Here is a 277,820-nt window from a genome sequence, read left to right on the forward strand (position 1 = left end):
ACACAGAAAAAGAAATAGAGTCCTTGTGATGCTGCCATTAATCTTTATATCACAATATGCCTTCAATTCTTACAATATCTGAAATTCTGTGATTTTCTGCACAGCTTAATTTTTGATTTATGGCTTTTAAAATCTCACTTGTAATCTTGGCAAAAAAAGTGAGGAAATTAGGTGGATTATCAATTTTGTCATGCTGATCTTATTTTCATAAACAATAAAGAAAACCAATGAAACACAGAGCTGTAGGTATAAAATGTAATGACAGCTCTATTTTGCAACAAATGTTTCAGGTACGCTGAATAACAGGTATGATATCATAAAGCATAAGGCAGTATCTGTTGCAGAATCTGAAGTTTCAGCACCACATCACATACAGAGTGCTTATATTAACATTCAGGGCAACAATGTAAGTTCTTTGATGTCTAGTCACTATCAAACAGTTAAGTTTTCTGACATCTAAAATTTTTTTTCTAACATCCTAAGAAAGGATAGTTTTAAAGGAGTTTGAGGCTTCATAGATTTGAATTGTGTGGGGGTGTATTTTTTGTTTAGGCAGTTGAAACTGTCACCACTGACAGTCAAAATGGAAACTAGTGGAGTTTCAGGATCACGTTGCTAGAATAGATGAGATGGGCTAACTCCTGAAAGCATGTGTGTGTGTTTGAAGAATGAGATAAGGAAGGAGAATAAATGAAGAAATAAAGAATTAGCAAGAAGCTAAGAAGAATTTGCTGGTAAATTTTAAAGGACTCTTAATAATTAAAAGCTGAAAGATCTGAGATAGAAGTATGTTATCATACTGTAATATTATTATAATACCTGGATGACAATTGTAGCAGGTATATCTTACTATTATTGTTATTATACCCGGATGACAATTGTAGCACATATATCTTAAAAACAGAATCAAATTCATCTTCACACTCCGATAGATTTGCTAAAGAAAATAAATTCCAAAGTAACACCAACTATCCTAAAAAACATTAATAATCTCCGCTTTAATATTTCAATAATGAATAGATTGATTCTTTTCAGTGATTAACACTTTGGAATCATATTAGTTTTTTAGCTCAAGAGTAGTATAGTAAAGTAGAGTAAAATTATATTTTACGCAAGATGTGTTAGCTTTTCTTCTCAGGTTGGCTTAGAGTGAGGTCCTTGGAGAAATTCCATACTTTCTTATGAGGAAGGGTCTGAAAAATTCTGTTTCTTTTGCTCTGTGTACCTTACTACCTTTGCCATTGCAATGTGGTTTTCTTCTGCAAAGTAAAGCAGAAGGAAAAAAAATGCTGTTCTTCTGTAGGGGTCTCTGTGAAGTAAATAACTCTCCTTAGATTGTTTGTGAATGTCAAAGCTTTTATGGCAAACACATTCACAGACCTTCCTGTACAATGTTACTTGTATAAGATCTCCTTATCACCAGTCTGAGTTCAAACATGCTGTCTGGCTTTTCTATATATTCAGAGTATGTAGCACTGCAAAACTTATCAGAAATTCCAAAGATCTTTTTAGCTTTGGTGGTGTCAACACCTGATATGTTCAACCAATTCAGAACTCTCAAGAATCACTGAGATAATTTGTATTATTGTATAAAATTATAGTATTCAAGAATATGAGTAGTTAGGAGTTGGCCAGACATCAATCGTATGTGCCTCTCATGCAGTTCAGTCACTCCTGTGATTCAAAAATATCAGATAAGATAAATACACTGGAAAATAAGGTGGAGGGAAATCATGTTGTACAAAAGCCAGACAGAATAAGATTTGTTAAAGCATGCAAAAGCAGGCAGGTTCCTGTCTACTTGGCACAAGGAAAAGGTAGGAGAAACCTGATGGTACAATGTGGCGTCATAGACCTGCCAGTCATAGCTGCGGATAGATGCAGAAGTAGAGGAGGAAGTGGAGGCAAGGGGAACCAGCTGGAATAGGAGGAGGATATTGTGAATGTTGCAATCAGCCTTAGCTACCAGGCACAGGGTGGGGAATCTGATGTCAGAGAGGGAGAAGTACACTTCTGATAATGCCTGAATCGTGTCCTGTTCAATGCTCTAGCCAGATGCCTGTAAGGGAAGAAAGAGTGAGAACTATTCACATTTTCACATTTTATAGGTGATTGCAGCTTATTTCAAAAGGTTAGAGAGAACACAGGGATTGAATGTGTTGGTGCTGTCTTTGCACTAATGACTAGAGCAGATGGCAGAAGTGCTGTGCTACAGAGAGAAGAGAACAAGGAAGGAACTAGTAACTTCTGTGAAACAGCAGACTTGTTTTGTTCCTTGTATCTGGTCCCATGCCAATCACATTTCATTGTGAGTATTTTTGCCAAAAATTGTTCCATTTTGTAACTTGAATTTTCATGTAAATATACTGGTTTCAGCAATTGCCAAAAAAAGTTGTCTTATGTTAAAAATACAATTTCTGGTCAAATCCAGAGGAATATTTTCCTGAGAACAGCACAGAAACAATGAGAAAAAGAAAATGGGTTAGATGTTGGGAGGTAGTATTGAACTCCCAGCCTGAATCAAGCAGTGTGGAAAAAGAAGCTTGAATTTTCTTCCTCTTAAATTAATGTAATAATTTACTCGAGACCAGGGTTTCCTTGCATTCTGACAGGAAAATTCAGCAGTCTCATATTTGCCTACTTCAGCATGGAAACATTTATTTAATAATTTGCTGCTTTTATATAATTTTTGAATTAAGCTATATTTCCAGTGAAAATGAATGCCACAAAGGGACCTAAGAAACCTACCTGTATTTGAAAGATCGGAATTAGCCTCCTAGCTTTTCTAGCTCCTTTTGAAAGAAGTAACTTGCAGTGATATGTATCCAAAAATAATTTAATTCATAAATTAAGTTACTTGTTCTCACTCTTAGTAAGTAGCAGATAGTTCTAGTTCCAGAATCTCCTGAACTGTTTGGCTTTGCCTGATTTCCATCAGGTTCCACGTTTCTTTGTAGATTTAGATAAGGGTCAGATAAGCATATTTTCATGTGCTTATGCAAACCCCTTGCCGAAGTTTATTCTTTTATTTTTCTTCTGTAATCATACATTGACATCTATATTAAAAAAAAAAGCGCTGAAAATTTCTTTGCTCTTTTCTCATTCTTCAAAGTGACAGAATAGTCAAGTTATGGGACTTACAAGTACCTGCTGAAAAATCATTTGCATTCTCATCTGTGCATTAGACTGTTGGGAAAAAAAAGTGTCATGATCCTAAGTGGATGTGACACCGAATGTTCATAGTGCAGAAAACAATTTTCATCATTATTAGACCTCTGTGTCTCCATATTTTCTTCTCCCCTCCACTTTGTAAGGTCAACAGCTACAACATTTTTAGAATACCCTTGGAAAGACAGACTGCATTTTGAGAAGTTAAGACTGCAAAAAATATACCTGCAGAGCAACTGTTTCTAACAAGCCTTGGAAGAATTTGTGAATATGCCAGGGATTTCTCATGTTACCAACCACAAGCTGTAATATTTCCATCGCTTAGCCTTTGCCTAACATAAACAGTATTTTTTTTTCCATCTCTTCAAGCTCTAATCTCCTTAGGTTTCTGGGGCAATATCTTAAATCACATTTACTAAATGTGATTTTATGTTTCCTTACTGTATAGTAAATGTGCTGTCTTCCAATCACCCACTGTTTCATGAAGCAAATAAAACTGCTGGGGCCAGATGCTGTCATGAGGATTAAAGGAAAAACAAAACAAAACACCAAAACCAACTGAGCAAACAAAATTCCCACAGACTGACTAATAAATAGATATCAATGAAAACTATTTTAGGTGAAAGAGATGTAGTTTACTTTGCACCATCAAGATTTGGCATCCAGGGAAGCATGAACGAGAAGAAGACAGAATAACAAACTTCTGAAGTTTATGACACTGGGAGCATGCAAGCAGGTCTCCTGACAAGTTAGAAACAGATCCTTGGGTTTGTTTGGTTGGTTGTTTGTTTGGTTTTACCACAGCCCAGTAACACAAAACATGGTTCAATGGCCCCATGAGAATACAAGGTATGTGAAGAAATACATGGCTGGACTGTGCTGCGACTCCTCCCAGCCCTCGCTTTAGATTGCTTTTAACTCTGAAAAGTCAAGTCAGAACCTTACCTGTGTGATGTGTTCTGAGGGACTGCCAGTACAATAATAAATTTTGGTTTAAACACAGAGTTCAACAAAATATGAGAGGAAGATAGAATCCTAGGAATGTCAGTTCTTATAACTTTGGTCAAAGGCAGGACCAAAAGATTTCCAAGATAGTCTTATTCCTTCTCAGTTCCCTACCTGATAAACTAAAAGAAGTGGCCAACACATTGCTAAAGTCTGTGGACAAATCTAAAATCTCTGTACTTAATGCTGGCATTTCCAAGAATCAAATTTGCAAATCTGCTTAGTTAAAATCACTTTGTCCAGAAATACTGTCATTCTCAAGAGGATTAGGTGTGAGAATCTTTCCATTTTTGTCCATCACTGTACCAACAAGGAGAAACACGAGGTACATGTGAGAAAAAAATCTGAATGCAAAAAACCCAAAAAGCACTTGACCTTAGTCATGTGTCTCATCTGTTGTTTTCTAAAAGATACTTGAGCTTGAATTTAGATAATTAACTTGGAAATAAGTGTTATATAGCTTGTATAAAAGAAAACAACCTGCACTATTAAATTTTTGCTCACACTACCACTTCCTGTACTACAGTACAGGGTAAAATACCATCCTCCATTCTCTCTCTAAGCCTTATTTATGGAGCATTAAGAGTAAAAGGTATCTGAAAGAGTTTGAGAGGTCGGATATTTAATACATGTGGAAATAAATATTTTCTGTTTTGTTTCTGAGTGAGCACAGAAGAACTTGAAAGCTTCCTTCTATGTTAACAGTAAAATGCTATTTTGTATTCCAGACAGAGATGGTGTCTGATTTTATTACCTGTCCTACATCATGTGGTTACCACAGAGTGTTAATACATTGGTTCTATGGACAAACATAAACCCATGGCAACATCTTCTATATGTTCTTTGCAAAGCATTATTTCAATCTGATTGTGTGAAGTTAACATACCTCAAGACTTCGTGATTGAACAAGTCTTCTCTACTGAGAAGACTTATTCAAGGACACAGTCAGAGGGTGAAAATATTGTGAAAGAACCTTTGCACTGGACTCATTCAGGAAAATGAAAATCAGTCTTCTGCATATACTCTACTCCTACACAGCTCTTGGCAAATGATATTTGAATGACTTCTAGGATGCTGTGATTCTGCAGCTTCCATTATAGTAATCAGTCTCTCATAGGCCTGTATAAAACAGTGGCTTTGGATATATGCACTTTTTGCTCATGCCTTTATCAGTTTGTCATGATACCACAGTGCATTCATAATAGCAGGCTGAACTGAGCCATTTCATTTAATGGAATTAGCCATGCACTTGAAATTAAGCCAAACACTTTCGTTGTTTATGACCTCACATGTTCAGGTTGATTTTAGCAAGAGAACGTGAGATCAGAATAAAATCTGGCTCTCCTGCATGATGAAAGAAATCTGTACAAGTCATTAGGTATCCTTAATAAAAGATTGCATTAATGATAATAATATCCACATCTTATGGTACTAATCCTTGTTTTCGTGTAGTTTCATGTAGTTCTTTCATAAATTCATCATGTTGAAAGCCTTAAATTCTGTGAGAGAAAACAGGTTTTTGAAATGTACTCATTCACATATGTTTACAATAACCTTACTATAAAAAAGAACTTGAGTATATGGGCAATGTCCTTCATGGCTTAAAAACTATCTGAAGTAATTATTAGCTTGTAACATGAATTGAACTGTTTGCTTTTTTTTTTTGTTTTGATTGTAATTTGCAATGTGTCAAAACCTAAAAATACACGAACCCACACTATTTTCACTGTGAGGTTACTATGTGTGTGCATGTGCTTTTTAGAACCCTTTTCCATTTTTGTTTTCTTTTTTAATTTTAAGACTTATGTTCTCCGGCTCCTTCTCCTCTCATGCCTATAAAAAATATTATGTCTAAGATCTGAGCCATAAAAACTTACAAAAATTTCATTAAAAATCTGTTGTGATTCTTGTATTTCTATCAGTGGAGGGAACGTGGAGGATAAACTTCAAAGAGAAATTGATTTTCACTTTTTAGACTGATTTTAAAATTCAGTTAGCCTATTAAATATTTAAAAATAAGAGAAGCAGAAAGTTATAGACCAAATTGTTTCAAAATCTTTGGAGAAATATCTAGCTTTTTACATCATTGAGCACATAAATTTATGCAACTTATCTCTGTTATGAATTATGCACCAAAAATGCCTTCAGCTTATGATAGTACAATATTAAGCCTTTGAATTATAGCTGTACAACAATAGGATTTATCTTATCACTTGTCTAGATTTAATATAAGGTTTCTATCTTTATCATTAGCCAATGCATAATTTGTGTACACACTAATGAAAATTTCTTAGGCTGCTTGCTAAAAAACAATTACGTGCATCCCGGTCCTGTACATCAGAGTGTGAGTTATCTACTGAATCAGTAAAAAGATGGAAAGGACTGAAATGTGGTAGGTGCTTAAGTATCATCTGTTGCATGAAGTTTCATTGAAGTGCAGTTTTTATAAAATTTGTAATAGCCATAAATTTATAACGCTTATTTTTTTTTAATACAAACATATTTTAGCACTCTACAATGACAGATAGAAATGACTAACTGAAAACAAATGAGTCATAGCAAATCATAGCAAATAAGTCTGAAAGACCAGATCTCTCAAATGGCTTTCCATGCTGCTGTGAATCACAAACAAGGCAAGTTACTCAAATATCAATATGGAAAGGTGGGGACTTGGTTTTCAATCTTCAGATTTCCTGATGGGCAAATTAGAAAGAAAGGTGTCCTATATACTGGCTTATAGGATATATTCAAGTCTTCATGCGTTTTACTGTGTTATTAAATAAATGCTATTTCATATTATCCCAATTTTTTAAGAAGCTTATTTCCCAATTTAAAATGTAGAGGCAAATTTGTGGCATTCTTTTCCTTATCTTCAACCAATTAGGAATAAAGTCTTTGCTTTTACTGCACCTTCCGTTTTCAGAAGCCAAATTATTAAGAAACACAAATTAATTTAACCTCAGAACACACTTTAAGACCTACAGAGAAATGGAGAAACGAAATATCAGATTTTTAGAAATTAAGTGATATTTTCCAGAGTTAGCATATGGCATTGTTATAGACAATCATGATAAACAGCACGCACTTGTCAGAATAAATTGCTTAGAATTTATTGCAGCAAGCGGCAAGCAGGCAAAACAGCGCTGGGCAGCCGGGGAGTCTCTGCTCCACTGCTGCACGCCTTTCCAAGCAGCAAGCTTGGTTGAATGTGGTAAAGGATTACATATTCATGGTTATTCCAGGAACACCTATACATATTCATAACTTTCTGCTCGAAAAGGCCGTTCTTATTAAAATGACTTCCAAGGAATTATATCTATAGTCGTCACCTTTGGCTCTTTCCTGTTGCGCCTGCGCAGTGTCTCCAGGTGGTCACGGGCAGGGTTCTTTTGGATGAAGGCGGCAGTCTATCTTGTCATGCACTTCTTATCTTTGGCCTAGCATGCTGGGTTTGGCCAAGGCTCCAACGGCTTGAGCTGGTTTTCCTCCCACTTTGTGCTGAAGACCCCCGTTATCTCGTTCACACAAGGATGCAACTGGGCCCTTATCACTGTCAGTCTCTTACTGAATGTTCTGCAGGGTACACTAAATTAGGCTTTTACACATATCTGTGGAACAAGTTTTTTACAAAGACTACATACAGTTTGCATTGTTTAATGGCAGCGTGTACTAATATCATGTTATATGCTCAGGTTTCACAGCCACTGATAACATATCCATTTAGACCGGTTTGATTAACAAATATATCGTTAAGTCTATTACAGCGTATTTGTACTCAATTTAGATTATGTGTTTATCCAAGAACCTGATTATTCACATAATTTGGTGTTGTGGTAGTTATACAGGTTCAAAGGGGTCTTGGGTCATGTTAAGAAAAGGAAATAAATCCATCAAGAGTTACTACGTATGAGGAATCTGCATGTGGTTTCAGAAGACTGAGCTTCAAGTTTTGGAGAAGTATTGCAAAACGTTTACACTGTTCTTACACTCTTTCTTGCATTTCCACTTCTGGCAGTCTCAGATGTGGCAAAGATGGAAAAAGAAGTCCTCACATTTTAACTCATTATTCATTTGAAACTTAACTCTGACACACTTTTTCCTCCCCCATATTTTAAATGTGTAGCAAAGTTGATGATACAAAACTCTTGCTTTGCACTGGTTGCAATCTGAAAAGTACCTTTCCAATTACAATGATTCTCCCAGACTTTGGGTTGGTTTTGCCTCTGTCTCAGCACCCTCTTCTTCAGTTACCTTGCCCACCAGTATCATATGTGCAAAAGATGTTTGGCCGTTGGCTCAACTGTCTATATCAGTTTCAAATTCAGTTCACAATGAACATCTAGTGAAAAACTCTTCACTTTGATGAATTTCAAAAAGGAGGTTGGGCAAAAAATTGTGATTTATTCTAAACACAGAACTTCATCAGTTCTGTAATGTTTTCCATCCCTTCTGCACATTTGTCTCCACTTTGGCGTTGTTTCTGACATCAACTTACTGAAGTTGCTTTTAAAAGCATACTTTAAATTAAAAATATCTGCAGTACCCAGGTTACTATATTATGGTAGCATCTCTGCTGCTTCTCAGTATCTCTTCTAACTGTATTCTAGGTCTATCATCAGTGAATAGGAAAAAGCTGACCTATGGTTGTATGCTTAGGTTTATAGCCAGAGTATGAATTTATTAGAAGCTTCTGACATCTTTGTCTTATGTTGCATAATGAGAATTCTTTCAAGGGCAATGGTTACCAGAAACCCTCAAGATTTACAGCTCAGTTGATTTCTTCTGTTGGAAATGACTAAGTTAAGAAATGACTAAGTTAAGAAATTTCACACTCTGGTTGCCAGAGGATTAAGTATATAAAGTGTCAATGTCCCTTTAATGGCTGGCCTTGTCTACAATGTGTGAGGCAACAACAGAGACTTGGTAATTTTCAGCTGCAGGGGTGAATTTATGTGGGAGAGAAACGAGTTGTCCTACTTAATCAGTGTTAGACCTGAACTATATAAGATATTAATATCTCACCTTCCTCCAAATCCTCGAGTGGATTCACTCAAATTATTCAGCATGCTAGAATAATCAGTGCTCTGAGATATTAAAAGTAAAGCCCTTTGTTTTTTCTTGTGCATTTTTATGTGTGAATATGGATATACACATATGTACATCAATAAAGGTTCCCTGCTGCCTTTGTTTTTTTATTTGAGGTACTGCAGGAACATTATAGAGATTTAGTTAACAAATAATGCTGATTCATTTCCTGGAGGGATAAAGTCACTAAATTTCCTAGTCTTAGGCTGTGGTCTGGGTTCTGTTCATTATTTATTGACTTAAGATTTGAAAAAGGAATGGCTCTTCTGCTATCATAATGATAAAAGAAGTGTAAAAACATGAGGGATTTGTGCATTTCATAAAGATTACAAATTCTTTAAAAGAAGGAAAATAATAAGTAGAATGACTGTGTTGATGCACTGTGGAAAGACTATAGGAAGAGATACAAAGGCTTGAAAGGCAGTAAAAGGACCTGATTGTTCTCTGAAGTGTTTTTAAAGCTTGTACAAATCAACAACACTGTATAGCAGACTCACATTGGATGTTGTAACTAAGTGCTTCAAGATTATATGTCTGTCTAGGCAGGCTATCTTGACTTAGATATCCATATCATGCTTGAGAATAAGCATCTGTTTATTCTACCTGAGGGGCAATGGGTACAAACTGGAACACAGGATGTTCCACTTAAATATGAGAAGAAACTTCTTCACAGTGAGGGTGACAGACACTGGAACAGGCTGCCCAAGAAGGCTGTGGAGTCTCCTTCTCCATAGACATTCAAAACCCACCTGGACACATTCCTGTGTAGCCTTATCTAAGTATTCCTGCTCCAGTGGGGGAATTGGACTAGATGATCTTTCAAGGTCCCTTCCAATCCCTAACATTCTGTGATTCTGTGAATTTCCTTTGGAGATCTAGAATGTGTCTGAAATGGTTTAAATTACAGTCACTCTGTATTAATGCATTTCAGGAGATATTTTTTTTCTTTATTTTTTTAGGTTTATACTCTTAGAATACAAAATTCAGCACTATAGGTAATAGAAAGAATCTACAAGTTTGCTTTCTGTGTGCTTTAGTAAAATGAGAACTTCACAATTTGATCCCCAAATAATCTTTTTCTTGCAAGTTTCCCAGCAGAACACAAGTAAATTATCCTCACGGTCAAATGGAGAGAGTCCAACAGTCCAGCCAATGACTCCTGAGCCAGATGCATCTGAACTGTTCGTTTTTTAATTCCAAGACAGGTCAAATGACTGGAAGAAGTGTTGCAATGATATCCATATTTGTTGGTACAGGAGAAGCAAGTCAGAGGGGTTGTTGCAGTACAAAGCAGTGAGGGGTCAGCTGCCCACCATTTGTTTTTCCCTATTAAAAATAAGAAAAAACACAAAAGTTTCACTGAGAAGCTAGGGAACATCCATATTTTCAGGTAAGGACTTGATATTTTACTCAAGAATTGCAGGCTCAGGAGGTTCACTTTTGGCTGTCCTGAAAAATCAAGTATGGTCAATAAAGATTTATTTGCAGACATATTCTGTCCTCTGAAGCTGAAGTCTGCATCCAGCCTTCAGACCCTACATGCAATATGTATGTTAAAAAATAAATAAATAAAAAGCATATACAGTCACAATGTAGGTGGAACTGAGCAAGCTTGTCCACTGAAACAGTATTTCTGGTTGCTGTGGTCTGGTGCAAAGTACCTTTCACCTGACATTTCTCACATCATCTCCAGCCACTGAGGAGAAAGATTCAGTTGACCTTAATCCTACTGTTTGTTGTTTTTTGAAGTGCTTGAGCATTCTTAAAGACTTATTTCCTTTTATGGGTGTTGCTATGATTTGTTCAAATTCTTTTTATGGACAGCATCAGTTTATAAGATGGCCTGAAGACAAGATAACTCCTAATTTTGAGGAAATGTGCACATCATATACCATGATATGTTCTCACTCAACTAAGTGCCCTTTATTACCTATAAAGCTTCAAAGAGAGACCATAATCCACAATATCAACATAAACAAGCAGCCACACCAGTGAGGATACAGAGCAGAGCTGGCACTTACTATGTGGAGATGTGTGAAATTAGTAAGTCATCAGTAATTTTAATTATATTTGAGGAAGGTAGCTCTCAGTAACCATTGCTTGTTTGTGATTGTCTCATCTGTGAGTTACATTTGTGGCTGAAATATTGTAACTGTAAGAAAATTTACTATGGTTTTGTAAAGCTGTAAGAAAGTTGACTACACACACGTACATACAAAATTACATACATAAAATCATAGCTCATGTGCACACACAAACATGGAGATATACAAGCTGTAAATTATTCGGTACTCTGAAGAAATATAAACAGTATGTTGACATAAAAACCCCAACCCAAATATCTCAACCACAAACATTATTGGAATATATTTCCTCTGGGTCTTGTAGGAAAATCACCAATAATTTTTAAAAGGCCGTTAACATTAAATTGCTTTCTCCTTCAGGCAAGGTTCTTATCCTTTTCCCTTTTCATTATTATTAATTAAAACTAGTAATGTTTCTAGAGAAAAATATAGACACAAAAACTATTAAAAATATAATTTCCTTGGAGAGGTTAATTTAAAAACACTACCAGGATTATTCATCTTGACTGACATTTTACAAATATGAGGAAAGCCAGCTATTGGAAATAAATTATTTTTTTAGCTATTAAAATATAATATATCCTGCCGTAAGACCCAGAGAAGATGTGCGCATGGACCAGTGTGAACAGTCTTGTTTTCCTTTACCTGGACTTGAAATGGGGCTGGACAAAGTCAAGCTTTGATCTGCAGGCAGTGCTACCGTGCAGCTGCTCCTGAGCTAACACAGCCTGAAATAAATGCATTATATGTTAGTTTATGCTCAGTGACATGTTAATATAGTTATATGCATGGAGCTGACATCTGACAGAAAAAGCACTTGTGCTCTGAACTCATCCATGGACTCATGGTGTTGAGGTCCAGGTCAGACTAAATGCACCATTATTTCTGCTATGAGATGTTTAAATGTTGAAAATTATGATATTTAATATGTATAGTATGTAAAAAGTATATGCTTTATATTTATTATAGTTTTTGGTATTTGTTAGATGTTAGATAATCTCGTCCAGACAAAATTGAACCAGTGATATTTATAATAGGCAAGGAGGAAGAGAATTCATGTTACTTAACTGCAGGCCTCTATTTTCCTTGTCTGACAAAAGAATTTAGAATCTGCAGAAGATCCAAGGTATATTACAGTGCAATGAGGGGAAAGGTTGATAGTGAGCTATTTTTCATGGGATTTTCTACTCTTCTTTGACATAACACGAGGCTTCTGAGCAGCAGTCACTGTTGGTTTCTTCATAGCATTCTCTGGTCACTTGTAACAAGCTCAGATTTTATCAGACTTTATCAAGTCATGCAGAAATCTGCGGCTTTGAAAGCATGTTTTGGGAAATGAGTAGATACAGCTGGACATGCTGGTGTTATTTATATTACTGTGTTCTCAAAAAATCCTCTTGCCTTCCTTCTGAGTCCAGAGAACGAGGTTATGCCATTCACTCACACTAACACAGTAATGCCTAAGAGTCATTTGGGAGCTCTATAGATCCCATTTAGTGTCTGTGGGACTATCAGAATCTCTCTCTGTATTTATTGCAAACGGGACACTATTTAAATGCCACTTGAAGGATTTTCTCTTCACTGTTTCTTCTTTTTCATTTATTTCACTTACATGTTATGTGAGATTGTGGATTTGATGCAGTACCATTGAAGCAGTAGAAGTTTTTATGCTTGATTTATTGAACCTGGCCAGTGTTCTGTAGTCCCGTGTGTGTATTTCAAATACTACTGAGTAAACTTACATTCTGACATACTATTTATTTTTAGTAGCACATTGACTCCATGGTTCAGTTTTTGACTTGTCTCTTATGCACATACAGGAACAAATTCACAGTGTAATCAGATTTTGAAAGATTATTTCTATTGTACTGCAATACCATATCACATTCCAAACTGTGCTTTTAAAATTGGATTGTGTATTTAATTGTGAAACAGTTATTATATGATATTTTCTTTTGTTTTATTGCAACAGTCTGTAGATACCTTCAGACAAGAGGTCTGTAAAAGGTTACTAAGGAATAGCCTATTGCCAGTAGGTTTACTTTTGCTACACAGGGGCCTAGATCTTTACTGAAAATTTTTCTTGGACCCTTGAGCAGAAAAAGGCCAAAACTTCTCTAATCATTTGGATATCAAGAAAAGACTATTCACTTACATTCAGTAGTGTGTTTGTATGATTTTTTTTTTTTTTTGTAATTTATCTGTATTTGTAACTCAGAGAGAGAGAGAAATTAATTTCAGAGGTAAAAATATCTGAAGTTTTCACTTAGTCAGCAGAGAGAGATGGGCATTGCAGGGTGCAATTGCAGTCATGAAGATAATGTCTAAGAAAGAAACTAACTGGAGAAAATAGGTCTAGAAAACATTTTTTTTTTCACTTAGACTGGAAAATAAGTTTTTCTTTTAGCTCATTGTAGTTTTGGTGATTTACTGAAAGTTTCTATAAAAGTAAGTTGAAACACATTTCAGTGCAAACAGTTTGGAAAGATTAATTTAGAAACTGTTTAGTTAGCAATCAATGAATCCAAGAAGATTTCATAAACCTCTCTGGTTGGCCTCCAACTTAAGTTTTTTATTTGGATGAACAATTTGTCCCCCAATAATGTGCACTTGTTGCTCCTGTGAAACTCAGTTCAGGGAGTGAAGGCCGGTAGCAGAACAATTATAAAGATCATTACAGTAGGGTGCCATATGTTGTCATTTGATGTCAAGCTGTTGCACATCTGTACAATTCTTTCCTCCTCAAATCAATTCTGAACCTGTTCTAGGGAGTGCATAACAATATTATAGCCTAAAATGTAGCGTACTGTGTAGAAATCACAGCCAAATATGCTGCCATTCATCTTCCATGCAAGCCAAGAACCATAGCCAGATTTTCATATCTCATTCAATATTTGTGTTTGGTAGCACGATTTCTGTTACTGGAAATAGCTAGACTATGTTCTTCTGCAGACAGTGATAGAACTATATTATTTTTATATAAGGAGAAACTTTTTATGTGCTTGGAAACATTAGATCTGATTTCAGAAACGTCATACTTTTGTTATCTCAGTGGAGTTTATATTTCATATGTATAAATTATCACTTAATTTGCCTTATTTTCCATCTTTGTTCTCTGTAAGGCCATAGACAATTTTCTATTGATTACTGTTTTTCTAGGCTGCTACTTCTTATTGGTTTGTTATCCATCTTTTGCCCTGGAAGAGTACAGACCACTGTATAAATAACACTACTGGTAAGATCGCATTCCAGTAACAATTTTTGTCCTAGATTAAAACACAAATGTTCTGGCTAGCAGCATAAATTTCTCATTATAGAAAACAGATGACAACCTATAAAAAGTGCAGGGTAAATGCTTTCTTTGTGAAAAATAATATGCAAAGTTCTATTTGATATTCTGAGTCCTTACTTTTCATGGCATGTGAGGAATGTCTTCATGATTTGTCAAATATATATGGGTTAACTCGGTAAAAGGCCATCTGCTCTGCGGTATAACACAAATAAAGACGGCTGTTGCACTCAACAACACATCTGATTAAAAGAATTTGACGCCCTCTGAGATCCACTTGGAAATGTGATTGAAAGAAAACTGGATTACTTCACTGATATTCATCACTGCAGACAAAATATGGTGAAAAGATGATCAAAAGTGAGGCCAAGATGAGATATGGAACTAGAATGGAAAAGAAAGAAAACATGTTTTTATTTAGCTAGGTTCTTTCTATCTGTGTATTGCATTTTGTAAAATTGTTCCCTGTACTCGTTTATGGGGTGGTTCAGACCCCTACATGTAACCATGCATTATGGATATAAGGAGGCCGCCCCCAAGGGGCTGCCACCAGCTCCCTTCCACTGTGACTCTGTTCCACTCAGTTCTTCCTTGATACCTGCAGTATCATGGCTGCTTTCTTCTGTACTTCACTTAAAGTACTTACACTATTCCTCTTGCTTTTTTTTTTCTTCTGTCTTTCTATGAAGTGTATCAAAGGGCTGTGACCATGTTCTCCCTCAAATTGGGAGACTTCTCTACTCCAAAGGGTGCAGAATTGTAATTTTGCTCACATGTTTAACATACTGAATGCTCTAAAAAGGACTAAAAAGACTAATGCACTGAAAAGATTGCCCTGATTCAGTCAGTTGTGTGTACTTGGATGTTGTCTGATGTCCGTTGTTCTTTCTATACCACTCCATCTCTTCAGGGATCATATCAGTTGAGAGACAACTCATCTTAAAATGCTAATCTTTCGGTTTTTCTTAGGTGTCCTTCCACAGAGGAAGGAAAGGTGTTTGGCCCCTTTAGTTGTAACTGTACTTTTAAACTGAACATGCCAGGGTACACACTGTTGCAGAATGCAGACGGTATGGTACAGCCCACACCTACACTAGTAAAGTTGTGAGATTGTCCTTCTGCCAGGGATTGTGGAGTGTGAGAGCTGTGGTGGAAACTGGCTCCAATTATGCTGAACTAATTACTTTGTCAGTCTTGTGCTTTGTGTAAGATAGCTTTAACTTTTAAATTTACCCCTATATATGGTAGTGGCTGTGTGGCAGTCTCCAACAGCAAGCTCAGCATAGGCAGTGGAGATGATTCAGTCAGAGTCAGATCCTTCTCTTATCTTCCCCAACTCATTTTAGATGATAGTAAACATATCTCTTTCCTGAGTGAGATACCTTGGTCTTCACTGTCTGAATGAGGTCACCCTGAAAAATGAGAGATCTCAGAAATGTGACATTTTTTAATATTGTGATGCCATGCCTTCTGCATTGCTGGGGAGCTGGCATGAGAGTGTGCAGGTGTGACCTTGGTGGCATAATATCCAGGGACTATGCCAAAGAAGTATTCCAAAATGGCTTGGCTTTATGTCTGCTGCTTTTTGGAAACATTACCTGAGAAATGTCATCTGAGAATTGTTTGGAAAAGTGTACTTGTGAATCATAAGCATGCCAAAGGCTGTTCCAAAAATTTGGTAGTATCAGCAATGACCTTTCGGCATCTTGAGCACATGTCCTGGTCACGTTCAATTTATCAGTACAGATCTAGATTCTGCTTGACAAATGTTAGTCTTGTCATTTTTTCCGAGGTTAGATTTCAGCAATGTTATGCAAGTATTACCTGGGGGAAAGCTGCTACTCTTTTCCTGGTTTATGGTTGTAATGCTGCATGAAGTAACTGAATTACTTAAGGGGATTTGCTATAGGAAGTTACAGTGGATTCTATACTGATAGCTTTAACACAGAGGGTAGCAGTGGAAGAGGTACAGAATTATTCCTTCTTTAGTATTCAAGTTGCTGAGGAAAAAGAAACATGACTGAGAAAAGAAGATTGGAAAAGCAAGAGTGGTTACTATCTGCTCTGCAGCTTTCTTAGGGTTAATTGGGTACTGTCAATCTACAACAGTCTTAGACACTGTATAGCAGCACTACTCCTAGTTAAGAGGGATTAAAAGTTGTTTCCTTCATTGTAGACAGGTTGATATTCACCCAGTCTGTCAGAGTAAGAACACAATAACTGATTGCCAGTAAACTTTCTTTTTATTTAATGATGGTAAATTTTCAGTTGTGCTTTGCTTGTAAATCAAATGATGTGATGCTATTTATGCCTCTTCCATTGTTAGTTCTGACTGTCTGGATTGATACTGTCTGTATCTTCACGAGGCTTGTGGAAATGAATTATCAGAGAGTCCTGCATTCCCTTCCCAAGGTCTTCCAAGGTTGGTCAGCTTTATGTCTAAAATGTGTTTTGCATATCATTCTGTTAGATCTCAGACAAAATCAATTAAAGTAATTGCAAAACATTTTTCATTTTAATTTTAGAAATATTATAAGATTCATGCCCCTTCAAGGCTTGGGTCTCTTATAAAGACATATGAAAACATACCAAAGTGAAGATGAAAGCATACCAAAGAGTAAGCAAGGGGAATGCCTAGAAGGCATTGTCTCAGACAAACGGATACATCACTGTGACCACAAACAGCTGAATTGTCTGGAAGTGTGCTGAAAACTCTGTGGGTTCTTTAGTTTCCTATGAAGTGATCTTATGATAGGTCAAACCAAACCAAGTTGCTTCTGATAACCCTCTTGTCATAGTGCTGTAGCTCATCTTGTGATAAAGTTAATGTGGCTACAAGCACATCTCACTACTCCAGATAATGTGATTCAATAAGTTATATATTAGAATGTATGGGCTAAGTGTGTACTTCACTCTGATCAGCCTCCAGATGAGTGTTTTGAGAGATTCCAATGTCACTCATTGACTGAATGCTGGGTAGGTCATTAAAAAACATGAGCTGTGTAGAAGTAGCAGAGCGTTTTTAATATAACCTTATTAATATCAAACTTTGAGAGAGAGAGAGAGAGTAGTGTTTATTATGTCCAAAATGCTTCCAGACACAAAATGTGGAAGGGAGAGGCAGGCCTTGAGAGTTAGTAGCTACCGCCTGTCTCTATAGACAGGCTGCTGGCAAGGTCACTTTGGCTGATGAAATGGATTGTTCAGATATCCCTGTGATAGAGTCAGGTAATATCACTACATATTTTTGTCAAGTAGAGAATCATTCAAAGCTTGCTTTGGCTCTACATTTCTGATATAAAAATAAACAGACAAATAGTGGCAGTTGGTTTATTTTGCAGTTAAGAGGTGTGTCAAATTTATGGAAAATTTGGTATTAGGTTATGAAAATTAATTTTTTTTAATGTGGTACACTCAAATTTGACAGTCTGTTTCTCTGAATGGACTGTTTTTATTTTGGTTTTGGTTTAGGCTCTCAGAAATTTTATAGTGTGTGACAATGACTGCAAAATACTTTGAAACTTGTAAGTGGTTTAGTTGAGTCTGTAAACAATTATGATGGAAGATGGATGGCATATTTTTAGTTATTTATGCATTCAATCATTTGAATGTCTTTCAAGTATATGTCAAACAAATTGCATGTTACTGGCTTGATACAGAACATATCTAGTTGAGACTAGAAAATTATACCTGTATTAGTTTCTTTAAAAACATTAAATTACATATCAATAACAGTAACAATATAAGTTGGTTTTATTTTCTGTTCTTTTCCTCTTAGAAAAGCTATGCTGTGTAATTCAAATGCCCCAGACAGCATATTAATTTTACCTGAGAATCCAACCATTCCTTCTTTTATCGCTGCTTTTGGAAGGTACAGATCCGATGAACATCACGTAAGACATATTCTTTGTTTGTAGTGTAGTGTTTAGGATATTTGTACTGAGAAAATGGCAATTTCAAAATATTGCATGTCACCGAAAAGATTATTTAGTGATTTTTTTTCTCAAAACATTATTGTACCATAATGTTATCCAGATTCTCAGGGCTGCAATGCTTCAAATGTCTGTCTTCCAGACATGCTGAATTCCAAGTAAAATTTGTGTAAGGCTATGGTATGTCACCACTGAGCTTTGTGAACTCATGGCCTGAATGTCAGCAAAAGGCCAAAGGTCTTGAGTGAGGCCTTCTGAGAGTGACAAGCTCAGCCCTGGGCTCTGAAAATGATGGGTACATGGCTGACAGTGCTTCCACTCTACAAATGTGTGTGAGCTTTCAGGTATTCTTGGTTCGTGTTGTGCTTTGCCTTAGATTTCTTTGACAGGAAAAGTCAGAGATAAGAGACTATATATTTCAGTTGCTAGGACTTGACCTGCTGGAGGAAATGTCTCCTGACAGTACTTAACAGAAAAATTTGTCATCTCTGTCAGTAATCTGGCAATTAAACTGATATTTTAGAGTCATGGTCTCACTTGTTCTCTGGCTTTACCCTGGAATTTCTCCTTGACAAAAGTGACATAAGCACTCCTGTGAAAACTGGTAGGATTTCGAAAACACTCTCATGAAAAAAGGGATGCTCTGTCAGCTTGCATACACAGCTGGTGCCCTCATTCGCTCATTATTTGCCTTTTATAGTTAAAACCAGTTATAGCAAGCTATCAGAAATAGTGTCAAGTATCATACCATCATAGATTTTTGTGTAGTAGCAGTGGTGATGAGCTATAATCCTCTAAATAATGGTACCTGATATCAGGCATTTTCATTATAGCTGGCTACAGCTTTACAGGGAGGGTGTCAAGACATGCTGTCACTGCTGTCATGCTGTTGACTGAAACTGATATGTTGTCATACGGTTGAGTTCTGGGATGCTTACTGATATAAGCACCCTTTTTCAGATTTACCCTGTTTTCTTCAGCCCTATATGAGGCTCTGTTCTGCTGCATGCCACGGTACATATTCTGAAGCAAAAGTCTACTGAACTGTTTCAAATTCTTTAGGAGAAAGAGCATACAGCTGTACATAGTCCTACATTAGTGCTACCCCATCAAAGCAAAGACATTCCTGAATATCTTGCTCTCTAAATTGTGCTTCATGACAAAATGGTTTCAAAAATATTTAGAGATAATTTTCTTTCTTTGATATTGGTATTATATTTATGCCAGCAAATATCAGAGACAAGGTGGAGGACTATTCTTTAAATAGTGGCAAAATTTTTTTCAATCATTCTTAAAATTGTTTCAAAAGCCACTTAGTAAATTCCTTTTTCTAAACTCACGATGGACCTCCCAAGTGCACATACACAGAAAACGTGGTCTGGCTGACCTACACGTGTTGTACTCATAAATGATATCTGATAAAAGAGCAAATAATTACTGAATACTGACATCTGTCGCTGTTTCTGTACTTCTAAGAGAACAGAGCCAGACATTGTTCCCTAATATACATAGCCTTTGACCCTGTTTTCTGGGTCTCGGAAGCCCAGGACAAAATTATAATTGTGTCTGCATTTGGGTGGAGGGAGTAATTTTAAAGTGTCAATATCATGAAATAATGTGAGGACTGTGTGAAACTCAGAATATGCGCTGTGTGTCAGGAGATGTGGCATGCAGGCTTATGGGGGTGTTCAAGGTACTAAATCCTACTGGAATACTGCTGGAGGATTATAAAGAGAGAAAAAAGCCCAAACCTGGTCTTTTCTGTACTGACTACTGGCCACTATCTTTAGTAAATGCAATTGCAGCTGTGCCTGGGCATTGTCCAGAGGAAAGCTTGTTGAGACAGGCCAGTGTGCGAGGCAGGAAAGTAGGCTACTAACAGAGCTCTTGACCTTGAGAGGGGCCTGATGATCCAGGTTACCCCCCTGGCTTTTCATCTTATGTAGTGTCATAGACATATTATGAGAGATCAGTTTTCTACTCTAGTGAAAGCATGATGATATGTGTAGATAAAGCCTGGTATTTTAACTATGGATATGATGCCGTATCTGCTCAGCTGGTAAGATCATGGCACTACAATGTGCCATGAAAAAATGTGCAAGGTAACCCTTTCTTTGGGTGTCATGTTGGTCTAGGTGGAGTGATGCACTGGCTGCATTGCTTATTTTTGAAGCAGTTTGGTGTCTTTGCACAACACTGCGCTGGTCCACATAAGCACTACAAAATGCCCAATGAAAAGGAAAAAAATGTCTAATGCTTCCTTTAAGTAGGTTGCTTCAGTGTTTCTTTGCAAGATCTAATTTCTCTCCCAGTGGGTTTCTCCTCAGACTCTGTGTCCACACCATCCTGCCAGAGGCTGCTTCTACTTAGGCTAATCCAGCAGAGAGACCATAAGTCCCACAGTTACAACTATGGTGTCTTGGACTGATAGATTAAACGCTGACCTTTTAAAGTGAGACTGGGCCAAAGATTCTTAACTGCGAAGAGTGCACTGTGACATTTTAACAAGTAAATGTCAAACACAGAAGCAATTAAACATAGGCAGTATTGTTACAGAAGACTGACGAAGATATTAATTTATTAAGAATATGTGGTACCTATTTGGTACCTAGGCTACTTGAATTCCTGCAGAGTAGAAGAAGAATTGGAAAACTAATCCAGCACTAATCCAATGATAATACCAAAGCTTTTATATTAGGCAGAAGCCAAGTGTAAAGCTATGGTTCTTTCACTGTATATTTGTCACAGAAGATTTTGTGTATACTGATGGCCTAAGAAGTTTTCAATTGTATTAAAACACAACGATTTATAAAAACAAGAAAACAGCAATCCCCCATAGTGCTGCAGTCAAATACCATTGTATAATTTAACCTAGGACACTGTGGTTATCCCGTAAAGAATGTAAGATGTATTAAGCAAAGCCAATTACAAAATTATCGGCTAGATTTATAGATTGTATTTCTTTGCCCTTTACACATACTAACAAAATAGTCTGATCTTTAGTATTTTTTTTTGTATTTTCTGGGGATCTTTTGAAGATAATAGATATTCTTCAAAGAAAATTTCAGCAACATGCTGGCATGTGTTCAGTAATTTGGCAGGCAAGATCTTTGCCAGTATAGCATTTTATTTATGCAATAGATGGTAAAAAGCTAGCAGTTAAATAAATTATCAGGAGTATAAAGAAGTAGTACATATGAAGTTACTCTGTTTTCTGTTAAGGGACACAATCTTCTACGAATCTGAAAACAGCCTGCGAGTTGAATTACAGATGCAGATAATCCTGTGATCGTTCTACATTTAAGTTCAAAACCATAGCATTCTTCCTTTGGTGTTTACTGAGGTATAACTGTCAGCTTGGTGGACTTAGCAGTTTAGGATACTCTACTGTTATTAAACTCTTTTGCATATTTAGGTAATTCAAAGCTATCCACAATGTCAATTTACTCCATCCAAGTGCTATCTACAAGTATAAGTGCTGACTTACTATGAAGCTACACAGTTTTACTGAAGCTTAACAATCAAAACTATTTTTATGTAACTAAGAATTACAGAAGCATATTATATTACAAAGATGGAAAATCAATTAAATATAACATTTCTACTCACCTACTTTTTATGGGAAAATTTAAGAATTAATTAAAATTTTGAATGGTAGTATTACTTACTTCATTATTGTGAACCTTCATTTTTAGTTGCTTATGCATTTTAGAAAATTAAGATATACAAAAATTTAACAGGTTAAAATTGGCATGAGTTCTCATTGTTTGGAGATTGAATCTGGAACTGTCAGCCAGCCTTTAAAATTTTGTATTTCTTGTTCTACTATGAATTCTCCTTTGTATTGATTGAAGTAGTGCCTAAAATTCTTTTAAAACAATAAAGTCAACAGCAGCAGTGAACTTGAGAGAAAGAAGTGAAAGAAACAATGCTAGGTGTAATTTTTCAACGGACTGGGGTGTGGATCTGGTTTGTCTGCTACACAAGTTACAACATAGGTCTTACAGTTCATAGGGTTTGGATTGTTTACAATTTACCCATATGTTGCTTCAGATGAGTAAAATCCAGGCAAATAATTAATTAAATAAGGAGTGGAGGAGGCTGATCTTGCAATGGTCTCCAGTGAAGTGTGCAGTAGGAAGAAGAAAAGCCTCTCTAGCAAACCTCAAAATGTCTTACAAGGCTTACTGTGTTAGTGGAAACAAGTTCAGACAAAATTCATGTATGAGTCATAGTAAAGTCAAGGAGCAGATCATCCTGAGTGCCATCACACAGCACATACAAGACAATCAAGTGATCAGGCCCAGCCAGCATGGGTTTTTGAAAGGCAGGTCCTGCTTGACCAACCTGATCTTCTTCTATGAAAAGCTTACCCGCTTAGTAGATGATGGAAAGGCTGTGAATGTGGTGTACTTAGACTTCAGTAAAGCCTTTAACACCATATCCCACAGCATTCTCCTGGAGAAGCTGACTGCTTATGGCCTGGATGGGTGTACTCTTCAATGGATAAAGAGCTGGCTGGATGGCTGGGGCCAAAGAGTTGTGGTGAACAGAGCCAAATCCAGTTGGCAGCTGGTCACGAGTGGTGTTCCCCAGGGCTCAGTATTGGGGGCAATTCTGTTTAATCTATTTATCAATTATCTGGATGAGGGGATTGAGTGCTCCCTCAGTAAGTATGCAGATGACACCAAACTGTGTGGGAGTGTCGATCTGCTGGAGGGTAGGATGGCCATACAGAGGGATCTGGACCAGCTGGATCATTGGTCTGAGGCCAATTGTATGAGATTTAAAAAGGCCAAGTGCCGGGTCCCCCACTTAGGTCATAACAACCCCAGGCAGTGCTACAGGCTTGGGGAAGAGTGGCTGGAAAGCTGCCTGGTGGAAAAGGACCTGGGGGTGTTGATTGACAGCCAGCTGAATACGAGCCAGCAGTGTGCCCAGATGGCCAACAAGGCCAACAGCATCCTGGCTTGTATCAGGAATAGTGTGTTCACTAGGACTGGAGAACTGATTGAACCACTGTACTCACCACCTTGAAAACTGTGCTCAGTTTTGGGCCCCTCACTACAGGAAAGACGTTGAGGTACTAGAGAGAGCATAGAGAAGGGCAATGAAGCCGTTGAGTGGCCTGGAGAACAAGTCTTATGATAAGCATTCGAGGGAACTGAGGCTGTTTAGCCTTGAGAAAAGGAGGCTGAGGGGAGACCTTATCGCTGTCTACGACTACCAGAAAGGAGGTTGTAGCATAGAAGCTGTCAGTCTCTTCTCCCAAGTAGTAATTGATAGGACAAGAGGAAATGGCATCAAGTTGTGCCAGGAAAAAATTATGAAAAAATTCTTCAGCAAGATGGTTGTAAAGCAGTGGAATAAGGTGCCCAGGGAAGTGGTTGAATCACCATCCCTGGAGGTATTTAAAAGGCATTTAGATGAGGTTCTTAGGGACATGGTTTAGTGCCAGAGTCAGGTTCTGGTTGGACTTGATGATCTTGAGGGTCTCTTCCAACAGAAATGATTCAAAAATTCTATAATAAAGCCTTGAGCTGTTGTTTTTGTAATCTCCATGCAGTGGTGTTTTTTATAGTTTTTGGATAAACAGAACCTGAGGTTAGCATTGTAGTGTTGCTATTTTTCTGAAGTAGACATGTATCATTTTGAAAGGTTGTTACTTTTATTTATTATGTGTGCTCTTTGTATTTCATGCAGGAATAATCTTCTGTTTTAAAACTCTAGACCAGAAAAGTACCCAACTCTTTCTCATCTGAGAATTAGCCTTGCTGGCTAATGGAGACCATGTTGTGTGATTTATGAGCATTTTCTTATTGAATAAAGAAATTAAATCATTTTTTGATGAAGGCATTGTGTTCTTTAAATAGTATGTCATCCAAACAGGAACAGAATGCACTCCTCTGTCCTGTTCAGGTTCAAGATGGAAGTGATTATAAAATTCTGTTTGAGACACACTTCCTAAAAGTGATTTTCTCTTTATATGGTGGTCTAGGCAGAATTATTGACAAATTTTATTACATTCGTTTTCCTTTAATAGGACACTCTATGTTATGTTGCCTTGTAAATCAATATATTAAATCTGGATGAAATCAGGTTCCTAGGGCAGTATCAGAAGTCAAAGGCCTGTTTCTCAGCATTAATAGTACCAAAAGCTTTCAAAATGCAGTTCAGTAGCATAAAAGAAAAATGGCTATCAGACTACAATGCACATAAAACACAGGAATATTGATTCCTCAGGCTTTAATCCTAGGTGGGCCAGCAAAGCAATTTATTTTTATGTCTTTTTTCCAAATAAAGTGTTTTATCAGTAGAGTTTTGCTAAGACTGTGAGAATAAATCTTTCCTATGAGGAAACTTAAGTAATAGGATTACAATTTGGACCACATAATCTTATATGATTCTTTTTCTTTAAAAGCCTATTTATGTTAACTAGTTCTAATTGAATGACTATAGGGTGCTCAAAAGCCTGAATCAGGCCAACATGTTAAGTGGGATAGATTTCCCAGGCAACAAATTTAATGATGAGCTTTGAAAGAAAGGCTAAGAGACAACCAATAACCCCCTAGGGATATGTATTTAAGCTTAATGGATTTGACCAAAGCAGATTTTCCTAGTATTAATATTTATAGTTGCACTTCACTAGGTGGCTAAGGAAACATATGTTTAACTGCAGAAAACAAAGAACTCATGTAGTCTTTTTTATCAAGCTATTCATGACAGCAGTTTCAGACCTCTCATACTAATGTACCTTTTTAACATTTTTATTGGGAATTCCACTGTGTTGTTTTAAAGCTTTGAGAGAGTAACTTAATCTTACTGAGTTTGGAGTGGTGTACCTGGACATGTGGTCAGTCTGGTGTATGCAGAAAAAAAAATATTGTCAGTTGTTTCTCTTGATGGTGGTGACAGGCACTGCATAATGATTCTGTGTTTCTTTCCACCACATACTCTTTCAAAAATGCCTGAGATCTTCTAGGAGGTTTCATTAGTTTTGCTTTGAAAGGCACTTTCCTGACAGACACCCTTGAGTGTAGAGAATACCTTAGACTCACTCGGCACTTCGAATAATCTGTCCTTCATTGTTCTGTTTTCCTTCCCAAAGAAAACTTTAGTACTGATTGTCATGTCCATCTGCTGAAGTGTTATAATATCTTTGCATGTACTGTCTGAAAATTGGATCCTGTGAAGTACCAGTAAGAAGGCACTGAGAATCCTGTCTGTCAGGTATGCTAGATATTTTTGCTGAAAATGAAGTATAGAATATGTCGTAATATTCTACAGAAACAAGAAGGAAGCAATAAGGTTCATAAACAGTAATTTGTGTCCCAGTGGTTGCATTTACACCTCTGCAAGTGTAACACTGTGAAAGTCCATAGGTAAAGTTCTGAAATTTTCAATTGTGCCTTATCTTTCGGTCACTTCTTGGGCATTATAAGAGTGGCTTGATTGGTACAGTGTGAGAGAGATGCCAGAGCTGTCCAGGTCTTAGAGATCCCAGGGCATACCATTGACAATAGGCAATCTAGGTGAAATGGCACTCTGGAGCACCCCAATTTGAATCAACTTTGATTGCCAACATATATCCTTCAAGATACTACTACAAAGACATAGTCTGACCCCCATGCCCACATATCATGCCACATTGTCTTCAGGAGCAAAATCCCTTTTCTACGAGTTTTCATTCACTTGGTTGCCCCATCAGTGCCAGAATGCCAGATAAGACACAGTGCTTGTGAACCATAGAGGAATCTTGTAGGATTGTCTCACTGGGACTGAGCAGTATGTCAGCGTGGACTTACTGTTTGCTTGCCTCATGTTTAACAACACAACTGCCGTTTAAGCACAAGACAGAATGACAGTTTGATTCTCCTTGCATTCTTTGCTTCTGTTTTAAAGCCTTGGGCCTAAGATCCAGCATTGTGAGACCTAATGTTGGGAAAGAAAAAACTGACTCATATTGAAATAAGTACCCTTCCCAGCTTCATTGGTGCAAGAGGACAGGTTAAATTTCCTAGTATTTTCTTGACCACCATGTTAGATTAAGAGTGCAGAGATTGTAAGAGAAGTAAACACTGTGAAAATGTGTAAGTTTGCAAACATCTGTTCTAGTTCAATGATTTGGTCAAAGCATTCATGAGGAATATTTTGTATTGACCCAAGTAAGGGTTTTAGGGTTTGCTAGAAATTACAAAGATGAGGTTTGATGCCATATGTCTTGCCTCCTGTGTTGGCAACAAGGGGGCAGATTTATTCAACAGCTGAACACCATCAACCCCCTTTTTTCTCCTAGAATGTATAAAACTTCAGTGACCCTCCAGGTCACTGTTTAGTGAGGCCTATGGGTTCCTATGGAGTGGGCACCTGAGAGCTCTCTTATGTCAAAATTCAAAGTAATGATGGAGGAAGGTCTGGGGTGTGCCAGAATTGGAGTCAAAAAGAGAAAACATATTGTTCTGTGCATACAGACCAAATCTGCAAAAGCAAGTGTCCCCCATGCCAACATGTGCCGCCTGTCAGCTCCAGGGACACAGAGATTCTGGAAGCAGACACGTAGACAAAGGGAACAAGGTTGCTTTTGCCCAAGTTCCTTCTGTTTTGTTTTGTTTTTAATCCCACTGTCTAGTGCTATTAGGAAAGAATGAAACAAAGTCCTTTTGTGGTTAATCCCTGAACACACAATGCTGGCAAACCATGGGAGCTACAGTGATAATTAAACAGGCTTTGACAAAGGCATTGGAAGTGTTTGTAGATAACTGGTGTGTCCAAAAATCTTCTGTGCAGACTGCAGTTGGCCCTGGCTAAATCCTTCTGCACAATCATATATCAAATGCCTGTCAATGACGCTTAGGTGTGGACACAAACAGTTCAAGACAGGTCGTTGGGACTTCGGACAGCTGCTAAAATATGGGAGATGTATAAAGAGTTGTCAGAAGAATTAGATCAAACATTCAAGACTTTTTAGTGAAAGAAAAAACATGACAGTTAAATTTTTAAGACATGATCTTTTACCATTCACTCGTTGTACTTCAGATTTACTGTTTGCCCATTAAAAAAAACCTACTATAGTACTACTAGTAATGGATCTCAACAGTGCTCTCTTTAAAATAAAACAAACAAACAACCCTCTTTTAAAATAATTTCATGCTCTTCTTTACATGTAATTTTAGTATTATTATCTTTATTGCTATTTGTTGCTCTACTATACAATTACATTAACTTACTGTTCTGACAGCAATGAATTGGCTCTGTTTTTCAGATTTAGACTAGCCTACTCTTCAAAAGGTGCAAAAATTCAAAGAATTCTTACAGGAAAAGGAACCTTTTACTGTTTTGGCAGTCATGGTTTTATTGGCATTTCTGACTTAACATTTTTCAACTCGCTTCATCCTGCTTTGTTCAAACCAGAGGAGATCTTGAGAGGTAATATCCTGCTGCTGCTTTGTTTAAACTTGTTCCATGTTCCCTTCTGAATGTTGATCTGTTTTGTGTTGATCTATACCGGGATAACAGATTATAATACACTGACTTCTGGTGAATGCTTCCTATTCTCTGCCCCTCTCTTAAGACTTTTCCACTTGGCTATCATGGAGCCTGGAGGCAAAAATCTAATACCTTGGATTAAAACTTTGCACTGAACATATTTTCATTTTTTCTTACCATAAACAAATGCAAGATACTACAGAAGAATGTGTAGAACCTGTACTTCCTTCAGTTATTACATTACCATAGAGAAAATCCTCTGCTTGTTTTCTCTTCTACTGCCACTATGCTGTATCGAAAAGACAAAGCTAGTGTGGCATTGAGTGTGAGTTCACACGGAACTCATCACGTATATGTTTAGTATGATGGACGTCTTCCTCCAAAGTCAGCTATTCTGCTAGGACTTGCTTTTTGTCGTATTTGATTCCTGTGCACCATCAAAGAATGCATTCCATCTGAAAGAAGGCCAGAAGTGTTATTGGCAGACATAAAAAGAAAAAAATAATCCTTATGAAGTCCACTCTTCATTTTCATGTATTACTTCTCAGGAGGTATTGCTATGGGCTCAATATCCTGTACTAGTACAGGTTTACACTAGCAGTAGAATAGAGAATGTAGAAAGTACAAACAGTTTTGAGTCAGTATAGAGTCTAGGTATGGAACCTTTATAAGCTTTTTTTTAAAAGCTGACTGAAAACAAGAGATCAGAATCTGTTTTTATTAATAGTGGTTTTTACGTATTAGCATAAAAAATATTGGATTTAAACCTGGGAGTACATAATTGAGTTTTCTTCATTTGTTCCTTTTAGATGCCACCTGATTTTAACTGACAAGAACCAATAGCAAGAGCAAAATTACCAGAAGCTGTCAGTATTTTTTAATTTTTATTCTGAATAGTATTTTTTAGTACCTGTGTTTTTCTGAGATTTATGATGTAAAATGGTTTTCCCTTTTAAACATCTCTATTTTTTAATATCTGTACATTTAAAATGCATCCAGACATTGTTCAATACTCACTGATATTTCTAGACTGCAGAATACAACAACTTTATAATAATTCAGGAACTTCATTGCAGTAGAACTGCACAGATACAGACATAATAGTCATAGAACAGATTAGAATTGACTGCTTTATTCACCTTATATCAACATTCTTTCATGGCTTAAAATAATGAATTTTGTTTTCTGTTGCTTGGATTTGTGCTCTAACCCTCTTCCATACATTTAAACCTAATATTCCAATAGTAGGCTTACAATTCAATAGAATTCAATACAGTAGTATTTCTATATTATTTACTATTGTTGCTGTTTTTAAGAAGAGCTGGTAAAGCTAGTTACAAGAGATGCAATTTTCATTGGCAAATTGCTACGTATTTTTAATTTACTGATTTTATTAATAAAGATCCTTCCTGATTCACACACAGTGTTCAAGCACTAAAAGAGCTCATCCTCATTTCTGTGTACTACGTATTTCCTATTAAGCATGACAGTAGTGATATTTATAAGAGGCTGAAGTGTGCACTACTAGAGTTTTTTGATATTTCACACAAGCTAGCATTTGACTAGCCTTTTATGCAGGTACTTTGTGATTATTTTCAAGGTATAATGGTTTTATAAAACCACTGTATTTTAGGTAATATTATAACAGTGGTGACATTTGCGTTAAGGTAACTTTGGATGCAGCAAGTTAAAATTACTATTTTCCCTTTATAGTCTATGGAGAGAAAAAAATTTCTTTAATGAGCTGTTGAGCATAGATTTAAACTGTCCTCTCTGTCCTCTGTTGAAGTCTCTCTCTTTCCGCTGTCAACGGGGGAGCTTTGGGAGGAGGAGGAAGGCCTGATGTTAGTTTTCGTGACTGCTTCTCCAGGCATCAAATTTATAACTTTGCAAAGTAAGCACAGGATTTCTTGAAGCCTCTGAAAATTCCTCACACTTACAGCAGGAGAGAATTTGACCAAGTATCTGAGAAACACAAGGCATTAGAGCTGGCAAATGGAGCTCTGCTGACTGGCATGCTTATTTAAGACAATGGCATGAGGGGCTGTGTAGGCTCCCCTGCATTTCCCAGATAACATGCCTGAGATCTGGTCTGTAAGGACCATCTGCAAACTTACAACATGGTTTTTTATGCTGACTGACCTTGAACTTCCTCTGTAGCACTAACTCAGGCATTGCTTGGCCGTGGCTGTAGTTCTACGTTTAAAGTGAAAACACTAAAACTACTACATTTTTCCCAGGAAAGGGACATATGACCAATTTTGACCGTCTAAGAAGGAAGGCATGGGAATAACATAGAGACTGGTGTTCTCTGGGATGTATATCAGCTGTGGCTACTCTACTTGTACAACATTTCTGTGCAGACAGAGAGCTCAGCTTGTAGCTGATGTATTGTGCCCTCTTGATTGTCACCTTCTAAAGTTCTGGCACTAAATAGTGAGTGCTGCTTCGCATGTATATCTGCACCGTGGAAAGAAATATATACAGGATTGATATGCCTTTACTATTCCTGAAAACAGATGTTGGGCAGCAATCTTAAAGACACCCAATATAAACTGTCTTATTTGGGAAGGGAATTAAGGCTTAGTAGCTTATGTACCAGACTAATGAGCATGACACTTCTCTAGCTGTGGATTTAGTGGCTTCAATTTGTACTATATCAGGATCTTCTCATTATATTGTCCATTGTGGCCTTCACAAATGTTTTTTGTGTGTATACAGCACTTGTTAACATCAGGAAATTAATAATGCTACACTGATTTTAGAATACTTTGCAGCAGACCACAGATTAAAAGAAAAAATCTGGGCTAGGGGAAACACTTTGGTCCAAACACATTCTCGAAGCTTGGCCATGGTGAAACTATGGAAAGTTCTACAGTTACATCCATAGGACAACCTAATGGAATTTCATCTGTGTAAATCAGTCTGCCCAAAATATCAGCTTCAGGATTGGGCTCTAGGTTATTCAGCTGTTTTGGGGTTTAGACACATTGGAGATAATGTGAACCCTAAAACTGGGAAATGTGATTTAAAAATAACAATTACCAAATGGATATTAGAGTATATATTATGTTTGAAACTCCTGATGTATTTTATAAATATAAACTTTCTTCAAAACATCTTATTTTAATAAACAAAATCATTAGTAAGTGCATCTTGTGAAAAAGTATTCACTCAAGCTATCTTGCGAATGCTATCCTCAAGCATATTATTTGATGGAGATCATAATCTAGATTTCTTATCTGCAGAATTCCTATTTATCTTTTGAAGCAGTCTCCCTTTTTATATTCTAGGAATACTTTGTGTGGCGTTTGTTGCTGATGAAAACCATGATAGAAAGATTTATGTGAGTGTGAGCTCCTCAAAAATTAGGTATGCTCCATATCATCTCTTTTACTTGACAGACTCTGATTCACAGGAAGACAAATCCCTCGATTTTTCCTGTTTGATTTCTGATGAGCAGTGTTGATGAAGCCCCATAATCCTGAAGCTGCAGCTGGCACAGAAAATCAGGTACTCAGGTAATATTAAGGTCTCTGCATAACATTATCTTGTTTAGAGTATTACCTTTTCAGCCAGGGAGGGAACATATGTTGCCAACAATACATTCTACCAGAGTGTGGGGGCAGTAAGCATACAGGTCCTTCTTCTGCGATGATCTCTACATAAGTAGATGACACTGCAGAGTGCCAGTGACTTATTAAGGCTTTCTGTGCCAGGAATCTACATGTGTGAGCTTATTGCAGGAATGGAGACATAGGCTGACGGAGCTCCATGTTCATGTCAGAATGAGACCAATAAGCCTTATGACCCTCACATATAAAACTTTGCTGTTAAGTCAAAGTAACTTAAGTCTATTCCTCATCACTGACTTTTACATTTTCTTCATTAGATTTCTGTCTTACCATGATACTTGCAACTGCTAGTTTCATATAGTTGTGTTTCTTTTACTACTAGTACTACTTTGTCATTTGAAGTACTAAATTTTGACTTCTCCGTCTCTGCCAGGAGCTTTGTCCCTTGGGAAATACTTGACAAATGCAAATGAGCTACCAGATCTATCATCTTTTATAACAGAAGTACATTGTGCACTTGTGAACAGGGCATCAGAGAGCTGTGACAATGCTGTTATTTAACTATTAGAGGTATTAGAAACTAACTGAAATTTTTTATTGATTTTCTACTCTTCTGCACATATAGAAGCAGAGTGAAAAATAAGTTCTTGATATTCATAAACACCTGTGTTTTTTAACATTGATACTTGCAGAGATTACTTTGATATCAGCCTAATACATTTTTCAGACACAAGTATAGACCATTGTAGATTTTATTAGAAAATTTTCAAAAATGTAATTGCAAGCAGAATGGTTAATGATTGCTCTCCATTATCAGAAGCTTTGAAGACTGTGCATCTCCTTTAACAGCATATCAGCCATTAAAAAAAAAAACCCATAGTATGATAAAGACATAGTTTTATGTGGCTTCACTCTCTGCAACTTGCTTTATATGGAGGATCAGAACTTCTGATCCCTGAAGGAATCTTTTCACATTAGGAACTTCTTTTTCCTTGAAATGTGTTTTGAGTTAGTTTTACTTTCACAGGTGTTTAATTATTTTAACAAGTGTAATGATGAATCAACGCACCACAAGTGCAGGTCACTGGCATATAATGGGAACAAAGAATTGATTATTGGATCTTTAATTAAAAGAAGAAGAAAAGAAGCTTAATATATACAGAGAAAAAAAACCCCAAACAACATAGCAATGTGTTCACAATTTGTGCTAAAATACTTTTTAGGATCTTTATCCAGAAACAGCTTTAGGGCTTTTAACTAATTAAAGGGATCACTGAAATATAGAATTCCTGTTATGTTAATTGTTAATTATGCACCAAGTTGACTGAGAAAGAATGAAATAAACCAATAAAACAACCCACATAAGCTTTTTGCAATTGTGTGATTGTCCTGCGAGACTGCAAAATAGCTCAACCACCTTTAATACCTAAATTTGAGATCAGTAATTTTCAGCCCCCTATTTCAAAAGAAATGGTTACATATACATATATAAAGGCAAAAATTTCAGTGAAGCAACCATCCAGCCATGTGCAGAGAGACACCTATGTGATTGCTTGTTGTGACTCCGGGCTGCATTCTGCCCCTTAGATAACTTACAGAGAAAGTTTATGTTCTACCAGTCTGTGTTTGTGGTTATGTCACCCTCTGATGGTCATGTCTTCAGAGAAGCTTAAATGCTGCATTAAATTAAGTGTTTAAAAAAAGCATTTTTACTAGTTCTGCAGTATCACTTCCCTGTGAGTGTGCATGAACTATCTAATGTTCACGGCTGCTGTCTGCAGCATGTCAAGTTGCATTGGGAGTGCTATGGAATAGTCTCTGGAGGAGAATATTTCTAACTATATTTGCAAACCTTTGAAGTGTCTGCCTAAGGCAATAGCGTATTGGAGTGTGTGACTGAAGATAAGTATAACACACAGAGGGGAGAGGTCAAAGTGCCAGGCTGCACCAAGGAAATGTGTCCTACCAGATGAACTGTCCCACAGCACCAGTGTTGCATCGCAGCTTCTCCCTCACTCTCTGGCGTACAGCCACCCACCAGTCTGACCACCTGGGGATGGTATGTGCAATGACAGAAAAAAAGAAAGTTCCAGGGACTGATTTGCTGTTGGGGCCATGGGAAATAGGAGTTAAGATTCTGTGCTTTAACCCCATAATCTGTGTGTGAGATTTGAGGCAGGAGGGCTTACTATCTCAGAGTCACAGAGCAGCTTGCCCCCCACCCAGTTGCCCTCATGTCATGTGTTAGTTTATAATGATGGCTGGTGAATACTAGAAATTGTACAGTCAGCACTCATGCAATGCAAGTACACAAATGCCTGCCTTTTTCATGTTTCCTGCAACTCCATGTGTGAGTTTCTTTGCAAAACCTCTACAGAGAAACCTCTTTCAAACTAGCGTAGACCATCTCTATCACTTTTTCATCTTTAAATCTGTGGAGGTCCCTTCCTACAGCCGTGAGCTTGGTCCTAACTGAGATACAGAGGAGAGAACCTACTTCAAAAATCTTATTTTCTTCTATAGAGAAGTCCATATCCTTTGAAATGTGGAGATCAGTGGCCTTCTGATTCAGGGCATTTTCTGACAGTAGTAGCTTGATCCTTAATGACTTTGAACAAGGAGACCCCAGCTGTGAATGTTTGACTACCCAGAAGAAAGAGCTACTGAACTCAGCATTGTCAGAATCAGGCCCTAGATAATTGGCGAGTAGCCTGAAGGTTGGTGCCACATTTTGATATTGTTGTACCTTTCCTGCTGATTTCCTTGACCTCATTACTCTCTTTCTGTAGAATCACCAAATGTGCAATTTGGCTCATTCAGTTATAAAGCATAATGGGAACTAATGATAGAATGGTCCCTTTTTCTTCTTCTGTAAAAAAAGAACAAGCAGCTGGAAAGTAGGTAAATGCTCCTCAGGGTGTCTGCAATCACACAGCTGAGAAGCACTGATGGCCTTCATGTCACTCCAACTGTCACAGCTGTGTGATCCCCTAATGAAAAAAACAAATGCTCTCTTCTTCCACTGTTGCCCTCTGGAATAAGAGAAGAATATTTGAGATAGTGTTAAAATGACTACTGCACCTTTAAAGCTTTTGTTATGCTGAAAGACATTGAGTGTTCACAATTTCAAAGTGCTTTTTGAGTGTCTAACCAGTGAAACAGAGATTTTTAATTCTACATTTAGAACTCAAATCCTACCCAAGCAATTAAATACTTTTTACAGCTTTCCTGAAATGGTTACAGTCTGTGTGATGGGGAGACAGGCAGCAGGAAAATATTTTGGGGAATTTTGCTGTTACAGCTCTGCCTGTTTTGTAGTCTTTTTGCTTTATTGCACAGACAATTCTCCAAGGTCTAATAAGAGAAGATTAATTTTTTTGGTATTTGATTTAGCTTTTGCACAGGATGAATTCTAAACACCTTTTGAGAATGCTGTGGCTTTGAGTTCCCTTGATTCCCAATAGATGGCACTAGGGATTGGTGCCACTTGGCAATACTGGGAAGATCAGAAAAATGTGGTGAGGGAATTATATCTATCTGGGCAACTTTCACATATTTATGACTCCTGGACAGGCCGCTATTGCTGCTTTCTGGTTTGCTTTCAGGACATCAGAAAGGGTCAACTACTAAAAAGCACTGCAGCAAAAACCTCAGCCTCAGAAACCTCTGAGTGTAGAAACCATCAGCAGTGCTTCAGTGGGTCATCTGGCTTGCCCTGTGCCAGAACACTCGTGAGGTCATACCTCGATCAGGAAAACTGTTGTCAAATACGCTTATATTTCAAACTAAGCTAGAATTTTCAGCGCTAAAAACTAATCACTTCCACTCTGTCTATTCACTTCTGTTATGTGAATCCACTGTGCTGCAAGACCTGTCTTTAAACTTGCTAACTTAGACTGCAGATGCCTCAGCAAAGGAGTTAATGCAAGCTGCAGAGCATACTTGAGTAGCAGAGTGTGGTTGTCTGAGGAGACAGGAGGAGCAGAACATGGGGTTATGTCAGCTGCACTGTAAGAATGAGCAAAGCACACACACGCACACAAAGAACCAGGGAGTTCAGTGTCCATCACAGCCAGTGGCCAAAAAGTGATTTCTAGGGATAAACATAGGAGAAGTTAGACAAAAAGGTAGTGGGGTTTTCTTTGTTTGTTTTCCAAGGGGAAGAGCTCTAATATGCTTGGTTAGTTCTCATACTCATGCCATTTCATACTTTTCATAAGGCTCATTGCCTTTTGTGAAACATTTTGAGATGGAGATCAGACCTGCATTTTCCAAGGTACTCTTATATCACACATTTTTTACTATGGCACAATGTTTTGTTTTGTTATCTATTCCTTTCCTAATGATTTACTTTGTTTGATTTTGTTGTGAGTCCACTTTTGATCATTTGGCTGCCAGTCTTAACCTGATGTTGCTGTGGCACTACTAGCCTTCTGTATTGCTAATTTCTTTATGTGTAATAGTTATAATTCACCACTTCAATTTCTGTTTAGACCAAAAACTTCTGATTTATATTAGTAGGCAAGGCAAGCACATGCTTCTTATTTCAAAGGCTAAAATGGCTTGTCCATACCTTCATGTAATGGTTAATTCCAGGGACTAATTCAGGACTTAGTGTGAGTCTACAGCAGCAGCTGAACTGCAAGCCTTTAGAAATGGCAGAGAGTGGATTCCAGACTTTCAGGATGAGTTATATGAGTAGGGGTAATTCTCTCTACAGACTTTTTTTTGTGTATTATTTGCAAATCTTGCAAAATATTTCCTGAAGTGTTCTTAAAGCTGCTTTGCAGCAGAATACAGTATCTTTGTGTCACTAGGTTGTTTTTTTTTTTGAAAGAATTATCTATTTCAAATTTTAATCTATGTATGTATGTCTCAAATGCAAATAGTTTGAGATGTAGATTTCAAGCACTACGTATTTCTTAAAATGCAGTTCAATTACCCTGTTAGTATTGATAAGCAGCACAGTTTGAAGCAGTAAAACTCCACACTGTTGCTAGGTTTCATAGTATAAGAAGATTTTATTATTAAATTTTTACTCTGTCTTTGTAAAGCTGGGATGATTTCTAGCTCTTCACAACCTGGGAGCAGATAGCAGCATTTTTGAAGGTAAATAAAATACAGTTTCTTAGCCTCACCAACTGTCACTGAATACACAACTATATAAAAACCTTTTCCTGAACCATTTGTGCTACATAGCTTTTCAAATTCAGGAGATAACTGCCATCTTATGGGTGCCTTTACACAGGATTACTAAAGACAGTACTTTCTTGCACCAGTTGGTTGTTCTTAATTTTTTTACCACTTCTTCCATTTTCCTTGTCTTTTGCATTAGAGAAAAGTGATGCTATTCTAAGTATAACCGTATATGATTGACTTATTCCACAGCAGACATCTCACTAATAGAACAAATCTAATAAGACTGGTTCACCGACGTTGGCCGGAGGCTTGAAAGGCAAAGCCTTACACACCATTGATTGCCCTTTAGAAAACAGGCTATTTTCTGCTCTGGATCAAAGACAAGGATGAATGTCCAGATCTTAGGGCTCTGATTTAAAGGAGGGCGATCTCAAGAGGCTGTATTTAACACTCTGCTTTTGTTCTGTTTTTAATATTTTGATTAATAGAGATGACTGACCAAGGAAACAGGTGAGCTAAGTGCATTTCCTGATGGTTTTTCATAGTTTGGTTAGCCTGACCTGTTAATGTTTCTTTCATCCTTTTTACTGTGGTTTAAGCTTAACAAATTGGTCACCAGCAACAGTATTGGTCACCAGCAACATCTAGGAGCTTTTAAGATTTTTCGTTATTTGTACTTCACCCTTTATAACAATCAGGAGAGGGATGACAGCTGGCTCTTCTATGTATCTGTGAAGAAGCATAGAGGCAGTAAAATAATACAAAGATACATTTTTACGATAACAAAAATCTAGATTTGAGTTGTGAAATTACAGAAAACTCTTAACACCCAACAAAGTGCTTTTCTAGCACTATCAATTGCAAGCAAAGTGTAATATCATTCTCTGTTTCTTTAATGAAAAGTGTGATACCAGCTTATTGAAGTGAACCCTTGCAGGTCTTCAGTTAGTCTTTAAATAGAGCAAAGTGAGTCAGACTCAAATGATTATGTTTGTAACTAAGAGATTTGATTACTCAGAGGTCTCTAGCTTTTAACACAATACCATAATTTTGAACCTCCACTTTCAGCAATCACTATAAATATTGCTTCGTAGTTGAGTCTTCTAAAAGTCTTGTCAGGAAACAATTACAAAAGAACAGCTTCAGACTTGGCATAGTTAGATGAAGTCAGTGGAATTATACCAATGATGCATTTGGCTCAAGATTACACTGAAGTCTAAATAAAAATATTAAATGAGCAACTGTTTCTAATTATCTAGCAAAAATAAAATAAGGTGTGGACATTTCTAGAAACTATTAAGGCCTTATGACTACATTAGAAACCCAGAAAACACCAGTTGAAATAGGGTAAATATTCCAGTTGGCACAGTTTTCCCCCCACCATTCCTTGCACTGTACAGATTTCCACGCCTCTGGTTCTTAGGATAGGCAGGAGAGATGTAAGTTTCTGTTTTGTGATTGAACTAAAGTTGTCCTTTTTTGCCAGCAGATTCCTGTATGACCCTGTAGGTATCCCAGAGTCATCACAGCTTTCTGTGTTGTAACATTGCAGTCTTAGAAATCAGGAACAACTGCAGATTTCAGTGCTAGGTGACTGCTTGCCCAAGCAGAGAGAATACCGTTCTAATTACAATGTGCATTAGCTACTCCCAATATGCAGACGTAATGATCCTGGCACTTGCCTAGGAAATTGGAAGACTGAGGAAACCCTTGACCTCAACAATTGTGGAGTTCATAGATGAGATTTGTCTCCATCTATTTTGCTAGGAGAAGGAGGGAAGGCATGATTTGGTAGTATGTTTGTAGTGTACCAACAGTAGTATGCACAGGCAGGGTTATGGTCATATTTTTTGTAATAAGAATTTATGGAAACCTACCTGAAAATCCACAGGTTCATTTATTTACTTGACATAATGTAGGATTTCCTGCTTTCCCCTGATCACTCCCCACCAGAATGAATGGGTGTGCCAGGGTAACTGCGTAGAAGACTTAGGCATTCTTTCAGCCAGAAAGGTGGCAGACCATCTGCAAGTGCTCACTGCTGACTCCTGCAGCAGGATGACTGGTTTGCACCTTGTTCTGAGGTACTTTGTACTGCAGGTTATTCAGGGCATCAACTAAAATATATGGTTGATGTTGTGCTTCCAGGATAAAACAAAACAAAAACATAGGTGCACTTAACCACAGATCCAAAGTTCCTTTGTGAATCTGTGCCAAAATACAAAAGCCACTTTGCAAACTAGGGACCTAGGGCATGGAAAGTGGGGTATGATGAGCATGGTAACCAGCAGACTGAGTAGATTACAGAAGCTATCCATGAGTGACCAAGAACAAGAAGCAATTAAGATTTATTAGACTTGTCAAGGTTTCTAAACTCCAGTAGAATATTTGGTGTGGGTGATGCTTTCATTCTGTGCATGCATTTAATTTGAAAACTCACTGTTTCCCGGTAGTAACATAATTATGACTAGTGAGTAAAAACTGTAAGAACACAATGAGTTGGGAAGATGAATTGCATGAAAGATTTAGAAAGGCCATTATAAATGAGAAAGATAGCTTGGTAGCTATTTCTGGGATTAAGCAGTTACATGTTCTCACCATAACTCTTACTGTAGGGCATTCACTGCTTCTGGAAATAGAGTGTATGGGAGATTGTAACTTTTCCTTAAAGAAACCTTTAAAATATTTTGATTATGCTTTACCAGCTTGCCTTATATCCATTTATTAATAGGCCGTCAATTTAAAAATGGATCTGAGTCTTAGAAAGAGTGTATCTGCCTAATTCAATTCTCTGCATAGGATAAAACTCAGAAAGAAATCACATGTTTTGCTTGGTCATGTGGGTAAGTTTCAAGGAAGTACATGTGGCTATATAGTTACACTTTAATTATCATACACCTTGAAGTTTTGTAAGCCATATCATAAATGAATATGTGGCAGTGTGGCAGCAGTGACATTTTGGAGGATGGATTCTTAGATATAGTAAGAAGGAAGCAAATGTATAGATTCACAGTAATGTGAACATGCAAACTTTGTTTGAAAGTTATGACAAATACAGTTATTGTTCTCCTCTTGATTGTTCACTTATAAACTTAACTTGCTTAGGGTTTATATGCATTTTTAATTAGATAGTATTTTTCTTCGTGTCTCTAGTTCTTAAAACACAGAAAACTTCTACTAAACAATATGGTGGAAGTTAAATGTTGAATCATTTACTAAGAACTTTTTCGGCTGCTCAGGTGTGCAAGACAGTGTAACTGCTCACAAGTTGTATTTTGCCTGTCTGAATACATTCCTGGATACTGGAGTGAAATCCAACTTCCATTTACCAATCTCACTATTCTAAGCATCAGGAAATAATAAAGATAGGACTTTCCAAGTGGATTTTGGTATCAATGACCTACTTTTTTCCTAATTTTTATTATAATGCTGCAAAACTCACTTGATGAGAATGGGAATCAACAGCAATCATTTTTTGCAAAGTATTAGAGCACAATCTTCTAGTATCTGTGAAAGAAAATGCTACTACTCACATTTTTGTGTAGGGAATTCAAGTAACACTATTTATTCTTGTAATTCCACCTATCTTCAAAAGAAGCATTCTGAGGACTCTTGCAGGCTGCCACAGCTCCCGAGCTGCTGTACATACTTCCAGGCATCTATGGGTTTGTTTATATGTGTACTCGGGTGTTCCTGCCCTGGCAGAGCCAAACCTCTCTCATCAGATGCCAAAGTCTCACCCTCAGGAGATCCGAAAGGCTGCATCAATTCACAGCGCAGCATCTCTTATTCCAGGATTAGACACTAGTTCCTTTAAAGAGAACTTTTTACATCACTGAAAACAGCTTTTTAGCAGAGAGAAACCACTTGAAATTGTGTTAAGGATGATTGGAATCCTTTGGAGGACTTCTGGTTGAGACTTCCGGGAAACTTCAACACTGTATTCCCTAGCTCCTGGATTTAATAAGGCTTAACAGAAGATCACTATCAACCTGTTCTGATATTGGCAGTTTGTGCAGCACGTGTAGAAACAGTTGCAGCTACCTAGAGAATTTCAGCCTAAGCAAAGAAGCATGCAGATTTTTTAATTTCTTGGATTCATGAGTTGGAATAATTTACATTGCAACACTCGAACACGTCAGCATTTTCTGCCTTGTCACCAGCTGCACAGCTCACTGAGTTGCTTCTGAACTCCCATAATTTACACTCTGACATACTCAGGTACACTAGAACTTGTATTTTGTATGGCCCATAAACACATGTTTTGTTTCAAGCACTTGACTAATCCTGTAATTGTGCAGCGAAGCAGTCAAGTGCATATTCATCTCCTTGAAGTCAGTGGGAGTTGAGGACGGAATTAAGATAAAATGTGTATCTGAGTGCTTTGCTAAAGCAGTACTCAAAGAAGCTCCTTTTGTGTCATCTTTTCTGTGAGGCATACAGTCTGCTGTATTCCATTTCAATAATTCCATTTTGTTGATAAATTTGAGTAATTATTTTCAGCTGTAAATTTTCATAGGTCAAAAATAGTTTAAAAAGCAAAAAGTAGTAGTTAGCATTCAATTCAAAATGAGCAGTGGGCAGACAGAAGGAAGAAAACAAAAAAGAAATATTAGTACTTCAATAAACATGAAGCAATCTTTGCATTTATATTGTGAGCTCTAGCTAGTTTGTACATGAAAACCTTCTAGAAGGTTCATAGAGCACTTTCAGCCTCTTAAAGTCAGGATTTCTTAAGTTTTTATTTATGAACAAAATAATTATCTCCGTGTTATTTTAACATATACCTATGATTTCATCTTGTTTTCTTTTGTTTTGATTTTTACACCCATTGATAACATAGCATATGTTGTATAAGGAAACTGAAACCCATTTGGAGACAACACCAGCAATTCTGTATGACTAATGTATTTAAAAATCAGATACTGAAATGTCTTCTAAAATGCTACAATATAAGTTTGTAAATACTAGAATGGGAAAATACAGCTTTCACAATAGTGTAAAGGTAATAATTAAGCTGTATTCAACACTGATGATTTAACTTGAGGTAGGTACTGACTTGCTGCATTAGCCTGATACAGGTACACTTTTATTTAACGTTCTTTGTTCTGTGTAGAACTGATGACATTTAGAATATCTCTGTACTTATGAACATAATTAATTTAATTAATAACGTGACTTGCCAGTTATTTTCCTCAGTTTCATTAAATTTCAGTTCTTAAAAAAAGTTTCTCAAATTTACAATGATGTTTTGCTAATTTACTAAATAAAAGCACTTAGGTGAAGTTCCATATGCTATTCATATGCTGAGATCAATCAGAAAAAAAATAAATGCATATTTCTATCAATTTTTTATATATAAGTGGATGTATATATGAATAAAAAAAGCCAAGCAGAACAGCTCTAAGTCTCACATTCAGTCGGTAAAGATACCTAGCAGAGGACTCAAGCCAAAATGAAAAGGGCATTTGTCTTAAGTAAGAGGCAAATCAACAAAATAGTGTTAATTTAGTACATAATATAGAGTTCTTTCAAGATCCATAGAATGAATGAACCCAACTATGTTCTTTGGCTTCCTTTCCTGACGAAGTCTGTGGATTATTCCGCTTCAAGCTGAGGTTAATAGAGTCGGAATGAACCTTTGTTTAGAGTTCTAATAATTAAAATGCCATAACACATTTTTGCTGTTAAGTGTTTGGTCAAAAATGGTCTCTTTGGCAATTATGACTTCAGCAGAGACTCATCTTTGGCAGCCTAAACCCAAGACATTTAGCATTTTTGAACATTACTTCCACAGGTCTGTTTCCAAAAGATGACATAAAATGCAATTAATTTTGGACTTGAGGCCAAAACTGTACCAGATTATAAAATGATTACTTCCAAATGAAAGAGAGTGAGCAGTATAAAGACATGGCTACGATACTCTAGTTGACTTGCAGTTCTCAAAGGCAATTATTTTCTCTAAGCTAAATGAACATCATTTGCATCTCAGCAACTGATGAAGTACAGTAAAAGAAATATCTTATTATTCTTGGTGATAAAAGAATAGAATCCAGCTATTAGTGTCTAGCTAGATTCATATTGACCTAGCAGCAAGAGAAAATTATGACACTGTAAAGCAAGTCTACTAAATGCTTCAATTTAATTCAAATAGAAGTTATCATAAATTAGTACAGTTTTTTTTAATGAAATGTTCCTCTTTGTGGGTTCACTTTTCATCTGAAGATTTGCATCCTTCGATGAATTTCAGATAGTTGCACTCCTAATTATGAGATTTAACCCACATAAAAATGTACCTGTGCCAGAGCTTTACACTCATTTAATCACTGTGGTCATCGGCATTGTAGAAGTGCAACTGAAGATGAGTTTTCGAACATTCTGTATTCTCTTTATGCAATGCAAATTTCATACCTCTGTTTTTCCAGGGCACTGAAAGGAAAATCTAAAGGTCTGAAATGAAGACATGAGCCAACATTGACCATCTGAATTGAGTGGGTCCTCTGTTGAGGCAGCAGTTAAGAGTGTAGTCCCATCACATCAGTCTCAGTCATCTAATTGTTTTTCAAAGACATGCTAAACTTCTTGCTATCAACTCCTCATCAGAGTATCAATCTGTACTCTCTTACTAACAATATCCACACCAGATGCTGTCACATGGTGACAATCAGAAAGTGAATTCGCTCGGTTAAATATTCCTTCTTACTCTTAAAGCTTGATGAACGACTTGATGGCTTTCACTTGTGATACCATCTCTGGTGCAAACTGGATCATTTAGCAAATGGTTACATTACTGAGAATTCATGAGTAACAATGTGTGTAGGTATGTATTGCTGGTGATTTTATACATGTATGAACATTTGTTTAACACTAAGTCCATCTCCATAACGGTGATCTGACCAAATTTTGTTTTCACATTCTTTGTCATCTTTGTTTAAATCTCCATTTATAACTCTGCACATTGAAATTTTTTTCCAGTCCTTATTTAATCACATATAAATTGGAGCAGGATTAGCAGGAATGAAAACTTAGTGCAGGAAGCAAATAGCACAATTTTAGGTCATATACTCTTCCCCATCTCATAGCGTAATAGAAAATGTTTATAGCAGTTTTCTGGTGTTACAAAGGAGATTTCATAGTTCCCCTTGTTATGAAAACAATAACTGTTGTTTAGGAGATCGACGGTATTACAGCCAAACAATTTAGCACTCTGTTGTCATTATGTAAAGGACAGTAATGCCAAGGATTTCTGGCAGGTTCTGTATACGGTGCTTGTAAGGAAGATTGCTCTGGTCAATGCATTCATGGGAAATGAGTACAATGTGACCGGGGGAGAAAGAAGGATGGGGAAAGAGATTATAAAAAGCAGAAGACACAACAACTTTGGTTTTGCCTGAGCAGTTGATATGTAACCCTTCCCAGCAAGACAACTAGGGGTTCTAGTATTTCCCTTTCTTTAGTCCATCTGCCACCATCGTCAAACGCCATGCATGGTAAGGGAAATTGAAATCCTGTAAAACAAGTGATGTCGTGGAAAAGACTTTCTGAACTCTCTGAAATCTTTCATTTGTTAAAGAAAAGTTGTAATGTAATTGTCACACAGCATACAGAAAATGATCTGTGTTCCTGATGCTTGCTATGTTTTATCTGAGCTTTTATTATTATTAAAAAAAAATAAAAGAGAAGTCTCTTTTATGCTGTATTAGTTACACAGTACAAAGTCTTAAAATAGCATTGTTGGTCTGTTTCCCAGGTGACAATTCTTAATAGCAGTTAGAAGACAGTGATTTCTCTGCAGTAAAATTAGCAGAGTTGAAAGTATTTCAGCAGCTGTTACTTTTAAAAGTTACCTTTAGGATGATACATAATTAGTAGCCTTGTAAAATGCCATCCTTGACATAGAAAGTGAGTTGTCTGAAATCATGTAAATGAAAGATTTTTCTGGGGACATCCTTGTCCTGTATTGATCAGGCAAGAAAAAACAAAACAAAACAAAACTGAACAAAAAACAAAATCAACCCAACAAAAAAATCAGCATAATTAGAAAAAAGCAAATGCATCAAAAATCTGATTGAAGAAGAGGGGAAAAGTTTATGTTACTAAGAGTTTAAGTTTGTAAAACTATTGTTTTAGTAACAACAGGCCAAAGACGTAAAAGACATGGAAGTTATAATTACCACAGTCCAACTTCTTATGAATTTTACAAGTTATTATTAGGTGTCATGGCCTTGTATTACTAACTGCTGCTAAATAAAGCTAGGAGTTTGGAAGATCACAGCTATTCTCATGCTACAACAACATCATATCCCAATAGTAAAAGTGGAAAAGAAGAAAAAAAACTTTGTAGGTAGACCACTTAACTCCTCAATAATTGTTTTTTTAGAAGGACAATAGCCATGTAAATTGATAAATATGCCTAAACAGAGACCTCTTTTCGAGTAAGATCTTAATTTTAGCTTCAGATTAAGAAATGGAAAACTTTGGGTCATGCATCGTTATGGATAATAAAATTCAACAATTTAATAAAAACTATCTAAGGCTTATAGATGGCTCTGTGCTGCCAGCTGTCATTGCACATATTTCAAAACTCACAATATCCTTGTAGCTGTCTGCAATCTATTCTGGATCGATTTTGAGCCCACTTTTATGTTAAAAAGTTTCTTGTGAGTGTAGCTGATATTCCTTTTTTTTTTTTTTTAATATTTTAAGTGAACACCACATATATTTTGTTAGAAACCCAATTACAGTATTCTTTTTTCAATGAAACAACTAGACAATATGGTTTTATGAAATTATAAAATAAATATATGGATCAGTTACACAATTAAATGAGACATTAGAGATTTATATTACTGCAAATGTTCCAAAGAGTTTATTAATTCAGAATGTAAAAAGGTACTTATAGGGATTGATTAAAAATATCTTAAGATCTTAAATGCTTTGAAACTATAGTTCCTAAAAACATTGCTTCAAAGATAGATGCTACAATATTAAGGTGAAATGCCGAAAGCAGAGAACTATAATTAAAAGTGTGTAAAGTGTGCAAAAATTTTTTATTGTCATGTCAGCATTGATATTTTACCAGTGTGACTTTTCCTAACTTCTTTTTTTTTTTTTTTTTAAAAAAAAGGGGGTCATTTCTCATTTCTCATTTCTCATTTATCATTTATTTCTCATTTATAATACCTTTGTGATGTCTTAGTGTTACAGCCCACTGTAAACAGTTAGTGGTTTTAATAAACCATAATCTTGCCTCATCATATATTAAGCAGCAAGAAGCAGAAGAACTCACACAATGCCACGTAATCTAGAGATACCATAGAGATACTGATTCTAGTGCCCAAAACAGTATGATGAAACTACCATTGTAATGTGTGCTTTGCTAATAAAACTATTAAATTCTGCCTCACATCACAGGAAATTAAGTGCAGGACAGTCCCAGTATGTGTTTTCTCCTTTATTGTGATGGGATGCACAGAAGATGTAAATAAAACATTTAAATATGCTGATGCTAGCAGAGAAGATAGGAGGAGAAAGAAGGTAGAGAGGGAATGCCTAGGACAGCAAAGCTGGCTAAAACCATACATTTGCTTATGGAATCGTTACCATCCTTTTTACCATGTATGCCCCTGTGGCAGCTGCCAGCTTTATAATTCTTAGATGCAAACTGAATGTCCTTTCTAGTTGCACGTACCCAACTACAGGATGAAATTAATGATGTGTACATGAAAACTTTGGGTTAGTTTGCTAATATTTCACACATATATTCCTCTTATTAGATGATGAGTATTTCAGGAAATCATAGGTATCTGATATTGCTTTATAATTTTCTTAGCTATAGTAGCTTTAGTGAGCAGTGAACTTTAATGAACTTTAAAGAACAAAAAGAATGCCAAATGTTTTTCAGGTTTTGTTTTGTTTTATTTTGTTTTCCCATAACAAAGATTAAAAGTGACAACATCATTGGTTATGTACCAGATGACAGTGTTCATGTAACGTAACTGTGGTAGCAGATAAAGGCAAATCAGGGTTTGGTCTCCAAAATATAACTTAATACATTTAGTAATAAATGACATCCCAAAAACATTCGTGCTCCCAGTGCAAACTTAAAATGAGTGCTAGAACAGAGCAAAAAATGAACAGGGAAGTAGGAGACACTCAGTTACAGCTGACATCTTAAGTAATACTGTTGTAAATGGCGTGAAGTGTGCTATTGGAGGTGATTAAATAGGATGTCAAGGTCATTCTTTTGCAAATGTTTTGGAGCATTTCTCTCATGAAAGAAGGAAAAGTCCTTTGATTTTATAATCTAAAACAAAAGCTAGCAGAAAACAACAGAAGGCTGGGAAATCTACCATCCTGCATTTTGTTCAGACAAGAGGGAGTGGAATAACTATTTTTGTTATTTGTCAGTTGACACTCTATCCTTCTCTTCTTCCTCTAAAACTTACTGAAAATGGTCTGCTACATTGTCTTCTTTTTCTTTACACCACTTAGTAAATAAAAAATGACAAGCTTTAAGAGCAAAGTGTACAAATGGGAACAGCCACACCATCCTATGCTTTTCTGTTAATGTTTTGTTGTTGTTGTTGTTTGTGTTTATAGGTTGTCTGTTTTTTCTTAACTTATCTGTTGAATGTTAATGGTGGAAACTGTTTTGTTTTGGTTTGCTATCTGACATTTATTGATTATGATTGTTTGCACAGCTAAACAGATTGATACAATCTATCTGTATCTTAATGGTATTGACTGGTTGATCTATATGTGCATCCATAGATACTCTTGCACTTCTGTCTTATTTGACAAAGGATTGAACAGAAGTCTTAATTTTCACAGAAGATAGCACTAAATGTTTAGTACACTTTGAAATCGTTTTGTTCTGCTCTAAATCAGGTAAGAGGTAGTAACTTCAGCATAATCTTCATATACTTTGCATCAAGTGTGGACACGATATGATTTCAACTGTTTGGATTCTGTACAGCATGTGGACAAAAAATGATGAACAACAAAATGAATATGTAATGAGTTCATGTGATTGCACAAGACTATTGAAGCATGCAATCAAGTTTGTTTTGTACATATACAATAATCTTGGCAAACGAAGTGCTGAGTAAGTAAACTATTAGGAACCATTTGTGACTGTTTTGCCTTATTTTTTTATTTTGTATTAGCATGTGTGAAATATTTTTTTCTAAAATTGTTTAAAATCACTTCTAGAGTGACCTGCTGTGCTGTCTAACTGGCTAAGTGATTTCTGTTACTATATCAAACAGTGTAATGACATTTAGAGAATAAGACGGAACTGTGTGCCAGTGCTACTTTACTCCCTCCTGGAGCCTCACAAAATGTCATTTCTGTCGTACTGTGTGCTGTTTATTTTAGATTAAGAGACATTTACAGGTTTGATTCCTAAAATACTTCGAGACAGCCTGCTGAAAAGACACCAAAAAAAAAAAAAAAAAAGAATTGCCTGATTTTAATGCAGCATCACCAATTTCCAGCAGCTGCAGAAATGCCATATTTGTAATTTGTAGGACTACAGAAGGCTGTCTCAGACTACAAGATGTTTTTCTATGGCTTAAGCATGTGCTTTCACAATAAGTTAAAGCAGATCTAAAATTGTGACCCTTCCTAAAAGGACATCTTAGCTGCATGATATTGCTGCTCTCCCTGCTTTGTTCCAAGTGAATGTGTGGAGTAGTGTTGAACAGTAACTCTACATCAGCAAAACATTATTTCTTTTCAGTGGGGTTGATGAGCACATTCAGCTTTCTAAGTGGCTGTAGAATTCTTCTTTCTGCCAAGAAGATCATACATGTATTTACAAATTCCTAAACACCGTCATGTAATTCATATAAAGTTAGTCATACTAAAAGCCAGTAAAAGCTGGGAAGAACAGCATTTTGTTTGTTTGCCTTCATCAGGATTTGTTTTGATTTTCTTTGTGTTGTCTTATTTTCACTAAGACTATTTTTCATGTGTTGCGCAGTGCTCTTCAGAATTATTTCAGCTGGGAAAGGAATAAACTGGAAGAGCAATAGACTTGGTCACTTTTTTTTTTTTTAAATTGACAGTATTACTTTTTACATACAGAAAACAACACAGTCACGACACTATCTATGCAGTCTATAAGCCTCTGCATCTCAGAATGTATTTTTTCCCCTTCATAAGTCATATATAATGTAACAAAAGCCTTTATCTTTTTACAATCCTCTGGAACTGTGTAACGAATGAAAACTGTGGAGGAGTTAATTTATGGCCTTTCGGGACACTCTTATAGAAATAATTTAATAGAGAACGAAATTCATCATCCCTCATCTGTTGATTCAGCTGATTTTAGGTATAGAAATTTATATTAATATCTCACTGAGAATATTCTTTTTGCTTAGAATCACAGAATCATTTTGGTTGGAAGAGACCCTCAGGATCATCAAGTCCAGCCATAAGCTAACCTAACTCTAGCACTAAATCATGTCACTAAGAACCTCATCTAAACATTTTTTAAACACTTTCAGGGATGATGACTCAACCACTTCCCTGGCCAGCCTGTTCCAATGCCTGACAACCCTTTCCATGAAGAATTTTTTCCTAATATCCAATCTAAATCTCCCCCAGTGCAACTTGAGGCCATTTCCTTTCATCCTATCACTTGTTTCTTGGAAGAAGAGACTGATACCTACCTTTCTACAACCTCCTTTCAGGTAATCATCCATTATTTTAATGTACATTTTCATAAATAAGGTGAGGAAAATGAGTGCAGTTGTGTATTTTTAGTATTCTCTTCTCATCAAACAATTAATGTTGTGGAAGAACTAAGTAATATTCTCTCTTTATTGCTAAATTTAACTTAAGAAATCTTAATACATGCTAGATGAAATTTTGTTTAACTTCACATTTTTCCATTACAACAGGAACACTCTCTAAAAGCAAAAGAAGTAAGTTAAATGAAAGTAGGGTCATTCATATTCTTTAAAGATGTGTTTTTTAAAGATTTAGTTTTATCATCTGTGTTATGAGATAGTCATATTTTCTTTATTTTTTCAAGGTACAGGAGGAATACATGTTCAGCTAAATTTTCATAGGATTTGTGACTTTGCCAGGGATAGGATAAAATGCATCTTAAAAGACTGAAGAGATATACGTTTTCTATCTAAATGATAAGATACAGTAAAAATTCAGTGTCTAGAATAAGAATTCAACAGTTCTTCAACATGGAAATCTTTAATGCTTCTTACAATCTATTTGTAACACTTGTTGTTTTACAAATACTTCTTATGTGCTACTTTGTACATTTTGTCAAACAAGTATGTTCATATAGTCTATATACAATTAGTATTTTTATAATTTTTGTATATGATGTACCTTTTTCTTGTTCTTAAATTCTTCTAATCAATTACTTAAGTGTTATTTTTGACAAATTCTAACTCCTAAGCAATATATATTGTCATTGGCATGCAGTCATTGCCTTAGCATGCAACATTGAGCAGCACATCAGCACTTTATCAAGCCTTCATTCCTCCCTGTATCTGTGAGAAAACTGGTTAAGAGCCCCTAATGTTGACTGAGTTTTTGTGCTGTTTTTGTCCTTGGGAAAGGAACCTCATCTCATTCCTACAGCCACCATGAACCCTACACTACCAAAGAAATGCATATTGTTTATGCCTACTTTTGAAGATATCACGGGTGAAAAGGCTTTTCAGACCAGTCAAAATAAACTTAGACAGTATGTCAAGGAAGTTTCTGCCGGGCACACAAGAAATTCCGTCAGAAGATTAAAGCAAAAAACTTCGAGGTCTCTAAAACTTCACAAAACTGGGAATGTATTTAGATATTAAACACAGAAAGAATCACAAACCTGAACTGAGCCCAAAGCTTGTGTGAAATCCTCTTCTATGGTATAATAGTTCAGGCTCCGGTTTTGCAGAAAAAGTGTCTAATGTAGTTAATGGGAGTTTAATTAAATGAAGATAAGATCAATCCCCAGTATTTGCAAACATTCTTAAAGGTTGTTGTTTTTTTTTTTTTAATCCAAAGAAAGGGCAATATGTATTTTAAATGACACAGAGGACTTAATTCATTGCAGGTTTTTAATGGCAAAAGGTGCTTCCACAAAGAGAAAGTAAAATTAAAGTAATATATAGAAAATTCCCTGAATTGAGACTTGGAGGATACAGGTTCAGCTTCTGGTGCACTGCAACTACTTAATGCAAATAAGTTTAAACATCACTTTTCTTCAATGAAGATAATACGTCCAGAAGATATATGCTGTGTAAAAATTTGTGGTGTCAGTCCTCTGGGGCAATATGATACCATTATTTGGATCCAGGTAGCTTCCATGTCAAGACTGACACAGAAGATTTTCATTGAAGGAAGCCGTTCATTTAGCTGAACAAATGCCAAGTCAATGCTTTTACAGTACTAGAAGATACTGGTACTGTAAGTACCTTGAGTGTGGAGTGAAGCATATGAGAGAAAACATGAATAAGTGGAATTGTGGTAGGAAAAATGAAGAGAAGTTTAGTTAAAAAGTTAGAAATATGTCTTTTACAGATTGGAAATATGTTGTGATGGTAAGAAATATTCCTCAGGAATCTAAACGGAGTTGTGCACCTTAATATGTATATAAGACATATCAAAGAGTTTTCAATGTTTCGTCACCTGAAATTAAAAGCAATTTGACACTTCTTTCATTACATTTATTAAAGAACTAGATAGTTTGTTTATAAAATAGCATAATTATAAAAAACTTGAAATGTCTTGAAAATGTCAAACTAGTCTGGTTTAGTTTGGAAAACATAACTTTTAATGTGAAATGTCTGATGAAACCTGAATAAATTAATGAAATATTTTAGTATTATGGAGCTATGTTTTTCAGTAAAGCAGTGTTGTTTCATTTTTCTCCAGTCCTTCCTTCTTCGGACTTCTATTGGATAGCCCAGGACATGCTGCTAATGCTGCTTCAAAACCACTACCTTTTTAATGCCAAAAGATACCTTCAGGAGCAGAAAACATAGTTAAGACAACATATAGAGAAAACGCAGAACTGGGACTTGGAGGATACAGATTCCACTAGAGTGTCTTGCAACACCTTCCTGAAAGTAAGTGAGTTTAAGTATTGCTTTTCCTCAATTACTGCTCTCTGATAAAAGTATTTGATGTATTTCTTGCAGATATATGCTATATAATAGCTGGCATATCTACTGCTTTCCCATTCATGCTAGATGTATGGTCAAATACTGAAGTGAAAACAATTCATGTCTATATACATCTCACTTACTTCGCAAAAAAATGCTGTAAGGAACCAAAATTTTCTGTTATCATGTCACACTATGTCCCATTTTTGGTCTTTTCTCCCAAGTAACAAGTGATTGGACAAGAAGAAATGGCCTCAAGTTGCACCAGAGAAGGTTCAGGTTGGATATTAGGAAAAATTTATTCACTGAAAGAGTTGTGAAACATTGGAACAGTGATTGAGTCACCATCCCTGGAGGTGTTTAAGAGATGTATAGATGAGGTTCTTAGGGACATGGTTTAGTGCTAAAACTGGGTTATGGTTGGACTTGATGATCTTGATGCTGTCTTCCAACCTAAATGGTTTTATGATTCTAAGGCAGTATGTCCCTAACTTACTACCTTTAAAACTCAATACGTTGTCACAAAATATGTTTTATGACAATTTTCTCTTTCCGCCTCTGGTCTTAAATTATAAACTTTGATAACAGAAAAGGGTGTGGAAATAATTTTCATAGATCTGTTCAGTTAAGTCAAGAGATTTTACTTAATTAATCATTCCTGCTGATGACATTAATATTGAACTAACCAGCTTGAGGAGCTGGATCAGTCTTGATCTTCTTTGATTTACTAGTCAATTTGTGGGTGAAATCAACAGAGTTAAAACCTCATAAAGGTGTCACTCACAGTTTCTAAAATTATGATACACTCAGCTTAAAAGGACAGACTTTGGACTTTGATCAACTCTGCTTTTTCGTTTTCCAGCTAAAAGTTGGGAGTTGTGTTTAGGCAAATGGTACTTTATTTTCTGTTGCATTAGTATGATTTCTCTGCATGTGCTGTTAGCTATACATTCACATTACTTGGCATTGTATTAACTAGAGATTTTATCTAAAGATTTTGTAGTACCTGTTCTCTGATAATGGAATTACAGAATGGAAATTAGGGTCAAAGTGATCAAATTGCTGAGCTGAAGAAGTTGGCCTCTCTAGCTGATAAGGAACAGATGTGTCTCTAGATGATGTAAATCACATACAGGTGTGGGTAAAATTAAACTGTCATTTAATTTAACAGGTCCTTGAAATTCATGGAAATATATGTCCCACCTTATCCAACCCTCTCACTCCTTTATGTACTTTCACATCAGATGCTGTCCTTGGCAGATACATGTATGTGGGTGGTGGCTATGTAATATACGCCCTATTTTCTGTTATAACTTGAGATGTTGAATCCTTTGGGAGTTTGAATACATGGATGAAATATAACAGAACTCAGGAGGTGAACCTTCACTGCCCAAAGGGTTTGTATTTTTTATATTTCTGCTTAGAATTAGAGTGAAGCACCCAAAGATAGTGATGTATGAGGGAAAACTAAGAACCAGTCTATGAGCATAAGGAAACCTGGAAGATAGTGAATTTGAAGAAAAGATAAAATAATAAATAAAAACGCTTTTCTTGAAGAAGGAGAGAGTAATGACAAAGGAAGCTTACATTAATTTAATCGATTTCTTTTGATTGAACTTTATGAGATTTGTGGCAAAGAGAAAAATACAGTTTCTGGGAGAGAGGTTAGGTAAGATAAAATATCTTCTACTAAAACTGTATAATCAGTGTAAGTGGGAGTAGTCAAGTTATTTAACTGATGGCATAAGGGCAAACAAAGACAACAAATTTTGTGGGAGAAATCAGCCTGTTGTCACTACTTCTGTAGAACAACTTTGAAAATGAAGGCAAGAGTGAAGCAGGAATTGTAGGTTAGAGGTTGGCCATTGACAGAGTAGATAGCATCTTAGGAGGGAGTCAAAAGTGAAAGGAAGACTTGAGAGTGTCTGTTGGCATGGCAATGGAGAGATGAGAGGTCTGAAGTCCAATCCTGTCTTCTGATGGTCAACATGCCCTGCAAAGCTGGGTGGAAGGACTGAGCAGTGGGGAGAGGATGCTCAGCAACACCTGAGGTAGAAAGAGCAGAGAGGACAAGTGATGGTTGATGAAGATTATGTAAATTAAGGGCTTTGTTACTAACAGCAAATTGCGAACCTCAGTATCTCTGGATACAGGGTTCTTCAGGCTTATGTTGAGGTTACAAGCTGGGCTGTGTCTTGTTTCTCAGATCTCATGACCTAAAAACACCTTCTGTTTTCTAAGCCAGTGAACACTGTTGGCACTGCCAAAATAGCAGCTTTGTTCCTCTGGGAGGCAAGTGTCAGCAATGGCTATTTTTGAGGCAAACCACTAAGAAGGCTTGATGTTTCAAGACTTAAATCAGAGAATCAACAAATTTTGTAGGATGGATTTGAACAGAGAACATGGTAGGGATGCAGGCAAGTATAACATTACCTATACTCTGTCTACTACAGTCTTAACAAGGTGAAGAAAGGACTGTTGTATTATTCTAACAAAATGCTTAATTGTTTGCTGAGGCTTGAGCCTTGTCATTATCCTGAATAAAATGGCAACCAGACAACAGACCTCATTAGTGAAACCTGGATCTTTTCCACTCCCAGGCCACATCTTTGCTATTGTTTTTTTTGGGTTTTTTTGGTGCATTGTGCCAGATTGAGCCCTTTAAGATGAATTTTACATCAGAAGCAATATTTCAAGTCATTCGTTTATAATAAATGAACCTTGAAGGTGTAAGTATTGATTTTTTTAAGACTGGAGTTTTTGTAGCTGCAGGTAAATTTATGATGTTCACATTTCTACTACAAACCTCATTTTGGAAGGACTTGTACATCTGTTGCAATAGTATTCTCATTTGAGGAAAAAAGACTGGGATAGCAGATAGTGTTTGTATTCACTAGATTTCTGTATTTGAGCTAACTGAAAAGGCCTTTTTCTCTAAAGGCTCCTGCTTAATTAGATAATTACACACTGAACTGTAATGGTTACTCTAATTTCATCAGAGGATTAATGTGCTGGGAATTGGAGCTATTCTTTGAACCCTGGAGGTGATTCCTGCAAACTAGAGTACTGCAAATGGACAAGTCATCATGGATATACTTGCAGTGCTGCTGCCTATACTCTGTCTCGAGCAATATACCTTTTCCGTTTTTGCTGAAGTTTGGCATGATAGGCTGTCAGTTCAACACCTTTTGGTTCCTGCTGGCCCTTTTTGGACACTGTGCATAGCTGCATTTTCTTGATGACAGTAGAAAACCAAGAAATCTTCTTTCAGGAGAAGAGGGATAAGGAGGTGGATAATACTTCATCCACTCCCTGGGTGCAAACAGCAGTTCTTGTTGTCTGAAGGTGTGTGCTCTCCCTGTGCTCAAAAGAGTCCTGAGCACAGGGAGCTGTATGCAAGTCTGACCTCCTTTCCCTCCTGCTCTGAGAGAATATTGTTTGACTAGACCAGTGAATTATATAGTAGTCACCAATGCACTAAGGATGAATAATTCAAGATGGATTGAATTTTAAACTACTGAGAGTATCCTTGGAAGATAGCTGTGCAGAGGTGGGGTGCAAGTCAAACCCATGGCACCAAGGTACCACACATTTAATTGATTTTTCTGTGCTGGGTGTCATGTATGTCTTTAACTAGAAAATGGGTAAGAGCAGTCAAAAGAACTCATATACAGGCAATATGGAAAAAAAGGCACATATGGCATACAAAGCAATCCATGCCTCAGCTCAAGGAGGCAAAATAGCTCCTGTCTTGTGAAAGATGCCCAGTGCATTCTATTAGTGTTACTTCTCTAAACAGTTTTCAGAAGCTGTTCAGTGTTTTGGCATTAAAGAGGGAGGCAAATATTCTCTTCTTGTCACTGCTGATTTGCCCTTGTTACATAAAACATTTTTAGTGTTTTCCTCCAAGTGGAGGCCAAAAACTCATTTTTTTCTGAAGAATCCAAAGTTTGGACAGTAGTTACTTCTAACTCTCAGTGAAAGGGATAAAAGACAGGTGGGGTTCTTGTTTGTTTGTTGGTTGGTTGGTTTTGGGTTTTTTATTATTACAATTAAAAGTATTGTTACCTTCTCATATTGTTGTTTATTTAAGTAACATCAGTTTACTTCAGTTACTTATCTAAAAAAGGACGACGAAATATGTTAATATAGCAAAACCAGAAAGCATCACTATTAGTGTATTAATGAGTTTAGCCTCCTGTACTGTGTGCAGGAGACCAAATGTGTTCCTTTCACCATTTATCACTAACAACCATCAGTATAAAATAAATGAACAAATAAATCCAGGTGACCCCAAAAGAACACAGAAGATTCAATGTCTTTTGCACAAGCTTTTGCACAATTTTTCAAACAACTTGAAGGCTAGGAGACTTGTAAGCACCATTTCTAGTTAATATCTTTCATTTTATCTTAATTATTGGCTTTTAATTTTGATTGCCTCACCTCTTCTTCAAAAAGAGAAAATGTGAACAAAACTCACTACAGTGACACAGAAGACCATAAAGATTTATTTTTTTATAACCCGTTATAATTCTGAAACATTTCAGTAATTTAAACCGGCTAAGTCAGACACTTTTCCTTCTACAAATCTTGAACTTCAGATCTCTCTGCCTTAGAAGCGATAATTCTATTTGCTGTAATAAGTTTTATGGCCAGATTTTTAAAGGATGTAATAGCCACATTTATAAGAGGATAAATATGTTAGTGTCAAATCAGTAACTGCAGTTTTCTGTGCAGCTGCTTAAAATAAAGATATTCATCTAGGTATTGTGAAAAGGAGGTGCATATTTTTGCAAAATACCTAATACATCTTGATTTCAATAATGACCTTTAATCAGGTCATATATTCCTATGTGTATGTATTTTTAGCACACAATTATAAAATTAATTTTACTATTAGATGCTATATAGGTTATTTTTATGTATTCCAATACTTTGGAATACCGACCTTTCAAATCTTTAGATTTTAAAGAAGCAGTAGACATAAAGGCTGTATTATTTAGGCACTGCAGCCTTTGAGGCATCCATAGCACAATGGTGTTGTATTCTTTGAGATCAAAAGGCCAGCATGTCTGGAGTAAGCACATCCCTCGTGGATTAATTATAATGAAATTACTCATTTGGAACACTATGCCAGAGCTTTGACACTATCCAAGCTGCAGTAAAAATTTCATGTGAGCTTTCTTTACACTGAAAGAAATGCTGCAGTGACAAAAGATGTTTTATTTATAGCAACCCTGTCTGTACAGGAGAGGGAAGAGCTACTGCTCACATTTTGATAGTCAATATTTTCACTGTAGCTTGTAGTTATCCTGCAGCTACATTACAGCCATGATGCCTAAAATCGATGTACATCATAGGAAGAATAAAAATGCACTTAGCTATTATCTTCATAGCCACCAACTTTGAAAAATCTCTTGAAATCTGGAAATTCCCCTTTTAAAGATTATTACAGGCATTTTTAGTTTCAGAAGTGAAAGGGGCAACAATATTTGAAAAGGAAAATATCTGAGCTTTCTAAAACATAATCCAGAGAACAATGGCATCCTCGAACCTTCTCAAGTTATCTCAAATCTGATGAAGTTGTTGGGAATCCCATCAGACCCAAGCGTACATATAAGCAAGACATGTAGATCTGTGGGTTAGCACAGAGACTCCTCATATTTGTGGCTGGAGTCTGTGCTCCTATTTTCCAATCCAGTAGAAGTCCAGCTTAGCCTGTTTTATGTGAAGTTGTTTATGCAACTCAGCAAAAGTTGCAGAGAAAAATGCAGAACTTGTTCAAAGTGCCTATTAGTACAGTCCATGCATTGGGCCGAATGTTTCAAGCAATTAAGGGAGCAAAGAACTTGAACTGGAAAGACCAAAATTAGTGTGCTGGAAAAAAGAGTTAAAGTAGTACCAGAACAAACTTCTTCATTTTTCTGTCTTCTGAGTTATCTTCTTCCATCTTGACCTGATTCGTCATCTGAAATGAATTAATGTGCAGTCTCTTGGACCATACAACTCTGTGGGCTCTTATCCCACTCAGCTAAGGATGACTACCACCAAGCTGGAATGAGGGAGCAGGTGACAAGCACATGTAGCCAAAGAAGAAAAGATTTGAAGAACAGCTGATGTGGGAGAGCTATGACATCTTTGACATGATGTTGTCTTCGTTCTTCCACTTTTTTTTTTTTTTTTTCAATGAGAGTAGGGTGTGTTGTCTACCTCTTTTACCTGCCCTAGGTAGAGTCTAGGTTAACTAATCAAGAGAGCATTTTGTGATTGAGAGTGCTGCAGAGCAACAGTCAAAGCAGCCTCAACATTAGTGCAGATTTGGCAACACGGCTGTTCTGTGCTAGCCCTCCAGCAGTGAGATCACACCAGAGGCTATACCAGGCTACCCACACCAAAAAGAGGACCTTTATCTTTGAGTCTTCTTCTACTCAGCATAATTTTTCTCATATTTTCCTCAAAGGAGATAAAAATACTTTAAAACAGTCATGCTGGTTAATACCCAACTCTCTAGAAAGGTTAGTATTAACTGTTTAAAGTCTCACATGGGACTTCTTCCTTAGAAGAACTCCACACAGCTTGAGGTCAAGATTAACAAAAATTTTTAAAAAAGTACTTAACAGGATGTTGCTTTTTAAAAGGTCTCTGTAGACAGAGCTTTTAGGCTTTGTTTGATATTAATACAAAGGCATTTTCTCTATGGATTATTTGGACCCATTTATTCTATCCAGGCTAACACACAACCACCTGAGGTAGATCAGATTTCAGGGCCAAGGATCCAGTAGGGACAGTGAAAGCCTTTGTTACCATGAATCATTATGTTAAAGTGGGTGAAATACATTCAGTTCCCAAATACCTTCTATAGTTTTTGCCCTTCAATTGTTTTCAATGCACTCCATGTAAGCTCAAGTGCCTTTTCTAAGAGCTAGGAGCAAGCGATGATTGAAGTGAGACTGTACTAAAGACTGTTTCTACTAAGAGGTATTTCTACTGATGAATTTAAAGGGTATCATAAAGCATATTTTTACAGATGGAAAGATTGGGGTGAAAAAATTTGAGGTGACAGCACAATATACTAAAGGTGACTCTTCTGCTTAGTGAAAGAGATGGGAATTAAAGGAAGATCCATGGACTTCACAAGAAAATCCGTTTCTGTGCTATATTCACTTATGCAATACCAGTACTTGTCCTAATATTATAATCAGTGCTGAAGCTTCAGAACTGTGTTGCAGCATCTCTCTAATAATAATCTGGTTCGTTGTGCAGGAACCTCTGACAATCTCTGTAATTTCATTGACAAGAATTTAGAGGCTGGTGGAGAGAGAGGTTGTACCAACGATGTTCATATTTCTTATACTGTTCGTTTAAAAAATAAGTATGAACTACAATTATAGAAATCTGGAGGTTCCAGCAGAGTGGTAGACAGGCTGTTAGATTGCATGCTTTTTAGGGTTGGAAATGAAAAGTGAATTTCACTTTCAGCAGATCTGAATCAATGTTTATCTTAAATGATAATGTGACACTTTAGGTAAACTAAATAAGCAGTCCTAGGATTATGGATGAGTTTCCAGAACTCCAAGCAAATGCAGGCAGCGAATTTGAGACAAAGTATAATTCTGATTATAAAGAATTTCAGAAGAGCTGAGTTCCTGTAATTCCAGTTTCCATACAAGGAAGCTCTAAATTCTTTCTCACTTCAATTATGTCTATCCCACTGATCCTACCTACACTTTTATCAGTTTCAATCCCTAAATCACTTCTCTCCGACCAGCCACTAGTCAGTTAACCATAAGCATAAACAATGCAGTGTTTTCCTTCAGTTTCCTTACACTGCTGAGCATGAACTTTGCTATATAAGGTATGTTGTCTGTAAAATCAACCTAAGCAGACTCCAGTTTTGACAGAAATCTCAGCAGATTAACTATGAGTTATGTAGGAAGAAAAATTCATATAATCATGGAGGATTAGTTGAGATAAGCAAAGAGCTCTGACTTATTTTGAAATCCATATGAACACACTCAAGTGTGACTGTACCTCTATGAAATTTTCATCATCTTCCCCTTGGAAGTATCTACATCTTTGTCCAAGATTTCTGTGTGGCTTCTGAGGCAACATTGATGCTGCAGTGAATTATCTACTGTTGTTTTACTTCAAAGGAAAGCAATGAAATAATCCCAGGCTCTGCAATCTTCTAAGGTACTGTCAAAAATTACTCAAGTTTATTTGAAAAATTCATCTATTGGAAACAGCAGTGTGTAGTGGAAGTTAAGCTTAGTATATAATGATCCCCATGACGTGTTTTTTTGCCAACAAAAGTCCCTGGCTGGCTTGTTAAATGCCAAAAATGACATTTGTTTTCTGGGTAATGAACTGAAACAAAACCAACCAAACAAAAAACAAACAAACAAAAACATACTTGTTCTCCATAACATGCTTAGGAAACAGATTAAATCATTCTACAGCAACTGTATGATGGCTGACAATTTTGAGATACAACTCAGTAGTTTAGAGTAATAGTTATTTGTACACAGTATTCCTGAGAGCAAACACATCCAGTTGTTTTATTTAAAGTGGTCCTAAATTTTTTTTAAAGCCAAAAGACAGCTTACTTTTCCCACTCCTATACACTCCTCCCATGCAACAAGACACATCAGTGTGGGACTTGTTGTTTGGGAACAATGGACTTAGACTTTATTTCTACATGATTTTGGTAAGCGAATTCTGAGAGTTAGGCAAACGGATTTTAAACTGTTCCCTCATGGAGAACAGTACAGAAACATCTCAGAAAGCACTTATGCTGTCACTTTCATGGAGGAGTGCTACAGTGTGTGGAAAAGGGACTAGTTAAAGTCCAGAAGTCATGGACACATTACCACAGAAGTTTGCCTAAGCCTTGTCTGCTCCACTCCTATCTTAAAAGAGGCTTGAAGTTCTTTACAGCCTGATCTATTATATGGAATTTCAGACAAGACACATGTAAGTACATTTCTTAGCCCAAAATTAATTCATGCCAATGAAGAATAAGTACAAGACGTTCCTATTCCAATTGGCTGTCCCAGAACTGATTTAATGTAGGTCAGTATTGTTGATAAAATTTAATATCATGATAGTTTTGAGGAAAAAGACAAGGCAAAACATAGGCCTGTGAGAGCTAGTGGGAGCTCTGGATTTAGAGTGGGTTCAGGGCTTCAAGAAGCAGAATGGCTAATAACTTTTCTCTCTCCCTCAATTACTAGAATAATTTCTGTTCAGGATTCAGTATCCCCTTCTACTTCCCATATAGCTGTCTCCTTTTTCATGCAGCTATCTTCCCTCTCACCCCTTTCAATTAATATGCAAGAACACCTCCCCAGCTCTGTTTCATTGGCTTTCTAATTTGCTGTAAGGGGATGAGGGATAAATTCTATCATTTTACTTCTGGGAGAGAGGGGAAAAATAAACCACAGAAGAGAGGACACTCCCTTGCTAGCAGGATAAGTAGAAATCTGGTCAGGTGGTAAGCTGGAGGATAGTTAAAGTCAGGTTTCCTACAGATAAAAAAATCTGCTATGCTCTCCTGTCCTCTGCTCTGTGCTGCTGAACTGACATTTGGGTGTAAATAACCGGAGTTTAGGAAGTGACTGATGAGTGAAGCTCCTAATGTGATGAATGTTGCTGCTGTTTAAGTGAAAGTCATACCTCAGGACAGCTTGATTCAGCTGCTACTGCTTTTGACTAATTGTCTCTGGGATGAAAGTGGATGAGCACTAGTGGCTGGCTTAGGGTGGGTGCAAATGTTTGGTTTACTGCTATTGCTGTTCTTGCACATTAAGTGAAATAAATACAGTGGCAAATAGCATATTTTTCCTAGACTAATTACGTGCCTACTAGTGGCTGCATTGTACAGACGATGCTATCAAGGTATCACCTTCATAAGCTGAGCTATGGCAATAGTACAAATAGTGTAGGTAGAACAAACATTTTTACAAAGGATCTACATGTAAGGAAATAACCTATTTAATCCTGCTAAGAAGCTCATCTAGTAAACTGAAATCCCAGTCTCTAACCGGTATATTTAGCTGTCATGTTCAAACATGGAGGTTTTATCTCTAGTCAGGGCTTATCAAGAGGAGCTGAATTGCAATAGAGCCATACTGACACCAGGAGGTTATCAGTATTACTAGTCAAAGGCATACAAACGTGGAAGTATTAAAATGTCTCACAAAAACTTCTTAAAAGTGCAGTCAGTAAACAAAATGGGACTAAAAAAGACCTGAAATGTCCACTTTCTTTGACGGGGTTTTATCTGATGTTCTCTCTTCAGGATAGTTATCCTTCTCTCTTTCTCGGGGTTTTCGCTGGAGGCTTTTTGGCTAACCCTGCATACCATGTAATCGTGAGAATGAGGACTACACCTTCTCTTTAATAGTCATTATAAAGTGAGAGATACTAGTAGAAAAGTCTCTGTAAGAATAAGTCTGTGTATCCGTTAATACAAAGGTGTATGTCTGAAATTGTAAGTAGTAAAGTATTATTGAGTGGTGGTTTGTCTCACTTCCAAGATGCTTTTTCTCCCCTGTTAATTAAGATGCATTGTAACGGGCTAGCTGGTAGGGCATCTGTCAAGTCATTGTTTCTGTTTTTCCCTGTTACAAAAGCAGAGGAGAAATAATTGTGAAACTGCAGTTCTGTACCCGTACAAGCCCCATTTCTGTAATGAAGATGCTATAGCAAGTGCCTCTGGTGGTACATGCTACCCAGAGTCAACTACCTAGAAAATACCAGCCATTTGGAGAGGCAATTGGTCAACTATTCAGAGTCCTTGAAGACAGAAGCAGCAACTGCCAATCAGGAAAACAAAATTAGAACATGAAGTGCATATATTTATGAGATGGACAGAAACCCTTTTCCTAGGGAAAGTCATCTTTTTACCTGAGAGAGCTCTCTCCTGTATAAAAACAAAAATTTGAATGTAGGAGTTTATCCTTTGTATTTGAACACAACTAAAACCTCAGAAAATCATTTTGGATTTCTTTATTTAGAATCATAAGTGTGACACTATGATACCTTTGCTAATTTCATGCCCATCTAACTCTGTCCTTATCAGTGATAATCTGAGCAGTAATTCTTAGTTCTTAAGCATTAGGGCGGATGGAAATACAAACCTGTTTCTGGTCATGAAGCCGTATCTCAACTAAATAGACTTTGCAGGGTAAATCAAAGAACATAAATGAGTTTTGCAACTGTTCATTTTGGGTAGATGCTACTGGACTTAGTGATAAGCCTGAATATTGTTGTGATGCACCAAATTCAACTCTAAGTTGATTAATGTGTTGTACAGGGCTTAGAGCATTTTCTCAATGATTATTTGATTGTGTCTTGGAATACTAGATTTAAAAATACCGTACCTTTACTAGTGTTGCCCACTTCAAAGCATTGCTTGCTATTATGACCCTATTTTTTTTTTATGGGTAAATTGAAACACATGTCGGGTTGAATTCAGAAGCCTTGAAGGACCAGTACTTCAGCTAAACTTCATTAAATCCAAGCTCTGCTGCAAACCAGGAGCAAAGCCATTGTGAGTCACTTGACAAAACAACATCAAGAAAAATTTGATGATGAAATCTTCTGAATTCTGATATCACAGTCCTCATTATTAAAAAGTTTGCCTCCCACGCTGCTATTATATTTAAAGAAGCTAGGTAGTATAATTTTCAGAGTTTATTCCCAAGTTGTGGCCATGTGGTAGGCATTTATTTATTTGTGCTGAAGCAAATGTATAGTAGGGGAAAAGAAAAAAACGAACAAGAAGGGCTCAGTCAGAGTTATCTGTATCAGGCAGGGGGAGTGCTTTGTCACCTGGAGATAAATTAGGAAAGACATCTGAATGTAAAGTAGCTTTGTTGGTCATTGCACAGCATAAATATGAGTTCTTAGTATCTGTCCAAGACAGAAGGGGTGGACAGTATATGTGCTATGCTTTTATTGCAATGGTGGTGTGTTTTTGAAGGGAATACTTGCACTGAAGTGCAGACTCTCTGCAGTTATATAGCCCTAATTCCAGCATTGTATTATGTCAGAGCATTTGTGCTTCATAACAATTTTTTTCCTGAGATTTAACTGCAAACGCTAACCTGAAACCTTCCACTGTGCTGCCACTGGGTGGTGAAGCTCACCCACAGTTGGCAAAATCGATGCACTTTCCTGCACAGGGCGTGGGTTCATCCTCTGAAGGGTGGGTGACACTCGTTGGACCCACCAGGAAGGGAACTCAGGGCTTGTTCTTCCCCAAAAGAGTACGTTCACTCTGCATGGAATGTCAATGTGAACCTGCTGCTTGACTGGCTGTAATCTGTATAAAATGAAATTTTGGCTTCCAGTTTTGTCTTCTACGCTTTTTTTCAGAGTATCTGAGAGACCCGAAACTCCTTGCATGAAATTAATAATGATTTAGATTCTAGTAGAAAAGCAAAAAGGACTTTGAAGTAAGACTATTTCTCTCTTTCACTGTACTCTCTCTTGCATTTAAAATCTGTACTGTAAGATTTTGAGGTCTCTTCCAATCCCTAACATTCTGTGATTCTGTGTGATTCCTGTCACTATTTCTCTCATTAAAATAATCCAAACAAACAGACAGAAGAGCTGTATAATTGTACACACAAAACTAAATGCTAGCTGTTTGGTTTTGTTTTTTTGTCTGAAATTTTATTTTTGCCTGAAATTTTAATTTTTAGAAACAACCAAACATTTAATTATTTCCCCATTCCCACCCCCAAATTACCCCCTCTCCCCTACTCCTGTGTTTATCAAAAAGTGATATTCAAAAATGTGGGGAAAAGAGAATAATATTGAATTTTATGTGTTTTGGGAGAGTGGAATGCAGAAAAGGAGAACTTAGGTGGAAAAGGTTAATTGTCAGTGTTGTATAAAAAAAATTCCATCCTTTAGTAATGTTAGATTCAGGGTCTTTTCCAACCTCTCTATGATTCTATGAAAATCCTGCTGTTCTCTAGGCATCACCTTTCCATTTCAAGTTTCCCAAGTATTTGACAAAAAAGCTATTTATTTTCATTTTTAATCACAACCAGAAGGAGTACCCAAACTACATTTTTTAATAGAACAAGCTTTGGGAAAACACAGTAGGAAAGAAAGTGAAAATTCAGCTTTAGGTTTAGTTTAGAAGAGCTACAGTATTATGAATGTTGGCTAATTTGCATGATTGGCTGAGCAGTGGCACAAAACAGAAAAAGCAGATATTTTTACTACCTAGAAAATTCACCTTGTAAAGCATGATAAGCTTGCAAGGAAAGCAACAATATTTTGAGAATAAATTGCATTTAAATATTTCCTTCTAAGTTATAGTTCATTGTACTCATTCACTAAACTCACAGGACTAAAACCTAATTCTAAACTTTAATTTTCTCTCCTTTATTTTGTGATACTTATTTCACACTATTATATATATATTTCATATGTATACATATATATACATGTATATATATATAAAGTGCCTTTTAAATGAAAAAGCTAAAACTTGTTTTCAAAACAAAACCCTAGTCCTGCCAGAGAACAGTAGAGCGCCATCTAATGTGCAAAGACTTATGAGAACTGGGGGCAGGAAATACGTACTGTCTTTTTGTTTATTTGTTTGGTCTGTATTTTATAAATCTGAATAGAGAAATCAAAAGAAAAAACCTAGATGGATTTTTAAATTTTTAATTGGCCCAACTATATATCATCAATAAACAAGGATTTGCCTATAAACATGCAGTAACTTTCAAATTCATCAAAAATATATTCTCTGCATATATATAAAAACAATTTAAAATAATTCACAAAAATCAGAGAAAGAGGCAAGACCAAATTTAAAACGTGTAAATTATCCGGAGAGAGAGGGAAAGCATGAATTGGGAGAAGCAGGGGTGAATGATCTATAAGAATAAAAGGATGAACTATGGTAAATCTCATATTACATACACATGTGAACTCATGCTACTGGTGGTTGTTGTTTTGTTGTGTGGGTTTTTTTTCTCTTTTTTATTTTTATAGTTGTTTTCTATTAAAACCACAGAGACAGAAAGAAGTTCCACTGCTGCTGCTGTTAGCTTAAAGAAAAAATGCAGCAAAGCTTTTCTGGTTCTGCCACTGTAGGAGACAGGATGGCTGTCAAACTTCATTATCTAGAAAGCTGCCTAGCCTTGTCTGAAATTCAGCCAAAGCAATTCTTATGTTTAACATAAGGTGTGGGTAAAAATCAGGCAAAATACCACAGCCTTTCAGCGTGTCTGGCATCTCCTCCGAAAAACAACCTTCCCAGCTACAACTACTTCCCAAATTTATTTGGTCATATCTAAGTCACACAGTCTTAATCGTGTGTGACCCTTGTGTGCTATGGTGAAAAGACATTCATGTACCTAAGAGGTGACACGTTATTTGTATTAGGAGTCTGTACATTTTGTAAGTATGAAGCAATTATTCTCAAGTACTTAATCCTGTTGCATATCACTCAGGGAAACTTTAAAATCTTGACAATGGAATGAAAATGCAATCCTTGACTTGCAATTCTGTGCTGAAAGAAGATGAACAAAAACCCCCTCAAAAATCAGAGTTTCCGACCCATGTTGATAAATAATTCTAAAAAGCAGAAAATGTAGACAATGTTTTTAGGTTTCAGAGGAGAGGGAGGCAGTAGTTATGAATACACCTATCGTACGTCTTAAGTCTATTTTTTGTCTTAAATGACTTAAATGTTTGTTTTATAGATTTCTTAGGTCTAAATGAGGGAAACATCATTTTGTCTGTCTTCCTTCGAGTCGACTGAGGTATATAGGCAAGATTTACATCTCCAGCATTTCTGTAACATTATACTGGGGATCATATCCTTGCTCTCATGAACACTTGCAGCCACTGGGTGGAGAACTTGCCTAACAAACCATCTCATTACAATAGTGAAAATCAATCCAACTGTACTTTGCTGGCTGGGCAAATTTGACTAATACAGGCTTTTCTTTTTCAGTGGTCAACGAGGTTCAATTTCCAGCTAGGACATAATTTGCACAATAACTTGAAGTTGAAATTAATACTAAGAAACTAGCTGAACAGGGCTTAAGAAAAATTCATTAGGCTGTCTGCATTAGAGGAAGAAGCTGACCAGTGGAGTTGTAGCACATTTGTTATACTGTAAGAAGAAAGTTTCAGACAAATATCACAGGAACCAGTTTGACATTCCGATAAGGTAACTTTAGGTTTAACCTTAACTGCATATAAGAATATTATTTAATGATTTATTTGTAGTACTCTCTTGTCTAAAGGACCCAAATGAGATCAGAGCCCCACTGTGCTAAACACTGTGCACTTGTATGCAGCAGAAGACTGTACCTTCCCAATGCAGGTTATTTTCGAAGTAGATAGAAGTGAGAATTGTCTGGAAAATTGAAGAACAAAGCAAAGGTCCAAAATCACAGAGATCATCATTGACAAAGCTAAGGACAGAGTCCGGGTTTCTGATTTTTGCTCTTCTTGTTATATCATGGCCTCCACAATACTGTGACTTCAATGTGTCATTTCATTGAACGCTATTTCAAAAGAGAGCAGGCATATCAAAATTTGAAGTCACATTAAATAAAGATTTTGAATGGTGACAAAATAAGTAGGTAAAGATAGTCAAAAAAGATAGGCTTCCCAAAAATAGTTCAGGAGGGGAAATAAATTATATTATCTTTTTGTTTGTTTGTTTGTTTGTTTGTTTGTTTGTTTTTTGTTTTTGTTTTTGTTTTTTTTTCTGGAGAGAGACATGTTTAGCTAAAGCAGAAAGAAGCAAATTTCCAGTTCTCATCCTTTCAGTAGCAAGGGGAATATACAATGGCATGGAGAGCAAAATGAATTACTGCCAGTGAGCTATAAAACAGGAGTCAACTCAGGAAAAAGAAGATGGTTTTCTTTCACAGAATCAAACTGTCTTTCCCACGTGATTTCTGCAAAAAGGTTAAAATTCAAGGGAAACATTTTAATCAGCTTATTGAGTGGAGTGCTACAATATCTGATAGAATACAGACACTTCGTCAAACAGAGCAGATCCCTGGGTTTTAGTGGACCCTGCTAAGAATTAGATAACTTGAAAATTATTGCTCTTATTTTTTTAAATAGGGGTGACACAGTAGCTCTCTGGATGTTATAATGGTCTCCTTTATATCGTCAGAATATTTCTGTCACAGAAGTCTTTATAACAAATAATGTGTCATATCATTGATCAGGATCAGTAAATAATACAGGATGTTCTTATTCATATACGTGCTTTTGATTTAGAAACATGGAAAATATTCTTGCTTCGAATGCATCAGCTTTACTTCTGTTAAACAGTAACTTCTGCTGCAATCATCTCAGTGGTCAACAAGAGCAAAGCACTATTGGCAAAATTATGCACCTGGCAATATTAGCAGAACAAAACTTTGAATAGAGTTTGAAAAGCTGCAAATTCCGTCATTCAGTATGGATAACATGCACTGGCTTTTTGTGGGTGCTTACCCTATATGTTTTGGCTTCATTATATATGTGTATGCTTTGAAAACAGCGTTACCTAATTAACCATGTACTTGCCAGCCACCTAGCTGCTTAAAGATCCTGTTGGTAATGATTACTCAGGCAACAAATTTGTGTAAGTATCAAATTGGCTGAATATTCAAACCATTTTTGTGTCTGAACAAACCAGCAAAAAAATCATAATTGGTTCAGATCAAATAAAAGTGTCTCTGTTCTTCCTCATTCAAATCAGAAACTAAATTATTTCAGGTTGCGCTAACCATGATATTTGTATTAGGATATCCAAAGAGAAAAACATAATTACAGATATGCTGTATTGCTAGTGGAAAGAATGTTGCCCTTTTACCTAACAGTCCAGGGAGATTCAGATAATTTCCCAGAAGCTGAACATCCATATTCCTGTCCTTCTGAGAGAAGGAGATATACTGCGTGTCATGCCCTGATTTTAAACATCATATGAGAGGTGTGGAAGTTCCCTTATCAATATGTAAATATTCACTGATCTCAGAGAAAAAGGTATATTTTTAGTGCCCACTGGACAGGATACCCATCTGAGCATTAGGAAAGCTGTGCTCCTTTCCCTGGCCTGTGAAGTGGAACAATTCAGGAAAACTCCTGACACGGCATTTAGAGCTTTGTCCTGCAATAGGTGGGTTTAAATTTGGAATTTCCCCAAGAAACTGGGGTTTGCTGAAAACAGTCAATAGATGAGGGCTGCCTGGGAGAAGCAAGAAGGTTATAAGTTTCTTCCCACTGACATCCTGATATATCCCTGAGGAGTTTAAGGTATGAAGTTACACAGAGGTCCCATCTGCTAAAAGACAGAAATAACAGTTATAAACTTTCATTATAGAACAATAAAAGAGAATAGGTCTGGATTCAGCTGTAGTTGTATGACCAAGACCTGTGAGTTGCAGTATTCTACCACATCCTTTTAACAACCTCACTAATAGAACAAAAGTTGATTTTCCCAGGTTTTCCTTTCTGGACTTAAGCTAGCATGGCCTGCCTGTCAGGCACAACTGAGTTTTAGATCAGCTTCTTCATTTTTCTCCAGTTTGGAGGGAGGACACTAGAGCTTAAGAAGTCACCTGGATGTGTCAGTGTGTTCCACATACTGTGAGTGGTAAAATATGTGCAAAGAAGAGCATAGACGTTATTCCAAGAATTTAAACTCTACATTTAGGTACCTATTTTAAGGAAGTACAGGGACCTTTGATTTAAGTTGCCTGACACAAACTACTAAGGAGTAAAGGAGGAAAAGCTTTTACTTTTAATCATTAGAAAGGAATTTTGGAGGAATTTATTCCGTTGTCTGTGAGAAAGAATGTCAAGCTTGGTGTTCAAAGCTGGACAGAAGAAGGCTTCCAGTATTTCTAAGTGCTCACACCTGACTCAGGTGCTGAACCAAAGTTAATGGGAAGAGGCCTATGGTGCCTTTGAAATCTATATATTTGTTTTTACCTCCATCAAGGACAGAGATTCTCTCTAGCTTGTACATTGGGCTGTACAGAAGAAAGAAATGTAATCAACTTCTGGCTTTCTGTGCATATTCAAACACACTCCTCCTTTCCCTCCCTGATGTATAGTTGTCACAGTGTAAACATTCTGCTAAATATTTCCTCCACCTGCTTCAAAGAATTAAAGAATCATCTCTTAACAGGAAAAATAAATGTACCAAATGTCACAATGCCTCAGGGGGATCGAAAATGATAAAACAAATGTTGTAACATTCTATTTTTGATCCAAAGGTAAACAAATGAAATGATGTGTGTACGTGTGTATACACATAGATTCACTCTATCAGTCATGTAATCCATCACTGCAGCTATTGGTTAAGGGGAAATTACAGTTCCAACATATTTTCCAAACATTTAAACCTTTTTCATAAAATTATTTGGGGCTGAATAATGTCTCCTGCTCATTCTCATGCCAGGTCTCGGAAGTGAATTTTCTTGGAAGGTTTCATAAAAAAATATGTTCGGGGGTTTTATTTTCACATAATAACTTTGAAATACATTAGCTGACATTTTCCAGATGCACTTTTGTGCTAAGCAGCTCAAAAGAAGCCCTTATTCAGGAGATGGACTGCATGGCAAAAAATGAAGAAACGTTTTTACTTTTAACCCTTCTGATTGCTATATGGAAAGAATAATCGTTTGGTTCTGATAGAAACACTTCAATTTTATAAGACATAAATCTGCTAGTTTTTATTGTCTCCTTCTGATAGAGATAAGCTCTGCAAGAAAGTGTAGATCAGTATTTTTAGTGAAGTTAAATACATTTTTTTCCTTGCAGGACATTAGGTCTAGATTTTCTCTTTAACTGGTGCAATCCATAGGAGGCGGTTCAAAGAGGAAAAAGGAAATAAGTGCCTCACTGTTTCCCCTTCAGAGCTTCCTGGAAGTGATCTTTTGAATTAGAGGTGAAACAGGAGGCTTGCACACAGCTCAGGCTCCCAGTCAGGTGTGTGGATGTCTAAGGAATTCAGTTTGATATTTAGAGATTTAGTAATCTCCTGGAGGACAAAAAATGAGGGCTAGTTATTAGGAGTTCCCAGAACCATGTGCATAAAATATGTTTATTACTACACTTTGTCATAGTCAACCTTCTCATTTATTACATGTGTGTGTTGCTTTGTAATATTACACAGTTAACTCTCTAGAGAGGAGTCTGTCTACGTTCTCACTGCTTTGTCAGTGCCTACTTTTGTGTCCTACTTTGCACTATTAGCTATGACTGGGATGGAAAGAAATAACCCATAACAAACTTTATGTGGACATCCTAAGATAACTACAGCATGGAAGAACTGCCCAATCCATTGAATTGGAGACTTCTGTTCAGTTCCAGTTCCACTGTGATTTTGTCAGGCAGCAGGAGTTAATTCAAGCGCTTGAAGCATCTTGTGTCCTTCCTTCTCCTAAGGGCATATTGCCCTGCACCATCTTCCGTACTGCTGCGTCCACACTGCAGCTGATGGTACCAAAGCAGTAGAAAAAGCTAGCTCGGGCAATCCTATGCTCCACTGCAGCCTGTATCCTAGACATGCATTACCTGCTTCTAAAATAAGGGCAAGAACTGCAGAGGTTTTGTGAGGATAAATATATGAATGATTATGAGATGCACAGTTATGCTGAGCCGTAAGCCTGCCTACACAGAATAGGAGATGTGGTCCTGCAAAGCAGGAGTGTACAATATTGTTGATGCAGTGGCCTTCCCTTTTGATGATGCCCCTGGCTAATAGCATTTAAGCTGCTGACATTTGAATCAATAGCTAGTTATCCTTTTTCAGAATGGAGATCATTCGATAATGGAAATGACAGTGAAAGCTAAGGTAGACTCATCTGGCAAAACAAAAGCACTCTTCTCAGTGGCATTAGCAGAGATTTCAGAACTCTTTCCTTAGCCTTCAAAGTTTCTGCTGCTGTTCTCAAAAGGCATCTAACCTTTTCCTGGGTGCTCTGCTTAAATGCTGACAGGACTTTTTAGCTGTCAGGCTTGATTATCTATCTCTTCAGAGCTCTTTATCAGTCTCTCTGATTTACATAAAGAAAGTAAATAAATTAAAACGTCATAACACATAGACATCTCTACCAAAGAACGAGTCCCAGATGCCATATACAGGACTCTGACATATAACGATTTTCAATCTGTTTACTTTAGACAGAAAGTAAGAAAAGAAGAAAGTGATCACTGCATTAAAAAGTGTCCAATCAAATGGCCATGCACCTCCAGCATCGTTTAGTAAGCTTCCAATGAAATCAATTGAAGTCTCCTGCTGGATTCATAGAACTTGTTTAGAGTCCATATGCTTCACATAATCATCCCTTTATTTATGGTTTGAGTTAAAGTTAGGGCCAAAGTAATTTACAAAAGGGTAGGAAGCGACTGCTAATATTGCAAACAAGAGTGCAAATATTTGTTGCAACTGAAGCCAGTTAGAAAGGAGAGCAGAACAATGTAATGAAGCAAATAAAAACTTCATTGTGAATCAGTGGATACAGTATCAGGTTGCAGAAACAGTTAAAGTACTTTCTCCAGGTATTGTTGGAACAGCGTCAAATTTTTAATACTGAAAGCTATAAAGGACGGAAAACCTTAAGTATCTTAATGTCTTAGGATGCACTAATACATGCATTTCAGCCTCTTCCTCACAGGTTTGGTTCATTTTTCTGAAGCTTTAAATAGAAAATGTCTTTCTTATGTTGCCCTGCTATTCTACTATCTTATTTTCTTTCCTTCTGGCATGTATGATATAGTGTAATGTTGGAGTGAATAAAGGATTCTGCACTCCGATTCAATGTGAATCACACTAGAGCCATTTATTACAGAAACAAGCCTCCTTATATATGCAGCTATTCACTGATCATGCGTCCACGCTCCAAGCATGCATTCGCTAATTGGATATCATCTATGTTCATGAGCTGTCCATGCGCTGAAGTTTCACTGCTGATAGGTCTGTTGATTTACACCACATTGGGGCCTTGTTATTGTGGAGTTGCTTCTCTCTCACAGCAGGTCCCGTTCACAACTTCCGAGTTGGTCCTGAAATTCCTGGCTGGTTCAGTAACAAGTCTCCATCTAAGAGCAACCCCTCCACAGTGTAAGGGCATTGCATCCATTAAATCTGTTTTTCTTGTTTTTGGGAACTTGTTTAAGGTTAACTGAGGCACAGGGGTTCTATTCCATGTATTTGATGCTATTTAAACTGCAGAGCTCTAATTCATAATGCCGTTAAAACAATGAAAGAATAACCAGTAAATGAGTCACTGAAGTTGATACAAGGCTTCTGCACTAACAATACTCTTTATGTTATATATGATTGAAGAACTTTTCATTTCCTGAACTCTTCACATTGCCAGGGAATACAATCCATACTTTGTTCTCTTAACATAACTTTGCTGTTTTAGTAAAGGGTGCTGATTCGGCAATAAGTAAATTAAATTTAATATGAATACCCATGTTAACTACCTGAGAAATTACACCTATAGTGCTTCTCATCATTAATCTTCTCTTAAGCAGATAATGAACTGGGTAAACATTACATATGTATGTGTATATATATATCTACACACATACATAAAAAAACACTTATATACACATAATTCCAAGATATATAACAATATGAGAAGACTGATTAAGTGTACTGCTGCCATAAAACTACTGAGTATAATTCATTACACTTCTCCATATCTCCATTTATGGTTGTAAAATGAACTAGCCAAACCTTGAAAATTGTGACACTGTCCAGCTGAAAGTTCCACATTGAACAAACCAGCTCTTAGTAACATACTTTAAAATAGGCGGTTGTACACACTAAAACTACTTTGAAAATATCAATGGAGATCATATAATTTATGAGCTTCAGACAGGTAATTATACTGTGTAAGCCATGAGACTGAGATGATTCCTTTCCAAACTGTTGCCTAGGTTTTGTTGTACTCAAGTATTAGACATGAGACTCCCCCAGCCCAAAGCTGTATATGTTTCAGATATGTTTACTTTTTCTCTCCTATGTAAGATGCCATCCTTGAATAATGAATGAGTCAGTAACACTTGACCTCTGGAGGTGATGCTTTCTTACCTTTGGCAGCAAAACTTGTTCTTGTGGTCCCAGCATCTAGACAAAATGCACCAAGAAAGTTAAGATGTCCAAAGTACAAGAGCTGAAAGTGTCCATGATGGACCAACACACCAAGGCATGGTGCTTATATAATGTGTGTGTGTCTGTATTTGGAATGAAGAAACTGATTTCTCACACTAGAGTATCCTCTCTGCCTTAGAAAGATCTTTCTTGCAGTGTCAGTCATAGCCTCCATCCTTGGAGGTTTTCAAGACTTACTTGGACCCCAAGCAACCTTTTCTGAGCCCAGGTGAGCCTGCTTTGAGCAGGAGATTTCATAGGAGATGTCCCTCTTCCAACAGCCTCAGCAGTTCTGTGATCCTAAAGCTATGGCTGGGTAGCAACAGGGTGTAGCCATAAATTACCGTGCTGTACTGGAGAAGATATTAATTTCTTTATAGTGTTGCTTTTTTGTTTTGTTGAGGGCTTGCAGGGTTTTAGTTATTCGTTTGCTTGTTTTAATTTATTTTCTTTAAAAAAAATAGTAAGAAAGTGAGCTCTAAGAAAAATTACATAATGACTTTTTCACATTCATTAGTTTCATCGGGCTATTCATCACAATTCTAGCATCATTCATTTAAAATTCTTCTCTTATTGAAAAGTAGCCCTAAAAAATATTTCTTTAATAAAGATCCATTAATTTCCTGACATTTTCTTAATGTTTTAACTCTGATTTTATTTTCCCATTTTTTTCCTCTCCATTTTGCTGGTTGACTAAAAATGGTAGCCTGCACAGTGGGAATAAAATAGAAATTAAAAATAATTTCTATTTAAAAAGCTTTTAAAATCCTCCATATTCATAGGAAAAACATAATTTAATGAAAAATGTACAACTTATTGTTGTAGATTTTTTGTTCCCAGCCAGCTTTTTTCTTCATAAATGGGCATGAATCATGGTAAGTTTTTTTAATAGTAGTAATCAGAAGGCTTTGCAACTGAAACCAGTCAAATTATGGCTTCTAAATGTAGACTTTTTTTTTTTGTTAAATGTTTAGTATAGCCATTCAGGGAAACATAATGTTGTTTTATGCTAACTAGCACAGACTGAAAGTGTTTTTCAGTCTCGACATTCAGTTGTCTATGAAGCTTTGTTTATATTGTATCCTATTTATGCAAGAAAATGAACTTCATTTTAAAGCTGGTATCTTTGAAATAGAGGATAATTTGCACTGCATGGATTCTGTCTACAATATCAGTGAAGTTTGGTAAGAAAACTACTGGCAAAACCAGTAACGTTTAAACAGCCATATCTTTGTTCTCTGCTGATACCACTTTATGGATTAGAGGTATGACAATTTACCTAAACATTATACCAGTGTAAGTCTTCATAACTCTCAGTGAAATTGTATCAGCTAAGTCTCTAAATCAAATGACCTTTTTAATTTTTTTTCTTCCTTTTTTTTTTTTTCCCCCAGAAATATTAAATATCACTTAAGTCATTGAGGACTGTTTGCTGCCTTTCTATTTCTGTGAAAAATCCAGACAGAAGAACCACATTCAAGAAGCTGGGCCTAAATTTCTATTAAAAAAATATTTCAACCTTTTCTGGAGAGGTTTTCTTCCTCCCAGTTCTAGTGAATGGAATTTGCTCTGTGATTCTTGAAATGGACCATAGTTTGAAGACAAGCTTATGATGGGGTTGGCTGATCCAGTCTGAAATTGAATGTGTTTGGGAATAGCTATGTGAGATATAATTGTGCACTTTTGTGCTTTGGTGTACAATGCATATGTATTGATATCAGGTTCACATCTGCCCATCTATATTGACAATTTCATATAACTTTGTCCCATGACTTAAAGGCAGAGTTTGTGATTGGAAGAGTAGAATCTTAGAGAAGTTTAAGTCTTGTACTTCATGGGTGCATGACTGTATCATTGATTATTTTCATTATTTTACAGAAAGGTTTGATTGTTTTCACAGATCTTTCTTGCCCGTAGTACTACAGTATTACATGATAGTGCTCTTTTTTGTATTTTTCACACATTCACATGGATTTAACTACAGTAATATATTAAATAGAAATGAGATACAGTCCTAGGCAATGACATCCATCTGCCCAGAAAGTTTAACTTTCATTAGTGTGCCCTTTGACATATTATGGGTCATATTATACTTTCCCAGATGACTGTCAAACATCGTTTGGAAGACAGTTTGGACCAAGGATTTTTCCCAGTAAACAGTTTGGATGAGATCCTCTTGCTGTGTGAGAGAAGAGAGTTTAGCTGTATTATTAACCAGCAGATTTTGTGCCTTAAGTAATTTGTTGAAAGTTTATGGCTGAATTAAAATATAGACTGAATTTTTTTTAAGTCTTTGCCGAATGTCCCAGCTGTTTGAGCCACCCTTTCTTTTGCTTGTGGTGGCTTCATACAGGAGGTTTTATTTGTCTTTACAGGTGTAAATCTACAGTCATTTAGTCCTGAAATTAGTCCTTAAGACTCTAAATAATCACCTCATAGTCAATTTGTATATAAGGTTCTACTTCAACAGCATAGGGGATTTAATGAATAGACTGTGAAGTCCTTGGGACACTGTTTTTTTTTCTTATTTTTATGTTTCCACTTTATAGGATTGATTTTCTCATCCTTTCAGCCAGTCCCTGAGAATAGATGTGTTCTGTAAGCCTGAAAATACATTCCTCACCATTCACTCTTACTCTTGAGCACTTCCGATGCAACCAGATTGAAATGTGCCTCTCATATTCTGAGTGGCCCAGCTTCCTAACAATTTTAAAGGGCCATTCACTGCAGTGAGAGTTTGTAACTGAATGAAAATTTCACTATGTTTGATTTTACATTCTCACACACTAAAAGGAGACCGATAGGCAAAATTATCTCCTTCTTAGAACATGAGATTTACCATGCCAAGACTGAATTACACACATGATGAAGAGCTGCATCATATCCATATGAAACATATACATACTAGTTGATATTAGTATGCCGATTTGAAGCCAGGAAGAATTTCAAAAGTCCTCAGCATCTAGATCTGGATGAGTTTCAAGACATGGTTATCTCCAGCCTAGTGCTGTAATGAAGTAAACCAGATTTCCAAACTTTTATAACAGCAAGTATCTTCCCCTCTTAATGGGAACAAGTGAATGGACACATTTGGAAATCTAGTCCAGCGCTGTACTGGAAGATGTCTGGGAGATGGGAAGTTTTCAAAAAAACAGATATATTTCTTAGTAGCCTGGAAGTGTACAAAGCTATCTCATTGTTTGTGTATATTTCAAACATCTGTGTTGCAGAAAGATTGTGGTGCTCCCAAAAGGCCAGGTATTATTTCCAAAACTAGAAGTGAAAATGATTATTCCTTTGACGATCATCATTGTTCTCATTTGCCACCAATTACTATTTAACTTCATAAATCTTTACAGATTTTACAAGTAAAGCTCATGCAGCTTTGAAACTGTGGGTTTTTTTAAATCTGATTATTCACAGCTTGCTAATTTGTAATTGGACTTTTAGAACTCGAAAACCTCCAGATTTCAGAAAAACTAATTTATTTTTTCTTGGTTTAATTGTGGTATTCACACTCAAAACTGTGGAGTGAGATTGCTTCTAGTGGGTTGTATGCAGTGTTCTGGAACTAATAAAATATATTATTGATTGCTTAATGAAAAGCACCACGTTCACACAGATTTACTGTGACTGAAGATGGATACAACAGCTACTTCTTATCCTGTTTTGAGGATCACCTGCCATTTTACTTGGGTGTATTGCTGCATATCAAGTGTGCTTTTAAATTAAGTTATGGTTACCTACAGGGCACTACGTTCGGTGGCTCCATTAAGGTACCCTTATAATTTTCTTTCCATGCAGTGCTACCTGTTGTTTTTAATTTAGCTTAAGATCATCAAAATTAATTATGATAGATAGTATTAAAAGTTGAAATAGCCAATCAAAGAGTTTTATTAAGCGCCCTTTAGATTTTCTTATGCGTTTAGTGGTTTTAGCTTTTTACTTGCTCATCACTGTCTGATTCATCATGATTACTATGAGAAGGATTGGTAATGCAGAACAGAAATGTCTAACTATGGTGGGAGTAGCCATGACTCTCTTAATTCCTGCTTGGGCCTGATATCTCTACCAGGGGAAATAAATGCACAACCAGCAGTCGTGGTGGCAATTGGACTTGAAGTTGCTCTTCCCCTGTTGAGGTTATTGGTCTGTACACCTTGGCAGGAATGTGGTTGTGCATCAGGTGTATGAAAATGCTGCTGGTCTTGTTCCATCACCCCAACAGCAAAAATTCCAGGCTATTAGTGTCATGTCCCCACAACCGTCACTGTACTGTGATGAGTCTTGTAGTGGAGAATGAGCTCACATACTACCAGCCAGACATGAAACAGTGAGACTGTGCTCACTGCACCAAGTGGTTGGGCCAGGATTTATTGGGATTCTTTGGTTCACAGTTGGTTGAAGCTGGTGGAGACCTATCCACTGGTCCTCTTTGGTGGGCCTGTTTCTGTACTGTGTTGATTGCTATCCCAGGACCCCGCGAAGTCCCCTAGTCATAAACTCCTACTGGGATCCTAATCTATTTGGTGCCTAAATGGACCACTAATTCTGTGGTTCTTGTCCACATGATATAAACCTTTAGATTTCTATTAAAGCAGAGCAAACTTCTTCACAAAGACGCTTGAACTTGTTCGGTCTTCTGCATCTCCTGCATGTCTATCTGTGTCTTACTACCTGGCTGCCAAGACTGGAGAGACTCAAGGCACATCTGCAACTGGAGAATAAAATCTGATATTCATTAGTGATACAGAATGTACAAAGCTCCATGCATAAGGGATTGTGTCATCCATAGTGGATTGCAAACCATTTACCTAATAACATTGTCATTAATATGTTCTCAGGCAGATGGGCTGTCTACCAGACTCAACCCGGAAAAGACGCCGTACATGGTTCAGCAAATAACTGTCATTCATCTGTCTTTCTCATATTGCAATGTCATAGATTTTTAAATGAAATGACATTATAGCCTCTTATATCCAGGTTCAACCTCCTGCATACTAGAAGTCAAAAAATGTCATCCATTAATTTCTTTAGCACACCCCAATTCTTTTGAGGTAAAGGTCCTACATAAATGATACAATATTGGCTAACTGTAATATCCCTTTTGTCCCAAAAGTTAGTTCTCCTCACTGTTTCAAATACTCCCTTTGCTTCTAGTCAAATTTTGTTTAGATTAACTTTGGATCTTGTCATACCTTTTCCTGCCAGATTAAAATTCTACTTACTGTCAGAAATATTTTTTCTGTGTAAACAACCTGTGAATTATCTCTAGGTTATTTACAGATCAACCAAATAGGCTGTGTTTTTTCTATCTCTCACAATGAGGCATATTTTGAAGACTGCATCATTGTATCATTCTAGAATCACTTCCAATTCCTTGATATCCTTTCAGAATTATGGATATTAATTCTGGACACAGTATTACATTAATGGTGCCATTAATGCTGCTTTACCGCTTTTATCATATGTTCCCTTGCTTGGAAATCAATTAAGGATCACGTTAGCTCACTGAAGGAAATCAGGTTCAGCTGGTCCTCTAACATTATAGTCATTTATTATCAATCTGGAGACAGAATCATTGCTCTGAACAATGGCTTTCCTTATCTTACAAAGATTCCCTGTTTCTAGATAGAAGACCTTGCATTTGGCTGCATTAAATCCCATGTTTGGATCTGAACCGACCTCTAAAAATGATCCAAGTCACTCTGTCCAACTGACCTGTTCTCTGTATTATTTACCACTCCACCAATAGGTCACACTCAGTCCTCTGATTAATTGAAAGTAAAAGGAAATAGATTTTTTTCTATATAAATTAATTTAATGCATGAGGCCATGACCCAAAGCCCATTAGACTGACCGAAAGAATTTCTATTGAATTCAGGGAGCTTTAGATGGGATTCTGAGTCAGTTGCAGTTCTGCTATTTTAGAAATTTTCATGACTGCAGGACTGAGCAGAATATATTATAGGCTTTCCTGACAGCTACAGAATTGACTTTGCTTAGTTTGGTCTACTTTTTTTTGCCACTAAAGAACAGCTATACTATCCAGGCACTATGGGGTCAAAAGCAGCCTTCAGAGCCTATAGTGGAATTAAAAATAATTTTCACTAGCTTAAAAAAGTTAATAGTCTGCACATACAGCTTGTGGAAGTATGCATGTGCATGTTTTTAATATGTTCTGTATTTTCTTAAAAAGTAGCTCTGCTTGTTCAATTATTTTTCTTTAATGATGCTAGTGAAAGACTTGATCTGATATTCCTGAGTCAAAATTCATGTAGGTTGTGAATTTTGTGGAAAACTACAAAATTTCAGATTTTAATTCAAATGTGCGATGTATCTTTTAAAACACTGAATAATCTTATTACATATTTTATAATCTTAAAACACTGAATAATGCAAGTTGTCCTTGTTTCAAGTAACTCTAGAAATGTAATTAATAATCTTTAATAGATGGAAAATATTTATTAAAGAAAATAATAAAGATTTTCATTCAACTTAAGTTGCCTGAACATCACTGCCCACTAGGAAATGGAATGTATTTCATTTGAATCTGTCTTGCCTATATGAGTCACAAACTAATTTTTTCAACGACCGTTCTTAGTGTTTTTGTGGGTAACACCTAATGTAGTAAGTTCCTGATCTCAGTTTAGACTAAGGCACAAGTATAATAACTAATAATAATTTTTCAATTGAAAATAATAAAAAGGGGTTACTTTAAGGTGAACGTTCTTCGGCATTGGCTTGAAGCCATCTTCAACAGTCAACTACAAAAAGATTTATTGGTCAGATGACTTTCATATGTACAGCATGAATTAAAATCCCAATCTTGGAAATTTGTGTGACAATAAAACCTGAACCATATTTGCATGGCTTGTTGCAAAGAACAGTAGAAATCCATGTGAAATGAAAAACTATAGCAACTTGCCTCAGGCCACAAGATAACCCCCATTTTTCCCCAAAATCATAACTAGGGATTTCAAAAAGCCTAAAAGCATTTACTGTGTTATTTTATTGATATTAAAGATAGTACCCACAATTTTCTCCCTCCCAGTGGCTAGAGACAGAAATTTATTTGCTAATTGTTACTTATGTGCTTTGACACACAAGGCTGCATTTTCAACACCAAAATAGTTGAGTAAGCTAATTACACTGATCCTAAAAGATTTGATGCCTGTAAGCTTTCTTCAGTGCATTGTGTATTTATATCAGAAATGAAGCTTGTCTTGTCTGCTTGCTGTGCTGTGCGTGGGTTCTTAACCTCCTGCTAAGATCCTAGCGATTGATTTGGGTTGGCTCTCTCTGTAGGTGCCTGGCATGAGGCATGATGCCTTATTTCTCACAAAGCATTAAATACCTGCTTCTGAAAATTGGGACTTTTGCTGGTACTTTTAGACGGACACCAAAAGCACACCTTCAGTGGATAACTGAGAGTACTGACATAACACAGAGACCTAAAATCTGAAAACTGGTGCTGGTATGCAGCAATGGCAGCAGATTTTGTTCCCTTTACTGAAAACTGGGTGTATAACATCCTGCCATGCAGCTGATAGCTTGTTACCAGTGGATTTTATTGGAACTTCTTCTGTTCTTTTCTCCAAATGTTTGATGTTTGTTTGTTTTTTTGTTTTTGTTTTTGTTTGTTTTTTTTCCTGAAAGAAGATTTATGTATCAAGGGATAACTAAGTTTTGCATGTGATCCTATATAATAAATTCAATATATATGTATCACTGTGAGAGCTGTTCTTCTAATACACTGACAATTCACAGTTCAACAGCTGTCTTTTTATTTGGGCATCCCTCGAGTCTGTTATGAAGACATGAAGGGAGAGGGAGAGACTCTGCTTTTTTCTGTTGTTTTTGGTGGTGTTCAGATGTAGGAAAGGGCATGTGACAACTGTACCGGCATTGTTGGGTGCTGCTCAGAAGTTTAACTGGGCAGTTTCAACAGGTGAAGGAAGCACCAGGGCAGAGACAGCCAGTTCAGCGGTAAAACTGAGGAAGGAAAACTAGGCAGATTGTCAGAAATGTGTTCCTGGCTGAGCAACAGAGACCTGCTCTGAGAAGCATGCAAACACATGGGTAACTACTTGGTGAGTAGCATTGCTGAGATTAAGGGAAGGCAAGATCTAAAAAGAAAAGATATTGCTACAAATATTTTTTCAGGCTTTCAGCCTTCAATCTGTAGAATAGTTTGGGCTTTACCGCACAGCTTTACAATACACTTCAAAAAGTGTTGGTGTAGCAGAGGCAGGAACATGAGTAATCGCGCAATATAGACTCTTACAGCTCCCATTTGTATGACTCATAAGATTCAGGGTATGAAAAGAACAAGAAGCTTTAATGCGAAGAATAATGCAAACATTTGTTTCAGTTTATTTTTTTCATCAATAGCTTTGAATGGCAAAAGATTTCCCCATTCTTTTCTATATTTTAAGGAGGAAAAGTAATTTACAGCTCTACCTTCATTGCTCTGCTCAGCAAAGTCCAAGGACAAACGCAGAAAATCCAGGAGGCTGTTTGGCTGCAGGTTGCAAGGAGCCACCAGGAGGAGCTGACTGCCTTAAGGAGAAGGTAAGGGATTGATTTACTAACACTTCCAATAAAAAAATATTAATGAAATGAGTCCAGTACTAAAAGAAGTGCTAAGCTAAGATACAGGTGAAGTATTTATATATTATTTACAGTGGTTACATAATAACTTGTGGGATAAACACTCTGTTTAATACTAATGTACTTCCAGGCAGCGAAGATATTCAAGGGACTGATTTCAGAACAAAACTCAGAACACTGTTCTCTCCTAAAAGATAAGATCTGAGTCATTTCAGTTCCTTAGAAAGAAATGTTCTGTATTTTATGCACCAGCATGACACAGATGAAATATCTGATTTAATAAAAAAAAGAAGGAAAATATCTCAGTTCTGTATATCATTGAATATCGGTGGATGTTAAACCAGGTGGCCTTGTTATAAGCACAGCTCTTGGACAAAACAGCTTCTGTTTTTCTATAATAGCTTTTTTGCTGTACTATAATATCTTTATATATTTAATACCATAAATAAAATAGTGGCATAGAAGAAAACTATAAATAAAACACTGGCAAAGAGGGGATATGCCAGAAGTGATCTCTCAACTTGTTTCTTACTATGAGTGCCGTAAACCTCTTTTCAGTGCCATACTGGAAGAGATGAGGGAGCTCCAGTTGCACAACTCCTCAGACCAGTAAACAGAAATGGCCACACTGGGAGAGTTACAGATGGCATTGGTCTTAGTGATTCCTATCAACTGAGGCTTTCTTTTTCTCTTCCCTCGCAGGCAACTTATTGCTTATGAAAGATGCCAGAGTGATGCTGCTGACCTCTCATTAAGAGGTGTTTTGTAAAAGGTTGTGTATTTCAATCAGAGAGACAGAACTATAAACAAAGTATGAGGTATTGCTCTTCTACTCTAGTTTACAAGATGGGGACTGAAGAGGTGGTTTTGGACTATGATTAGAATTGCTTGTATTTGGCCTGGCAAAGTACACTTTAGGGCAAATTCATCCTGGAAGTAATGTCTTTTCTTGCTTAAAAAGGGAGGGAGGAAAATTTATTTAGAAAGGTAAATACAAAAGATAAACCTTTTTCTTTCTCTAATTTTGTGAAAGTCTTGTTTATTTCAGAGATTTAAAAAAAAAAAAAAAAGGGAAGGAAAAAAGAGAATCCTAGATTCCCCAAAGGTAGATTTCAGTGAGATTAATGCAATGAAAAATTGGCCAAGAATATTCTTCTTTGGATGGAAGATGGTAATGATCATGATAAAAAGAGACGACATGAGCTGAACATCTGCACTCAACAAAAGTATATTTTTTCTGTATTCATAAGAACATGGCTGTGAGTAGGATTCTTTTCCGCATGAAGGTAGTTAGTATCAGCGCAAGAAACCTATATCCTGTTTGTTTATAAACAGGGAAAAAAACTAAGAGTAATGTCGAAGAGCACAGTTTCAAAGCAGCCCTCTATGAGGAGGCAAGTTGGTGCTGATCAGCAGAATACTGCTTTTATAATAAGCAGGAAAGATCTCTGCTCCCACCAAGAACAGAAGTTGATCATCTGCCCTGTGTTTCAGTTCTGACTTAGGGGTAGACTCAGGAGGATTGGAAACCTCTGCCTTTCGCAGAGGTAAATTCTCAGTTTGGGGAGGAAGAAACAAATTCTGCTATCAGTGAGTTCAAAATACCAGGGGACAAGGGTCTAGGCTTTGCAAAAAGACAAGTGTCTGCATTCAAAACTTGGTGGAATCTTCTTTGAGGCAGTGTATTACCTTTGAGGAGAAAAAACAAAACAGCAGAAACAACAACAACAAAACACACACATACACACACATACACAAAGGGACTGTCAGCTCCTACTTTGTTGTCAGCTCAGCTGAGGTGCTCTCTCCAAAGAAAAGTGTCTCAATGTGCCTAGAACTTGCCAAACTCAGGCTAGGCCAGCCGAGGAAAGTACCCTTTTTAAGGGCAAGATCTTCTGCAGATGCCTTTCTTTTGGCGGGAGAGATCCCCATTATTGCTGAACTGGTGTTGCGGCAAGAGCTGGCAGCTATGGAGAACTGCCTGTGGGTGGCAGGAGGTCTTAAACCACTCATGATGCTGATTCCTAATGAGTTTATTCAGATATTTTCAATTCCTTCATTACTTGAAATATTGGAAAGCTCAAAGTAAAAGGACGTTGATATGGCATACTGTCCAACAACAGCTATTTCACCTACAGACTCCAAGTGTCCAGAAGAGTTCTTTATACAGATACCCCACTAGAAAATCAAAGACAGAGGTCAAATAATCAGACTAAACATTTTTGAAAGGAGAAAAGGAACAAAATATTTTTCTGTGGGTGTTTCTCAGAAAGCAAACTGCCCAGTCATACGTGGTGGAGCCATGTACTTATGCTGAGTTTGTTAAACTAGCAGATACATTATAGGCAAAAGTAATGGCTGGCCTAGTATCAAAATTCTTTCATTGTGGGATCTGGGAAGAGATGTCATCAATATAACTTGATGCATGAAAATATATCTACCACCAAGCACACAAGATTCCCACCCACCCTGTCACCTGACTTGGTTCAGGGATACAGATTTAAGGAACTTAAAGGTAGGTCTGCAGTACCATTTCAGTGTTCTCTCCTGTTAGATATTATGTTGCATATTATTGTAGGGAAGTAACAAAATGCCTATACCGTCTAAAATGTCACTTAGCCTCTGTGGAGTCCTATTAGAATTCCAGTAAGATGTTCTCTTGGCCCAAATGATGAGTTGCTGGCAGGTGAATAGCACAACTCTAGCTGTAGTGGCTGAGATACTTGTCATGTCTAACCACCCCCATGTCCAATCTGGCAGATCTGAAGATAGCTCGAACACCTCAATCACCTGAGACCAAAGTGGCTTCGCTAAAACGTCATTAGCAGCTTGAGTCAAGCAGCAAGGGTTTGCATGAAGCAGCTGAGAGATGGGTGTGTGTTGCACTTCTCTCGTATCAAACCTGAAGTAGCTGCCTTCAAAACTTACATCTGTACCTGGATGGTTTCCTGTCAAAAAGATTGTTTCTTCATTTGCTAGCATAATTTTCCTTGCATGTAGAGCACTTATTTGATATTCTCCTGGATGAACTCTAATTTCACAGAATCACACAATAATTGGGGTTGGAAGGGACCTCTGGAGATCATCTAATCCAACACCCCCGATGAAGCAGGCTCACCTATAGCAGGTTGCACAGGATTGTGTCCAGCTAGGTTTTGAATATCTATAAAGTAGACTCCACAATCTCCCTGGACATTCTGTTCCAGTGCTCTGTCACACTCAGAGTTTCTCTTCGTATTCAGACGAACTTCCTGCATTTCCATTTGTGCCTGTTGCCCCCTATCCTGTCACTAGGCACTACTTAAAAGAGTCTGGCCCCATCCTCTTGACACCCACCCTTACGATATTTGTAAGAATTTATAAGATCCCCTCTCAGCCTTCTCTTCTCCAGGCTAAACAGACCCATCTCTCCCAGCCATTCCCTCTAAGAAAGATGTTCCTGTCCCCTAATCCTCTTTGTAGCTCTCCGCTAGACTGTCACCAATAGTTCCTCGTCTTTCTTGAACCGGGGAACCCAGAACTGGACACAGTACTCCAGATATGGAATCATCAGAGCAGAGTAGAGGAGGAGGATAAACTCCCTTGGCGTGCTAAGCACACTCTTAATGGACCTCAGGATAAAACTGGCCTTCTTGGCCACAATGGCACATTGTTGGCTCATGGTTCATTTATTGTCTACAAGGACTCCCAATCCTTCTCTGCAGTGCTGCTTTCCAACAGGTCAACCCCCAATCTGTACTGATGCATGGGGTTATTCCTCCCCAGGTGCAGGACCCTATACTTGCCTTTGCTGAACTTCATTAGGTTCCTCTCTGCCTAGCTCTCTAGCCTGTACAGGTCTCATTGAATGGCAGTCTTCTGGTCTATCAGAACATAATAAAATAATAGAGAACAAAGTCTCCATTAGAGAAGGAAACTTGTCCTTTTGGGCTAAATTTGCTGGGCTTCTTTATATGGCTCCAACTCCCTGTTGACAGCAAAGATCCTTCACACTAACACAAAAGCCTGAATTAAACCTGAGATTAGTAACTGCAACAAAAACATGAGAACTCTTCTTTTTGAGTGAGGTTTAGTGTTTAAAATACAGTTGGCCTATTTTTTCTTGGAAAATCTGTTATTCTTTTTATCTACATTTTCATGCAATGATTTTTCAAAATAGTTGTCTACTATCCCAGTATAGGAACAGTTCTTGCCCCTTCCCATTGCTTTATAGGATGGTGCCACATAACTTGACAGACTCCATTCTGCTAAACTCTTCAGCTCTTATTCTGCTGTAGAAAATAAGCTGGGATAAAATCAGGTAACAAAATCTGCTAAAGTCCAGTGTCAGCTATAGCTTGTGTGATCTGAGTCAAATGCAGGATTCTCACTGTGATTTTGCATCTGTTTGTATTTTTAGAGAAAAAAAAAGATACTTGTAGATATCTGTGGTTTAAAACATTCTTGTCTTGTAAGTTTTTACTTGAAATAAAACTTCTAAAGCAAACGTTAACCTTTCTTGTGTGAAAGCTGCATATTATAGTTAATGATCCAAACTCTAATTTCTTTGTGGGTCTTACTTAGAGTTCCTGCTGATCTCAATGAAGGCTGAATTACTGGCTCATCAGTATTAGTAATAACAACATTGTCTTAAGAAACCAATACAAACTCCCTGAATACATTCACCATGTGAGCACATAAAGCTGACGGATTGATGGCCTGGGAAGTGCCAGCCTTTTCTGCAAATGATCCTTGTTGTCACAGCCACTATTATATTTGAGAAGTAACCTTTTAAGAAGCTGGGTAAACTTGATGCATCCAAAATCATTAAACACCTGTTCCATTAATGACATAGAATTTGTCCTGTGTACAGTTGCAGCAGTTTCCATCTGACAGTTCATCTGAGAGAATTGGGCCTAATAAGGAGGGCAGAGGTTCTCAGCTAATGAGCAAGTCGAGGTTCTGATCTATTAGGTTAGATAGAAACTACCCTGTCTTTGAGACTTCAAATAAGACTGGGGCTTTAGCCTTGTTTTCAAACATTTCTTAATCATCAGTGGCTTAATCCTGCAGGACTATTCACCTGAAATAAGTGGAACTATTCACAGGAGTAAAAAATGTACTGTTTGGCCACAGAAGTTCAGTACATTCCCCATGACATCATTAAGTCTTCCTCTACCCCTCAGCCCCTCTTCCTCAATGTGCTAGCTCATCATCATCCAGGAAGGATGAGCTTTGTCTTGCCTAGTCTATAAGAAATGTACTAATTGAAGAGTGATTCTTTATAATCTGAATTCTTGTCTAGTAGAATTCTTGTCTTGTCTCTTTCTTTTCATAAAAAGTTATTTTCTTAGTAAAGTCATAGCTCAACATGCTTAACATCGTTAGGTGATTTTTTTTCCAAAAACGCCAATTTTATTGAGTTTATAATTTATCTTTCCAGAAAATGCTAGTGAAAATGTCTATGAAGATTATTATTTTCATGGGAGAGCAAGTAAGTTCAGAGAGGAAAAAGCTCAAGAAAGTGTATTTTTCAGATTTCAGTCACCATGTAAAAAAAAAAAATAGTTAATTAAAACTGCATAAAAATTCAACCCTGTGAAACAGTGGCTAACAGAGTTTGGGCACTGTGCTGCAATGATGTTATCCTGGAGCTGCTTTGTCACTGCTGGTTTGTTCTCTGTGTCATGACTCATTTCATAATGTATACTGGCCCTGAAAAAAACATGCTTAAGTCTCACAGGCACTTATCTCTACTTGACGTCTCTGAAACGCAACCACCAAAAAAATAACTGTTAATGTGAGCACCAGACTTTTGTGCTAATAGTTTTTTGAGTGAGACTTAGTGATTTATTCTTATCATCAGGTACTTTATTAGAGAGGTGCTTGAGGTATGGTATACTTGGGATGTCATAATTCTTTGAAGTTGTTAGTATTTTAAAGGGAAGAGTGGAAAGAGGAAAATGAATGGAAGCTGCACATATGTAAGTGGTGTTCACTGACAGATTGGTTGTAGGCCCACTGTAACAAAAGACTCCAAAACTACAAGTTGAACTGAAGACACAGACAATATGGTCAGAAAGGCCTCTACAGATACTTCTATTATAAGTCTGACCTAAGAGGATTGATGTGAAGTGCAGTGATTGATAGGTCACACGTAACTGTTTGCCCATCACTGAACGATGCCTGAACCTCCACTGATTGCACTATTACAATGAGATCTTCAATTAAGAGAGCACACAAGGTATTACAGTTTTGCTACAGGTAGCAGATGTTCCCATTATTAAATTACAGTAATATGAGCTGTAATTCTTCTAAAAAATAGATGTAAACAAATATAGATTTTTTTCATTAATTCTAATGCATTTGCATGTGGTATTCATAGCCCTGTGCAAAAAGTAACCATTCGACTACACTATCTTCCACTGCCCTCCCTCGGGTGGACATTCTCTGCCCTTAATCTAAGACCTAGTCAGTGCTACAAAGGTCTGGCTGGCAGAATGATACAGGCATAGTTTCCTAATACCATTGCAGTTTCCATCTGCAGAAAGCATCTTCTCTGTACTGTTCATGCTGATGTAATAAGGTGTATCACAAACAGTAAGTTATGTTTTGTCAGTGTAACCACCTACTTTAAGTGTTTGCTAGACAAAAATTGTAACAAACTAAAAGTTTTGACTGTTGGCCTAGCTTAAGAGAATTATTTGCTGCTGGCCTGACTTAATAAATATTGTGTTCAGTTGGTCTGTTAAAGGTAAGTAAAGTGGCAACAGCTCCTGTATTCCTTGGATGGCACATGATGAAGACCAGCCCACCTTACAAATATGTACTCCACACAAATAAAGGTGGCTAATATAGTGAGAAAAGACTGGTTTTATTTTCTCTTGCACAGCTTCAATTCTTCCCTGTTCAATGTGTGACAAAAGAAATCCTATTTTGTGGCTGCTAAGTCCAGGCAATATAAGTTCTGTTTTCACTTAATTTACCAAGTAATTCTGGTTTTACAGTGTAAGACAGTATTATTCTAGATTGTGCTAATATAGCTAACTTTGTTGCTACTCTACATGAAATACTATGTATTTTTCATCTTGACATCTTTAAAAAAGTGTAAGAATTTATTCGCAGTCCTAGAACATATAGAGTCTCCTTTCAGAATCTGTTGACTGGTACTTCTCTAACATTAATGACAGCTTTTCTAAGGCAAAGTAAATGTCATAAAATGTTTTGTTCTACCACAGACACTGGCAAATAATTGGCATCTGTTTCCTATTGTCTAGCTACCATTCTGTTTTCTGAAGCAGAAGCTTCCATTTCTCATCTAATTCTTTGATGAATTCAGTCTCTTATGGGATTGAAGAAGTTGTTTGGGAAAAAATGTAAAACATTCTGTTAAAGGGAACATAGAAAGTTTCATAGTGATTTCCATGTAATTAATTGTTCAGACTGGTTGGGATTTCTTAAAATAATCCAAACAAAAGCTCAAGAATGTTCATTTTGACAAATGGAAAATTCTTCAGCTTAATAATATAATTGCTTCTGGTTTTGTCTGGGTGCTCTTGATAGATTCCATTAGAATTCAGTTACTTTCATCATCAGCTTTACTATTTTATAAAAATACAGCATAAGGTCTGTATGCACTGTAGGTAGCTTTGGCTAACAAGATATAAAATACTTATAAAAATACATATTCAGCTACTTATTACTAATGTTTTAAAGCAGATAAAATATCATTCTGACCTTAGGAATTCTTTTGGCTAACCATATGACATTAATACTCATCAACATGCTTTCAAATATATTGCCAGAGTGATAATAAAATCAACACCTTCTAATTTTTATTTTGAAACAAAGCCAAAGCGCATTTGGTCTTGTCACTGCATAGCAGCGTGCATGATGCTTAAGATATCAACATAAACTCTGAATAAAAACATATTTTCTTTATTAAGTGAAGACATTGCAATTTTTTCAAGAACCAATATTCTTCAGCCACATAAGCAAAATTCATGGTAAAGGGCTAAGAGTTAGGCAAGAGGATAAGATATGAGGTCAGCTTTTGTTTTCATAGTTCATCACTGATAGAGACCAACTAACACCCAGAAAGCTAATTCCAGTTTTTATACTTACTGCTTGCCATTTAGATAGTCTCAAATAGTCCTTTAAGTTTATGGGAAATATTTGCCTAAACTAATGCATAATCAGATACATTTTCTGTGTTATTTCAGATCAGACCAACACATGTACATTAACAGTGGAATCCTCCCACAGCATGCTTTTTTTTCAGAAAAATTCATATTATACAGCCTTATAAAATGAATTGCAAATTTCATCACTGCTGTAAAAGGAAGATACAGTTTTAGACAATGTGAATCTGCACTTACTTATAAGCAGTATCACTAAACATTTTGAAGATAAAAAGACATAAAAAGCTGGAAGAAGGGTAATGTGACCCCATGTACAAGGAGGGCTTAAAAGAGGATCCAGAAATTTATAGGCCCATCAGTCTTACTTTAGTCCCTGGGAAAGTTATGGAACAAATCTTCCTGGAGGCCACCACAAGTCAAATGAAACACTTGATTGGGAAAAGAGAGCATGGATTCGGCAGGGGCAAATCATGCTTGACAAACCTGATTGCCTTCTACAACAAAATAACCTGTTCAGTTGATGTGGGGTGAGTGGTCAACATTGTCTACCTGGATTTCTCGAAGACTTTAAATATGGTTTCCCCCAGCCCCTTCCTAGAGAAACTGATGTGCAATGGTCTAGACAAGTGGTCTCTGCGATGGCTTGGAAACTGGCTGTCAGGACGCACTCAGAAAGTGGTGGTAAATGGCTCCTTTTCAAACTGGTAACCTCTTGTGACTGGGGTCCCCCAGAGATTGATATTGGGCCCAACTCTGTCAAATATCATCATAAATGATCTGGATGATGGGATCAAGTGTACCCTGATGAAGTTTTCTGATGACACCAAATTGAGTGAGGAAGTGGACACTTTGGAAGGGAGAGCCACCTTGCAGGAAGACCTGGATAGTCTGGAAAAGTGGGCTAACAAGAATCTTATGAAGTTCAACAAGGACAAGTGTAAGGTATTGCATCTGGAAAGACATAATCCAAGAGTGCAGCACAGGCTGGGTTCAACCCAGCAGGGGAAGCAGCTCTGTGAAAAAGGACCTGGGGGTCCTGATGGTCAACAAGTTCAATGTGAGTGGACAATGTTCTGCTGTATCAAAGGCAATCAACAGGATGTTGGGCTGCATTAGCAAGGGCATCACCAGCAGAGACAAGGAAGTTGTTATCCCACTCTACTCAGTGCTTGTCAGGCTGCTTCTGGAATACTGTGTTCAGGTTTGATCCCTGCTATAAAAAAAAAAATGTGGACAGGCTGGAGAGGGTCCAGAGGAGGGCCATGAAGATGATCAATGGAGTGGGAAGCTGAGGAAAGGCTGAGAGAGCTTGGCTTGTTCAGCCTTGAGAAAAAAAGGCTCAGGGGTGAGTTCATCAGCATGTTCCAATATTTAAAGGGTGGCTACAAAGAAGATGGATACTCCCTTTTTACAAGGAGTCACATGGGAAAGACAAAGGGTAATGGGTACAAGTTACTCCTGGGTAGATCCCAATTGGACACAAGAGGAAAATTTTTCACAATAAGGTCAATCAGTCACTGGAATAATCTCCCCAAGGAAGTGGTGGATTCCCCAACACTGGACACTTTTACGATTCAGCTGGACAGGCTGCTGGGCCATCTTGTCTAGACCGTGCTTTTGTGACCAAAGGTTGAAGTCCCCCTTCTAATCTGTTATTTTATGATTCTATGGTGAATGTAAACAGATTTTCTTCCAGAGCTCTGAATCTGTAAAAATTATTCATCAGAGATAAGCTAAAATTTGTTGTGACATCATTGCCTTTTCATGTATAGTACATATGAGACATTTCTGTCTCAATCCTAGCGTGTGACCCGTGTGAGTTACTGGGTTTTTTCCTTTCCAGTCCCTAGCAGATTTAGAACCCAAATCACTGTGGACTTTTATGAGATGCTTTACTGCAATATCACAATTATGGTCTGGGACTGATAGGGCAATGACATGCAGGAAAAAAACACAGTTACTTTCTCCAGCACAGAACTTTGATACTAGCAGGAAGGTGTGTGGAAGTTTTGTTTTGTAGAGCCCTTATTAACTGCATCATTTATGAGATAAAATGGCAATAATTTCATTTAGAGAATCATGAATCTGTATCATTGAAATAATGAGCTCTCACTGAAGTGATTCTCTTTCTCTCCCAAACCTTGCTGTTTTGGTCAAGAATAATTGGCTGGGGCTTCATTTTAACTTTACAGTTAGTTATCCAGAATCCTCAGATTTTACCTGCTTCATCAGTCTCAGTTACTATTCCTAGTTTTACTGTATCCTTACCTCTCTCCTTATATTTTACTTTTTCTTCCTTTAAAACTTCCGTTGCAAAATCATTATGCTCCGTGCCAAGTAAATTCTTGGTGAAATACTCTCTATAATATTTTCATCTCTTGTAATATCAGAACATGGACAGCAATTTGATTTTGCCATTGGTTTTAGGAAATTTATTTTCATAATACAGAACTTAAAAAATATTGAATTCTGGTGGAATTTTATTTGGATTATACTGCAGTTTTTCTCCTGTTTTGTTTTACCCACTGAAAATATTATAGCACTATGTTATCTATTGAATTAATTATTTTAATTCCTCTGAAGTTTCCTTTTTTGAATGAATTAAATGGAACTGTTATATAGTATGGTATATTTTCTTAGAAGGTACATTTTATTCATTTTATTTATCATTTCTTTCAGGATGAAATCTGTGCCACCTAAATCTCTCATAAAGCTTACGGTTGTATTTATTCCTGAGTAGTAGGTTCATGTGTGGCATTCATATGAAATAGTAAGTTCATCAGGATCAAGAACTAGAATTTTCATGAGATGTGTGCAACTATGAGGAAATGTACATTTAATGTTGAAATAATTCAAGGCAAAGCATTTTTTGTGATTTTGACAAATCTGGAGAAAAATTAAATTCTGCACATTCACTCCCCAAAATTAAAGTAAACTATTTTATTTTTGAGGTTTATGCACTGCATTTTGGTTGTTTTGACTTATTATTATTATACTATTTGGCTGATTATTATTTCTTTCCATCATCTGCAATCACTGATTTCTGTCCATAGGTAAGTTGCTTCCTTTTCTGATGTCTGTCTTTTTCTTGTAGATCAGAGTTCCAACATGGCCACGCTCTTGAAGGGGAAGCACTGAATACACAGCTCATTTATCAAGGCAAAATTGTTTAACTATGACCTTAAGCACATGCTGCTGCTTGTTAGTTTAACTGAAGCTACAGAAACATGATAAAAGGTAACTGACCTTTATTCTGTGCTCTAGGTATCTGTTTGATGATGATCTCACTTTGTCCAGAGGTTTAACAAGTGTTTACTTTTTAAGTAACTCTCTGATTACATGATCCCCTTTTCCCTGACTCTCTTCCTTCATCATATGATAGAGCTTTTTCTTAAGTCTCTGACATTTCAAGTGAGGGTCACTGTATTTATTCAGTGCCAAGAACTGGGAACAGTCTTATGTGCTGAGTGTGCTCTTCCCCATTGTTCTGCAAATTAGTCAACATGAAACCAAATAGTGATAATGTGTTGTTATGATTAAGGTTAATACGATACTGATTATCTCCATAGACTGGAGTTCCAGACACATTATTTAAATGCATTGCTTTGTTGAACTAGTTGATAAAAGACACAGATTTCCCCTTGTTGTGATAAAAGATGTTATAAGCCTTTAGAGGGATAGGAAAACATTACACAATAGGAATACTTTATTCTCTCTAGTACATTACAGAATTATCTTATGGTGACTATAGCACACTATAGCTACAGAAAACATTGCCTGGTAACAAAAAGATGCTCCTTTATGTCTCTGAGACTAAGCCATTTGAAAAAAAGTCTGTCTTAAGCAACCTATTATTACCTTTCTGGTGCATGCAACAAATTTAACAAATGATGATGCTCATTTAGGCTTGCTTTCTAAACTAATCAACATGGAAGACCACTAGTTTTATGTAATCTGGTCTTTACCGGCAGTGATCTAAACATCTAAACATTAATTCAGTAGCTCAAGTCAAGTATTTTCCAGGAAAACCACTGAAGACAGGGAAGTTTATAAACTAAAAAACAAACAAACAAAAAAAACCAAAAATCAATTAGTACTTGGAGAAACACTTCCAAAACTTCAAAATTAACAAAAGTTTTTAAAAGCCCTATATATGTTTATAGGGTACATGAATCTCAGATCAGAGATATAATTATTTAAAATTATATTTATTTGGCCCAGGAGTAGTTACAGAATTAATTTCAGCTCATTTGCAATTTTGAAAACACTGACTGGAATATTTTTTTCTTCTCTAGCTCTCAAATAGGATAATTTCCTTTGAAATTTACAGATAAATCTAGATTTTGCCTAATGACAGTGCTTCATGCTGTATTTTTCACCAAACAACAACAAAAAACAAAACAGCACAAGAACTTGGAAAAGCTTTCTCTGACATTTTAGCCAAAGATTCTGAGTGCTACCAACTGGGTCATTACTGACAAGCTTGTATTTTTACGCCTTATCACGCTGGTTGACACTTGCAGACTCCAAAGAAGAGTAGCTGAACATTGAGCTAGGAAAGGGCACTTGTTCTGCCAAAAGAAAAGCAAGGTGAATTATGCAAAAGTGACAATCAATTATTAAGAATCCAGGGATGATAACTCATGTACATGTATGTAACCTTTAGGCACTTAACCCCCAGAGATCACAACAGACAGTGGCAGAAAGGATCAAGGTCAGCAATAATGAAGCTGGAGTGATGGTGAAGACCAAAGGCAGTCTAGTCTAGGCCTAAGAGAGAAAAGCTTTCAGTGGCTTCATTAAACTGTGTCATTTACCATGCAACGCAACATGAAAAAGGGTAAGTTAAATCTCCAACTTCCTCTCTTGCATTTGTTTTGAGAAGTCTTCTTGCTTCTATGATTCTATGATTTTGTTCACCTTTTTGTTACAAAGCATGTACCTGAATCGCTGACTTCTCAAATGTAAAATCATAGAATTGCTTAGGTTAGAAAAGACCTTTACGATCATCCAGTCCAATCATAAACCTAGCTCTGTCAAATCCACCACTAAATCATGTCCCTATGCACCACATCTACATGTATTTTAAATACCTGCAGGGATGTTGACTCAACCACTTTCCTGGGCAGCCTATTACAATGGTTGAAGAAATTTTTTCTAATATCCAATCTAAACCTCCCCTGGTGCAACTTGAAGCCACTTCTTCTTGTCCTGTTGCTTCTTTCTTGGAAGAAGAGACCAACACCCACCTCACTACAAGCTCCTTTCAGGTAGTTGTAGACAGCTATAAGGTCTCCCCTCAGCCTCCTTTTCTCCAGGCTAAACAGCCACAGTTCCCTCATAAGACTTGTTCTCTATACCCTTCACCAGCTTCACTGCATTCCTTGGACACGCTCCAGCACCTCAATGTCTTTCCTGTAGCAAGTGGCCCAAAACTGAACATAGTATTTCAGGTGCGGCCTCTCCAGTGTTGAGTACAGGGGTACAATTGCTTCCCTACTCCTGTTGGTCACACTATTCCTGATGCAAGCCAGGATGCTGTTGGCCTTTTTGGCCACCTGGGCACAGTGCTGGCTCATGCTCAGCCAGCTGTCAATAAACACCCCCAGGTCCTCTTCTGCCAAGCAGCTTTCCAGCCACTCTTCCCCGAGCCTGTAGCGCTGCCTGGGATTGTTGTGACCCAAGTGCAGGACTCGGCACTTGGCCTTGTTGAACCTCATCCAGATCCCTCTGTAGAGCCTTCCTACCGTCCAACAGATCAACACTCCCAACCAACTTGGTGTCATCTGCAAACTTACTAAGGGTGCACTCAAGCCCCTCGTCCAGATCATTGATAAACAGAACTGGCCGCAATACTGATTCCTGGAGAACACAACTCACGGCTGGCCACCAGCTGGATTTGACTCTGTTCACCACAACTCTTTGGGCCTGGCCATCCAGCCAGTTTATTACCCTGTTAAGAGTACACCTCTCCAAGCCATGAGCAGCCAGTTTCTCCAGGAGAATGCTGTATGGATCAATATCAAAAGCTTTACAGAAGTCCAGGTAAACAACATCCACAGCTTTTCCCCCATCCACTAAGACGGTCACCTTGTCATAGAAGAAGATCAGGTTAGTCAAACAGGACCTGCCTTTCATAAACCTATGCTTCTGGGGCCTGATCACCCATTTGTCCTGTACATACCACGTGATGGCACTCAAGACTATCTGCTCCATAACTTTCCCCAGCACTTATGTCAGACTGTGGTTGCCCCGATCCTTCTCCCAACCTTTCTTGTAGATGAGCATCACATTTGCTAACCTCCAGTCAACTGGGACCTCCCCAGTTAGCCAGGACTGCTAATAAATGATGTAAAGTATTTTGGTGAGCACCTCTGACAGCTCCCTCAGTAAAAGAGGCATCAAGTACCTCAGCCTTATCCTTTATCACTATGTTTTTTTCCTTAGCCTTCCTTTCGTTTCTCTTGCTTGTCACCTTTCACAACCAGGTCCACAAGACATAAATATGAAGTCATTCAAAAAACAGGAAAAAAATGGAAGCCTGCTACTTGACTGACAAACTGTAAGAATTTTTGAAGCATACAGGAAAATGCAGGTTGCATGTCTGAATCACAGGGTGTTTTTGTGAGAGAGAAGTAGTAGGACAACTAGTTTTCTTTTGCATTTTTAAAGATGGGGTGAAAAATCCCTGTTTTCTGAGTGAAATAGAAATAAAATACCTCACTGTTACTAGCTGAATGCAAAATTAAAATTCAAGAGGTGGTGCCACAACTATTCAATTTTGCATGTGTTAGATAAGCATTTCAATAAATGATATGACACAATATGTGTCTCAGCATGTCTTTCCTACTTGGGCAATTTATTAAAACTATATATATCTACCTATATATAAAATAATTAGCCTGACAACCCACTGTGATCACTGAAATGATCATTATTACAGTTAGGATTAAGAAATATCCTTTCTAAAATATCAATCAAAAATTCATAGGAGAAAATTAGGGCTACAAAATTCACATGCTGACAAGAATTCTGGAAATTATATACCAGGTATACACAAGCTGCATTTTTACTTGCAGTACTTTAAAAACTGTAGCCCATTACAATTTCACTAGCTAGATTATGAGTAAAATCAGGTCTTAAAATATACCAGACAAATATAAGCAAGCAATCTATATTTTTCATTAAGGTAATTCTGTCTTTCATTTCCTCTGGGGGAAAAAAAAAAAAAAAAAGAAGAAAAGAAGAAGAAGAAATTCATAGGACAAGTCTGAAAACTTGTTTACAACCTCAGATGAAGAGGATGTGGGAGAGAGAGGTTCTGTTTTTTTTGTTATTTGGAAAACAGAAAGAAACTACACTTAAAAAGAGCCAAGATGCATGGTATCACTGTGAGAAATTTAAAGAAGACATTCTGTCTTGTGTGTCTTATGCTGTTGTAGGATTGAAGTGTTCTGCTATGTCAGAAAAGTCATGTGTTTTGTGTATTTGCAATACATCATAAATATAAGGGCATGGACTTTAAATCAGAACTTCTTATACATTTTGACAGTCTGGAAGAATAATTTGGAGAAGTACCATTACATACTTGTCATGTTTTTACACTTTTTTCTGACAGGAAACCATATTAGTCACTGACAAAGTTGGGACATTAGACTACTTGGCTTCCTTTGAGTTCTTGATTGACTACAGCCTGTTTTTAGGACTTCTATTGTCACAGGCCTTAGACAGTACTAATGGGACTTGGAGACACTGATGCATCACTTCTGTTTGCATTGGCAGATTTTGAGTGTAATTGTGGTGGGAATAGAAGGGCATCCTCTTCTGCCAGACCTGTTTCTGTAAGGAGTGGAAGGAGAATGGAAAAACACAAGCCTACTGCTTGGACACAGTTGGTATATAACCTTCTTCTAAAGACTTTAGGAGTCGCTCCCTGGAACAAAAAGTGAGCAAGGAAAGGACGTCTCTCAGGAATCGTAATTCATGTTCCAGTCTGCTTATTGAATAGGGCAGTTACTTGAAAGATTCATAGATTTAAATCATTTATGATTGTCTTGCCTGGCTTGTGTGACACAAGCCATAGAATTTCATCCCTTTGTTGTTGCTTTCCAGCCCATTAAGATTATATATTACCCCAACTATACATGGTACTTAATGATTCTCCAGTAATAAAAGAAATTAAAAATAATGACCATAAACACAGTAACTGGTCTGATGCTATCAAAGACCAGAGGGTACAATGTTGTAGTTTTAAGTCATTTGAGAGGAAAAATAGATATCTAGAAATACTTTGGATCCTCCTGGTAGCCTTTCTTTGTGTAAATTGAAGACAGTGAAAAGAAACAAACCAGTCTGCTCTATTATCTCTCTGTTTGGGGGAACAGTATCCACTCCCCAACCTGTGCTGGCAGTGCCCTTTCCTGAGTTACTGCCACAGATGTAAGCAAGGGGCACAGAGAAGGAGCAGAAGTGACAGTATTATCATTGTAAAAGATGAATGTAGTGGCACTTCTAATTTATTTAGTATTCAGGATTTCAACTTTAATTAGGATTCTTTTGTCACATCATTCATCAAACACACTTGAAAGAAATGGAAATTAACACCAAAGTTTCTGTTGCCTCAGGCATGCTTTTAGTACTTCTACTCGTTTTGGTTTATTGTTGTTCAGTTCAGTGAAATAGTTTACTTGTGATAGTTCACTTAGCTGTAACTGAATTTCAACAGGGGTAGAACGAATGTATGCTCTTTAAGAGCACTGTTTTGTAAAGTCCCTGTAGCCGCTAACACCCTTTTCATCAAAAAACAATTATTTTTCTCTTTTTTTAATTTTTGATGACTGGCTTCTGTATTGTATAATGTAAAATAGTATACCAGCATTTTCCCTAAGAAGTCATCATCAGGCTAGCTAGCAGAGGAAAACTGTGATTGCTGGAATGCTTGTAAGTCACAGACTGTCTATTATTTATAAATTGCACTTGTGTTTGGATGAAATAATATAACTTATTTCCTGAAATTGTTCCTGTTTAAGATGAATCTCAATATATCTACAGCAATACTGTCTTCATGGGGAAAAGTTCCTACATTAATTATTACTCAAACTCCATGCCTGCCATTGTAAAATTTACATTGTCCTGGCATAACAGCAGCTGCATTGATAAATGATGCTCCTTATACCCAGAGCTTCCAGCTCATATAGCAGAGGTCCAGTCAGACATTTGAATGAAAAGAATGTGAAGCAATATTATGATCTGAGGCTACGCATCATATCAGCAAGGCTACTGCTGTCAGCACAAAAATCATTAGCTGGTGTCCAAAACACATGCTTAGTTTAAAATCGGAAGGTTTATTAAGCAAGTATTTCTGAGAGCTCTGTGATTAATGAAGCCTGGTTTGTGGTGTTTGTGGAGATGAACTGCAGAGTCTAAGCAAGTGCAAATTCTGACTGTAGGTTTTCTTGCAGTTTTGGAATGTGAAGGTTTCTTCCTTCTGGATTCTCTGGTGTCCATTGAGATGTGTAATTTTATGTAGCCTTAGGTAGCATCTCCTTCTCTCCCTCTTTTTTATGTTTTCTGGTTGCTGATTTTCAAAACGTCAATAATGAAGTTCAAAGCAACTTTGCCCTGAAAGTTAAATGGATGAAGTATTATAGAATAGAAATGTTTCTACATATCTCCTCCCATATAATTTTTCATAAGAAACATTGCTAATATCCCATGGTAATATTTTGGAGGTATATGAAACTCCTATCACCAAATCTTTTGAATGGATCCAGAATACCTCTCCAGCTTTTCATCTGCATTACAGGAGCTAGAAATTACACTTCAAAAAGGCAGACTTTCTCTTAGAAAACATTTGATGCTGCAAGTTGGATGCATATTGAAAAGTCCTAATTATCAGAAGCCTACAAAACAGCCAGTGCTTTGAAACTGGAGCTAGATTCCTGCTGTACAAAATGTTTAGCACATTTTTCAAGGGAGTCACAAGATGACAATCAAGAAATATTTGAGGAAAAACACAACTACCTGTAAGCTCATCTACCTTCTAACTGAACAAACTCAACCTTTCAACCAACATAAGTGGGAACAAGGCCAAAATCCTCACAGCTTTCTGAACACTATCAAAGAAACAACTCTTTGTACACCATCATTTGAATACAAGAAACTAATGTGTTTCAGGACCCTTTCTTTGCACTGACTGACTTCAGCAGTATATTAACTCTGAAGCGTCATACAGTATTTCTAAGAACTCAAAATATACATTTTAAGCATAGTGCAAATAAGAGTAATGGAGTCCAAATTTTTAAGTAAATTCAGATAGTTATATATAGTTTCAAATAAGTGGTACAATGAAACACAAGTACATTGGTGAAATTATTATGGAGATCCATTTAGTCTTAAGGAAAACCCTGGCAACAGAAACTGCAGTGGTGGCTGAAAGATCTCTTTTATATCAGGACATCATGAACACAGAATTTGTGGGTGCCTAAAGCCAGTTCTGAGTATAAATAAATTGTAGCTCTGAGAATACTATCTATGCCTTGTACTTCAGAGCTGTCTGTCAGTATTTTTGATCATTAGCCATCTGTGATTATTTTAATTTTTGCCAGCAGGAGAAGGAACTCTTTTCCACCAGGGAGCTCTGTTATTACAATATAATTTATATGTAAAGAGCTCATTTCATTAGAGGAAAAAAAAAAACAACCAACTTTTTACATAGGGTGTTGGTTTTTGGGTTTTTTTGAAGTTTAAAAGAAACTTGTTTATTTTGCATTTCTTTTTATATTGGTATCCTTGGTGTGGTCTATGTAAAAGCAATTAACATCTTACTGGTGGGTTAACAATAATTCTGTGTCTAGCTCAGTTTTTATTTAGCATTCAGTATAGAGGATATAGAAACTGAGTCAATCATGGACCTGAAGTATTTAACTACAGCAATTACTATTTTTCAGTTCCACTTGAAATTACTGCATTTTAACTGTATCTAACTATATCTTTACTACATGCTAGTTAAAGTCCTTACAGGGTCATTTTAGACTTGCCTGCCATCAGGGTGTTGAAAGAATGACTTTATAATGGCCTTGTTATTACTAGGAATGTGTTGCTGAAATGAAAATTTTGCATCTCCCTGATTTAGTAAAATGAAACACTGCCCAATGTTATAGTATAAAGCTCTACTTTTATTTGCATTGTAAATGCTGACATTATAAATTGAGTTAAATTGATTCATAAGAATACTAGCATAAAATAAATAAGTTTCTAAGCTTTGTTTAGTTAATTCTGACTTTTTTCAAACTATCCCTGTTTGTCAATGGTGCCAAGTACCTGTTGCCACTATTTGGAGTTCTTAGAATTTGAAAGTATTCAAGTGAACTTAAAAATAAAATCCACATCTGTATGTCTGTCTACACATAAGCCTGTTTAATATCCTCAAAAGGAAATGGAGTTCTGTGTATACCAAGAATAGTTCCTATGCTTTTCTGTGTGTACACAGAAGTCTTCTGTTTCAGGCATCATAACTGTGGTATAGATAATGTCTGTATTTTTAGCTCTTCTCTCACAAATCTGCAAGAAGGCAGTTCTAATAGCAATGAAAATTGACTACTGCAGTTGAATTGCCTTGTCTTTGTATAACTAAGCTTTGAGGCTCTAATTATATTAAGCTCTCAAAGTAACTTACATTATGTATTTGACTTCTAAATCAGAACCAATTCCATGATCTAACATAGAAGGTCAGATGAATAGTCACTGTCAAGTGTACACATACTTCAGCATTTGCAGAGCGTTCTGTTTTACCCTATCCACTCGTGTGAATTTATGACATATAGATATGTTGCACATAACAGATCTTCCAACATCTTTAACCAGCAGGATGAGGTGAATTTCAGTAAGCAGTGTGAGAATTAGTTCTAAAAGCTCTCTCATTAAAGCAAAAATACATTGTTAAGATGTACAATTTTTCTCTAAAGTTACATTGTGAGGCAAATGGCAAGAAAGAAAAAGATACATTTAAATATAAAAAAGATTTTAAGGTAAATATTAGTTGCTTGTACTAGCAATTACAATTGAAATCAGTGTTCGAATCTTGCATTCCCATGTACCTTGGGTTTCCACATACATATCACCCTACTATTGTACCACTAATTCTTCACAAGGAAATCCCTAAGCAATAGTAGTAGTGGAAAAGATTTCTTTTTCTCCCTCTTCGCTCTCTTTTTTGATGTCTAGTGAGGGATTTGCATTTTAGAATTTTCAGTGCTGTGCAGTACAAGGTTCTCTTTCCCTTTCACAAAGGTAGTAACTTTCACTATTAATGCAACTCAGCAAGAATAAATATGTATGGCAAAGAACTTGTCTTGAGAATATGATGACTACACTACAAATAATGGAGTGGGATGTTGGGACAACGGTTACCACATGCGCTCTCCTGCACCTCCATCTCTGAGTCACTTTTGTTCTGAAGGACCCAAATCCATTATACGACTCACAGCAAGGTAAAGAGAAACGTCTGGGACATTCGCTTCAGAAGTGCAGGGATGATCTAGCATAAAACAATAGTGTAGACACACCTGCATCTCTCCTGAGATGTCTGCTTCTCTGTCACATTCACTTAAATTGGCCACTGAGTATGTTCATGTAAGGATAGGAATGTCACACACATTTACATCACAAGTATGTAAACCACCTTCTTAATAAATAGCCTAAAAGGTGTCAGTTAAAAGATTCAATGAAGATAACATTCCATAAACATCTCTGAATGTATGAGAGGTTTTGGATAAAATAACTTTGAGAATTGTAACAGCTTCTAATTTGTACAGTAAACAAAGTAACAGAAGAATTGATCAGTACAAGGTTTTCTACATTTTTGACAAAATTGCCTTCATAAGCTATCTTGGTTCTGCTAAATAAAAATATCCTTGGGACAAGCTGAAAGTAATTCACTTTTTACCTCTTTATTGCCAAATTTGATTTGATTTGATTGAATCTATATTTATCCTCATGTGATTCCTGGAGCACTCATGAACTTTTATAATTCCAGTCTATCAGGGCAAATCTGCAAGTAAAAAAACTCACTTTTGTCAGCAGGTATTCAACGGATGGCAGGTGGCAAATAAAGCACTTAGTGAATTGTTTAATTGCATTTCTTTCCCATCCTAGAACTTGAGAAAGTTTTAGAAAGCTGGAGAGGAGCTGGGTGGATTTATTTACTGCTTTCATTCTATTCCAACACTACTTGCTTTCAGAAAATACTGCCTTTCATGTATGGATGATATTTAAACTGGCACAACAAAGCGTATATTGTAGTGCAGCAGAGATGTACATCACAACAAATATGAAAGCAAAGAGCTAAATTTGATGCACTTACTCAAGAATATAAAGAAGATTTTAACCTGAGTCAGCTGACATGGAGTGCAGAATAAAATCCTTTTCTCCTAGGAATTAAACAGAAATGAAGGTTAGCAGGTGTAGCTGTAGTTATGTTTTCTGCCATTTGTTCATTACAGAGAATTACATTACTACAGTGCTACGAGAAAATAATTAACTGGACAGTTCAGTGTTCAGCTCAAAAACATTTTTGACTTGTTCTCTTTTTCTTACTATTTTTCCTTGTTTCATGAGACAAAAAAACTCATACCCTGTATTAAAGAGCATTTGCAGTTGGGCTCGAGATTCTTGAACAGAGTGAATACTCTTCAGTGAATGAAGCTGCTAAAATTCCCTACACATAATCTTTGTCTATGGTTGCAGCAATTTTTAAAACCCACTTAATTTCAAAATAATTGTGTTTAATTTCTTTATTTTCAAGGCTTTTGCCTGGGATCTCTAGAGTTGGTAAATTTAGCCTGTGAAATATAAACTGTGTTCATGCAAAAATGTGACAGAATCTTTTGGAGTATAGCTATGGAAGAAGCTTTATCCTTTAATAATCTCATACTGCTGAAGTATCTCCATACAGCCCTAAAGAGTTAGTGTAGTCTGGAGATAAAAGCAGACTGAGGATGAAGGGATAATAATTATGCAACATTCTTGTTTGAGCTTCTTTGTAAAGTAGGGGGAGGGATACCTGCTTGCTCCTAAGAAAACCATGTGAAGCCTTATGCAGTAAGATTGTGATAAAGCATAATTAAAGGAAAATATATGGACAAAGGGATCAATTAAAAGATGTGAAACTAGAACTTGACTTCTCTTTGGTGTTCAGAATTCACATTGAGAAAGTGTGTTTGAGGCCTGTTTAATTTTTTTGAGTTTTAACTGTCCAATATTGTACAGAATTAATTTCTGCGACATTCAGTCGACATTAGATGACATTTGAGAGACTGAAAGGGTAATCAAGTGCCCTCTGCAAAGCATGTTGTCTAATACCAAACACAAAAAAGATTGGTCTGATAATACTCTTTTTCTAAAATCAGAAGTGCACCAGCATTTCAGGACCAAGCCAACAATTCAGGGTAGTCACCTCACATTGGAGATTTTCCATTAAGATAAACATGGTGCCAGTTCTATTATTCTATTTTTTTTCCTTCTCTCCTTCCCTCATCCTGGCTTTCCAGCTCTTCTCCATGTCTCTTACTGTATTGAACATGTAGCCATACTATGATTTCTACTGGGAGAAGTACTACATTTGAGTTTTTCTGAAGTGATGTTAATATTTTATGCCATTGTCTGAGATATAACCATTACATATTCTAGGCTTTACATTTTAAGAAAAGATGCTTAGAAAAATGCTTTTGCTACAACTTAGCTTGTCCACTCGGTGTTAATTTGCTTCATACGTCTGTGTTAATCATCAGGTACCTGGGAAGGACCGTGGATTCCATAGCCCACAGAAAGGCCACATGAGACAATCTCCTTGAGAAGCCTGACAGAGTCCTCTTGATAAGGTTTTCAGTTTCAGTTAAAGATATAACCTAGGCTAACCTAGGACTCAGAAGAGAAGGGTTCAATACCTTGCTGGGCTACAGACTTGTTGAGCAAGCAATCTGACGTTTCATTTGCCTGAAAAAGGCATCTATTCACCTATATTCTATGGATTTTATTCAGGTAGATATATGTAAATATTAATGCTCTTAAGAATATTACATTTAAGATATAGATATATAGGAATTTCTCACTAAGTCTCTGTTTAATACCTTTAGCTAGAGACCATAGCCTATATTCAAGTCTGAGTTTACAGTGTTTACTATATTAGGAATTTTGCTTGACTAAGAATGGAAAAAGGAGTTATTACTTTGAAACTTAACAAGATACTTTTATTCCTCCTTCATGGTAAAGTAGGAAGGTTGGTTCTAAGGCCAGTAGCAAACAAATATATTATTTAAAAAGGAAACAAAATACAGCCTGCTGGGCACTCATTTGCTTAAAGGAGTTCTTTGTATTTGCAGTTCTAGAAAAAAAAAATTCCTTGTAAAATATTCTGTAAAAAGCTTTAAAGCTTTACTGAAGGGAGGCACCAGAGTGATTACTCAAAGGAAAACTGAAACAAGAAATAATATGATATAAAGGGGAAAATTCCTGCCATTGTACTTCAAAAGGAGAGATAGTCACCTTCAAAAGACAATTAAGAAATTTCAGGGACTGAAATCGCCTTCAAGGAACATGCTGGGATGTTTGGCTTCTGAATTTGTGTAACTCAATTTGATATCCAAAGTTAGACAGTTATGAATTTGCTCGTTTCCTTTCTGCCCCTGTTTTGTTCTACTGTTTCTTGAAAAATGTGTCCAGTGTGACATAATTCCACTAGTTCTGATTCTATTTTATCCCCCAAATCCTCATGCTTTTATCCTTCAAGTTTGTTACTGATAGTTTCACTAACGAGTCACTGTGAAATTGTTTCACAGAGGCATACTCTAAAATACTCAGAGTACTCAAGAGCAGATTTATATGCATTTTATGGTACTGAAAGTTCTTAAAGGATTTAAATTATTTCTTACGTATGTCTTTTCATTACACTAATAAGAAGAAGAAGAAGAAAAAAAAAGAGAAAGAAAAAGAGGAAGAGAAAGAAAAAGGAAAAGAAAAAGAGAAATAAAAAGGAAAAGAAAAAGGAAAAGAAAAAGAGAAATAAAAAGAAAAAGAAAAAGAAAAAGAAAAAGATAAAGAAGACTAAACACAACCCCAAAACCAAAACCAAAAACAAATGAACAAACAAAGATAACCACTCTTTCCCACTTTCCCTCTTTCAGTGTGTCTTCAGCAAGACTACAATTCTCTGGAGTCAATTTTCCTAATAGAGTCCTCTCTGACTATGTTGGACAAATGTCATGTCCCCTGGACCTCTCCATCTTGTAAAGAAAATAGACCTATTGCCAGCTACACCTTGCTGATTGCTTCCTACCTGCTGCTAAGGATAATTTGTGCAGTGTAAATGAAGACTTCAGTAGTTGCTATAGGAAAAATCTACAAGAAGAGTCTGCTATTCAGCGTTCACACAAAAGAGCCAATAAAAAACCAGTTCTGATTAGCTGAAAATGTGTAAAGTGTAGAAAAGATCTTTAAGTTTTCACAATCTTAATTATAGCAAACATCATAAATAAGTGTTCCGACCTGAAAAAGGAATCATGCATGTTTGCATCTTTTCACTTGTTTAATCCCATACCAAGAATTTGCATGTGTTTTCTTTTTTATTCTGGTAAATACTTATTACCAGATTATTTTTTTTATTGTTTGAAAGTAAGTAATAAAGGAGTTTTCCATCATTACTCTGCAGAATCTTGTGGCCACTCGGAATGCTGATGTTCTTATTTGTTAATTGCCCCCAAATATACTTTCAGATAGCCTCTTACCTCTGAAACAATGAAGGAGACAACAACATTACATATTACGCACAATGGAGAGCTGGAGTGGAAGACTGAATTATCAGCAGTTCCAGAGAGCAAAGCTACCTGCTGTGTACAGCTCCAGATACACCTGGTTTGCCCCATTCCTTCTATGCAACAGGTCACATTGCCCTCTGTTTGTCCCACACTATGAGAACAATACGACACAGAAGTGAGAGCAAGAGCATTTATCATTTACTTTTCCACATTCACTGTGTGTAGATAAAGGAAAACATTATTTCTGGCTACTGAAGGACTGCTGTTTTATTTTACCTCCATTTTCTTGGCACAGCCTGGGATTTAATTGGAAGGTGCAGGGAGTAGAGGTTGAAACAGTCACTAAGAAACTAAACACCTCTAAGGAAATGCATTGTCCTTGTGCTGAAGAACCAGCTGAAAAATCCTAGATGAGACAGTGTATTTTCTAGACAAGCAATTCGTGTATGTTTGGATAATTACCTAACCTTTTACCTTCAGACCACACATACAGCTTTCATTTCTGACGTCTGCAAAGAAAGAAATAAAAGAACCATATCAATAAGAAGTGCGTTTTATATACCCTATCACTGAATCCTTTTCTTAGTCTCATGGTTTATGGTTCTCTCTCACACACACACACATTTTCCTTTTGTCTGTTCTGAGTAATATTTGAAGCATCTGCTAATGCTAGTTTAAAATACTTTCTGCAGTTTGACAGCTAGCATTTCATCTTGATCCTCTCTAATTATCCTTCCAAATTTGCCTCTTTTCACACTTCTTACCAGCCTCTTCAAAAAATTTTTTAGACATTGTAAAATGCTGGTCCTGCTTCCAAGTGATATCACTCTTTAACAAGCCTAGACGCTCTCTCCTTCTATTGCTTTAGCTCTTTTCACCACTAAAGACATAATAATCTAATTCATAATGTTTTTCTGAGGCTCAGAAAATGACCCCTTTACCGATACTACACACCAAACTGTAAACCTTTTATTCACTTCAAATCATTAGTTGTTTCTCTTTTGGATTTATAGCAGTGTTTATCTACTTTGTGAAGATGATGTTAGGGGGACTTTTTAAAAATAACAATAGTAATAATACTGAAAACAAGCCCATGAGTTTCACATGTATTGAGATAAAAAGGACAGCAGCTGTCACTACTTTTAAGAATAATTTATATATTGTCTCATTTACCCTTCTGGTGTTATAAATGTTGACAAGTTAACATCAGGGCAAAGGTAGATCGGTCTGTCAAGTTTCTATTTTCTGCCTCTTGCTCTTCTACAAAGTGCTACAGAGATTGATTGATTTGATTTTAAAGAGTTCAGTTACATCAAGGTGACACGGTCTTCAATATGAATTAGAAGAGTAAAATTGTTTGTTTAACTTGTTTTCATGTTGACAGGATCTTTGCACTCCAGGGAATCACTTTGTTTTTCTTACAGCTTTGCTCTTTAGCCACCCAAATGTGGAATGTCACTCAACCTTTCCATACGTTTTTCTTGGTGTTCCCTATCAGTTCCTACCACACTTTTCAGCAGTCTAACAAATGTGGATACCTTTTTGTCAATCAGTTGTTCTGGTTGTTTTCCATTTTAGGCTTTCTCTCCTGATGCTATGTTAAGGAAGTTTCTTAATGGACATGAACTATGAACTTCACTCTGTAAGATTTCAGCTAAGCCTCTGAGAGAGAAGTTACCACAAGTATGATCATTTAATTAAATTACTGTAGACATCCAAAATGAAAATTACACACTGGAACTGCTACCCACAGTTTAATTTTGTCTCAGCTCCAAACTTTTTGAGGGAATTAAAAAATGATAACATCATTAGGGGTCTTACTGAGCTTGAGTTCTATCTGAAAATGAGATTCAAATGTTAACAGAATAAAATTCAGGCAACTGTCCAAAATTCTGAGCTTCCTTTACATACTGAACTGTCCCATTGAAGCTTTCCAATCTCACCTCTTGTACATGCATTTTAAATCTGTCTTACTCTGTCTTCTATACTCATTTTAGTATGGCATTCAAATTTATATATGCATCAGCTGTTATTTTTATATATATACAGAGAACTGAGATTAAATGATCAAAAGGAATGCACAAATAAAAGTAAAAATCCAACACTGAAGACATCAGAACCCAACATTTTTCAGGCAAATTATGTGTGATACAGGAAGGCTCTGACATGATGTGGTGACCTGGATTAAATTTCTAAAAAAAAAGTCAGGGCAAAGTTGTGTGGATGCAAAAATTACGCGGTTACTCAGAAAGGGAAATTTCAAGCAAGTAGTGCTGTTTCTTTTTTCTTGAACTTAATGGTTCCTCATGTGCAAAAGCTTGAAAATGGATTATGAAGTCATCACAACTAAAAAAACACAGAAAAATCTGGTGTGTGTATATATAGGCCCTTAGTCATGAAATTGTTTAACCGTGTTTAAATCTCAACAACGTGAGTGAGTTTTAGCAAGTATTTAAGCACCAAAGTAGTGTAGACTGGTTGGAAGTAAAAAAGTAGAGTTCATTGTTATATTTTATCAAAAATGGAACTTTAAAAGGCTAGGCTCTTTGAAAACTACAGAGTTGGAAACAAATTTTCATTATAGCAAAGTTCTACTCTTTGCAGCTGCGTTTTTGCTGATTCTCTGAAGTCAGAGTTAATTGATAGACAATTTGGCCTGTGGACTTTAAATAACATACTGAAAATCTCTGTTTTGGGGGGAGGCGGGTTTAAAGTTAATTATTCCTCAAAATGACTTTTTCAAACTGAGTACTAGAGCTGGCAAAAATATTTCCATTGAATAAGACTTTATTTCTGTGGATTTTTTTTTGCCTGTCTAAGACACTGGAAGTTAAAGTTCTTTTCTTGGGATAGGATACAGTTCTTGCTCACAATGAAATACAGGCTGCTGATCTGTTCGTCTTTTGTATTTTTGCTATCCGAGCTTCCCCTGTTCACTTTTCAAAAACAGATTATAAATCTGGGTTAAGTAAGCACAATCTCTAAATAGGAATAGCTAATTATGAGATATTTCTTTTGATCCCAGACTTTTTAGACTCTTCAGCATTTCTGATCTATAGTTTTATCTTTGAGTGTAAACAGCTTTTTTATCCTTCAGGACTGTGACTCTTTTCTCTACTTTAAAGCAGACTTCCTCTGAGCTGGAAGGTAGGTTTCATTGAACACCTGAGACCCTCCACTCTGGCCTTCTAATTAACAAAGTGATCTTCTAATGGTTTTTCCCCATAGTGTCAGCATTTATCTCTGATATAGCTTCTGGTTTTGCCCATTTATTTTCCTGACTTTTTTTTTTTTAATAGCTCAGTGATATCATGAACCAGACTAGAATCTGTTTTCTTCATGCATTTCCCTCTTATGGTAAATTATTTCTACATTTCTCAGTAGCAGTTGCTTCCCGCTTCAAGGCAAAATTCAATTTCTATGGCAAATACCACAGCTTCCTGTGCCATTTTATTTTCCACTGAGCTTAAACTGGAAATCCACAGCAGTTGTTAGATATACCCAGAAAATAAATCTCTGTAGATTTTCTTCTAGTTCATCTGACATTCCTTCTTTTTCCCCTCAACACTCTGATCAAAAGGGAATGAATTCTGCAACATATATGGATATAAGCTTTCTCTGGGTTGCTAAAATCCTAGTTTCTTTGATTTTTTTTTGCAATTTATTTGCCCTATATTGGTGTTTCACTTGCTTTAAAATGAAGTGGAAGTTTACAAATAGATTTTTCATGTGGCTGTCTTAAATTAAGGGTTGTGGTTAATCCTACAAGTGTCAAGATGCTTTAACAGAAGTTAAATATTAATTATCTAGTCTCTAATTTAGTCTGGTGATGGCATAGCCCTAAATTTAAAAGATGCACCTATTGAAATATGTATGGACCTACTGAAGTATGCTTAGTGTTGAAGCATAAAATGGGAACAATTAATTAAATAATTCACATGTCAGAAGTTTAGAGGTAACAGTTATCTATCATACTTAGCTATCATAATTTTGTTCAAATTATAAATGACAAGAGATGAATGTTAACTCTTGCAGGAATGGTATACTACTATTTTCTAATTATTTTTCCTTTTTTTTTTTTTTTGCTTTTATATAGGTAGATATTTTATCTATACATTAGAAAATATGTATATTAACTTTTGTCTACTGACTGAGTGATCACATTAAATTACAACTTTTGAAAGTGAGGATTTTTTTTGTAAAATGACTAGCTGGTTGTCTTTACTTGTTTTCACAAGGAGGGTACAATCAGTAGTGTTATTGGTCATTTTCAAATAAGTCAACATTATTGTTTTCAAATTCAATAAGCTTTATTTTCTTTGTGCACTCATTTCTGAAAATAGGTGGAAAGTCCGATAATTGTCCACAGATGTTTTGATTTTAATACTTATTTTAAAAATAACAATTCTAAATTGAGAATATGTTCTGAGTGTGTTTACCAACAGAAACCATGTAAACAACTTATGGACGTGAGTTTTACATTTCGTATTTGTATATCCTCAAATTGTTATAGTTTTGAGCCACTACAGATAATGTAAGAACTGACCTGTGAGCTCTCATTTCCCAATAAGCCTGGGTTTTCCAATTCAGGTCCAAGTTTGGTAGAAAAATACATATTTTGTTTTTCTTGTTTGCATTCATTTGCATCATATTTGCAATTTGTAATTAATTTTGTAGTCTATTTTTTCCTGAAGTACTTCTCAGTTTATTATTATTATTATTATTTAATATAGCCTGTGGAACATTGAACACTGATTAAGTGTTTTATGCTTTCTGTTATCTCTGAAGCATAACCGATGAAGTATTGTGAATTTGGCACTGTGTAACGTAGCATTTTGCTTGCTGTGCAGCACTATCAAACAACACATCAGTAGTCATGCCTGTCTCTCATTTAAATGCAACCTCAGAGTCACACTGCTTGTTACAAATATCTGGGAGCTGTGTGATTAGTTAACATCTTGTGCATAACCTTAAAATTATAGCAAGTTCTCAGGAGATAATTAGCTTTCTGGATACCTCTACTGAAATGAACTATGGCTTAGCAATGATAGGTACTGAGTATTTTACAACTCCGAGGAATGGTGGCAGGAAATTCTTTTAAAAAATATCTAAAGTGCCTTCTACATTAAAAATAAAAAATGAAAAAAAAAATCAAGAAGTCCTTATTTATTTATATATTCCTTGTTATCAGGATTGCCTTTGTTAGCTATCTTCTAATTTTATGTTCTTTCATCTTTTTGCAGCTCTTCTGGTGTAAATAAAGGGTGTTCAGTACACACCATTCTCCCTTACTGAAGTCTGCTCACCTCTGCCCCAGAGTTCATGTCTCATATGCTTTGTGTGAGTAAACAGACAAAATACATCATAACTGAATAATCAGAAGGATGTGATATGGTGTTTTTCCTTAGCAAATGCTCGAGACTTCAGTTCAGTGTATAGATTTAGGAAAAACAAGGTTTTCCAAATATTTTCCAAGTGTTTTTCATTTCATGAAATAGTTTCTCAGGCATATCCATATGCAACATCTTAAAGCTTTTGATCCTGCTTTGAAAAGGTTATTCTAAGCCTTCAGTGTTCACAAGATTCTATTCTAGCTCTGGATGTGTCTGTATAATAACCTCCAAATTAAAATGTTTTGGAAGCTTCTAAATACAAGTTATAGTTGCAGCTGTCAAGAAACAGCATTTTGACAAAATTGAACTTTTACAGGTAAGTATCAATTTTGATTAAATTTGCTTGAAAGGTGTTTTCTACTTTAGAACAAAGCATTTCAATAGACTTACAACATTCTGTGCATTTATTGAAGTATAATATTGCTGTTTCTTTAAGAATAATTATTTGTTTTCAGATTCAGTGGTAACTGTGATATAACTCATACCCAAGAACTGAAGTAGTTTTGAAATACTTTCATATTATTTCTATTGACTTTTAAATGCTTTTTCCCCAAAAACAGTGTTTTGTAAGAAACTTCAGATTTTATTTTTATTCTATTTAGTCTTTTTTTTTTTTTTGAAAGGCCATCATTTTCTAAGAAATTCCAGATTTAATAATTCTCTTAATATTTTTTTCTGAAACATGAACAGTTGGTCTAGCTGCACTGATTGTAAAAAGATGTAAGTCTACACATGCCTTAACCATATTTATCAAATTGAAAAGGTCCCACCAATGGATTTTTACCCAGTTATCTTTTCCAGTGGTCATATTGCCTATCTGAGCTGGTCTTCAAACATTAGCTTTATTAGCCATCATCCCCTGAAAGGAAGAAGGCTTGATTACGTTTCTGAAGGGTGTTAGTGATGGAAAATGCAGGCATGTACACAGGTCCAAAGAGCACTGAAAGCTCACAATATACCACGGAAGAATGCCTGAAGGCATCACTTCTGAGTGATGAAGGCACAAATGACATATAATCAATTTCTTACCTAGAGAGAGAGAGAGAGTAATGAATAATACTCCAGTAAATGGTCTACTTTTTTGAAACAAGCAGATAGAAGGGAGTTGCTTATTAATATCCAGGATGCTACTGGCATTCCAAGGATCATTCTGTTGTTGCTTTTTCCAAAGGAATACAGCTTTTCAAAGTTTCACTCTCTCTACAAATAACAATAAAGCAGGTTTTTGAAATACCTTGAGAAGCAGAAGACTGAGGATTTGGGCCACTGTTTTGCCTTTTCTCACCCACTGTTGACATCTAGTATGGTGTGAAGCCAAATATGCCTCCTGGTGGCAGAATCTCTGGTTAAGCTGCCAAGCTCCTTCCCCAGGATACAGGGAAGTCAGACACCTCAGAAAGTGAAATAAAACACGTTCCTGTATTCTACTAAAATTACATATTTATCAGGTTATGTTACGAAAAAACCCTTTTCTCTTTACCCCTAATCTGAATAAGATTGAACCAGCTAGCACTTATTAGACTTATTAAATCTTTCCCCACAGCACTTAGGAACTTTTAATTTAAGTAAGTAAATATGCCACCAGCAGTAATATAGGGGGAGACAGAATACCTTGATGCTCTTCAGGACTGAATGGAAGCTTCCAGCTTAATAATTTTACACTGAAGCAGGTAAACTCTACATAAATCCCATTTTTAGTGTTTAAATATCTACTGGGTCTAAACTTGAGAGTCAGCCACCTAAAGTTTTCTGATTCTTGTCAAAATCAATGGGTTGGCCACCTCTGCTCTTTTAAAAATGTAAACATTTGCATCTTCTGCCTTATGTCCTTGTACGTAAAAGAGGAATAAAGGAAAGCCTTTTTCTTTTTAGAGAGCTGACATTTGTTGACTGTGGTAATGGAAGCATATTCTTCACAAAGGTCAGTAAGCAAGTGCTAAGTACCAAAATAATTCTCTACTCTACAAGCAGGAGCTGACTTGCTAAGCTGAAGGACGTGCTCTCTAGTCCATTACCCTGTCCTCCATATTTTACATTTTTGTCAATAAAAAATAATTACAGCCAGAGTGTGAAATTTTCTTCGGTATGAAAGGCCAACAAAAGGCCCATGCCTCACTAGACTTCCAGAAGAGAATGACATCTCAACAGACCAGTCAGTGTTAATGGCTAAAATATGAGACATTCAGATCCTATGTGTCAAATATGTAAGGCCAAATTCTTGACTCTGACTGACAGTGTTGCCTGGATGAAGAGGGCACATAGGGCAAAAATCTGCCTTTGGCTGAGGCAGGTGAAGTTAAATTCACCTTGGAGAGATGGCATAGTTGATAAAGAGGTTGTTTACTCAGCCTAAAGAACCTAAGAACCTTCCACCAAGATATTGAGATATTGTGATTTTTTTTTTTTTTTTTTTACCTTTGAGGTATCTTCCTCTGTGCAGCATGCTTTCAAATTCTGTTTAATAGAAATTAAGGCATTCAGTGATTTGACCCTAAAATAGGTTCCAATGTTTCACTATGTAAACCAGACACATGCAAGCCTGATCTGGGTTCCTATGAAGTGCTTCACAAAATATGGTTATTCAGAAATTATTTTTTCAAGTATTTGCCTAATTTATAGGTAAGATAGTCACAATAGCTTTTCAGTTCTCCTTTTCATTCCTTAAGGTCCAATTTTTTATCCTTTTCAGTGAGAGAGAAGAAGAAAAATTCTTCCACTGGGGTATAGCACTTGTATAGGACAGTTCTGGCTGAAACTGGACAAGTAAACTTTTTTCATATAACTCCTTCCATCCTAATTCATAAGGTGCAAGAGAATAAAAAGCAATAACTAAAATCAGCTCGATACAGACATTCTACCTTAGTACTCAGAGTGTCCTAATGACCCCTCAGATAGCTGTTACAGTTCATAGTTTAGTTTTCTTGTTGCTTGAACTGGATTTTTGGTTAGAAAATGGAGTTATCTGGTGGTTAAGTTTCATGAGTGCCCGTGTGAGATGCTATGTAAGCAGACTTTCTCAGAGGTTTTAAAACGATTGGCCATTCTTCCTCTTAAGTTTATTTAAATTCTGTAGTGGGTGCTAGGCAGAAATTACATGAGTGAGTCAGGTCTGTAAGTTCTGTTAAGAAAAAAAAAAATAAGTAGTAGATTCTCAGATGAGCAGTCACACCACAATTTAACCTAGACCTTGAGAGAGTTTTTTTGGAACAGTTCTGACTGCAACAGGGTGCCCTGTCTTGCAGCAAAAATAGTAGTGTCCCATGTAGTCTAACCTGATCCCCAACTGCTCTTCCTGAATAGCACTTCTGCTATTGCAATGGAGATGTTGTTTTGGCCACTTGTGGAGGAGATGATTCACTGCAAAATGCCATTTGTGGCTAATGATCACCTGCAGTGTTATAGGGTTTTCACAAAGGTAAAGCAAAGAGAAAAGAGCCACTGCTGAATTAGAATCTCTCCAATTTTTGCTCTTAAATCTGTAGTTCTGTTGTTTGTATTTTGTTAAATGATCTGACAGTTCAAAAAAGTCACAATTAGTTTAACCTGCAGGAAGAGTTTTTTAATGGAATGCCTTGAGTTTTTTAACTGATCCTCCCTTTGTAGATCTCAGCTGTTTGAGAATTGGGCCCTAAGTTGTCTTTTCACAATGATTTTGGTTTTGTAAATTAATGATCTAAATGATTTATTATTCAGTTCTTCCACTGCTGCTTTATTTCTGTTGATCTTTGTTTTTCTGCTTAATTTCTATAAATTACTGTACAGTTTCCCATAAGGTATAATTAACCAGAATTGCTAAAGTTTTAATTATTGTGTATTATAGATGTTGAAAGCAACATTAGCACTTAGTTTTTAAAAATGTGATAGTATATTTATAAGAGAGCATTTATAAACACATTTACATATAGTTAAGATGAAAAAGGTATTTGAATTGTAGTCATTAGCATTTCTTCAAACATATGGCATACCAGCAGAGGCCATGGGCCATGCCTTCATTAACTGAACACTGTTTCATCAGTATCCCAGCTTCCTGCTGTGCCACCCTGTGGCGTACCCTTCTGTCCCTGAGGTTTCAGTGACAAGGGACAATATGTCCCCAAGGTGAAAATCTGGGAAATAACGCAGATTAGCCCTTAGAGGAGTTCTTATGATTATTTAATCATACTTAGGAAAGAAATACACTGTACCACAAAGGAAAAACATTTAAAATCCTACCAGCCTACTATTTTCCATGGTGCAGGGTATGATGGTCTCTTCTGTGCACCATCAACACAACTACAGAAGAACATGACAGATTTTGCTGTCCATTATAAAGCCAGCCTCTTTCAAATTTGTTCAAATAATATGCAAAGCCTATGTTGGTATTAATAGGTATCATGGGACAATTATCATTCATTGGTGATAGTGTTCAGGTGATGGATCAAGATTTACCTTCTCTTAACCATGGTACATGCAGCCATTTAATTTTCTTTCCTAATAAATACTGGAAAAGGAATAAAAATATTCATATAAATGCCATAGTCATATTTTATTTGTGCATTTCTTAGTTATATAATGATAGGTTAATATGACAGACAAAGACATTTAAGTCATTAAATTCTCTCATACTCTACCCGCTATATGATATTCTCTGCTAAAAAACTCCACATATTTTGAAAAGCTCTTAGTAGAAATTTAAAAACAGCATATAATTTGTTTGACATGATAACACTTTTGAAAATAAGGTTAGGGAGGTTAGGGTTGTTTTTTTGGAGGGGGCGGGAGGAGGAGTTGGAAGGGTTGGTCTTTTTGGTTTTTAAGATGCATCTTTTCAATATCTCCCAGCCTCCTTTTTCCTTCTCATTGTGACAGACAATAGGAGCAAGCATTAAAGTAGCAAATAATTGTAAAAAATATTTATTCAGTTTGTTATGGGTATTTGTCTGCTTTCTTACTCTTATCTCTTTTTTTTAAAGAAGAGTTAAATCATTATAGATGTTAATTAATGTCCTCTGTCTTTGGAATGCAGTTAATAAGACCTCTTCTTGGCTTAAAAGGGGACAAATATCAACTAGAGTCGACATATTTAAACTATAATTATAAAACAACTATTGTAGGAATAATTTTTCTAATGTTAAAACACATATTATACTATAATCTGTCCTTTTATTCTGCGTATAGTAAAAGCTACTCTTCAACACGCATTTAAATGGAGGAATATGAAATCTATTACAGTTTAGTCTAGTGCAGATTGAGAAAATGTGGATTTATAAAGCAAGATATAATTTATATCATTACGAGCATCTGATACAATTTGTGTATTTTTATATAGTTTCTCACAGTTTGTTTCAGACCCAGCTGTAATTCTGACAGAAGGTTTAGAAAACTTTTGGTAGGCAGTCAAGTAAAAGTGTTTAAGTTGGCATCAGTCCATTTATACCTTCACAGTTTTTATATGGGAGGAATCTGAAAATCTCTTGCTACAGTTTCCACCATTAATCAATGGTGCACTAGAAAACTATCATTGACTTTAACCCTCCGACCCTGACATTAGTCTACTCATTACAGCAATCATTAGTAAAATGAAAAACAATCAACCAGGGTATCTACATTCTAATAATATTAATGCTTTCACTCTATTACACACAAACATCAAATGTGACAAAAATCACTGAACTTCAAATACATACATAACAGATTTTGATATATATAAAGCACCAGTTTTTGTTATTCTCGCTTAACAGTAAAATTAATGATACAGTGCCAAGGGGGCCCATACCATTTGCAATCTGTAACGTTTCCAATGTATTTTCAACAATATTGTAAATATTTATGGAGTTTTATGAAGACTCTATGCTTCCTTCTGTTTGTGATGCATCAACAAGACACAGTAGGATATCATAGGCAGATATTTACTTCTGGGAATTCCCTTTTGGACTCTTTTTGGTTGAAAACCGCTTCATGACATACAGTACCGCAAATCCCCAGAAATGTACCATGCCATTATTGCCAGCTGAGTTCTTCCAAGTAAAGATGACATCAGCCATCTGTCATGTTATACTAATCCTAGGAAAGAAAGCCAACTGAAGATAAAATAAATACCTTTCATATCTATTCGCCAAACATTTGTATTAAAAAATTAAATGATTAAAATCTCATTAGCAAAGCTAATTACTGTAAATGAATAGTCCTCTCTGAGTAAACTACATACCTAAAATATATTTGTCTTTTTACCTACCTAAAGTAAATTATGTCATGAACATATGTTTGAAATGCTGGTCTCTTGCTGCATATTGGTAGTTAAGGGAATATGCCTCCAACTAGTGATTTTCCTCTGGACCTGCTAGCTGAGCTCTGCCAGGTGCCATGTAGCTGCCTGAATGTTCTGTACTGCTCTGCTGAGGTAAATGGAAGTTTCCCAGAATCTAGCAGGGAAGAAATTACACTCTCCATCACAAGCAATGCTGCCAATCCATAAGCAGAGTGTCTAAGTTAACAGTATCGTCATAAGAAAATGTTTAAAAACCATAAACTGCGTCAGGTATCTGCTTCCCACAGAGTAGGGGACATGTAAGTGAGGAAGCCTTTTGGATAAGCTGTATGAAGAATTCACATGGAGAGTAGTTCGGTGGGCTTATGCCTTATCTCTTTATTGTGGGCAATTACTCAGTAGCACATACCCAAAGCTTAAACTATCAAGGTGCTTGTGAGATCTCATCACAATATAACTAAGGCTAGAACAATAAATATCAAGAAAGTGATCCTAAAGCACCTATGACTAGTTTAGTGACATACGCATTATTTAAAATTATTTTTCCTCTTTCAGAGTTGTAGAAGTATCAACACTGAACTAAGCACTCACACTCAGAACTGCAAAATAAATAAATATATCTCCCATCACCCTACACTCTCTCATTTGTTTTTTTCCCTGTTTTCACCACCTAACATTGCAAAGCAACAGACTTTTCCTTTTAAACCAAAAATGCATTTTGGGATGTAAATTCATACAAAATAAAAAATTAAAACATGGGAATTTTCAGAACTGAAGATGTATTTCTTGGGCTGCAAACCCTTTGACTTGTTTATCATTTAGAAGAATACGGTAGATGGAATGAAATCTTTTGTTAGATAATTTATTAATACATAACTAAGAATCAATAAGCAAAGGACTTTCTCACAAAGTCTTCTGCCTGAGCTACTCAGCTGGTTAGGTCTTCTAATGGTTTCAGTTGGTTTCTAATACACTTATTAGTCATCCTCGAAAACTGACTGGGGAGACATGAATGCCATGTCACCTTCTTTGATTTTTGGCTTGGAAGATTGCTTTGGCATCATCCCTTCAACCAAAAGTTTAAATTTCATCATTCATATATTATGCTTCAAATTTCTAAAGGATGGTCAAGTTTTTTAAAGCCTAGTAGCAGTACTGCCTTTTCAGTATGTACTACTTGCTAGAACAACTTACAAGAATTTTTCCATTCTGGATTCTGATAATGTATTCAAATAACTGCCATTGCTTTTGACACATGCTTGAAAATACACATAGCAAACTGCTTATACTAAGCTAGGCAGTTTAAACATTTCAGACTGTGACAACTTATCAACATTAACTCAGAATTTAATCTGACTGGGACACTTGTGGTGAAACTACTAATTATTTGTCAAAATCAAAACTTTTAATTGAATGTAGTAGTAGCACTAAGTGATTTGGAGAAGGCTGTTCAGTGCCAAGATAACATTTTTAATGAATAGTGGGAGAAGAATAAAAACCTATGTCACAATTATACAGTACTTTGGCAGCTGATGTCAAATCTCAGAAATCTCTGCTTTTGTCACATTGCCACAATGCCCTTAAACACTACATGTCTGGACCATCTAGAATAATTTTCTTTTATTTGTTTTGTAGAAATAAATTCATATTTCAAAGAAGATGAGTTTTTTAGGGTCTTCTGCTGCAGGTGAATGACATAAATCTTAGGTTTATTCTCTTTTCACCTGTGTTAATTACATCTTTTCATGTGTGTAACATGTTTATCTCAAACAAAGAAAACAAAAAATATTAAGTGCACTTGCCTTCCTGTGTAACCTCATCTAGGTGTTCCTGCTCCGACAGGGGGATTGGACTAGATGATCTTTCGAGGTCCCTTCCAATCCCTGACATTCTGTGATTCTGTGATTCTGTGTGTGATTCTGATGTCTGAAAAAAATACAAGGGAAAATTTCCAAAGCAGGGCGTATTTTCATTTTGGAGCAAAGGCTGAATGCAGCCACCTGAAGGATAGGATAACTCGGAGTTTCTGAGTATGACAAAACCTGAAGTTGGATCAAAGGTAAAAGTTTTAGCTGTGCTTGATGATGTGTTGTGATTCAATGACTAGAAGAACACCACTACCTTCAGGGCCTGTTTCTTCGCATTGTCTAAAAATGTCAGTGTCTGAGTACTTCAAGAAATTGTAGTTTTGAGAGAATGTTGAATATCTGAGAAGTTTACATGTGAAAATAAGTAGTTGTTTCAGAGTATGGTGGGTTTGTTTGTTTGTTTGTTTGAACTATGTAAAATTAAAAACTTTCCCTGAGACAGATATAACATGTAGACTTCTTTTTCCAGTACTTTGGATGTGTAACTTGAGTAGAAAAGCTTAGGATCCAAGTCAGAATTCCAAGACAGAGAAACACCAGGAGTCAGAATCTGCTGATACCAATTCCCAGTTTTTCCAGGATGTGTGGTTTGTTTTTGTGATTTAAACTTCAGAAAACCTTAGGTTTGCCTTGATTCAAAAATGGGAGTTTTTGAATTTGTGGCTGCTTATATAAAACTGAGGCAATTAAAGTTTACTTTCAAAGACAAAATCAATTATAAAATTCCAGTTACCCAGTCAGATATTTAAATGCTTTATATGTCTCTATAGTACTAAGATTTCTACTTTTTAATAGATTCTAATACTATCTCTGATACTGACAGCACTTTCCTCAAGGGGCAGTTAACAATCCAAAGTTAAATTTCAAGCACACAGGTCGCATATCTCTAACAAAAGGAGCCTTTATGTTTGCTTTAAATGTGCCTTTAATTTCAGTGCCAGGGAAAACAAATGATACTAATTTTAAAAACGAACATCTGCATTTATTTCCTTTTTGTAGTAAGTGAGCTTCTATTTGGGCAGGGTTCTAAAAGCATTTCTCCTGGGTGGAATGCCTGAATGATGTTATGGAATACCATATGGACAAAATTTTGTACCTCCGTATCCCATGAGGGTTTCTGCCCCTCTGTGATTTTTTGTCTCACCCTATTTGGATTAGGGGAACGGAGGCTAGTGTAGAGTACTCATTGAGACGTCCATTCTGGAAATATCTGATTGAACTGGAATGTGGCGTTTGGTGGTGGTTTTTTTTTTTGTTTTTGGCTTTTTATTTGGTGGTTGGTTGGTTGGTTGGGTTTGGGGGTTTTTGTGGCTTTTGTTTGTGTGTTTCCCTGGTTTGCTCTTTGTTTTATTGCTTAGTTTAAGGAAAAAAATAATCCTTACATCCTTATTAAAAATAAGTTCTTACAAAATATGACTTAGTTTCACAGTCTGCAACAAAACAGACATGGCCTTGCAGAAGCATTGGGACATGCTTGCTGTCTCATAAAACACTAACATGATCGCCAGTGTTTCTCACACAGTCCTTAGCCAGAAAGAAATTTTGTGGGACTGAAGGTGAAAATTACAGCAAGCCATGTCCAGCACACTCTTTCAAGCAAACACATAGGGGATGCAGGAGGAGTATCTTCTGACAATCCAATTTGATCTTTTCCCCAGCAGCATGGAACAGGGACAGAACAGAAACTGGATGCACTAACACCTCTTCCCCTTTCTTCTTCTGTTCCAGAAGTGTATAGGGGACAGAGGACAAGATAACATGGAAGTATATGCAGAGCCTCTGAATATTTTAAACTAGTGGATTTCTTACCTTTTTTCAGGCTAAGGAATTACTTAATAAACAGTAACAGCATGACTGTGTTTTGATTTCTTTATTTTTTTTTTTTTTAAATATTGAAGTGGAAAAAGAGAAGCAAGGAACTGAAGGGAGCTACTTTGTTCTGAATATTTCCTTAAGATCTTAAAATCAGAAAAGGATCATCTGATCTTGAGAAGCAAGGGGTGTTTCAGAAAAAAAATAAAATGAATACATAGATTCCATATATCCTTTGACAATCAAAAATGCAAATGTCTTCCATGTCCTATGCAGAAAACAAGGGCAAGTTATAATTCTGTATGTCAGTCAGTCATAGTAAAAGAAATAACATTTATTTTGTAGTTATTACTTCAGCTAACACCTTTTTTGGAGGATGAGTGCCAATCTGGATTACTACCTTTCTGTCTCCAAAGACAACTCCACTGAAAAATAAGATGTCATTTTAAAATAACATTCACTTCAGCTTATTTACGGAATCAAGAAATCTAGAACTAGAATTTTTTAGTCATCACCTATCTCAATAAGAATATACCTGTATGCTTCCTGAAGCTGTAAGAGCTGAAAAAAAAGGTTTATTAACTTGTGCTACAAGACTTCATTAGAAATAAGCCAGTTCTGAACCCAGAAGACCTTTAAGATTGTCTCCCACAATGTAATGTCTCTTTACTGAATGCAGAAACTGGGAAAAAAAGTTGAACTTCTGTGAGAGCTAAATCACAAAAATAAGATTTGTGATTCTCTTATTTCTAAATAAAATTTATGCTATATTGTAACAAAGAAGTTTCAGATGAAAAGAGATTTAATTTACATTTTTGGTTTAGGTATCTCCATTTACTAATGAGAAAAAGGTAAAAACCACAGATTTTATCCCTCCTTTCTTCCTGGGAAATAAATTTAAAAAAATGACCAGCACCTTGGGATTTAGGCATAGGTAAGAGAATTTATTTTTTTCTCTGAAATAAAATCATGAAATAAATCATTGATTTTTTAAAAATCAAATGTACAGATCTTTGTATTACTGTTTTAAACATGGCCATAAAAGATACATACCACTAGTTTTAGAGTGATCCTTCTCCATTTTTAAGGACTTACAGGTCTGCATATGGTCCATGTGAATGATTTCAGTATGGGGTATCTTTGTGCTTCTTCAAGAATATGAAGGTATATTTGAAGAGCAGAGGTGAAATAAATTAGTCCAGTCACTCCCCGAAAACAAGGATCTGAGGATGAACTCATTCTTTTTACATGCTCACTCGTGTCTGGAACACCATAAAGCATGAGTCGATTTTTAAATTGTCATGGTGAGTTCTCTCACAGTAACTTTAGGAGGCTGCAGCTTCTGTATGGCAGTCCATCATAGTGTTCCCTGAAAATCCCAGTTTTCATCTGGTGCAATTGCCTGTCACTAAATAGTTCAGTATCTGCCCAAAATTAACATCTGGACAAAGACAGCTCTTGCAGCTGTTCTCAGAAAAGATAAAATGAGGTATGCTTGGAAAGACTGACATGTTTGATTATTAAAATAAAAGATAAAAAAATCTCCTATTAGTTTAGCACAATGACTTATATCCTAAGCACCTACTTGGATTCAGCGTTGCTGCTACATGTTGGTATGAGAGAGGAAATAGCTAATGGTCCACTGTCACTGACTAGAAGACACTTTCCAGACTGTTCAGATAACCCGTTCTGCTGATTTGGGCACTGTGATCTTTACTTTCTGGCTTCCAGTTGGACTGTTACATTTTCAGATATTTCAGTAGAAAAATGCAGAGGTAGAGTTTATGCAGAGAGCAATTATTCTACGAAGCCTATTAGTATAGGAAATTCAAACCATCATACTTATGACTGTTTTCAAAATGGAAGAAAAAGTTTATTTCTGATCAATCCTTCACTGTTCCCTAGAAAGTAACTGCAATTAAGAATAAGGGGGTAAGAAACATGTACAACTGAATTTATTTAGAAAGAGAGTTGAGAAAAGAATCATCAAGTAGATGATACAGAAAGAAAGAAAAGAAGGTTAAATCAACTGAGAGAAAGTAGAAGGAAAGATATACCATCATACTAGAGTGATTTTGGCTATTGACTCATTAGGAAGCACACATATACTAAAAAGGATCACTAGACAGATAAATAGCAATGTGCAAATATACACTGCTGCATAAATTTAAGAGGAAAAAAGACCTTAATGAAATCTGAATTTCTTTATTGAATAATTTACTTTGTCATCATAAATGTAATGCTATATTGCCTTGCAGTGTAACTACCGGAGAGATGTGTTTGTAAAGCCCAGTCCCAAGTGCAATGGCTGAAGAATGATCAAAAGCCTGGATCAAATTTATTATTCTTTTGCTTAGGTTGTTTTTATCATTTTTATTTGGTTCCTTGTATTTCTTATTAATTTTACAAAGACTGTCATAGACTGTTTTTTGGACTTTCTGTTCATTTAGTTTAAAGCATGAAAAAAACTTTTCCACAGAAATTATAATAGTTGGAAAAGTTTGTATGACCATAAGCAGCAGACTTTGAAAATATCCATTCCTGTAATGGGTCTGTGATGAATTCTGACATCAGTGGGTCTTCTCAATGCAGAAGTCATTTGGCACTCTTACGCGGTACTGAGAATGTTTCCTGTAGGTAGCTCTTGACTACTGAGGTTCCGTTTGATGGTGTCAAACTCCTGTGCACTTGTCAACAGAAGAGTACACAGTTCACTGGAGAAAAGGCGACTGGGGAAAAATTGGAGCGTGGTGAACTTCCAGAACTTGGTCTTGCACATGACAAATTCTTCCTACTTGCTGTGTCATCGATCCATTCACCAAAAAATGGAAAAATTTGTTTACTAATTTTTCTAAGAGGTAAGACTTTAATGCTGACTGTATTCTACTTGTGCTAGTTTAGAGAAAATGGATGATGCCACCCTCGGTTCCCACACTTCACAGGAAAAGTCTAAGAGTGCATGACTGTTTTTGGTAACTAATCTGTAGTTCAGCAACATGGGTTAACCTTTATTTAGTAATATGGTGATGGCACATGTATCATGATGCAAAGATTTGATCTCAAAGGATAAAGTTAAAAAAGGTGTGGCTCTGGTCCTAACTTCCCCCTCTTAGGCTGGTACAAATTTATCATAGTTGAGGTCGAACTAAAGCACATATTAGGGACCAGTTTTGGACTATTTTTTCTCAAATTGGCAGAAATGAAGCTGCCTGGCTCACAGGAAAACTGGGATTTAAGCCTAGATGTATTTCTTCACCCTAATCTGCACGCCAGTTCCTTTGCTAATGTGGATAATTTAATAACTCCATATGATCTCTCTTTGGTATACCAATGAAAATCTGTTACATTATAGTCAAATACTGGTACATACATGTATACCATGAAAAACATTATCTCTGAGTTTCAGAAAAGATAACAATTTTTATTTTTGGATAGAAATGACCATCCATTTAAACCCACCAAGCCTGAGTACAAAGTGCCCCACAGCAGATTGACTGCATAGGTGATCTCGGAGAAACTGTTAACAGCTTTAAAATATGTTTGTGTGAGTGGAGGATCAAATCATGATTACTTTTCCCATGCTTTTGATGCCAATTATTTCTTTTGTACGTGTGTTGGATTGTTTTCCAGACATCTAATATTTCATCATATATGTGAACTCTGATCAAACACCTCAAATTTCTGCGCAGTTTGGATTAAAACTGCAAGCAGGGTTATTCTATTTGAAGTGACAAAGGAGATTTTATTTCATTCAGTTAACCAGAGTAATTTCTTTGATTATAAACAAAACCTTATACTAAAAATGAGGGGAACCATTTTTCAAAACCTTCCCCCCAAACTTGTATTCATTGGTTTCCCTCAGCTGAAATCATATTAGATACAATAATATTGCACAGTTAGCTATAAAATATATGTTCCCATTTTCCCAAATGAAAGAAAAAATGAACAGAGTTGCTTTTGATAAATGCAGCTTATTTACATATTGTAAAATAAAATATATTTCCTTGTATGTAATCATATAACAACATATATTAAAAAGTTTATTTCTTGAGAATAGAGGGAAAAAAACCTGAACTTATCTGCATATTTTAATAAAGAGATAGAGGTATTCCTATTTCCTTTCAGTGTCTGAGGGAGCTGCCTTCATGGTCATTCTCCTGTAGGGAATAAAAAACAACAACAACAACACAAAACAAAACAAAACCAAAACAAAACACCAAAACCAAACCAAACACTTTTTAACCTCTTGCATACACGAACAAGAGGATTTGAATGTGTAATGCAGCTTTAAGGGTATGGAATCATATCAGAAGTGGGTTTGTAATTGAGTACTGTAGGACAGTGCAATAACCATTACAGATTACATTTCAAAAGTGCTTCCATTCTAACCTTTTGTTTTCAATCCTAACTTTCCAATGTCTCTAACTTCAAAAGGATGTTTTTAGATGCAATCTTCCTACACCCTTGCTGTTTACTTTCTGTTTAGTACTTTGTTTTAATTTTATTATTATATATGTTTAATTTTACTAGTCTTTAGTACAGAACGTTAGAGAGGGAAATCAATGTCTTTAAAGATAGAAAATAATCATGTAGCATATTTTTCTAAGCATGGAAAACTGCTAGTGACAGAAATTGAAATGCATTATGTTACTGCAAAGAGAAGCACCTTGAAGTGGTCTGATGAGAAATGATGTTGATTTGACAGAGTTCTCAGCTATTCATAGCTGCTTTCCCCATCTGAACAGTGTATTTTTTTTTTTACAAGAGTGTTCAGCTTTGTTCGTACTTTCTTTGCAATGGAAATTTAATTGCTGCTATTTCAGCTGGGATAACACTGGGTTAGCACTGAGCATTTGGAAAGAACTTCACTGTGAGGGTAGGTTATAGAGACACATGCTACACGGGTGTGTGGAGTTATCAGCAGATTATCAGCCTTTTGCCTGTTAATGATGTGCCTTTCCTATGTGTCTGTGCCAGGATTTGTTGATCCAATGAACAAAAATTCAGAAAACTGGGCTTTCGCTCCTAGAACCAGATGAACTCTTTTGGGGCTAACTTATCATAGGTAAAATTGCTCGAGAGAGAGAGAGCAACTGAATGTGTTTATATTTTATATCTGTTTGCAAGGAATGCTATGGAGCAGAAATAAGCAGACCATGGGCATAGCCATGGCAGTAGAAGTTGCAATTAAGATCAACCCTCCCGTATAATTAGACTTTGCAACTGTGTGGGAAAATGTGCCATAGAGAGGAGACAACTTCACTATATGACTGAAAACAAGCATTTTAGCAAAAGGCCTGAGGAAGAGTCTAGTGCCATTTTGAATAACTCTGGTTTTATAATTGCATGCACTAACTAAATAGCTGGTGAGCCTCCTAATGTGTCTCCCTTTCATGCTGCTGGAATCATCAAACCCTGCTAAGAATATGAGTGCATCTTCAGTAGACCTTAAAAAAACTAGTAAGCACAATTTGAAGATCTCTTGTCTGTTCCCAGCTGGTTTGATCTCTAGAGACCGGAAGGCATATCAACTAAAGATCATGTTCATTTTTTTGCTTGTGTATAAGCAGTTTAAAATAAAAACTGAGAACTGTTGTGTGAAAAATAGGCAAGCATTTTGCTTGGAGCATTTACTATATCCTATTTCTAAAGAAAATCAGGCCTTTGTGCATATCTGTTGTGAACTTCAACAGAAGGACATCAGTTTAAAGCAACAACATAGTGTCAATTATTTTCAAAACCGAGAAATTAGTCTTATACTTCTGTATACCTTACTTTGTAGTGTCAGACACCATTTAAAATTGCGTTGCAATTTTAAGTACAATCTGCAATGATATACAAAATCAGTTGTTCTTTGCTTCTCTGTTCCATTTTCACTGTAGCTGACCAAATGCTTCAAGTAATTACATGTCTGACACAGACAAGTAACACTGATAAATGGGTGATCATATCTCTCTTCAGTTCTAAAGGATTGTCAAATGCTAGTTGATAGAAGCTGAATTTTTTAAAATAAATAAATAAATAAATAAATATATAATTCTGTCCTGTGTAATTTATAAACCAGGACATTTGTTATTAATCTGCCTTCTGCAAAACGAACCAATCCCAACTTTTCGGAAGATGTCCACATTAAACAGAGATACTCTATGGAAGCCACAATACACAGTTACAGCCAATGTGGGTTCAAGTCCAGCTGTTAAAACGTTCTTTATCCAGCTAAAATGGGAACTTTTTAATAAATTCTGGAACATTTTCCTGCAATAATCTCTATGTGTAGTTTTTATAAATGTAAACATTAGCTGTTGCTAAGCCCTGATTTTATTTTAACCTGAACTGTATTTACTCTACCTAAGGATAATTCACGTGGAGCAAAGAGCCCTAATATTTGTATTTTAGAATAAATATTATGAATATCTCTCTCAGGGGAAGAAAATGTTTAGATAACCTGCCTTTCACACAGAAAAGCTGGCTGCTCAACCTTCAAGCCAGCAGTTCCTCTCTACCTTCCTAACTGAGAGACAGTTCTACATAGGAAAATCCAGTGCCTCCTGGCCATACTTAAGAAATCCTGTTTCTTTGTGAAAGAGGGAGAACGTATGGAAGCTGTAAATAAATTATGATTGCCAAAGATCAGAGGAATTTTTGCACAAGACCAAAGCAACTTAAACTCATTCTTTGATAGAAGCCTTTAATAATTCAACACAGTGATAATTTTGTTATTGCTAGAATTCCTAACAATTGAACTGATCTCCAGGTTGTTAGCAGATGATTAAGAATTAAGTTATTAGTAGCTGACCTCTGCAGAAGTCATACAATTCAACGTTTAGTTTAAGCAATAGGTATGACTGTCTTTCTCAGAGACCCTGGAAATCTCCATTGAAAACACAATACACATTTGATGATGACACAGTGTACAGTTCTTTTATGAGCATTTCTTGATCAATGTTAAAGGCAATCACTCTGAGCTGCTCTTATTCAAGTAATTAGGAAGCATGGTTTAAAATGTGATGCCTTAATGCAATAGCATTCTGGATATCAGAGAGAAGGATCAGCAAATCTTCTGCCTCCTTGTGCTTCCTCTTCAACAGGAATATCTAGAATAAATACATACTCACTGAGTTCATCCTCTGTAAAAACATAAAGAATTCAAATCTGTGCTCACACTTGGAGTCCTACTTTGAACAAATTTATGTTATTAAACATGGACACTGATTTCTCCTTTGCAGGAAGACTATTTTTCTATACAGTGACCTGCTAAGTCTCAGCCAATGTAAGTTGGACCTGTTGGAGATGATACTTCTCCCACTGTCATGCCTTCACCTCACAAATTTGCAGGGCAGCACCCAGCACCCATGCCCCATTAGTGGTCACACCGGCACACAGAGCACAGCTGACCCTTCACCCATGAGGTAAGCGGGACCGTGTGGAATTTCACAAAATCAGGAGTGTGTGCTTACTAATGAGGTGCAGAGGCCACGGAACACCATCCTACACTCTCTTTCCCTTTGTCAGTGGTTTAAATCCACAGCCCTTCCTCTGTGATGGGGCTCACCTTGGCCACCACATAAGGTGAATCTCGACACCATTTTTAGACAATCATCCTGAAACATGTGTCCTTGTCCTCAGACTGGAGAAGAGGTGCCCCACGCACTGGAAACCAGGAACTCTGACAGGTCCACATACCTGAGGTGGGTAAACAATGTGAAACAATCAAGCTTTCACATAGGAGCATAACAACAATTCAGAGTGTTATTAAGGAAAAATATTAAACAAGGAAAGTCAGCAAAACTATGACCAGTTACTGTTTACAATCCTGTCTTGCTTATGTTGGATAATGCTCTTTCACTGCACATTTTCCTCAGCTGATGTAAACAACATAATTCCATTCAAGGCAGTGGAGTATTTGATTCCTACCAGCTGAAGATCTGGCCCCACAGAAGAGTGCACTTCCCTTCCAAAATACGTTTTTTTTTTCTTCACCTAATGCTAATAATAGTCTGCGATTTTTTAATAGCTAGCACGTAGGCGAATGCACTTTTAATGACAAGTAAAATATCCAAATTCAAACTTCTTGGTTTAAAAGAAAAGATAGAAAGAGAGAAATAGAGAGAGAAAGAAGGAGAAAAAGAGAGACAAAGAGAGAAAAAGAATGAAAGAGAGAGGGAAAGAGAGAGAGAAAGGGAGAAAGAAGGAGAGAGAAAGAGAGAAAGAGAGAGAAAGAGAGAGAAAGAACAAAAAAAGAGAGAGAAAGAGAAAGAGAAAGAAAGAGAAAGAGAGAAAGAAAGAAAACAGTAGTGAATTGGCAAACCAGTGGACTTCCAGATGTGCATTAGTTTATTTTCAGGCAGGGTCAGTTAGCATATTTCTGTTCTGGCATGTGCATTCATCTTATGAACAGGGTGGAAATTCAACATAATGAGCACCTGGTCATCCATTACTAATGAGCCAGATATGCCCTGTTATTTAATTTGTTCTTTCATAATTTCATACACTATGTATTGCTTAACACTATACCAGTCAGTCTAATGGAGAAAGCTTGTCTTTTTCACTCTCCCTGCTAGTAAATGGATTTAGAAAAAGGAACGTAGTCTATTATTCAAAGATGGTTTCTAAGACGGTTCACAACAGGTTAATGAATGATATCTAATACTTATATTAGACCAATCATATTAATAACAGAGAAGAGAACATGAGGGTCATAGTGCTAATTGCATAGGAGGTCCAGCCAGAAGGCATCTTTATCTTAGAATTCAAGACGCACCAAGTTTGACTAATCACCCACAGTGTGTTTGCAATTAAAATAACACTGTATTAACCCTGCCAATGTGAGGTATCAATATTTTATGTGTGGCTTGACAGTTCTAAGCTGAGCATTTGTGGTGCCTGATATCATGCTCACACAGAAAGCTAGAGCTCTTGTTCAGCTTAAACACACAGCCAAGGAAGTTACACAGGGGAAAAATCAAAGGAGATATTTTTTCCAGAAATTTCATTTTCTTTTATTATTTTTTGAATGGTGCTAATATCATCAAAAGGAGGCGTTTTGTAACTTAATTTGTTTTACACGTGGACTGTTTTGGAAAATGTTGGACAAAATCCTACTGAAATCAGTGGGAAGACTCTTATAGCTCCATCCTGGATTGAAGGAAATGAAGAGCAATGTTTTCATTTTAGTATGACCCTGACGGATTGTCACACAAAGAAGTTCAAAGTAGGCACAAGACATGTTGCATTAACAATAGGTTCATGTATGAGGCAGATCTTCACCTGGTTTAAATTGGCATGGGGGGTCAGAGCATGTGTATTCTGTTAACCATGTGAGTCTCTGGTTTACACATGTAAAACCTATGAAGCAGTTTAACTTGTAGATTGAGCCTTATTTCCCAAATCTGGTTGAGGAAAATGTTGGCCCTTCTTCCTTAGTCCACATCTCCAAATTCCCCCTGACACTCAGCCTAACTCTCCTGCAGATCTGCTTTGCATTTGCACCACTGCTGTTATATTTCTGATAGCTCATCTGTAGCACCCACAGCTGCCATTGTGTGAAAACCCGCTCGACCTTCATAATTTACAACTCAAAAAAATAAAGAACCCCTGTTTCCTTCCCCCAAACTTCAAGGAGTGTTGAGGGTACTCCAAATTCCCAGATCACATACCCAGAATCATTGCATAACTTCCTAGATTTTCTCTAAAAGAAGCATTTATCTGAGAGCCAGGTGCTTTTCTGAGTTCCACTAAGCATGTTACAAAACCAAGTAAAACTGCAAGACTCTTGAAACTGTCTGTTCACAATGAACCAGCACTAGCTTCTTTGTTAGACCTCAGGTGTTTTATGATATATTTTTGTGCCAATGGATTTTTTGTCATATTATTCTTGTTGGTAGTCTGAACACTTTCAAATGTTTGTCAATTGATGGTCTCTACATAATGGGTACAGTCCATATCTGGGTCAGACCTTCCAGTTCAAGTACAATAGCTTAGCTCCCTGGAGCTGTGATTTTTTTTCATGTAACAGATTTGTAAAGAACAGAAATGATGCCAAGTAGACTTAAATGCTTTTCTTCAACTTTTACAAACAGTTGTGCTTCTGCTTGTATCTTCTATGGGCAAAATTATATAAAGTTATTTCATGTTTTAAAGAATATATTGAGAGAGACTTGTGAGATATAAAACTATGAACAGATTTTCTTTTAGGCCCCTGTATCCTTGTATCTTATACCTACCTTCTTCAGAAATGCATTACTGGAGATGCCTGCAGTTATAAATGTGATCAAGGTTTTTAAACCTCAGACAACACAGAATAATGTAAACTTTTCAGTGAAACAAAGCCAACAAACAACACCCATATAGATCAGTATCTACTAGGTCATGCTGGACAATAAAGTCCCAATTAAAGTCTTACAGAAACTGTTTATTTAATCTTGCTTAAACACTTTGAAAAACACTTGGACATTTAGTGCCTCAAATCCAAACCCTTTCAAAATGAAAACTGGACTATGATTCTTCAGTTTTCAAAGGACTATGGTCATGGGTTTTTGTTTGTTTTTTACTTCAAAGCCTTCTCAAGCCTTCCCTTGTCCATCAGTGCTAAACAAAATATGAATACCAGCGGTGGATCTCCACCCCGAGAGATGCATGCGTCCTCAAGTTCCTCCTCAAAAGAGTTGCAGCCATGCTGAACTTGAAAGCCACAACGGCAACAAAGGATATATTAATCTACTAAGGAATACGAACACTTCAAGAAAAACTTGAGAATGAAGGACTTAATGCAATTCATACAGGTAATGCTGAAATTGCCTTGTGATGATTTGGGGATTTTTATTTCCTTTTTTGCAGGACAGAGATATTATTTTATAAGATTTTATCTAATTGGGTTCTCTTTTTTGATAAGCATTTTACTGAACTGCAAAAGCCAAGTCCATTGTTTCCCACTGTACTTCAAAAAGTCATTGAAAGCTCCACAGGACACACAACTACGATAATTTTTATTTCTGTTTCTAAGTATACATTGTTTTTATTTCCAACTAGATTAGTTTCCTAATGCAGACTGGCAATATAGATAGCTTGTTTGTGCCTTAATGTCTTTTTTTCTAATGAATGGTAACTAAAGTTTGCTAAACTTGAGACTAAATCACCAAATTATATGTTGAAACCTCCAAACTTCATGTGAAGACTCAATACAAGAACAATAGTGATATGTTAGATCTAAAGCCAGTAAGTGAGAATCAAGGGAAAAATTGTTATGATGTGTATCTGTGCATTTAACAGCACCTTCAGCCTGTTTTTGACAGTCTCTTCCTAAAGAATCACAGAGATTCAGAGCACAGCAGACAGCAAAACAGTAGTTACTGGGTAGCAAGAGGAATAGGATAGAGAGGAGAGAATGGACGTGTGCATATGCAATCACAATGGTTGTGTGCTCAAAGCTTTTCATTAAATTAAGTAATGGTTCACGAAATCTCTCAATACCTTAAATGCATTGAAATAAACACATCAGGAGATTTTTCTAGAGAATGCTTATTGGGACATGGAATTATTTCAAATTTCCTTTTTTGTTGTTTTGTTGTTTTGTTGTTTATTTGTTTATTTTTCTCTTTGTTAACTTCAGTATTGGAAAAAGAGTCCAGCAGTCATTAGGCCAGTGAGAGAAGGTCTTGCTGACATTTTATTTATTGACGTATCTTTCACCCACTCAGTCTCTTTAACCACAGTTTTGCACAGACAAGAGAGCATAAGCCAGCCTTGAGCTAAAAAATTCACTGTGTGGCTGTTGATGAGTTGATCACTCTCTAAAGTGCCTGATGAATTAGGCATAAAGATCCGCATGATGGGAAGGGCTCATTAACATGAGCTCTCTCTCACCGTCGCAAACCCTGCATCCCCCGGCTGCAGGATGACTAAGGCTAGGGGAAGGCAGACAGCCCAGCCTCTGGCCTCTTCATGGGTGGTGAAGGCCAGGTGCAGAGCTGTGCTCCCTCTGGGACCTTTTGCAGGATGGCAAACCATGGCAAGCTGCAGACTGTCCAAGCACTTTGTCGTTAACCCTCCATGGAACTGAGAAGAATAACTATACAAAGAGGCTCACATAAATTGTTTATCATTATAAGTTTGCTTGTTTTCCTTCAAAGTATTTTTTGAAAAGTTTGTTAAACTTCTCTGGTCTAGAAACAAATCCATATGTGAATGTGGGTATTTCCTGGTTTCTTCTGGCCAAGATAAACTGCAGAACAAGAGTAGGCTTTGGGCTCATTGCCCCTGCAAATATCAAGTGCATGTACAGTGGACCTGCAGGACCTCATCTTGTGTCATCTCTATCAGTGGTCTCTTTTGAAAGTGACTAATGAAAACTGCCTCTCCAGAGGCCCTTATTATATTCGCAGAACCACAGAATCACAGAATGTTAGGGATTGGAAGCGACATCACCTAGCCCAATCACCCCACCGGAGCTGGAACACCTAGATGAGGTTACACAGGAATGTCTCCAGAGTAGGAGACTCCACAAACCCCTGGGCAGCGTGTTTCAGTGCTCTGTTACCCTCACTGAGAAGAAGTTTCTTCTCAAATTTAAGTGGAACCTCTCATGTTCCAGTTTGAACCCATTACCCCTTGTCCTACCACTGGTTGTCACCAAGAAGAGCCTGGCTCCATCCTTGTGACACTCACCCTTTATATATTTGTAAATATTAATAAGGTCACCCCTCAGTCTCCTCCAAGCTAAAGAGACCCAGCTCCCTCAGCCTTTCCTCATAAGGGAGATGCTCCACTCCCTTAATCATCTTTGTTGCCCTTTGCCAAAGACCATGAGACTGTCTAAACATGAGCTGATGCTGCTTGCTTTTGCTGTAATCCAACATCAACCCACCTGGAGAGAGAAAGGACATTGCTGGAGGTCTTGTATGCTAGGATAAATGAGAATCTAGCCCTGTGTTGTTTACTTCTCACTTTTGTCTTAAAAAGTAAGTTGCCTATAGGAGCTACTTTGCAATCTTGTTAGCATCATATACACTCTATTTATACACTGTAATGCTTTAGTACATTAAAATTTTATTCCTAGTCTGCATTAAGTAGGCAGAATAGAGGTGCTAAAACAGCAGTTACTTCAGATGCACACACTTTCTTCAGGGAAAGAAGACTTGTAACCCTTTATTTTATTAAGATAACTCCATAAAATTTAGTTGCCTTTTTAGAACTGAATTGTCACTTATTGTAAACAGTTTGAAGTACTGTATTCTATGCAAATGACCTTAGGCTGAAGTGTGGGAAAACAGATCATTCTTTTGATCTGGTCAGCTCGCAGTTCTGAATGAGAAGTGAGAGGGAACAAAAATGTTGCTTGAGGTTAAACAAAACATGATGTTTTGATGCTTCTTTGGGTTTTTTCCTCAAAAAAACCCCAAACAAACAAACAAATGAAACCCTTTAAAAATAATATGGAAGGAAACTAAAATTTAGGTAGTTTGAACTTAAAATTATTATGCTTGTTTTGAAAAATAGTGAGGAGAAATATTCCCTCTCCATTTGCATTATGAGAAAAGAGCATCTTGTAAGGTAATGATAATCTGAATATTTTCATGTCTTGCAGAATAGGGTAAAAATCAAAAGGAAACTTTTTAACAATTGTGGGAATTTTTTTCAAAAATATTATAAAGGTCAGTTTAAAAAAGTATGATACACAAAAATGTAAATAGGTACTTTGGAGAAACTTTCCGTGTATGTGAAAATTGAAGATAGACACAGGAGCAGCTTGGAATTTTTCAGTAGGCACCTAGCAGCATTTTAGATGGTATACCTCTGTGTTGAGAACCTTGATTTCTAAGGATTAAATTTGAAGTATTTACACAGCTGTGTCCACATTGTCTTGAAATAGCTAGAAAGCTTCAAGTATAACTAAAAGATACTACATATGCTCAGTATCTAATTAGTATATCTAACATATGTTTAATAGCCCCTCTGAAGACCTGAGTAGGGCCAAGGGATACAGGAAATTCTGTTTCGCTTTTTCAACTCTAAAAGTAACTTGAGGTCATAGCATTCCTGGCTTCCTCCACACCTTCCTGCCTTTCTGTGCCTCAGACAAACTGAAACATAATCCCACAAAAAAACTTTGTGTTTTGCCTAGTTCCAGCACAATGAAGATGCAATAAAATATATGGTCATCAGGTAGTGGGAAGTCAGGTATAGCCTTTTAGGCAGAGGAACAATCTTAAATTGTCTTACATAGGTTACAAAAACTATCTCTTTTTAGAGGCTTTGGAAATCTTCCCAAGATTTTAATATAGTATACCATTCCAGGTGTTGACTTTGCTCAGAGTTAGACATCTAACTATCTGTTGTGCCTTTGAAAATAGTTCCTTTTTATTTTAGCAGAAACTTAAACAAACTCAGTAGAAAACTCTGGGATCCAGGGATGCTTTTTGTCATGATGACACAGTTTATATGTACAGTATGAGACTCATGTTTCCAAGAGTGATTAGGATGTTCTGAGTTATATCAATCTGTGTTTACATCTAGATATTTTTGTTCATGGAATTATTTTATATTTGTACACTGTGTTGCAAAACATAATTGGCGTTTTTCCACCAATTTAAAGTCATCCAATGAATATATAAACTTAACAACCAAGGTTTTTCAAAGTTACCTTTTGGATTTTGACCCCATGGGGCATATTCATGTAATCTAATGTAATTGTTCTGAATAACATCCTAGTTAGAAGCCAAAAGTAGGCTAATGTTAGGTGTCTACACTAAACAAAAGACACAGTCATTTCCAGAAAATTATTCACACAAACTAGGTTAGATGCTTAAAAACAGTATGGATAAATATTTTCTCACCATTTATCATTACTGTTCACTTTGGATGTCCAAATTTCTAAGTAAATTTAGAAGAAAACATGGCAAAAATCTTAAGTCTTCTTTATTATGTTCAGAGCGGTAGCTCTGTAAGTCTACCTTACGTTTCCCTACCTCCCGTTTTATCTAGGGAAGATACTCTATTTAGCAGGATTTCACTGTGCCTCTGGAATTCAGTCCCTTATGTAAGAACATTATGGTGCTGAATTGGCTTGTTGATGTGATGCTTTGGCATTACCTATAGCCAAATGTGTTGGAAGCCTTAGGATTGGAATACTGGCTATCCCACTACTTTGGAAAGCATGTGTGGCTGTTGGAAACACTGAAGCGGAAAGAAGAGGGGTCTTTCTCAGAAGATTGCTTTCTCACCTGCCCTTGGGCCACAAGAGTGCATTTGGTGAAACCACAGGACCGTTCTTCAGGTTGTAAATGATATCCTACTCTCTCCCAATGCCATATGCAAAGAAAGTATGTCAGAACCTATTAATGGAAACACCAAAACCCTTACCAACCAGCAGCCTTAGTTTGTTTTGCTATTTATTTGTATTACCACCCAAGGATCACATGGGAAGCCTATGGATGAAGCAGAATGGACTCTATACTGAATTTTGAATGGAGGGCAAAGTAGCATTACTTTTCAAATCTTTTTTTTTTCCTTCAAAGAGTCTAAGTCGTTGTGCAGAGCTGTGATTTTTATAAAGGTTTAAGGTACTTGCCTTCAAAGAAACAACATTAAGAGCTACTTGAATGGCTAATGTTTTTTCAATTAAATCTTAAAATCCTGTAAATCTGTATTCCTACATTTACTGATAAAATACATAGTGATTTAATTGCCTGGATGAGATTTTTGCATTCCTCTCCAACAGACATACTTGCAGTCTATCTGGCAAAACAACATATTAGGCTCACTTTTAAGGTAACAATGCCATACATTAAGACCTAGTAATAGGAAGTTAAGTGAAAAGAAAATTTTTTTTTGTTGTTTTTAATGTAAACATTTTTAGTCTAATAGTCAAAATACTTACCATTCACCTGAGCTGACAAATAATAATACTTCTCTTTATTTAGACACAAACAGAACCCTAAACCAAATCTTTGGAAGATAATATTTCAAGATAGCTTGCTCTTAATCTCTTTACTGAAATAGTTCTATAAAGTATTCAAACATTCCTAGATGCAGGACCTGGAATTTGGGTTTACACTTCTAGGGAACTTCTCAGAGTGTCAATACAGAGTCATTCTACCTCTTTTTCTTTATTTGAATGGAAACAAATTATCTGGTTCATTAAAAATGACATTGTTTTTACGTCTGGTCATCAATATGAAAATTTAGTTATTCATACAGTTCTGGTCATCCTGAAAACATTTCTGTCACAACATAACAATATTAAAACAGTAGAAATAATATTTGTGTCATTATATGTATATGAAATATAGGATTCCTGAACTCTTCCAGAAATAAGTAGAAGTGTTACCACAAATTCTTTTTTATGTGTGAAGGTTTTACATTAGTCTGCATCTGAAAAATCTGAAAGGGAATAGGAAACTGTGATTACAGAAGAGAACTCAAATAGCATATTAAATCTGGGAAAGAATATTTCTTTTTTATTGTGTCTAATACTAGTCTGAGTGAAAGAGTGTGATACCTTTATTAAACTAAAATAAAGCAGCATTCATCCATAATTCTGAGCTTAATACAATGATTTCAAAGTGCTGCAAAGACTGTCTTTGAGCCATCTTCTAAACCATGGTGTTAGTAGGAATGTTTCTCTCTGACTCCATAGTCTTAACAAGAGTAGCTGCCTGCTACAATATCTGATAACCACCTGTACTGTCAAAACACCCTCAGCAGGGACTTCCCAGCACAACTCACAACATATTATTATCACACCATTTTTTTCTAGTATTTTGTCTTTCTGCCCCTATTGAAAAATAAAGTAGGGCAATATTCTACTTCAGTTGTCCAGTACAAAAAAAACTATTTTAGCTACTACTACAATGGTGATGTAGTAGCCTTGTGAACAGCTGTTGTTGAAGAGACACAGTTCAGAATTTTTTCAAGAATGTTTTTTTCAGAATACACTGGCTTGTTGAAAGTGATTTTCTTTTTTTTTTTCCAAGATGGCGTGTATCTGTTTTAATAAGACAAGGGTTTCTGATCAGGGAGAAACAGATAGATGCACCAACCCACTGGCTCATTTAAGACATATAAACCCACGAACTGAGTCTGGAGACAGGTCAACATTTTATGTGCCTTTATTTCACTAAGTATTGAAGAAACATTTCAACTTGTACCAGTAGTTCAGAGTTCAAAGGATGATGCAGGGAGGCCTTGACTATATGACTACATGCAGAGTGGGGCATGGCACTGCCACCCTACCACACAGAATGGACTAATCAAAATCTGTAGGCAGTGTGGTTGTGCCAGCCTGCTGCTGGACCCACATGTGCTGTGGACTGCAGCATGCTGGTGTACAAGCACTGCCATTATCTTTCGTGCCTACACTAGTTTGGGGTAGCGTTGCTGTATGGCGCACCGTGCCAGTCAGGTCAGCTAGAGCCGAGGGTCTCTTCAGTGGTGTAGAAGAAATCCTGCTGTGGAATTGTGCCTTACTGCTTTGATTTTCTTTTCCTACTCCGTGCCTTCCTGCCTGCCTTCCTTCCTTTCTTTCTCTCTTTCTCTCTGTCTCTTTCCTTCTTTCTCTCCCTCTGTTTCCTTCTTTCTCTCCCTCTGTTTCCTTCTTTCTCTCTTTCTTTCTCTCTTTCCCTCTGTTTCCTTCTTTCTCTCTTTCTTTCTCTCTTTCCCTCTGTTTCCTTCTTTCTCTCTTTCTTTCTCTCTTTCTCTTTCCTTCTTTCATTCTTTCTCTCTTTCTTTCTCTCTCTCTCTTCCTTTCTTTACTGTTGTTGTTGTTCTGCAAGAAAACTTTAAAAATATTGTCAAATTTCCTTTAGTTGAGAAACCACTTTCCTGGCCACACATGAACATCATGGTATCTGGTAGAGTAGGGAGAAGGTAGGAAATTGCTAAGGAGTCTACAGCATGTATTTATAATTTAAGTCTGTTAACCATAGCTAGAATTTTGATTGAAAGCATAGTTTCAGCATGAGAACTGCAGAGTGAAATCCTTAAAGCAGCATATTCTTTCATTCTATATGTTGATGTAAACACACGGTGTCTGTAAAAGTTACTGATATTGCATCTGCACTACATAGGGGTTACTAAGAACAGAAAATAACAAGTGACAACAGCTAAGAAGTGGTGTATTCATCTGTGCTCCACAGAACCTAAACCTAACAAAAAGTCTTAAGATCTAAGCTTGAGGCTGATATTTTTACTAGAGTACAGTGCAACAACATCTTCCTTTGAAGACATTTGTTGCAGAAATGCTTAAACCCAGCCCCAAGATAAAAAGGCATAAAACACAACAAAAGTATTAATACACAAAATGTATTGCTAGCTCCACCAAGAATTAAAGGAATTGCAGACCAAGGAATTGTTACATTTACACAGTCCTTCGGTCCTTTGAAGGCAACTGCGAGGCTGATGTGGGCCCTGGTGAAAATGCGTTTGACACCTCTGCTTTAGAAGGTCTAGTTATTTCCATTTTTTCTCGTAGGGCCAGAGATTCTCTTTCTAGCCCTTTAACTTCAAAAGCAAAGGGAATATTTGCTAATTTTGATCGACTTTGAACTGACTGCTGTTTTTAAAGAATTATTGGTTTCCATCTCTGTTAGATAAGACAGGGAATCTGAATCACTAGATTTTCAGAACTTATCTGTAAGCATTAAATAAGCTCTTAAAATCTAAATTCTCCAAGCCAAGGCTTTGTGTTCTTGTCTGTGGGTACTTGTAACAAGTAGCACTATATGTTGGGTAAATTTTCCCTAACTTGACTGCTGGGTGTCCTTTTTAGGCAGGCCCCCAGCAGTATGATTTCTGGCCCCAAACTGATTTAAAACATAAAGAACACAAAGACATGTTTTTCTACCTAATAACAGAATAGTATTCTACTTACAGAAATGCTAGCTTTTAGTTCAGTGCTATGCTGTCATTAGTGTTTGTCTACTCTGTACCTTGCTAGAAAGTCAAGTCCCAAGAATATCCTTGTCTTACTGGCTGATTAGTTTTCTCTTTCATAAAATCCAGCCTTCTTATCCCAAGAGAAAACTCTGTGTAAAGTGTTTGCAGCCTTCAGTTTTCCCTACTCCTTCTCAAAAATATGCTCTTTTCTGAAAATTCAACCGCATCTGCCAAAGAAGCAAGCTCTTTTAAATGAAATGGCAGGAGAGAATGGAAGAAGACATGGAACTACTATCACCAAAAAAATGACTTGTTTTCTCTGCCTTTTAGCTACAAGTTGAGACCCTAGCTTTGCTTTTCCCTCATCGGATGCTTTGGCATGAAGCATCCAAATTCTAGATTGCTGGACTTGTTCATGGCATTTCAAAGAGAGCATCATTTGAGCCATACATTAGCAAGCAGGCGAATAATTAATAACAACACACGTGGAAGCAAATGAATGTTTTGCTTGTTGAAAGAGAATGAGAAAGCCAGACAAAGGCCTGGGCTCTATGTCCTTGCCCTCCAGAGCAGCAGAAGAAATAATGTTATGAATAGCATTTAACTTGAATTTGTAGCAAACTGCTGCTTTTATCATAAACAATTGCCAGATGGTATACATTATCTTCCTTTTTTCTCCTTTCACAAAAGCAGCATTAATTGCAGAGCAGCCCAGGGCTCCACTCAGCTCATCAGTGTGATAACACTTCATGACCCTGATTAGCCGTCAGTCTACTCAATTAAAAAGATCATTTAGACATTCACCCAATCATTTGCCTATCGAGCCACCTGGGCCTCAACCAGGGGCTCAATTTTTAACATTCTCCTGCCCTCTCTCATCTCGCCTAGCTTTTTTACATATCTCCAAAAGACGTAATTGAATTAAATAAAGCGTCTCAGGGGCAGCTGCAACATCTGCTGTTTGTGGTATGTCAAGCCTTCAGCATTAAAAACAGTTACATATGCTCCAAATTAGCAGGTCGCAGAGATGAAACAGTCGATGATAGTGTTTTTGTGCCAGCGTGAGAAGCAGCTCACAGCTGTGTGCAATTTACAATTAAAGGCTTTATCAGAGCTCAATTGTACTAGTGAATCAAGTGGTGAGAGGTCAGTTAGTGAATTAGACCAATTAGAGCTTGTACAGTTAAATTATCTGTCTTATTACCTACTGATAAACAGCCTTGTCATATCTTTACTTGGATGATGAAGCTTGGAAGTGTTTTATGAGGTGATACTGTACATGTGTGTGTGTAATGGAACTCAGTAGCTCAGTAAAGTTGGTCTGATGCAACAAGCACACAGCAGAAAAGTTCTTAAAAAGGAGAGGGGAAAAAAAAACACAAACACCTGCAGTTAGAACCTTTAAGCAAAATTAAGTTTGAGCATGACTTAAGATTATAAATGTTGGCTGTATTTCAAGCTGTATTTTTTCTGCTTGGCAAAGTCTAAATTCATAAAGCTATCTGAGGGAAACATTATGCTTCTGATTTCTAGGGGGTTTTAATTACTGTCTTGCTCTCTCTCACACCCACTCTGAAGGAGGGCTGGGAGGCAAAGGACAGAATCTAATAAAGTCAGGGTCTGATTTCATACTGTAAAATAATGCCATAATAATGGACAAAGACAGAAATTCCTGCTTCTTAGTCACAGGATTTACACAGTTCTGGAAAGCATCACTTGTAAGTCTAGATACAGATGATCAAAGATGGGTGAATTTAACTAAGGTGAGCCACTGAAACCTTTTCAGAAGTATTATGCATCTAATTGTGTCAGTTTATAGCTGGATACTACTAAGCATCTGTTAATGCCATGTTGCTCTGCTGTGTGAATGAGATAAGTAGCACCATGTACTCCAGTGCCAAATTTACAGGCAGCTGGCCTTAAGGATGAGGAATTTGCAGTCAACAGCCCTATACAAATTTTTGGGGGTTGGAGGGTTAGTGGGGATTAAGATTAACCAGCATGCCAAAACATGGCCCATCCTTTAATCAAGTTAGATTACATGGAATTGCTGGTGACAGTGTTGCATGGCAAATTCTGCCTCTTTTCAGTGGTCAGAGGACTAGGAGTCTCAGAAACCTTCTCTTGAAAGTGGCTATCTGTGCTTTGCTCTTGAAAATTAAGCAAGGCTCGTATCTTTGTTTTAAGGTACAATCAAACAGTGATAGCTTAGTGGTGCAATTCTCTTTCTATAAAAAGTCCTAGAAATTAGATCACCTGCTCAATTATCTTCTCTGCAGAAGACAATCAATGATGTGTTAGGAGAGAGGAATGAACTAAATGTATGTCATTATATAACCCAGTAGTCAGGGAATTTGACTTAAAGAAGCAGCATTGGGTCTATTCTCAAAGCTGTAATTCTGTATTTCACGTTATCCTACCATTGAACAAAAGTCATAAATATTATGCTTTCCCTATAAATCAGTGTCCTGGATCACCATTTTTCTCTTAATTCTTCACACTACCACAGCTTTGGGAGGAAGAGTGGTGAACTCCTTTGTAGATGTCCACCTACAAGGTGAGCAAGTTGGCATCTAGGCCATCAGACAGTGGGATAGTTAGGACATTCGGGGTTAAATCTCCCTGAGCAAATAAGGTTGTATTACTTCAAGGTCTATAACTGGAGAGTATTCTAAGTAACTCTTCTGTGTTGGGTGGAGCTGGACTTTTTGGGTATGTTCAGGGGATATCTACCAGACCAAATTCTAAACTGAGACTAAATGCTAGTCAGTTACTACATGGAGATTTTGGATGGGATGGCGGGGAGGGGAGAGAGGGGCTAGGGTGTGTTTTCTTTGTTTTAATTCAGGCAGGTGATTCCACCCAAATATTGTGTTGGTGTAAACATACGTTTTTGGAATGGGCTTTTAATCAGGTTTAGTGCATATCTTCTATGTGTTCAGGCATATAGATTTTGCAAAATTAGGAGAGTAAGTTTCAAATGGATGTCTTCAGATGTCTTATTAGACATAGTGTTTGAAATAAATTAAGAAGGTTATGATGTTGGCATTGAGGGGGGTCCCAATCAGTTTCTGCCATTGAATAATTTTGGCTCATTTTCCACAAGTTTGGGACTTGCACTTAAAGAAACTCTAATTGCCACAGAAATAGCCCTTTTTGAAACAACAGATTTAACATTTTAGTATTTTCCATAAATGCATCGACCTCATTGCCAAGCTTCAAAGATTTTTAAAATGTAGTTGAAAGAAAGAAAAGGTTTTGAACTTGTGGATAAAAAAAGAAAGAAAAATAATGTTTTTGGTGTGTAAATGAATGCATTTTTCAACACTCTTATAATTTCAAGTAGTAGAGGATATTTAGTCCATTCTTCAAGGAGCAGAGAGAAACATGGTGTGAGTATTCTCAAAACTGTTGACATTTAAATGTACAGTGTACAATTGGTGTCAGGACCCCGAGCTCTCCTACAGTGCAGATGCTTTTGGCAGTTATCAAAATTCTTCATCCTCTCCTCCTGTTGCAGTTTTCCAACTTATGAGTGACATTTGCCTTTGACAAGGCCAAAATGAAAGTCGAGCTTCAGACATCATAATTTTCTATTTTTAAATGCTAAGTTGTACCTGACTGCATTTACATTAAAATTATTTTTACCATGAATGTGGGAAAGAATGGCTCAGAGTAAACATTGAAACAATGACTTAAGGCTCTTTTTTTAATTATTATTTTTCCCTTCGTTGTATGACAATTCACAAATTACTTCAGATCCCATTTTCAGAAGACATAGGAATTTCTTTTCTAAAAAGTGAGTTTGAATTTTAAGTTTCTTTTGTCTTCCGACACTGGTTAAGTCCCTGTGAATATAGGTAATTATTAATCATAAATATGATACTACTTACATGACTCAGTCTTCATCTAAAATAGGAAAAAAACAGGAAAGTTGGTTACAAGCTAAGATATTGCAATAATGATGCAATGTTCCACGTTACATTGACAGACCGATTTACTGAAAATTCTATTGTAAGAAGAAAATCAGTTTATGGAAGATGCAGGATCTAAAAAGAGACACACTCAGAGTTATCAGCTAATGATAATTACTATTTATCATCTGTTTGCTGAGAAAACAAGAGCAGTAAGGGCATTGCATCACTTACTATACTTATTAACCTCAACTTGGCAAGCCAAGCTCTTCAGAGCACAAGATAGTGAAGCTGATTGAGGGATTGAAAACACTATTAGATGGGGGACTGCCAAGATGATAATTTTATGAAATTTAGTTTTTTCTCTCTGTTACTAGTTACAACTTAAATATTTAAAGCCAAAATAATTTTGGCCACTGTTATTTGTTTCCATTAATTTAATTTTGTATTTTTAATTACATAATAGATTAACATGGTTCTATTCATCTAGCTTCATTCAAGATTTTGAGACCATATGAAACTGTAGCTTTCTCCAGACATCCACAAATAATGTCATGTCATGTACAATCATATCTCAGCATTGTGCCATGCATTTGCATCCTGTAGTTTATGGAGACTTCTATAACTTGTCACACTTGAAGCATCCCAGTGCCCCCTTACCTATCTCTGCAGTACAGACATATGCCTCCTGATGTCATTGCAAATAAAAAAAATCCTACCCTATTCATGGCAGGTCATGCTCTTCTTCCTTGTAGAAAGCTTTGTTCTTCCCAGGCCTGTGTACCTGAAAGAGTCAGTGGAAGTGCTCTCCTCCTGACTGATTCAATTTAGCAGGCATCTGCTACTGCAGCACAACCTCCCTGTCCATTCTGCAACAGAGCCACAGGACTAAAACTCATCTGAATTGCTCATGAGCTGCAGCTGACTTGACTTGCTGGCTGGGCATCTCCCACCTGTGCAACCCAGGCACAGCCCTTCAAAAGAGTGCATTATGGAATCTTGTTTGGGACAATTGAACATTTAAGAACTAGTATATGGTGATGAATATAAACATTTAAATAATGAATATAAATGCTTGAAGAAGTGAAGCACAAATGGCATAGTGGCATTTGTGTCATGGGAACAAATAAAAAAAACCTACCCAAGGAATGGTGTTAAATGCTTGCAGTAGTCCTCATATTTTTTTTTCCAGAAATACTGTGAATTTCTTTTTAAAAATCTCTGCTTACCCATTCCCCTAACAGGGCTACCATAGAGATTATAAGAATATTATGTAATGAAAAGGTTGATAAAATACACTAAGACGCTGAAGTAATTTGGTTCTGATGCATATATTTCACTGGAATGATAAACTGGGACCTTCAAGCCTGTTTTCATTCATTATGCTCTGCCGAAACCATATCTTCACTAAACCTCAGCAATAGACTTCTCTTCACTCACTCCAAACATCGTTACTTTCATTTTTCATTGCAAATCTGAGCTGTCTGTGTTGTGAGAGCAAAGACTTTGTCTCCACTACCTGTAGGCACTGTTTCATAACTGCAAATAGCTTTCCTTTTCAGATAGCCACGGTGTTTCCTTCTTGTGATTGTTTACCATACTCTCCCTTCAGATTGTCCTGTCTTACCTTGGCTGTTAATATAGAGACAGATCACCTCAATTAACAATTCAGCTCATTCAGTTAAATCCACAATTTCATTGTTTTATATAACACACAGGCTGCAATCTCTGATGTGTCACTGTTAAATAAGCAGTTTGCCTGTCCTTGCACAATGAACAGTGTGAACACACAGGGTAAGAGCCACACAGTTGCCCCAAAGTAATTATTCCCAGTGGTGGATCGAAGACCTTCACTTCAGTCTCCAAGACTGCTTTCTGTGCTTTTTTCTTAAACTTTTCAAGGCATGAGAAAATCTCATGCCCATTTTGTGTCTGTATTATTTTCAAATTATTGCTTCCCTGTCTTTGCACTACTGTCTACACATATGTTGTTGTATATTTTCAGAAATACACCATTTGTGTCAAGGACAAAATAAATACAGGAATGAGTGGAGAGATTAAATTGTATAGAATGCCAGAGCACAATTTCTTGGTAAGTTTCTAGAAATAGTTGACTGGTGATCAGTGTATTAGAGGTCTGGCAGAAATGGTGAGTTTACGTTGGAATGTTATGGAATAGAACTGCAAGAGATCAAAAAGACACTGGAAGTAGTGATAAATGTATTTTTAATGAAATGTGCATACAGCAGAATTTCTACGTTGCACCACTGGAATGCGAAACCAAATACATACCCAGTGATTCCTGTGAAACAGAGAAGCACTAGGTACTGATCTCTTCTCTCTGGTGAGCAATGACAGAAGCCAAGGGAATGGCAGGAAGATGTGCCAGGGGAGGTTTAGGTTGGACATTGGTAAAAGGTTCTTCACCCAGAGGGTGGTGGAGCACTGGAACAGGCTCCCCAGGGAGGTGTCACAGCTTCAAACCTGACAGTGTTCAAGAAGTGACTGGACAATGTCCTCAGACACATGGTGTGAACTGTGGGGTTGTCATATGCAGAAACAGGAGTTGGACACGATGATCCTTGTGGGTCCCTTCCAACTCAGGACATTCTATCATTCTATGATTCTGTGGCAGCAGCATAGAGTGTTTCAGTCTTGATGAGGCAGACAGAAGTATATCAGCTCTGAACTTCCAAACTGACTTCATTGTTTCTTCTCAGTTATCTCTGTTCCTCTATTTATTCCATGAAAAAATATAAAGCAAGTCACCTGTCTATACTAAATTAATCAGCCCCACCAAAGCAATCTGTATTCAATTAAATAGATTCAAAAGGCATGAAAGTAGGGGAGTTACTTAAATGTTTTGCAGTTTTATTGTCTTTCTGATTTGTAAACCTCTAAGTAACTGTGGCAGATGTGCCTGATCCCCCATGAAAGCACCAGAAACTGCTGGACCAATACCATTATGGCCATGCACTCTCCCCTTGGTCAACAGACAGGGCTCTTGACCAATGAAACACCTCCGTTAAGAGAAGTTTCTAGACCATTACCATAAATGACCACAGCTCACATTCCATTTATGATATATATGGAGCCCTATGGAGATCCCCGTTGAGCTGGGTTTCATCAGAATAGTAGGATTGTAGTTGAAAGACTCTCTTCCTTAGCTCTAGGAAGCCATCTAAGGAGATTTCCTCAAGGACTGAGACATCTTGCCTTTTTGGTAAGTGACTATATCTTCTGGTTACCCTTGAGAGTCATCAGTTTTTATGAGTGGGAAGATGTGCATTCTGAATCATCATTCTAAGGTTTTGGGATCCCTTGAGTCTGAATCAGCTTTGTAGTAACTGAACTCCTAACCAGTAACCAAACCTGTTTTTTATAATGTTGGAGTGCTGAATAATTTTGGATAAACCCCATTTCCAGTTTATTCTCTCCTAAACAGTTCTGTTAGAATAAACTGTTTGGAGCCTGTCACCTGCCTAAATTGATTTTTGGGGCACTTCTGTAACAGTAATTTTAAACATTTACACTTCTTTCTTTTTCTCTGGTTATTACAGAATACAGAAGGTGCATCAGAGGGTGATACAGTTTATTAGAGCAAGTTGTAGGTCCCAGGGTAACTAGATCAATGGAGTAACTTTTCTGACTATTGGATAGATAATTCAGGAAAAAGTTACCTATATGTAAAGTGCATTTGGATATACTAAATAAAGCATGGCTTTTATTGCCAGTCTTCAACTTGAGACCCTTTCCATCAATTAAAAAATGAAAGAAAAAAGACAAGTGGGAGAAATCAAAAGAGATCTTTGGACCTAGATCTAATTTTAGATCTAATAACTCCCTTCTTACACTTCTTCAATTAATTTAATTCTGAAAAAAATCACAAGTATTCAGTACTATTTACTGTATGTACTTTCATAGTAAAACAGATTCAAATTGTATAATGTTTTTCCTAGTTACTTGCTTGAGAAGGAAATCTCCAACTTTTTTTGTTAATTTAGATATATGTGGGTTTTGGGTTGTGACTTTTATTTTTTTCCTATTAGACACAACACCAGACATTCATATTGCTCATGAAAGATTAATTCTTGATCCATTATTATCTTTACTCTGTGTTAATAATGTATTAGATGTGTTTATTGCATATCTGTGGATGTATAGATGGGTACACTTTGGTTAGACCAGTCAGAAGTGTTGCTGAGATCACCCTCACTCTGAACGGATTCTAATGCTTATTGGTTTTATGTTTTAAGAAAAATGAGTCAGTGCATGTAAGAATTTTATTCAAGATGTACTTATTAGATGTGTTACCTCAGTGAAGATTATACTTTCAGTATTGATCAAACCACTCTCCCCTGGTGTACAAATGATTAATTCTCTATTAACTTCTAAGGTATGACTAAACCAAGGAGTACATTTTTAACAAGTGGCATTGTTTCCTCTAAAGTGCACACAAAAGCCCTATATTAAAAGTAACTTTTCAAAAGCCTTTTGTGTGCTTTTGTTACCTGCTTACCTTGATGTATTATTTCTCCTGACATAACACTTTTTCCTGATTTTGCTGAATAACTCTATTCTTGCTTTAAGAGATACCAGATAGGTGCTCATTGCAATTTTTTTATCTTTTTTTACAGCAATATGTTTAGAGATAGTTTTAAAAGTTAGATTAAATATTTTTTTAGTTTTAAAAAAATGGTGATTCTGTGAAACTTGGCTGATGTTAGACATTTTTGCCTTTCTGACCCAGATTAATTAGTAGCCAGTGAGAACAACTTGTATGTAAATACCACAAGGGCTTGCACTGACCAAGTTAAACGAACTTCTGAACCTGTGTTTGTGATTCTTGAAGCAAAGCATGATGACTGATTGCTATTCTGAGTGAGACTTTTTCAGTTGCACCTGTTCGAAAGTTTTATTATGTATATGAAAAGGAAAACCTTTTATCTGTTGGTTCTGTTTCATGTAATCTTTGAAAGACTCAAGGTGGCCCAAGTACCAGAACTACTGAAAACTCTGTCATGCAGATCTCTAAAAGGAGACTGAGGGGGTCTTAATTCTAAGTAGATTACTGCTCAGTGATCTTCTCTTGCTGAGGGAGTGACAGGGTGACAAAGCTGGAACCTCAGCCTTTCTGCACGTGTCTTGATTTCATCCTTTTGCAGTACAGGAAAAGTTAAACCCAAAAGTATCATCAAATATGAAGACTAATGCTTTCAACTGCAAGCACATTTCACAGTTACTCATCAGTTTGCTATGCCTTAGCTGCTGTCCATAAAGCCATTTCTGCAAGATGTGTGTTTAGAAGAAAACTTGATCACATGAATAACGAATGCAATATACAACTTGACTAGTGCTGTGATTAAAATTATTTGTGTGCCAGTCTCTGTGAGATTTAGTTTTCAATTACATAGCTTCTCTAAAACGTATCTAAACTTGATAGAATTTCTCTATTACTGGCTATGCAGTTAGTCTGAACCTATTGCCAATCACTGTGACATCTCATGAGATGCTAACATATTAAACATCAGACTGACTACTAAGTCAGGCGTCTTTCTGTGGACATTTCTGTGTCAGGGTTCTAGCTTGGCTCACTAGCTAGGATTATTTAGGGGTATCAAAGGATTGTCTCATCCTGCAGAAAGAACTAAGTGAGCACAAACCAAGATAGATTCACAGTGACATTACAGAGAAATAGGGGCATGCCTTTTTCTTACATTTTTTGTTTTAAATTTTGCAGTATCTCACCTTTTTCCGACAAGGGGCTTACCATATCTTATTGTTTTAAAATGTTGGGGCTGAATAGTATTGCAAGTTTTAGATAATATACTTCTTAAAGGAGTAAAGACCCCATCTTCTGTGGAATATTTTCAGTTGTGAATTAAAATTTTTAGCTCCTAACTTTAATGACAAATATTTTGGACAGTGTCAGTTTCATCTATTTAAAGCTCTTTTAACACAAGGACTTTAGAACTAGTTTCATAATCAATGACAAATCAGGAGACATGATGGCAATGTTCACTGGTTTTGAACCGTGTCTGTCTTCTGAATATTATTATTTGGGCTTAGCCAAGCATTTTCTATAAATAGCAAAAATGTGGATTGTTTAAACACAGTTTAAATTAACTTTAAACATTCAGATTATCATGACTAGATAAGACTGTTCTGTTTTTTTTTAGTACTCTGAATATAACCTTTGGAAGCAGGCTTCTACAGAACAAATTTTCAATTATGAATTTCAGATAAACTTCCTGAAATATTTCACAGTGCTTCTGTAAAATGTTATAGATTGTCAGTAACTTTTTAATATATTTCAAACATGAAAGATGAAAAAGTGCAAAATAATAGTCAAAAAGAAGAGACATTAAAATTTTTGTAGTATATTTTTACATATATTTCATTATTCATTATTCATTTCATTTAATGGTAGAAAATTACCCAAAATATCTTTAAAGTCTGCTTACACATGGCTTAATTTCATCTTTACTGAACTTCCTGACATTAATATATATATATATATTTAACAGGAAGCACAAATATTTATATAAAACTTTATATAAAACTTTTCCATAATTAAGGGGACTCTTCATGGCAGTAACATGTGCCCTGTTTTATCTCTAAAGTAACGCAAGGAAACATGTTATTTGATCAGAACTGATCCATAAATCCATTTTGCTCACTGTTCAGCACTGGCAGTAGAAGAAACCTACAAGCCTGGTCACTAACTGTGATATGGTCCCCTAACGTTCACATCAACGAATGAGGGACAATACCTGTTCCTCTTAGTTTCTGCTTTTGAACCCAATTGTCCATTAGTTTGTTTAATCTCTTATTGAATGTGTTATTTTTTCCAGCTCTGTCTTTGACACCAAGTTACACAATCATTGCCTTTTGTATGAAGAAGTACTTTCTCATTTTTATCTAAGCTGCCACAAGTTTCAGCAGGTAACCTTGGTTCTAGCCAGTCAGGCTGTCTCTCTGTGAGGACAGCTGCACAATGCCCTTAATAATTTTGTTTCTTTTTCTCTATACTTTGTCTATCTCCACCATGTCCTGCAGATAGAGACCAGTACTGCTTGCAGTTACATTGTGACAATATGTTTTCTGTCGATTCACAATTATGTTCTTGAAGATGCTCAGCATTTTATTGCTGGCTTTTCTTTTTGGCAGCTGTTGGACTTTGAGATGATTTTAAAGAACTGCCCATGATGGTTGTGGCATCTCTATACTGAGTAGTTAAGTGTCCGTTAGGAGGTTTTCATACACCTAACGAAGAGCAGAGGCCGTAAAGAAGCTAAAATACGGAACACTTTCATAGGGAAAGTCTAATGACTGCAAGACATATTTCAACAGTTGATTTGGAGGGGGCTTATAAAGGAAGTTGCACCCTCTGTAAATAGCACTTTTCCTTCTATCAAAGGGTACTATTTAGATGGATAACATATCAAAGCATCTGTACATATAAGGCTCTTCCCTGAGGAACCTGCACAAAAATTATTTGACATTCTATCCTATCAAATTTTCAAGATATTAATACAGAAACCTTCTGTTTGCTTTCTGCACAGGATGAATGGCACTTGCTGTGGCTACGTTATATCATAATACAGCATTTGGGCACTGATCTCTCTTTTGAAGCTGCAGGATCAATTCAATGCAAATATCATAGAATAATTGCTTAACCTATCTTCCCTCTTATTCAAAGCACTTCAGTCTTAAGTATAAAATGAGCCAAGGCTGTGATTTCCGGCAAACTGAGAAAACCAAAGGATTTGTGACCAAAGCCTTAATTGTCTTAACAAGATCATGTACACCTCTCAAACTAATGAATCATCAAGAATTATTGACTTGTTTTCCCCTGAAACCTTTTGAATACTTCAGATTTTTAAATAGGAGAGGAAATGTTATGTGTGTTAACAGCTTTACAAATTAGCTGTGATTTTGTACTCTGGACAATGACACTCAATACTGGACTTCTGTCATTTCCATTTGTGTGCGATAAATGTTTCTGGATCAACTGATTCTGCATTTTCAGTGTGTTGGTTTTGGAGATTTTTTACATCTTCAGAGTGTATGGTAGAAGAGATGAAGTCAGCATTACTAATCACATCCAGCATACAGATAAGCAGATCTTTCCTAATATTGATTTCAGACACTTGAGCAGTGATGAGTTTATTCAGATGAAATGTAAAACCTATGATCTGGGGTAAACATCTATGTCTGGGACTCTTTGTAAGTGCATCTATATTGTGTGGAAACTGCTTCTCCAAAAAGAGGTGTGGCCTTCATGCTCAGAAAAGCATATTCACTCCCACACAAGTATTTTAACAGGATTGGCAGTGATCCTTCTGTTCACTGCTTAATGTCAAGCAGGAGTGTCAGACTCATTTTCATGGGGGGTCACATCAGCTTTGTGGTTGCCTTCAAAGGGTCAAATGTAAGTTTAGGACTGTAACTACTTCTACAGTCCTAAAAATTACATTTGGCCCTTTGCAGGCAACCATGAGGCTGATGTGGTCCCCCGTGAAAATGAGTTTGACACCCCTGGTATAGAGGAAGGCAAAGGAGGAAGAGAAGACAATTTTACAACAAGAAAAGAATACAAATAGCCTTTCCAAAATTGATGATGGAGGCGATGGTGTGTTTCTTCTATGTAGCGTTTTTATTTGCACATTTGCATCTTTTGTTTCCCTGGGCCCAATTAAAAAATACAACCACGCCTTTATTTTTCTTCAAACAAGTGCTTAAATCTCATTTAATATTTACCAAAAGTAAAATCTTGGGTTTATGTGCTTTGATAAGTGAGTGTAGACTGCCATACCAGGGCCCCAGTGTGTACTCTTGCCTTTGCTACCTAAACCTACTTAAAAATGTTGGGTTTAACTTATTTCCAGTTGGACTGGGTCTAGCATAATACCAAAATGCATGGTAAGGTCTTCAGCAAAGTGTTTAAGTCTGTGAGCATTTATACTTCTAGGAATGCTATAGAGGATGTATTATCACAAAATGCTTTATACATAGAGATGCAAGATCTAGCTGTCATTGCACTGAGCTTGGAAGCAATGCACAGAATAAAACATAGCAGTGGTATGATCGCCTCATTTAGTCTACCTAGAAGGCTAGTTTGCTTTTGAAATTGCTGAAGGAAATCCAGAGCATATATAAGAAGCATGCCATAAAGGATATTGTGACAACTGTACCTGCATGGGAAAAATGCCTCGATGAAGATCTTAGCACTAGTGTTTGCTGAATGCCCCTAAGGGAAACAATTTTGAAGTGATTTTTAAAAATATATGATCCACCAGTTTTACAAACATTATCTGGAAGGAAATCTGTGTTTCTAGGACAGCAACACAGTTGGTTTTTTTTGTTTGTTTTTTTTTTTTTTACATATTCTTCTTAAACCACACCTGTGAAAATGCAAGTGTGAGAAGCTACTCGTAACTATTTACTTGTGCAGGGAAGTAACTTTCGGCTGGAAGATCTGCCCGAGTTTTATTGATGCAGGACTAATATCCTTTTTCTCTGATGTCGACTGATGTTGATAGAACAATACTGTTCTGACTAATAAGGTAGAAAGTAAGCTCATCTTATTATCTTTACTGATATGAATCATGTCATTCATTTCATTGAGGGTTTTTGCTCAAGGAAGTATAATTCCTCAATTTATACTATAAGTTTAGGCTGTAGCAAAAATCCCAGATGAAACTCAAAATGCAATTAATACTATACATAGTCTGAAACACTAATGACACCTAGTTCATATTTTATCAGCTGTTGAAATTCAAAGCTCATAAAGGTCTCATCCTGCCATAAACTCTTCATGCTTAATACTTTTCAGTGTCTATCAAACACATTCACTCCCAGGCAGACAATACATAATCAAACAGATTCCTTACCAGGTCATTAAAGACCGCACAGTAAGACATCATCTGAGAACTCAAGAGTACAGTGATATAATCCAGACATGGCAAAGATCATTCGTTATTTATCTGGTTCTGTGGTTCAATGATCTTGAAAGTCTTTTCCAACCAGAACAATTCTATCATTCTCCCTGTTCAGTACAGCTTCCTTTCTTCCTTTCTTTTTTTTTTTTTTTTAATTGCAGAATACTACAGAGAGGGAGCCTGAAGATTTGCAAGTTATTTGCAGAACTAAGAAATTTTATAAAGAACTATGCTAAAATACTGTGGCTAGAGTAAGGAAAGACATAACCTCCTAATCATAAATAAACCATGAAGGTCATGGTCAACACACAGATGACAAAATGCAACTGAAGGACCACTTCAGTCAACTCAGCCTCAGGCACTGGAGAAAAAATTGTACTTAAGTGTACTGATATGTCAGAAGGCAATAAAATACCAGAAATACCATCAACTTCAGCACGACATTTTCAGAAACCTGAACTCTAAGAGCATTGATCTTATGTGTAAAGGCAGACAGAAAATTATTGCAGTTGACACAAACTGTGAATCTGAAAGACAAATCTTAATCCCAAATCAGAAATAATGAAACTAATAGTGTTTGTGAGCAATGTACTGTACATACATGTAGCATCATTGAATGCATAACATCAGTGCAACAGAGAGTTTAAAAATAAACTGAAAAAAATCTGATGGTAAAGATTAATAAAAGATTTGGTATGAATTATACACTTTCAAAGGGAAAAGTAAAGTATTTAAAAGAGAAGAGCTTGAACTGCTGAATGGCATCCAGATTGTTGTACATCTGGATGTGTCATTGCTAGTCCTACTAAAGCAATCTTCTAAAAGGGGTTAAAAGACATCTTTATTTTTTCATCTATAATCAGCTAATCTATAGATATAAATGACATTTTTGATATATAATGATCTGGGAAGATCTTCACCACATTTTCATGTGGTGAAAACTGACATTTAATTTTTCCAAGTCAGTTGACTTACAGTGGCATATGCTGGCTAAGAATCTGGCAGTTTCATTTTACCACTTTCATATTTAAACTATTTCCACTGAGGATTTTAGGTCCAGGAGAACAGAAACAGGTTTTTCAAAATTAGTTTCTAATATTTAAATGGCAGTACGCATTTTATATAAGAGTTCTTTATAGAAACATTGTATTGCTTATACATTAATTTCGGTACAAACACTGAGGGGGGAAAAAAAGCTTACACATCACCTACCGTAGCAGTGAGTCTGAATTTTCACTCCCTGACAGCTATTATATTTATAGCAGGACAGTGTTTCCTCATATCTCTCCAGCAAAGACCTTTGCAGTTCCTGCATGCAATAACCAGAGTTTATATCTCTCAGTCTCTTTTTCTTGTATTTCTTTCAATGAGAGTTATGCAACCTTTGATTTGACAATATAAATAAAATGAGCATTTAGGAAATTTAGAAACCAGTAAATACAGTTCAGATTTTTTTAAAATTACTGAATTTAATTATAGCATCATCTTTTTAAAGATTGATGATTAAATGGAACTTAGGGTTTACCTCTTTTCATGTCTCCATTTTAATGAATCCAGAGAGATAATAGTCATGCTTTAATTTTGTGCAGTTCACACAGTCGCAACTTCACCATCAGAATTGTATGCATCAAAAGAAACAAAGTAGAGATTCTGTGAAAGTGGAGAAAAGTGAATAGTATGAGCCTTAACTGCTGCATAATTTTTCTTAGTTACATATGCACAAAGATGATTGTGTGTGTGTGTGTGTGTTCTGTGCTTGTGCTTTCTGCTTTTAAAAATATTTTAAAATAAATTCTCACTTTGGTAGCTGAATTGTAATTTCCTATCGACTGATGTTTTAAGTACATATAGTAGCAAAAATATTAGAACTTGCAAAGAAAAGTGACTCTTACTGTTTCACTATTAGAGATTTGATAGAATTGTTAGATATATTTTTTTTATTTAACAAAACAGGAGTTTTTTGTTTTGTTTTGTTTTTTTCTGTAAATAATTAAGTTAATAAGAATACTCTCCAAATATTGAATGGCAATTTATTGTAGGAGCAGAGGAACTGTGGAAAATTTGCACTTGTCATCAAAAGTGATGTCTTCTACCAGACCGCAGATTAAAAGCTGTGACTCCAGAAACACAATTGATCAGGTGTTTCTCATAACAAAGAAAAATACTGTTTAGTATGAGCTGTGCAGAATGATTGCAGAACCATTGTCAAGCCTTGTACTGAAAGGTAATCAACAAAGTGCAGTCAGCAATCACTAGATGGAAGAAAAGCAGAAAGTCCTGCAATTATGCAATCGTCTTATATATTGAAAGAACTACTGCCCTACACAGAAGAAGAAAATTGACAGTGCATTTGCAGTGGACAAATGCAGCTGGTTCTTCATTTTACAAATATGGTGTCTTTTCACATTTCCGTTTTTCCTGATGCAGGTTTCTTATTATGTTCACAGTGTCTTGGTGTCTGATTTCACAACAAAAATTCATGGCACTATTAATGCATTGTTACTGAAAAGAGCAGGAAGAGACAAAATAAAATAATTTCTGGTCATTTTTGTGATGATAAACAAGAAGTAACTGAGCTATGAAGCTTCACTCAAATTGCCTTAGCTATCAATACTGAAAAAATGTGAGCATTAGAAAAATGATTCCTGTGCTTGTGCTAGCCTGGTCCTTGCCTGGAGTTAAAGTAAACACTTTTAATTCTGAGCATCTAAAAATTCTGCAAGCTGAGAGATACATTGCAGATGCTATGACAGCTAGAAATACAACTGAAAATAAAACACATGCTAATTTCCCAGTGCCATATTTTCCAGAATAGACTCTCTAAACTTAGTTTTGTGTAACTTTGTTGTTTAAACGTGGTCTGTTTGCTGAAAGTCACTAAAGGACTAATAATTGCCTTGTATGCTTTAGTTGACCAGTTGGTTACAAAACCAGAATACTCCCTATTGCCCATGTTAAAGTAAATGTTTTGAAACCATATCAGGATCCAGCTCTGGTTAAACTGAAAGAGTGCAGGAGAAACTTGTGTGCCAATAGGTCTCTCCTGACTTGCAACTCACATTAAGCTTTGCAGGGTCTTAACGAAACTAATTTGTTTACTGAAATTCTGTCAATCCATAATCAATTTGCGTATCAGGTTATGAGTTCAGTGGCTGCTCTGACAGGAGTGAACAAGAGCCCATTGAAAGTCAGGGCAAGTAGCCTCACTCCCTCTCAACTTTGGCTCAGGCTCATCATGCAGGATATTTAGAAGTCAGCAACTAAACTCTAACCAGAAAACAAACCAACAAAACTAAGCAGCTCATCTGAGACAATATTTAATGAAAAAATACCCCTCCACCCTCCACAGCTCAAACCTCACCCCTCTCCCCATCCAAATTATTCTCTTCTGTCATCTCAAATATTTGGGAACTGCTTCTGTAATAGATTATTTTTGGTGTGTTGATTCAGACGGAATCGAGTTTGGCCTGCTTTGGTCTTAGTGAAGAAAGAAGCTCTCTGAATGAAGAAAGAAGCTCTCTGATTTTACTCATCTCCACAGTTAGTACATGAAGATCTAAGGTATTCCAAAGCCAATGAGCATATTTTGACTTGTTTCAACTAATTCACATCAGAACAACTGAACAAAACAGAACTGAATACACTCTGATCATATCTTTAAAAACAAGAAACTGTTTGAAGGTTTTTATAAGGAAATTACATGAATATGAGACTAAACTCAAAAGACTGTAATTGCTCAAGTAATTTGACTATGTGAAAAAGAAAGAATCTATCAGAAAATGGAATGCAAAAAGCCTATAATGTTGATTTATTGCAAACATTAACTAAAGCACTCAAAGTGTTCTCCATAAAATGCACCTAGGAAATACTTTCCAACTTCAATACTATTTCACTGTTCCCATTACCAAAACTGAAATTAATCTGCTTTTAAATGTTTTCTCTTATTCCTTGCTTTAGTTCTTTCTTGATACAACAGGACTTCGGTTTGCCAACAGAGGGCAATAGTCAAGTTAGCAAAGACAGCATCCATCATTTTTGCAACTTCTAATGAGTCAGAAGGACACATAGAATCCTCATCTGCTTTTATGGATATTGCTGTGTAATTGCTGTGTAATTATGGCACACAACAGCTTCAGAAAATTATCTTTGAAGAAAACAGCTGGTTCTCTTTAACAAACAGAGATGAAATCTTGTCAATTTAAAAAAAAATAATCCAACGGGAAAATACTAAAAATATATGCCAATAATAAACAGGCAACAACAACAACAACAACAAAAAAGAGGAATAACATAAAAACTTGAAATGGATAAATCAGAGAAACTGCTATGAAAAATAAAGCTAAAGTATAAAACATTAGAAAATTACAACAATGTGAATGTGCTTTCATGATGCGGTTTTATATTACGAAGCAAACAGGCTCTTTGAAAATATTTCCATTTTCCTTCCTCCAATCATGTGTAGCACATAAGATCCTGATCCTGACAGTCCTTCTCCATGTGTTCCACTCAGCAGAAGAAATCCCTTTGGTTCCAGTGGAATTTCACAGCTGGATTACGCCAGCCCCCAGCCCTGCATTGTGGCTCCCGAGCCACATAGCTCGCCAAGCCTTGCTCTGCCAAATAAACACTGATGACTTCTGCTGGTTGAGCGAGGGAGGGGACCAGGGTGCTGATGCCTGGGTCCACGTGGGTAAAGGAAGAGAAGAAGATGTGTGCAGAGCTGGGCATTGGCACTGCAACTCTCAGGAATGGCACAGTGGCTGTGGGGAATGAGTGTATTGTGGGGAGTGGAGCTCACAAGGGGCAGGTTTTAGCAGCCAGTTGGGGAAGAGGACCAAACCACCTCCACCACAGACCTGGACAAACACCAAGTAACTTTAGCTACAGTATGTGGATATGGATTTGGTGCGCTGTTGTAATGTGGAAACAATAAGAAAAGAGATAAAATGTTGCAAAATACTTTTTACTAATTACAGCAATTATTTCCAAGACTTTTGAAATCTATATTGATATATAAATACTACAATGATTATGATGTCATTAAACTTTGCTAAAAATGAGTCCAAAACAGCTAAACAATGCATGAAGAAACATATATCATATGGCAATGCTATGTAAGCCCTAGGTCTAGAAAGCTTTCAGTACTGAAGATCTTTATTTCCATATGGTAAAGTGGGTGAACTGAGGGAATGGTTTTATCTCCCATAGATTAATTTGCACATATGATATACGGCTCTTCTGTAGGTAATATGTAGACAGACTAGAGGTAAAAGTGTACATCATACTAGCAGTAGTATCTGTGTGCCATGGTTACATGATGAAGTTCACAGATTTGTGAAGCTGGACTACCAGATTCAGAATAGTCATTGAGTGGGGAAAACTGACTGTATTAAACTTGAAAGCATGTGGCCAAGCTTATGCAGAGGAACTGTATTTAGCATAAGGTATGATCTGTGAAACCTTGAAAAAGATTACATTGTTATTTATCAGAATCATATTTTAGTGATTCTTAATTTGCACTCATTTAGAAATTTTATGAAAACTTGAAATATACATTAATTCTGTTGGCTATGTCTGTCTTACATTATGGAAGCATCACTTGTGAGTCCCCAGTTAAGGATGTGTTTTGCATTTACAATAGGGTTATTAGGTATAATGTTACATTTTCAGTCAATTTAACAGCATAACTAAGAATTAATTAAACCCACAGCACATGCTATCTGAAAAAAAATCAGCATTTCTGAAAGAATTATTTAATTTTCTTAATAGCGCATGACTTTCTAGCTTCTTGTATTCTATTTCGTTGTTTGTTGAAATTTGGTAGAAACAGTGATCAGGCTGAAGAAAACCTCAGATCAGAGACAAGAGTTCACTCTTGTGTATGTGTATTGGTCTTTGAGTCTGATGCAGCGTAAGACTTGCCAAAATATTTGTAAAGGTTGATCCACTGTGTGGGCAGTGTTATTGTTCCATGGAATGGAAGTTTTCATTTAGTTCAAGAGCTTTGAATAATCCTGGGAGTGGATTGTCAGAGGTGTGGACAACTGGAAATACAGATATAGTGCACTGGATAGAGGCTCATGTGTTTGTAGCAGGAGGACTGAATCCTCCATGCCATTTTCAAGTGTGAGTTCTAGACTGGCAAAGCAGCAATATGCCTGAAGAAAATGCATACGGGCAGTAGATCTATTCAAAAGCAGGCAACTTCAGAAAAATGCAAGTTTACTAGTAGTCTAACCAGTAAACTGCAAAATACGTTCTACACTGGTATCTGTTACACAGTCTGGGGAACAAAAAGCAATACCTCAGGGAAGATTGTGATTGATGTTGTTGTTTATCCTGCCTGATAATGAAAGGTTATGGAAACAGTCATCATTATGGATATTTCTTGCCAAGAGAACAAAAAAGAGATAGATGAGAAAGATGGATTCATGAAAAGGCAATTGGAATGTGTTATTATCATTGGAGGAAATATTAGCAACTACTTTAACTGACAACATGTTGAGCATGCTTAAACCTGTGTTTGAATCAAAGTGTTCAATTAATAATAGAAGAGTTTTACTATGCAAATATTTACATTTTTCTTTAATAATGTGATTTTGAAAAATGCATTTTTATACGGTTACACTCAACAACAGGGAGACAGTTTTTATATTTTCAAAGAAGGACACATTCCTGCAGGAGTTAATTATTTAAAGATGGACTTGAAATCAGACACTGGGAGGAAGAAACGAAGAATTAGTTGGTACACCCAGAACAAATAATTTGTTTATCCAAAAACAGGGAATACATAGGACCATGGTTAAGTGAATGATACCATCATAACATTGTAGCGCTGACATAGAGAATAACTGGTTCACATAAACTTCAATATTGCTCATTGCTTTTTTGGTTTTCTAGAAAAATCTCAAAGTTGGAAACACAGAGAATGAAACTAGCTATCCCTGCCAGATTTTAGGCATTACCTAAATGGTGTAGGCAGCACCCTTAAGTGCAAAGGGACTTCAAAGAAAGGAAGAATTTTTCAGATGACAACTTTTTTGGCTTGATGGTTATGAAACTTCTTTGCAGTTGAAGAAGCCTAGAAGGTGTACGTGCCTGGGGTAATAATGCTTCGTCATATTCACAGAATCACAGAATGGTCAGGGTTGGAAGGGACCTCTGAAGATCATCAAGTCCAACCCACCTGCTAAAGCAGGTTCACCCAGAGCAGATCGCACAGGAATGTGTCTGGGTGAGTTTTTAATGTCTCCAGAGAAGGAGACTCCACAAACTCTCTGGGAAGCCTGTTCCAGTGCTCTGTCACCCAGAAAGTAAAGATATTCTCTTCATGTTTAGATGGAACCTCATATTCTTCAGTCTGCGCCTGTTGCCCCTCATCCTATCACTGGGCACCACTGAAAGGAGTCTGCTTCCATCCTCTTGACAGCCACTATTGAGATATTTATAAACATTGATGAGGTCACCTCCCAGCCTTCTCTTCTCCAGGCTGAACAGACCCAGCTCTCTCAGTCTCTTCTCAAATTAGGCACATAGCAGTAGGTAAATCTGTAGTCAGCCATAGAAATACCAAATTACTTTAGGAAGTATCTTAAAAAGTGATAGGCAAATTGGTTGTTGCTTATGATTCTTGAACAGAACTTTAGTAAAAATAAAGATTAGGTAATCCCTGTGATTTGTGAATCCAAAATCTTTCTATGAAAGCAGGGCAGGAACTTCTAAATTTTAAGTCTTTTAGTGCAGATACCCAGGTTGCTGTATGTGTTAAAAAGTGTAGTTGGTTTTTGCTTGTTTGTACTTCTGTGCTCTAGGGGCAGTTTTTTTGTCTCTCAGGAAAGCATAAAAAGTATAAAAAGCACCATGTGTTGGTTGGATGTGAGGGCTCTTGCAATGGCCAGTGTGTTTCATTTCCTAGTTTTTATCCTCTTGTTTTGCTGTGAACTGTTTGTGACTTAGTTGCTTTTTATGTGGGACCTTATGAATTTATGGCCATTTTTTTTTAAATGGTTTTCACCTCTGTTTTACCAATTATGAAGCTGAGAAATGTCAGGGGAAAATGTTTGTTGGAAGGACATAACCCGCATGAGCAGATTTTTTGTGGGGTTAATACTTTAAGGACATGTCCCAGATTTATTTTTCATCATTCAGGAAGGTGGAGTTGAGTAGATACAACTCTGTCTCTCATGCAGTGATGGGGATGTCAAGATTCTCAGTTGTCTTGTTGGCAGCTCTACTTAAAATAGCCTTCTGAAGCTCTCTTGCTAGTTTAAGCATTGTAGTAACAATGTAGGTTTTTAAAAGCCTCCTATTTTATTTCTGCTTAGTTATGGTGAGATGTCAGTTTTCAAAAATGTTTTCTTCATTCTTGTTTATTTCAGGGTCAGGTAGAAGGACTGTGTGCACAGCAACCTAGAAAATAAAGCTAAATGTGGATTTTTCTGAAGTTGAGACATATATGAGTAGCTGACATAAAATTCATAAAGGTCAGACTGTTGAAATTTTCACAGCCACATAAGTACCTTAATCTATAGCTTCAAAACAGATGTATTTAAGGTAAGACATAGCTGTAATCATAAAAGTCTTGTATCTCAATAGTTTTGTTATGTGTGAGGTTATTCCATAAATTCTGAAGAGCATATTATTACTTTTACTATCCTAAAAAATATAGGGAATTGAATTCCCTGTTTGTTAATCAAACTTTGTAAGTCACCCTAAACCTCATTCCAAATTTATATTAAGATGACATCAGAAGGAGATCACTATCCCATGTTCCTTCAATTTAGCTATGAAGATTTGTTTACTTATGTCTTCAAATAACATTTTCCTCAGCCCTTCTGAATCTGGCTGTCTTATGAGGAAAATCATTTAGATTTAAAAAAATAAATGAAGCAGTACATTGTCTCTCCCTGTACTAGTTCTACTAATGATTACCTCCTTGCTTCTGGGGGAGACAGAGGTGTTCTCATTTTCTAGTATACAAAAGCCCTCATGCAGATCTACCTAATTCTCAAATGCAGGTAAGCAGCAACTCAACAAATACAGCTTAGCTTCTCAAGGAAATTCATTGTCTCAACCAATAATTTATTTTGATTGTTGCTGATAATTTTTGAAGTCAGTCTGGAATTACTTCATCACCCGGCAAAAGGTTTTGTGTTCCTAAGGATGTACAGCCAGTGCTATGACCTGTCCTGCAAAGAACCACACAGTTACACGCAAGCATGCTCTAATGCCAACTAAAAATATTCTTGTAACTCAAAACACTGCAAGCTATTTAAAAATTTACAAGATGGTGAATCCGTTATTTTAAAAGATTTGTTTTTAAATTGCCCTTTGTTGTGCAAGGGAACACTCTACATATGTGAGTGTTTCCATTGTGTTTCCTGCCACCAAGACCTCCATCTTGCATCTAGTCATTTGTAAGTACCCAAAGTTGGCCACGAGCCTGTTTCTGAGAGAGCTTCTTCACCAACATATGGCTGCGCTCAGAATGATTGCTCTGGCCTTCAGTCTGCTCATTTAAGTCTAATGAGGTCCGCAGAGGTGACTGTATGACTCACACAATGAAGTCATTTTTCCAATTAGCATTCTGACAAATGTATTATAAGTAGAGCTGCTTCAATAGGTTTCCATAGCTGGGGGAGAGATCAGATATCACTAAATACTTAGTTACTTTCTTCTGATCTGGTCAGAGAAATTTCATTCACTCTTGAGTATAACTGCTCACACAACAGATGGATATTTCATATCTGAGGTGTGTGACCCATTCCTAAATCAAGCTCTTTCTGTATCTGCAAGTCAAAGTGCTCATGCAAGGCACAAAATTAATGTTAGTCTTGAGTAGGTGTTCATAATGTTCATTCTACAAAGCTTTCCTTTTATTAGGAAGTCTTTTATTCATTATTGTGGGATATAATGTTTGGAAATGTAAGCAGCTGACACCTAATGGAAGACTTTTAAGTAACAAATTGAAAGGCCATTCTTCCTGCATGCCTCTGCCCTTTCATTTTGGTATTTGTGAACGTTTACTTAAACAGCTTTTGTTACATGAATTTGGAAGCAAGAGGGAAATCAAAAATTACCTAAGAAGTATTCATACTTCTTAATTTGTTACTGGTTGAGAATTATTTGTTATTTTCACATTAAAAAAAAATATTCATCTACTTAGAAAGCAGAAACAAAAACAAATTATTTACTTAACAGTTATGCTCTACAAATTGTGAATATTCAAAGTAAATTGTCAGCAAATCACCCTATGTACTGAAGTTCAGAACATAAACTGTTCACAGATCTTATGAAAACAATGAATAAATTCATAGGAGCTCGAATTCTTTATCAGACAATCTGGAACAGAATAAAGTAATATACTGGTGTAGATAATTTATGCATTATGAATAATTTAGCTAGCACTAATTGAAAGTTTTCTACTTTTTAAAAAAAAAAAGACCTTGTTTGATAAAAGATTGGAATTTCTATGAACAGTTTCTTTTTCAAAATTCAACTCTGCTGAGGTACATAATCAGCACCACTACCATGTGAAAACTACAAGGAATTATGCAGAAGCTATTTAAGAGAGAAAAATGTCTCTGACATGGTTCTGTAGGGTAGTAAAAAACTTAACCTGTGGCTACCTTCCTTTACAAATAGTTTGGGTTTCAACAGTGGTGCATTTCTAACAGTTTAAATTATTTTTGGTTTTATTTCATTTTAACTTTGAAGTGGTGTTGGTCTTATCATGGAAGCAGGTAGGGAACAGGACAAATACAGACAGTTTACCCATATGAAACAAAACATAATTTAACCACTATTCTTCAATAGAAATCCCTTCTATGTGACGCCTCTTTCATATTTCAATAAATAGAGCATCTTAAATTATGCGGGAGTACGAGTATTAGAGGTAACATGAAGTGCAAATATAACTCTACACTGTGTACATACCCAAGCAAGGAAGCACTCCCAAAGCAGTGTTCTTCCTGCCGCAATGTTCTGGTGTAATTGAGTCCAGATTTGTGAAGTGGGGTAATATCTGTTACTGGACTAACTGCCACAGTTGGGAAAAATTGCTACTTTTGAATACACGAGAACTCCTGCAGATTTGAAGGAGATGAAGGAAACTCCAAAGCTAAACCCACTTCCTTTGTTGCTTCAAAATAGCATGAGCAGCTGGAACACGTAAATACGACTCAATACAAAGCCCTGTAATGACACTCAGATTAATTCTGAACTAGTCAGAATGAGACAGGGTTACCCAGAGAACTGTAGTAAGGCGACTACAGTGACTAAACTATTTCTAAATGCTCTTGCAAACTTCACGTAAGTTTTACCATGTTGCTGGTAGGTAGCATGGATAAGTGATCCTGAATTGTTGTGAACCATCAAGTCATTCAGATCCCTGTGTCCCATTGATTTTCAGTTATATTAATTGCCTTTGGGAACAGAATTCTTACCCATTTTGAGACTCATTTCATCTTCCTTTAGGTTTCTACGTAACAAAATCCACAGTGAGGGCTGTAGGCTATCTAAGGCTTCAGGTTCCCACTGTAGAACTGGGATAGCAGAAAAGTGGATACTGTTCATCTGACCCAAATCACTTCAGAGGCAGATGATTCATCTGCCAGACAAAGGAACAAGATAAGCCCTCTCTGTTTAATGCAGTGATCTCTAGATTTATAGGTAAGGTGGTACAACCCATGTCTTTTGTGTTTGATTTCGATTATACAGAACAGGAAGCTTCTTTCATTTTATTTACCCCTCACAGTAGAATTATTTCCTATTGGTCTCAGTCAGCATAGGCTGTTGTGAGCACTGGTCTTAACAAACGTGATACTATAATCTTCAGAGGTCCATTACTGTATCCTTCACAGTGACTTAAAATTAATCTGCTGGAATATAATCTTTGTATTTTTTTCTCCTTGTACAGAGCAAAAACAACCCTTCCGCTAAAAAATACCCCATGCATTTAACAGATCGAATAGTCTGACACAAAAATCAGACTGGAAAGGGTGGGCTAGAAGAAAGCAAGCAAGCTAGTAGCCTACTATGACTTCTGAGGAGACAATATATTTGATGATCTCATCATGAAGGTTACTAAATAAATGAAAGTAAATGGCTGGTTGATTCCCTTTAATTCAACATGTGGTGTAGACACTTCCTTCCCATTCCCTCACTGCAGTACATTGGATCACATTAGGCTTGACAATAAGGATTGACTTAGTGGTTTTCAGTTCTGTGTAGTGATTTTGATTCTTTTTCAAAATGATTTACTGATTGCTGTAATGTGCTTTTTAAATCCTCATTTCATTTGTGGTGCTTTTGTTAACTTTTTTGGGGAAATAATTGCTAGAACTTCATTTACATACATTAGCTGACAATTTTCAGATCTCCCAATTAGCTATTTCTATACTGTTTTTTCTAATCAGATCATTTACCTTTTAGTTCTTTTTTTTTCCTTTTTTTTTTTTTTTTTCTTCCAGTTCTTTCCTGTTGGCTGGAGGAAGGGACAGACATAGTTGTCAAAGACAATAACACACTACCAAAGTTGCTATTGCATTAAGGCAGGTATGAATTTTAAAGTGTTTGACTTGAAGCATGAATGCAGTACAAATGCAAATATTCCCCAGTGTAAAATAAAGCAAATGAAAGGAAATGAACATAACGTACTGATTCAATGGTTCATAATCAATGCTAGGATGGTTTAGAATTTCTGAAGATGGTTGCACAATATTAATCCACTATCTTGAGTTATTTAATATGTCCTTGATAGATGCTAAGGCATTGGTGAGGCTTTGCATACATCCTGGAATTAGTGTCATTTAAAGAATTATCAGTTTTTATCGCCTCTCTTGCCAGTCAGTACAAGTTAACTTATTAGACTGTAAGAGACAAAGACTGATGTAGACTGTAAATTCTTTTTTCAAATTTCTCATAATCATCCTTTTGTGTGACTTTCATCCCTATTGCTTAATGGCTATGATCTTTCCCCAATTTATTAATGGTAGAACTTTTGCTTTTAAAAATTGGTTGACCCAAGTAAGTCTTACAAATGTCTTCAACTATTTTCATGTATCCATTTTAATTAATATGTTACTTACAGACTTTAATAAAAATCATTAGATATGGGCTTTTTCACCATTACATTTTTTAATGGCAAAATCAATCAATTTCTGGTTTATATTATTAATATTGATTTACTTTCATTTTCCAAAAATACCCATCTGATAGCATAGTGCAGTGGTGCTGGTACTTCATCAGGTTTAAAGTTATCTTTTCAAAGAGATTTTGATCTTAGCCAGAACTCTTTCAACTGAAGTGGACTGATAATCAATAGGAGGAAAAAATGTTCTTGGGCTTTTGGAGCAGTAGAATTGGAATTTCGAACTTTTTAAAGTAGCTAAAGAAGGGAACCTCTTCCTGACTTGTTTTTGCCCCTTAGGTTATTTGGTTATCTGGTTTAGTTTAAGCAGACTCTATTTATATATACATATATATATACTTTTTTTTTTTCCCCTTTTTTTAAATGCATGTTCATTTCTGGAGCACCCATCTTTTTAAGACACCTTCTGCTGTCCCTGCTTCTGTAGTCCCTTGATTTACTCCTCCTAGAGCTAGTGAGACAGTTTTTGAAGACAGATATTACTTATTCTAGGCAAAGACTCCAGAAGATGTGACTTGAGAATCACATAGGCAGTCAAACCTGTCCCCACAGCTTTCAGTGAGGAATAACCAACAGCACAAGCTCATTCTGTTGGTACTAGCAAGTGGTGACCATAACAGCATGATGGCTAGAGATGTGAGAAATGTTCACAGTAAAGCCAAACACCTCTGAAGTTTCATACTTGTCTAGAAGTCCTCCATATTAAAAGTGGGGTAAACCTACTTTTAAATTTGAAAGGATTTTGACATTGAATTTGGCTCAGAACTTCATCCTAGTTTAAAGCACATTCAGAAGTTTGTCACCTCATAAATAAACTTTGGCAAAAAAATGGGTGAAATTCATTGCTTCCCTTAGAGGAAACTAGTACCAATCAAAATGAATGCGACTATTCACACAAATTTTCAATGAACCATCCCAAATTTTTTCATAGATCTTGTAAGATTACCTACTAACTCTCATCATCGTGTTACAATAACAAGCACATTCATTTTGATTCTTTCATTCATTTTAATTTCACAATATTTTGGTGCAGTCATCCAGCCAATGGCCCACACATCATTTCTCCCCCTCAGGTGGACAAAACAGAGGTGGACTTCCCTTTGGAAAAGCTGATACCACTATCTGGATATGGGAAAACAGCTTCTGACTGCACCTAAGGGTTCCCAGATGTCATTCGGTCCCTGAGCCTAGAATCCCATGCTATGTGATATTTAAAATGCCATTTTGCATCCCAGGCCTTAAGTTATTTGAAAAAATAAACATTTATTTTAAAGTTGTGGGGCAGGAGAGGAGGAAATATCACCATATCTACATTCCTGCTGCACCAGTTTTTCACTTGCATAATTGTGAGCATGTGGAACCTGCATTTGGATGCATTTTTGTGAATTGCTATGTTACAAAGCCAGTGAAGCTCAAGAAACAATAAAGTATTGGCTGGTTTACAGTCATACATGGTTATGGTGAATGTGCTGAAGTATGGCCAGTAAACCAGCTGTGATACGGAATGTGTGAATGTGATTTGCTTTGACCTTGGTATGTGAGGGTATCACCAAGCATATATTTTAACTCAGACATGTAACTTAGCATTGGACCAGAGCGAACATTCACTAATACGTGTGATTTGTGTATTTGTAACAGGGAGAGGGGGCATGGGCTTTTTGATGCAGTAAATATCCTCGATTATGGACTCTGGAGGGAAGGAAGAAGGTGAGAAGGTCAGATTGTGACTGTCTAAGGAGGTAAAAAGAACAAAGACTGTTTCTTCATTTGTATTCACCTAACAGTGACCTGTGAACCATTTCTGTCTGAGTGCTATTTTGACCTGTTATAAGGTCATGCATAAGAGAGCAAACAGGAGAAAGCTTTCTCTGTCAGCTGTTGTGTAGTCATGCAAGGGCCAGGGACAGCCTGGCCTGATCTAATCACAAATTCTGATTTTTCCAAGCAGATTTCAAAAAGGTAATTAGAGCTCATAGTACTCAATAAAAGTTTGTGTCTATTCTGCATTTGATTTACTCTCTATTTGAAAAATGATATTGAACTAAAACCTAAGCTTCAAAAAATTAATTTTCCTTTTTTCTCATTTTCATCTGTTGGTAGTCATATCTCTTGCAACTTACCCTAAGACTTCAAAACAGGACCGTTCATGAAAAACTGAGTGAGACTTTTACTGCTAGCACACTGTGAAGATCATATTAAAAGGCTGGCAAAATGTATCACATACTTGGACCTGAAAGCTGTGATTCAAAGTATTTAAACAGAAAAATGCAATGCAGAAAAGCGTATGACTCAGCTGTAGAGACATTTCAGTACATGAGAGCCTTCATGTGTCATTTAAAATGTATAAGTGTCATCATAAACCTCCCACTCTCCTAAGAATAGAGCTATCACTGGACCCTGTTATCTCACAACCCCAAGGTACAATATGATAATGATACTGCTTAACATCAGTGTATGGAGAGAGAAAGCACTGGAGATGCCGCAAGCATCTAAACTATAAAGAAAATAAAATTAAAATATTAATTTTGTGATTAATATAACATTAGATGACCCATTTCTCCAGCTTGTTAAACAACAAAGACTTGCAAAACTAAATAAGGACCTAAGAGATAAGTGTTTTAAGAATTCCCATAGAGATGTTTAGCTCCTTTTTAAACATCATTAAAGATGTACTTTGCATATAACAGGAGGCTTTATTTTTTTTGCTGAACTGACAAGTCCTGCTTGTGTTTGTTAATGTACACTCTCAAAAAAAGATTACAGAGCATGGGTTTTGGTCACAGATTTTGAACAATCAGATCATACTATACAATTGAAAGAAAATGAGTGCAAGACAGACTTGTGGGGAAGAAAGAGAGCAAGATCTTGCAGGTAAATCATGGGACAGAGGGTCCAAAGTTTTATGTTTATCTATTGCGCAAAATTAAACCATTAGCACCCTCTGTGCCTGTATTCCTTACCTGTAAAATGGGGATGAGAAAAATTCCTTTGCTGATCTTCTCTATTTAAAATGCTTGCCATTTGGGATAATGGGAAAATGCAATACATGATTTTTATAAAGGAAATGACATCCTTATTTAAAATAACTTACTTGAAAACAAACAAAAAACCAAAACAAAACAAAACAAAAAACAAAACAAAAAACAAACAAACAAACAAACAAAACCAACAAAAACCAAAACAACCCACCACACCATGGTGAAATCCTAGAGCAAATTTTATCGGTGTTGAACCATGATTATGCTGTTACTTGAATTGTGCTTTTTTTTTTATTTTTTTTTTTCTGAAAAGAAGCAGTAGGAGTATCTAGCAGGGTTTTAAAAAATTATATAACTGCTCAAGTCAAACCCTCATAGTATTACAATTGTCACTGCACTCCTATGAGCCAATCTATGACTTATTAGGAGAAGAAACTGTGGATCTTCTGTTGCCATGAATAAATGCCTCTTTTCTTTAGTGATCCACAAGATACCAACCTGTGAGCATGGATGTTCACCTTTTATCTAACATATTATCTATATTTTTCAATGAGTGAAAGGGAAGAAAGAACTATAAATCCAAAATACATCAGAAAAAAAAAAATCTGTAACAGGTTCTTAATATTCTTCTTGCAAAGTTTTGCATTTCTAGCCTTGGCCCCCTCATACATGTGCTTATGTGATTACATACGTTGGCAATAAGGCAGTTTGGGCTTCCCAAAACACTAGGAGGAAAGTCTGTCCAAGTTCTTATCCCTCTCTTTTTTGCTTTTGTCCCCCAGTCACTGCCTCCAGGGTACCAGCTATCTTATCTCTGCTCCCATGGCAACAAGTCTCTGTTCCAGCAGTAATGGCTGTCTCTTCATCTCCTTCCTCCACAGCTACATTCTACAACATGGAAGGAGCTTGATTTTCTCTCACTACTTTGTTTCCTTTATTTATCAGGCCATCTGTGCTGTTCCAAAACCTCCACTGTGAATATACTGATTAAGTATGTGGCTCTACTTTAGCAAAAAAAAAATGAGTGAATTCAGGCCTGTTTTCTTTCTTCTTCCAACATACTCTGTCTGAACTTGTTCTTCTATGCCTGGCTGTCTGAAAGAGGAAGGAGTTATTATTATTTTAAACATTGTCCTCCCACATTTCCATGGCAGGATCAGCATGGATTGAATTGGAACCACAAACATTTTAAAATGCAAATTAGATTAAGTAAGATTAGAGTTTTATGTGCTTTAAAAACACTCCAACTGCCAACAGACTCATTCTTGTACACAGAAAAGTAACGTGAAATTTTGAAACAGTTTGTTAACATCAAATGAGAAAAATATTTTAGAATAACTATTCCCTTTACTTTTTTGGTTGGCTCCTTAATACACTGGAAAGCATTTTATAACACAGAATATTCATTTGGGACCATGATTCAATTGTGCAAACAAGCCAGTAACAACTATTAGTTCCAGAATCAATATGCAGCCATTTAAGAGTGCCAAAAGTACATGGACCCAAAATGACAAAGAAAAAAAAAAAAAAAAGAAAGAGGATAACAATTCAATGGTAGGAAAGGGGTCAAGATCCAATGGGGGAGCTATAAATCCTAGGGACATGGTAACAGAATCAAATTATATGTAGCAGTAATTGTGTCATTTTTAAAACAGTTTGCTGATTTGTAATTGTTTGGAATAAAACAATATCACTCCTAAAGAATGCATTGCTATACATTACTTCAACTACAGATTTAACCTCTGTTGTATTACAAAGTTATTTTTGTTTTCTATAAACCTTTTTCTGTTATTTCTTTTTTAAGATCTAAAATGGTTGAGACCTGAAAGTTCCCTTAACCTTAATGGGAAATACAGGATGTTTATTAATTGTCAGACTGCAGTATCATGTTGAGATAGTACTGAATACCTTCTTTCTCCTAAAATAGGACTAACTGTATCTCACATAGCCCTTAGCTACTTTGTTTTGAGGGGGAGGTACTGGTTTTGTATCTATGAGAGTTGGGGGCCAACTGGCTGGAAAGCTGCTAGCTCTGCAGGGAAGGACACTGGGATCCTGGTGGACATCAGGTTGAACATGGGTCAACAGTGTGCACAACAAAAAGCCCATACTGGGCTACATTAGCAAGAGCAGAGTCATGGGAAGTGTTTATTCTCTCTCAGACCTTATGTGTGCACTCACATCAGGAGCAGTCAGCATTGGGCTCCCCATTACCAGTAAGGTACCAACAAACTAGAACAAAGCCAGAGAAGGGATAATGAGAGAGTTAGGGGCTGGAGCACATGACATCCTCAAGGAATGTATTTATTTATCCAGGCAAAAAGAAGGCTAAAAGGTGATGTGCTTTCTATCTTTATGTACATAACAGATGGTTATGAAGAAGTAGAGGTGGTCTCTTCTCAGAGATTCACAATGAAGTAACAAAGGGCAATGATAAAAAGTTGCAGCATGAGACCTTGCAAGTGGACTTAAAGAAAAAATTACTCACAATGAGAATGGTTAAGTGCTGAACAGGCTGTCAAGAAGGGGTGACCTCATTAACGTTTATAAATATGTACAGGGTGAGTGTCAGGAGGATGGAGCCAGGCTCCTCTCAGTGACAACCAATGATACGACAAGGGGCAGTGGGTACAAACTGGAACACAGGAGGTTCCACTTACATATGAGAAGTTCTTCACAGTGAGGGCGGCAGAGCCCTGGAACAGGCTGACCAGGGGGTTTGTGGAGTCTTCTACTCTGGAGCATTCAAATCCTGCCTGGACACATTCCTGAGTAACCTCATCTAGGTGTTCCTGCTCCGGTGGGGTGATTGGACTACATGATCTTTTGAGGTCACTTCCAATCCCTAACATTCTGTGATTCTGTGATTCAAATTAGCTTTGATTTAGACTGGGAGTTGGACCAGATAACCTGCGGAAGTTCAGTCCATTATCCTATGATTCAAGAGTCTATGAATACCAGTTCCTAGCAAGATTAATCTTCGCTGTTCTTTCAAGATCCCTAGAATAGGAAATGCTAAAGGGAAAAAAAAAAAAAAAAAAAAAAAAGTAATGTTTGCACATTAAGGCAGACTAGCCCACAAAAACTGTTGATTCAGACTCTCTTGAGTAGGTCACTTAAACCATTATAACCTTGGGCAAACAATAGCAATAGCAAACAAGCGTCTCTCTGCTTCAGTTCTCCTCCAGTAAAATTGGGTGAATAATATTATACTACATTTTTTTCTACGGGTAATTCACCTTTATGCATTAAGGTTTTTTGTTTGGTTGTTTTTGGTTCTTACGGACTAAGCCAAATCAGCTAGTCATCAGAAATACTGTGTTATTGTAGCAATTTTGCATCTGGTCAATAAAGATATTAATTCACAATCCGGGGGGAGGGAGGAAAGGGGTAATTGTGGTCCCAGAGACCTTCCTGGATATAGATACCTGCTTCAGGTATGTCTGTGATGCCAATAACTCTTTTAATTATGTCTGATAAACACTTTTATAAAGGATATAAACACAAGGAAACAAATGTCCTTTCCTCTCCCAGTCTTCTGAGAATTCCTGAATTGATGCCTCAGCACTCTAAAAGAAAATGCTGTCTCCAGATCCTGGCTTCTTGTTTCTGCCTGCTGTTGCAGGTGGAGTGCTCTACTTCTTGGCTGTATAGGTGGTAGATCAGTGCCGTGTAAATGTTTTGTGGTTAAAAATCAAAGATGTGATTTGTGTTTACAAGTTTTAAATTACCTTCTTAAAAAAATTTGCACGAGCTGAAAGCTTCTGCTCATGTAAATTTGTGATGGATTGCATTTTATTGGAACTTATTTTGAATAGCTCTTTGATTTGAAACAATGCACCCCTTAAATGCCTTTAGAAATTATGGTGTGAGAAAGGTATTTGTCTCCCTCCGTCACCACCATTGGAGGGTGACAAAAAAGCTTTTTTCAGAACACACACACATACAGAAGCACATGCACTCATTCTGATATACAGATGATAACACATTCAAATGTACAGAAAATGACAAATAAGCTGAATTTTTTTAAATGGTATTACATAGATGCCTGATTTTCAGAAATAAGCTCAGTGCTAAATACTCAAAATACATAGAATATAGAGAGCTACGTCTAATACAGATACATGTATGAAATATAGATATTAAACTTAAAACATTACATATTCAAATACACAGGGCTTATATAAAAATTATTTTGTATTTTTTACCTATAGCTGATTTAATTAATAACCTACTAGAAGGAACAGAGATTAATATGTTTTCCTGGAACTTCAATGTGTCTGAATAAGTAGATTGTATTTATGGCCATGTACCTTCGCTATTCTCTTTGTATTTATGTCTAAAAATGTCATTGTCATATTTTAAACATTTACACAGGGGTTACTTGAGTTAGCACTCCCAAGTTAAAGGAAGTATAAAGTCAATGGAGTATATAGTTAAAAGTATTTCTTTTCAACTGAGTCCTTCAAAACAAGAAACTCTGTATTTCTTTTATATATATATATATATATATATGTATATCTGACAGGAAAAGAAGAAAAAAGAGCAGAGTTAAAATTTTGTGAAAGTTGTCTGGTTTTTTTTTCTAGTTAAGAAGATTTTAGTGGCAGTAGTTAAATCTAGAAAACTGCTGCTTAAAACCGAAGATAAAGTGGAACATACTTGTGAAGACCGTCTATCAGAAATTTAAAAAGTACTAGTGCATAATTTATCAATGTTAATAGCCTTAGGTGCATTTCTGAGGGAATTAACCTAAACAGCCAAACTATTTATCACATCACAATACATAAAATGTACTTTTAATTAATAAATGGACATTCTATTGCCTTTACGGCTATAACAAATCAATTCTCCTTTACCTTCTGTCTGCAGTTTGGGTTCCTTTAATGGATTTTAATGGGTTTTATTCTACGCTCACACAGCAAAGCTTATTCATTTGCTTCCTGGAAGACTTTCTGTACTTTGTGGCATAATCTCACAGTGTCTTTGGTACACTTACACCAAAATATCACTATGGAGAAAAATAATAACACTGTCTGTTAACCTGAAGCATCATTCATTATTCCTGAGATGACATGCTTGATTGAAGTCTATCTTGGAAGAAATGAAGTTACTGTAATGTATCATAGTTCTTGGTAACAGACTAAGTTTATGAAGTCCTTCAGTTAAAACAGTTTCTTTGGGAAAGCAAGATGTTTCCAGTTGCTGTGAATAGTTAATAGAGTACTTTTCCTTGCATAATTTCAAGTTAGTTGGCAAAGGAGATCTTTTCCATTATCTTACACAGAAGTGTTAAATCAGATGGACTAATTTCTATACAATACTTATACAATACAATAATTGTGTTGAGAGATAAAGAACAAGTATTTTGAGATCACAAGTCCAGACCTGAGACCCATAGTGCTGTTTTGTTTTGTTTTTTACTTAAAACAAAGTTCATTCATTACTGTTTCTGTGACAATATGTAGTATCAGACAGTGTTTCATTTGCTGGTCTTTGACATTCAGAACGTGTAGAAACTGTAGCAAGGGTATAAAGCCATAGATTTGGGGGACACACCGGAAATTCTTAGTTCCTCTGAATTCTGAGAAAAAACGTCAAATAGTCTAAATATGCACAGAATTTCAAATAGATTACTTTCTTTATCATCTTATCTGACTTTCTTTATCATCTTATATCAGACAGTTATTAAACTTCAGCGAAAGGGGAGTAAAAAGCACAATAAAGGTATCAGCCATGTCACAACATGGAAAACTGGGAGGAAGCGGGACCAAAATTAATAATGAAATGCTTATAAACCTCTACAATTTGTGATTTGTCTATCTGTAATATTTTGTCAAGGTATTTATGTAAACTACAACACAAAACAGTAATTAAATTGAATAAATTAATTGGAACATTTCCCAAACAACTCTCTCATGAGCCGTGGTATCTGTTTTGCTCCTTGGAGTAGTTTTTCATAGGTAGCACTGCTTAGACGAATCTTAAGACAGTCGTATGGCGTTTTCCAGGAAAGGAACATGACTCTTTTACATCCCTTATACGGCTGTAATGATGTTAAGCACATATTAGATGCAGCTGAATATCTGTCATGCAGGTTTCTTCCCCTTGTTATGGAACTGAGTCCTGCCTCCACAAGAATGGCTTAGAGTTTGTTTTATTAGAGAATACAGAACACCTGAATAATCTGTCCTCAGACTGTATAGATGCAGACATTTATTCAGACACAGACAAATCCTCTTTGGAAGAGTATCAAACATTAAAAAAAATCAAGATTTAAAATATATATTATATATTTTTTTAATCAATATAGTTGTTTGAAAATGTATTGGAATTTTATGTTCAAAGTCCTCATGAAAATGTTTTTTTATTACAAAAACTATGATATACTCTTTAAACAACATGCATTAAAAAAAAAATTGTGGATATATGTCTGGTACAATACTGCTATTAACAGAACAGGGATTAATACACAGAAACATAGAGACAGTAGTTCATAAAACAAGAAAATGTATCCTGAAATACCACCACACACATACAAAAAAATCCCCAAATCCCTTTTCCTTTTCTGTGTCTTTCCTTTATCATTTCCATACCTAAAAGCAAATATGTGTGTCAGTTAATTAGGTCCTGCTGCTCTTTCTTGCTTCTCACAACTTCCCTTCCACTCTATTTTAAAGCAAAGTGTCTGTGGCTCTTTACTATTTATGGATATTCAAATCTCCACTTCTTTTTTAGAGCTCATCCACTGAACCAAAACCACAAACCAAATTGACACCAGCTGTGATCCATATCCAAAAATTTATTCCAATAATCTACAAGTATCATTTTAGATTTTAACCCACCCTTCCCAAACCTAAACTGTTGCTATGGTAAAACCTATATGTCAAAAAGATACAGAGCCACAGATCAAATAAAGAGCATAATACGTCACAGGCGGCATATATGAATAGAAGTCTGACTCAGAGCACGAATTCTTCAAGTTTCTGCTTTTCTCAGTTCATCGTATATTGTTATGTTTTCCACACACAATTGTCAAAAGAAAAAATATTTTACACAGTTATTACAAAGTAGTAGCTTAGACCTTATGGATTTCTCCACAAACAACAATATATAACCAATAAGAAAGATGGAAATGTTTTATTGAATATATTCATCAAATAAGTGTTTTGTGATTGTGTTTTGTGTTTTTTTTTTTTCTTGTCACTTCCTAGTAATACTAATGAAAAAAATACAGTAAAAGGTTATGAGTCTGGTAAAGGAAAAGCGTTGATATCACAAGAAGAAGGTCAAATGGAGCTCTGACTTTTATGTTTGCATATATGGAGTAAGTCCGTTGGCAACTGCTGTAAACTTTCACCTTTCAAAGTTCATTTGTCTTTAGAGCGTTACTCATTTTGAACCTCCTCAGGTAAAATTATCTATAGCTGAATTTCTGATTTCAAAGAATGGAGAGTCTAAATTTTGTTCACTCTACATATGCAAAGTAGGATTTTTGCAGTAGTCAGATCTTTTAAAGATTTTAGGTTCATTCATCTTCATTACATACATCATATATGTAATTCCTAAACCTTTAGGATCTGTGATGAAATTAAACAATATTTGATGTGATTTCCTTCCAGTTCCTTGACTTGCTTTTTGTTAAAGACAAAATAAGTAGCTGCATAGGCATCTACCTCCGTTAGCTATAGCTAATATTCTATATTTTGAAAAATATCTTTTTTCTTCATATCATCTCAGATACTTCATAGGATTGCATCAAGGTGTTGATGTAAATCCTGTTGTGTGACTTCTTTTTGTATGTTTTTCTTACTGAGCCATATTCACTTTGAAGTCTAAATAAGATTATCAGCAGAATAACATCATCTAAAAAACATTGTAAAAAAGGTTAAACTCTCTTAGATGGGGTTCCTGGGTATTTATATGGAATTACAGATGTTCCTGTTAGAAGGTTATCCTTGTGCCCATAGATTAAGGCCACTGCATGAACACTCTTTTGCAAATCAATATTAATTAAAAATTATTATGATTGGAGAACTAAACAAAGGGCCTGTGCTACTAAAGAAAGGGTATGCCCCAGTGACAGATCACTGTTAAAACCTCTCATGCCATTGGGTGATATTTGCCATATGTCCAATGATTGATAGTAAGATTTAATGAGTTCTTACAAGCAATTAAATAATCAAGGGTTCCTGCTGTTACATGGCATAGCTTGATAGAACAGTGACAAATGAGAGAATATCTGCAACCTAATCAAAGGGACATATTTCCTTGGGAACAAAATAATATTATCCACCAGTGCAATCAAAGGACAAAAGAACACAGAAAGGACGCAACAGAATGAGATAAATTTTGTGCTCTTTTCATTATTCTGGCCATACAGTTTCCATTTATTGGATCCTATTAAATCAGAAAGAAAATTAGGGTACTTAAATATGTTTCATTTGTCATACACTATTAGCCAGTGGGTATATATCCATATCCAGTCACCTTACGTCTCCTTTCCCTGCGAAACACTATTTTAGGTTATGTTTTATGTGTTGTTATTTGGTCTTTATTTCTGTTGTGATTATTGAAATCTTGGTATAGGGGGTTCTTTTTGTTTTCATTTTAACTAAAAGGGTACAGTAAAAGTCTTTGTACTATGCCAAATTGTAAAATGTTTTGATTAATGAATTATCTGAAGAGAGGTATTTATGTTCCCTTAGAAGCATTTGAAAATAATAGTTCATAATAAAAAATAGACCACTGAATGAGATTCAGATCATATATACATTTTAATTTGCAAGAGTTAGTATGCAGGTTTAAAGTCGGATGTCATCTATCCAGACTTCTAGAAGGCTTGGATATGGTCTCCCACAACATCATTCTCTCTATACTAGAGAGGTATAGATTTGATGGGTGGACTGTTCAGTGGATGAGGAACTGGCTGGATAGTTGCATCCAGAGGGTGGTGGTCAACAGCTCAATGTCCAGATGGAGATCAGTGATGAGTGATGTCCCTCAGGGGTACATACTGGGACCAGTACTGTTTAATATCTTCATCAATGACATAGACAGTGGGATCAAGTGCGCCACCTGCAGTACTGCATCCAGCTCTGGAGTCCTTATCACAGGAAGTACATGGACCTGTTGGAGCAGGTTCAGAGGGCCACAAAAATGATCAGAGGGCTAGAGCACCTCTCCTATGAGGACAGGCTGAGAGAGTTGGGATTGTTTAGCCTGGAGAAGAAAAGGCTCCAGGGACACCATAAGCAGCCTTTCAGTACTTAAAGGGGGCCTATAAGAAAGATAGTGACAAACTTTTTAGCAGGGCCTGATTTGATAGGACAAGGCGTAAACTGAAAGAGGGTAGATTCATACTAGATAAAAGGAAGAAAGTTTTTACCCTGAAGGTGGTGAAATACTAGAACAGGTTGCCCAGAGAAATGGTAGATGCCCCATACCTGGAGACATTCAAGGCCAGGCTGGATGGGGCTCTGAGCAACGTGATCTGGTTGAAGATGTGCCTGCTCATTGCAGGGGAGTGGACTAGATGACTTTTGAAGGTCCCTTCCAACCCAAGCTATTCTATGATCCTATGGCCTTTACAACACATTCATAGAACTCAACATTTTAGCAGTTACAGGCTCAAAATGACTAACAGATTTATTTCCCCATGCTTAACTTAAAATTGATTGCAAATAAGGAGTATAGATAATTACAGGTAACAGAATATAGATCAGCTTATTCGGACTTTTAAAAATATTTTACCTCTGTGATTAGAGAGAGATTAAATGGTCTACCTGGGTCCTGATTAATCAGTCTTTAAAAGCATAAACTTCAAACAACCAAGCTGTCCCTTTCAAATCAAAATGTAAACTTCTGGCCCAAAAGATGTCAATAAAACTGTCTTTGATGTATTTTTTCCTTTGATTACAAGTAAAGCCCATGCATAACTATTCTTTCAACTTTCAGATAATTTCATCTTAACATTAGCTCCACTGTTGATGTGCAATAGCAGAATGTTTTTAGGACCAATTTGTTTTTCACTAGAAACTCAGTTTTCTTTTATATTTCTGTCAGGCAGAAATAAAAATATTCCAAGACTAGGAACTGCTTTATAGATAAAATTTTCATCAGAAAATTTAAACATCATATTGTAGTTCTTCTATACTATGTTTCTCTCAGCTAGCTGATGTGTAGGCTAAAAGTTACATTAGACAACTATCAAAACGAGGTGCCCCTACTAATCAGTAAATATATTCAGATATTTAACATGTGATCTGTCTTTTTACTGTGTAACACATGACCTTTCTAAATATATATTGAGGCCTGAGTTCTTTCCTTTTTCCGTCTGTGTTTCTGTCATGTGGGAAGGAAGGTGAGCTCCTCTGGAGCAATTGAACCCCGGGACAGGTCGTACTAATTTCACCCTGCTTTCCCAGAGCCCATTTCTCAGACTAGAACTTAAGCAGCAGCAAAATTGTAGGATGGCACTTGTATCAACCACAGCAAAAACTCTAGTGGCTTTGGTAGCTAACACACAGGATTTTCATATAATCATGGAGCCATATAATGGGTTGTGTTGGAAGGCACATTTAAAGGTCATCTTGTCCGACCTCCCATGCAATGAGCAGCATTTCATCTGTATCTCCCACTTCCAAGGGAATGTGCAAAACTGTCTTACCTACAAGGTGGATTTTTTTTTTTTTTTTAGCTTTGTTCTAATGCAGGATGAACACAAGTTGTAAAACCTTGACATTTTCACAAAACAGAAGACTTGTTTTCCTGCCAGCTGTATTCAACAGTGAGGGATGTATCACTGATTCTATTTTTTCCACATGGCAGTACATTTGTTTTGTTTTTCCATACACAAAGCAAAATTTTTCCAGAGCATGTAGCATATTTCAGACATTAGTCACATTGCTCAGTGCCCCAATGGAAGACATTCAGATACTACAACAAAAAGTTAATGCAAATAAAAAATACATCAAATAGCTGTAAAACCAAGTTAAAGGAATCAACAAGTAAAAATCTGCATGTTTTTTCAGTGATTTGAGTATATTTAGCGAAATATTCTCTCCTACACGTATACATAAAAGTTCCCTAAGCAAGTTTTGATAAAATCTGACTATAACAAAGCCACAGTTGACAAAGTACCATAATTCTATTCTGGATTTCAGTTTCGGACTATTCTGCTGAAGTCAGCAGTGGTGCATCATGAACACTGGATAAAGATGCTTAAACTAAGGCATATTGTTAGATTAAGTAGATCTATTTGGTTTATATAAGTCTTAAAAATGTATTAATTTGTCTACCCCAAATTTTTGCTTCTGGTTTTTAGTTAACTCCAAATATGTATGGCCAAGAACTGCTTAGAATATCACTGTGGTCATTTGCGGACTTGAGGGATCATGCTACTGCTGAGCCACATGTGTGCAGCATGACTTGAATGAGCCTTTCAAATGATGCATCAGTGTGGTTTTACATGAGTGTCAGTCAGATCCCTGATGCACTGGGTCACATCAGGTCTGAGCTTAATCAGGTTTGAGCTTAATGTGACCTAGTGAAGACCAGTTAAAGGAGTTCCACGTGTAGTGCCATGAGTCAATAGCTCTTACTAAAATAGTAGCTTTGTTGTTCCAGAAAACAAACAACCCCCAAAAAATCAGGCAGAGATACAGAGTTTTTGGCAGCATTCAATTCATAAGGACTACTCTCAAGAAATAAATTCACAAAAAGTACACACCTCATTAGATTCCATACAGATTGCAAAGCTAGCTATAATGTAAAAACAGGCAGACAGTCTGTCTCAATATTATTACAGGAAGGCTTGGTTAAATTAATAGCTTCTCATTGATTAAAAAATCTTGCATTTTACATGTTCTTAAGTTGGTTCCCACCATTACCTTTCAATAATAGAATACGAGTCTTTAGAGAAATGTGGTTATATTGAACTACTGTATTGAAATACAAAGGTAGGCAAAATAAGTTGTTTACATTAGCCTATCATTATTTCCTGACATAAAGTTCAGTCCACATGAAAGAAAAGACAATCCCATCAATGTGTCCTAAGTGTTTGCCATTTTTTATTTTTTATAATATTCCTAGACTTTTAAAAATATAGTTAGTTTGGAATGGTCAGTGAGCATGACTCCACCGAATCATTTTAGTCACAACTGAAAGTGAGAAATCTTTATATTCATGTGGCATTTGCCATTGGGTGCAACTCTTAACTTTTACCCATTCTTAATTGTTGTACTAAATACAGCTAGAACTAATAACAAAGGTTTTGATCCACTAAAGCGCTTTCCAAATCATCCTAAGGACCCAAGTTAATGAGTTTAATCACACAGAGTTCTTTACTAGAGTGAGTTGTTTGGTGCCAGTCAGATTATGAACACTACATCAAAAACTGTTCTGAGAGCTTTTGCATAAAACTATTCAGATATATGTCATTGGCATGCAAGTTGGAAGACTTTTCTCAGTGCCACAAGATCATTTAAACCTAATTGAAGTAGTACAAGCTCACAGCATTTTTCTTTTTTATGTAAGGCAGTGTGATTGATTGCCTTTGTTCTTTTGGACTTGGGTAAATTTAGTCTGCACCACAACCATTCATGTGGGTCAGGTGTTCTTCTGCCAGTTAAACAGTGAAGGAGGAATCAGATCTCAAACTATGCCAATATGCTAAGACCTACATTTCAAGACTGTTGTTGCTACTTATTGTAGTGTAATACATATGTCACCTTCTCCTTTCTCAGAAGAATCAAGCAGTATGTTGTTGGATGGACAGCAAACAAATGGAAGCTGCTTGCACTCCTGTGATGTGACTGGTGTGTTGAGGTATGGAAGAGACAAGGAGGTTGACTTTAGTGGGGGCAGGACAGCTGGATGATTTGCCTGTATCTCAGACTTTGGGATGTCACTTAAAATAGTGCTTTCAAACAAACACTCATTTTGTACACTTTGATTATTAGGCCATTTTAGGGATTATTATAGCAATTGAACTGACTGGCTGCAGGTTTGGTGTTGCCTTTGAGGAGAAACAGTAAGGTAGTAAACAAACACAGAACCACTTCTAACTACTCCTTATCTGGACAGTTCATGTAGTCTTTGAAAATACAAACCTCAGCATCATCTAGGGATGGTCTGTGTTTTTGCCAGTGGAGTCTTCATTATAATGATGTCTAGTAGGTGAATTTCTCATTGGAAAAAAAAAAGAGCCCATATGTTAACTGAGTCCATTTTGTTACCTTGTAAGCATTCACCTTTTCATATATCATGTCATTTTGTAAAATTCTTTAGGGAAACACTGTCTCCTTATCTTGGGTCACTATCCTATTTTAATCTGTTCATCACAGTAGTGTGTACACCGTGTGGAAGAGAGGCTTTTCATTCCTGTGAGGCTGAGCATCCTCTAAGTTACTGAGGTCAAGCTGCATGTCCACTTTCAACTATTCACCTCATTGGCCATGTGTTTGCTGCCTCCTCTCCTTTCCTTCCTCTGTTTTTAATTCATCAGAGTCCTGCAGCCCGATGAAAAGACTTTGCTTGGTTCTCAATGAATTATGTGGAAGTACCAAAGGGAAAGAGTAAGCATCTATATTTGGAATAAACACAAACTATTATTAGACAGAGTTTTTGGAAGTAGTTGTAATTTATCTGCTATCAGGAGCAATAGAAAACCATATGGATGATAAAAAACATAACCAGGGCAAGGTCCTTCCTGTGTCTGTTGACAACTAATATGCACCAGGAGGGCAGTGCCATATGTTTGCATGTGCGTTACCGCAGGGGGCAGTGACATATGTTCACACGTATGTCACCCCTCTGGCCTGCTGTCATAAGGCTGTTTCCCAAGGGGCATGCTCCCTTGAAAAACAGAAACAAAACCCACAAATGTGAGTCTCCTACATTTTCTTTGTCAGCAGATTCTCAAAGACCAGTGCTGCACTGGCAAGCAATCAGAACAGCTGTCTCAAAGCAACAAAGGCTTCTGTAGCCCCCTCCAATATCCCTTCAAGGTAGTGAACAGCAAAGAAGGAAAATAGAGCCACCCCACTGGGACAGTCACACCTGCTAGAACAGTCATAACCTGCTGAAATACTAGACCTGTCAAAAACCCTGAGTATGGTAAACGCTTGCTCCTCCCAAAATATTTCATGGACTGTCCTTCACTTCCTTACAGGGTGGACCCAACTTCACATCACATCATAAGCAGCTCCTGGCCAGATAAAAAAAACAAAACAAAACATTTCAGTATAGACAAGTGTCAAAGTGAGAGAAAATCAAAAAGTGTTGTTCATTATACTTTCTCCGGTACTTTTTGTGGGTTAGAGATGAAAAGTACTATTAGATTATCTTGACCATTCCCCTGTCAGTGCAGAATTATTTCTTGCAATGTAATTTCTAGTGTTTTGTTCATTCCATTTAGTAATAATACAAGCAGATAGCCTTTCTGTTTTATCTCTTGGGAGACCATTTATCCCTCAATCCACTTACTTCGCTATTAGGTAGATTTTCTGAAATTTGCAGTGTATTTTTCTTTGCTTAATTTCCTTCCTCTCTTTAATTATCCCTTTTGGTGCAAATGTGGCTCATCTTTATATATTTGCATTCTCTCAGAGGTCATTGAGTCTGGTGCACAAAGAAGGAATGCAAACTGCAATGTGAAAGTTGTGTCTGGAAAAGGGTAACCTGCAGGACATTTTGTGTGGTCTCAGATGACTTGTGACTACAAAACATATTGGACAGTTTGTGGATATGAATCTGTTAACTAAGTCTTCTTTGGTTTTGGCCTGTTACATTATTTAGACTTGAATGCTAGTAACCATTCCATGGGCTCTCTCAGTAAGTTTTAACAGGAGCATAAAAAGCCGCTTCCCTGTTTTATGAGGGAAATCGCTAAGTGGAGAAAAATGGTGAGAATCTCTCTTACTACAGAGGCAGCTCTAAGTTAGCCGAACAAAAATTACATTCTCTTTCTCTGAACGGTGCACTGTTTAAAGCCAAGTCTAACACTTCAGCATTTGATGGACTTTATTTTCCTCTCTGTGATTTATGGAGGAATTCAGTTAATGAAACTGTGCTTGCCTTGCACTTTTGTAAAGATTTGTGTGTTCACTATGTGTCTTATATGAACAGCCTATGATTTTGGCTTCTCTTTTTCCTTGTCTAGCCATTTTTCTACCTTGTCTCTATCTTAGTGTTCTGAAAGCAGAACTACCATCTTCTCGTACAGCAATTTCACTTCCTCCAGTGTCTGGAAGCTTTAGGTGCTTTAGGCAGCTGTGTTTATAGCTCCAGCACCTCTCAGACAGACTCAGCTGGAAGTTCTGAACAAGGCAGAGAGCTGAGGCAGATGCAGGGCATCATCAGAGCCTGATTGCAGAAAAGAAAAACAAACTGAATAGGAGTAAGTCATGGGGAGGAAAGAGAAATCATGGTGGGTTAGGCGGAGAGATTCTTCCTTTCTCCAGGAGTAACTGGGTCTGCTCATGGTGGAAATTTCTGGATTAGAGGCTGTGGCAGGCAGGAGAGAGTCACAGTACAACGGCAGGGTTTGTGTCTTGAGAAGGGAGTTGGGGACCGCTGAGAGAAGCAATGATGAAACAGCTCCGGTTTCAGAGATGGCAGAAACAACATGTTCCCAGGGATCAGAGGCTGCAGTTCACTGTCAATCAAAAAGCCACCAAGTTGACTGAAACCAAGCTGCAAAGGACTTTCCCTGAAGGGACAAAGTAATCAAGGAGGTATATTGGCAGAGATTTCTTTACAAAGTTTTTGCTATTTGTGCTTTTCCTAGTCAACCTGAGTTTTACAATACTTAAAACAATAAAAATAAAAAATAACAATGAAAAAAGTGTTCTCATTTATATTAACAGAAAATATAGATATTTGAATTTAAATGTGGTTTTGAACTGCTCTGGGGATCTCTACCATAAGAGAAAAGTCCTGAGCTCCAGCTCAAAGAGTTCTAATTCAAGCACCAATAAAATGGCCTACCTCATGAAGGAATAAAATTTAAAACCAGCAATTATTTACAATTAATTTTTAAATTTGTCTTTTTTTTTCTTTCTTTTTTTTCTTTTTGTTTTGTTTTGTTCAGTGTTATAGAATTAAAATTAGTACTGAGGTTTCTTGACTCACCATGTGGTTATGGTCGCATCATCTACTCTAACAAAGTAATATATATATATATATTTCATGAAGAATAATTATTTCTGCAAAGGACAGACAACGTAAATCTGGTCCCCAAAATTGTGGTCTTGTTATTACCTTAAATGATCCTTGTGGAAATCCAGAGGTGACCTCTCACTGATGTAAAAGTAACCTTTTATTTCTCCGGTTTGTGTCATCTCTTTCCTATTTTGAAAGCTCACTGGAGACTAGGATGTTTTCCCTCCTGTATATGCCTACATAGAAAGTAAATACTCATTTTTATCACCACGTCCAAAAGGTTTTGGGATCATTTGGGCGTTGGCAAGTACTCTGCAAACATAGTGTTATTTGGAAACAGGTTCTAGAGATGGCACAGAGCACCTCGGCTGGCTCAGATTTCCACAACATATTACTACCTGTGCTCTATTTACATGTTTTATTCTTGCTTCTAGTGTCACAACAGCAGTAATCCTGTATGAGCAGTATCCTTGTTCTTAACAAAAGAACTGTCCCTTATTCACTTGAGTAAAGAAACAAAGAGTGTTTTGTTGTGCTTTGTTTCATGCACATAGGTGTCTCATACAATTCTACTTCTATGGAGATTGTAGTTCTAGATAGCATCTGATAATTTTTAATCTTGTTCCTGTGGTTTTCTTGAACAAGGGGTCTCCAGAATCCTGTGTGTATTCCTAGCATCCCTCATCTGATCTCAGCCTCCTTGCAACAAAGCTGGTGTACTGAGTAAATGTTCTCTAAATGGTAAATTGTGATCACCTTGATAATACTCCCAACACTTTAATCATCCTTTGAATAAGCAGACAGGTTCACAGCCCCAGGATATACCAGTGCTCTCTGCTGTTGTTTGTATTTTTGTATTTATTTACCTTTTGATCAAGTTAATGTGGTAGAAGTGGTAGCTATTTGTCTGAGGTAGCATAAAATTCCTTTGTCTTACTACTCCTTGCTTAAGTTGCATCACAGAAGCATGGATCAGTTTTAATGATGGAAGTAGCAATTAGTGCTGGTGAGATGTGCTTTCATGTTTTTGACAGAGCTGCTGACCTCAGTAAATCATGGACACAGTGAAATGGGGGCAGTAGAGGGGGAAGGAAGGCCACAGAATCTGCCTGAGCAGCACATGAACTGGTAGTGTAGTGCATTGCATCCTTATTCAATAAATGTCCATTTCAGTCTGGTTTTGCGGTCAAGTGTGAAGAAGAAACATCGTCTGTAATTAATAACAGTTAAAAAAAATCCATATGAATACATGCCAGACAAGGAATGAAACAGGGGAAAAAAAGGCTTGGGTAAGAGAATAAAATCTTCTTCAGAATAATAGTGAAGACTCGGGCGACCAGCCTGTGAGGTGGGCAGAAGCCTCCATCACAAAGCTTTGGGAAACACATCTGAGCTAAAGGCCTTTTTAGGACCATACTGGATTTCATAGAGATAAAAATAAATCAGTACACACGCAATTCCAGCATATGAGGTAAGGTGCAAGTTGTCTCCTCTGTGCAGCTGTGCATTTCCACATCCAGAATTGGGAATACTTGAGCATCTATGGTTGAAAAAAATCCAGAAACTAGTCCTTCTCTGTATTCACAGGGGCATGTCTTATTTGCAGTTATTTATTTTCCAGCTGTATACAAAGTATGGCAGGCATTGTGAAAGTGAACAGGAAGGAGAGACTTTGGGCCACAAAGACTATGGTGTCCCTGAGCAAAAACCAAAAGTGGGAAAAACACCTACAACCAAAGCAGCTGAAATACTGACCAACCACTTGCCATTGATTGTATTTCTGCTCATTTTAGAGATGTAAATTATTCCCAGTGCTTTCTTAATTTTATTTGGACATGTTGATATATGTTTTGCCTAAACCTCAGCATATAGCTTTGCATGAACATTTGGCCTTCTGCTGTTGTGTTCAACACAGTAAACATTATTTAAATTAATTAATACTAAATACTACTTTCTTAATAATAAAGTTAGTTAAATTTGAGAGGGCACCTATTTAGACATGGATTTCCAGAAGAGGGTCAGTAAAATGTGGCCTTATAAGACAGCTCACCAGAAACTTGAGGAAAGTTGTGAGTCAAGAGGCTCTATGTAAGGCTACCTAAGACTTTAAGGATCTACGCTTGTCCTTTTCTCTGTTTTGTGCCTGCTTCTCTTTTCTGAGTTTACTAACAAATTACACAAGGCCAGGTACAAGCTCAACTCGGGCACTTTTTAAACTATATTGTTTAATGTCATGGTTTAAACCCAACTGGCAACTAAGCCCCACACAGCCACTCACTCAATCTCTGGCAGTGGGATGAGGAAGAGAATCAAGAAGAGTAAAAATGAGAAATCCACTATAGCCCACAATCATTATACAGAAATATTATATGGAAAACCGAGATATGAATTATTTCTCTTCTGCAGACCAGAAATTCAGTCACTGATCTCCCATTTACCAAGTGGACCTCTGATATGCCATGAGGATGGTGGATTGGGGGATGTAAATCTGCTGATCAGTCCCCATTATCCAAGCTTTTATCTAAACATCACAATTTATATTAAAAGTTCCAGTTTTGAAAAAATTGGCAGTTCCTGATTGAAAAAAATTTAAAGATCTTGGTCAGTTTTTTGCATTACAGCAAAATTGATTTAAGTTTTATGATTTTATTGAATTCAATGATATGCTACATCAGCTCACCCTTTATCAAAACTTGAGTGAGTCAGAAAGGAGAAGTACTTGATCTGGTTTGAAAAGTGTGTCTTTTTCAAACTCCAGGTGTTTAAGAAAAGTGAGCTGCTTGGAGTGTTCATCTAAAATGCATCTCAAGAAGTTGCAGTCATATTGCTTCTATTTACTTGTTCAGTATTTTAAGATACACACATATTAGACTGCCACAGTGTAGTACAAATATTGCTCCCTTCACAAAGATGACATGTTCTCAGTGTATTGACTCTAGGGATTTTTTGCATGACTTTACTAGTCACACATTATTTCAGGTCACATTATAGCAGCTAGCTCAACAAGAATGCCAGTGTCTTTCACCTTGTTACAGCTCCCTGTAAACATAATAATTACCAAAATTATATTGTCTTTTATTTACTTAACAAGCAGTACTTTTTAAAAGAAATTGTCTGTTGTGAGAAAACATAAGTGCTAGAAGTAGTTGTAAGTCTTCCATGCTTTCAAATGTAGCTTCTGGCATTTTAAAACAGAGTGAGAAAAAATGGAATGAGGATGAGATGTCTCAGTGTATGTTTTCTTGCTTGCATTTTCCCTATAAATGTCCCATTGTCATTTCTCTGGACATAGTTCTACCCATGGGTGGTAGCAATATGTACTTGCAAAGCGCTAATACTGTTATCCATCTGTCTAACTTTGTCAAAGCTTATTAGACAGTTTAGTTGCCAGTGGCCCATTTAGGTTACCATTACTCTCATCCTCTTTTTACCAGGGACCAATTGTTCCAGTGAAAACAGAAGTTTCCACTATTAGGGGGAAAGTACCTACGGAGCCAGTATATGGATTTACTGTCAACTGAATATTTGAATTTTTAACATCCTTTCTATGAAAACTTATGTAATCAGCTTCCTTTTTTATTCTGCTTAGGTCTTGGTGTTGCACACACATTAGCACTTCATGTTGTCCAACATCTGACTAAACGCTTCCAGCACACACCTACTATACAAGTTAAGTTAGTGAACATTTTCCAGCTGTTTTCAAAATATGTATGCTTGTATCTCACCTAATATATGCTTTAGGATAGGGTTTTTAAAGCCACTTTGCAGAAGCTTTTCAGACAGGTATGAGACACTGTAGTTCTCTAATTCTAAAGCAATCAATTTTTTTTTCTTTATTAGGAAATATTTCATCTTGCTTTAATAAAAGATTAAATATAGTTATTATTTTTTAAGTACTGTTCTAATTTTAGGAGGTGGTAATTTAGGAAGTTAGATTTGCAATCTGGGGAACAGAGTCCTCCCTGACAGAGTTCCAAACATTTATACTTTCAAACCCCTAAAAGTTACCATATGCAGGTTTGTCCTTTCCTTCTATCCCATTGAACATATGTTAGCAAATCCTAACATAATCTATTGAAGTTATTCAGCCAGTTCACAGAGTATAGTTTGTAAAATGAAAAATGCTATGATCTTTTAATGTCTTTGCTGTTATAATATGTACTAAATTAGCAAAACCTTGATGCTCTGATCATTTACACCACAATGTGCTATTTAAAACTGGAAGCTCAGCAGGAGATTTTATTTTTATTAATTTAGTATAATTTTAAACATTACAAAAATAGCTGTCTTACAGCTTCCCTGCTGAGCCCTAGATTGTTGCCACAGCCTCTGTAATACTTTATCAGGAGGGTAACATTACTATAAATACTACATAGTTGATTCTAGTTTCAACACAGAATACAAAAGGATGTGGAAGGCTGAAGAAGAGAGAAAAAGGAAACGAGTGGTTCTGTTTTGCATTTTGTTTGTCTTTTTGTTTTCTTTATTTAAATCTTTTTTTTTCTCACAGTTCTTTTCTATAATAGGAGTTGTGAATTTGTAGTCAAAACCTAAAGGTTGAGGTTCCACATCATAGTTAACTTCAGACTTGCAGGAAAATTAATTTCAGTCTAGCTCCGTTGTCTATCACTCTGCCATTCTCCTGTGAGCTAAACACTGCTGTAATGTTACTGCTGAAGTCTGATGTGCAGTGTAAGAGCAACCTCACACGAACTGCAGCTTTGCATGTTTAAGTATAGAACTGGTTCAAAACTGCTCACTTTTCTGTGTATTTCATGACCTTACATCTGCCTCGAGAAAAAAGCAGAACAGACAGTTATCATGTCCATGTCTTTGTCTGTACTAGGGATGGACACAGAGTCAAATAGACAAAATAAGTTTTGGTCATTGGAACTTGCTTTTCCTTTTTTGGAATGAGCTGAGTTGAGCAGAAACTCTTGCCAGAAGTGTCACTTCCCAAAGTAACTTGTGACCCTTCCACGATTTTGGCGATGAAGTAATATTTGCCATGAAAAGATGTGATTCCATGTACTACAGTCCACCATTTGTAATGAAAAGATGGGATGGACTATTGTGGGGAAGAACAGACTATGGCTGCATGTTAAAGTAAAAAGATGTGAGTTACTAAATTTAAGCTCACTGTGGAACTCTTCAGTGCCTGTTTTACTCATTGACTGATTGATATTACACTTGTTAAAGTTACAAAGTGATTTAATTTATTGGGTTTTTTTGCTGGCTACCTGTATTATGAAGAATGGCTTTCCAGGTACAATTATTTAAGTAAAATCTGAAAAATGAACAAAATTCAGTTCCAAACTGTTAGGATTTACTGTGTGACTATACAAGGAGAAGCATATTTCACTGGTTGGCAACTGATTCACTTGTAAAACCCCTGTAGCTTTCATTAAAAGTTACTGATTTGGCAGATCCATGGTGCAAACGGGATTGGCATATATGCCCCCTTTTTGCATTTGAGAGAGGAGACATTACATTCAAAATGTCTTGACACTTGGATGTTGAATGTCATATAGACATTGACTGAGTGACACACTGGCAATTCAGCAGCATCTCAGACAGGGGCTGCACATTGGCCTGTCTGGGCTGTAGAAGGCAGGCAGCCTTCCTCCTTGGTGACCCATCAATTAACCCTAATTAAATCAATAGTATTTTTCTTTGAAGCACATCAATAGTGACTAAAACTCTGCCACCAGCCTTCAGTCCCTACAAGTGGGGTAGCCAAATGCCTGCTAATTAGCTAAGACAACCATGTTAATCACCAAAAAGTTTGTCACTAGAAAGCATTGCTGTATCCCTGGTGTTGTGATGTTTATACCTATATACCCATGTAGAGGAAATATCAATTAATTTGCAACTCTTCTCTTTTTCCACAGCTGCCAGGAGCATGAGGGTAAGTCATTCCAAGGATATTGGAAGAAATGAGGCATGAAATAAAAGCTTTCCTTCACTCTCTGCTGATCCTCAGGAATGTAAGGCGGCTCACTGTGTTAAAGAGAAGCATCCAGGCATTAAGTAAGGCACTAGAACAGAAAGGAGGAAACTGTGCCAGGGGAGATTTAGGCTGGATATTAGGAAAAGGTTCATCACCCAGAGGGTGGTGGAGCACTGGAACAGGTTCCGCAGGGAGGCAGTCAGGGCCCCAAACCTGACAGTATTCAAGAAGCAAGTGGACAAGGCCCTCAGGCACATGGTGTAAAATTTGGGGTTGCCCTGTGCAGGGACAGGAGTTGGACTTGCTGATCCTTGTGGGTCGCTTCCAACTCAGGACATTCTATGATTCTCTGTGTGACACACCTCCCTGAGCTATCATTCTGAGTTCATGATGATGAGATCTACAAGAAGTCTCACATGCTATTTCTCTTCTTGTCATTGCCAGAGGTATTAAAAATCGAGATTTTTACAAGATTTAAGAAAGCTTTTTCTTTTTGCCCTTTTTTAAAAAAAAAAAAAAATATTTCATGAACTGGGTGTATGCACTGACAGTGTTACAAATAATTAAGTATTGGTCAATTCTCTGTTCTTAATATCATGAGTCATACTAATTAAATTAATCAAGTAGATCAATCTGAGCAGTGCTCCAGCTTTTCATGAACAAAAGCTGAAGGACTCTAAATAGCTTGTACTGAACAGCTTCCTGTAGAAACAAAGTGGGATTTTTCCATTTAACACTGGAATTTTCTTTTCATCTGAAGGCAAAAAACTTTCTGTATTTTTCACTCTTGTCAAAAATAGTTGTGCTGTTGGCTCAGTAGGCTCACATGACAAAGTGACTTAGAAAAATGTTGCCATAGATTGATAGCGGAAGAGACTTTGGATCTGGAGGATTCAGAGATGTAGCTCTGAAGACATTAAGACTACACTAAAGGATAGTAACTGTCCTGAAAGGAAGATTGGCATATTGGTGTCATCGTTGTCTCTTCCATTAAACTGCAACAGGAAAGGCAATACTGCAGTATTGATTTGACCAGCATGATTAAATCCAGCTTTAACATTATCTACCCATCAAACCAGAAATCCTCATCTTAGTTATCCAAATGGTAGAAGTCCTTTACATTTCAGCAATATGATCTAACATTGTAGAGTTATTACAAGATACATAGCAAATGTGTATTTTTCTAGTTCTTTTCTTTTCATACCTACTTTGTAATACTACTACAGAAGCAAAAATAAGAGAAGGTGTTTGAGTTGTCTTTCCAAAGACCAGCTGTTGAAAAATTAACATTCTTGGTGTGGAGAGTAACATACCTCAAAAAAAGAAAGAAAAAAAATCTATAGATAGACAGATAGATAGATAAATATAGATATGTAATATGTTGCCCATTTCTGGAAATGTGGATTTCAACATCAGAACAGATCTGGACAACAGGCTATGACTTGTACTAAGAATACTACACACATCTATATAGTTTCAGAGTACTACAGTTTTTTAAAAGTTTAAATTAAATGTGTTGTCTGTGACAAACACTAGTTTGTAACTCTCAAAGACTAACTTAACAGTTTACTGTATTATCGTAAACAGTGTTCAAATAAGATAGCTTTAAAGAATCATGCTGTTGTTTGTCATAAAGTGTATTTTCAGTAATCAATACATAAATTATGTATTAAAGGTACATAGATTTTGATCAATTCACATTGGTCTGAATTGCAGTTTTCTTAAGACCACAGACATTGTAAAAATATTCTAGATATACTAAAAACTGCTTGAACCTTTTTCATTGTTTCTTAGTAAGGCACATACAGCTTTTTATTAAATTATTTTCCAAATGTTATTTTGTAAAGAAATTTAATAAAATTTACTACTCTGCAATCCATTGAGCACTTCCTAATTTAATTTTCATATTCTGCATTTCCTGGGATTTACAATTAAAATTGTGATGAGCCAGACATTCAAAGTCTTACATGTGTGAGATTTTATTTTCCTTTTTTTTCAGCAGAACGATACCAAAAGAATTTTGGTATTATAAAATATTTTCAAAACAGAAAAAGTACAAGCAAATGGCGTCTTTCTACGTAGGTTGTGAAGTGTTTACTAAGTTTGACAAATATTTTCTTCTCTTCTTACTTCTTTACCCACTCAACTGTTGGCAAAGTTGACTGTTTATGTCAATGCCAGATACAGTTAATAAAAAATAATAGATCTGACATCTTATACTCTCCAACATTGATCAGATAAAATTAAAAAAAAAAATAATCCCATTCTCCAGAACAGACATAGCCATTAAAATTCTTGCATATTTATTTACATAAAACTCAGCATGTGTGTAACCAAGAATGATCCATTGTGTTTTCAAGTTAGTTCATTTTACTACTATTTTATTATGCAGAGTTCTTGGATATCACTAGAGATAAATATAGTTATTTCTTTTATAGTAATATTTTTTTCTTTTAAGAGGCTTCAAGCTTTACAGCCAAGTTTGCATTCATTCTTTAGCCCAGTTTCTAAAATAATGGGTTATTGTTGTGCAGAAAAAGCAACACTCCAAACCTTCAAGGTAGTGGGTCACCTGTACGTTCTTATGGTCATGCTAGATACAATCATTTCTCCTATCTTGAGCTTGGTAAGGATATTGAACTAGTCCCTGAGCAGAGTCCTTCTGCTCTAAAAGCAGCAAATGCAAAAATACTTTGGTTTACTCAGGGATTCAGTCAAAATTAGTTGTAGAGGACCTGCAGCAGCACCTTTCAGTTTATGTTCTAAGCCTCCATCATCTTCATGTATAGAGGCCTCTCCTCAAATTTTTGCAGTACTTTAAATTGAGATTACATTGTGTGGTTATAAAGTGGCTTCTCTTTAGGCATTTACTGGAGAAAATAACATGCCTAATGTATAGGAGGATGCATCTGAGAATTGAGAGCCTTCTAGAACGCACACCATGAGGCAAAAATACAGGTTTTGTCACTGTCACTAGGAAGACATCACAAATTGTCTCCAAAAACTGTAAAATCACACAGGATAGTGCAGCACCAGAGAAGATGTAAGCTTAGAGGGCTTTGTAGTTTAGCTGCTGTTATGAAATAACATTTGTTATAAAAAAACAAGTGTATTTTAAGAGCTGTAGGTCTACCTGCTCTCCTCAGCACCAAAGGTCAATACCCTTACCAATGGCTTTCTGTCAGCAGTGTGTTGTTTCCCCATGTATTTAATAGAGGAGGAGTGGAAGAAGAGTCCCAGCCATCTGACGAGGGATGTCTTGGCACAACGGGGTACAGCTGGTCCTCTCTGATGCAGGACCTCGCCCATGGCTGGCTAAATTTGGCTGTATAATGGGAAATGGTGCCAGAATTAATAATGTACATGAGTACATAATGTAGTCTCCACTGTCCCGTGTCTAGGCTTTCCAGTCCACTTTCAAGATCTGTTATAATAGGCAAGCTTGCTGAATAAACAGAGGAAAAAAGAAACAAAACCAAACCACAAAACAAAATAAACAACAACCACTACAAAAAAGACATCTCAGGCAATACAGGTTATACTAATTAGGGCCTAATAAAACAAGTTACAATTTCAGCTACAATTCTTAAATTCTTAGTAATATTGACAGCAGACTGTGGCTGCTTTTAACTAATTTTCCGGTTAAGAATAATCTTTGAATGGATCCTAAACTTTGTCTAGAATTTACAGAGTTGATGTCAATATAAAGGGTTTGCAAGCAGTTTGCAAGGAAGACAAGAAACTGCATCATACTTGTGCTAGATTTCATTACTGAGTAGCCTTTGGTCTGCAAGGAAGTTTTCACCCCCAGGATTTTCCAAGAGATATGACATCTACCAAGGAGATGACATATGATAGAGAAATAGGAAAGCTGGGGGAGCAAAATCTTCACTAGCAAGTGACCATTCGTATTACATATTAAAAGGAGAAGAAACTTTTTGTCCATCTGTAATCACCGACAGAGGACAGCTGCTCCTAATACTCTCTGAGTGGGACCTTTCATATGACCTTTCATATCTAAATAACAACAGCACTGTCTGTTAGAGGAAATCATGGTCTTCAATATTTCTCTTTCAGCTTTCCATAAGCCTGCTAATATAAATTCTCAAGGAGTTATACTGGCAAGCAATTAAAATGAAATACTAATTGGTACTAAAAAAAAAAAAAAAAAAGACTGTGCATGCAGAATATAACTCACTTCTAGCATATTTCACAATACATTTATTCAATGAAGAAAAGCATTCCTCTAGCCAGCAAAGTAAATTTTCTGATCTCCAAATGGACATTTCATCCTCTTCTAGCCTGATCTTCTGGTGGCATCATGAATTTCGTGGACAGCTTGGTTAATCAGCAAAGTGCTCCAGAAGAGAGAGCTTTCTTGGCTAAAAAGTGAAGTTACTATTTCTAAGTATCCATGTCTAAAACTCCCCAAACATCTCTCTTGATCTAACATTCCTACACCATCATTATATTTACAGTGTGCAAGAAACTAAGGTAGGGTAAGTAGTTCAGATAATATCAGTTAGTTCAGACTACAGTTTACAAGGACTATATCAGGGTTGGGTGTTTTTAAAAGTTACGTATATTACCTTTTTATCCATCTCAATGTTCCTGTGGCTTTGCTTTCATGTTTCTCAAGTTTTTGCTGAAATTTCTGACAGTGTTACAGCAGATGAATAGAAACTTAAATTGTATTCCACATGCCAATGATCTGCAAAATAAAAAATGTTTCGAGATATGTGTTTCCATTGAATTACTGACTTTAACCTTTTTTTTTCTTCTTTTTTTGTGGCTGTGATTTACTGGTGAATGCTGGCATTCTGATCTTCTGCTGTTAACTTAATATGAGCGTTGACACTAAGCAGTTCTAAGAGGAACTTTTCAACTTGGAACTAGGAAAAATGTTTGTATCTGAGAACATCAAAATAAAGTGGTTACATATGCTTATATAAAATGAAGGTTTATGTTTTTCTATCACTGAAAAGTTCAGTACTACTGTAATTGTCACAGGGGGCAAGAAAGAAATCTTGTCAATTGTCTATAGATCAAAAATAACCTCAAATATTTTGGAAACCTTCAGTGACGTGTGTCACACAACACAATAATGTTGTGTGACATGGCTTAAGGTATACAGATAGGTTTGTCTTCAAAAGCAGGAAAAAATAAGCAAATAGAAGTTTGGCATGAGTTTTTAGTTGAACTAGAGACCTGTTCTTAGTTAAAATCTAGACATCCATGGATGAAATCATGCCAGCACTTGAAAGGCTTATGTTTCATCTCTCATTACTTTTTATTTTTATTTTTTTCTGGATTTTGGATGGAAACTAAGGACATATCCAAGTTTTACTCTGAGAAAAATTATAATAATTTTCAAAACTTCATATCTAGCTTTATCTGATTACATATTAAACAATATTCCTGTTCTCTTGTCAACATTATTGGGTTTATTTCTACCAATATATCACAACTATGTACTAAAAAGCATAAGCTGTACAATTAAGTCTATGCATTATGGAGACATAAGCAATATTTATTTTACAGGGTTATTTTTTGTTGTTTTTCTTTTCTGTGAGACTGGGATAAAAAATGAACAATTTAGTTTACAATCTAATTTTGAGGGAAATGGGAAGTGATGAAATGTCATGAAAAGAAAAAAATCCTGAAATAAAGCAGAAGTATTTCACAACACACATAAAATAGCTCCTTCTCTGTAGCTTGTAAACAACACAAATGTCTGTTGTCTATTATTCAGTTATTTGCAAATGACTGACATTATGCCTGTGCTTAAAGTCAAGCATGTCACTTTGCAGCAGCGTGGGCACCTGTTGCTCCTTTGCCTGTAATTCATATGCTACACAGCCTTGTAAAAAGGATGCTGATTCTTTTGTCTCCTTCACATCAACAAAACACTGCCACAAATTAGGAGAGGATTTTGCGGGGCAGAAACATCAAGGGCCACCCAATTCACATGGAAAAGTAAGGCTGCAACTGTGAAAAGAGCTGGCTGGTGTCCCCTGCACTGTGATCTTTCCCTGCAGCACAGCTGGTGCCTTTCCAGGAGTGGGGTAGAAAGGGCAGCTGGGGTTCAAGTGTGCTCAAAGGAGAATGTAAATATTGCCAGTGCGGGAAAAACTTTGCTGAAGCCGACACTTCTCCAGGCAGATTACTCAGCCCTGTCGAGAGTCAGCTGAAGAATATGGAACAAAACTGTATAACGAGATCTCTCTGCACTGCATCAAGTGTGACAAAAGGCTGTAATACTCTTAAACACAGTCACACCATTAGCAAAAAATGGCATTAGGCAGCAATATGCAAGTCTTCATGAACACATTTTCAATGTCTATATCACACCATTGCAATTGCAAACAACCTATGGAACAAAAAGGGAAAAGATGGCTTTTTAAACATGAGGTCGTAGGTACATACTGAGTAATTTTGTTCTGTTACCGGGATTTCCAAGGTGTGAAAGCTAGCCTGGGAAATCATAATCCTCAGTAACGTGGAAGGGAAGGAAACACTTTCTGTGCTTTTGAAGCAGGTCTTGCCAGAAAGCTCTTTGCTTTTGAAAGTCCTCTAAATATATTTGTATTATCTGTCTTCATTTTTGTCTTCTCTAAAAATGTGGTTTACTCCACAGACAATTATTCCAAAGTTCTGTTATTTTCAAATGAGTAGTAATACTTGTATTTACTTCATTAAAGTAATGATTTTACCCTCAAAAAGGTAATAATTCTACATTTCCCCAACTCAATTTGTGGAAAGAATTTCTAAGGTTGTTTCATTTTCCCCAGTAATTATTTTAGCAATGGTTTCATAATAAGCATACGTTCATAACTGCAAGACAATATATAACTGCATTAGTCTTTTAATACAGGACTCATTTTCTGTCCACTGGAAATTGTGGGACTGCCATACAAGATAATGAAATCTTGTAGTCTCTGTGCTTTGGGTTGAGATATCTTTGCATAAGACTGTTATTTTTGTTAAAAGATAAAAAAAATAGTGAGCTAGGTATCAGATGAGTTATAAATACTTGTGTCTTTTGGGAGTTTTTATTTTTTGTTTATTGAGTAAGCTCATAAAAATTCGGTTAAAAAATGCTACTAGTGGAAACCCAAAAATTTGGCCATTTTCTGTGTGTCATGACTTAACTTTGTAATTGCCTTTTAAGCAGTATATGTAACACAAGACTCACCTTTTCTTTGTGATATTTATTTTGTGGGTATAATTTTTATAAGGTATTTTATTATAAAGTGAATTTCTGACAATAAGACTTTTGTTTAAAAATAGTAGAAACAATACATTGTGTCTCAGTCAAATTGATTTTTCTGATGAGAACTTTGAAGAAACTTATCATTTTTTAATCTGTCAGGTAGTCACTACATGAGAATAAACCATTCAGTTCTACAGTTCAGTTTATTTTATGTCTTTCTTTCGTGGCACTATGGTTTGTTCATTCCCCACCAAAAAACAATCAGTCAACCAAAATTTATTAGCTGGCCTTGACCTATCTGGATCTAGTTAGAAACCGTGGTCTCCTATGTTGGCTATTTAATGAAATTTTCTCTGTAGCTGACCAGAAATACTGTTATGTTTGAGAATCTGCATTTACTTCAGTGTTCCCCTAAATTTAAAGGCTTAAGAATATGCTTCGGACTTCCTGTCTTGCTATTAAAGGAGAATGAGGGTCCTGTTTAATTTATTAAAGAAGATGGACTTGCTTTATTATCAGAGCAGTAGTTTTTTATATATAAGCCAAGGAAGGATGTTCATTTATAAGGCAACTTTCCCAGAATTTAAATTGGTGGTAGCAGATAATGGACAGTTAAAATGTGATGTTAGTCACCACTTAACATCATGAGCTACGGCTGAAGTAGGTGAACACCTCTGAGTGCACTGTTAACTGATCTTTGGAGTGGATGTTGAAAGAAACACATACTCTGTTGGACACTACAGATCTCAAATGTGTCTAAGTTTTACATTAAATTTATAATAATAAGGCAATCCTAGAAATGGATGATTAACAAATAATTTGGTTTACACCATGTTTTACTAATGAAAAGTAGGAAAAACTAAAAAATATTTGGCCTGTCGATCAGGGAACCAAATAATCCTTGTATTTTTCTTTACTCCTGTTGACTGATTTAGGATGGTTTAAAATCTGCTCTTGTTCTCAGATTAAGCTCAGTTTTGTCCTTAGCAATAACTCAGAACATGAAATAGCTCTTCACAAGGAAACTAAATAGATAAACGATATTAATAGTATGTAGTAGACATGTTTACCATCTTGTAATTAGAGAACCCTAGCTGAAAACACTATTAAACATTGTCACTAATTGAAACGCTCTGTCTGTGAGCATGATAAGGGCTATATCTGGCTCTCCCACCCATCAAATGGTACCAGAAATGCTTACCAGAAGATGAAGAATTTAGCTTTCTAGATATTTTGTTCAATAGTTCAATGAAGCCCTTAAAATGTGATGAAGTATATCAAAACGACCATGATCAGGTGTGTTCCTCCAGCCTCTTTTATTAATCAACTTACATTAAGAATGGAGAATGAGATAGTACAAGGCAGCATGTCTTGCACTTATTTACAACTATTATTGTGCAAATCAACAGTGTGAAAGTCATTATACTTTTGTAAATTTGTTACTAGGAATTCCTGACCAGTCTTTGTGTTAAAGCCCAGTGGGAGAGTCCTTAAGACTGCACCTTTTCCAAAAGCACCTTTGAAATTTCCCATGGAGCACATATCCCTCCACTTTTCTAATAAGAAGTTATGTCTTATTGACTGAATAAAAATATTTCTGAAGTAGAATAGTTTTTAATATTTATAAATAAATTATCTAATCTGGTCTTACACTTATGTATGATTTATTAAATACCTTGTTAGGTGGCTTTTTAGCTTCGTGCAAACTCACGTACTTCATAAAAACTGCCTTTTATGCTCTCACAGTGCTGTTTTCCTTTCTTATAAAAGTTGGAAAAAAGGCTGTCATGCAAGTGAAGTCCCAAAAAAATATTTCTGGAAGTAATTATGACTTTGGATGTTGTTTTTCACACACAAACTGGAGAATTCTCAGCTCATAATGACCTTTAAAGCAGATGATAGATATCTCAACTCAGTGTTGTCCTCAAAAAAAAAAAAAAAAAAAAAAAAGAAATTATATTTAAAAATATCTATTGAAAGAAAGAATTCAAAAGATAAAAGAACAATTCTTTTTATTTTAAAATAGCCCCTAAAATTACCAGGGTCACACTGATTACTTCTCAAAAAATTTTGCTAAAAGCAGAATACCTCACAGTTCTCCCTGCTGTAAGTCTCTACAGATGTCCAGTTGGAGCGCTGTGTTCCCAAGGCTTGCATCTTTCTTTTATTGTTAAAGAACTATAGTTCAACTGAAGTTTATCAATACTTGAAATAAAGGAGACTTGGAGAATCTCCCATTGAGTAGTCTTGCAACTCTAACTTCTTTCTGTTCATTTTACCCCTTTCTTACCCATAAGCACAAATAGATCTCTGTCTTGTCATGAATCAGCTACTAAATCTGACATCATCACATTCATTATATGAAAAAAAAAAAAGGTTTCTTTAAAAAAAATTTGGTCTCACAAGAGATCTTTATAAAGTTCATCTGCATGCAAATGAGCCAGATCTCTGTATGAAGTCTGAGTTTTGCTAACATTATTCAAGAGAAAAGTATCTTTTCATTTAGATAGATAAATGCACAAGTTGTAAATGTGTAATGCCCTATGATGCAATAATCAGTATAAAAGGAAGAACTAATGACTGTAACTGTTTGCAGGTATGCGGTAGCAAAGGTACAATTTTTTTCTGCAACATAAGCAAAACAAAGCCATTCACATGGTACACTAGGTGCATATTCCAATGTATATTCACATTTCTCTCAAGTGGCCTAATGTGATGACTTGGCAAGCCAGCAATGACCTCTGGTTTGGTGTCATAGTGGATACCTTTGCTGTCACGTAATAATGGAGGAGTATTGGCCTCTCAGCAAGGAGCAGCAAGGAGGTTCGAGCAGTGCCTCCATACCATGCTCCAATTGGTGGTTCTCACAGAGGACCTCAGCTTGCAGCAGGGCTTGAGTTGATACCTTGCGCTAGCATAGCAAGGTCCAGCCTGGCAGTTTACAATGTGGTCACAGCACCTGAATAATCTGAACCTTCAGAGAAATATCTCAATAAACAAACATGAACCCTCAGTAAAAAACGTGAACTGAGTTCCAAAAAGTTTGACTGTTTGCTTTATGTTACTAAGTTATTGTCCCTAATTATATTTCTTATGATATCTCTTTAGTATGAGGCATCACAGGAAGTTTGACAAGATATTTGTTTACTCAAGACTACAGGCCTCTGCCTGCACCAGCTAGATCAAGCAAAGTCAGAAGTTGGACAATTTTATAGTTCCTAGCATAACCAAATGAGCCTTTCTGAACTTCATTCTTGAAGACGAGCTAAAGAAAACCTAGGGAGAGGAAGAAGGATGATCAAAACTAAGCAGGATGCCTAAAAATGTGTTTCTTATTTCTTAAAGCCAGCAGGACTGATCATTTTCACACAATGAGGCCTCAGTTCCAAGTACAGTGATAGTTTTTAAAGCCAAGATTAAATGTTAGTGGGTGAAACACACCATACTCAGCTCACTCCTGACACAGCTGCAGTTGTGAATAAGTTACTGACTGAGAGTCCACAGCCTGTTTTCCAGCTTGTTATTTGTTTGTGAATATACTAAAATACTTGTAAAGCTGTTGATTCTTTGAGGGGATTTTTCAGTCTAAGTATTTTTGCTAACAGTATGACTCTCACTGTTTCTGTAGCCTACAAAACTGGCCTCAGACACATCTTGTGGGTGCAGAGTCCAAGGTAGCTATACACTAAGAATATAAAACCCTTCCTGATTATAAGTTTTGCATTGCAGCTGAATGCTAGCTAGTTCTTGCAATAAGAAACATAGTAAATACCAGGATCAGACTTGCAATTTGAATAAAATGTATTATTTTATACACTTTTCCTGTGGCTGTCCTTTTATAGTTCCCTTCTTAAATAAATTGCATCAGTAACCCTCTAACTGATGTGAAAATTGCTAGCTCATTACAAAATTTTGTATGCATGTACATATGAATAGCTATGAGTTTGTGAGGAAAGTAATATGTAGATAATATGGCAGCCCAACTCCAGAATCCACTGGCGCTAAGTGGTTTTACACAAGTGGTGAATCTTCCCTGGGACAATACACTAGATAGAATAAAAGAATACATACAACTCTCTGCCCCAGCTGAAAACTAATTTCAAGTGGTAGTCAAGGTTCATAAACCAAAAGACAAGTAACTTTAGAAAAGAAAAAAGTTTTGGTTTTCTTTCATATTTATGGTGGAATAACTGAAACTTTTAAAACGTCCTGAAATAATCATGGAAGAATGTGCGAGAGTTCTTCTGGCACTGGCTCAGAAATGTGAAACTATTGTCATCTTGACATTCGCCTCTAATAAACATGCTATGCACATTAAAACAAAATTGATATAAAAGTATGCCGTGTGACAGGATAGCCTTTGCCAAGTGGGCTGACCTGTAATGAAAAAGTCAATCCTCTTCCACCTTTTTTTTTAAGTCAAAAAATATAGCAGTGATAATATGGGTAAAAGCCTCAATAAAATCTGTCAGAATTGATTTCTGGTGACACATAATGTCTGGCAATCTAAAGCTTTATTTTGCCAACTGCTTAATCTGTACTACAAGTAAAAGTGTTGCATATGCATAACTTCCCATTTCAGTGATGATCCTGTTTAAAGATTTGTTCCAGCAGCATTTATTTAATGACCTTTATAAAGAATTTTCTCATTCTTCTGTGGGTTATATTTAAACTAGGAAATAATAAAAATAAAGTGCACAATGAGAGAAAAAAATCTCCATTCTCCTTACTTTTTTTCAAAAATACAATTACTTCTTCTTAGGCAGCATTAATGAGGAAGCCTGGGAATATAGCATTCCAATGTTAGAAACAATAATAAACCAATGGGCGTTATTTACATCCTTACAATGTCGAATTATACTTTTTTTTCACATAATACCTATGAAATCTCACACACACTGCAATATCCCCAGCTATGGCTCCCTTATTCTATTGATTTAAATATCTTTTTGCTTCTCCCTCCTCAAGAGGAAGTATGAGGTCATTGTTATAGCTCAAACACATGCCTTGATAGAGTACTATTCAAACCAGATATAGACCATACTTTATATCATATTTTGAATTATTTATCTGTCATGGGAAATAACAGGAGAGGAAGGAGTTAGCTGGGTGCTTGAAATGAATGTGGCAAAAGCATTAATGTGCAGGTCCAGCTGCACAAAATCAGATGTCGAGTCCAAGTACAAAGGGTCAGAGTCAGCGATGGCGGTAGAGATCTTGGTAATACCAGGAGAGCAGAGAGGCTCATAAATCCAGAGAAAGGCTATCACATCCTATAAACTACGTACAGGTGAAACAGAGTACTAATTTCCAATGGGCCAGGGAGGACGGCTGCCTGAAACGTGTTTAAAACTGACATGTGCATGCAACCCTGCCATTCAAAAACTTCCATATATAGTACTGAGGAAAAGGTTAATCAAGAGTGCTGTACGGCTTAAGGAAATGCATAGGGTGGCTGACTGATTTGATTCATATATCCCAGTGACAAAATTCTTTCCTGGAGATCCATAATGTCTGGATTCTTAATTATCCGGTCTTCATGTGTGTGTGTGTATTTAAAAAAATGGCCAATAAAATGTCAGCCAAGAAACACACTGTTCATTCCTTTCAGGTTTATTTTAAACCTATTGCACTTAGGCTCCAGCTAAATCAATTTTTCATGAATATCTACCCTAGTAGATTACACCTCAAGCCAGTTCAGATCTCCAGAGAATTTAAAAAAAAAGAAAAAAAAAGAAAAAAAAAAAAACATCTATCAAGTAACAAGTAACACCTCAGGAAAAAGAAACAGGGTTTTTAATTGCTTTGTGTGCTCTATAATTGAAGGCAGGCACCTTCTTGAGGCACTCACTGCCAGGAGGAGTGTGACTCCACTTGGCCCTGCCTAATTAATCCTGTGATACAAACCTTCTGGCTTCAATTTTCACATTTCTGTCTCTTTTTAGAGGTGATAATAAAACTAAAAATTTATGATGGTTACTGTATGACTATAACGATGCCAACGGAACACAAAACCATATGGATGCAAGAGACCTTGTCTTCCCTTCCCTGGCTTCTCCGTTCCTTGAGGTGCACAGGGACACACTTTGTGCTAACAAGAAAAGGTAGAGAAGGGTTCAGTAGCAGGAAGGAAGTGCAGGTCAACTGATTCTTGTGATAGTTTGCTTTGCTCAGATGACTCACTGAAGCATATGTCTTATTTGTTTATTGACAAGATCTCAAAATAGAAGTACACACTCTGGAAGCTCAACTGAGCTGGCTACAAATCACAGAACTGCACAACAGCTCTTAATGAAAGACAAATTGTGCAGCTTAGCCTTTAAAAAGCAGTCATGGCTGTTTGTGCAGATGCCTTCAATCTTAATAGTTTATATAGTGTGACCTGTGCACGTGCCCTACTAGTGTGGACTGAAAGTAATAGACCATCTGTATTTTCAATGGAATATAAGGATCCCACTATTATTACTATTATTAACATTGTGAGGCAAGGATTTATTTCTTGGGCACCAAGTAATTGCATGTACACACATAGACAGTGGCATTTATATGTGACATTTATAAAATACAGCAGGACAAATACTGCTTTCAGTAAAACTGTGTCTATTTTTATTGCATGATACAAAATGTGGATCTATACCTTCCTATGTTGAGATGGGAGGGTTTTGTCTTGTCAAGTGAACTAGAGGAATATTCTTCCAATAGAGTTGCCATTCTTACTTGGAAATTATTGATAATGAGTATATTGTTGGCCACGTTCAGTACATCCTCCTCCCAGGATGAACAATACAGTTCTGTACATTCAGATTCCTTTATGCAGTTGAGCACAGTGGGATTGTACCATGGATTTGATCATTTGCATCAAGTACTGGAAGAAGAGGAAAGAAAAAAAAATCATATATTTGCGACTGTGGTGTTCTCACTCTCTCACCATAGCACAGTGGTAAGAAGAGAAGTGAGCTGACTGGCACCTTGCTCAGGACAGCATTCTTCTACTTCCTCCTTCATTCCATCCTTGCTACAACTCTGATCGTTGCATATTATATTGTTTTATTAGGTAAATTAAAGTCAGTGTGCCGCCTTTCCTTACAGGAGAGAGATTGGTGACACACATTTTTAAGATGTCATATGCCTCTAAAGTTATAATTTAAAATAAATAATATATTTTAGGGTAACAAAATTCTTCAGCTTTGTGATGGTGTGCAAGCTGTCTGTCACAAAAAAGATGGGAGGCTCAGTGTGATCAGAAAATTGTGAAAATTTTGCTGCCAAACTCTTAACAAATTGCTACTGAGCATCTACAAACTACGTTTTTTCTGGCTTCACACCTTGAATCCATTGGGGCAAAAATTCTCTACAGATGACAAAAAACATAGCCCTTTGCAGTTCCTCAGAAATGTCAAGTTCCTTTGCCAATAAAAGGTGATGTTAAATTTTGTCATCTACATGCTTTTACAAATTTGCCCTTGTCTCTGTAAACCCAGTTTTTGAAAATGTCATTACTATTACAACTGAAAGTTTCACCCACAAGAAGAACACGGAGTTCAGAAAGCTCAATCCCAACACTTGTAAGCAAATGTAAGAAGAAACTTGAAACACCAAGCGAAAAGCATACGTGACATGGCTGAGTGTCTAATATGAGGCTATACAAGAAAGACTAGGTGGGAGAGGTATCAGGAGAAAGAGGGACCCCACATTCAGTAGCAATGGCTGGACAGGTCTTCCAAGGGAACAGCTGCTGAACTATTCCACTGCTATGTTATGGACAAGAGATAGTATTTGTTTTTTTCCAAACGTTTAAGGAGTGAAGAGAGGGGTAGACACTGATTTTCATGCGGTGGGGTGGGGAAGGGGGAATGATAGAATCTGCAGGATGTTCAGTCTTGGATTCAGACTATTTAAGCAGCTCAAAAAAAAAATGCCAGTTTTATTTCTAATTTGCACCAGCATGTGCAGGAAGTAGGGTACAGTTGACCCTTTGTTCAGTTCTTGAGATGGCAGGACTAGGCCAACACACAGTCTTCTGAATGGAGGCTGATGCTCAGTCTCCAAGGCTGCCTTCCACAGCCTTCTCATGAATAATGAACATTCTTTGTAGGCAGCGTCCCGCAAATAATTGCACAGAGAAGTTGATTAGGTCTGGTTTTCTTGTTCACTGTCTAGTCTCCAGCACTTCGTTTAAATTGCTTTTTTGGTGGAAAACTTGGGATTTTATTGAAGCCAAAAATTATGTCGTTCAACCTCCAGCTCCCATGAGGAATTGTACTATTTCTAACCAAAATATGTCGCTTTTCAATTTTTTTTTTTTAAGAAGTTGAGACATTTTCACTGGGAAAAAAAAAAATAAAATATATATATATATATATCCAGGCTCTCTAGTTACATAGGCATGTGGGATTTTATCTGGCCCAGGTCAATAGCAGATTTGTTACCACAAGTCAATGGAAAGTCTTTAAAAAGCATATCAGCTAAGTCCTCTAAGCTCTCAATAAGTCCTGCTGTGGGTAGGCCCCAAAGCACTAAGAAAGTGGTGGCTTCCCAGCCACTGCTGCAAAGCCCAGAAGCAGCAGCAAAATGGGCCAATTAACCTAGTGTGGAAGGAAATCAGAAAAAAAAGAGACTTATTGGTACAAGTTCTGTTAGCTGAAGATTAACAATGTCTTCAGTATGTCTGAGTCTACAGTGAATGTCTGAGAGGAAGAGGCCAAAGAGTGATAAGGTATATTCAGTGTAGCCTGTTAGTCCTGGATTTTGACTCCATCCTGTTTGTACTTGGATTATATGATATACCTGAACTATTCATACTGCCATTCTTTGAATGACTGGACATATTTCAATTTAGAGCTCATATCCCATTCTGTTTACACTTCCGTTCAATATTTTCACAGAATCTTTCCTTTTATGCCATTTAATAATGTATCTAGTTTTTTGGAGGGTGTGGTGTTCTAAAGTAAAAATGAGAAGTATAAAACAGTGCCTAGCCTACAATTAACTTTGTCCATGTATGTAAACTTTTTTGAACATAGTTTTTCTTTGCTATTGATCTAATTTGAATAACTGAACTGTGTTAGAGGCTCTTGTATATATACACTGAAATGTCTATTAAAAGTGTCATTGTTTCAGTAGAAAGGATGCTATACTATATTATATTAATAAAATCAAATGTGGTACCATCCCAAAGAAAAACTGCACTATATAAACTTAAAATTCAGGACACATATAGTAACTTATAGCAAAAGATATTACAGAAATAAGTAGGATAAATTGCAATGAATCTGGGAAATCAGAACAGAGATTAGACTTCAACGTAATCTTATTACATTAAAATATGAAATCATACTGATTATCTCTGGTCTGTTAATGTTGCTATGCAGTGACACAAGTGTAGTTAATATTATTATAATGAAACTATGTACAGTTTTTGTTCTCCTATGGGATTAAAAAAAAAAAAAAAAAAGGTAAGACATTCTCTTTGCACTGCTCCCTTCCTGCCCCCAAATAAAACGCTTTAACGCTTTCAAAGTTCATTCAGTTCTGGGCAGGTCAAACGTATGTAGATTATGAAGTGTTGCAGGGCTCCACAGATGTTTTAAAAATTATAGTCCCAAATTGTGACCCAGTTTGCATGGCTATGCAAGATAGGAGGGAACATAAAGGAATAAAACACTCCTTTATTACGAATACCAAAGGGAGCGTAAGGGGCAAATAAAAAGAAAAAACACAATAGGGAGTCTTGCACTGTGTGACCTAGTTGCACCAGCATGTAAGAGCTCAGGCACTGAAAAGGAAAACCAGGAGACTCATTGTATCTTTTGAGCCACAATCTGCCTCTCCATTTTCTTTAAGGCAATGCAAAAAAATGCTTGGCTTTGTTCAGGGCTCAAGAGCAGTCAGAACCCTCCAGCAATTATTTCTGTGAAAAGTGTTTGATTTCTATGAGTAGTATTGGTATTTCTTTGAAAGACTAAGTTAATACCAGTGCGTTATCCTTCATAATTAAGTACAATGTTTTTGGTGGTGTTATGTCTTCAACAATTAAGCCCAATATGTAAAGTTCATTCTTTTCCATGTAGTAGTCAGAAGAGATTGGATCCATTTCCTGCCATGCCTTTTATTGCAAACAGTTCCAGTTTCAGTAAAGGCTTAGCTTTGCAGATGAACAAATTACTTTCATGATATTGAAATGCAGCTACTTCAAGCTAAAACACAGACTTGTGAGCACACAATATATCAGATTATGTATAAAGCAAGCTATAGATGCAATTACAATAAAAATTAAATTACTGGTTGTTACTGGCTACATAAAGGAGGAATAATATTCTTGATATCCATAATAGAATCATTTTTTTTAAGCAAAGTGCTTCACTAAAGTTTGGTGCCTAAGAGCTGTGGTCTATGCAGTAGCAAATGGTGATAAAGGGATCTTACCAAAAAAAAAAAAAAAACCAACAAAAAAACAACTTTCCCCCACCCCCAAGCATAACAGGAATCAGACCCAGATCATTTAGATGATGATACTTAACCCTTATTCTTTTTCTCACGTTCATGTTCTCTGTGTTATACCTGCAATCTTTACTTTCTCTCAGGGAGAGAGGACCTCCATCTCTATCTGTTGTGCCCTTTTCTACATCACTGAAATATGCAGAGCTTTTATTATGCAATACCCAATAAAAACTGTCTGTCACTACTATTCAAATTCTTAAGTGATTTGGCTGGAAGCTTCATTTATATCAGATGTCTGGTTCCTCTAAGGAGGAAGTTTCCGGAAGCTACTGGTGGTGAGACCCAATAATTTCCATTATGTTTAACACACCATCTAACAATACTCAAGATGTTTAAAGAGCGAACCTGAGATTAACTTCCAAAAGCACAAACTCTTACTTATTTTGCATCATCCTCCACGCACTGTATTCATTTTTTTCATATAATCATGTCATCATGTCTTAGCACTAATGTTTTCCAGTTGGACCCCCACTAACAACAGCTTTTAAATCTCCACTGGATTCAGTGGGATTTTACATGCTTCACTGTTTGTGGAAACAACACCCACACTGTATCCCGTCTGGTGTTCCATTGGGCTTTCTTAGATGGTGTCCTTTTATCGTGATTATTGTAATGGTTGCTTCAATCCAGTTGGAACTTCTAAATGAACTGTAAGGCATACTATAATAATAAATAATAATGTAGTGACTATCAAATCACAGCATTCCTCAGGCAAAACACTAAGTCAATCAAAGCAGAAAATATCTGACTCGCATCCAAACTTTAACTGTGTTTCTGAATTTCTGGTCAGAAGACATAATATATTAATGCCCTGCAACTTGCACTGTGCTCACTTTAAAATTTATATTAAGTAGATTGTTACATTATGGTAATGTACTAAATTACCTAAAGCAAAGTAATACAGTGATTAACTGACCATAAGCATTGGTTTATGGTCAGTTTATAAAGTATTAGAAAGATTAACATTATGCATTTTCATAACAGAAGAAAATTGCAGGATGAAATATCTGTGGATTGACTTGGTGCTATTAAGAATAATAAAATAGTGGTATAACTCACAACAGTCTCAAGTTACAGCTTGCAAGTAAACTTTGTTTTAAATCATTTTTGAAAATGGCAGAGATATTTATCATTTTTAAAAATGCCCAAAGCTTTCCAAGCATAGAATAATGGTTTCCAGTATATGTTTTCTAATATATAATGTATTACCTTTTTTTTTTTCTCTTCGTTACTCAACATATCATGTCAGATTCTGACCTGGCAAAGTTGCTCTGATAACAGGAGCATTTTTCCTTCTTATCTGAGACAAATTTAGGTCTCTTTTTATCAGATTATATTTTTTTAAAAAAGCTAGACAATCAAATTTCAGTGCTTTATGAATTAGATTCATTTAATCATGCATGAGTAAAAATGCTGTTCACCTGTTGTCTCAGCATTTCATCTGGTCTGGCTGTGAGTTAAACCCTATGCAAAATAGACTTTTTTGGGGGGACTGAGACTAAAGGTGAAGGAAAGCGAAGGAACATGGGGTGGGGAATCAGGCATGGGATAGGGAAACAGAGAAGGCCCTTACACAGCCTTTGATGAAACAGGACCATTCCAGGCCCATATCAAGTGCACGTCTATTATAAGCACTGCTTAAGGAGCAGCAATGTCTGTATTTAGTCACAGATTTACAATATCATAGGAATTACAGAGTTATGGTGGAACACCTTGAACAGCTGCAATAGCTTGGTAGAGACTCTTTAGGAAAGAACAGGGAGCGTGAGTAGCAACAGCTGTGCTCTTCATACCAAAGAGGCTGCAGTGCATGCCTGCAGCTCCTCTATCCATGAGTGATACATGTGGAGTACTTAGGGGTGAAGATGAAGAAGGAGGCCAGAAAAGTGAATACTGCAGTCAGTATGGGCTATGGAACTCCCAGCAAAATAGAGGGAGTAGATGTTATCTTCTTTAAGCAGCTGGAAGAAATGCTCCTATCACCTCCTCTTGAAGTTAACAAAATTTGGATTATTCAATAAATTGGCACGAAACATGAAAATGATTTGAAGGGCAAAGCAGTCCGGGAGACAGGATCAGCCTTTGAAGACAACCTTTTCAATTCACATGAAAAATTCAGCCTCATCTCACAAAAACACCCCAGGCAACCGTAGCAGGGGGGGACAGACAGTATGGCTGAACAGGAAACTCTTGGCTAAACTGAAATGCAAAGAAGAAGTGTATAGGATGAGGAGATAGGAACAGACTGACAAGGAGGAGAACAGAGGCATTACCATGGCATGCAGAGGTGGAATTAAGAGGGCCAAAGCTTGCCTGAAGGTTAACTGTTGAAGGGCATGTGGAAGGCGGGACAAAGGACTTCTACAAATATGTCAAAAATAAAAGGTGAACCATGGAAAACGTAAAACTACTGCTGAGAGACGATTGACTTAAAGACAAATGTTATGGAAAAGGCTGAGGAACTCAGTGCTTCCTTAATTTGGCTTTTGGTGACAAGGTCTGCAGAGTCCACACAGCTGCATGCCTACAGCAAAGCTGAAACAAAATACTATCCAAAGCAGAGAAAGCACAGGTTAGGGCCTACTGTAATGTGTAGACATATGCAAGACTTTAAGATCACAAAGGTTACATGGGAGGGTACTCAGGAAGATGGCAGTTGGCTGGCACCTTTGAAAAGTTTTGGCAAGGTCCATGGGAAAGTGCCCTGATTATTGAAAAAAACGTTATACTTGTGGTTAAAAGAAACTAAGAATGATGGTCTGGGCATATACAGGGTCATCAGCCTCATTTTAATCCCAAGGAAATTTATGGAGCAAGTCCTTCTGGAATCCATGAATGGGAAGAAAATTATTTGGATAACTCAGCACAGATTCACCAAGGAATGCATCAACATGAACCTCCTCGAATCTCCACAAAGACAAACGGTAGCTCCCTCACCTGAGATACAACAATATAGTCTGGGACCCAGCTGGCAAGAAAGACCAATTTGCAAAAGCAGACCTGGAGGTTCTGGTGGGCAACACGTTGAACATGAGTTAACCAAGCTCCTTGCAGTGAGGAGGGCTCCCCCAAGACTGGGCTGCATGAACCAGAGTATGGCCAGCATCTCCAGGAAGCAATTATACCCCACTGCAATTAACCCCCATCTCCCTTGTGAAGTCATGTCCATAGACCAGTTTTGGGCTTCCTAAAGCAAAAGAGATACAACTGGAGAGAGTCCAGGGGAGAGAAACAATGATTTAGAGGGGGCTGGAGTACTTCACATGCAAGGAAAAGCTGAGGAAGCTGGATTTGATCAGCCTGAGGGTCGAAAAGGTATCTGCAGCATCCTCTTGCCTAAAGGGGAGTTACAGAAAATGCAGAGACACATACTTTGCACAGGTACACAGTGAAAGGAAAGAAGCCATAGTCACAATTTGCAGAAGGAAAATTGCAATTGAACTTCAGGGGGAAAACAATAGACAATAAGAATGATCAAGCACTGGAACAGGTTGTCCAAGAACTGTGGGAAACTGTCCTTGGAGATTTTTCAAAACTTAGTTATAGAAGTCGCTGGGTGCCATGATCCAGTTTGAGATTAACCCTGATTCAAACAGAAGGCTGGACCAGATGGCCCCCAGAAGCTTCCTATAACCTAAATTTTTATATGATCCTATGATTCTCATTCTGCATTTCCCCAGCCTCAAAAAAATGTAGTTGTCTAACATGAAGATTCCAATATCCTAAAGGTTAAAACCAGAAGTAATATTTATATTACTTCAATAAACCTTAACTTTTAGAGAACCTTTTGAAACTCAGAAAATTAACATTAAAATCTCCTTTCTTCCTTTTTATCTCTAAGTTCAGGTTTCTGAGACATTGAAATGAAATCAGCTCACTTTTTCAGGCTTTTCTGTGCAATTATGAGGTCTAGAAATATACTTCATTCCTGAATAAAAGCTAAGTACTACTGATCAAGGACTTTCAGAAAAGAATCTGTTACTGCAATGCATATGACAAATTTGCAAGAACTAGTTAATGAAATTTCTTGTATTTTTATGGTTTTTATTTTCACTCTTCTTTTTCTTGTAAATCTTAGAGACTAGAATTTTTTCTACTTGGTGTGATATTTAACTGCCTTCCTCATTATCTTTCCTGCTGTATATTATGACTTTCAGAAAACTCTGTAATACATGTATTTGATAATTCATACAGAAGTTCCAATTGTTTGTTACTAGTAAGTTATGTTAAACTCTATATACACAGAGACGTTAATAATGTGATTTGGTTTAGGTTGGAATGCACTTTCTTGAAGTTCTTGAATTGAAAATAACTACTCTTTTTTATTTGTGGAAAAGAAAAAGCCACTGTGGTCCATTCCAAACCCAATAAATTGAGTGTTGTTTCCATCTATACTGTGAACACAGGGATTTCCTTTGGCACTGTTTTTGTGAAAGTGTCATCAAAATGAAAGAAAGGCTTGGCACATAGATATACGAAAAAATGGGAATAAGGAAACACCAGATGGCACAGTAGAAGCAATGACACTATGGTCCTGACCAAAATATTCTTCATATTTACATAACTCCTCTCAAAAGAGGTAAGATTCCAAGCCATAAATTTGACATGACCATTCATCTTTGTTGCAAACGTTTATAAGCCTAGTAGTAGAAAACTGAAAAATAGTCATAATGTTGGATATACACAACTTGTTGTGTAACAGCCCCTCGTTATCTGTGGCATTCGACTAGGAAGTTATAAAACTACTGATAATTTCTTAACTTGTAGCTGTAGACTTAGGGTGAAGATTGCCCATTCAGTTGAACTTTTGTCCCTGGCTGTTGTCTGTTTGCTTTTGATCCCTGTGAGAAGATGCCAGTGAGATGTCATTCTAAATAACTCCTTGTTTTCAAAGTTTAAAAAAATGAACTGTAGGGTTTCCAAAAGGTGCCATGTGGAAGATGCACACATTGCAGTGTGCAGGGTCAAACTGTCTGATTGAGAAAAAATGGCATCTCCAGAAATGTGCAGTGTGGTGATAATTTCAGATAGAGTTAAATTTGCCGAAATTTGCCATCTGAAGTGTCTTGTGAGGCAGTGGAGAGGTGGCATGCAGACAGTCGTTCATCTCATCCTAACTGAGGTGCCTAATATCACTTTTTAAGGTTACTCCTTTTGAGTAGCTCATTTCCTGCTCTAAGTCCCTCTCCTTGTGCTGTCAATATGTGATGAACAGGCCAGGCAACTGACTCAGACTGAAACAAGTTTATTAAAAAAAAGTTAACTTTAATCCATATCACTTCTCTGATGTAGCCCATGGTTTCATGCAGAATGTGAAGGAGAGGATGTCAAAAGGCTGAAAATGAGAAGCCAGAGTGTGGTAGAAGGCAGAACTGCCTCTCTTAGTGGCACAAGCTTAAGTGGCTTCAATCCTTTATGAAATTTTTGCCTAAAATAATTTAGGCAAATCTCCCTCTGAAAGTTCTCATTTTTGTCCATTGCTATCGATAGAAATATCTATCCAGTTAGCTTATACTGATGCCTAAGGGTTACAGTGCTAAAACTGGGTGACAGAAGTCAAAAGACCTTTTGAATAGTGGAAAATTTGTCATTGACTAAAATGCTGAGAGAGAGAGAGCTGATGTTTTTGTTTGCCCCATGTAAATTGTAAACATGGTAACTGAGAGACATCTTGAAGCTGCTGCACTTCTTACTACAGTTGATTCCTAAACATCAAAATATTATACTATATTTATATACACATTTGTAAGTGGCATATGTGTTATTTATTCATTAGGGAATAACATATGAACAGCATCACCTGGTGACAACTGCAAAAAAAAAAAATCCAGCATGCAGCCTTCTCCTGTCAGAGCAGTTTTGGCTGGCAGCATCCCTCTCTCTTTCCACTTATGATGGCACTTTCAGGAAGGAATGGAACATGTACTTGGCCACTGGGGAATTTCAAATATTCTCACTCAAAATCCTCTGTCCAGCAATGGTTTGCCCAAGAGACACTTGAACATGCTTATTCATCAGTGCAAGTCATAGTGTTCTGCAGCCCATCCCCAAGAGCTCATTACTTGCCAGACCGTCACCATCAAACACTCTATACCCTGATACATAATCAATAAAATAACTGTCAGGAATGTTCATGTTGCCCTAATTTTGCCCATTTCATATTTCATACTGGATGACTAGATTATAGGGTGAATTTGTCCCTAAAATTCTCAAGGCAAAAGCCATTCACAGTGCAAGCACAGAAATGGCCCAGCAGTAAGTAAAGACCAGAATTCACAAAGAACATAAGGTAAGGTGGCTGGCTTTGAGGTACAAGAACAATGAAATGGATGACAGACAGCTGGCATCAACACAGCAGATATACTTGGCCATAAGCACCAAAAAGTGGCAAGTGAAATTACTAAAAATGGGGATTTAGGAACCACTATCCCAGTTCAAAGTTGGCACAAGACAAAACAAGAAGGAATCTTCTTAGGAATGCTCTGTCTGAAAGAGAATTAAAAAGGCATCAAGAGCGAGATTTCCATCCCTAAGTGCTTCTTTTCTAATACAAATAAGTGGACCTTGTCATTGGTGAGTGCAGAGTATGAGCAGGTTCGAGGGGAAGTTACTGGCTTTCAGGTTAAAAGTTATAAAGCCTTACTATTATGCTAACTATTTTCCCATCAATTCAGACTATATTTCTTTGTTCTCATCTAGGAAAAATTTACCCCACCTCTGACTGCTTCATCTGTAGGCATGAGTGGGTGTCTGAAGGGCTATACTCATCATATTTCAGTTGAGTGGGACAGATTCCCATGGCACAAAAAAAGTTAGGCACAGATATCTCACTGGCACCACAGAAAGAAATCCAGGAATAGCAGAAATTTTAGGCACTGGAAGTGATGCAAACTGAAATTATTCTAACAGTTGATAAGATGTATATCTGAGGCCTCTGAGTACAGTGGAGTTACTGTGAAGTTTTAAATTTCAGCCTCCTGGATGTTTCATAAGAAGACTAAAATCTTTCCCATGCATTATCTGAAACACTTGAATATAACCAGAAAGGGATTTTATTGCAAAAATAAATGTCATCACAAGTTTTTGAGGACTATTGCCTTTTAAAATTGTTCTATAAAAGGAAAAAGATTGAACCAAGTTTTTTACCAGGGAAAAGGAATGGTATTAGGTTTATGCGTGTCCTGCCTGCAAACCATGGTAATGTGTTACCTCTCATTATGCTGCCATGAACTGGTGGGATCCCTCTGTAGATCTCTAATTTTAAAACAAGTTCATAATTTATTTAATTTAGAAATTTATTTAATTTAGAAAATGGCCTTGGGTAGTTACCGCATACACCATGAATTATTGGGGAGCCATGATAAAGCTGAAAAGAGGTTTTAAGCTTTCTTTCTGGCTTATACTTCAAAGGTGTCACACCACTGGCTCTGAAAATTGTCTGGCAACAGGCCGATGCATGCATTGAGGTTCATTCTCTCTGGGACTTCAGAGGAGCTTATTAGTTAGCCCCAACAAAGCTTATTATTTTTGGCTACTAAGAGTATATGCTTTGGTGACAGGTTATTACTTCTGCAAGCTCCGCTGTACTGAACTCTGAATTGCCACCACACAGAAAATTGCCACAACAAAAGTGGGAGAACAACCAGTAAATACTTCAGTCTTTGCTCAGTGGCATTTTATGCTGACTTATCAGTTCTGAGTTTCACATGCTTTTTCAGTGATTAGGAAAAAAAAAAAATAGTCTTCTCTGGACAGTATGTATTTTGCAGAAGGTATTTAGAAACAGATACATTACAGCCACTTTTTTGGCAGCATGAAGGATAGCTACAAAAATGATAGAGCCAAACTTGTCAGATGAACAAACAAGGGGAAGTGGCCAGAGAGTGCAGCTTCAGAGGTTAGGCTGTGCAGAAAATTTTTAACTGGTGGCACAAGAACTCTTTGGCTTTCACTGTCTGTTGTTCAGAGGAGCAGAATATTCCCTCATTCCTTCCAAATACCCTAAATTATTTTAAATTGAGAGGGGATCTGAGTAACGATGTTTTAACTACTGAAATGAACAAAGGTGAATACTACTAGTGCTTATCTTACGTAGGATTTTCACAGGTATTGCCTGGGTTTTAGATTAATAATTGCTATTTTACATTTTACGTGCTGTGTTACGCAGAATGTCAGCAAGCAGAATATGGCACAATGAGCTATAGTATATGCAGACACAACTAGACTGAAGACATTGGATTGTCTGCATTAGATTTGCCTGGAAAGCTTTCGTTTACACAATAACATTTACAGAGAATTTGTATGTAGAAATGTAGTTACACACAGGCTCATTGTAACTCTCATTATTTTTTTCATTCAGGATTAGCTCAGGTATATGGTTTTGCCTGGCCAAGTCTCAGACTCCAGCCTCTTGTCCTCTCCTGAAATAGGAAAAGGACCTCGATCAGGGTTGAGATCTATACTAATATACTAAATTTCAGTGAAATTTAGCAACAGGAGGTGACCACATGCAGATACACAGAGACAAGGTGACTGGATGTTTCATCTTTCCTTAGTACCATATCCTTGTAAATTGATTTGACCCCATACCAACATTGTTACAAAATAAAAACTTCATTCTTTATCCCAAAAAGGGACTGTTGTACAGAATGTTCTAGATATATATATCTAAATATGCAGACTGTATCTTACTTATCTCAAATAAGGGGAGGCGGGGCATATAACAAGAAAAAAGTCAGCTGCAAAAGTCAGCTGAGTCTAACAAAGCTGGCATATGGCTAGCATAAACCAATGTGCTAACACCATTCCTTCTGCATTCAATCAATACAAAGGAGGAGTACCAAAACACAGGGGTAACCACAACTCCTATTACCTTCTCTCAGAGCCTCTCCTCTACGCATACATATCTCCTTGGTCATTTTGTTCTTGCTCTGCACTCAAAATCCTTCACTGCTGAATGCCATAGAGGTGGGTACTGTGTTTGTATCAAGGGGGGCGTTTTCTCATGTTTGTCAGGACAGTCTGGGATTCCATGATTTTCATACCTTTCTGACAAATATCCATGACATGCAACATTCTGGAGTCCTATATAAGAGCCAGCGGACTGGGTGCATGGAGTAAGCCTAATTGCACAAAGTGGAACAAATGTAATTAAGAGCTGTGAAGTTGAGCTAGGCACTGTTTGGAAGGTTAATAGAGAGCAGGAGCTCAGCCTCACAAAGGAGCCCACTAGCCCAGTGGACTCGAGCTGAATGGCTACACATGATTGCACACAGTGGAACAAATTTCATTACGAGCCTTGCGATCAACATTTTTAAAAGCTTAGTGAAATGGGTCAAGTTCACAAGGATAATTTGGTTCCTACAAGAACACATCCATGACGTTTGACACTTTTTATGCCATCAGAGTATTTCTATCCTTTAAAGTCCCAGCTCTGCTATGACATAATTGTCCAGGTTAACTCGAGTGTTTACTGTGTTTGACTAAAACATCTAATTGGATAGACTGGTGACTGACTCTGTTCTTGCAGTTTCAATGTTAAAAAATTGCTTTCTGGGGCCACCAGAAATACTAGAGGAGGGAAAAAGCCTTTATTTTGGATGCACTGAAGGAATTAGTAATGGATTTGAAAGACAAGCCTACATTAAAACATTCCCCATTGGCTTTGAGATTTAAAAGGGGAAGATGAAATTCAAATATGAGGTATCTATGTGTGTGTGTGCATGTATGTATACATATCTATATATATATAAAAATTGATACTTTGCTGATTATTTTCCATGTCCATTGATTTCTACTGAGATATAAAAGGCTAGGCTAAGTGAAGTTGAAGTCTTTTGATTCAGATTCCAACCTTTCCTTTTCTCCTCTTAATAGATTTTTTTCCTATTTAATTGCAACTACCCTATTACTTTCCCCTTTCAGAGACTGCCTAAGAACACACCATGGTTTATGGAACATGAAGGAGCTCAGAATAGCTTATCTTGCACCTGGTTTGGCAATATTAGCAGTGATTAAAAAAATTAACAATAATAGTAATAATAGATAAAAGAGACACAAGAAAGAAAAATAGTAATGGCTATTTCTTTTCCATTTAATAACCTTTCTCCAAGCTTTGTTTTGAAGTAGATGACACATAAAGCATGTTCACAGAAACACAGAATCACAGAATATTAGGGGTTGGAAGGGACCTCAAGAGATCATCTAGTCCAATCCACCTGCCAGAGCAGGAACACCTAGGTGAGGTTACACAGGAATGTGTTCAGGTGGGTCTTGAATGTCTGCAGAGTAGGAGACTCTACAACCTCCCTGGGCAGCCTGTTCCAGTGTTCTGCCTACCCTCACTGAGAAGAAGTTTCTTCTCAAACGTAAGTGGAACCTCTTGTGTTCCAATTTGAACCCATTACCCCTTGTCTTACTGTTGGTTGTCAACTTGTTGTTGGTTGTCAACTTGTTGTTGACCCGGTAGTATTAAAGGAAGACAGGAGGGGAAGATTTTCCCTGAGTATGCTGTAGACTTACATTGAACAGAATTAGTGCATTCCTCTGAAATTATTTTTCTAATTATCTCTCATATCACTTCAATTTTCTTAAGTATGGTAATATGCTACTCTTTATACAACTTTTTATATATAAAAGACAATGCAATGTTTCATCTGCTGAAAGCATGTACGCAGAGATTTGGTGAAAATACTTTGCGCAGTTACAAAGAGCAAGATTTTGAAATTTACCTGTGTGTAACATGTTACCACTTCTGGCAGGCACAGAAAAATAATTACTCTGTTTTATAGACAGAGAGCTGAGGAACCAACCTCAGGTTTGTGAATGGTAACTATCCTCACTAACCCTATTAACATCAATGACATCAATTGTGTATGAAACTTCTCACCAAGCTGAATAAAAGATTTTGCAATCTGACTCTGAGAGACAAAGTGGTTTGCCCAAGGTCTATAGCCTAGGACTCAGCAAACCACTTAAGCATGTCCTTAATTTGTAGCACATGTTTAAGTGTTTTTTCTGAAGCAGAAGTAAAAGAATCATTACTAGAGTTTAAATCTAGGTTTTCCAAGTGCCAGGTAATTACCTTAATCCTAAGGCCACCTTGCCTTTGTGTGATAAATGTTAACAGGAATTGAGTATGGCTTATGCCTGCATACTTGCTGGGTTTTGTTTTGTTTTACAAAACTAACTTCAAGGGGATGAATCCTAAATGCATCTCACTTTTTATGGACGGATATCATGGCTGAAGTATGAAAAGAAAGCAGACACAAAGTAGGACACAGAAACCCCTAAAAATGAGAAGACAAAAAGGTTTGTAACCAGGCCTATCATCTTTGTTAATACTACGTCATGTGTGGGTCCTACACCACCTTCATGTACTTTATTCTTCATTTTATTAGGCTCCTTTTCATTGATTTATACTTGTATCACAGACAGGGCATTTAAGCCTGATTTTTTCTGGTAGAAACTGTGGCTGGGACACTGGGGAGTTTTGGTGGTTAAGAACTCCCAGGAGCTGTACATAGACTATAGTGGGTATTTTGCATGCACCTTCAGCAAGAGGTGACTAATAAACATTATTGCTGCCACTTTGTATTCACAGAACTGGGGATGGAAAGTTTTTTCCAAAAGGAGAGGCACAAGGGAAGGAACTCTTACTGGACTAGCTCAGCTGTACACTCTGTTCCATTAATGTAACTATATAGGAATTTATCTTGGTGACATAAATAGTCACTGACCAGGGACCAACCATGCAGGATTGTTCTGTGATTGGAATTGCTTCAGAAAGTTGCACTTCACTTCCTGGACCACTGCTTATTGCTGTCTCTGCTATGTCAGACATAGTCAAGAACCAAAGCCATGGTATCTTATTTCTTAACAAAAGACAGGGATGGCTCCCACAGACAGTGAAATTACTGCCATTATCCTGTGCTTTTTATATCACTCAAGTAAGAATCTGCTCCATCCATCTATCCCTTCCAGTAAAATTTGTGAATGACTTCATCACTCAGTCTGCATACTGCATGTAAAACCTTCCTTATGGTGTAGTCTACTACAAACAACAAATTATCATAACACTTCTCCAAAAAACAGAGATTCATGCCCAGAAAACATTCTTTCATCCATCCTTTGGGGAGAAAGATGCTTGGATAATATATATGCCTTGCATGCACTTCTCTCCCTAAATGCAGCAGCTGGAATGAAAACGTCTTTGTAGATAAAGTTGATGTTTTAATTTTTTTACCCCAAAGGACAAAATGTAATGTAACTTTTCAGTGTTCATTAACTATGGTACAGGTTGCTATAGGCTAAGCTTTCAGCTATGAACAAAAGTAAAGTAATGAAACTCTACAGAGGAATGTTTCAGCTAAATGCCATCCTTGGTGTCTTGTGGCAATGCTAAGCTTGGATGGGACTACAGTAATTATGTCTCTCTCCAGCTGTTCTAATAGTAAATTCACCAGGAAGAAGTCCTTTTTCGCCCCTGTTCTCAATCCCATGCCCCCAGGTAGCTACATTGCTGGTGTGTATCTTAATTGAAAATGCAAAAGGATCAGATTTAATAGATTTTTTAAGAGAAATGGGATGATACTCAGGAAAAAAAAAAAAAAAAAAAAAAAAAAAAAGATAAAGCTGAATATATGGGATGGGAGAGGAATAATTCCAAACAATAGAATTACAATAGCCTCTAGAGACATTGTTACTTTGGTGACTTAACATAGGCAGCTCAAACACCAGTACACATATTGAATATATTAGCCAAGAGAGACAGAGTCTTTTCTATCCCGGACTTAAATATTGCTGCCTGTATTGAATCAATTTCTGAGCCTGTCTTTGAATGACGTGCTAGTCACAGGCTTGGTTATATCACCTTCCAAAACTGAGAAGCTAACACTGTCTTCTGTCAAGAAGCCTCATGAAATCTTTTATGTGTAAGAGACAAACTACATAGGCTCAATCTGTCTGTCTTTATGCAAGTCTTCAAGCTAACAATAGTCCTCACATGGCTTGCTGAATAAGAATTTCATAGTTTTTATGTGCAACCCAGTTCTCAAAGATGTAGGTAGATCTTAGGAGAACATCAGTGTTCATGTCTTGTAGGAACACACAGAAACAAGGTTGGTTTCCCCATTTCTGTCTCTTCCTTGATAATCTCAGAACTGGGAGAAGGCGAAATATCTCTTAAAACACAAAAGAGTTTTCAGAATAGACCTTCGGTATAGAGAAGTTATTTCTTATAATCAAAGAGCTGATGTTTAGGCAATATCATGTGCTATAACCTCTCTTTACTCTTTATGTTAACAAAGGACGTGTATGGCATAGCAAGTGTAAGTTTGCTTTTTCTTTGTCAAGCCATTGACCTGTGTCTTACATGGGAAGTAAAAAGGAAATTATGCAGTTCATATTCATCTAATCTGGCCCAAATGAACATAACATATTCAACATAAGAGATTTATGCAGAGGACCTGTCTTTCCTGTGATGTAAATAACGTAATTTATTTTTCTTTATTCCTTTGGATTTTAAAGTATTTATTTCTCTAATGCCTTGAGACATCTCTTTGCCTACAGGGAAAGTAATCCGTAATCTTCCATCAGTGACCAAAATTATACTGACATAAATTGAACATCTCTTTAAAACACAAACAACAGACATATTTAATGCTAAAATAAATCTATAGACTAATTTACCATCACATACATAAAGCTTTTCCTAAGCTTCAGAGATTTTCAATGGTGATCTACCTTGATCAAGGTAAAGGGACCATTTTCTCTCCTGTCAGTACAGTGTCAATCTTGCTGTTGCAGGTCTACTTTTGAGGTACGTGAAGCTCCCAATTATTGTTCTTACTGTCACAATCTGCTTTGATGGACTCAGACTCACATGTTGTCTTGTCCATGAGAATGCTCAGTGCTAGTGCTGCCAGGTGACATCAAAGGAAAGGTGAGATAAATGTAGTTTAAATATTTTCCAGATAATCTTCTCCTGCTCATGTCTAAAGGAAAGGTCCTGTTGAGCCCTTAGAGTTACAACAGTCCAAAGCCTTTTGCCTCTCTGGGTTATGAATCTTCACTGGAAGGGCTGGAATTGCCACTCATGCTTGCTGCAGAGTACCTAGCTAGCCTTTATTTACTTCAAGGCTTTCAAAAAACATGCTAAAGTTCTCCTGCTGGAGGTACAGCTTCACTTCTTGTTGAAAAGCAGAAGCTGTAATCCTAAATAATAGTACCTGAATCTATTAGTGACCTTACTAACAGTTGCATAGAACACTTAATAATAAAATAACATTTCAAGCTATAAATACTAAATCAAGATGCAAATGGATTTTCTTATACCTCAATATAAATTGCAGATACAATATCACCTAAAATTTAAGCTGAGATTTAAGGTGATTCTCAGATACTTAAATTCCAAGACATAATTTAATCTGGGTTTAGCTAAAGTACTAATGGTTAATTGCTCCTTACAAGAGCTCTTTCAACAGAAGACTTGATTATGCCTAAACCAGGCTGGAATGATATTAAAATTGTGCTGCAGAGCAATATAAATTTGACCTATCAGTAATGCTGTTTCATAAAGAATGGCACCATCTTCGTGGAGAGCCATTTATTTATATTTTGTGCAAACTTCATAGCTATTGAGAAAGTCTGCAAGGAAATAAGCTCTCAGAGAAAGCAGCTGATATATTGAAAGCCTCTGAATTTGTTTAAGCAATATATTTCTTTTTTAATTAGACAACATGAAGCTGAGCAACCTTAAATATCTGTTAATACCTTTTAACAAAACTCCATAATATTCAGTGATATTGTGGTATATTCAAGTTGGAGCAAGACAGTAATTTCATTCAGAAAAAAAAGTAGGGTCTGAGGGGCTCTCGTGTTGATGGAGCACCTTCCATTGGAGAAGGAAGCACTTGTACCTTCATTGTTCCCAAAGAGTGAGCATTAAGCCACTACCACCGCACGCCCAGGAAATCTGTGTGAACTTCACTGTCCTTAGTGGACATTTCATTTAGAAAAACCTGTTTAAGCCAAGTCTGTCTTGTTTTCTTCCCTGAATTAATTTGAAAAATTTTGCCATGGTTGTTTTCTCCCCAGACTTCCCTAGAATGAAGAACTCAATTTTTTCACTCTTCTGTAACCAACTTGTAACCAGCTTATCTGGACTCTCTTTCATTTGAATCTTGTTATCTGAAACTATATATGGGTAAAGCTGAAGCTCTGTCAGTTTCAACCATGGTTCACATATTTTGCATATCAGGAGTGACCTGGCATACAGCATAGTGTGATGTTTTCCTGCTTTCAACAGAATGATACTGTTGACTGATGCTTTGTTTATTCTTCCCAGATCTTTTTCTGAACTGCTACTGAACAAGTTCCTCATCCACTGTTTGCACAGTTGATTGTTTTTGCCCAAGGGCAATACCTTGCAGTTGTTTCTGATGAAATTATGGTTTGCATTTTCTAGCTGCTTCTCGCTTTGTCAAGATCACTTTGGTTTCTAACCCTGCACTTCAGTATGTTTACTGCTATGCATTGTGGTATCATGAGCAAAGGTCAAAAGTAAGCTATGGTCCTTTATTCAACTCATTAATGAATATACCAAACACAATCATAACCAAGACAGACCTCTGAGGAATCAATTAATACATATCTTCACAATCTTTTACAACTACTCTCTTGGTGTATTTATCACTCAGTTTTACAGCTGCTCTCCAGTAATTAAATCAAGACTGTGAAGTCTTGTCTAAATAACATACAAAACTATCAAAAACCCTTACCAAAATTATCTACTGTTTTTCTCTATTTGTATAGCCCATTACCACAATACAGAATATAGGAATTACAAAAAAAAATTTGAAGATTCTATGAAATATCACAAGTTAAATACTTAAAATATGCAAATGCCTCTTTCCATCCCCCTTCTCCCCCTGGCCCTCTCTCTGTTTCTGGTATTTCTTTTTTTGATTTTTTTTTTTTTTTTTAATATTGCTACTGCCTTGAAGCTATAAAACTTCTACATCACAACAGGTCAGGAGGAAATCTAAGAAGGGAGTGGTTTTCCCTGGTCCATGAGAGCAGCCTTCACAGAATGACTGAAATCAGTGTCTAGGAGAATATGAGTGGCACAAGCAGGAGATAACAAGTATACTTAAGAATGTTTTCTGACACCAGGCTGTGTACAACCATTATGGATTTCCTAGGGCTAGGGGACCTTGCTGATATACAGGAGAACACAAATGGTCCATAAGAAAACTGATATATTTAGGTGACAATCTGATTCCTGAGCCTGCTCCCAGGGGCCTTCCAGTCATGAGCAATTAGGCTCCTTAGACTTTCCATAAAATGAGGACCTTTTTACACCATGACCTCTACTTTGTCTTGAAAGTGAATAACTGGGATAGGTTGTGCAAGCAGAGGTTATTGGGTGTTTATGCACGCAACCAGCTGCATGGGTCTGACAGGAGGATGAAGGCATCCATCACCCAGTCAAGTGATGAGATGGGCACTACAACATGCAGTTTGCAAAGACTTAAAGAGCGTCTTCCCCTGGAAAAGAGATTTTCCCCAGGTATGAAAGGCAATGAAGAGGACAGGATAAGAGAGGCCCTATGACAATCAACATGCCTCAGAAAGGGACAAAACTCAAGGGCGCTAATAGAATACCCTTAGAAAGTGCCCCCTTCAGACAGCAGATAGAACCTTTTTTATTTTTCCACTAGTTGATTAGCTATGTTCAGAGGCTCATTTAGCTCTTCCTCTGCCTCCTATCATAGTGAGCTTACAGCTTGAGGCAGAAATTCCCTTACAGATGAGAGGCTAGTCTCAGTTATTTTTGCCACTAGCCTGGAGACGAAGCCATGCTTTTGAACTGGCTTCCAAATCCTGACCCAAACATCATTAGTACTATCAATTGTCATGTCACTGTAGCTATTATCCACAATACTTATTTAGAGTTAATGCAACCAGTAAATCATCCCGTTACTAACCATATGGAACCAAGGTAAGAACTTGCAATCTTAATCAACATAAACTGTGCAAAGGGCCCAAAAGACATGAACAAGCAGTCCATAGTGGAAATATGCCTAAGGAAGGATTTTGGGCTTCAGAAGGAAGAGTTCCAAACAAGCTTTCCCAGGTGTGGTAGATTTTTTTTCTTTTAATTGAGTAAGAGATTTTGAAATTACTATTTAATTCTGTGCTGTGTAATGCTACAGTATAAAAGAAAAAAAAAAATAGGTTGGGCAATGTCTCCCAACATGGGAAATTGTTTAATAACTTTCCAATTTGTTATAAATGTTAATAAAAGTATCAAATCAGATGCCTTTCTTCCCCTAGGCAGGTATGATATGGAGGAATATTCTGCAAACAAGCAGACGGTGACTTCTGACCTGAATTCAGCAGCAAATCAGCAAGTCCATAAAGATGAACCTGGACACACCCGGTCTGAAAACAAGATCAAAGCCAGGGCTGGAGAGTTAGTTTCTTAATTAAGGCAATTTGAGTAAAAATAATGAAGGCGGAAGTCAGATTTCTGTAAAACCAATTTGGCAGAAGGGCTAGCCCTCTGCTTTATAGTACTTCAGATGAAAAAGGAAGAGGCTATTAGTTGCTTTCTTTGTTAAGTGTTTGAATTAAAACCTTGGTGCCACTCGTTTACTATTTGCCAGTAGCGCTGAGTGAGTAATTCTCTGCCTGTAATTTCTTTGACTAAATCAGCCTCTTTTTCTTCTCATGCAATATCCATCAGCAGATCATGATTTTCTCATTTAAATATACTCAACAAATATATCTGAATTTTTACCCTGCGAACTGATTACAAATATTTGAAATTCAAGCTGCACTACTTCTTTGAGATTGGTAATTCAGGTCACACTGTTGTTTCTCTCTGACTGAACAAGTGTGAGAAACACTACTTCCTGTGCACACAGTTGTGTGCTCCCCCTCAAAATCAGTCTTCCATAAAAGCTTGTGTGAAACAAAATTTGCTTTTTATAAACCCTTCTGCTGAAACTAAAACTCGATGTATTGTTCTTTCACAGAGAAGTAAATGTGAACGAGTTCTGTGTGACTATGGGCAAATAAAATTCAGTTAAGAACTTTAAAGATTACTCGTGGACATTTTTTGTTTTATTCATGCTGTGCTTGTTTATAGACAAAGAATGAATTAGATAAAAAAATGCCTTCAATCCACATAACATCCTTAGAAAAGAGAGAAAATGACCAAAATAAGAAAAAGCTAAAAAAGAAATATTCAAATGGGGAAATGCTGAGGCATACAGCAAATTTGACAAAAGCAGAAAAACAGAAAAATTCAGTCCCTCTATTGTGCACCATTTATCAAAAGCTGTACTTGAACAAGCCAGAAATAAGGTCCAATCTACAGGTTTTGTTTTCTTTCCTCAGAGCAACAGGATACTGGTTAAGGGGGTTCCTTATGGACCATAATTGCTATGTTGTTTCCAAATGTTGAAAAAAATATGTAAATGAAAATTATTCTCACATGGTGCCTCCATGGATTCAACTAGTCCACTATTGAATGGAGAACTAGCAAAAAGAATAAAATAATATTCCCAAATGTGGTCATTTGTTTTTACAGGGCATTAATTATTACAAACGTAAGCATGTATTTCTTTTGAAGTATTTTGATAGTTTGGATAAACAAATAGATTTTCTGTGAGAGCAATGAGGAGGAAAGGAGTGATTACATGCAGATAGTGAATAGCATCATGGAAAAGCTCATAAATAAATAAAATAAGCATGAACACAAACAGGGCAGCTGTCCTAGTTCCCAGCTTCTTAGATGTCTCTTCCCTACAGGCCCTCTCATCCTCTTTATCCCTCCTGACCGAGGTCAGCTCCTTCCCTTGCCTTTAAATCAACCATTGCTTTGTCATCTGGCAGACCGGCCTAACCAAGAGTGTAAGTAGGTGCAGGCTGACTCATGCCTCAGTGGCTTGCATTGTGTTCTGGGCTCTGTCCCACCATTTCCAGGTTGTGTGTTTCCTGCAGACCCCTGTCCCCATGGCCCCTGAGAGGCTGTGGAACACACACCCGTGTCTCCTGAGCCATGGGCATGGTCCTGCCCAGGGACCAGCAACTGCAGAGTCGTTCTGTCAGTCCATGTGTGTGTGTATGAGGAGCATCCTTACACCTCTCCCTTACAGCCACAGGGGAAGACACATGCTCCAGTGATTGTGCTAGGCACATACAATCCATAAGGATGTGTACTTTTCAAGATGGCATTCATAAGGAACAGTCCGCTTGCTCCACCAAGATGCTGACTGGATATCGATCTCCAAGGTAAAATACTATGCACCAAGGGTATGCCTTTTAGCGTATTTCAAACTGAATTCCATGGGGCCAAAAATACTGTAGTAAAGAATTATAGTTTTTAATTATTTTTTTAAGAACAAAAACTGCCCCATCTCTCAGACACAAGCAACCTCTGAGTTGCTGATGCTATTTGGGCTCTGTTCAGCTTAAACCACCCATCTGGGCACAGACCACTGTGTGATTTCTGTCTTCCAATATTTATATTAAAATCCTTGCTACTTAGCTGTTGACACCTATTTTATTTCAAAACTATTCCATTCTGAATCCCAGCTCCAGAAGGATTAACACAGATGTTGAACAAAACCCACACCTATTCAACACCAAAGCAACTAAGTTGAAGTACTTAAATGAGTGATTCCCCAAACAGGAGCTCAGAAGAGCACATAGCTTAACTAAAAAACAAACAAACATAAAAACACCACCTATATTATATTTTGCTTGTTCTCATAATAGCACTGTTTTGTTCCTAAAAAATAAAAATAAAAAGGTCTCTATCTACCCATAATGTTAAAAAAATTACCCATGGAAATGCAAATAAAAACCACAGAAAGTCACAATGGAAACTTTATATGTATATATCAGCAACTCTGGCTTTCACATGTTTTTGCATAATGATAGGGCTAATATAACATAACAAATCCTAAACTGTTTTCACAGGGAGTGGAAAAAAGATGTGTAAAAGTATGCTCTGTCTTGCTTCCTTCTGTTCACAATGTATCTAAATACAACAAATGGTGTTCTTACTCTTTCTGTCTGTTTCTCAATCTGTTTGGAAAGTAGCCATCATTCTGCAGCCAACCATAATATTTGACACTTCCTGACATCATGAAAGCCACCATCTGTCTATCATTGGAGCCCTGTACTTTTTAAAGACTGTTTGGCCTGATCTTTAACGAAGCTTCACCATGAATGCACAGATCAGTTTAGATAGAAAACTGGGGACATCTGACAAAAGGAATCTGTGCAAAATCACGTTTTAGTTAGACTCAGCCACAAAACAGAAGGAAAAATCTAGACCTTGTTGTAGGCAGCAAAGAAAAAGTTCAGTTTGCTTTCAATTAGACCAGGGTCTAAATTCATTGTTGAAAGTTTGGAGGATGAAACTGAATTTGGATAATAAATAAATAAATAAATAAATAAATAAATAAATAAATAAATTGGAAAGAGCTTTTCCTTCCCTCACCCAACTACTGTTTTGGGAGATAAATACAGAAATTCTTCCTGTATTTGTAAGAGGTATAATATACAGAATATGCTATTCATTGGAAATTAACATGAGATTTCATATTTAGGGATTGTAACAGTTTTCAAACATCCAAAAAGCATTTTTTCTATGGCTTTGGCTTGTTATGTAAATTTTCAAGACTCCTGAAGACCAAAAAGCTAGAAATCTTCATCTATTTTGTAAATATATCCCAGCAGGAAAGCATAAGCTTTTTTTGCCCAAGATGTATCTTAACAGAGAAATGTATTCCTGTGATATTTTAAGGCACGTGTTGCTACCATGATTTTTGCAGAAAGCCACGACTCAAGCTGTAACATCTCTACTTGGTTCACTTAGAACAAATTTGGACACAAACGTTTAGAAACCTGATTTGGAAAATCACGGCCTTTGAATACCCCATGCTCCCATTTCCTTCATCTACAAATTAAGTGTCTTCTCATAGCTGCAGCAAGAGAGTGCTTCTTGCAGCCTTCAAGTCTGCTATACTCCTGTCAGGCTACAGCTCCACCAGACACATAAACCAATTCATGCATGGAAAGCCAGGACCATCGTTCCCCCTTGGCTACCACCTCTGCTTTTTCCTCCTCCTTTGTCAGCCTGTCCCCCTCCACTGGAACCGACAATTGAGACAAATTCTGTGCTTTTCTCAGAGCAGCACCAGTAAATATTGCTTGTCCCTTCATTTGAGAAGCTCAGGTCAGGAGAGAGCCCCATGCACACGCTGTGCAGGGTCCAAGGATCCTGTAACTCATGACCAACCTCACAGAGTCACAGTGAAGGAGCAGCATTCAGCTGGCCAGGAAACTACTTGAGGTCTCAGAGCTTCTAGAAAAGATCTGCATCTCACTTCTCACCACTACTACCTCTGGAAAGCATCACTGCTTAGGACACAATTAATGGGCATGAGGGCATGAAAGGAAAATGCTTTTCTTACTGTCAATATATGGCAATAATAATTATTATTATTATTTTCACTTTGGTAATTATCCCACAGCTAGCCATAATAACTCCTGATGAAAAAATTGAAACGTGGTCCTACATTTTGTGGTGAGAACAAATGGTCTGAGTGCCTGCTCAATGCCTCCTATTTCTGTCTGATGCCAAGTCCTATGCCCCTAATTGTGCACTCTCCTACCCTACACCACAGCACCTGTGAGTTTTCCCCTCCATCCCCCATCAACCTGATTCAGCCTATATCTCCAGTTCTCCTGTTCCATCTTCCCCAGCCACAGCTGCAGGACAGCAGCTGTTAGGTGTGCCTTCAGGACAGGATCAGGTAAGAGGAAGCAGAGCCCAGGAAATTACTTTTACCTGTTTCAGGTGGAAAGTATAGGTTTTTCAGTATTCAGGCCAATTTATGTATGGTATACTGAATGCCCTGGAATCCTCCAAACCTGCAGACTCAAGTTCATCTGTATCTGAGGCAGGCTTTGTATGAGATCTTCCCTGTTGCCATCTTGTAGTATATGGCCACCAGGATTCTCTCTTTTCTTCCCTCTCTCCCTCGCCTTCTGGTCTTTCCCCACAACACGCCACACTGGTATTTCACAGTCTTTCATTAATTTACCTAAACAGTATTACTGTGAAGCTGGGAAGTGCTCCTGTCCCCATCTCCTGCTCTCTGACAGCAGAGAGACTGTTAACTCGTCCAGCACCATTTCAACTCCTGGTAGCAGTACAAGGAGCTGCGTCCAGTTTTCCCAAGTCCTAGGCTAGTTGTTCCATCACAGATTCTCATTGAGTCTTCCTGTTAACGTGACTCTTCCTCTAATGCTTTTCCACCATCTTCAAATTTTCTTTAAAAAACTATCTTCTATAACTTTAATGGTCAGTTTTTTCCCATAGGCATTTTTATATTTTCACAGCTTTTTCTGCTACATATTTTTAGGTTTATAAAAAATGGCAGCTTCTAAAAATAGTCTTTGATTTGCCACACAAATATAGAGCAATGGAGGGCAACGGCACAGAGGTGCAACCACACAGTGCAGAGCAGAGGTGGCTTTATGCTATCCAGTATACTGATGTAATGACAGTATTATTACATTCAGTACTACGGAAATCACCTCTTCAAGCCCAAAATGGCATTCAAGGAGCCCTCCCAGGCACTTTTCACGTGTAGGCCTGAGCACAGGACCAAATACACCAGCTTCATCCAAATCCTGTAACCAACAAACTTTCTCCCTGTGTGCTGTATGCTGTAGAGCACACACAAAACACAATCTGGCTTTTTACCTGTCCTTTGTGAAACACATCGAGTTGCTCAATAAATGTAACAACATTTATCTATTACTGAAATAGAAGAGAGAAAAGTAGCCGCTATTTGTACTGTCTCTTCATGATAGAACAGTAAAAGTAAAGAGAACAATGTCAAGCTGACATTGCAAAGCGATAACAAAATGTGCTTTGTCCTTGGTACCTCTTTCTCAATTTGAGAGTGTTACTGGATTCCAAATTAGCAGCACTAATCCAGGACTCTGTTCTGGATAGCCCCTCCAATGACACTGAATTCAAAACAATCCATATCTTATTTCATTATGGGGAGAGAAGGGTGCCATCTACTGCAAATACCAGCCTCAGACACTTTTGAAGATCTTCATGGCTCTAGACTAGCGGAAGTGAAGTGCAGGAAAAAAGGGCCAGGTCTGCAGTTCAAAAAAAAAAAAAAAAAAAAAGAAAGAGAAAGAGAACCTAGAAGCAACAAAGGTAAATGGAATTATGCAAGAAAGCAAATAAATCATCCAACCACATATGTAATAAGTACCCTCAAAGTACCCTCATCCTCTCTATACGTGCTTCATTCCTATCACTTGGCAAAACAGCATTTAGTTGTTTGTAGGTTTTCACTTACAAACCAAAAGTGAGATGTGATTTTACATAATACTTCCATTTACTATGGAATTAAGACTAATGCATTTAATATGGGTATTACAGCTTTTAGAACAGTAAGCTGCATGGAAAAGTGATCCATATTGGTTAAATAAAGAATAAATTATTCCAAGCAGCTGTTCTGGTTTGAAGATTTTTATTTTTTTTTTTAATTTTTTTTTTTTTTTAATTGATTACAAACCTTTAGTTTGTTTTGTGTGCCCAAAACCAGGACATACTAATCCGTGTCAGTCAAAGACTATTTTGTGCAAAAAAGTATGAGGACTAATAAAGTTAGTCATGGCCATGAACAGCTGGGATACCTATTGTATATATTTTGGTTATGGCCTTGACCACCAAGTAATTCAGATTTAGCCTCTCATGCACTCTCACAAGGGGAGGAAAAAAAAAAGGCAAGCCAAGCCAAATTTGCTGTCAGTAACAGCTGAAGGACTGATGTACTCAGCCTTTGAATCTGGAGGCCATGAAAAGTTATTGTCACTCAGTCATGGATGCCATTCATCGGATGCCAATGATAGAAAACCTTTCTTTAGAGATGTACATCCTCAGTCTACTACCAGATGCAGCAAAGGACTTTTCTGCTGGTATATTTCTCAGATAAAATTAATAATTATAGAGCTGGATTGGATGGAAAGTCAGGAGATCTGGTTTAAATCCTACAGCTGCAACCTGTTTCTGCATGGCCATGTGCTGAATGTTCAAAATCTCTGTGCCTTGCCTTCCATTCTCTCAGACGGGGGTGCTGATTTTTTTTTTCTCTCTTTCCTTCTCTGTCTTGTTACCTCAAAGTGTAAAAAACTCACAGAAAAGACTGCTTCTCCTGTATCGATTAAATGCTTGTGTCCTTAAAAGATAAATAAACATGTTCTAGTTCCTAACTCAGCATTACATGTATCATGACAATCTAGGAAATCCCAGCAATTTCTTGAGAGGATTGATCTGAATGGACTACGGGAAAGGTTAAAAATGACAGTTCAGTGAAGTGTGCTGGTCATTTTAGGTGTGCATTGTCTTTAATGTCTGTCATTACATCTCTCATTAGGTGCTGAAAAGATCTGTAACATAAAAAGATGCGTCTGACACCATCTTCATTTGTACTTAAGGCTTTCAACTCTCAAGCTCTTTTCTGAAGAAACTGTGAAGTAACGAGGGGGAGGAATGAGAGTAAATGAAGAGAGGAAGGAAGGAGAACCTATTGGAAGTTAAATTACTTCATACTAATGTCTGAGTTCCTTCTGGAGTTCATCCAGTCACATACTATTGCTCTTCAATTCAGTCCTACAGCTCTACTTCACTGTGGTTAGACGGTGGATCAATTTCTATGCTCTTTTTGCCCATTGTCTGTTTTTCTTCCTTTGTCTATGTAATTAAGCATCTGAAAGACTCTTCTATTAGCTCCATAGAATGGACTTTAAAAGTTATTAACCTGATCCACAAAAGCAGAAATTGTAAGGAAATGCTACAGATACCGGAACCATCTCCATTTTGCCTGCACATTCAGTGGGATCTGGAGATGCTGACAGCCTGGCGCTTCAAAGGATCAGGCCCATAGAACGCTCAGTAGTTTATATTTATGCAACAGAAGTTACATTCTGAGCTAGCTAATGTACCGTATTCCCCATGGAGACATCCCAGCATCAGCTACTTTTGCTATCTCTATTCCTGTTTAAAGGTGTCAGCCTAAATTCAAGCAGCTGTCAGCTACCTAGTGGGCTTGGCTCTTTCCTAGTAGTTAATTGTGCAGACACCATTGATTGGGGGTAGAGGCCACTTGCGCAATCTCTGCTTTGCAGGAAAACAAAGAGGAAGAAAGAGAGGAAAATAAAAGCATTCATTATATATAAGCCAGACATAACAAACATAACCTCACAGCTATTTGTAAAATTAGCTAAGTATGCATACTTAATGTGCAGATTATTTTCCGTATCTCAATTGTGCTGTGGCTGAGATAGGCAGCCAAAACAGAAATGAGAGGTAAGCAGTTTCTTTTCAAACTTGTTTCTGATTCCAGTTAGTTTATTTTATAAATAATGTTCTGAGGAGACCAAAAAACTTTCAGAGAAAATCAGATTGATAAACTTTGATGGCCAGAAGGAAGCATTAGTCTGACCTCTGTAAATCACAAGCCATTACACTTGATCCAGTTAACCCTGTATCAAGCTCAATAATGTGTGCTAATGTCTGATCATTGCAACTATTCCATAAACACATCTAGTCATACTTTCAAAAATGGAAAATTGGAAGTGTACAATATAATGAGCACAGAGTGAGAAGAAAACTAGACTTGTTCCTGAAACTTTCCAAACAGAATTAATTTCTCAGCGAGATATGAGAAGACTGTAGGATTTTTCCCTGTTGTTGTGGATGTGTGAGACATATTCTCCTTTTCTATGTCACATGTGAAAGACTTCTGTCTGGAGAGAACAGATCCCTTGCCTTCTTTGCTGAAGTTGTAACATGAATATCTTTACAGACTGGCCATCTGGGGTTCTGTTTTCATGTTCTGGCATAGATTTGAGTGAAAACTAAATGCTAGGGTTTATGGCACTGGAGTTTTAAGGATGTTATTCTGTTATTGTGTAGTGCAAACTTTTCAACATTTATTCTAAAAGTCATACCACAGAAACAAGCTCCTTTTTTTTCTTTCTCTGCCTGCTGTGAAATACATATGTGTAAAATACTGTAAAATCGACATGTATGTGTCTGTGTGCAGACTAAATCCTAACTTAAAATACTCAGCCTGAAGAACAGCAACATTTCTTTCATTCAGTGTGAAAAGTATAACACACACACACTTGACAAAAATTCACTGCAAAATAGGTCTTAAAAGAATAACTTTCATCAACAGTGTAATACCAAGAAAGACCTATGCTTTCTCAGATTTCAGAAGTGCCACACGTGTGTGACACAAGCTGTGGATGTGACAGCACACACCTGGGCCCTGGCAGATGTGCTCCTGCAGAGCAGTGAGCATCCCTTCTAAAGTTACTGACCCTCTGGGGGTTGTCACTCTTGCCACAGCAGTGACTGGCTAGTCAAGCACAACTGATCTGTTTTGGTCCAATAATACTGAAGTGGGTAAGGCAGTGATCTGCATGGCAACTTGAGGTATGATGGTTTTGTTAAATAGATGAAACTCAGCAATGAAATTTGTCTATCTCTGCCCCTCCTCATTTTCACCAGTGCTGACTTTACCACCTGTCATGCTCCAGGGCTCCTTACACATGTTAGGTTGTGATGCCTCCAGCAGAGCCCTAACTTCTGTGATTTCCCACTGCCATCACCTACGTGTTTCCTACAGAAGGACATTTCTGATGATACAAATTTTTCGATATCCAGACACCTAGTATCAAATCATGGTATTTGCTTGCTTCTAGAAAGAAGGCTTTGGAAGTCCAAAAAATCTTTAGTAAACTGAAATTTCCTATCCTTGAAAGCTTACTAAGCCAAAAGAAAAAGGTGAAACAAGCTTAAGTAATCTGAGAATCATATTCCTCCCCATCCCAGTTCTTCTTCATTTCTCCCAGAGAGGAATACAGGCATTTGTTTTGGTACATACAGAGTCTTTTTGAAAATCTGACTGATTGCATATTGAGCTTTGTGTGCAACCACTTTGATTTGCAAGAAACTGCATTTTCCAAAATAAAGCAAGGAGAGCTGAGAAGGGAGAGACACAGCTGTATGAAGCTCTATGTCCCAGCAGTGGGTGTGGTGGGTCCCCTCCCCTCCAGATACTTATTTCTTGGCTTTTATGCCTTCAGCAGTTTCCTAATTGTTTCTTTTTAAAAGTAGGAGCAACGTGGGGGGAGTTTCTACCTTACGATTGCTGACTCTGCCTAGCAACATTTTCAAGATTTTTTTTTTTCTGTCTGGAATTTTGTCTATGAAACATTTCAAAGAACATATTTCTGGTGATGCTTGCTAAAAGGCAGAATTAGCAAAATTTTGCCTGGCATAGACAATGTTTGAACTAGATTGTGGCATCAGAAAGGACACCCACAAAGAAAGTGTCTCTTTTTTATTCTCTAACTATCCTTTTAAATCTATAGGCAATTGGCACCTAGGCCTCCTGAGAACTGTGTCCCACCTTTGCAGTGGGCACAGCGCCATCCTAGCAGATGGGCATGAGTGTTGGCATGCTGAGAATCAGTATGTGCATCACGTTTGAGTACAATAGGTCAGCCTCTCATCTAAGTATGTGGGAACGAGAGTGTTTCTGCTGGGCTTCTGTGCCAATGGTTAAAGGAATATGCGATCATTAAGACAGCTGAAGGAGATTTCATTTTTTTAATTAAGCCATGTTTCCTATAGCTACCTGGGAACACCATTTCTTCTGCAATGCTGCAGAAGATTCCTGGATCATTGACAGAAGATAGAATACATATATGTATGCATACACACACATGTCCCATCCAGTGAGGCACCCTCTTGCTTCAACAAAGATGTATTTTTGCTGTATTTGTGTCCCTGCTGAATGGCTCATCTAGGTACAAAAGACAGATCCATAGAAGCCAGCATATAATTTCAGCTGAATAGATCCCTAAGAGCACTACAGTATTTGGCAAGAAATTTGCAATGGAGCCCTTGAGGGGCTTTCCCATCCTGGAACCAGCAGAGGCTAATTTTGATTCAGTAACAAAAAAAACGCACCTTGCTTACATAACGAAACAGACTTTTTCCAGCTCCTTTTTCCAGTCACATGTGGAAAGTTACTGGTAACAATAGGCATGCTTTCTACACTATATTCTGCCAAAATGGTCAAAATGCTTTCCAAGGAATATGGAGGCTCAGGGTATTTAGGCTGAATAGATTGTCTTACCACAACCTCTTTCTGCATAAAATGTGGGTAGCAAGTAAGATTGTCATTGTCAGTCAGTGGCTTTTCTAGCTTCTCGCTGCTTCTCTTCTAACAGCAAGCCAGCAGCATTTGGTTCTCTAGAGAGATGATGACCACTCAGACTTACTGATGCTCTTTGACCTTAAGCATTTGAAACTGCATCACAAGGTGCATTGTAATTCATCAAAATTCTTCCTTATGTCAGTGAATATTCTGCTTGTGCTTTCAAAATGTCACTCCTTTGGAAAAGCAGACAGTTTAGCCCAAACTGAATGTTCTCCTGTTGTCATCAATTTTAAGTAGATCTCTTGAAGACATTTTTTCCTGGATGGTGGACAAAGACACCTTTTTTTATTTTTTTTACCTTGTATGTAATCATAGCATTGTATTTTTAAATTAACTTTATGACACAATCATGAAGAAAAATTCTGAATTTTTCTCAGTACCATTCTAGCTATTCTTGAGAAAATGAGAGACTGACTGTAATGAATAAATGACCAATTGATGTAGAAGAACCAGAGTCATATTTCAGGCTTTACATCAATTGAAATTATTTGAACTGAAATATAATAATAATAGTAATCAGCCAAAACCAGATAAATGCAGAGGAAGGACTATGTCCAGCAACTGAGCTTTATGAATACAGACCTGTTCCTTGGAGGGAGCTCTTTTAATGAAAACGATCAAAATATTTCAGGTTGGGAAGAAGTGTGCTCTGAATTGAAGCCAATAATAATCAGGTCTCGTAAGAGCATAGAAGTTATATTTTACTTTGGTAAATCAGTTTTCTTTACATTGTCAAAAGATTATCAAACTTTAATGATATGATTTTCAAATCTGCCTGTGAGAGTTCAGTAGGTAACCTAAATTATTTTCATCTTACTTCTGAAGATGTCCCCAATATCCTAGCTAGTAGCCTAGACCTACAACAATTACCAAAAATAACTAAGTAGGGCAAGGAATGACTAGTCCTACCATGTCTGGTTAGGGCCACAGAAAACACAGTTCTTAAGTGGTCTCTCACATCTTTAATAAGAAAAGAAAAAGAAAGCATGAGACTAGTCACCATTAACCCCACACTTATACGCTCTGTGGTCTAACAATTTCATTAATGAAAACTGAAGAGGGATTCACAGGGAAGGAGATGAAGTTACTGAGTACACCATGCCTGCATTTAGTGGCAGGGAAATAATTATATAAAAGAAAAAGAAGCAATTACATTTTACAAAAACTTTAACATTTCAATTACTGTTTATAATAATATTATTTATATAATATATGCATATGATTTATAACATATATAATGATAAAATGTAATAATATAGTAATATAATAATATAATGTAGACTACCACATACTAATTATAGTGCTAACCCATTCTAAATGTTCTTCATTGTAACTTGTAAAACTAACAAATTCTTCATGATTCAAAAACATACCATAACACTGAAACATCAAGCCCTTGCTGAGAAGCTGAGAAGAGCATGTCTTTTTTTCTGTTAATTATGCAGTGGGCAGATTAGCAGGATGAAAATTAACAAGGTTTTACTGTATCATTTACTTAAGTCTTTGTATTTCAGACTTTACTCAAGTGAAGAGCTCCATCTGGCCCTTATAGTTTAGGTAGTGCTAACCATGCAATAATTGTTTCTTAATTTAAAAAAAAATAAATGTAAAGTTAGAAGTATTACTACATTGTGCAATATCACTGATTTTTTCTTAGTCTTTCTAAAGATGACTGAATCTTAATTATTTTTTAAATAATTAAAATTGTTATTACAACAATATTTTTTAAAGTAACTGCACTAGTTCAATATACAGCTTGAGATAATTTCTTCTCTTTTTTTTTAAATATCTTCCCAATGTCCTTGCAAATAATTGTAGAGCAAGAGTACTAGTCCTACCTTGTCCAATTGAGACAGTAAGAAACAACCCTCTACATGGCCTCCTACATCTCTAGAAATGAAAGGAAAATAGATTCATATGGCTGGACCTTCCCCTTACAAATTATGGCAGAGCGTGGAAAAAGGGAGCAATTCTAACAAACATTACCTCTTCAGTGTCCACAACAGGATGGTGGAGGAAAACATCTACCTGAGATGAGGAGGCTCCTTGCCTTTTTCTCGTCTCCTGGCAAAAGAGGCAGGAGAGGTAATTTGAGATGGTTTAGATCACAGTTCCTTCTTGTTTGTTCCTTTGCCACTGTTATGCGTAAAAAAGACACATCTGTAAAACACTTTGAAAATTTTTACAAAGGTGGATCTTGCACATAGACAGACATCACACAACAGAACTGCTTATTTTACTGGGTAACAATGAGGACCCTGGAGATTCCGAAGAACCATCCTCAAAGATGACCATGACCATGGTACACTCTCCATAATGAGTAAGAAGAATTCATAGTTGCCTCAGTTTTTTATTCATCATTTTAATTTATTATTTTGCAAAGACCCTCTGGATTGAGTAAGCCATGCCTTTTTTGCTGTCATCAGTAACCAAAAGAAACATAAAAAAATAATACCATTTTTAACATGAGAGTGTAAAATTTGAAATTTTAGCAATGGTATATGTGTTTTCTTTATTTTCATAGAGACAAATGTTCTTTGTATTTCATGTATTAGCCTAAATTATAGAATATCTCTTCCACATCTGCTTAGGAAACATGTAAATCAAGTTCCTGTGTTGAACAACATGATAGTCAAATCCAATTATGCATTGCTTTTTTGGGGAGTTTCCTATGCTCCATTCTTCCCCAGAACTGAATACCTTTACTGCTAGGCAATCCTCCAAAAATTTGGAACAGTTGGAACAAGGACGGAATAGTAGAATGCATTATCAGAAAATATAACTGACTTCATCACTAAATTATTAAGTTAATTAATATCTTTATGTCCATGGCTAATTTACTTTTTTTTTTTTCCTCAATAAAGGTGATACCATACAATCTTCAGTTAAGCACATGACACTGCTCATGTTTTTTTCTCATTCTAAGTTCTGTAGATGCTAAAATTAATTGCACCCCAGGGCTATCATGTTGTGCATGAATAAGCACTCAAATAAACTACAGTGTTGAATGAAAGAGAAAGAAAGAGAAAGAGAGAGAAAGAGAGAGAGAAAGAGAAAAAGAGAGGAGAGAGAAGGAAGGGAGGAACGGAGGGAGGGAGAGGGGGAGGGAAGAAGGAAGGAAGGAAAGGAGGGGGGAAGGGAAGGGAAGGGAAGGGAAGGGAAGGGAAGGGAAGGGAAGGGAAGGGAAGGGAAGGGAAGGGAAGGGAAGGGAAGGGAAGGGAAGGGAAGGGAAGGGAAGGGAAGGGAAGGGAAGGGAAGGGAAGGGAAGGGAAGGGAAGGGAAGGGAAGGGAAGGGAAGGGAAGGGAAGGGAAGGGAAGGGAAGGGAAGGGAAGGGAAGGGAAGGGGACTTAGATTTATTCCAAGTGATTGCTCAGAGTAACATGATAATTGACATATTGCCAAATTACAGGATTTCTAATCAAGGATATCAAAAAGTCAGTATTTTTTGTTTGTCAAGCCTTTCTTAAATATTTATGCTTCTGAAAGTGCTCCTGTGGTTTAAAAAAAAAATATAGTTCTCTTTCAAAGTATTTTTGTAAGTGTAGCTGGGCCAGCATCACAAAAGGTGGAAAATAAAAATTTGTATTTTTTAATTAGAAATGTTTTTACAAAAATAGTCATTCATGTTTCATCTTATTTGATGCTCAAGACTGAATTAGTTAAGCCTGTGGAGGATTCCAAAATTAAGCACATTGTGCTGCAAACATTGGACTGATACAGAGATATCTTCATGTAGCTTAAGGCAAACTGGCTCAAACACCAGGTAAACCAGACAAGGTAGATTAACCTAAGCCTATTAGAGGCTGCACCATTTCCAGCAGCAAGATAAAATATTATTCTAGGGCTTAGCTTTCTAGACTCCAGCTGAAATGTAGAGGTAGTCTCAGGTTTTACACCAAGTGATACTCAAGCCCACAATAATAAATAAAATGTAGGCATGCCCCTCACCCCAGAAGGGTAAACCAGAGCACCTGTGTGGATGCCCAGTTCCCTGTACCATTTCTGAAGATGAGCAGGTGGTTTACAAGGCAGGGGACTATGTTCCTCCAGTAGGGAACCAAGAGCTGCGTACAAGGATATGGCTCAAACTTTCTAAGTTTTATTTCTGAACGTTTCAAGATCAAGAGACTAGGCCAAGTTACAGTAGCCCTCAGAACTGTCCCTCTGGTTAATACAGAATTAGAGAAATCTGTCCTTCTCATGGCACAGCACATCTTTTTTATAACCGCCCTGCCTATAAGTCAATTAAATCATGTTTCAGTTCCCTCAGCAGTTTTTGAGGAGTTCAGGTGTGCATCTTCACCACCAGAAGGAAGACTCCATGCAGAACAGAAGAGTCCCAAAGGTGCCAGGACCACCTGCAGCAGGTGCTGCCCTCTGGGGTCAGGCAGCCCTTCAGTATCTGCAGGGCTGAAGAAGCAGCCCTGCTCTGGAGGACAGTGGTGGTCCTTGGTCATCTCTGATGGTGCCTATCTGAGCAGAAGACCAGGGACTGCTCTCACAGTCTGGTCTCATTTGTCTGTTTGTTTGTTATTCACCCAGTCCATTGAATGTAACAAGGTATAAACAGTCCAGTGAACACAGATCAAAATCTAGATCTTGCACGCACTGTGCTGGTGTACATAATCAATGAGCTAAGGATTTGCTGTCCCACTTATCTGTTTTCATTCTGACCATCAGAGTTAGGCAGTGATGGAAGGCTGACTCTCTGACTCCCTCCTTTGAATTTAGATATCTACGTTTTATCAGACAAAGTGGCCTTGTCTGTACAAACATCATTAACTGTCTCTGTTCATTGAGACCTATGATTTCTGTATGCAGACTAGCATCCCTGAAAATTTAGTCTGGCTGGTGGAGGCTTCTAGGAGACCAGTCTGGCTCCAAGTGCAGGTGAGGGCAATTTTAATTTCCAAGTGCAAGGTCATTCATATGGAAACAGTGAGGAATGAAAATCCACTGGGATTTTGCAGTTATTGCACCTACTTCTGTGGAAGTATCATGGGATTTATTCAAGTAACCGGGTCTGTTTTATTTTATATATACATTTTGTCTAATGGAAAATATTTCTTCTCCAGTAGTTTTACATTAATTTTTATACCTTCCTCATAAATACACTAACTTTATAATAAAGACCAGAATACAAAGAAGTAAGGGTAGCAAACTGAACTGTCCAGTGTATTATAGGCTTGATTTAGATCTCATGTGATCAGTATGTATTAGAAGTAACTCCTTCTAAGTCCAGGTAGTCACAGTGGCCTAAAACTGGTGGAAGACCTCTGGCTGGAGATTTCTTACATACGGAATTGCAGTTTTGGTCCTCTGCCTGGTTTACATAAGTGCTGTGTATTAAGGAGTGGTCAGGAATTTATGAAGATGGTGACTGCCACGTAAAGAGTTTAGTTTTCAGAGTAGGAACAACCTGACACTGTCTAACAATAAAGCTAAAAGTTTCCTGTATCCTAATGTCCTATTCCAGAGCCCTTAGAAAAGAGCCATGTTTTCTCAGATCTGAGATAAACAAGAAATCAAAGTGAAGGTAGAGAGCATGGCCCAGGGCAGGAATCTGTTTACTACTCATGCTATTGCTACAGCCAGAAGCCGCTAATCCCTCATCTGGAGTCCCAAGATCTGAGTGAGATGCCTTACCTCTCAGAGACAGAGGTGAAAAATTAGGCACCTCCAAAAGATGATCCTGAAAATATCATCTAGTGAAGGAAAGCTTCCTAAGGAGCTGAGAATCTCCTATGTCTAGCTAATAGGATATGCCAGTCACATCTGCAATTCCTTCTCTCCTCTGGAATTTCGGTTCCCAGGTCTGGGCTGTGATCAGATAGACATTGTAGTTCCATTTGGGACCCTCAGCCACAAATCCTCTCCTGAGAAAAGCTTTAGCAATTGCTCCTTGAGCAGACCTCATTGTTTTATTTCAAAAATAAATCCAAAGGAGGAACCACATGTAATAGTTTAGCGGTTAGAGGCTCTCCCCGAGGAGAGTGATGAGAGACCATGCCCTCCTCAGCCTGAGGGGCCATCAAATTAGCAGCTGCAGGAGCTGCTCCAGCCACTGAGCTGAGGGGTGTTGGCTGCCACCCCCTCTACACACCGCACATGGCTGACCAGCCTGTGGCTGAGGGCAAAGCAAACCCAGCTTTTCCAGCCAATGCTGAAGAGTGGGCAGTTTAATCTGACTGTAACCAGCAAAGTGCTGACTGGCCACAATTTGTACTTCATGCTTCTTTCAACTTCCTCAGAAGGAGAATTTACAATACAACAACATAGTCCTACCTGTTACACTGCAGCAAAGATCCCCATAAATATATTTCTTACGGCAACAATCAGATCTGATTCATACAGTAGCACTGTGAAGGAAAACGTGGAAATGTTAACATCTCCAAAACTGACAGGTAACACATGAACAGCAGAACCTACCTGCTGCTAATAGTTGTTACTGTCCCAGAACCATCTTCTTTCTAATATTGACTGAACTTTTTACCTTTTGCCAAAATTATTTCAGCTCTTCAGCCTTCTAAACTTTTGTAAGGGTTCTTTTGAGGTGTATCAACACCTGAAAGATTTCTTGTACAATGCTTAAATAGAGAGGAAAAATACTGTCCCACTCTGTTGTAAGACGATTAGCATTTTTTTCCAGCATAAAACTAAATGAACAAAACTAGCTAGGAAAGCAAACCTCACTGGTTTGTGAATAACAGTACCTAGTGGTTTGCAATTAAATTGATATTAGTACTTTTTTTTTTTTTTCTGAAGGTAACAATCTCTGAAGATTCCTCCTATAAGTCTTTTTATTTATGTGCTGTATATCTGAGCACTCCAAAGACTGATCTAACTACGTTTCATCAGGTTCTCTATATTCATTTACTATGCATTGTCACATCAAAGGTCAGAATAACTTTTTTTCCTACTCAAGAACAGTAGGTTCTAATATCAAATATCTGTTCAAAGAAAAAGAGATAATTAGTGGATAGGATAGGCAGAAGACTTTATCTCCAGAGAATTCACTACTCACAGATCTCTAATTAAACCAGAAGAAATTGCATGATGTGCATATGCTGTTAAGCGTTAGCAGAAGCAAACCTTGAAGAGGGCGGGTACAAAGTGACATGGGATATTTTATTCACTTGTTTCTCAGCACTTCATGCAGACAAGACCTCAACTTCGTTTCAGCTGCTAATCAGCTTGTCTGGTAACAGGATTTTTTTTGTTGGCATCATTAGCAATTATTTGCATTGAGACCTATTTACAAACTGAAGCTATGCTATTCCTGCCAAAAAAAGCAGGCTCTGCTTCAGGCGAGCTTACTATTTAAGGACATGACTATATTGTACCTGAGACTAGTGCTCATGATCAAACCATTCCACTTAAAGTTATTTCAGGTACTTTCTCTCTATTCTACAGCTGGCTTTGTAAATATTATGGAGACATATCTGAAGCGTATGATAAGAGACAACAGATATGTACAGACATAAAGGGGAATACAGGGAAAAAATGAGTTTATATTGGTCATTTAGATTGATAGGGGTCAAAGCACATTGACATCACAATTGTTTCCCGTTGTTTGAGGTTTCTGAGGAGGGAGTGAAAGGAGGATGATAAAGTAGCTGGGCATGTGGTTGGAGGGAGACTTTACCCAACATGAAGAGCAGAGGGAGAGAAAGCAAAAAGGTGGTTGAAGGTACAAGTGAATAGTGAAGACTCAGTTGTGAACAGGGAGGATATGGAGAGGTGAGGACAGGCTCTGGAGAATCTTAAGGGTGAGGGCAAGCAGCGCAAACCTCACAAGTGTGGGAAAAAATGCAGATAAATTAGAAATTTGATCATTTGGAGGGTTAAAGAAATGAGTTAAGAAAATTATCTTAACACCCTTTTATATTGAGACATGATTGCATTGTCGAATTTGGACTAAGACATGCTGTCATTAAAGTCTTAGATGACTAGTGTTGGGTATGCAAGTATGAGGAGTGGGCAGCATGCTGAGATACCTGCTACTTGTCTAGGACAGCTGAGCTTTCCTACTGAATGTCATAGTTTGTGGTTTTCTTATATCCACCAGAGTTAGATTCACAGTGAGTTTAAAGTTATACTAAGCCACTGGACAAAGCTGCTTCTACAAACAGAGGAGTGAGACTGGCAGCTCAATAAGGTAATTCATCTTCTCCTCTAAGAGAGCTGATGTGAATCTCCTTTCTACTAATAGACACAACCAAAATCTTTCTAAGCACGTTTTTGAATGACTGTGTTGAGTTACATTTTTCTTATTCCCTTTTTTTTATGCACTGTCTCTGTTATATCCAGGCTTCCTGTCTCTTCCTGTTCTCTAAAGGTTATGAAGTTAATTTATCAAAGTGGTTTTAAACATGAAGTGGTAATGAATATTTACACACGCTATGTCTCTCTTTGATGAGATAAAATGTGAGGATTTATTAAACAATTTTCCAATTAAAGATAGTCTGCAAAGACACGTGGAGATCTTAAAAGCTTATGAATTTAGGGAGTATTGACCTGCAATAATACACTGTTTTTTTCAGATACTATTAAGTTTTGATGTGACTTGCCCTTTCTGTGAGTCTTGGTGGGTTTGTATCCTGTGGTGCAAATTTCTAAGGACACTTCCAGCTGAACATCTGTTGTAACCTGTGGATGGTTTATCATATGAAAATGTACTTTCTTGCTGATCCAGAAGATATAACATCCAACAGGTATTAATTTACCAGTGTTTGCAAGGAAAGGTGTTTTCTTTTGGTGGTGTTGGTCACGTATAGAGATGTCAAGACCTGACAGTTTAAAAGCAAAACAACTTGTTTTGCTGGTCATACAAAATCTGAGAAATGGAACTGTGAAGTCCTACATTCTGTCTGTTTTATAATGAAAAAAATACTTATGTACACAGAAATATATAGGACTCTTGGGTCATTCCACTTCTTATAAGGAAACCCAAGTAGAGTCAGTATTCTTGAAAACCAGTGGGCAAGTTCACAAAAACCACTGTCAAGTTAAAAGTTTGCCCAATCTTTTCCTTCCGTTATTCCATGTACCCTAAAGGTGAAGGGTCTGTCATCTCTGGCTTACTATAACTTTTAGCTCAGCTGCTGATAGGAATAGGGGAATGGAGAGCCCACATTCATCTCTTTGAATTCCAAATTACACTTATGTTCAAGAAACTTTTCAATTTATACAATTATCAGGTTTACTCAGTTCTAAAACATTTTCATAGCTCTTTAACAAACGGTGAGAAAATATTTTTCTTTATCCTTTTATATCCAACACTATTCTTATTACTAAGAGGGCTGCAAGTTTGAGTTCACATTCCTGAGCCCTTAAATTAAATCGGGCAAGTACAGTGAAAATGAGTTATTTGTCAAACATTGCTAACAAATACATACAAGGGCCAAAAGGTATGTGTTTATATATATTTTTTTAAAAAAAGACAACCACTTACTGTTCAAATATGATAAACAGTAAATGCAGGCTAGGTTCAAATAGTCCAACTTATCTGTAAGCACTTTAACCAACAAAGCACGTTACCTCATATGGTTCTTGCTGCTGGGTAAGTTACCACCCACATGTGAAGGCATAAGAATATACACAGCTGAGAAGTTATTAGACATTGCCAATGTATTGCACATTGCTGCTCTACTTCAACTCCCAGTAATGCAATATTTTAGTTCTTATATGTCAACATTAATTTCAAAACATATTGTGTCTTCTCAAAAGGTAGTATGTCAAAAAAGGAGTCAAGTTCGTCATACAAATGGAGCAAGAATTTTCTTCAGTTAAATGAGCACAATCCAATTAAGGTTTTTCTCAAATCTACTGTTGTTCTTGGGTTTTGGTTTTTTATTTGAATTTTGTTTGGGGTTTTTTTTGTTGGTTTTGGTTGGTTGGTTGGTTTTGGCTTTTTGTTTCTATTTTTGCTTTTTGTTTTTTTTTTTTTCACTCGCCTGTTTTCAGTCAGGAAAGGCAAAATCTCAGTGTCAGTTTTGCACATACTGTCTGAAGCTGATGCAAATGAAACTAGTTATTAGCTTTGGATAAAGGAAAAATATCTTGACAAATAAGGGTTTTTGTCAACTGTGTATAAAACCTTTGACTGATATATATTCACGAGTGGAGTTGAATCTAGATGCACTTTTGTCCTTAAGCACAGGTGGTAGAGCACAAAATGAGGTTGTAATTTTTAAGGGGTAATTTGTAGAAGAATGAACAATTGATGTGATTTTACCTTCCAAAATATGAGGGTAATATCAAACATTCGACTTAATCTGATCAAAAGAAGGAACTAAAATTCTTTATACTGTTCTTGTCAGCGAGAAGCCAGTTGTCAGCCTGTGTTGTATTAATGTAGTTATTAGTGTATGGATACTAGAATGAATTTGTGCATTCAGAAATCTCATATTGAGCACGACTGATCCTTGCAGTAGTTTGGATAAAAGTAAATATATGTTGAAATGGGATTCAGTATCATTCTGGTGCTTCAGACAGAACACGTCCAGTCTGGTGAAGTCTCAACTAGGGCTTATAGTGGCACATAGTGATACAGATTGTGAGTGTCTTGTATCAGGCAACACTCTGTAATCTGTTATAATACATGGCAGTTTTTCAGCTATGGAATAATTTCAGGTTGCATCTATCATTGCAAGTTTTCACAGTAAATATAACAGGCAGATGGGCAACAGCTATTTCAATGATATGTGGGCCTCAAAATGCTTCACTACCACTTTCTTTAATAAACTGCCTTTAATACATCAATCCACTTACAAAATAATAAACATTATTTAACATTATTAATTAATGTTAATTTATTGATGAAGTCATAAACAGGTATAATAGTAAAAATGTGATTAACACAGAGTATAGCTACTGGTAAGTACTTTGTAGTTTTTCATAAATATTAAACAAATAGGAATCATAACATATTTTAGAAAAAAAAAAAAAAAAGGTGAGTAAATTTGAGAAAGGATTGCCTGCAACTTTACTCACTTCTGACATGCTGGAAATGATCTCTACTAATTATGTCACAATCTCTCAGGTTCTCCATGGAGATCATAGTTGGCACCAGAAATATAAACATGTACCAGATAATATTAGTCTAAATTAAAACCACTGTCATTGTAATTGAAGGAAATGTGAACACGGGCAAATTCAGCCCCTGAAATTTAGAGCCATCACCTATTCAAGTCAATGGGTCGGCATTAATTTAAATTTAGGCTTGTATTGCAACAAATAATGAAATTTTTAAAAGCAGCAGAGAAAAAGATTATGTGGTTGAAGTTTTAAATACAAACAGATATACACATCAAGTCCAATCTCACACCATCCCAGCTGCCCTTTCCAACTCTGTCCACACTCTCCTTGAAGCATATATTCACTTTCTGCTGCCCCCAGTGCCAATAGCCTGGCAACTGCCTGACCTTTGCAGAGTCCCTCCCCAGACACATCTGCACCCCATATCAGGCCAGTCTGTATCACTTGCTGACATGGCACAGTCCCAGGAGTTCCTGAACAGAAACTGACATCCCAAAACACCTGGAAGGAACCGAAGGATAACCTCTTTTCCACTCTCAGGACTACTTTTTGCACTTACAGGCTCCTGTTCAGCTTCACACACCCCTTCCACTTTAAGATAAAGAAGTAGAAAGCAATGCAGTTAACCTTAAATTGATTGTTTGTGAGACTAACTGTTGGAGAACAGCCTTTATGATCATGATGTTCTTCAGAAAATCCTTCTTGTATTTGAAAAATGTTATAAGCAGGATCAATTCAAAACTTGGCCCCAGTTGAATGGGATGAATACTGCTTGGTGAACCTATGCAACAAAATGTATGATTTAGAGGGGAGGGTTGTCTATTTCCTGACCCACAACAAGAATCCTTAGCCAGCCTAAAGCTGGCATTATGTCCAAAGGACAGGAATAATGCTCCAGTCACCTTGATAGGCACTATTTATACCCTAATTTCTAGCTCTGTCACAGACCTCCAATGGAAATGTAGACAAATTCATAGCCCAAACTCTGTCTCAGCAGCCTGCTTTTAGACCAGAAGCTGTGTTTCCTTGTAGCAGAAGAAGTAAATAATTTGCAGTCTTGATGTCCTTGTAGGAGAGCCAGATTAGATAGACATCCCTCATTTACTTTGCAGAGCAAACTAAATTACCCAGGGTGCAACTTAAAGCTACTGTAGTAGGACTGATCCTAATTCCTCCTTTGGAGGTAGCTCAATTTTCTCTACATTGTGACTTTTTCTATGTGAAAAACATTCTACCTACTCTTTTACTAACAGCTTTTCTCTGTCCAGCTGTTTGCTTTTTTTTTTTCAGCATACATGGCACCCATGTATTTACATCTGTTCATAGAGGACTGATCCCTGAGCAGAAACAGTGCAGTCAAATCCAATGAGTTCAATGGAAGTACTTCTGTTAAGGTCAGTGTATGTAGGGTCAGACTCTCTTACATTCAAATAAACAATTAACAAGCAAAGAATAAACTGACACAAGTTCCCAAGGGCTTCAAGGAGAAGAATGAGAAGGAAACGCCTTTTACAGGTCAGTTATCAAAGGTTAAGATAATAAGACATCTGACTGCAGGGCTTCTAAGCCTCATTGATCTAGGACATACCTGCACATTAAGCAATGAGAAATCTTTTAATTGATCACCCCGATTAGACACAAAACATAGGGCTGAGCCATCTGGGCACTGAGCTCTGCCCAGGCTGAAAATCAGAAGTCATGTCAAATTTAACTGTATTTTTCTCTACTGCATTTTACTTTCATATTCTGTGTTTATTCCTATCCACCAAAAGTCTTTGTTCCTCTATATGCTAACAGCTAGATCTCAACAGCAGTCATTCCAAACTCAGACAATGCAAAATCAATTTTACTTCCAACATTTGCCAAATGCACACACTATGTTTGTGTCAGCTTTTTAAGTCATCTGACTTTTTTTCCCCATTGTCCTGTTTGCAACAGTGAGGGACTCAGCAACTTTTTTGACAGGATTTTTTTTCTTTGTGCTAGTACAATATCTTTGACACAGATAACTTCAAATGTTTTACGTTACCTTGCTGCATGACAAAGGGGTTTAGTATATTTTCTGTCTATATAGCTACATTTATACATATTATATATATAACTCATATAGTACATGCATGCATATGCACATATGTAAAATGATACAAATATTAGTATACTTTTCTATTATATGAATATACAACTCTATATGTGGATGAAAACCAGACATAAGTAATCTTTCAAGGAAGCTGTAAAGCAAAATAAATGCGGAGCTGTAAAATATACTAATAGTTCTGAGTCAAAAATCCTGTATATCCAGAATTATCATCATTGCCTTAACTCATATCTGGATAAAGTATAGCACATAGTAACTTTCTCAAAATCATTCATCAAATCGCAAGCACAATTGGAAACAGGTGAACCTTGCCATGATATACACTTTATTTTCAGTGCTGTATATTGAGAGATGAAGGGCATTAAGAGGGTACTGATATACCAGTGTCAAACAAGCCTGTTTCTTTCTTTCCCCAATTTCCTCATTTTTTGCAGAAGCACTTCTTTTAGAATGTTCATATTCCCCTTGTAATGTAGTGCTTCAAAACAAGTGTGTTGGAGAGTTAAAGTACAGGAAGATCAATGAAGCTTTTTAAATGGTTTCTAAAAATGTGATAAATCTTTCTTCTAGTTTCTTCTATAATAAGCACAATGTTTAGCAGAGTAGTTAAAGCAATTTTGGGCTCCTGTAAATGTGACTTAAGTTGTTCTAGCATTAATACAAAGAGGAACATTAAAGAGTTAGAAGTATATGTCTTAGCAACTTTGACTCTATAGCAGAATTATTCTCAGTCAATAAGCATATTCAAAGGTGCTCAACGAGTTTATTTTTTGTCTGATTAAACTGCAGTTAGGAAAACATATAGTTAAAACAGTTGTAGCCTGTGATTCATAATCAGCGTTCAGTAAGGTAGTATAGAGATGTCTTACAGCAAGTCAGGTACACATAATGCTTTCTTAACAAAGCGTTAGTGCATATTAAAAAAAAAAAAAAAAAAAAAAAAAAAGTATTATAGTTTGCTAGCTAGGGATTTACCACCCTTCTGCATTACCTGTGCTTCACTATGTTTGTATCACAGTTTTGCAACTGGTTTAGCTATCTTTTGGTTGCTGAATGCACAGATGCTATTAAATAGAGTTAAATTAGCACTGCTGTCCATGTCACATGGTCTCCATAACATCAGATCACCAAAGTAGTATGAATTGGTTACCGTATTTTATTACTATGCCATGAATAATGAATATTAAATGTAATTTAATAAAAAACCCACCTCAACATTTTAGATTTAATAGGTAACTGTTAGAAAACTAAAATACTTTTCTGTGCCTGAAAACCCAGTCATCTGCTTGTTTGTTACTGTGTGAATATGAATATTCTGATGAAACTGGTGTAGCTGTTCCTTTCTGTTGCTCTCTGTTACTCAGTGTTTTCTGAGCCTGGGAACAGATGGTGCACCACCTGACTCTGCACACTCTAATGTAAGATTCATTGTGCTTCACAGGAAATCAAAGATCAAGCAACATTGCAGAAGGTGAAGCAGCACCTCAGCAACCAGCAACACAGTATGATACAGTCAAGTGGTGGAGTGAGAAAGTAGAGGGAGAGAAAGGGAGAGAGAGAAAAAGAGAATAGAAGCCAGAAAGACTTTGCTTGGTTTCTGAGGCTTCTTTTGCTTTCTTCTCTTTGCTCTTCTTTACTACTTTTTCTAATTTTTTTTTTCTTTTTTTCTTTTTTCTTTTTTTTTTTAAGCTCGAATCTATTGTCTGTTCTCTGGGAGAAGGCTGCCAAAAGTTCAGATCTACCATTCAAAATCTGAATGTTTACAAGCAAGAGAGTTATTTGATTTGCTTGTTTGTTTCAGTTTCACTATAACAAATGTCTGTTTGTAACATTAACAGCTTTACAAATATTTAAAAGTTTATTCAAAATTTCAGATGGTTTTATAGCAGTAGAGAATTATTCATCACAGGCCTCTCTCCACTTGCCAGCCACCCACAGTGTGTTAACCATCCTTCCCTCCCTTTGCCCTGACTTTCTCTGTCTGGAGAGCACACTAAGGTCAGGCCACCCTTTAAGGAAATTCAGAGTTCACAGATACATTGTCATATGCAAAAAAGCCAGTCCTCTCCCCTAGTCTTGGGCTACACAAAACCAACAGCGGGAATTGAGCTCTGAATAGAAGGGCCTTCCTTCAAAACACTTGCCATCTGTAAATCTTTCAGATGAAAGCTGGGAGCTCTTGTCTTGGGCACCTCCACTGATGTCAAATGACACAATTTCAAGGGAAAACTGAGTGTCATCCTGACACACCATTTCAATGCACACATTCAGGAACTAAAACCACCACCTAGCCCAGCCAGCATTTTCATATATCCAGTACAGCACCACCCAGAACACAGAGAATCTTTCACATCATTCCTAAGAGGCAAGAAACTACCTGAAAGGGTCATCCCCTACTTTCTAATTACTCCAATGCATAAATTTGCCTAACTGTATCCTTAAAATACATATGCCCCACCCTGCATTTAGGCCTGACCTAAACCTAAGTAAAGTCAACAGGAAAACTGCTTTGTGCTCAATTTGAAATTCACCACAACACACCTTGCAGTAAAATACCCTAGGGCTTTCTGTTTGAAATGTGTAAACACTGCAGCATAACACATAGCTGAAACCTGTACCATAGTGAAGAAAGTAAGAAAAGGCAGGGATTACTTGGAAGGGATGCCCAGCAAAGGGTACTCAGCAAAAAAAAAAATACACTCAGTCCACAAACCTATTTGAGTTCCCAGCCTGCATCTAGGTATCTAACGCTTAATTAATTCAAAGTGAGGTGACTTTTGAGGACCTGGCCAAGAAGACCAGAAGGTCAGCAAAATTATCAAAGGCATCAAGAAATACAAAAAAATACGTCATTCTGTGATTCTGTAATTCTAACACTGTAAAGAAGATCAGATCTAGGCATAAAACTACAGCAATAGATTGGAGCAGCCATGGTTCCACTGCCTCTTTTACTTATGCCGAGCCCCAAGAAAGCCAGGCTTGTACCTGCAAGACTTTGGAGTGTATGGGCTGTGGCTTCTGGAGGGGAGGCATCCACAAGTCCCCACCATATCCTCTTATTCCTCCAGAAACATCACAAGCAGCTAGTCTAATTTTTCATAGCCTGTCTTGCTTACTTTCCCCTTGGCCTTCTAGACTCCTGAACCTTGTCAGGTCCCTGCTCCTCATTCTTGGCACAATCAAGGAAGGAGATAAATATTAATTTTGTTTACAAAGGCTTAAGACAGGTCTACCTAAGACCTATGATGTCTGGACACTGGTATGAAGAAGTGCACAGCTGAAGAAAATAAAAGATTGTCCAATATGGAGGAAATGCTTATGAAGCATTGTACATTGCAGTATCACACAAACAGAAATTACACTCACCTTCTTAAAGACAATTTAACATCACAAAAGACAAAGAGCACAAACCAGCACATTACATGTTGCAGCAGTGTTTCACCATGCTACATGGAGAGTTGGTGAGACAAATAAATCTTATACTCCTCCTATGGCATTCGCATTTGAAACAGCCTGATTGCCCCTACACATGTGCTTTCCAGTTGCATGTATCCACTTTACTGCATACTCCTCTTCTACATTTCTAACAGCCCCTATATTTAAAGGAACAATACATAAAATGGTCTTTTTCCTCCAGCTATAGCAGTGCAGAATTTGTGAGGACTGAGCACAACTCATGCGCTGTCAGATTCAGCTCACTGCAGGTAGGTTGTACCTGAGGGGGATTACAGTGGTATAGATAGAGAGATTGGTGTAATTTTTCTACCTGTTTTCCTTATATGAACAAGGTGATACACAGTCTCCTTGGTCAGACAAACAGTGAACAACAACTTGGATGATTAAACCATAGGACTGATAAGGTGTCTGTTAACACAGGGGGATATAAAGACAGTTGTGTTATCGGTATGCTAATCACAATAAGAAATTTCATTGGTACCATTGGTTCAAAATAGCCCCTTTCCCCTAAGCATAAAAATAATAATGGCAGTAATGGCAGGCACAAATTTTATTTCTGTTATCATTTTTTGGATGAAATCTTCACATATAAGATACAGCTTAAAGCAAATGTTTATTTGAAGATGACTTATTGCTCTTTGACATGCAGTAACTGAAACACTATTTTTTTGCTGCAAAGACAGAAGGCTTGACACTCTGCATGTAGAATCAATTGGATATTACCAGTGTACATTACCTTCCTTTTTTTTTTTTTTTTTTCTACTTCAGGCAATTATACTGTAAGGTTTTCAAGTAATCCTTCACAAATCACTGCCCATGCAGGGCTCTATGCTGTAAACTGATGTGGTTGAAATAATGATGTTTCTATAAAGAAATAACAGATTGGGGGGAAAAAAAGGAATATACATGACACAATGGAAGAGATACGTAAATTTCTTCTCATAAAATCCAAAACAGCTGAAACAGCAAATTCACCAATCACTTCAATCTAATTCATTTTTATATTCTTACAATGTTTACTCACATTTATAACATAATTCGTTACTTCTGAAGTCACTGCAGTAACTTAGTTTGACTCTTCTAACTGAGCATGACATGAAATGAGAGAAGATACTTTCACTTCTATTTGTCCATGATTTCTGACGAAAAATACTTAAAGTCTTACAACAAAAAGCTAAGATATTAACCAAAGATAGTAATTTTGGATAGGAAATGCCTATCCTATCAATATGATTGCCATTTTTATTTATACGGTGTTCTACCTTACCCTGAAATTACAATAGACTATTTTTAAAGTTCAGTAAAGATACTTGAATATTTGCCTTGCTTAGATGCCAGAGGCACTTCATAGACTGGGAGAGGAATCAGCTCTTCATCAACAGGTACCATGATGAGAATAATCTGTACTTCATCTTTTTCCATAGTATTTCAATTCTCCCAGTCAAGTCAAATGTATGGGACTGTTAAGTTATACTTAAATACAAACTACCAGAGTCCTGTCTCCCCCTTATCCCTGCCCTGGCCATATATTTTCATTTCGTCCTTCTCACCTATGCTGGTGTTTCTGTGATCTGACAGTGAGCTACTTCATGGAGCTAAGCCAGCAGAAACTCACTTTCTTTTCAAAGGCTGGGGGAGAGATAGGCAAGCCTGTGGCCTTGGGTTGCTGTATACTGCTGTGAAACAGCATCATGACTGATGGGGTAAATACATGCTCACACCAAACCTTTTGAGTGTACTTGTGAGTTCACTGTGGTTCATTGTACACATTAGTGTACAGCCTGCTGCTTCAATAACAGATATAAAGGGGAATGGGAGGAGTACTTTCAGAAACTCCAAAGTTAAATTCAAAGTTTAATTATATATTTTCCTTCTTGGAAGGAAAAGTTGTATGAACACAGTACCGGGTAACTGGCTTTAGGTAAATCCCACTTGAGCAAGGGGAATGAACCAAATGACCTCTAGAGGTCCCTTCCAACCTCAGCTATTCTGATTCTATTAATATCACCCATACTCTGATATTGATCAGTTTTCCAAATGTGGTGCTCATAGCACCTTGTTTCATTCCAGCTATAGATCTGAGCTCATGCCTACTGGGGTGTCTTATGAATCAGCATGTATTCTTAAACTAGGGATACAGTACCTTAAAGATTGAGTCATGGGTCCTGAATCACCTTTCTAGCAACAACAGAATTTAGAAAGTTACTGTATAAGCCTGCACTGTTCATCACCAACCTCAGCTTTCAAGAGGAAATTATTTTACTTTTTTGATTTTTACCAGGAATGTGTTTATTAGCACTGCAAAGCATTTTGCACATATTAGCTTTGAAATGAACATAGAGAGGACTGGACTTGCCAGGAAGAAGCTGGGCAATTGTCACAAGCAGGGCTGTGTATCCAGTCCAGAGCTGTCCTTCTGCATCACCTTTGTTTGTACACATAGTAAAATTGAAGCACATGGTTAACAGATTCCACTTTTTCAAAAAAAAAAATTAACTGTACACTGACAATAAGATAAAAAAACCCTGTAACTAAAGTGGTTCTTTCTTCTCACAAGAATATAGTAAATATTTTATTTAACCTGAACTGACTTTCTCTGGGTATACAGTTCTTTCTTAAGGCACCTTTGTATAGGGTGAAGCTATCAAACTAATGAAGAATTTACAGTGAGAGGATTTCAGAAGTTTTAGGAAGGAATAATATCTGGTTCTCCTAGTCTAAAAATATTAGACCCTCTCTAGAACAATGTGGTTAAAACCCAATATAAGAATGAGTGTATCAAAAAGCTGACTTTCTGTATTTTCCAGAGTCTTCAAAATGGACATTTATTTGAAATAGCAATGTGAAAATTCATCTCTAAATGGCTTACCTGGAGAGAAAAAAAAAAAAAAAAAAAAAAAAAAAAAAAAAAAAAAAAAGTTGGAGTCCTGTCTATCTTTTTGTCAAGTAATTTGCAGGAAGATAGTTTGATCAGCCACAACAATGACTTCCTTCTCTGGCCACTGTTACCTTTTCACTCACAATGGAGTTAAAAATACTGGAAACTTCTGAATTTTCTCATTCCCTTCCCTATAAAGACTACCACTTGCCCTCTTCCCTCCCACCATTTTATCATCTCTGTCCCCCCAACTGTGAAGTGGTAACTGTTTTTCTTCCACTTTACCTGGCCTACCTACCTGTCCTTCATGACTTACACAGATTTCCTATCTTCTTTCATACGTAACTCATCATCCACACCCTATTTGTCTTTCTCAGACAAATATTATCTCACTCCAAATATTTGTCTTTCACTCTATCAAGACCAAATAGACTTTCTGTTATCCTGGCCAAACCCAGACAACAACAGTAAGAACTACTCTCATTCACAGACAGGGTTGAGCCCTGTAGGTCTCCACCCGTTTCATGTCACCATCCAGATTAGCTCTGTAGTCTATACCAGGTCTGCTCCCATCAGCTTTTATCAGCTCCTTGTAGCCATTGCTTCTTCCATCCCAAAACACCAACCAAAGAGAGAAGAGACAGCTTCAGGACTGGTTTTGTGTCAATCCGATGAGAGATTTGGTGCCACCTAGGCATTACCATTCAGTAGCAATCCCTGCCTCCTTGGAGGAAGCCAGGATCCTGAGAACTCCTGACTGCAATATCTGTATGTTGGTCTCCATATTAAAATGCAAAATGAGTGCAACTGTTTTGCCAGATACTAGATGGGAAATCTCTGTCATTCATGGTTCACATAGTCTTTATTGTTTGAACTATTACAGAGGAAGGTGAGGATTTCAGAAGACTCTTCTGTGCATTTTATTTATTCATTCATTCATTTTGCAGACAGTACTGTCTCTCTTCCACATTTTCCCTCCCAGGAAGAAATTATGATAATTGAATATGGGGGCTGTCTGCCAGCAACAAGCAGACCAGTGTTTCAAGAGTCATTGGAATATATCTAATGTAGATACATATGAATGTAAATAGATTGAGGCCTCAAAACCAGAAGACAGTAAACATGGAGGAGTTGCCAGTTTCTCTGACTCAAAATTTCTCAACAGACAGTTTGGAAGCTCTGAAGAGAATTAATAGCAATCGCAATACCAAAAAAATAGTAAAGAAATAAAATCCCTCACCTCCTTGAGAAATGGGAGCTTCTCAGTATATTTCAGATGTTAGGTTCTTGCTCCAGCTTCTTATCTTTCTGACATGTTAAACAGCTTTTGCAACTTTCTGTTATTCAAGAACAAAATTGTTCAACAAGGAACTTCTGCTTCGTGAACTCCCAGACATGACAATACTCAGATCCTGACTTGTGTTATGATTTCAAACAGATTGTTTGAGCTATAGAGAACGAATAAGTCATGGCAACTTGTTGGTGTTGTTGCTGCTATTTTATAAGTCATTTTCATACTGTCCTTGAAAGTTAAAAACAGCAAATACTAACAAAGATGACATTTTGCTGGAAGTTTTGTGCTCTGAAAATCATGATTTAAGCCTTGACTTTTCTTGTTATGTTGCCACTCTGTTCTCAGAGCAGAGTGGTGACTTGCCAAGTTTGCTTCTTGGAGAATAATGAAGTAAAGCAGCTCAACATCAGAAACAGAGCCCATGATGAGCTTGTCATTTGAGTTTAACAGCAGGGGCCCTGCACTTGGTAATCATTACTACTGCCTAATCTACTGCATGTTTTCTTAGTCAGTAGAGATTAGAGCAATGGTGCTTCAGACATCTATTGGGAATAGAGCTAAAAAGGAATCACGAAAATTATGTGTAAAAATAAGAATGTATAATATACACATGCTAATATTTCTTTGCTCAATGTTGTTGGCCTAGTAAAAATGCTGCTTGCTGCTATGCTGGAGTCCCACCTTTGGGAGTTAAGTGTAGACTCCAACAACAAAACATAGAGACTATGGGCTTTTGAGGCTTCTATAAATTTAGAAACTCATTGAGAACAATTGTCTGCACAGAGGGAAGTTTTCTAAGTTACGTGCTTGGGATTAGGCTGCGTGACTGCCAACAATGTTAATAGGAATTATACTTGCCTCTGAAAATATCAGCCTAACTCTGTAATAAAGTAATTTCCTCCACTATTGGCTTAAGTGCTTCATGCCAAATTTCTGACCTCAGTTACTTATTTGGATCCAAGGTTGTTTTCTGGACTGGGTTGCAATGAATCAGTGCCTGCAGGCAAGAGAAACAATTGCTCAATAAAATTCAGAGACAATATCAGCACATCTAGGACTAATGTTGTCTGCTTCTAATACATATTTTTGTACCACTGTTCTCGATGAATAAACTACCAGTAGGGGACATTACATGCATTATAAATAGAAAGCCTGGGTAATAAGTTCCCAGATTGAAAAAAAGAAAGAAGTATGAGCTGAGGGAACTGCCAGATGGATGAATCCAATGGCTAATCAAAGTTAGTTTCTGACCCTTCTCCTTGGGACTGGCAAAGCTGTTCAGTGAGATGTACAAGAAGGAGGTTAAAATGAAAAATGGCATCTTTGCATTCCAGAAAGTCCAGTATCTCTTGGGACATTGTGGCTTACCACGACATTGCACTGAACCAGACACCGGTCCACCACAGCAATCCAAATGGGCTGTGGGAGGCCATTTTGATGGTTTAGAAAACATTTGCTAAGATGCCATGACTCTGACAGACCAGGAAGAAACGGTTTTAAGAGCTAAGCAGGAGTAAGGAGATGCTGTACAGACAATCCCCATATGTCAGACTTTATCATTATTCCAAACTAGGGTGACAACTTGGAACAGAACTACTTGTACAGTATAGTGCAAAAAATGCAATTTGCTTCTTGTCATTTCCGCATTATAGCAAGGAGAGGTGAAGCTGGCAGACATTTTTTCTTCTATGAAACCTTTTGTCTAGCTTGATTACGTCTCACAGACCCATATGGTATCCTCCCATTCTTTTTGGATTTCTGAAGATGCTGTAAGCAGTATGGATAAGTGGAATTTCACTTTCCAACATGGATGAAACAATGCTCTAAGCCACCCAGGCTGTGTAAAAGTGAGTTGCTTGAACTGTCATTCCCAGAAAACTAAAACAGAAAATGATATTTTAAATTAAACTTATCTGAAAATAAATTAATTTCATTTAATTTATCAAAATAAAATTTTGTTAAGAGACTATAAGGATTATTGTAACATAATGATATATGTAGTTTTGATTCTTTTTCCCCTGCACAAAAATTACTCCTTTTTTTGACTTCTGCATTTTTCAGCATAATCAACATGTTAATGGAAAAAAGTGTGACTAGATCTAGTTTAAATGTTGTAAGATCTTTAGGTCTGCACAGTGCTGAGTTTTTTGGCTTTGGTCCAGTGAGGCACATAAGTATATTTAACTTCAAACACAACAACAATCCAGCATCTATACTGCACCTGCTACTTCCCAGTTCACCGTGGTCTCCAATTGTCCCTTTCCCATCAGTGGAAACACACTCAGCTGGCCACCACACATCCTGGTCTTCAATTATTTACACCAAAGGAATCTGTTGGAGTCACAAATGCTCTGTTATTGCCTGTGTATCAGTATTTCTTTACAAAGAAAACAAGGGACCACATTCGCACCCCATCGTGACGGGTAGTCAGAAGTACGTTGACTAAGGTGAACACTTGGGAAGGAGGAGTGCAGGTTGCACCTCAGCGAATGTTCATACATAGCAAAACACACCTACAACACAAAGAAATTTTACAACCATCTTAGCATGGCTTTGCGATAAACTACACTAGCATAGGTGTCCTTTTTTTCCTTTTTGATTAGGAGACACAATGATAAAGATTGTCCCTGCTGCATTTTGGTGTATACTGACAAAGGTCACCCAGGCGTTCTTGCAAAAGCCAGGAGGACAAAAAAAAAAAAAAAAAAGGTGGTGAAAATATACAAAGAAACAGACTGTGCTAGTTGTAATACCATAATACCACAACCAAAACTTCCTCATAAGAGCAACGCAGCTACATAGCAGTGGAAGAGACAGAGATGGGCTTTTAAGCAATGCAGCAGATATAATACAGCCAATAGTTCCATTGTAGTGCTGGATTATCGCATTTTTAAAGTGTTTCTTCACTTCCATTAATCTTTTGCAGCAGACACATATTCAAAAAAGTTTATTTTTCCCAGCAAAGTGATATTCATTCTTTCAGTGTTTGCATGTCTCTGTGTGTGTGTCCTTTTTATCTCTCTTCCCAAATCAAGAAGACCAGAACCAGAAAAGTGGTGAGAGTCAGATGAGGGGGTGGAATTCTGTACATCGAAGAGAAGAAGTGGTTAAAAGTTTCATGTAGATTATAGATCAAACAGGAAAGACATGGTGTTCACGGTTGCTGGGAATGGAAAGAAGGTCCCATATTTGTTATGCTGTTCAGCAAAATGTTAGTTTGAGAAAATTAGAGAATTGGCAAGAATTAGAGTTAGTAGCAAGTTAGCAATACTAAATTTGTCTGCTGGGAAATTTGCCTTCTGTCAGTTTCCCAGCTGAAAACTGTGAAAAATCAAGTAGACTAGATTGAGCACAGAAGAACCAGCATTTCCAAAGGGGGATGTTGCCTTATATCTGTTGATGAAAGACTAGATCTTTGGTCTTCAGTCTTTTTACAGTATGTTATTTATGGTGTTCTCTCATGTCAGTCCTTTTATCTCATCAGGTTTCACATGAATTATTCACTGAAGCTCTGGCTATATGATTTGATTGCTCTTCTAGAATGTATGTTAAATTTAGTTATGCTGCACTTTTCTTAGTGAAGCCTTATTACTGAAACTCACAGTTTAGCAGGATACAATCCCCTCCTCCCACCTTCCAACTGTGGTTTTTGTTGTGGGCTTTTTTTTTTTTTTTAAAAAAAAACCAAAAAACCAACCAACCAAACAACCAAACAGAATGCCAAAAGCATAGTGCTAGACAGATCCTGCATTTATACTCTGAGGCTGCATTTTCATCTAGGTTTTCACCTCTCAGAAAGGTCTTGAATGTCTTGAACAGCGTTTTATTCAAGTGTATTTCTTGTAGGATGCCAGCTGCTTTACTGGCATTAGGCATGAACCTCACTGCTAAATTATGCTCTCTAACACTGTTTCTGACATCTTGAATGCAATCTTTATAACCCTGACCCCCGTCTGAATTGAAAGGCACATTGTGGATTATTCCTGTTCTGGCCCATTCTCTCTCACTTTCACTTGTATTGTGTTAGGTAACTGAACTAATTGCTGTGACTCAAAAATGTCACAACTTTGCATGCAGGGGCTTGCAGACAACTGACATCATGAATAATGCTATATCAGCAAGGTTTCAAAATAAGGATGATTTTAAAATATTCTTTCTAACAGTGAAACAAGAAGGTTATTTAGAAGATGTCCCTTCTATTGTCTGCCTAATGAAAATTTTATATTGGCATATAAGCATTGTGTATCTCTTACTGCTGATCTTACCAGGACTGCAAGCCAAGGTCTGAAAAAACTGCCCTCTGAAATCAGAATAGGCTTTTTGCGTAACCACCCATTGAAATGAGCATGGTCAGTAAATTCTTTTTCTGTAGCTACTGATTTAGTCAAGTGTCTTCAATTCTGAGATTAGCTGTGTGCTGCATACCCAAATTCTCTGAGCAGGCATGGCTCTGACCTTCCCTTTCTGACCTGAGTGGTGTGGAGACCATGGATTTTTACAGCTCCTTCAGATGGGAGTGACTTGGAAGAGTACAGAATATGACACAAAAAGGAACAGAATGGTGCATATTAATTGCATAAACACTTCAACATTTTGATGAGGCTTGAGTGCGAATGTTTAGACTGTCCAAGATTAGCATCATGAAGAAACATACAACGTTCATATCTGGAATGCCACCTGCAACTAACTTTCTTTTAAATTATTTAATACAACTTTCTTTTGTTTATAATTCCAGTTTGAAATCAAGAACATCTACAACCCCAAGCATCAATGCTCTTCAATATCTAATTTCACAGTTTTCTTAACACATATCTCATGTTATTTATTATAGTCAGTGTCATCCCAACACCTTTGTCTATTCTTGCTACATTTTAAATGGTTTAGCTGGCAAGCCATCAATCATAAATCATGAGACATATTTTAACTTCAACTAAGACCAGTTTAGAAAGAAAACAAGTCTTGTATGGCCTAATTGGGTACATTACTCACATCTATAAGTGATAAATGCCTGTTCTGGAAAAGAAAACTTTCTTCAGAGTTTTGGTGTATATCTATAGACAGAAACAGAATTTTCAGTTTCTTTATGGCCTGGAGCTACATAGTAATTGATAAATCCAAAGCTTTTAATGGGAGAAAGCCTCTTCAGAACTAAGTTTCAGTGTTCAGAAATACATCCATTGTTTCACCAAACACAAACTTATCCCAGTTATATTTCAGTTCACTAGGTAAATGGACAAATGGTATAATTTTAAGAATAACTGAATTTCCTCTTCTAGGGACATAAAGAAGCCAGAATCAACATTTTTATTTACTAAATATGTTTTAAAACTTCCCCTTCTTCAAGTTATCATGTACAGACTGGTTCTTCAGTTGTTCTCTGACTAACTTCTGATACTATACAAGAACGAAGCTATTGTTAAAATATTAAACCATATGTGAATTGATTATTTGTTTTTCTCTGCTTGGTGTTAAAGAGCAATATTATAGCATCAACAAATTCACAATAGAAAACTATGAAAAAAAAAATATTCAGTTTTATAGTGCAAAGAAAACAACTATTTTGGAAAAATGGCAATTATTTCTACAATACAATGTTAATTCAAAATAAAATAGATAATTTTTATATTCCATCAGGTCAATTGTACTAGCCACATTAACCAGGGGATGCTCATTTCATTTTACAGGTAATTTATTACAACTGCAACACTGACTCTGAGACAGTTCACAAAAATAATTTACCTTAAGCAAACACCATTTGCCACTAATGATGGGGCAAAACAAACTTGCAGAGCATTTATGAACAGTAACATCCCTCTCTTTCAGTACACATTTGCAAACTGATCTCTGTTGTTTGCAGATGAATTAAGCATGGCTCGAAAAATCATTAAAGCCATCTGCTTTGATGAGAAAAAAAAACTGCTGTGATAATTTTATTGCACTGACAGAGACTAGGGACCATTTTACAATATTTTTTAGCATCATTTACCCTAAATTTGACATCCTGTCTAAAAAATGAGCAATATTATCAGTTCTCGTTGCGCCTATTTAGAACAACATTTACAGAGAAATCAGCTTATACAGGTAACTCAAGGTATTTGTTTTGCTGGTCTCCAACAGATGGATGAGCTTGTTTTTCAACCATTAAAATCTGTACTTACAACAAACTAAATGTTTATGGGTTCTGTGGAAAGCTTAATCTTCCTCTGAAATGATAGGAGCTATTAAGCATAAATATATCCTCAGTGTTTTAGTTACAAATTAGTTCCCATGGTCTATTTAAATATATTTTTTTTTTTTCCTCAGAATACAGTTATTCAAAGTGTAACAAACCATTAGGTTAATATTGCTGGGTTTTTACTTTCCAAATACATACATTTGAGACTAAATCCATCTCATTTAGACAGCAATAACTTCTAATAACTTTCAGAATCTAAATGGTTCCCTATTTAAAACCTTATTTGAACACCTGTGATTTCAACAGTTTTTTGACTCAAGTAGCTTTCAGCAGGATTTCACTATCTGGATTCCAGCATGACAGACTCACCTGAAAAACTATACATCATGTGCAATTTCAGCATTCCTCCACCATTGAAAACACTGCCTTACACTGTATTTAGCTTTTGTACAGTTAGATCTACTGCATATATGAAACTTAGTAAAATTTGCTGATGATAAAGCCAAAAGCCTCCCAACATTAAATGAGTCATATTATCATGTTTTTTTCAATTTCACAAGGAGAGCGGTGGATGCATCTCCTAGAAAATGTCACTTATTCCATCAGCATCTTAAATAGATACTATGAGCCACATAGGCCAGACCTAGGAACAAGAAACCAGAACCAAGGAGCAGTATGAGGCACTAGCTGCTTCCTAGAACTATAGAAATTATTTATAGGGGCTAATCATATGCCCTTTTGCTGTAACCACTGTCCTCATCCAGGTCTTTTGGCACATAAGAGATATTCCAGTCCCATGGCCAATCTAGAAAACACAAGCCCCGAGTATTCGTTTCTGTGCATCCATAATAGTTACAGGTACTTTTGGAAGTACATAACCAACACAGCAGAAAGCAGCAATGGGACTGATGGTTTTCAATTTCTGATGGTGATAAATTCCTTCATTCAGTCTAGAACCATGTTTGCTTTTTCATGACCACATCACATCCTGCTGCAGTAGATAATTACGTCTATATACAAACTGCTGCAAGAATAGGTGGTTCAGAAATTAATTATTAATGAGTCCTTGTTCATGTGTATCTGCCTCTTTTTCATTTATGACTCTCTAGTTCTCTCCATTCTTAGTCTTTTCTAGATATTCTCATAAACTCTATTCCTTCTCAAATAGTCCTAATTCTTTCTATGGCTCTAGTCACAGAATGATCCTTTCCTCATTTTCTTCACTTTCCCTCCACCTCACTTTCTTTTTCACTTTGTTTCCCCCTTGAAGTACACATCTGTCCACCCCTTACTTGCCAGTCCTCTGTCTGTCCCTTGTGATCATCCACTTACATGTCTACCATGGATGTCAACAACCATGCTCCAAAAATCAGTCAACAGCTTAATAGAAGTTACTGAGTTTTCAGTACTTTTTGGATGCTTAGATGCTCTTCCCTCAACCTCCACTGGAGCCATCTCTGGAAAACCTTAGTCTTTGTGGAAGGCTGTGCCATTAATTGCCATGCTTAAGAATAATATTTTTCATTTGGGAATATCAATTTACTACAGTTACTCCCATCTTGCAGACAGAGAACTTGAGCACAGAGAAACTAATATGGTGGCCATCCCTGTAAAGTAGGCCAGGTAAAGATCAGAACAAAGACAGGTCTCTCGGCGCATGGCACTGTGGCTTGTTCATTTTTGCTAGCTCTCTGTAGTTCATATGACAAATATTTGACAACAGATTTTAAGCATACTTCCCCCTAATAAACATTAAGAAAAGTCATCTATCTACATTCCTCCTTACCAAGGTGAAAATACATAATCTAGGAAACAATTCCACCATTAAGTGTAAAAACATTCTGCATCATTGATAACATCACACAACCAAAGAAGTTAAACTGACAAGAAACAGAGCAAACCAACCATATGTGCTCATGTTTCTGAGTTAAGAATTGAGCCCTTGGACTCATTCATTTCTTGTCTTTTCTCAGATGCTTGATCTGTGATTGCCATCATCCTGCCTTCCTGTCAGGCAAATACATCTGCTGATACACACATAGATCTCTGCAAGGTCCAACAACCAGTCTAGCTGCACCTCTAACAGTGCAGAGGGACTAGAAAGAGTTCACTAGGGATTCCTTTAATTCTGTACAAGATCACATGAAATATTTTGTGACTGCCTAAGAAAAGATTTCACATCTATCTCAGACATGCAATGGTAGCTGTTAAATTCTATGCAGTATCAATGATATAACCACAACAACTCATTATCTAGCTCTTATTACCTATTCCACACTAATTCTAAGAACAAAACATCATATTGCATGGAAATACTTTCTCAGTTACTCAACGTTGTTTTCAAAGGCAGAGTTGGAAGTTAAATAGTGATATTTTTAAAACAGTCGAATGCATATTGTATTAAACAGTCACATAGCAGAGAGCTGGGTGAGATAACCCATAAGCTTCTGTGATCAGGCTTCTGCACCCCTTGAGTGACAGAATTATGCAGTGGTTCCCTGAAATCTTAAACTGACTTTTAAGGTCCACTATTTTAATTAGGTAAAGTGCTTTAGATCTGATTGCTTTAATCCCAAAACATCAGCATTGTTCTCATATTGCAACTTTCTTTTAAAAACTTCTGGGGTTGTGAGATATGTATATATATATATATATATATATATATATATATATATATGTATAAACAACACAGGCTTTCAAAATTAACTCTGAGGCAGGATGTCCTCATGCAGGGCTTATATGGGAAAAACATCATCGCTTCAATACTCTTCTACTCTTCAGCTAGTCTCTTTCAAATGAATTTATCCTTCCATTCCCCCCAAAAAAAGCTGCTGAAAGAAAGATGAAAACTGCACTATAATGGAAGCTCTACCATCATCTTATATCAGAAATCAAGACTGACATGCTTGAAGGAGACAGTAGTTGTTCCCTGGGTACAAGATGCAAAATATAAAATATACAACATGAAGTATATAAACAAAGACATTTATATGATCTTATAATTTCTTATTTCTTATAATTTCTTTCCACCTTAAAACAATTAGGTACTTTATTTTCTTTTTTATTCTGCTGTCCTGCAAAATATAAATATTCTGTATCCAAGCTTACAGTCAGAGCCAACTTTTTCCAGCTGGTTAAGAGTTTAAGGAGCACTGCCAATACTTGCTGATTCACAAAGTCTTGTTAGTCATTCATTCTTTGTCTGTCTACCACATTTTCTCTACTTTTTTGATCAGTATTGTACAAAAGAAGCAGTCTTGTCTTTGTTTGCATATTTATTCTGGAAAAAATACTGTTGATGGTTCTGATAATGACCAGAGTCTGATTTGTCTTGTAATGCTCCAGATCTGTACATCAGTAAAAATAAGACACTTCTTTTCTGTCCACCCTCACATCTTCAACGTTCCATACAAACAACCAACTAAATGGAGGTTTATTTGATTTATTTTGGACAGAAGCCACCTTTATGTTTTAAGAGCTAACCAACATTTTCCATCTTCTCACTTGTTTGCTCTTTTCCCAAAAGTTAAGCAATTGAGCTTTCCTTGTGTGAATATGTAGGGAGAGTTACAAATAAAAGTAACAAAGTAGAAGTTAGAAGTTACAAATGTATGTTCCACAGTAAAGCTCAGTGTTTGCTAAGTACATTACATCACTGTTATTTTTAGTGCAGCAGCAGTATAAAAGCAGATTCCAGAACCCACTTCACAAAATACTGCATGAACACATAGTAAAAGAAAGCTTTTACTTCAGAAACCATATTAACTCAGATCAGGCTACTATGGACATCCGTGGAAACGGTCCTATTAATTTTATTTGCCTCCATGTTGATCTGGGTTCAATTTGTAATTTGCATTATAATGGCTGCAACTCACATATCCACCTCCAGAAAATTCAGAAGGCTTTTGTGAGCACAGCTATGACAAAACAGAAGATAAAGCAGCAGTGAATATTTTCTCCATCTGACTTTAGGAAAGTAATTTAAGTTTGTGCATTGTCAGTGCTGCTTCTAAAAGCCAAATCGGAAAAGCAAAGATAGAAGAATCTCACTACCTGCTGGCTCTGTAGCAAAACCTTGGTTTCTATTCCAGTTGTATAACATATATGAAGTAAGAAGGTGAGAATTACAACTACAGGAGGAATGGAAATAGAAAAGAATAAGATATTTTGGCTGGCACATAGCTGGGATACAGGGCTCAGCACTTCATGACACACACCATGAGCACATTCATGGCTGAAGGAGCCAGGCACTTCCTGCTGACTGAGGAGGGGACATCACCTACTGCAGCCATGAGAAACCACAAATGCACCACTCACTCTTCAGAGCAGCTACGACAAGCAGTGCCTTGGTTCTGCTGGAGCAGATGTAGCACTGCAGCCCAACAGAACTGGCACCTGATGGTGGGGTGGATAGGGACTTGCAGATAAAGGATTGCCTCATCTTATGGAAAAGCCCAATAGAAGTGAACAGAAATTTTCTGACACACTGTCTTACTGTAGATATCCTATTATTGAAAAGACTTTAAAAAAAATCGATACATAATATTTTGTGTTCAATTACATTCAAACTTTTTAATACTACATTAAAGCCAAGAGAAACCTAATAGTTTCAGCCCTGCTAAATTCTATGGGGTTTTTTAATATGGAGAATTAGTGTCATATTTATAGTAGTGCCATTGATTTATGATAAACCTTGAGGAATATTATAGTCATTTGACCATGCCTACATATATAAGGCATGAAAACACATACTCTCTTCAATGCTTTTTCTGCCCAGATTTGAAAAAGCTAGCTAGTGATTTCTTTTCTGTGAATTTTTACCTCAGCAAATGATAGAGTCATTAAATTTCTGAGTAAAGAAACAAAAGAAAAAACCTCTAGGAACGATTTCCTGTCCAATGACTCAAATGATTGCAATTAACAGCTTTCACATTTTCATGAGTTTAAGAAAGAATTTGACCTTCTTAACAAAGAATCAGAAACTGAGTACTCTCTCTCTTAATCTCCCTCTGAAGCTGAGCTTATTTAATTCCTGGATGGCACTGATTTCTTTACTATTGAATGAGTGTAGAATTTGACCTTATAACTTATAAAAATTGTTTTTTTGGTAAAACTGCATTGGAGATGTTTTTAATACAGTATTAATTGATACTCATTGGAGGCCGAAGGGCTGATCATTTAAAGTTGTGGTATCAGACACATCTTGCTTGCAGGCCTTTGGGACATGGCAGCAAGCACAAAGACTATTAAAATCTCTTTGTGAAAACACACAAAAATCAATCGTCTTCCACAAGGAGGTGCCCTCCAGCACAATCAATACAGACTGGTACAACAATATCTTATGACACTTGTCAGCTGCTTTAAACCTTTTTTCTCGGTAAAGCTCACAAAGTGCTGCTGCCTTTCATCTCTGCTGGATTGTGCCAAATGAAGATGTATTTCTAAATGAGTTGCAGGGGCAAATGCTACCATCGGTTACCCCCTGCAGATGGCTGTAAATTCAGCAAGGTTGTAGAGGATTGAATTCAACTTGGATTATGTCCAGTAGAGCTAAAGAAGATGAATTTGTTTACTGATTTTAAGACTTTTCTTTCTTCTACTTTAGTTATATTACAGGATCTTGATGGAAATTTTTATTCTACATTTTAATTCTTGCATGCTAGAGCACAGAACACCAAAGAAATCCAAGTAATGACAATCAACAGGTTCTTTCACCTTTCTTCTATTATTAATCAATGTTATCAGGTCTAATTACAAACCAGCCGTTAGAAATTAACTTCATCACAAGCTGTATGCATTGGTCAAGTGCATATCTATCAACTACTTTCATTTTGTTTTTTCTTCTTGGGGTTGTTGTGTGTGGAGATTTTCTGAAGTGACTTTCTAGCAATCAGATATTTTCCCCAGATAACTGAATGCAGGGCCTGATAAATTGAACTATTTGGTTCCTACTACCCATCATCTAGTTTAATCAGTTTTATCTTCTGCTATGTATTCCTTGAAAATAAGCACAAAAAACAGTGATAAAGAACCCTATGTTGCTAAGCATTAGACAAAGAAAAATACTCCACTAGCCCAGGACAACATACCTGCACACACATTTAATACAAAAAGACACTTGATAGGCTTGTTTAGTGAAAAATTAAACAGTATTCTCTGTCCTTGTGCTGTATTTCTTTATGTAATGAGACATCAAACACCATGACTGAAACCAAATCCCATAAAATCTTGTCCAAACAAGCCCAGTCAAATCAAAATCCCTTTTATGGAAATTAACCTTCTGTGAGAAGAAAAGAAAACTCAACCAAATAGGCAGCTGCATGACACTGTAAATTAGTACATTAGCCTTTCAGCCTTAGGAGAACAGAGTTTAAGTTCTGGCACTAAGTGCAAAAGCAAACAAATGTTGAGGTCTCATATGAGCCACGCTCATGCCATACTTTTGAGAGCTCATGTTCAAAGAAAGGCCACTGTGAGTTGGATGGATGACATAGTAGGTATTCAGCCCCTGATATTATTACCTACTAAATTAATTTATTAAAAGTAAATGTGAAAAATAAAGAGCTGTCCTGAACTCTCCTCCTTTATGAATAAAGACAATGGAAATGTGGCAGATACTGGTTTGTGAGTCAGAGAATGGCAGTAAAAAGGTCATTTATTCAGTATTTCTCCATCATTCTTTCAACTCCACAAATACCTTAGGGGTCGAGGGAATTGTAGGAGGACAGGACAACCTCCTAGGAAACACAGAGTATATCATATGAAAGCACTCTGCTTGACTTTTTTTCTCTTATTAAGATTACGAAGCCTCCAAAATCTTCAACTTGGTTCTATCCTTTTCCATTTAGTTGAGCTGCCATTATGGGTCCTGGTTAGCAGGAGATGCCTGTCCTGAGAGCACTCCTGCAGAGATCAGGGATCGGCCCATATGTCAGATGCCAAGTAATTTGTGCAGATTTTACACAGGAGTAGGATCAAAACATGACAGTGGAGTTCTTGGCTCCCAAAACTCATTGCATCACACAGTGGCATGAAATTGCTGCTCCATGAAAACACAGCCCTGAGTTTTTCACAGGACCTGTATCTCTCTTGCTCTCTTCCCACCAGACTCCTGCCAGGTATCTTGAACTCCCGCCTAGGAAAGAACTGCAGTCTGGGAAACCCCTTCTGCAGGGATGATGAATTCCACAGCAGACAACCGAGGTGAGGCTTGGATTCAGCGCAGGAGCTCTGCCTGAATCCACTGCTCCTTATAAGGGTCACGTAGCCATCATCATCATAACTGCTTAGAGACTTATGTGTGAAGAAGTAGGAAATTGCATCCATTGCATAGACAATGAACTGGATGCAGCTGGATTCAGCTCCAGATCTAATGAATCCTTGTGGGACTGTTCCTCACCCATATATCAATATGTACTTGTAAAGCAGGAAATATACTTCTTGATCCCATAATATTGTAAGGAAAAATTGTATAGCACTCAGTGCAGTTAGGAAGCTCATAACTAGTAAGGAATATGGAGAACCTCAGGTAATTGCTTATCTTTTTCATGAGGCTGTATCTCCAAAGTACACAAGTGACTTCAATTGAGGTTGAGTGACTCTTAGTGAGGTAATGTCTTATAAAATAACTTTTTACATGGCTGAAGGCAAAATGTGCTGAAACACATGCTAGGAAAGGAAGCACCTTTTCCCACTATCTCTGATGCAAACATATTTTTATACTTCTTTTGTAATCTCTATAATGTCTTAGTCACAAATAGATACTTAATACTTCCTTCAGGAGCTTCTCACCAGTAATTCTTTAGGGGTCAGCAGGACATGCTTCAATAAAGAAACACTGTTATGACTCTACCAATAGGTAAGAAAAAAGTGAGCTGAGTGAGGCTCAGTAAAACTATTTACATATATAAACTACATACTTCAGTTGCTCTCAAATGCAATTGCAGGTGGCCTGATATCCCCAAAATTCTGCAACCTGAAACACGATGTTAGTTTTAGATCTTTTAGGTTGTTATTAAGAAGAAACCCCTGATCCAAAGGTATTAGACAGGACTAAAAATTTGCAAGTTGAACATCAATGGATGACATAACCAGGCAATAACATTAATTCTTACAGATAGAAATAAAATATTTTTCTCTGTAGATCTCTATGTATTTTATGAAGGCAGGAGGATCTTGCTTGTCACAAGGGGTAACAGAAAACTCAGGAGCTTTGCAAAAAGGCACCCATGGTGCTGTAAACACAACTCAGGCTGCCTGGGTCACAGGTTGATGATGAACATACTTCCTCTCAATTTGGCAGCCCAAGCAAGGGTTTGAAATGGTTCTGTCCACACGTTTCAGCATGGAAGACATATATAAGAATGCATAATATCCTGGTATAGACTTAAAGAGGTGTTTATGCTCAAATATTTCATACACTAAGACTAAATATTGTAGATACTTGTATTTTGTATCGTTTGTCTGCCACAGTACTCTCTGTAAGATATGTTAACTCATATGAATAAGATAATAGGTCTGCCTTAGCTTCCCGAAAAAGGAATTTTCACAACGGAAGAGTATAAAACATGGAAGAAGAACCCAAACCAAGTGAAGTACATGGGATAAAAAGAAAAAGGATTTTTCTAATCTGAAGAGAAGAAACAGCAGATTACAGTGTTCTGTTGGTGACAGAGATACAGAATAAAAACAAATAATAGCTTGTTACAGCTCACAAAACACCACAGAGGAAGAAAAACTTTTGGATTTGCATGGAGAAGGCAGCAAGCAACTGGATGCCACAGCCCAGTTCTTTACTTTTTATCTTCATTTGCATTTGTACTGATTAGTTTGACCTTGCTCGATTCACACCCTCTATACAAGAATAAATGCATAAAAAAGGGGCAGAGGCAGAATGAATCAGTGTCCTCATAGCAAGTAAACACAAAAAAAACCCAGGGCATACAAGATTAGCTTCTTCCCTATGATAATGAGGTAGAGTAGGGATATCAAGGGACTTCAAGGTTCTTGTTTTATGTAAACTATACAGAAAAATTCATAGCACCACTGTGAAATGCTGGAGGTCTTACCGAGCCATTAAGTGGAGTTCTGCTGCCAGCAAACTTGCACAAAAAATGATGCTTCGGATTTTGTTCGGCCCTTAATCTCTGCCCCGTCACAGTTCAGGCTTCCACCTGCACAGAGAATGTTCACACATTCAGGAAACTGAACATCACATATGGGTTTAAAAAAGGCAGAGTCACATCAAGGCTGTAGACCTTAAAGCAGACCCAGAGAAGGCACTTGAAATGCTTATATTAAGACATTGTGACTAAATATTCCTATCTCTAACTTCTTTCGACAGAGCAGAATGTATCTACAGTCCTAAAGTCTCCGCTACCTGTTGTGATTATTATACTTAACCTTAAATTCACTAAATGTTCTTTTTCTTGAAGTCTTGTGAAGACATTTTGTTTTACAGTTCTCAGGGGAAGCTGAAAACTTTTCTATTGTTATGTAGAACGCTGAAGCAAACAAATGGATTTTCTTTTGGCAGTGTCAGGAATGTGTTAAATGTTCTTCCCCTCAGAACTGCTTCTCAATCCTTTTCTCACTTCCACATCCATTCTGAAACCGGACAAAGGAGAAACAAAAAGTTTTCTATTTTTTACTCTGAATGTATTATACATAGGTGAAGCTCTTCCTTTAGTCTGTTCTTAGAGTCTGACTGTTGTCAGCTGAAGTCCTTCTTGATCCACTTGCACAGCTTTTCTACCTGCCTCATCAAAAATCGGCCTGTGTGCTCCCTTTCCAGGACAATGAGACTGGCTGCTTCTGAAATATCACACAGTTGTAGTAGTAGATTTTATGTACTGGGAAGAATTTACTCCAGCTTTTTGTCTAATTCTGACAGACCAGAACAAACGTCTTATGGGGATCACACTAAGTTGTATCTTACAGCTTCAGGATGGCAGGATCATTAATGATGCCTCTTAATAGAAGCACTTCTATATTAATAATGTATACATTAATTACATGGCTATTATATAAAGTGCCTATAGAGTCTATGTACATGAATAGTATCCGTGTAGTAAATCATAAAGCTATATGTCAACTGTAATTACCCATGCATTTTTAACTTTCTTTTTCTTGCTTCACTGTGCAACCTCACATTCCAGCAGCCTGGGAAACTTAGTCTTCTTTTCTTTTATTTTCTGATAAAATTTCCCTCCTTTTCAAAGAAAACTTGGAGTTTCCTTCCAAAGATCAAAACAGGATAATTTGGTTAAAGCTTAGATCCTCCTTAAAAAGTTTTCTACATCTAGAAAACCATTCGGAACATGATAATTGACGTCTTAGTAAGCTTCTAGATTCTGAGATTTTTGGATAGGGAAAATACAATTTTAAGTCCTCAAAGCCTGCATTCTCAAGGCATTTTTAGAGCTTCCTATAGCCTTATCATGATAAATTTGTAACATTAGGTGATTATTTCTGAGACTTTCCACAGAAAATAGATGATTACAGTAAAATATAAGAAAGTTTCAAAAGCCCCATTTTTTGCAGATGGAAGGTTTCTTCCTTCCTGTTGCCATTCTCTCCATTTCCACAGCTACGACACAATTGCAAGAGGTTTGGGCAGGTTTCTAGATTTCTTCAGGCAACTCAAGCCCAGAGAAACCCATGAGAAGAGACACCCAAGAAAATTTTTATTGCTTCAACAAAACAGAGTAGGAAAACAAGTTGAGATAGATTCAACATTAGCTTAGCTTCTAAAAGTAGTTTAGGCAAGACAGAAACCATCAACTTCTATCTTATAGACGTCTGAAACCATCGATAACTCTCCTTGAAAGAAGGACTTTGAATATATGTGTGAGTGCACAAATATTAGCTAACACATCTGTGCTGCTTCTCTAAGACACTCCACCTTGATCTCACTTTCAAATCCTTTGTGAG

At 36.8% G+C, this 277,820-nt stretch overlaps 1 long non-coding RNA gene across 1 annotated transcript; it reads left to right on the top strand.

Annotated features, from left to right (window-relative positions):
- Positions 1-25,668: 25,668 nt before the first annotated feature.
- LOC110366050 (uncharacterized) lies at positions 25,669-198,841 on the top strand. The gene is made up of 14 exons (XR_002426063.2): positions 25,669-25,793; positions 27,826-27,989; positions 31,454-31,562; positions 49,276-49,461; positions 51,665-51,858; positions 82,492-82,627; positions 93,881-94,023; positions 95,453-95,626; positions 112,841-112,937; positions 123,742-123,851; positions 125,616-125,775; positions 130,144-130,605; positions 133,475-133,698; positions 193,829-198,841. It is a non-coding gene; the product is annotated as an uncharacterized LOC110366050 (long non-coding RNA).
- Positions 198,842-277,820: the final 78,979 nt, after the last annotated feature.

The sequence above is a fragment of the Columba livia genome, chromosome 2, assembly GCF_036013475.1.
Source record: "Columba livia isolate bColLiv1 breed racing homer chromosome 2, bColLiv1.pat.W.v2, whole genome shotgun sequence".
NCBI lineage: Eukaryota > Metazoa > Chordata > Aves > Columbiformes > Columbidae > Columba > Columba livia.